This window comes from Dermochelys coriacea, chromosome 1 (genome assembly GCF_009764565.3).
Source record: "Dermochelys coriacea isolate rDerCor1 chromosome 1, rDerCor1.pri.v4, whole genome shotgun sequence".
Taxonomy (NCBI): Eukaryota; Metazoa; Chordata; order Testudines; family Dermochelyidae; genus Dermochelys; species Dermochelys coriacea.
Genome location: NC_050068.2, coordinates 15439614 through 15660591, shown reverse-complemented (window position 1 = coordinate 15660591; position 220978 = coordinate 15439614). Strand labels below are relative to the sequence as shown.

The window sequence follows — 220978 nt, the reverse complement described above, 5'->3', positions numbered from 1 at the left end:
TTGATTAAACAAGTGTTTAGTGGGCATTCGTTGGTATATAGCTCCCAGTGTACTCCAGGGAATTATCCCTCTACATTTAGGGCCTGATTCAAAGACTCCCGTTGACGTCAGTGGGCTTTGGGCCAGACCCTAATTTTGTAATTGCCCCTTGGTTAGCTGCAAGATATGGAAAAACTCCTACAATCAGACAGCTCCATATTTGGAACATTACTAAGTAGCCTCCAGAAGTATATGGTATCCTTGCCAAAGTTATCAGTAACTTTTAAACTCACAAAATGGCCACACTGCCACATCTGCAATCATAGAGGCGTTTGAACTAGTTCCCCACACACAGATTGTTTGTTATTGTTTAACATTTATTGGGCTGCCATAAGTGACAAGAATGAGGGGGGAGTTGACAGCTCAGTAAGCAGGCAGATCTGAATGACAGGGCAGGGTAAATGGAGAAGGGCCTTAAAGGCAAAGGTAAAGAGTTTACAGTTGATGCAATGGAAGACACAAAGAAGGGGGTGATGTAGGCAGCCTGACAAGCCGGGAACAATGATTCTGGCAGCAGTGTTTTGAATGGGCGTACGGGGAGCAGTGTGGTTAATACCAAGGCCAAAGAGGAGGAGATCACAATAGCATAAGATATTGATGGCCTGAGCCAAGAGCGTTGACTGTCTGGACAAACAGAAAAGGTCAAACCTTTGAAATATTGTGTATGTAGAAGCAGTAAAATTTGGACATATTGTTGAGAGAGCCAGGTCGAAGTTGCTGCCCGTATTAAGGGCCTGAAGACTGGTGAATGGTGTCCATAGCGATGGAGAAACTAGGGAAAGGTGAAGGCTTGAGATGAAGCGTGAGATTGATTGATAGATTTTTATGGCCAGAAGGAACCATTAGATCATCTAGTCTGACCTCCTTCATAACACAGGCCAGTTTAATCCAATTACCCCTGTATCAAGCCCAATAACTTTTGTCTAAAGCATATAATCCAGAAAGGCATCTGCTCTTCATTTGAAGACTTCAAGAGATTGAGAATCCACCACTTCTCTTGGCAGTTTGTTTCAATGATTAAGCGCCCTTATTGTTAATTTTTTTATTTATTTATTTTGCCTTATTTTTCATTTGGTTTTGTCTGGCTTTGGTTCTTGTTTTGCCTTTCTTCACTAGAGAACAAGATCAAAAGCTCAGTTGACCTTGAGGGCAATCTGTATCTCTCTGTGAAAGCTGTTGAAGAGGGAGGGACATTACCAGGATTGAGGCCTGTGTGATGGTGCTGTCTGAGGGCATGTCTACGCTTACCTCTGGAGCAATTGATCCAGCGGGGGTCGATTTATCACGTCTAGTGAAGATGCAATAAGTTGACCACTGAGCGCTCTCCCGTCGACCCTGGACCTCCACCGGAGTGAGAAGCGTACACTGAGTCGACAGGGTAGTGTCAGCAGTCGACCTACCTCAGTGAATACACTGCAGTAAGTAGTTCTAAGTATGTTGACTTCAGCTATGCTATTTTCGTAGCTGAAGTTGCGTAACTTAGACTTAGTCTCCCTCCTCCCCTTCCCCTCCCCCAAGTGTAGATCAGGCCTTAGGCGAATATTGTGACAGACACTTCTGCACGTTTGAAAGTTCATGTGAGAACTGAACTGCACATTAGTCCTCCTGGTCCTTACTCCCTTACAACCAGTTTTCCAGGTATCTAGTGAGTATGGGAGTCCTTTCCCTTCTGAGGCTGGCATTGTTAGCATCATGCCATGTGTACATAATGCTAGCAGGTATTGCCAAGGAATGAGAGTTGATTTTCCCTGGGATTTCCATTTGGTATGTCATGCATTTCCCTCAAATTTTATCCTTTAGTAAAAGGAAGTTAATTTAGAGGTTTGGGAAGGCCGTTCCTGTTGGATGTATAGTCAGTGAAGCATGCCAAGAATCTTGCTGGGTCTTCATTTAGAATCTGTCTTCACTTACTGGTTGCAGCAAAATGAAGACTTTCACTTTTGGAAGTAAGATCCTCTTGATTATTTACACTTAGCAATCCGTTCTTAACATAAACATGCACTAAGGCCAGTGAAACTGGGGGCTTTTGAATGCAGTAAAGAGATTGGCTCTCATGTCTGGGTCTCCAGCCCAGACACTGCATGCAATCACAAAGCAAGTCAGCGAGCCATTACTGCCACATCTCAGGTTTGTCAGCAATCCAGCAGCCTTAGATTAGACTTGATACATTTAATAAACTTTGCTAGTTGTTCACAAAAACTGCTTGCATAGAAAGTGGCACAGAATTGTGGGAGAGGAATTTTGAAGCACTGCAAATAACAATAATAATAAAAATGCTATTGATTCTGAAGACTGATGTACTGAAACTCTTGTAGCCAAGAGCTTCTCCATAGGAATATTGAACATCAGGAGAGTCCAAGAAGGCTACAAACATGAGGATACTGTGTTTCTTCCAAACTATCTAGAGAAGAGAGACGTTTAGATTGTTTTAACTTTTAAAAAATAAAATATTTTAGCTTCCTCACCTCTAAATATTACAGGGGCCCAGTAATCAGCCTGGGAGCTGGGGCCCATCTATCATAAAGATTAACTTCCTCCATTTATTATTATTTAGTATTTGTATAATGGTAGGGCCTGGCCGCTTCAGTCATGGACCAGGATCCCATTGTGCTAGGTGCTGTACAAGCACAGGACAAAAAAGACAGCCATGGCCCCCAAATATTGACAGTCTCCCCATGCAAAACTGCCACAGTTACCAATGGCAGGAGCACCTTCACTAGAGCCCCACTAGCATATAGGGCAGCTGGCAGGGGACACGGGTTTAGAACCCACTCCCCTGCTTGACCCATAATAGCTGTAGTTGATAAGCCATTGGGGCCCATTGTTTTTCCCCAGGAGTGAGGGGCTAGCAAAGCTCTGATCAGAGATCTTAAATATGGGTTTGGCTGTGGGCTAGTATTAGGTGTTGTAGAAGGGGGAGGGGAGTTACAGAAGTGATCTGTTCCATGGGGGTTTGAGAATTGTCATGAGCAAAGGACAGACAGACGCTCCCTTTTAATGGATGGTTGTGAGGTTTGAATAAATAATAAATGATGTTTCTGTGCCATTAAAACCTAATAACATTGGTTATTGCTGTGGTCTTTGCCTCTCTCGTAGACCAAAAGAGAATTATAGTAGAACCTCAGGGTTACGAACACCTTAGGAATGGAGGCTGTTCATAACATTGAAATGTTTGTAACTGTGAATAAAATGGTAGGGTGGATCTTTCAAAAATTTACAACTGAACCTTGGCTTAACTCAGTTTTGAAACTTTACTATGCAGAATTAAAATGCTTATTTTAACCATCTTAATTTAAATGCAGCAAGCACAGACATAGTTTCCTTACCTTGTCAAATCTTCTTTTAAACTTTCCCTTTATTTTTATAATAGTTTACATTTAACACAGTACTGTATTTGCTTTCTTTTTCTTCTTCTTTCTTTTTGTCTCGGCTGCTGCCTCATTGCGTACTTCCAGTTCCAAAAGATGTGTGTGGTTAACTGGTCAGTTCCCAACTCTGAGGTTCTACAGTACAAAATGGGACTGGAGAGGAAAGGGGAAATATTTTATATAAAGACTGGCAGTCAGAATTTCCCAGCTCTTCCTAAAGCTGTGGAGGCCACAAGAGATCATTACTTGTCAAGGCTGAGCTTATTGTTTTATTTCATTGTTCCTTGCAAAGCTGCACCTTTCAAAGGATCATTAAGTTTGATTTTATGATCCCGATGGGAGAAAGGTGTATTGAATTTCACCAAAGAGTTCTGTACCAGTTGTTTCAGAAGCAGGCTAGACATGGGTCTGAGCAGCAGTTCGGATACTGTTTTGCGGTTTCTACTCAAAAGTATTATTATAGTTATTTGTATTACAGTCGTGCCTAGATTGTGATGTTGGACTCCATATGTTTTATGGAAATATGCTTATAAGTGTGAATATGATGTAACTGGAATATGCTTTATGCAAAAGGTCTCTTGTAAGGTATTATTACAAAGGCTATAACCTACTGAATATATTCCTCCTTTTTGTATGCATGTATCATTCTTGTATCTAAAGCTAGAAATATGAAGTATAACTCTGAGGTCCTATTGTAATTATGCAACATGTGGGCCATTAATGGTGATTTAAAATCTTGATGGCTCCCATTGACTAGGTAGGACGATTGGTTCTGGTTGGTTTATTTACCTGCAAAACCTTCCTGGGTATGTGCGGAATGGAGGCTGGGGTCTCATAGAACATGTGAACATGTCAACTGATATTGGAATCCATCTGAAACCTGGTGCTTTTCCTTTTAGAAGGAGGGGTGGGGACCCAGAGAGACAAAAGATTCCCGCCTTGTGCCAAAGCTATAAAAGAGGGTGCAGTAGAACAAAGGGGGTGTCAATCATGAGAACGCCCCTGCTTTCCACCTAAGAACTAATAAGGACTGTATCAGGGAAAAGGATTGGGCTCAGACTAGGAAGGAGTCTAGTCTGTGAAAGAAGCTATTGGAACATCTCTGAGGGTGAGATTTTACCATTCAGTTTCTGAATGTATTAGGCTTAGACTTGTGAGTTTTTGCTTTTTTGTGCTTGGTGACTTACTTTGTTCTATCTGTTATTACTTGAAACCACTTAAATCCTCTTTTATACTTCATAAAATCACTTTTGTTTATTAATTAACCCAGAGTAAGTGATTAATACATGGGGGAGCAAACAGCTGTGCATATCTCTCTATCAGTGTTATAGAGGATGGACAATTTATGAGTTTACCCTGTATAAACTTCATACAGAGTAAAACAGATTGATTTGGGGGTTTGGATCCCATTGGGAGCTAGGTGTCTGGGTGCTGGAGATAAGTGACCTGCTGAGCAGTTTTTGGTTAAAGTCTGCAGCTTTGGGGGTGTGTACCAGACCTGGGTCTGTGTTGCAGCAGGCTATTGTGTCTGGGTCAACAAGGCAGGGTTCTGGAGTCCCGAACTGGCAGGGAAAATGGGCTCAGAGGTAATCTCAGCATGTCAGATGACAGTCCCAAGGAGGTCTCTGTGATCGAACCCGTCTCAGCAGGCTAGACATGGATCTGAGCAGGAGTTCAGATACTGTTTTGTGGTTGCTATTCAAAGTATTATTTGTATTACAGTTGTGCCTAGATGTCCTATCAGCAATTAGGGCTCCATAGTGCTAGGTGTTGTATTAGCACATAGTAAGGAGACAGCCCTTGCGCACACAGAGCTTGCAGTCGAACTAGACAAGGCAGACAAAGAGTAGGAGAAGGACAAGATTAGGTGTCTTTCTGAAAGACATCCTCTAGCTCCACCGGAAGTTATGGACTTGAGGCAGAAATTGCTGGGTCTGTGCTATGCGGGAGGTCCAATTATCTGAGCATAATGGTCCCTTCAGACTTTAAAATCTTTAAGTATTATTGTCCCCATTATATAGTTGGAGAACTGAGGCACATAGTGACTAAGCACCTTGCCCAAGGAGGTGTAGGAAATGTGTGGCAAAGCCAGGATTTGAGCCAAAACCAGTTGATTACAAGCCCCGTGTCTTGTCCACAAGATCATTCCTCTCCATTTACCTTTGGTTTGATTATGCCACTAGGAGCAATGCTGAATGTTTGTAATTGATCTGGTTTAAAATGTGTTTTCTCCTATTATCATTTCTTGGTCTACGTTTTAATTATTTGTCTTGAGGACTCTTCTGGTTTCAATAAGAATGTGGTGATATGTTTAATAATTTTTTATTAATCTGAAAATGAAATATTGTTTAGAATAATTGTTGCAAAGAAAATAAAAAGTAAACTTTTGCAAATTATAATTTGTGGCTTTTGCTCTTCGGTTCACCAATAATTTTAATGTACATTTATTGCCATTCATTCAAGAGTCTCTGGCCATTTTACAAGCATTCCCATTTGCACAGTACTGTGAAGGCATAGGCCTATACTTTCAAAAGGCACCATTGATTTTGGTGTCTCATTTTGTGGGCACCCACCATCAGACCCCTCAACATGACCTGATTTTGCAGAAAGTATTGAACTCTCTGAGTCTTGAGCAGTTGCACTTAGGAATCCCAGAGATGGACCAGAACCCCACTGTGCCAGGTGCTGTACAAGCTCCACAAAAAGATGGGACCTGCCCCAAAGGTTTTAAAATCTGAGTACAAGACAGGAGACAACAGGTAGAGACTGACAGATGGAGCGAGAACTAGGAAACAATGAGACAATACTGGTGGACGCAAGAGGCAGTGGGTCTCAGTCTGCCAGCTTCCAACCCCTCAGCCCTAGCTAATTCACCTAAATTCACAGAGCAAGTCAGGCAGAGCCAGGAACAGAACCCAGAAAACTAGTCTAGGTACAGATCCTCAAAGGCATTTAGGCTCCTAACTTCCATTGAAACTAATCACAATGAGGATTTTAAATTCCTTTAAGGATTTGGCCCCTAGCGCCTTGGGCCATGTCTTCACTAGGAAAAAAGGGCACATTTTTAAACTGTTTTAAAATCCTATGAAGACGGCAGTTGTAGTTGTAACTTGTTGTGACTCATTGGAGTAAATCTTCACCTCCTTGGTTTCCTTTCTGCCTTGGATTATTCTTTAGAATCCCCCATGATACCCAAGCCACTCTGGAATTCAAGTCACAGGGAAAGTAACTACATTTATAAAAGCCAGGGCTTTGTAATGACACCTCTCTAGTGCCTTTTGCCTTCAGAGGCCTTTGGACATTAATTAGTTGTCTGTGAAGCTGCTGAGCCTGTGGTAAATTGTGTGGGTAGCCAGACCCCCCCCCCTCCCCCCCCATGTGAAGTAGGGTTGTTATCTGTGTTTTACAGCTAAAGAAATTAGACACACACAGCCTCACACTACCATTTTTCTCCACATCTCAGATATTGCTTTAACACTAGTGCAACTCTGCTGAGGAGTAGAGATATGTTTGTGCAAGATTATAATTTAGAGGCACTCCCTCATAAGGAGTGCAGTATATTCTGAAGATAGGAATTCTGAGATGTGCCCAGCTAGCCGCAGTGGAGAACAACAAGAGTAGTTGGGTACAGCAGTTCACCAGAGAAGCTCTCTAGTTCATTTTATTAGAAGTGTTATTGCTTTCTCATTCACTGGTTTGTTGTTTAACGAACCCTGAGAGTCTCACATGGTGTCAGAAGTGCTGAGTAAGAAGGAGACTACAGGAATTGTGAGGTTAACTCCTGTGTTTGAAACTGAAAGCAGAGGAAAGAGGAGCACATGGAGCAGCAAAGAGAGAACAAAGACTTGTGTAGGAATTTTATGAGCACAGTAGTAGCTTGACTAGCTTAAGAAGGGAAAAAAGCCAAGAATGGATGTGTTGCGAACTCCATAAAGTCTGCAACTGTCATGCAATGTTGCAGAGAATTGGAAAAAAACAAACAAACCAGAGATTTGAATTGTATTTGGCAGCTGTGAGGCAGAGGAGAAAAATGATAAAGTACAATCAATCTTTTTGCATGTTGTTGGGAGGAAGCATTAGATATTTATAACTAGGGCTGTCAATCGCAGTTAACTCACGCAATTAACTAAAAAAAAAAGTATCACAATTAAAAAAATTTAATTGAGATTAATCACAGTTTTAATTGCACTGTTAAACAATAGAATACCAATTGAAATGTATTAAATATTTTGGATATTTTTCTACATTTCCATATATATTGTATTCTGTGTTTGTAATTGAAATAAAAAAGTGTACAAAAACAAAACAACGTAAAACTTCAGAGCCTACAAGTCCACTCAGTCGTTGTCCTTGTTCAGCCAATCGCTAAGACAAACAAGTTTGTTTACATTTACAGGAGATAATGCTGCCCTCTTCTTAGAATCATAGAAGATTAGGGTTGTAAGAGACCTCAGGAGATCATCCAGTCCAACCTCCTGCTCAAAGCAGGACCAACCCCAACTAAATCATCCCAGTCAGGGCTTTGTCAATCCGGGCCTGAAAAACCTCCTAAGGATGGAGATTCCACCGCCTCCCTAGGTAACCTAGTCCAGTGCTTCACCACCCTCCTCGTGAAATAGTTTTTCCTAATATCCAACCTAGACCTCCCCCACTGCAACTTGAGACCATTGCTCTTTGTTCTGTCATCTGCCACCACTGAGAACAGCCTAGCTCCATCCCCTTTGGAACCCTCCTTCAGGTAGTTGAAGGCTGGTATCAAATCCCCCCTCACTCTTCTCTTCTTCAGACTAAATAATCCTAGTTTCCTCAGCTTCTCCTCATAATTCATGTGCCCCAGCCCCCTAATCATTTTTGTTGCCCTCCGCTGGACTCTCTCCAATTTGTCCACATCCTTTCTGTAGTGGGGGGGCCCAAAACTGGACGCAGTACTCCAGATGTGGCCTCACCAGTGCCGAATAGAGGGGAATAATTATTTCCCTCAATCTGCTGGCAACACTCCTATTTTTGTAGCCGGCATTGCAAGGTATTTACGTGCCAGATATGCTTAAACATTTGTTTATCCCTTTGTGCTTCAGCCACCATTCCAGAGAACATGCTTCCATGCTGATGACGCTCATTAAAAAAAAAAAATGCATTAATTAAATTTGTGACTGAACTCCTTGGGGGAGACGTGTATGTCCCCTGCTCTGTTTTATCCACATTCTGCCATGTATTTCATGTTATAGCAGTTTCAGATGATGACCCAGCACATGTTCATTTTAAGAACGCTTCCACTGCAGATTTCACAAAACGCAAAGAAGGTAGCAATGTGAGATTTCTAAAGATAGTTACAGCACTCAACCCAAGATTTAAGAATCTGAAGTGCCTTCCAAAATCTAATCGGGACATGGTGGGGAGCATGCTTTCAGAAGTCTTAAAAGAGCAACACTCCGATGTGGAAACTACAGAACCCGAACCACCAAAAAAGTAAATCAATCTTCTGCTAGTGGTAGCTGACTCAGATAATGAAAAGGAACATGCGTCGGTCCACACTGCTTTGGATTGTTATCAAATAGAACCTGTCACCAGCATGTATGCATGTGCCCTGGAATGATGGTTGAAGCATGAAGGGACATATGAATCTTTAGCACATCTTGCACGTAATTATCTTGCGACGCCGCTACAACAGTGCCATGAGAAAGCCCCTTCTCACTTTCAGGTGACATTGTAAACAAGAAGTGGGCAGCATTATTTCCTGCAAATGTAAACAGACTTGTTTGAGCAATTGGCTGAACAAGAAATAGGACTGAATGGACTTGCAGGCTCTAAAATTTTACATTGCTTTATTTTTGAATGCAGTTTATTTTGTACATGTTCTAAATTTATAAGTTCAGCTTTCATGATAAAGAGAGTGCACTACAGTACTTGTATTAGGTGAATTGCAAAATACTATTTGTTTTGTTTTTTAGAGTGCAAATACTTATAATCAAAAATAAATATTAGGTGAGCATTGTACACTTTGTATTCTGTGTTGTAATTGAAATCAATGTATTTGAAAATGTAGAAAACATCTGAAAATATTTAAATAAATGGTATTCTATTATTGTTTAACAAGACGATTAATCGCGATTAATTTTTTTAATTGTGATTGATTTTTTTAATCACCTGACAGCCCTAATAACTTTTACGTTTGAAGAAGATAAAAGCATGAAGTTAAGCAAAATACTGACTAAATTTGAGGAACGTTGCATGTCAAAAAGGAATTAAACCTTTGAAAGAGACATTTTTTTACATTCATGCAAAAAACTGAAGACACCATAGAGCAATATGTCACAGAATTAAATGCATCCGATGAAGTGAGCTGTAGCTCACGAAAGCTTATGCTCTAATAAATTTATTAGTCTCTAAGGTGCCACAAGTACTCCTTTTCTTTTTCAGTAAAACCTGTGACTCTGGTGATTTGACAGATTCTCTGATTAGAGATGGAATCATTTGTGGCATTAAAGACAATGTGTTAAGAGAAAGACTGCTCCCTGACGGAGGCTTAACTTTAGAAAAAGCTCTCTAGATACGCAGAGCTGCAGAAACTGTGAAAGCTCAAGCCAAAGAGCTGAATTCGCCAGAAGGGAGGTTTCTCCATGCACTAAGTACAAAAGAATATAGTCAAAAAGGATCAAATCAAAAGTGGAACCACTCCCTGTGAAAACCACTGCTATAGGGGAGACTGGGTTTCAACAGTTATGTGGAAGGTGTGGATCACAGCATGGCCCCAAACCATGTTTTGCCTTTCGGAAACTGTTATGAATGTGGGGAAAATAATCATTTTGCAAAATGTTGCAGATCCCAAATGCAGAGAAGTCAAGTGCATTCAGCTAAAGGCAACCTGTTGAGGAGTTTTACATAGACGTTCTGGGATCAAGCCTGATGAGAGGGACTGGATACTGCCTATGACAGTGAATGGAACAATTATTCCACTAAAACTGGACACAGGAGCTCAGGTTAATATTCTGTCTGAACAAGATTATGAGAAACTGAAAATAAGAGCAAAACTGGGACCTACAAAAATAAAAATAACTGGTTATTCTGGAACAAGTACACCAGTGAAGGGGAAGTGCATTGCTAGCATCAACCATAAAAACATGTACAGGCTCCCATTCATTGTAGTGCCAAAGGAGGTGACACCAGTTTTAGGCTTGGCTGGCTGTGAAAAATTCAATCTGGTAAAACGGATGCTCTCACTACAAGATACTGAACCTGGCTATAAGGTCCTCATTTGGGAATATCATAACCTGTTTCAAGGGTTGGGTTGCTTGGAGGATGAACATACGATCCAGATAAACAAGCAGGTCCTTCCAGCTATCCATGTAGAAAGGTGCCATTTGCACGCAGATAAACTCAAACTTGCAAGAATGGAAGCAATGCAATACAGAAAATTGAGGAGCCAGGGAAATGGGTGGGCTCCCTAGTCATTGTGGAGAAAAGTAACGGCCAGCTACATATATGCTTAGATCCAAGAGCCTCAATAAGGCTATAAAAAGAGAACATTTCAAACTACCAACAAGAGAAGAGAGTATGACTCAGCTTGCAAAAGCACAGTATTTCAGTAAATTGGATGCATCTTCATGATGTTAGCAGTTAAAATTAACTGAAGTAAGCTCACAGCTATGCACATTTAATACCCCATTTGGAACATAAAATACTTATGCTTATCCTTCGGCATAGCTTCAGCACCAGAAGTATACCACGAAGCCGTACATCTGATCTATGAACATATTAGTGGTGTCAACACCTCAATGGATGACATCGTCATGTGGAGATCAACGAAAGATGAGCATGATTGTAGACTTCAGGAAATCCTGAATGCAACTAGAGCTGCAAACCTCAAACTGAATGGGGAGAAATGTGTTTTAGGGGTTACAGAACTGACTTTTGTTGGGGATGTTATTTCCAACAAAGGCGTAAAACCTGACAAGAGGAAGGTTTCAGCCATTGAAATATGTCTCCAGTCAAAGAAAGATGTTCAACTGTTTCTTGGAATGGTTAAGTATCTTAGAAAATTAATACCTAATCTACCTACCAAAGCAGTGGCTTTGAGAAAACTCCCAGAGAATTAAAATGAATGGTGTTGGGGTGCAGAACAGAAGGAATCATGGGAAGGTTTGAAACAACAACTGATACAAGAGCCAGTGTTGAAGTTCTATGTTCCAGGAAGACCTATTAAAATTTCAGCAGATGCTTCACAGTCTGGGTTAGTTGCAGTGATTTACAGAAACATGAGGATTGTTGGTAACTGGTGTCATAGGCATCCAAATCACTGACTGAGGCAGAAACCATATACACACAGATTGAGTATGAGCTTTTAGGAATATTATTTGCCTGTGAGAGATTGTCGGTATATTTATAGCCAGACAGTAGATGTTGAAATGGACCACAAGCCCCACATAGCATTAATTGGCAAACTGCTGAATGACTGTATGGTAAGAATTCAAAGAATGATGATAAAGCTGCAAAAGTGTGATTTGGTTGTGACCTACATGCCTGGTAAATTCGTGTTCACTACAGATGCACTTTCCAGAGTGGTGACTCCCACTACAAAACCAGGGCGGACCTTAGAGATAGAGTTGCAAGCCTATGTAAAACTGATTGTAAAGTCAATTCCCATAGCTATCAGGAAACTGCAACAAATAAGAGGTGAAATGGAGAAAGATGAATCATTGGAGATCCTTAGAGAAGTGATAATTAAAGGGTGTCCTGAAGAAATAAGCAATTGCTGTCCAAGTATAAGAGATTATTGGAATGCAGACATGAGCTTACTGGGATAGATGGAGTGATTTTCAAGGGCAGCAAAGTTGAAATTCCAATGAGCCTCCGAAAAGAAATGCTACAGAAGATCCATGAGGGTCATTTAAGTACTGAGAAGTGCAAACAATGCATACGAGAGGTGCTGTATTGGCAGTGGATCAACCCTGACATTACTGATGTGGTAGGAAACTGCTTTTCCTGCTGAAATACACAAGCCACGCCAATAGGTGGAGCTACTGAGACTTCATCCAGTTCCACAAAGGTTTTATGAGAAGGTAGGCATTGATTTATTTACCTGGCAGTCAAAGGATTATTTAATAGTCAGAGAGGATTATTCTCTGTATCCAGAAATTTGCACACTGCACAGTACAAACGGTCAGTCAGTGATAGCCGACATGAAGGGAATCTTCTCCAGATGTGGAATTCCAAAGGAAGTCTTTTGCCATAATGGGTGGCAATTTTACAGTGCAGATTTTAGGCATCTTGCCATAGATTAGGATTTTCATCACAAAGTATCAAATCCAAATTACCAGTCGAATGGAAAGGTCTATACAGACCATAAAGAACATTATGAAAAAGCTTTCAACAGTGGAAGTGATTTGTATAAAGCTTTATTGGTTTACTGAAGTAGACCTCTGGAGAATGGCTCTTCTCCAGCGCAGCTGTTAATGGGAAGAAGGATCAGATCTAATTTACTAATCGCTCTTAACTTGCTGAAACCTCACGACAATGAAACCATAGGGAAGTTGAAAGAAAATCAGAAGTGGAGGCAGAAATGTTATTTTGACAAAAGGGCGTGTGATCTCCCATCTCTTAACCCAGGTGATAGGTGTGATACCTCAAGCACACTCTAAGAACATGATGACAGGTTTCAGAGTAGCAGCTGTGTTAGTCTGTATTCGCAAAAAGAAAAGGAGTACTTGTGGCACCTTAGAGACTAACAAATAGTCTCTAAGGTGCCACAAGTACTCCTTTTCTTTTTTCTAAGAACATAAGAATGGCCACACTAGGTCAGACCAAATGTCCATCAAGCCCAAAATCCTGTCCTCTGACAGTGGCCAATGGCAGGTGCCCCAAAGGAAATGAACAGGCAGGTTATCATCAAGTGATCCATGCCCTGTCACCCAGTCCCAGCTTCTGGCAAACAGAGGCTAGGGACACCATTCCTGCCCATCCTGGCTAATAGCCATTGATGGACCTATCTTCCATGAATCTATCCAGCTCCCTTTTGAACCCCATTATAGTATTGGCCTTCACAACACCCTCTGGCAAGGGGTTCCAGAGGTTGACAGTGCGTTGCGTGAAAAGTTGACGGTGCGTTGCATGAAAAATACTTGGGGCCAAAGGGGTGCTCTTAAAGAACAGCTGCATCCAAGGTCTTGCGTAGTCCAGACAGACCAAGGGGATGCATTTCGACATAATCAAAGGGTTCTAAGAATAATCCCAGAAAGTTCCAAAACATTGACAGTAGCTGTGGACTCTGGCATTTCCCATCTGACTGATCCTTTATCATCAACGCACAAAGGAGAAACTGTCAAGGAACGAGAGAACAACTCAGAGCGGGAGATTAAACATCCTGAAAGACACATAGACTTGCTAACCTGCCTAGACAGGGGGTATTTGAGGAAAGTGAGTAGTAAAGACTCACTCCAGAGTGATGTGCTGGTAATCTCTCCTCTCTAAGTAGTTGATGCTTTGGTTTATGGTAATGCACTAGATGGGTTGAGAATTGAATGTGAGTATTATTAGATAGTTGTTAGCTGTTTATATAAGAGCTAATGGGGGGAAGATGCAGAGATACGTTTGTTCAAGATTATAATTTAGAGACGTTCCCTCATAAGGGACAATATTATGAATATAGAATTTTGTGATGTTCCTTGGAAGCTGGGGTTGAGAACAAAGTGTAGCTGTTGGCAGCAGTTCACCCCAGATGAGCTCTATTTTGTTGTATTAAAAGTTTTATTCCTTTCTCATTCACTGGTTTGTTGTATAATGAACCCCAAGATTATTATATGGGGAAAACACGGCCAGCAGCAAGCTCTCAATAGACTGGCTCAGAGCAAGTCTAGATGTGCTGATTTAAAACACTGGTGGCCTCTCTGCTAGTGCTACAGTTGGTCTAGCCACACTGGGGGGCTGAGAGCAACAGTGGGAAATCTTATGAGGAGTCCTTGTGGCACTGTAGAGACTAACAAATTTACTTGGATATAAGCTTTCATGGGCTAGAATCCACTTCATCAGATGCATGGAGTGAAAATACAGGAGCAGGTCTAAATACATGAAAGGGTGGGGGCATTGCTTTACCAAGTGTGAGGTCAGTCTAACGAGATAAATCAATTAACAGCAGGATACCAAGGGAGGACAAATAACTTTTGAAGTGGTAAGAGAATGGCCCATTACAGACAGTTGACAAGAAGGTGTGAGTAACAGTAGGAAGAAATTAGTACTGGGGAAATTAAGTTTGGGAAATCTGAAGCAAAATGCTAGTGCAGACAAGGTCAGGGACAGCTTATGCGATTTGCCTGAGGCTATACTGGGAAGCAGTGTCACAGCAAGCTGGCGTTCCTAGCTCCCATTGCTGAGCTTAGAACATACACTAAGATGGGAGGGGTTGCAAGTGCTTTGGAGGATAGGATTAAAATTCAAAATTGTCTGGACAAACTGGAGAAATGGTCTGAAGTAAATAGGATGAAATTCAATAAGGACAAATTCAAAGAACTCCACTTAGGAAGGAACAATGAGTTGCACAGATACAAAACGGGAAATGACTGCCTAGGAAGGAGTACTGCAGAACGGGATCTGGGGGTCATAGAGGACCACAAGCTAAATATGAGTCAACAGTGTAACATCATGCTGGGATGTATTAGCAGGAGTGTTGCAAGCAAGACTCAAGAAGTAATTCTTCCGCTCTACTCCGTGCTGATTAGGCCTCAACTGGAGTATTGTGTCCAGTTCTGGGCTCCATATTTCAGGAAGGATGTGGACAAATTGGAGAGACTCCAGAGAAGAGCAACAAAAATGATGAAAGGTCTAGAAAACATGACCTATGAGGGAAGATTGAAAAATTGGGTTTGTTTAGTCTGGAAAAGAGAAGACTGAGAGGGAACATAAGTTTTCAAGTGCGTAAAAGGTTGTTACCAGGAGGAGGGAGAAAAATTGTTTTTCTTAACCTCTGAGGGTCGGACAAGAAGCAATGGGCTTAAATTGCAGCAAGGGAGGTTTAGGTTGGACGTTAGGAAAAAATTCCTAATTGTCAGAATGGTTAAGCACTTGAATAAATTGCCTAGGGAGGTTGAGGAATCTCCATCATTGAAGATTTTTGAGAGCAGGTTAGATAAACACCTGTCAGGGAGGGTCTAAACAATACTTAGTCCTGCCATGAGTGCAGGGGACTAGACTAGACCTCTCAAGGTGCCTTCCAGTCCTATGATTCTCTGATAAATACCTGTTAAGTTCTGGGCCTAATTCTCACTGATTTACATGGGACCTAAGCTCATCAATACCTTTGAGGATCTAGAGGCCTTACTTCCTAAGTGAAGACAGATAAGGCCAGATCCTGAGCTGATGTAAATCAGTGTGAATCCTTAAAGCCAGGTGACACCAGCTGGCCCATAGCATTTTTCCTTTGAGGAGACTTTGGCAGCAACTGGTAATGTGCTAGTTCTTGGGTCAAAGTCTAGCGAGGGAGTAGCTCTGATTCATAGATACTAAGGTCAGAAGGGACCATTCTGATCATCTAGTCCGACCTCTGATGCTCAGTTTGAACAATATCATGCATGCATAACAAAGTCACCAACAAAGGACTCTCCTTACCAGTGGGGCTGCTCCATAACTATTCTCCATGTGGGTTCGCCTGCCCACTTAGGATATGTCCACACTGCCTTTTAAAACCGACGCCAGCGAGTCTCAGAGCCGGGCTCTATGGACTCAGGCTCACGCTACAGCCCTAAAACAGCTAGGTAGACAGTTGGGCTTGGGCTGGAGCTAGGGCTCTGAAGTGCAAGGACGGGGATGGGTTTAAGAGCCCAAGCTTCAGCATCAACACAGCTGGTTTTAGGGCTGTAGCGCAAGCCCTGTGAGCCTGAGTGTGTAAGCCCGGGCTCTAAGACTTACTGCCACAGGTTTATTAAATGCAGTGTAGACTGTATTAAATGCAGTGCAGTGTACCCTGACAGTCCTGAGCGGTGTTCTCTGTATAGGTTGGAGCTTACCCACTCTCAAAATACCAACCACAACGCAGGTCACATCGGAGGACCTTGTTGATAGAGGTTGCATCAGACAAGACCGACGGTGCTTTCAAACCCTCTTCTTATCTGTGGTGACTTATGGGTGCATAAGAGTTCAGCTGTTAAAACAGCAGCATGTGCACATTTGGTAATGAACCTCTCAAAGGATTTGTATGACAGGACTAGATTGTAAGCTCTCTAGGGCTGTGAGTGACTTTGTACAGCACCTAGCACTATGGCTCGCTGATCCCTGACTGTAGCTTTTAGGAGCTATCACAGTACACATGGCAATGGTAAGGAGGGATGGAAGCATATGCTAAACCCTCAGAGATTCAGGATGATGAAGCTTGTTTCACAGAATACTGGAAACTCAAAGTGTCCATCTGGTTGAAAAGAGGTATTTATATTCAGGCCTTCCTCACTTAACCACTCAGCAGCAATAGCAACCATTGTCTAGAGGCCAGAGCACAGGGCTGGGAGTCAGGAGACCTTGGCTCAATTGACCAGCTGTATTCCCTTGAGCAAGTCATTTCACCTGTTTGGGTCACTGTATGCCAGTCTGTAGACTGAGCACGATGATACTAACCACACACTGAAAATCATGTTGAGATCTATGGGTGAGAAGTGCTATGTGTAAGGGCTGCTTTTTAGGAATGAATTATTCCAAATTGCTATGCAAAATTATGGGGCCATGTGCAAACTGGGCATGTCCAAGTGAGTGAAATTGTATAGAGAAGCATCCAAAAGTCTGGCTCCTTACTCTAGCCTTGGCCTGAGCCTGAGATACCTTCAAAGGGCCTGATTGTCAGGGAGTGCTGAGCACCCGCTCAGTTTCACTTAAGGTGCGTCACGTTGGGCACCCAAAAATTGAAGCCCCCACACTCAGATTTTAAGGTAAAAAAGGACCATTATGGTGATCTAATCTGCCCTCCTGCACCACACATGCCAGAAACTTCTCCCAGTCACTTCTACATCAAGCCCATAGGTTCCTGCTCAATCAGATGTTATCATTTAAAAAGATATCTAGTCTTGAGTTAAAGACAGCAGGTGGTGGAGAATCTACCTCATCCCTACGTAAATTATTCCCTCAATGTTAAAAATCAATGCCCAATTTCTAGATTTTGTCTAGCTTCAGCTTCTAGTTGTTGGATCTCGCTAAGCCTTGCCTCTTTGCACTTTCATGTCACTTCTGAAGGATTTGTCTGGCCATCCCATGAGAACAGGCTTTCTCACTCTAGAATGGTACTTCTGCGGCTGTGGGAGCTGAGAAGGCTCTGACAATCAGGCCGTTTAAGCCTATTACAGTTGGTTTCAGTCCACGTAGTGGCAGTGCTGACTCTGAGTTACCATTAATAAAGCCCTTACCTCTGGTGTGGCTTTCTGTCTTCCTTGCTCCTGTCTGTGTTACAATGTGCCATAGAACAGAAGATAGGACTCCTGAGACTTAATCCTGATCAACTGCTGACTCACTGTGTGAACATGGACTACTGTTTAACCTCTCTGCCTCAGTTTCCCCATTGTATAGTAAAGATAACAATGTTTACGTGCTTCAGAGCTTGTGAGCCTTAATTGATATTTGTAAACTGCCCTGATCTTCAGATGTAAGGCCTATGTATGGTTTATTATTGAAAATGAATGTAGAGAAGCATTTTCTAAATTATTTGCACTCTCTAGGAGAGGCCTGAACAGCAACTACTTCCTTTTCTAATAGAATTTTTAGTTCATTATGTGAAATGCAACCTCATATCCTGAAGGGGTAGCATTAAAAGAAAAAAAACTAACAAGCATCTGCTTTTATTCTGGCTTCTGTTTTGACCAGTAGATGTAATGGCACATGATTGTTGAGCTGACAGTAATCCAGTTACAAAAGTCTTCGGAGTTACAGCACCAACAAAATTAAACTTGATTAGATCCAATTATACTGAAAAGCCAGACAACAGCTCTTAGCTTGGGGTGAAGCCACTTCTCATGATCATGTGCAGGGAGGCCTTGCTGGGTGTCAGTAGGGTAAATGCTTATTTGCTCTGCCACAGAGCACCATCTGCTTCTGAAATAATGCTTAGGGACGTGAGAAATATTCTGGGATCAGTTAAAAAGGCAGGAGCGACTTGCATGGATTTTCCTATCCTACTTTATTATTTGTATTATACGAACACTTTAGAGGCCAAACTGAGATCTGGCCCCCATTGTGCTAGGTGCTGTAAATGCATGTAGTCCTGGCTCAGAAGAGCATACAGTTTAAAGAGAAATCAAGGGACCTTCATCCTTAAGGTCACTGTTAGAGCTGAGACAAGCACCAACTGTTGCCTGAGTGTCCCAGGCTAATGCTTTTATCCACTCTGCTTCTGCCTTCTACAGTGATGCTGAGAGAAAATTATGCAGGTGTTGCTTCCATATTTTTCCTTGTGGAAACAAGACAAGTGAAAATGGGATTGAATCATAGCTGCCAAGCCTGGATCTGCATCCAGTTGGGAGTGTTTGGGTCTGGAATTTTGGTTCCGCCCATCACAGAGGGGGGGCACAGGCTCGAAGTTCTGATGCTGAGCCAAAGTTTGAGAGCATTCGCACCCAACCGGTTAGCTCATCTCCAGGGAAAATGATCTGAAATAAGTGACCAAAAAGACTCTATCCAATACAGTGATAGGTGCAGGACTGGGCCCTAGACTGGACCTTCTAAATCTTGATTTACAAATAGGAGGAGCAATTCAAATAGAGTGTGTGGGCAGCCTGGGCCAGCTTTATCCACAGAACAAGAAGAGCATAGCATCCTTCACATACTGCCCCACCAATGTCTGTCCTGGAGGGGGCACCTCCAGTTACCTTCCCAGAGACACAGGAAGTGGGCTGAGTCTGAGACCATCAGCCAGTGATGGCTTCCAGTTACCAGTGCCAGCTCGCATCAAGAAGCCTGTGGCAGAGTTGGCAACCTGGGCCTTGATCATAAGGCTGCCCTCTCTGTATGCAGTAGCCAGTGCAGCATGTGAGCTATGTCCTGCCTCAGCCTTTTTTAATGTCCTATCATGGGATGCTTTAAGCCATCCAGTTAGCTAACGGGCACTCAATATTAATTTTCCTCCCAGCACGTGGAAAATGCTCATTGGTGCTGGAGCTGCTCGTCGCTAGAGATGGAAGGATGGTCTTGTGGTTCAGGTCTATTCTGGTTCTTATATGGCGCCCAGCAGTATCTGAGGTGCCTTCCAGAATGTGGAAATGAATTAAACAAGGAGACTAATAGCTATCAATGCAGCTGGGACTTGGGACTTGGTGCCTGGCTGTGTCATGGATTTGGACAAGTCATGCAGGGCCCTGGACTTGCTCCTGGGTTTGATTGCTTTGAACCACCTCAGCCGTGCAGTGCAACTGGAGAGCTACCACAAAGAGGAAGCAAGGATTGTCCCTGACACAAGAGAGTCCCTGTTTGGCACAGAGCCAGCATGGGCATCTCTGTGCTGCCCATTCCCCCCCCCCTTCCCCTGCATAGTAGGTGTGGATGGGGGCATGCTGGGGTGGAGCAGAGCCCATGGCATTCTGCCTGAGTCTCAGCCAGGCTGTTGTGGACCTCCTGCAGCTGGTGAAGATACCTTCGCTGGAGAGCATGAGGTCCACGGGGGCTTTGGATAATAAACCCCCGGGGAGAGGGCCCATCTCTTTGTTCTGGGTGTGCACAGGGCCAAGCACAGCAGAGTTTTGGTGCTACCGCAAGGTAAATAAATAATACAGTGACGAGGACCGTGTGAGGAGCTTGTGAGACCGTTCGCATGCTCAGAATCGGAGAAGGGGGGAAACACTGTGTGGCCCGACTGATTCTTATCACCTGGTTCCTCCCCTGCCTTCAGCATCATCCCACAATGATCTCTGCACAGGGCATTTACGACTGAGTGGGGTTAAGGGCCCAAAGCACTGCAGCTGCCTGCTCCTTAATCTCCAGGAAATGCCCTGCGTCTCTATCCTTATTGCTTAAATAGTAATAACCCGGTGGAGAGCTAGAGGGAAGCTATTCTGCCTGAAGCATCAGCTTTCCTCCAGTAGATGGCACAGCTCCTTGTTTAAATAATTTGAAAGTACATATTGGAAGTGTGTATTTAGAATTTATGGTTCCTAGAAGTTCGGATTTCCAGGCACGTCAGTTCCCATACAGTTAAATGCCAGGGAATAAGATCAGGGTGATGATAATAAATAAGAAAGTCTGTGCTAGAGGGTATCATCCCATTTCACCGTTGTCTCAGCTCATTGGGCCTGGCATGTGGCACTGAGAGCCTTTACCTTGGAAGCGCCTGCTGTCTGGAGTGGCCTTCCTTTTACTCTGCAATCCACTGTGTCAAGCTCATCAGCTTGTCTCACATCTAGCCTCCCTTGCTAGTCCTGTGAGTTTCCTCTTCAACTGGATATACTGGCAGATACTGATTCTCCACCGCCTCAGCGACCTCCCTGATCAGCCTATGCTGTCTGTGCCCGCTCCACAAAGGCTGCGAGTCTGTTACAGCTCTCAGCCAAGGCAGCTGGCTCTTCAGCTCAAGCTCTAAAGCTTTATGTGGCCCCTCGTTCAGTCCCCTGGCTGGCTGCAAGGGCAGCTTGCACCTTCTCTAGTCAGCTCCACGTGCTGCAGTGTAGCTGCACATGCTACCACATCAGAACAGCCTTTGCTTTGCAAGTGTAAAGGGAAACAACACAAGGCAGTGGGGAACCCAGTGTGAGGCCATTATACCTGTGCTGTCTTATAACACATGCCACATACTCTCCTTTCCTCTTTAACTCTGGCAAGTGTGTTGGGATAGAGTTTGGGTCCATGGCCCTATAGACAGCTCAAAGCTTGAGTGCACGCATATTGCATCATATACGTATTGCCAAATTGCGTGCCACTCTCAGTCTTGCAATACTGAGTCACAGCAGGATCAGACAGGCATGTGATAAGAGCCTTCGCAAGGAACATCTTTGCTTTTGACATGTATGTGCTTACGTCTGCATGTGGCCTGTATTTCATTTTAGGGATCCTAACATGTTCAATAGGGGGAAAAAAGCAGTGCTTTCTGCTCTGTATATTCCACCTGGCTTGCAGATCACAGCTCTCTGAGATGTGTGCTGTCAGATTTTTCAGTAGGGATGGGCAAGAAATGGGGAAATAATTCATCAGGTATCTCATCTGGATGGATTTTGCAATGAGTTCAAATGTATTTTGTGATTTAACCAGATCAGTAAAATGGATACAAAATAGGGGAGAAATGGGATAATTTATCCATAAAATGTCACCAAGTGTGTTGAATAATGTATTCTATGAATATTATTTGATCTACTTTAATCCTGAGGCATCACTTTATAGGTATATAATGGTACATGTCAACACTATGTCTGATGGGGCTTGTTAACATAAAAATCCAGACAGGATTCTTTGTAATATCAGATTTAAGGCCAGTTACAATGCACCCATGTCAATATGGGGTATGAATGAGGTCTTAACTCATGAATCATTAGCACAAACCCCATAATGGCTCCATATTATTAGCAGTAAAAGACATTGGGCCAGGTTCAGATCTCACTTATCCAAAGTAAATCTGGAGTAATTCCATCAACTTCATTAGAGTTAATCCAGATTTACATAAACCTGTATAACTGAAAGGAGAATTTGGGCCAATGCAGAGCTGTTCTCAATAAACACCCAAAGTCCCATTGAAACCAAAGAGAGATTACAGGCCAAATGCAGAACTACTGTTGATCAGGGTAGATCCAATGTAGTCAACAGACTATGCCAATTAACTCCAGTTGAGAATCTGGCACTATGTGTTTTCATGGCCAAGGCACCATTATACACCGTGGGTCTGATTCAAAGCCCATTGAGGTCTGTGGAAGGATTCCCATTGGCTTCAATGTGCTTTGGATCAGGACTGTAACATGGATGCTGAGTGGGGAAAAGACCCCATTTTTAGATGCTTACATTTCACAGAAGAAGAAAAACAGACCCTGAAAACATCCATTTTTCTAGATAGCTAATAAATAGCATAGACTGCCTTGTAGGTGTTCTCCTTAAGGATTAATAGATGCAAAACACTGTAGCCTTTGTTAATATAGGAATTCACTTAGCTGGGAAATGGATGTCATACCTCCCTCACGCAGGCATTGCAAGGTTTAATCACTGACTCTACAGCGATTGAAGATGCCTACATGAAAGGTGCTGTATAAGTGCCAAGTATTATTAGTATTTATTTGTATTACAGTCCTCAGCTGAGCTCAGGGCCCTTTTGTGCAAGGTGATGGACAAACATATGTTGAGAGACAGTCCCTATCCATAAAGATTAGACAAAGGATGGAAAGGGAAACTGAGGCACTGAGCGGTAACATGATTTGCCTAAGCAGGTCTAAGGCAGAGCTAGGACTAGAGCACAGAGCTGCTCTGCTCTACCCACTAGATCACACTGCTGCGCTGCAGGTATGTAGGACCAAGAAACCCCAGCAGCAGAGAATCAGGATCAGAGCCATTTCCATCTTTTAGCTTCTCCGTCCAAGCAACCGTCTTTATAACCATTTAAAAATTCAGAAAGGGGGGAGGAGAGCAAATGAAGATTTAGGGCCCAATTCGGCTACCACTGAGGTGAAGGGGAGTTTCAATGGGAACAGGAACAGGCCCTTGAAGGTACAATATTTCCAGATGTGATAGGGCATTGCAAATTTCAGGGAGGACATAATACACTGTAACATGACACCCAGCTAGCAGGCATCAGTAGCCGGCCTATCCCCTTTCAATGGGCGCTGTGGCATTATTTAAAAAATCAATAATGTGACAGGTTATCGATCCCCTCCGCCGCTAATTGCAGGGAGGCCGTCACAGGCCTTCCAGTCTCTTTGCTTGGTCCTCTGGTTGTTTGCAATGGCTCCCTCATATCTCTCCAGCTGTTGGGCACAAACCAACCTCTACCTATTGGGGGTGATAATTTAAGGGAATTTCCCCTCCCCTCCTGCTGCAGGGCGTCTGCCTCTGAAGCAGCTGGCAGTGGGGTCCCTGGGAGGCCAGGCTCCTGCATTAGGCATAGGATCCTGGCAGTCACCTGCTGCGTTAGTTGTAATCTAGCACATTGAGAAGGAGGATTTGTGGCACCTTAGAGACGAACACATTTATTTGAGCATAAGCTTTCGTGAGCTACAGCCCACTTCATCGGATGCATTTGGTGGAAAACACAGATGGGAGATTTGTATACCTAGAGAACATGAAACAATGGGTGTTACCATACACACTGTAAGGAGAGTGATCAGGTAAGGTGAGCTGTTACTGGGGGGCAACCTCTTGTAGTGATAATCAAGGTGGGCCATTTTCAGCAGTTGACAAGAACATCTGACAGGTTTCAGAGCAGCAGCCGTGTTAGTCTGTATCCACAAGAAGAAAAGGAGGACTTGTGGCACCTTAGAGACAAACACATTTATTTGAGCATAAGCTTTCGTGAGCTACAGCCCACTTCATCGGATGCATTCGGTGGAAAATACAGTGGGTGCATCCGATGAAGTGAGCTGTAGCTCACGAAAACTTATGCTCAAATACATGGGTTCGTCTCTAAGGTGCCACAAGTCCTCCTTTTCTTTTTGCGGATACAGACTCACACGGCCGCTCCGCTGGAACCTGTCATCTAGCACATTGGTACTGTCGGACCGGGAATCCCTCTCCCGCAGGGAGCCGGGTAAAAAGCCCCGCGTGCCGGGGAGAGGGCGGGGGCTGCAACGCAACCCAGCCCCGCCCGTGCCTGAGCATCCCCGCGCTGACCTTGCCTGGGAAGCCGAAGCTGCACCCCGGCCAGTCTGGTATCTTCGCAAACAGGCTGGCGGGGCGGGAGGGGGGCGTGGTGTGTGGGGGGAGCCGGAGGCGGTTTCCTGCCTCCCAGCTCCGAACAGCTGGCGGGGTTGGAAAGGGCGCGTGCGGCAGCCCAGGCTCCGACCGAGGGTCTCTGGATAAGGCGACAAGGGGTCCCTGGCGTGCCGCGAGCGAGGCTGGGGCGGAGGCGCTGGCGGCTGCCACCCGGGGCCAGGGGCCAGGCTCCGGCTGCGCCGCGCCCGACTCACCCCGGCGCTGCCCGGGGAGCTGCTCCGCGGAGGAGCGGCCGGGCGCGGGGCGAGGCGGGGAGCCGGCCGGGATGAGCGGCGGGGAAGTGGTGTGCGCCGGCTGGCTGCGCAAGTCGCCCCCGGAGAAGAAGTTGAGACGCTACGTGAGTAGCCCGGGCGGCTGGGGGGGCGCCCCGGGGCGGGGGGCTCAGCTGGGAGCGGACCCCGGGGGGGGGAGGGCTCGGACCCGGGGCGTCGCTGGCTCCGGGCCCCGCGGTGACCCCCGAGGAGCTCCGGGCTCGGCAGCCGCGGGGGAGGCTCCTGGCGGGGGCCGGGGAGCCCGGGGCTCATCCTCGCCAGCGGGAGGCTCAGCCCCGAGAGGGACCCCGGCCCCGCCCGGGGAGCGATGCTGGACGGGACGGAGTCGGTGCTGCTCAGCCGGACTGACCCGCGCAGCCCCCCACCGGCTCCCCGGCAGGCGAGGAGCCCCCCCAGGGGTGCAGCGGAGCGCCCCGCACCTGCCGCCCCGGGGGCGGCGCTGGCTCCTGGCTGCAAACGCCCACGCCGGCGGCGGGGGCTGGATCTGCGGTGCGCGCTGGCGGGCGGTGGGGGCCCCTGGAGCCGCAGGGGCGGCGGCTCGACGGAGACCCGGCGGAGGCCGGCCCTGGGACACACTGGCGGCGGGGCGGGAGCGGTGGCCGGGGCCAGGAGGGTGACGCTGGGGCCGCCTGTTGCTGTCTGGGGCCCGCTCGTTCTGACGGCGGCCAGCGGGGCCCCGGGGCGGCAGAAAGCCACGTGGCCGGAGCCGGGCGCCCCGCGGAGACAAAGCCCAGGGCTCCAGGCCCGGGGCAGCGGGCGTCAGTCGGGGAAGCGCCATTCAAGTCAACGGAGCCCTGCTCCGGCTTCATGCCCGCCCAGGATCGCGCCCGTCTTTTCTCGGAGGGATGCAGGCAGCAGGGGTGGGGATGTGAATGGGGCTCCGAGATCAGAGTGAGCTGGAGTGTCCCTTTGGGGGCTACCGCTCCCCCTTCCCCAGCTGGGGCTGTGCCTCTGCGGAGTCCAGGACAAAGGAAGATTTAGAGCATCTGGGAACCGGCCTCCTTGGAGGCAGGGGGACCAGTGGCCATATAATAAGCACTACAGATTGGCTTGGCTCTTCCCACATCTTCTGCGGGCCAGGGGAGCCCCCATCCCCTACACACACTGCAGCGCACAGCTCCTTAGCTACAGACCCTTGGATGGGATCCTGGGACAGAGCCAAATTCTCTGCTGGTGTTACTCCATGGAAGTCAGTGGAATTGTGCCAGCGGAGAACTTGGCCCACGCCAAGTGCTGCAGATTATGATGTTGTCCACCAGGATGTCCTGACTGGTTAAAGGTTTCAGAGTAGCAGCCGTGTTAGTCTGTATTCTCAAAAAGAAAAGGAGGACTTGTGGCACCTTAGAGACTAATAAATTTGTTAGTCTCTAAGGTGCCACAAGTACTCCTTTTCTTTTTGACTGGTTAAAGAGACTCAAAACAGGGCCCGCCACCAGTGAAGGTGCTTGGTGTTTCTGTGCCTTGCGCAAGGAAACTATCTGAGCTCAGGACCAGATTCTCAAAGTCATTTAGGCATCTTAGTGTCTTTACACCTGCCAGAATGACTATATCCTCTGCAAGTGTCTGCTTCCAAGCGATGATCCTTCCAACCCGGTGGCTTTCAAGTATTACCAGAGACTCGCCCATCTCCAGTCCTCCACTGGAAACAAGGAGGACTGAAGGATGAGGGGGTTACATTTCCATCCTGTCTTCTAAGGGAGGCTGGGATTTATCCCTTGTTGAGGAAGCAGCGATAGGAAAGGAACACACCAGCCAAAGGAACAAAGGTTAGTTTAGGTACTTCACAGTGAATGACTGAGTCCAGTTTAATTTTCTTCTAACACATGCTAGCTAACTTAGGTTAAAATAGCAGTGAAGACAAGGCAGCTTGGGTTAGCAGCTCTAGTTAAAGCCAATAGGGCACCCTGGGGTTCAACTCAAGCTGCTAATCCTAGTTAAAAGCAGAGTTGTCATGTCTTCATTACTATTTTAACCCGAGTTAAGAACATACCTTTTTTGCAGTGTAGACATACCCTGTCTCTTCATTACTATTCACTCCTGTGTCTGCACAAAGAGCGGCATCCTTTAAACTCTCCCTTATCTTTCTTTTTTAAGAATGGCTCTGAACACCTTTGCCCTGAAGTGCAGTGATATTATATCTTGGTAGAACTGGTTTTATTCCTAAGCTCCCCCCCCCCCCTCGTCATTAGCGTTAATTATTTAACATTCGCCAAAGGCTTTGAAGACATAAAGGGCTATCGAAGTGCTATCATTAGTCGTTAAGATCAAACAGTTCCTGTAAATTGTAAAGAATCTGAAGAGCAGCTATGCCGCATTCTGGACTTATTAAAATAAATCCCATTGCTTTGTGCTCTCCGTCTGAAGATGTCTCAGGACGGCACTCGTGTAATGGTGTGCATTGCATGGCTCTGAAAAGTGGGTGTGTGAAGCTGCTATCTTCTGATTCAGCACACCCACTCCCTGGGTGAATTCAGAGTAAGATCTGCTGACTCTAGTGACAAAAATAAGTGTTCGCTGGCTTTTAGCACTTCAGAGCCAGCACAGCTTTGGGAAATCAAAGTGGACTCTAGTCTGCCTTGGGCTGCGATCAGCAAAACTATTCCCTAGCTTCTCATTGCTTTCACCTAGCAAACATAAAGGACCATGGGTGTCGCTGGGGCTTACCTTGGGCTGCAGCCTCTTTAATTGCTTAAGCGTCATAGCAAAGATGTGAAAATAGGCAGACGTTATTAGTCCCATTTTACAGAAGGGGGAACTGAGGGAATGACTCAAAATTAGCCAAGCAGTGAATGGGTGCAGCTTCATAAATTTCATAGGTGCTGCATCTGCTTATGCTGGGGCTGAGATTAGATCTATTTAGGTTCCTGTACCATGCCTGTCACTGCAGTATGTCAGGATCAACCAGAGACCGTGTGATTTTCCCAAAGCCACTAAACAAATCCAGTGCCCCCGATTCCCAGTCCCATTCTCTAACCAATAAGATTGTTACTTTGGTCTTAATATATTTAAAGAATTGGATTTTTTTATATTAGACTTCTTAAAAAGACTAAACTCTTAAAACACAATGTATTTATTTAGGCTTTCGAGCAGCTGGACAGATTTATTTTGTGTACTGAGCAATAGAGGCTGCCTTTAGGTTAATGGAGCAAAGCACCGTCCTCCTACAAAAATAAATTGCCAACGCTGAGTCACCAGTACCTTTAACTCATCAAATGTCATTAACTGTCCAATGAAAGAGCACTCACTTAGCCCTTGTGCTCTGGAATTCCAGCAAGAGCTGAGTAAATCTTTTAAATGCTGTGCACGAGGGTGTGAAATGCTGGAAGCTAACAATAAAGATTTGTGCATATAAGGGCACCTTTCTTCCAGCTAGATCCCACAGCACTTTGCAAACCCCATATGTTTTAGAAAACACTTTACCCTCAGTTGGAAATACAGCCATCTCTGGGGTTAAAAGCCTTAGCTTTTAATAGTGCGCAGCAATGCTACTCAATATTTTCAAGATGGGATGTGACGAAGGAAGCTATAAACAAATGTCACTCAAGGGGATACCATGTACCTGGGACTGGAAGTTAGACATGGATTCTAGCCCTGTCTCTCGCATTGGCTTGCCCAGTGTCATGCAGAGAGTCACTTTGGCCACAGTTGCCAAAAGTGGCCACTATTTTGTCACTCTTGGGTGCCCATCTTGAAACATTTGGACCTGATTTTCAGAAGTCCTGAGCATTCACAGCTCCCACTGAAATCCAGGCCTTCAGGCCCAGACCCTCAAAGGTATTTAGGTGCCTAACTCTCATTGAAATTCATGGGCATTAGGTGCTTCCATAGCTTTGTGGGTCTGGGCCTCTCTGTTTCCAGACGAGTGCCCAAAAGTCAATGACTGGCTTGGAAAACATTGGCCTTAGGTGTGTTTTTTGTTGTTGTTGTTTTTTTTTTTAATACCTCAGTTTTCCAACCCGGTGAAATGGTGGTGATAATGTTTACCATACCTACCTGACAAGGGTCTGAAAGGTGTAGCCCAATCATGCATACTCAAGATCCTCACACGGAAGGCGCTAGATCAGCACTAAGTATCGTTGTTTGTATAGGACAGCATCAGTGTGGACAGGAATCTGAGGCTAACACCTGTACTCTTGTATAAATGTGCTGTGGGCTCTGTAATGAAAACAAGCAGTCAGGACCTCAGTTTTCCATCTCCAAAGGAAGACGAAAGCCCCCGCAGCAGAGGTCCTCCCACTGCATTGGCTTCTGTACTGATTGAGAGGGAAGAGCGCCCCCTATTGAATTAGCTGCATCGTTCCCTCTATTACTGCCATGACTTGCGCTCTGAAGTCAAATCCCAGGAGGACTTCTCTGACCATGAATTGCCGTTAGCTGGGATTTGGCTCATTCAGGATATGACTGTATTAACACAAGAAACTGTACCGTAATGTTGTTTTATTTTTATAGTCCAACATGATTAGAAACCCCCTAGAAGTGTGTCCCCTTCCATGGGTGTCTGGGTAGGAGTGTGTTGCTGAAGTGCAGTTAGGAGGCCCAGTGCTGCCTTGTGGAAAGTGGTGCCAAACACAGATCCTGATCTTTCTAGATTCGGTGGCCCTCTTGGTAAGGGGGAGGTGCCAAACCCAGGGACCTATCCAAATTTCACCTTGTACAATTTCACAACCTCCCTCCAGATTCCGTGGGGTCATGATATGCCTCTTCACATCCTACCCGACAGAACGATACGTTGATGCTGTTCATTGTCCAGAAACTCTTGTTTCACTTGAGAGGCAGCTGCGTTTCAGTAGCGGGGGATTTGATCCGTTGTGTGTTGTTTCTTTGTAAAGTGCTTTGAGAGCCCTTTGCACAAAGGTGCTGTATGAATATAAAAATCAGGATCAGAAGTTTCGGTTCCTGTCTCCCAACCTTTGTCTTGCCTATTTAGGCTATTAGCTTTTTTGGGAGGGACTGTGCCTTACTGTGTATTTATACAATGTTTAGCACAATGGGGACCTGATCTCAGCTGGGGTTGATATCATAATGGTAAGAATCCTAACAATTTCAGGTCAGAGTGAAGATACAGTATGCAACTGTAGAAGAGTACTTAGCCACTCCTAAAGTTATTGTGTTGCTGTGTAATTCTGGGAGTAAACTATCTCTTATCCTCTAATCAAACCATTGCACTCCACCCTGTTTATCTTCATACTGCAGTGTTAATATCTGTGCTGGTTGGCTAAGCTGTCTATGTTTTAACACAAGTACGGGGCATGAGGCTCTCCTGTCTCTGGTCTTGCATCAGTGTAGCTCAGTTCATTTCACTGGACTTGCACTGGTGTAAATGGGAGACAAATCTGACCTTCAGTATGTAAAATGTGTATCACAAGTCACTTCTGCACCGGGGCACAGAATCGCACCAGATCTCCAGTAAGAAGATGTTTTTCCTTCCTGATGCAAGCACATGAGATAAATGGGAGTGTAACAGGCTGGCAGGGTTTTCCTGAGTCACTGCAACCTGTTAGCAGAGGTTGATCCTGCTAGGAAAGAGTTAAGTGTTGACACATTGAGGCGGGTTTATTTATTTTCACCGGGATATGAGAGAGGTGGGAGTGACTCCTTGAAGAGAAGATCTAGGGTGTGGGCTGAGCAGCACTGAGGTAAGAAACTGGGAGCAGCCATGCCTGGGAAGAACACTTGAGCTGAGCTTGATGTTGTTGTTAAAGAAGGCGGCGAGCTGTGACTCTGCGGTTTTGGACTATGTTTCAGAGGAGGGCTGGGGAAGGGACCTGCTTGCATAGAGCTATGCACTCGGGGGGAACCTCCCCGCCCCTAACTGTGCAGCTCAACGCTAAGAAATGGGCATCTAGCAAAATATACATCATTTCCTGGCCTGGAGTCTTAATGGCTGCTCATGAAATTAGAGAGCGTTAGAGGTTATAGTCTGCATGGAGGGGAATACAAAGGCACCTGAGAGAGACCTTGGTGGATTCTTGCCAACATGTGACCTGACTGGTGGCCATTTAAGAGCATGTATGAAGTCTTCAGGCCCTGTGTAGGGCACCACAGACATTGTTGGCCAAACTCATCCCTGGTGGAAGAGATTCCAACACTATCGGCGTGGCCTGAGAGTCTCCTATGTCAGCTGTGAATTTGCACTGCTATATCCAAATTGCCCCTTATAAACATATGGTTGGGATCAGAACTCTGATCCATCATGGGCTTCCAACAGCTGCCAGCACTTGATGCTCCAGAGGAAGGAGGAACATACCTTTATAATCCTGCGCTGCAGCTGGAAAAGCCCTATCAGGTCAGCAAACACAACTCCTCCACCAGCAGAGAAGTGTTCCTTATAGTGTCTGTGCCGCACCTCACCGATGATGCAATGCTGTATGAAGATGCGATTCCCAAGCCGGCCAGACAATGTGAGGCACTACAACTGGCTGTTCTGCTCCCTTCTTCTTCTACTTGTTGGTCATAAAAATATCGAGGCCTTTTTTTATAGCCAGCCATAATATTTGACTGGGGAGGACCTAGGGTTATAAAGTCTTATTTCGTTGCACTGGAATTTTCATCTATAAATCCCCATCCTTGGAGACCAGGTGTTATATTGGCTGCATTTCCTGCACAATAGGTAATTGCCTCATGCTTTGGCTTTGATAACGTTGCGTTAAGAATTTTCTCTCTCTATCAAGCCCTGCATCATGACATCAGGACTGGCCCCTGTCCCTGGCAAAGTCCACTGTGGACATAAAAGATTGATGATGGCAAAATATAGTTGAACTTAAGAAAGACAAAACAGCACTTAAGGAAAGTATAACAGGAAGCTGGATTAATTTTCTTTGGAAGAGACCAGAAGTGGATATTAAATGGCCTTTCACAAACAATAACACATGCAGTGGTTGATGTATGCTGTTTACTGGACCAAAGCAGATATTAGTGACTTAGATGGAGCAAATATTACAAAATTATTTATTGTATTACCGGACATGGGAGGGGGGGACAGCGGGCGGCGCAGAGGGGCTGTCAGGATTGGGGGTCCATAGTGCAAGGTGCTCTAGAAATATACAGTGACAGACAGTCCTGCCCGGAGAGCTTACAGTCTAATGAACAAAATAGATAAGACCAAAGGAAGCGTTACTGCCCGTGATATCAACTGACTTGGCCAAGATCACACAGGGTTGTCTGTGGCAGAGCAGGGAATGGAAACTTGGATCTCCTGGTGCAGCAGTGTCTTAACACACAAGATCATCTTTCCTTTCAAAGTCCTGCAGGTCATTTAAATTACCCTTTAATAAAAGTAACCAATACTACTTAGCCATTGTATCCAGAGATCTCAAAGCATTTTATAAAGGTGGGTAAGCACCATTCTCCCCATTTTACAGAGTGGTGGTGACTTTCTCAAGGACACCACTGCAGCGGTGGTTGTATTGAGTCCTAACTTAAGCCAGTGGCCTTTTTTTTTTTTTTTTTGACCAAAAATTTTGAGCAAAAAATGCAGATTCGTTGACACCGAAATGTTTCGCAAATTCATGTTGGTTTAACAAAATTGTTTCAGTTGGGGGGGGGGAATAAAAAATTGAAAATGTGCATTCTGATCATTTTTGAAAATGTTTCATTTTGATTTTTTTTTTTTTTTTAGTTTGATACACATTTTTGTTTCCAATCTCCCTTTTAAAATGGTCAGAATTGGAAATGAACTGTTGCCACGGTTTGGTCAAATGAAACATTTTCATTTGACCAGAAATGATTTTTCTTTATCATTTGTGGAATTGCTTAGAGACACTGAAAAATGATCATAATTTGCACAGCTGTAATTCTTAGAAAGATGATGAAAAATTGAAAGAGTTTAGAGAAAGAATGTTCCTTATAGTGATCGAATCAAAGAGCTCATCTCTTTTAGTTTAACAAAGACAAGGTTAAAGGGTGACTTGATTACAGTTTCTAAGTACCTGTATGGGGAACAAATATTTATTGTGGACTCTTCAGTATGAGCTAGAGAAAGGTGTAACACAAGCCAGTGGCTGGAAGTTGAAGCTAGACAAATTTAGACGGAAATAAGGCAAAAATGTTTACAAGTGCGAGTAATTAACCATTGGAACAATGGGTTGTGATAGAATTTCTCCATCACTGACAATTTTAAATCAATACTGGCTGGATGTCTTAAAAGATCTTTTTCTAGGACTTATTTGGGGAATGTTGCTCTGGCCTCTGTACATAGGAGGACAGGCTAGATGATCACACATGGTCTCTTCTGGCCTTGGAATCTAAGAATCTAACTCCTAGGTCCCTGCTTTGTGTACTAGAACACACAGCTCTTTCCTTCTACAATTACCCTGACACTCCTCCTCCTAACTGCACTTGCTGGATACTGGATACCCACACCCTCCACCTCATCCCTCCTGCCCCTGCCATGGCATATACTCACTTTCCCCAAGAGGTCAGCTGAGAAGGGGTTAAAACCAGCATTAGAAACATACTAATGAATATTACACAGCACTGGGCTTTGGCTTTGTAATTTTATGGGATTTAACTGCTGTGTCGCGTAACACACCTTGAATATCACTTGGGGGAGAGGCATCCTATAAATACAGTCTGTTGTTTCCTCAGGTGAAGCTGCAAACTAAGAACCCATCCTGCAGCTTTTGCTGATCTCAGTAGTGTTTATAAACAAAGTCCCATCAACCTGTAATCTTTTCTTGCCACCCAGCTTTGTGTCCACCTGTCTGTCAGCTTTTTGCATAGTTACCTCTCAATGGTGTATGTTCGTGGTCTCATTACCATGGGGTCTGAGCAACCTCGTAAACTTCAATGGATTTATCCTCACAATAGCCCTGTGACACAGGGCAGTGCTATATTCCTCTTTTATAGCTGGGTGGACTGATGTGCGGAGAGGACTAAATGACTACGAAAGATCACACAGGGAGTCTGTGGCAGAACAGGGAATGGAGCCCAGGTCCCCCCAAGTCTTATGCCGGTCCCCAACCACTGGACCACATCTGTGTCGTCTTCTACATATTCCCACCACCACCACCACCACCAGGATGCATGTTGCCACCTCCCTGGGCTCATCTGCAAGGCTCTATCTATTGATATTTCAAGCCCTCTCAAAGACCCACTCCTACATGGTATGTGCAGCGCATGCATGTAACTGGCGTGTATATAAACTGCCCCTTATATTCCACTTCCCATAAGCTCTGTCTGTCTTCAGTTTATAAGCATCTCAGAGGAGGGACCATCGATGAATGTTCATGCCCTCCACATCATGGACACTATTGTAACCTTACTGTAGCACTGAGAGGCCCCAGCAGAGATCAGGGCCCCATTGTGCTAGGTGCTGTACAAATAGATAGTAAGAGACAGTCCCTGCCCCAAAATGGTCCCCTGAATCCACAAGGTAGGGGCTATGAGGGGAAATAGACACACAGACAGAGGCAGTGACCTTCATGCTCAAGGTCACATCATAGGTCCATGACGGAACTGGAAATAATGCCCAGATCTCCTGACTAGCAGTCCTGTGCTCTATAAGCTAGACCACACTTCCCCATGCCTCTTATTAACTTAATAAAAATAATTTATGAAAGAAACCCCCAATTCTTCTTCCACTGCATATCGGTGTCTAAATAAATCAATAACCATTACAACAACTTTTTCCAGACGCCAAGCAATGCTTACAAGATAGCAGAATTAAAATAGGCTGAGAGTATTTTTGAGGATTGTCTTTTACAGCCTCCCGTCACAGCTGATGATTTGTCAGCACTGTAAATCAGCTTATTTCCAAAACGCCATCATGCACCATTATGTTAATATTGCATAAAATTTATGCAAAAGCTTTTTGAGTCAGAGCCCTGAAAAGGTTGATGTAAAATGTTCCAGATCCCCTTATTTGCATGAAAGGGACATGCATGGTTGCTCTCTCTCATTTATTTATTAAATCTGAACAGGACTTTGTCTGGAGAGCATAGTAAATAACTCTGATCATCTTGCTACAAAATGAAATTAGATCCCAATTGTCGTCATAGCTGTAAAAAGTAGCCAGTTTGCCACTGGGCAGAAGCATGGAAAGCCAGATCCAAGTGGTCATTGGTGTAATGGTCCCTTTCTTGCCTTCCTCTTAAAATTAAGTGGGTAGGTATAGCGGGAGGAATAGCTCTTTAAAACTGATGAATAATAATAATTTAAGGCCAAGAAGGACCATTAGATCATCTCGTCTGACTCCCGCATGACACAGGCCATAGATCATAGTATTAATTGTATGGGGGCAGCACCAAATTAAGAGAGGGCCTGCCCCAGAGATCTTACAGTCTTTCTCTTGTCAAAGTCTCTCTCCAAAGCAAGCAGATATATGTTACCTTTCAGCTGCATTTTCAGAGGCTGAGTGGAAAAGACATGCCCTTTAAGCAGGTACTGTGTAAATGCACATCTTGCTGTCTAGGTTGGACAAGGATGCCTGTTTCTCCATGGGTAGCAATCCAGGGAGGATTTTGTTTCCGGAGCTGCCCTTTTTTATATTTATTATCTCCTTTCTTCAGGACATTCAGCTGGTGTGCGATTTCACTGGAGAACCTAGGAGCATCAGGGAATCTTTGTATCAGTCTGGTGGTTCTTTGCTTTTATTATACTAGTGCCTAGAAATGAATTTCTCTGTCCATAATGTGGAATTTCTCACCCAGAATTACTCCCATCTAAGGCCCAGGATGGGAAGATTTGGGCCAGTGATCGGTTTCCTACAAATAAAATTGCTATGGCTTTAAAGTCCAATAATGCAGAGCCAATATTTAAACAATGGCTGCCTAAATTAAGGCTACAGACCAAACCTTTCAGAAGTGTCTAGTGATTCTTTGGAAAAAGACACTCTCTGAAAATGAGGCCCCTTTAAGGTGCCTCCACTTGGCTCCCTAAAAAATCAAGTCAGCCATTATTTAGACTGTCTGATTGTTAGGGCAGGGACTGCCTACATCTCTGTGCTTTTCAGTGCCCAGACGACAGAGCCCTGTTCTTGGTCGATCTTTAGGCCCAATGGTAATAAACATGATTTATCATCATCATCATTAGTCACTTTTGAAAATGTTGTCCTAAGTTCTTATTGAGCCACCTGTTTTTTCCAAATTGCTGAAAACTTCACAGTTCCCACTCAACGGGAGATATGCCCAATTGGGAAGGGAAGATTCCCTGCAGTTGTGGACTGTTCCCAGTTGTGACATCACCATTCATGGATAGCGGGTGCCTCCCAAATTCATGCTGATCAGCCCTTTCTACTATGTGACTCCATCAGCTCTCCCATGTGTCTGTGGATACATAAACCTCCCCCACTGGTTGCACACTCCATGTTTAGGAATGATATCTAGCACATCGTGGGGCATATATAATATTAATTATACATGCTAATTGCCAATGGAAAATAGATTAACTGCCTTCATTCTGTCAATATCGCGTACGGCTTGCAGCTCTCTGGCATTTTTCAGCTGTCTAGTATGGTCCATAAATAACTCTATCCATATAGGAAGCCTATAGGAATATATCATTTGTTTTGATTTAAGAAGAATCAATGTTTTGAGGGCTGGGTGTCTTTTTTTTTTTTTTTTCCTCCATGTTCCTCGCATACTGTTCACTGCACATAATGTCAGATCTGAGATTCCAGTGGGAAGAACGTGCGACCACATTGAATAGACCTGTCCATTGTTTAACAGGTCAGGGATCAGAGCCATGATGTCAGGATATAGAAAAGTGAAGCTGGAAACTGAAATTAGTCACCACCTCCAGTGCAGCATTATAGTATCCATAGCTATCAGCACAAATGCAGACGCTGGTTGCACTCTGACTGTGGCAGGGTTGAAGTTTGTAGAACCCTTATGAGCAGGGGGAGCGGGGAACAAACACAAACAGTGAAATACAAGGGCTGACTTTGAAAACAGGTATATGTGGCTGCATTGTAGACTTTGGAACCAACTGGCATTGCCTTGCTGTGAAAGACAACCTGCTTACAGCTCAAATGTGTGTGGTGTGGGGGTATTCAGGGCCTGATCTAAAGCCCATCAAAGTCAATGGAAGGGCTTACATTGATTCCAATGGTCTGGGATTTATTTGTGTAGCAAAGACAGTATGCAAAGCTGTACTTACAGACCGTGTTGTTGGAAGAAAAGCTCCTTGCCATCAGTGTGGTATGTGGGGGTGGACCCTTCACACAGTGTTTTGGAGAAGGGCGACAAGAATGATTAGGAGCATGCAAAAACTTTCCTGGGAAGAGAGATTGAAAGGATTGGGATGGTTTTCCTTGGAAAGGAGGAGACAGGATAAAAGTACCTAAACTAATGAATGGTCTAGAGAAGGTAGATCAGGAACTTCTGGTCTCATTACACAAGAATAAAGGGACATTCAGTGAAACTAAAAGGTGCCAAATTCAAAACTGATAAAAAGAAAACGCTTTCTTGCAAACTGTGTGATTAGTTTGTGAAAATCACTGCCACTGGATAAAACGGAGGCCAAAAACTTACCATGTCTAAACCTGCTTTGAATCTTTCTATGTGGATAACAAGAATATCTAGAGCTGGAATAACTGATTGTAACCAAGAAACAAAAACCCAATGGGAAGGGAGATGAACCTTCATGTCTTGGGGGTTTAACCCCACATCTCTCACTAGTAGGGATTAGGATGAGACCTTCTGCCTGCTGTGGTGGTTTCTTGGACCATGGGTCCGATCAAGTCTGGCAATTGCTGTGCTCTGATATCAAAGTGAAGACCTCCCTGAAGTTAGTGGGGCTCTGGATGGGTGCAGCCCATGTGCATCACACTGACTGACTGGGGTCCAGTTACGAATTTTTGTTCATATGAGTAGGGTCTCCTTGAAGTCAGCTTGGGTGAGGGTTTGCAGGCTCAAGTCTATGTGTATCAAACATAGAAAATATGTTGGTTGAGAATCAAACATTCAGTGCAGCCAACTGGTACAAATAAGGTCTGATGTATGAGGGTCCAGGGCTGGAAGACCCTGCAGCAGCAGTGGGATTTGAATATGGACCAGAATGTAGATGAAGGTTGTTTGCAACTGCAGCTGCAATCTCATTCTGTTCTTTGGTATATAAAAAGAGACTTCATGATGTGACTTCTATTGCATATGTATCCATTTATCTTATTTAAAAAAACCAAACCTGTTTCATGCACGATGACTCTAACATAACATGATCAATCTATTGTTAGTTGTGAATATGACCTAGCATGAGCAATGAACTCATTCCTAAAAATAAACATTTCTATACAGTGTTTTGAGGACCTACAACACTATTGTAAATACAAGGAGGTAGCATTGGCATGTAAATCACTGCCCTCTACTGGACAGAATCAGAACTGCTCAGGTGTGGGTCATAGCCTCTGTACTGCTAGTGAGTTTCCTTTTAGTGAAGTCATCTGGTCGTGTGCTGTTGGATCAGGGAAAGCTGGGTTTGATCCCTGTTGCTGCCATGGAGTTCTGAGTGGCTGCTATGCAGTGGCAATCATAATAGTCTACGTGGCTGCTGACCTGCTGCCATATTTTGAAGTCTGGACTCGTGGAAACTAGAACCCAGCTAGTAGTTAGATGATGTGATGTCCTGTGCCACAGTCAGACAGAAGAGGTGAGGGAGGCAGGATGAAAACACTTTTAAAAAAGGAATGTTATAAATAGGATGTTTATGGGGCCACTTGGAATGTCATATAATTCATGGCTAGCTTGTAAAGATATATGGAATATTTTCACTGAGCCCACATGACATCCTTCCTTCCTTCTTTCCTCGGAGTAGATTTCAGTCATGCTTCATCCATAGCCCTTTTTAAACTCACATTAGTTAAGAAAGCTAACTTGGGACCATTCCTGTGAGGTGATGAGTGCCCTCAACTCCTAATGGGATTTGGCTGATCCCTAGAGATTTAGCCGTTGTAATAAAAAGCTGTAAAGTCTGTTTCTTGCATATCTGTGTGTCTCCAGAACTCCCACTAACTGCAGGATCAGGATCTCCTGGATGCCTAGGGTTGCTAACCCCCCAGGACAATCCTGGGGGGTCTTCAGGAATAAAAAATTAATCTTTATAATTAAAGATAATGTCATGTGATGAAACCTCCAGGAATTCATCCAACCAAAGTTGGCAACACTAGCTGAGGCTGAGAGAGGGGAGCACGTTTGACGCATCTCATGTTCAAGTGCTGGGAAGTTTATATGCTCCTATCTCCTCCTTGGTGTTCTGCCTTCGACTCCAACTCACCTGCAATTCAGACAGGCCACCAGAGTTTAAACCCCCTTTACTCACACAAACAATACTAGAAGTATGGCTGGTCAAAATTTTTCTGTCAAAACTATTTGTCTACAGAAAATTGGGTTTTTGGCTAAATGAGACTTTTTTTTTACAGAAAGTGTCCGTTTTCACAGAAAAATTTACACTTGCTTTGATAAACCAAAAAATGCTGATTCAGAAATGCTGTCACACTGTCTCATGGGAGTCGTAGTTTGGAGGCCTCATGCCCCCACTCCCTAGGGTCTGGGTTCCCAGCCATACTACAGCTCCTATGATGCACTTTGGTGGCTCAACAAGAAGGGAGGGAGTGTTATACCAATAAAATAAAAACCAGCAGGATCTTATTAAAGAGGAAAAGGCAAAATGCCACATTTATTGTGAATACAGAAAGAATCATAGTAAGCAGTTATAAAAGGAGTACTTGTGGCACCATAGAGACTAACAAATTTATTAGAGCATAAGCTTTCGTGAGCTACAGCTCACTTCATCGGATGCGAATACAGACTAACACGGCTGCTACTCTGAAAAGAATATCTGAGGAACAGTGGGGGGTTGGGGGGGGGAGAAATAACATGGGGAAATAGTTTTACTTTGTGTAATGACTCATCCATTCCCAGTCTCTATTCAAGCCTAAGTTAATTGTATCCAGTTTGCAAATTAATTCCAATTCAGCAGTCTCTCATTGGAGTCTGTTTTTGAAGCTTTTTTGTTGAAGGATAGCCACTCTTAGGTCTGTAATCGAGTGACCAGAGAGATTGAAGTGTTCTCCGACTGGTTTTTGAATGTTATAATTCTTGATGTCTGATTTGTGTCCATTTATTCTTTTATGTAGAGACTGTCCAGTTTGACCAATGTACATGGCAGAGGGGCATTGCTGGCACATGATGGCATATATCACATTGGTAGATGCACAGGTGAACGAGCCTCTGATAGTGTAGCTGATGTGATTAGGCCCTATGATGGTGTCCCCTGAATAGATATGTGGACAGAGTTGGCAACAGGCTTTGTTGCAAGGAAAGGTTCCTGGGTTAGTGGTTCTGTTGTGTGGTGTGTGGTTGCTGGTGAGTATTTGCTTCAGATTGGGGGTCTGTCTGTAAGCAAGGACTGGCCTGTCTCCCAAGATCTGTGAGAGTGATGGGTCGTCCTTCAGGATAGGTTGTAGATCCTTGATGATGCGTTGGAGAGGTTTTAGTTGGGGGCTGAAGGTGATGGCTAGTGGCGTTCTGTTGTTTTCTTTGTTGGGCCTGTCCAGTAGTAGGTGACTTCTGGGTACTCTTCTGGCTCTGTCAATCTGTTTCTTCACTTCAGCAGGTGGGTATTGTAGTTGTAAGAATTCATGATAGAGATCTTGTAGGTGTTTGTCTCTGTCTGAGGGGTTGGAGCAAATGCGGTTATATCGTAGAGCTTGGCTGTAGACAATGGATCGTGTGGTATGATCTGGATGAAAGCTAGCTCTAATAAATTTGTTAGTCTCTAAGGTGCCACAAGTACTCCTTTTCTTTTCGCGAATACAGACTAACACGGCTGCTACTCTGAAGTAAGCAGTTAGTTATAGCTATAACATTCCATTCAATTTCATATTTATTCACACATTCATTTACACACACACACACACACACACACACACACACACACACACACACACACACACACACACACACACACACACACACACAGGTTCTGCTAAGTTGTTATCATAGTTACCAGCCTTAGAGTTGCTCATGCCAAGCCACTGGCCAGGTGGCCTGGACACGAGGAGGGAGCAGGGCCTTGTCAGATGCAAATCTGACACTCCTGGAAGTTGGTTTGCAGAATCAGACCCCAAAGTTCTCACTTTCTAGAGTCCATTTTTATAGGAATTTCTTCCTATGCCAGTCTATGGGAATTGCTTCATCATGCTGTTGCTGAATCAATCAGCAGATGGCACATTCTGACGGTTCTGTGCTGCCAGATGTTATCTTGTTCCTCGGTTCTCCCATCCTTGAGGCTGTTGGGTGGATTCCAATCTGCCCTCCGGGGGTCCTCTGGTTGTTTCCACTTGACACCTTCTTCAGCAGATCCACACTGGATTCTTAGGCTGGCACCTCCCTGATTATTCATTTATTATCCACACCAAGCATCCATCCACATACATCCTCTATCTCTATTTTAATCACAATTGTTAACAAAGCGAGATAATACAACAAAAGGGCGAGGAGTCTCTGTGTGCTGTTTCTGTTGTTACAAAGTACTGCTTTGAGTCTCTTTGTGTGTGAGTAGTTGTTGTTACAAAGTATTGCTTTGAGAACAGACGCTGTCTTAGGATGTACGAACACAATTAGCAGCCAAAAGCCGCTAGGAGACTTCCCTCTTAATTAGCAATACTCTGGAATTTAAACTACGGGGAATCAAACTCATTTGTGATTTTAAAACAGAACTTCTTTCATATGATCTAACAGGAGGAAGAAGTAGTCCAGCCAGGTAGTCTACCCCACAAAAGACAATAAAGGGGATGAGTCACTCAAACTACAAATCCCATGAGGCACCATGACAGCATTTCTGAATTTAAATTTTCAGGTTTCAGACAGAAATTTGGGTGGGGGGGGGATTATTAATTTTTCACTGAAAAGCTGAAATTTTCTGTGAGGGCGTGGGATGGGGGAAGGAAATTCATTCTCTGACCAGCTCTAACTCTAACCAGATTCTACTCGATAAGTTTATGGAGGAGATGGTATGATGGGATAATGGGATTTTGGTAAGTAATTGATCTTTAAATATTATGGGTAAATAGGCCAAATCCCCTGAGATGGGATATTGGATGGATGGGATCTGAGTTACTATAGAAAATTCTTTCCTGGGTATCTGGCTGGTGAATCTTGCCCATATGCTCAGGGTTTAGCTGATTGCCATATTTGGGGTCGGGAAGGAATTTTCCTCCAGGGCAGATTGGAGAGGTCCTGGAGGTTTTTCGCCTTCCTCTGTAGCATGGGGCATGGTTGACTTGAGGGAGGCTTCTCTGCTCCTTGAAGTCTTTGAACCATGATTTAAGGACTTCAATAGCTCAGACATGGGTGAGGTTTTTCATAGGAGTGGGTGGGTGAGATTCTGTGGCCTGCGCTATGCAGGAGGTCAGACTAGATGATCAGAATGGTCCCTTCTGACCTTAGTATCTATGAATCTAACCACGGATCTTTAATGGCCACATGTGACCAGGATGTCAGTTTTGCCCAAAAGACATCTGAGTATTCCTTAGCATGCCAGGACGTTGGTCCAATACTGTCTCAAAAGAAAAAGCACTATCTGTTGGATTACTAATACTGCAGGATCCTCTGTAAAGTACCTCCCTGGAGGTCTGCCACGCAAGTAATCAGCAGCCACATTGATGAATTGACAAACTCCTAGCCAAGGATGGGGGTGGCAGGGTTGCAGCCATCAACGCTGCTGGTACCTTAAACTTGTTACCAAAGACCTGATTTTCAATTTGCGTCATATCTAAACTGGCCCATTCTGTGCTAGCTCATGAGGTTGACTGAGCAATGGGTCTGCCCTCTTGCAGGAACTTTCCTGGAAAGGAAAACCTACGTGCAATAGGCTTATGACTTTGTACTTTACATTATGCCTCTTCAACAGCATTGACTCTTGATTCCAAACCTTCATTGTTTTGACGGGATTCTGCCTTTGGTCAGAATGCAGGGGTGGGGCCAAAAGACAGAGGAGGGGCTTTTTGTGTGTGTGGTTTTTTTTTCCCCTCCTCCACTCCCCTCCCCAAGAGGTGTGTGTGTGTGTATTTATATAACAAAACACTAAATGAAATAACTGGTTACCCTCCCTCTGAGCAGAGCGCATTGATCACCCTCCAGAGCTTTGCCAGCCTGAGCTACATTACTGACCCTTTATGTCAGACGTTTGCTTCTTACCCTCTAATCCACCCTGTGTGTGTCTGGGAGAGCATGCACATGGGAATGGGAAAACCAAAGCCCAAAAGCCAGCATGTTTCTAACCCCTGTTTCCCAGTGCAGTTAGTTGGCTCCCCAGGCCATTCTCATAAAAGATTGCCCCATTGCCCAGTAATGCTGTCTTTCATCCTCTGCAAGTATTTAATTAGCAAAGAGAAATAAAGCTCCAGATTGGAATGCCCTGATCAGGCTTGATTCCAAAATCTACCAAAGAATAACTATCCTGACTTGGCAGCTAGAAATTAGGCATTTCTCCCCTTGCTGTACCGCTCCTTTCTCTCTTCCCCCTCCACATGCATCTACAGGAAAGTGACTCCTCACACATGTGGCAAGATTGTCTCCTTTGCATGCAGACTACTATGGAGGGCGAGCACCTGTTCAGCATTTAAGTAATAATGCTAATGCTAAGAAGATCCTAATGCTCTCCCTTTACACTTTGGCATGCATCTGATGAAATGAGATTTAGCCCACAAAAGCTTATGCTCAAATAAACTTGTTAGTCACTAAGGTGCCACAAGTACTCCTCGTTCTTCCCTTTACACTGTTGTCTTGTCTTTCCCTCCCCTTGCAGTGTGATCCTGAGTTTCCATCCTTGTATGAAATAACTCTATATTTAATGTGTGCACCTAGCCACTATTTAATCCTACTGCATTTTTCTCTCCCTAGCCATTTACCATAACACAAAGGTTTTTCTATTCAGAGTCAATGATCTCAGCTTCCCAACCCCAAACTCTACCCCTATTATTTCCTGTCAGCCTTTCTCTGATAATCTCAGGAGTTGTCTATTTAAACAAATCCCAGAGTCCAATGATATATCATCTTTTAAATGCATTGATTGAGAGAACTTAGCATATGCCTTGGCTTCATTTGTTATAACTAGTAAATAGGATGGCTAGTCCTCTATATCTGTTTCACCCTCCCACACCATCCCTCTATACAAAGCTTTACAGCAAAGACTGGATTTTTTTTTTTTTACTGTTTCTCTCTGTTCTTCTTCTCCAGCTACACGTGTCATTAATACTCATCTCTCTACCTAGGTATTCCTGTCACCATAGCATTGTACAAATACTATCAACTTTACCCTTGCACCACAGGTTAGGTAGTTATTATCTGGGCCACTCTTGCTGCAGGACGGTGATCCAGAAACTGACCTCTCATTTAAAGAAAATATTATGCTTCTAGCACTTATGGTTGCAGAGAACTTCAAAAATGTGAATCAAGCATAAACCGTCTGCAGAAAACCTGTTACGATACTTCTGAAAGGTGTTGACCTGCCCCGTTCCTTTCAAAGAGAGCTTCTGTAATTGATAACAATTTCTTATCCACGTTTTGCAGCTGGTGACATAGGGAGATTGAATGATTTGCCCAGGAAGTTTATAGCAGAGCCAGGAATTTAACCCCAGATTTTTTTCAAGCCTTGTTCATTGCCTTAGCCACAAGCTCAGCCTCCATCCAGCCCTTCTAATGGCTGTCCTGGAATGATCCATCCTGTGGTCCTGTATCGGAAAAAGTTAAAGTTTTATGAGCCAAATTCACCGTAGTGTAGCTTCACTTAAGTCAAGGGGGTAATGCCAGGAATGAATTTGGCCTAGTGTGTGTGTTTTTAAAGATTTCAGTCTGGTTGCCAAACAGGAAAATATGATGACTGGAAAGTCAATCACACATGAGAAAGGAGGGGGAAAGCGAAGCAGCTGGCACCAGTGTGTTCAGTACAGTGCTGGTGATGGGCTGCTGCCACATGGGGCATGTCAGCAGAGGGAGGTCAGTCCAAGATTTCACGTGCTACGCTGCGTGTGCGTTTTGTTTGAGACATCAGAAGCCTTGATTTAGCTGCATAATAAAAGTAAATCTGCCACTGCTCTGTTTCAGTGCAGGGATGACTAGAACACTGTAGAATAGTGAGGAATATATTTGTATGGTAGCTTGGTAGTTGATGACAATGTTTTGGCCATTAGAGCAACAGTTAGAGGCTGTTAAGGTAATTTACTGAAGGTTTGTGGTTGTAAATACATTTTCAGTAAATACTAAGGATTCTAATCGATGTTAAGTCCTGCCATTAAGAGTGTGATGGAGCAAGCAATGTGCTGCACGTTGTTTTGCCTTTATAAAATGAGCATTACAAAGGAAGAAATGAGATTGGCTGATCGATCCCGTGTGGCGGTATGGATTGGGGCTCATTCACCCATTTGCCCTTAGGTGTTCCAAGATGACGTGTCATCAATACCCCTCTGCCATGTACATTGGTCAAACTGGACAGTCTGTACGTAAAAGAATAAATGGACACACATCAGACGTCAAGAATTATAACATTCAAAAACTAGTTGGAGAACACTTCAATCTCTCCGGTCACTCGATTACAGACCTGAGGGTGGCTATCCTTCAACAAAAAAGCTTCAAAAACAGACTCCAACGAGAGACTGCTGAATTGGAATTAATTGGAATTAATTTGCAAACTGGATACAATTAACTTAGGCTTGAATAGAGACTGGGAATGGATGAGTCATTACACAAAGTAAAACTATTTCCCCATGGTATTTCTCCCCCTCCCCACCCACCCTCCACTGTTCCTCAGACGTTCTTGATAACTGCTGAAAATGGCCCACCTTGCTTGTCACCATGAAAGGTTTTCCTGCTTCCCCCCACCGCTGCTGGTGATGGCTCATCTTAAGTGATCACTCTCCTTACAGTGTGCATGATAAAACCCATTGTTTCATGTTCTCTGTGTGTGTATATAAATCTCCCCATTGTATTTTCCACCGAATGCATCCGATGAAGTGACCTGTAACTCACGAAAGCTTATGCTCAAATAAATAAACCCAGGGTTGTGAGTTCAATCCTTGAGGGGGCCATTTAGGGATCTAGAGAAAAAATTGGGGATTGGTCCTGCTTTGAGCAGGGGGTTGGACTAGATGACCTCCTGAGGTCCCTTCCAACCCTGATACTCTATGATGGCACAGCATAGTGTGCCAGGCAACAAGATGCTCTTTTCAAGCTGAAAAGTCCCGGTCTTATTAATCTCTCCTCATATGGCAGCCGTTCCATACCCCTCATCATTTTTGTTGCCCTTTTCTGAACCTTTTCCAATTCCAACATATCTTTTTTGAGATGGGGCAGACCACAACTGCACGCAGTATTCAAGATGTGGGCATATCATGGATTTATATAGAGGCAAGATGGTATTTTCTGTCTGATCTAGCCCTTTCTTAATGATTCCCAATATTCTGTTTGCTTTTTTGATTGTTACTGCACATTGAGTTGATGTTTTCAGAGAACTCTCCACAATGACCCCAAGATTCATAGATACTACGGACAGAAGGGACCATTCTGATCATCTAGTCCGACCTCCTGCACAGCGCAGGCCACAGAATCTCACCCACCCACTCCTACGAAAAACCTCACCTATGTAAGATCAAGATCTTTTTCTTGGGTGGTAACAGCTAATTTAATGCCATCATTTTATATGTATATTTGGTATTATGTTTTCCAATGTGCATTACTTTGCATTTATCAACATTGAATTTCATCTGCCATCTTGTTGCCCAGTCACCAGTTCTGGGAGATCCTTTTGTAGCTCTTCGCAGTCTCCCTGGGACTTAACTATCTTGTGTAGTTTTGTATCATTTTGTATCAAGTTTTGCCACCTAACTGTTCACCCCTTTTTCCAGATCATTTCTGAATATGTTGAATAGGACTGGTCCCAGTACAGACCCCTGGGGATCACCACTATTTACCTCTCCATTCTGAAAACGGACCATTTATTCCTACCCTTTGTTTCCTGTCTTTTAACCAGTTACCAGCCCATAAAAGGACCATCCCTCTTATCCCATGACAGCTTACTTTGCTTAAGAGCCTTTGGTGAGGGAGCTTGTCAAAGTCTTTCTGAAAATCTAAATGCACTATATCCACTGGATCCCCCTTTTCTGCATGCTTGTTGACCCCCTCTAAGAATTCTAGTAGATTGGTGAGGCATGATTTCCCTTTACTAAAACCCTGTTGACTCTTCCCCCAACAAATTATGTTCATCTATATGTCTGACATCTATACGACTGAGTTTTGTTCTTTACTCTAGTTTCAACCAGTTTACCCAGTACTGAAATCAGGCTTCATCATCATGTTCCCATTACGCTTCTGGCATTTAGGGCAGTGATGAAGCTCCTCCACTCCTGTCTGTTTCTGGAAAGTCTTTCAATAGTTCCCCAGCTGTGCCCCAGGTTTTTCAGCTTGGCTTCCACAGCTCTTCATCATGTTGTTTTCGAGTGGCCTCGTTTTCACTTGCCTTCAGGTGACCATCTAATTGCTACTCTGGTGAATGAATCACTTTCAAATCCAAAGCACATGGCCAATCCATCCAGCGTCTCCTGGCAACGATGGTGCTCATATCCTCTTGGCTGCACTGTGTCAATAGATCTTGGTTTGAGATTGTTCCGGGCCAAAAGATATGGAGGTTTTTTCTGAGGCAGGTTTTATGGAATGAAGATAGTTTGGACATGTCATACTTTCTCATTCCCCAGCATTCTGCACTATAAAGTAGTGTTGAAAGTATGCCGCTCTGATAAATCTTGAGTTTGGTTTTGATGTTCTATTTTGAAGATTTCCAGACTGTATTTAAGCTCCTGAAGGTGTTCCTGGTTTTATTGATTTTGTTCCGGATGCCCTGGCTTGTTCCACTGTCCTGGCTGATGGTGCTGCCCAAGTGTGTGAATGTTTCTACACTGGTGACAACATAATCCTCTATCTGTACTGGTGATGCTGAGGCAATATTAAAGGTCATGATATCTGTCTTACTGCGGTTGATTTTCAGTCCAATTTGCTGGCTGAATGCATTGAGTCAAGTTGTTTTTTCTTGTATATGGTGTTGGGTATGTGATAGAAGAATGAGATCATCATCTGTGAAGTCCAGGTCTTCAAGGGTGTCCATTTAATGCCTCTTGGCATGTCTTCTGTTGTATGCTGCATTACCCAGTTGATGGCAATGTTGAAGAGGATTGCAGACATGACACACCCCTGATGTACTCCTGTTTTTGTCTTCAAAACTGAGCTCAACACTGCATGTAAAGTTGAAATAGAAACTTTTGATGATGTTGATTATATGCAGAGGGATTCCATATGCCTGCAGAATGTGCCATACGCTGGTCCTGTGAATGCTATCAAAAGCCTTCTCAAAGTCTATGAAACTTATGTAGAGTTGCCATTGCATTCTAAGCATTGTTCTATTATGTTTCGTAGAGTGAAGATCTGGTCTGTACATCCACACCCTGTCTGAAAACCGGCTTGCTCTTTTCTGAGAACTCTATCAACTGCCTCTGATATACACTGGACTATGATCTTACACAGTGCGTTGCTTGGCACAGATAAAAGTGTGATACCACGCCAGTTGTTACAATCACTGAGAGTTTCTTTCTTTGCTATCTTCACTATAACCCCATTGGTCCACTCATCTGGCACTTTTTCCCTTTCCCAGACTGATGTAAATAGAGGGGCCAGGATAGATGCTGCTAACTCAGGATTTACCTTGGACAATTCTGCATTCAAGTTCCTTCCTTGCCAGGAGCTTTCCCATTTTTAAGGATTTGATGGCTTGAATAATCTCTTCTTTAGTTGGGATGTCTGTGTTTGATATCAAGATCTTCTGGCTCCTGGATGTTTGCTTCCTCTTTAGGAGGCTCCCTGTTCAGCAATTCTTTGAAATGCTCTGTCCTGTGCATTTCTTGTTGTTTTCCAGTTATTAGTAGGTGGTCTTGTTTGTCCCTGATGAGAATGTTTGTTTGTTTTTTGGTGTCTGCTATTTACCGCTGATAAGCCACGTCATTTTGTAGACCGCTTCTTGTTCACCAGTCAGGACGTCAGCCTGTAATTGTCGGGGTAACCTCTGGAGCCCTTTTTAAAAATTGGGGTCACATTAGCTATCCTCCATTCATTTGGTACAGAAGCTGATTTAAAGGATATGTTATAGATTACAGTTAGTAGTCCTGCAATTTCACAGCTGAGATCCTTCAGAACTCTTGGGTGAATATCATCTAGTCCTGGTGACTTATTACTGTTTAGCTTATTAGTTTGTTCCAAAACCTTCTCTAATGACACGTCTATCTGGGACAGTTCCTCAAATTTGTCGCCTAAAAAAGAATGGCTCAGGTTTGGGAATCTCCCTCACATCCTCAACTGTAAAGAATTCATTTAATTTCTCTGCAATGCCCTTATCATCCTTAAGTGCTCCTTTAGCAACTTGGTCATCCACGTGTCTCCCTTTTGGTCCATGCTGGAGCTTGTTTGTGATTCTGGGGGGACTGCACGGTCACCTGTGCTGCTGAGCTCGCCACGCTGACCAAACAGGAAATGAAATTCAAAATTTCCTGGGGCTTTTCCTGTGTAGCTGGCTAGTGCATTGGAGTTCAAAGTGCTGTCCAGAGCGGTCACATTGGAGCACTCTGGGATAGCTCGCGGAGGCCAATACTGTCGAATTGCGTCTGCACTACCCCAAATTCGACCCAGCAAGGTCGATTTTAGTGCTACTCCCCTCGCCGGAGAGGAGTACAGAAGTTGATTTTAAGAGCCCTTTAGGTCGACGGAACGGGGTTGTGTAGATGCATTCATTTTAAAATTGACCTAACGTGGCTAAATTCGACCTAACCCTGTAGTGTAGACCAGGGCTAATTCTCGTTCTGTGTAGGCTGTCTTCCATTTTGTTTCCTTGGTTTTTTTAATGTGCTTGGCCTTCCATTTCTCATCTCCTGTGTGGTTCATGTCCTAGTTTTAGCTTTCAGACTCTTGTAATCAGGAATCCAGATTTCCTGGTGTGAAAAAAAACACACTGCTAAGAGGTTCAAGGTCAGAAAATTATTGTATTTTACCTGCTGGGGTCTAGGAAGTGTAGTTGCTTTACTGGTCTCCACACTAATTCACTGCAGGGTATGTTGTGCTATCAGCACAGAATGGCGTTTAACATTTCTGTTACTTACACTGCATTGTCACGTAGAGACCCCGACCTAAATCAGTGCCTGACTGCGTATCTGCTTAGCCAGAAACAGCAGCTGCCCAGAGACTTTACAATCCACACAGGCAAAAGGGTTATTATCCACATTTTACAGCTTAAATGACTAACCCGGGGTCACAGCACTAAGGCCTTGGCTACACTTGCAAGTTAGAGCGCATTAAATCAGCCCCGGACGCCCTAATTCCCAACCCGTCCACACTGGCAAGGCACATAGAGCACCTGGACTATGCAGCTGGCACGCCCCTGATGATCCACCTCCACAAGAAATATAGAGCTCGCCGCGCCCTGGGTGAAACACCCGGGCGTCGGTGTGGACGACGTGTTGCATTACTGCACTATGATTGCCCTCCAGAAACATCCCATAATCCCCTGAAGTCAAGTGGCCACTCTGGTCATTGTTTTGAACTTGGCTGCAGGCATGTGGACATCTCCTTTCAAAGCTCCGTTTCTGACAGCCGGCTGCTTATCTGCTCCGGGACAAAGCAACCATTACTGTGGAATGCTGCTGCTACCGAGGCAGGCATGTGTGGGGGTGGGAGGGTGAGACTGATGTCGGGGTTTCCCCCTGCTGCTGTCTGAACTTACAAGACAGCATGCTGACACACTCTCTGCTCCCCAAAACACAGTCTCTCCCCCCATATACACACAACACACTCCCTGTCACACTCCACCCCTCCATTTGAAAAGCATGCTGCAGCCATTTGCACACTGGGATAGCTACCACAATGCTCTGCTCTCTGTGGCATTGCAAGAGCTGCTAATGTGGCCACGCCAGTGCGCTTGCAGCTGATAGTGTAAATACACGGCAGCGCTTTCCCTGCTGCTGTCTCTGAGGGCTGGTTTAACTCTTGGTGCTCTACATCTGCAAGTGTAGCCATACCCTAAGATGGCGCAGCTGCACCGGTGCCACACTTTAATGAAGGTTTCAGAGTAGCAGCCGTGTTAGTCTGTATTCGCAAAAAGAAAAGGAGTACCGGTGGCACCTTAGAGACTAACAAATTTATTAGAGCATAAGCTTTTGTGATGCATCCGATGAAGTGAGCTGTAGCTCACGAAAGCTTATGCTCTAATAAATTTGTTAATCTCTAAGGTGCCACCGGTACTCCTTTTCTTTTTACACTTTAATGAAGACGCTACTACTCCCATGGGAGAGCTTCTCCGGTCAGCACAGTTATCCACCTTCCCCGAGAGGCAGCAGCTATGTCGGCGGGAGGAGCTCTCCCTAGTGTTGCCTACCCGGGGGGCTAGGTCAGTATAATTGTGTCGCTCAGGGGTGTGGATTTTTCACACCCCCAAGTGACATATTTATACTGATTATAAGTCTGTAGCGGAGACCTGGCCTCAGTCTGTGCCAGACCTGGGAACTGAATCCACATTTGCTAAGGCTTTGTCTAGTGCCTTGCCGACAAAACCATCCTTCCACTCCAAATGGCTTCTCCGTCTGACGCCCCGGCCAGTATTCACCATGATACTGTAGGTGTTTTCCACCCCTCTTTTGCCATTACGTCTGTATTCCAAAGATCCATGTTAGTAATAGAAATACAGGAACAAAGAATACCTTCCACTTTTCCTAACTTTCAGTTATCTGCTCTGTTCTGAGCAGCATTTTTCCTGCCATTTGGATCTATCTGTTTTGTTTTCTAGGCCTTGTGAGCTTTGGTAAACTATTACATCTTCTGGCTATAAAGGAGGGTTGGGGGTGGAGGGCTGTTTGTTTTTGTTTTTGTTTTTTTAGTTCTGTGAAAGAAAATCTTTTTTTGTTTTTTTTGTTGTTTTTTTGCCAATGCAAACAAAGTCTGCCCTGTCTCCTCTGCGGTAGCTCAAGATGCCACCCACACCCAGTCTCGCGGTGGAATGTAGACACAATTATTCCAACAGTAGCAAGTCCCCACAGGATTATCCTTGGTTGACTTCTCTGTGATCATCTTAAATCAAAACAAACATTGGTTGTTTTTCTTGTGCTTCTCTAGCATTCTGCTAATATAAGGCCAGGTACTGAAGGACTTACTCAGGCAGAGCTCCCACTGAAGAGTGTTGAGAGTTTTGCAATTTGGTATTTCTGAGGTGCCTAACAAGGGCCAGGTAAAACACCGGCAAAGACACTGGGCTTTGGTCCATTGATGTAATACTTTAATTATAGTCATGCCTGTCTTTTACCGTGAGTGGCTTATACAGTTAAAGAGATGCCCATCTAACACGACATTCAGATCCAGGTTTGAATTTTCCTAAATTCAGGGTTTCTGGAAACAGGGTGTGGTTCAGGTCTCTCTCTCTAGTTTCAGAGTAACAGCCGTGTGAGTCTGTATTCGCAAAAAGAAAAGGAGTACTTGTGGCACCTTAGAGACTAACAAATTTATTTGAGTATAAGCTTTCGTGAGCTACAGAAAGCTTATGCTCAAATAAATTTGTTAGTCTCCAAGGAGCCACAAGTCCTCCTTTTCTCTCTAGTTTGAAGCTCCCGCTAACTACTGCTTGTATCTCTTACCCTCTCACCAAGGCCCACCTCGGCTGTAACACCTTTAAGAAATCAGCAACTTTGTGACAGAGTCCGGAGACCTTGGTTCTGTTCCTACTGGCATGTGCTCAGTGTATGACTCCAGGAAAGTCATTTAAGTGCTTTCTTTTTGCTGTCCTATTTAAAATGCTGGAGCAGGGTGAGATCCTACGTTTGAAAGAGTTATATAGATGTACAACATTATTACCTGCTGGGACTCCACAGTCAGTCAACATTCTTCAGAAATGCCCAGTGAGTGTACAGATGTGAGTAATGGGGCTTAATGGACCTTTATTCAACCTGCACTGCCTGGAATCTTTTTGTGCAGTGAGGCTTTCTGAGAGCAGATGTTCCAGTCCTGCCCTGGCTCCAGATGCAGTAAACGTTCTACAGAGCTAAGTGAGGTTCACAGTCATTAAGTTAAACTGCATTTCAGTCGCATTCCTGACTCTGGAGGATAAATCCAGCAACTGAAATGGCTATAATAGTGACACAATGAGGCCCATCCTTTCTGTCCTAGTGAACCAGTTTAAGACTGGAGATAGATCCCAAACACAAACATGCATCTACTCTAGGAGGATTCAGATCTAAACTTTGCAGTGCTCATTGGTACATATAACATGTTGGATCAGAACAATCTCCAGCTGTGGAGAAGGGTGAGGGCCGGATCCTCAGCTACTATAAACTGGCTTAGCTCCATTAAATTCACTGGGGCTTCACAAACTTACACCCCTGCTGAGCAACTGTCCCGGGGTCCTGAATCCATTTCCTTCCTACCCCCAGATTGCTCTACAAAATAATAGCTGAGAAGGCCATCTCCGTGTTGCATGTGGATGCAGTCAGCTAGTGTGGGATCTGTCACCTATCTTCCATGCACCCGTGGAAATATTTTGGGCTTGAGGTGAGTATAGAAGCAGGCTTAGCATCTGGTCCTATAACAGTAATATTAACGAATGAAATCAAGAGCCTCACTGTTTAATTAGGAACTCTTGTTAATTTTGGGCTAAAGTCCTGGGGACTTGATTGTTGTGTCTCTGCCTTTTAACATTGGTCATCCTTTCTTTGGGAAAGGAAAAAGCTTTCCTTCTTAGGAAAGTGGCAGACACTGACTCAGTCACTTTAACATACTGTCGCTACACATAGGCACATCATACATCATTTGAAAGCTTATTATATCCACTTTAAGATGAAGTACGATGTGGAGCTGTCAAGTGGTGGTGTTACCCTAGAAACAGAGATAAACAATTACACCATCAACACATTAAAATGACCACTTTGAAATATTTGCATTAGTTTTTGTTAGTTTAATGACTCTATGTATTATTTCAAGACATCAATTTGGATTTCTTTCTGATCTCAAAGCATCCTAACAATCCAAAGAGTAAAATAAATCTAATAATAAATTTGTACATGTATGATTGAAATGTAACACTGGTGACATTTCTAGTCAACATCATTATCATTTTGTTCTTCCTTATGATCTCTGTCAAGAGTGCCTGGGTTACCACAGTCGTCTTTGTCTTGGCACATACACAGTTCTGTGCAGGGAAGATTGTTCTGACTACAGACGTAGTTGGACTGTGCAGTGACCCTACTGGTACAGGCACTAATAAGGTCTTGTAGAACTCAGATGTGATTGGGCCCTTGAAGAATACAGGAAGTAGTTCATCATCCACATTTTTCCATCATCCATGTTGCTACTCTGGTTTACCTGTATGCAAAGACCTCCAATCCTTGTTTGCCAAGATGCCTATTTTACCTCCTCTTCAAAACTGTCCTCATTTGGTGGGAATTTGGCCAGTGACTTTTCCTTTCTTATGGCTAGATTGAGGTACAAGCAATTTAGGTCTCTGTGATCTCCTTTTCTTTCTCTCTGATCATACAGCACTGCTACCAACTTCCTAGCTGCAGAAACTGCAGCTTGTCCATCACTCTCTCCAATTTGGCAAGCTCTCTGGAGCAGTAAGCTCCCTTTGTTTTGACATTAACACAGATTTCTCCCCAATACCAAATCGGGAAACACATGGCCAGAAACACATCCTGTTAACAGGTAAAAAGAAAAGGAGTACCCGGGGCACCTTAGAGACTAACAAATTTATTAGAGCATAAGCTTTCGTGAGCTACAGATGAAGTGAGCTGTAGCTCACGAAAGCTTATGCTCTAATAAATTTGTTAGTCTCTAAGGTGCCACGGGTACTCCTTTTCTTTTTGCGAATACAGACTAACACGGCTGCTACTCTGAAACCTGTTAACAGGTAGACAGCAAGAAGTATGTTGCAGAAGTCAGGAGTGAATGTGTCACAAATTGCATGCATGGGTATGAAGCAATGCTTGTTGGTGCTGCTAATGTTGCCTGTTTCAATCCACGTGTTATCTATGTGTTCCATTATTGGAAAGTAAGTGATCAGCAAGGACCCAAACATCTGTATCAAGTGACCTAATCACTATGGTTCCTTTGATACCAAGCGACTCAAAAGCCATATTGGCACACACAGCTTGCAGAAGCCTCCTTGTGTAGCTTCCTCTTGAGTACTGTACTAGTCTTGGGTTTCTTCAACACCTCTAATGATGATGGAGTTTGCTACTTCGTCACTGAGAGAGCCTCCAGCAAAGAGAGTTTGTATTGGGTACGTTTCTTTACTCAGGTGCATTTTGAACCATATATTTTTTACAAGTGACTATGTATTGGATGCCACAGTTAGAAACTTTTTTTCCATGGAGGCAAAGGGTGTCCATCATCCACCTGGTATTTCTTGCATCCAACCTTAGATCCTTTCCAGCGCTGTCTCTCTGCAGTTTTCACAGTTACTGTTGTCATATCCATCAAAAACTTCAATTACAGAATTAGCTTTGTCAAATCCTTTTAGGACCTGCCTCAAGTACTTAGCAACCAATCCATTGAATGTGTGGAATTTGTCACCAGCCTTCATTTGTGTGATGGTCATGGCATCTCTAATGTACAGGGTGGTTTCTTTGTTGCATGCCCTTAGCTCATGGATTCTTGATCTTCCAGCTGATCCCCCTCCCTCCCCAGTTCAGCTTTGTCTGTTCTTCTAATTGTTCCATCAGCATGGAAGAGGGACAAAGGTGCAGGTCCTCTTGGCTGATTAAGAACAGTTGCCATTGAAACATCATCTCTGCATCTTGCTAAGGACGGGATCTGTGGAAAACAGTTTCTGGATGTATAGCTGCTGTGATTGTCCCTCCCTGGACAAACTTAAATTGGGCCTTCTTGGGCATGAGAGCAAATGTTTTGATGCTGGATTTCTTCACTGGGCTGAAGAAGTTGTGTCTCTTCAGAATCAAAGGCAACTCTGACAGATCTCTTCATTGTTCTTCACCAACATCTGCTATTTTCAGTGGAGACTCTTGTAAATCTGATGTTACATGCAGTCCAGTAGATATGTTGACAAGTACCTCTGGTGCTTGAGTCAAATGGGTTTGCCCTATTGTTGATGACATGGCTGGCAAGAGCTGTAACATGTTCTTTGTCCCTTGTCCATATAGAAGCAAAGACTTGTTTGTGGACTTTTATCTCCACTACTTCTTGTTAAGCCACCTATTTCTCTCATAACTTTTGCATATTCACTCAGGCCACGTGTTGTGAGGGTTCATCAGACAAGGGTTGGCTTATTTCTGGTCAGTCCTACAATCCCACTTTTGCCCTCCGAGTCTTTGGCAATAGAAGCAGGTCTGCATGATGGACTCTGATCTGATTCAGAACCTGTTTTCTTTCCTGGGTTCAGTACAACTCTGATGTGCCAAATTTGACTTGCTTGTGTATTTCTGAAAGCAACCCCTGTTATAGAGCACTGGTAGCACATCATCTAAATGAAAAAAAAATCATCCAGTCACCACCAATTCAATTAATCACTCATTGTGTCTGCTGACAGAATCACAGAGTTCTGTCTAGCAGTGGTGGCTTTTGATAATTTTCCATTCTTTTGATTTTTTTTATTTTTTTTACAAATCTATTTTTCAGAGTTTGTGGAAAGTCTCTTTCTCTTTGATGTAAGCTTTACATCCTCTATGTCTTCATGTACTGGAACCTCTCTGTAGAGGGTAAAATTCTGAAAGTATATTGTTATCATTATTATCACCATTTTTCATTTAGTATAATATATAAACTTGTTAGACCTATAGGTTAGTATCAAAATTTCCATTTTTTTAGAAAGCACTTTGATTGAAACCTAATATGAAGCAGTGTATTGTCATCTTTAACACTAATATTGACCTGTGTGTAACTGAATTAAAAAGCTAGTTTCTAAGATATTTCAAAGGCTAGTACTGCATGTATAGACCATTACAAATTAAAACCTACCAGGCAGACTAGATCAATCATAGAATCATAGAATATCAGGGTTGGAAGGGACATCAGGAAGTCATCTAGTCCAACCCCCTGCTCAAAGCAGGATCAGTCCCCAACTAATGTTACATTGTATGTACAAAAGCTTACAAATGGAGAAGGAATTCACATACACTATATAAACTAAGGGCATGCAACCTTCAGTGTGAGACTGACCTGGTCAGCAAATATCAGCTGAAAATATAAAAAACTATTAGAATTGCTTGTGAGATACCCTGATAATTAAGAATTTGCAATGTGAAAACACTTCATGCTAATATTGCAAAATGCTGATATTTGCCATTTTTGCCACATGCTAAACAGCTTCATCATTTCTGGGGGGAAAAAAATAGCTGCTTGTGCAAAACTAATAAAAATCTGTTACTATATTGTTGGTTGGTAGCTTTGACCAGTAAATGCCACATTAAGGTGTTGAAATTAACTTCAACAGTAAAAACTGTACTCCTAGTCTTGTTGCAGTGTTTCTGGAACTGTGCAAAATGTAACACTTGCATTTCCGGTGCTATCGTTTCACCTCACCTGCAGGCTTATGTCACCCCTCAACAGCTCCACATCTAAACATACATAAAATTAGCTTTCAAATAATGTATGATGTGGGAGTATGTAGCATGGATACCTTAAACGCCAAAAATATGGCCCTTTTTGGAGAATTGCCGCATGCCTGTCTCTTAAAATCTTTTCCCAAAACCCATGTGCTCCATACTCCCTGCCAGCTATAGTGGTCACACTATACAATTACATATACTGGATCTATGTGTGCATCAAGTTCCCTAGAGTAGGGACTTCATTTCATGTTGTTTTTTGCATAATTCTCCATAGAAATCACCATGTTCTCCTACAATACTGTGGAAATACTGTAATAACAAATGTCCTCCCGTATTGATGCAATGTCATTGGACTGTGCCAAATAAATTGCCATTTCTGATTTCATCCTGCAAGTGGGCCAAATCCACCCTGACTTACAACATACATGGGGATTGCATGGGATGTGCAGCAGGGAGAGAAGGCCAGCTCTAAATGTTCTCCAGACAACCCCCTGAAATTCAAGACTGGCCCAGGAAATTCAGGCGAGGTGGCAGCTTCACAGGTATAGGCTAAGGTGGGGCTTGTTTTATTGTTGCGTTAACTATTTTTGTTCAATGGCAGAAGATGCACGAAGTAACGGAAAGAATCCATCACTAAAAAGGAATGAACACAAACGTAGACAGCACTGAATGTAGAAAAGGCTGTACGTGCTCCTAAGTGAAATCCCCAGTCAATAGTTAATTAGCGCAAAACATACACGTTGTCCTGAGTTCTGAACTGGAGGATAGAAAGGAATAACGGAGCAGACAACAACAGACAGTAGTCTTAGCCAGAGGGGCGTATTGGGCAGTTGAGAGTCACTGAGATGGCCTTTAAGGATTTTTTTTGACATTAGGAGTGTCTGCTTTGCAGACTTGCAAGCTGGAAATACATTTAATCAATATAAGCCTGAGGTTCTAACCCTGGCTCCACTGTTTGTGGGTGTGATTGATATGCATTGGGCTGCATGGGAATCCTTTCCAAGTGATGGCTCTCAAATGTTAATCTTCTTGGGGTATGTGTGGAGGGGGAAATTTATAGTTCCCCAGCCTGCGCAATCTGGATGAAATTCACCACTTGGTCCCACGTCAGCCTTATTTTCAGAACATAAGTGGGATGCAAGTGGCGTCTAAGCCTCACGCTGACTCAATGCACAGGGGTGAATTTCAGCTTCTGTGTTTTAAGTTAAAAGCCAGAAATGAATTCTTGTTGTTTCTGATGGTCAGCTGAGACCTGGTGAGCTGGTGCATCAGGACAGTTCTGAATTACTTCTAATTACATAACAAATTACTCTGATTCCTAAAATGGCAGCACCTCTTCGATTTCGATGTGTTACAAACACTTTCATGCTTGCTGAATGAGGATATCTGAGTGAGATATTCATACATTTTGAGAAGGGCCCATTAGATCATCTAGCTTGGACCTCAATTTATTAATCAGTGTTTTTGATTCAATGTCTATTCTCCTTCTGCCGCTGCTGTTTGCTTATTTATTTAAAATGTGTCCTTTCAGGATCTGTAGTGTTATATATTCATTGTTATTAATTAGCAAGTACATAGCAAATTTCATCCAGGAACCGAAGTATCTATTACCATTAGTATTATTACCAGAGTACAGCATAATTATCCCTATTTTACAGATGGGATAACTGGGGCACAGCAACCAAATGAGTTGCCCAAGGTCACACAGGAAGGTAGTGGTAGAGCAGGGACTTGATCCCAGGTCCTAAAAATAGGGCCCTAACTGTTGTACAATCCTGATTCTGCAGGTGCAATCATTCTTATTTGCCCCACCCAGGCTGTCCTAGCTCTACCTACCCCATATATCCTTTCCTGTCTCTTAGTGTGCAGCCCTCTCCCCACTTGATAGCCAACTATAGCAGCCTTGGGCTTTCTCCCATGCTTCCCCTGATGTTGAGGCTTCTGTGAACTAATAAGGCCACCACTCTCTCCTCTTCTAAATGTCTTCCCAAGACACACTTCACCCCTGGTGCCTACAAGGAATTGGTGGGTGCCCAAAACAGGAATACAACTACAGGGTGGACCTCAATAGCTTATTGTGAGTATGGAGCAGACGAGTTTTTTCCATGCTGGGGTGCGTTGCCTGAGTTGACCATAATTCCCTCAGGAGATGCACACTCTAGCCCTAACGACTCCTAGGTCATGGCTGAAACCCATTGGGCAAGTGTGCACTCCTGCCTGTGCTATACCAACGGCTACAACTTAATCATGGGTACTTTTCATAAAAGTCATGGACAGGTCACAGGCAATAAAGAAAAATTCATGGTCCCGTGACCTGTCCATGACTTATACCATAAATACCCCTAACTAAATCTTGGCGGGTGGGGCTGCTGCTGGTGGGTATCAAAGGGGGGCCTGCTGCTCCAGCTGCTGCCCCACCGCTGCTGCTCCAGCTGCCCCCTGGGACTGCCCACCTGCTGCTGCTCCAGCTGCCCCCTGGGACCGCCCCCCCCGCTGCTGCTCCAGCTGCCCCCTGGGACTGCTGCTCAGGGGATCCCTGGGGCCAGCTGCGTTGGTCGCTGCTCAGGTGGTCCCTGGGGCCAGTGGCTGGCCCCGGGGCTGCCCAAGCAGCGGGCTGCAGAGCCACTCCAGGAGCCACACACAGGGCGCTGCAGAAGTCACGGAGGTTGCAGAAAGCCATGGAACCTGTGACTTCTATGACCTCCGTGACAGACACGGAGCCCTAGCTATACCTACTCTGTGGGTAAACGGAGGCTGCTTGTGTTTCCAGAGCTGTCAATCTGTGCGTCTCATGACCACTGGTGGTAATGCTGGCACAATGATGCAAGCTGACACCACTGATTTAGGAGATAAAAGGGCTGTTGCTCCCCCTTCCTAGGCAGGCAAAGAGGAAGCCACCGAAGTCCTTTAAGCCTTGATTTATATTCTCCTATGTCAAGCTGCAGAGAAGCCTTCAAATATCGACTGGATACAATAGACCCTTGTTTCCAGTAAATGCCCCACAGAAGTCAGCACACATTTTAAAGGGGATTTAAAGGCACTTCCAAAAGGGAAGGCAAAGCTTGTCAGCTCTCCGGATCACTCCTGACGCCTTCCCTTTCCCAGCTGAGCTGGGGGAGTTTATTTTTCCAAAGTTCTTACCCAGAAACATTTGGCAAAAGGGAAATTTGTGGAGGAGGTTTAGCTCAAATGAGCACAAAAACATGTGTCCCTGTAGTATATGGATGCTGAGTTTTGTAAAGCATAGCTGAGAGCTTGGGTATTGGGAAGGGGGAGGGCAAGGAGATCTATTTACATAGATTTGAAAAGCAGGGGAGGAAATTATTTTCCAATAGAAAATTCTCCCAAGTGTTGGTGGGAAGTCTCAGGTTTTTGGATGAACAGGTAGGAAGCAGAGCCGGGCTCTCGTGGGAGGGAGGCCTTGTAATAGCACAGTCTGAATCCTAATGCTTTGAAACACCTTTGAATTCTCACAGCTTTCAGAGCCTCCACCCACTCGTTTCCCAACCACACCCACATGTCTCTTAACTCACTGGACCAGAAGGCTGAGTGGAGTCCTCTCTGCTCCAGCACCAACGGGAAAGGGCACGACTCAGGGAGAGCAGAGCTGGATGTTGTGCTTTTAAATGAGAAGCAAACACAGACTCTCTCTCATCTCCATTTTATTTCTCTCACACACAGTTTCTTCCCCCCTCTCCACCCCCCCATGTACTGCTGTATTCACGATTGTAGTACACCAGGATGCTGAGCCGACAGGCTGTGGAGTTGCTGTGTGCCAATGCCTTATGCTTTTTCCCACGACCTTTCTTCGTGGCATGGGGCTGGTGCATGGACTGTCCAGCCCCCAACACAAAAATACACAACCCTGCAGATGTGAGCTGTATTTGGCAGGCTGAGTATTTGCATGTGGAATGGATTTAAAATATGGACAGACAGATTCCACCCTCCTAACTTGATATATGTCATATATAGTGAGGGTGGCCAAACTTTTCTTGCACAGAAATTACAAAGGGAGCCTCGCTTTTCCAGGGCTGCCTCCATCTCTTTCTTTTTCATTCTACTTTTCTGCCATCTCCAGCTCCAGACTCCTGTCTAACCAAACCCCTGCTTCTTTCCCCCCATGTGACACAGCTGATTGTTCCAGCCTCTAGGTAGGGGATGGGAAATGGACCCAACTGATATAGAGTCAGAGATGTGAACCTCTGCTGCTTTGATTCTCCTCTTGTTTCAAGAGTCCAGGGCAATGGGGTACTCTGTGTTCACCCTGCACTGCAAAAAAGAAGGGTGGCCTTTGGGGAAGAGGGTGTGGTCAGCTGAAACCTCCTCACGCCTGTGTGCTGGCAGCAGGGTGTGATAGAAATCATCCTTTAACTCAGGGGTCGGCAAACTTTTTGGCCCGAGGGCCACATCTGTGTTGCAAAACTGTACAGAGGGCCGGGTAGGGAAGGCTGTGCCTCCCTAAACAGCCTGGCCCCTGCCCCCTATCTGCCCCCTCCCACTTCCTGCCTCCTGACTGCCCCCCTTGGAACCCCTGACCCATCCAACCCCCCCTGCTCCTTGTCCCCTGACCGCCCCTGTCCTGACCCCCCCCACCCATAACTGCCCCCTGGGACCCCACTCCCTATCCCACCCCCCTTGTCCCCTGACTGCCCCGACCCCTATCCACCACCCCCCGGGACTCCCATGCCATCCACCCTGCCCCAGAACCCCTGACCCATCCAACCTCCCCCAGCTCCCTGTCCCCTGACTCCTATCCGCACTCCCACCCCCAGACAGGCCCCCAGAACCTCCGCCCCATCCAACTGCCCCCTGTCCCCTGACTGCCCTGACCCCTATCCACACTCCTGCCCCCCGGGACTCCCACACCTATCTAACCTCCCCTGCTCCCTGTCCCCTGACTGCCCTGACCCCATCCACACCCCTGCCCCCTGACAGCCCGCCCAGGACTCCCACACCTATCCAACCCCCCCTGCTCCCCGCCCCCGTCCGCCCCCCACAGAACATCTGCCCCATCCAACCGCCTTCTGCTCTCTGTCCCGACTGCCCCCCTCCCAGAACCTCCGCCCCATCCAACTGCCCCCTGTTCCCTGACTGCTCCCGGGACCCCCTGCCCCTTATCCTACCTCCCCGCCCCCTTACCATGCTGCTCAGAGCGGCAGCAGCTTGCAGCCCCGCCCCCCAGCCGGAGTCAGCCACGCCGCTCAGAGCGCTGGCGGTGAGGCGAGCTGAGGCTGCAGGGGAGGGGGGACAGCAGGGAGGGGCCAGGGGCTTGCCTCCCCGCCTGGGAGCTGAGGGGCCGGGCAGGACGGTCCCACGGGCCATAGTTTGCCCATCTCTGCTTTAACTTGTGCATGAACCTGTATGCATTGCTGCTGCCATTGGGGCATACAGCTGCTGAGGGTACGTCTACATTTAAAAAAATAAACCCAGGGCAGCAAGTCTCTGAGCCCGGGTCTGCAGTGCTGGGCTTACGTTACGGCTCTAAAAATAGCAGTGAAGATGTTCCCACTCAGGCTGGAGCTTGGGCTTTGAAACCCAGAGAAGGGGAAAGTTTCTGAGCCCAGGTCACAGCATCTACATATGCCATGGCACTAGAAATGGCAGAGCCTTAGTCTGTAGACCTGGGCTCTGAGACTTGCTGCCTGTGGCTTTTTTTTTTCTGCTACAGTGTAGACATACCCTGAGCGGCCAGGAGCAAGAGACCATTGATGGGAAAAGCTGACCCACAAGGCCACAGGGATCAGGAAAAACAAAGAGCAGAAATATTTGTTGTGGCCATATGGTGATGCTAAATTTGGACCAAGAGGCAGGAGACTGGCCCAAGGCAAATGTTAGAAGGGGCAAGAGGAGAGGATGGTTACTTGGCCTTATTCTTCCACCTAGCACACGCAAAACAGTTGAGTGATTCAGTAGGTGGTGAGTGAGGACCAGACCAATACCTCTAGGGGACACGCTGCTGGAGGCACTATTATACAGAAGAGACGATAAACCAAAATTCTGATAACTTCTAGATGTCGACAGTCTCATGATCAGAATAGGGGTGTTGACTCTCGTGTCCTAGCCAAATCCCAGGCCTCCAGTTTACCTTCCTAAATCCTCACTGCAATTTGAAAGTAGTGTGCAGCCTTTCCAATGCATCATTCCTCCCTCTCCATTCGGGCCTCTGTCTCACTTGTTTGGGTGGGATCATTCCTTCCCTTACGCATCTTATCCAAAGCCCTCTTCCCCAGCTTGAGAACTTCAGTGCCTGCATAGGCAAGAAGCAATGAATGGGCCCAGTAGAGCACTGAGGTGCTTAATTGGTGAACACGGGAGCTCCTTCGGCTTCTCGCCGGAGCAGCAGTGGCATTCCTGTGCTTCCAAACACCACTAAGTTCTGCTGATGTAGGGCAGTGATTTCACCATTTCTGGCTCTTCTTACTCATCATGGAGCAACCGAATACACAGCATTACTATGGGAAAGCCACACTAACTGAGACCCTGCTGGGACTGCAATGGGATGTATGAAGCTCTTTAAGTCACTGGGTCTAGCCCATGGCTCCACCCACCAGGCTGGGTGAAAGGAATCAGTGGGCTTAGTGTAGTTCCAAGGGGACACGTTACACAACCCCCCACTGCAGCTGGAATTAACTGGCAGCCACACAGGCAGGGTCCTTGAAGAAGCCCCAAGATTGAACAGAGTTTGAGACAAACTGCCTCACTCTAGAGGTTGTCACTCCAGGGCAGAATTGAAGCACTGTATAGGTCAACAACCAGATGGCTTCTGATAAAGCCTTGATGCCAATCCTGGATGAATTGCATTGTTGTGGTGGCTGATTGAGTGCAGTGCATTGTGGCGGAAGCATGTATCATGCTGATACCCATGCTGTACCGGCTCTCTGTGTAGAGGACTCCACTCCCCAGTGCCGTCACTTTCTCCAGTACTCCATTCATTTGAAAAATCCAATGTCTTGTGGGGAAAAATCGCACTCTTAACTCATGAAGCTCCCTATCTATTCGCAAATCTCTAGCTGGCTTTTCCCATCCAGCAGAACTGAATGGATTCCTTTTCGGTATTCACTGACTGTCAAGCTCCATGATTCAGATGCCGCAACTTGGCATCATGAAATTCTCATGGTCCACGTAGGCACAGGGAGTGAAATCAGAGCACAGAAATGCCATTGAAATTTGGCACAAAAGCCAAAAGTCCCTACCGAGGTCTCACTCAAATACGTTCTCTGGCACCTTTGTTAAAGAGCTGCCCTTGGGAGTATTCAGAGCTGGATTCCATGTTTGGTTAGAACCTTCTCCCAGAATTACGCTGCAGTGGTATCCATCTCACCTAGACGGTAAGCTCCTTGGGGAGGGTCTGTAGCTTTTCCCTCTCTCTCTCTGGTTCATGCCCTTCTCTATACAGCACCAAGCACAATGGGGCCTTGATCCCTGGTTGTGGTTTTCAGGCACTGCTGTAATAACAGGGTGCAATATACAAATTATATGCTATAATAATGCCTGTCTGCATTTCTAATATGCTCATTGGCATGTTATCTAGGTGACAAATGTAATTTAATTACCCACAGTGCACACCCCAATCCTGTATGCGCTCTCCCTTTCTTGAATTAGTAGTGCTTCTGGTAGAATGTAAATTATTTGGAACTTTGGAACAAATAACTTTGGCCCCAGTTCAGCAAAGCATTGAACTTTGAAGTCAATGACACTTAAGCATGTGCTCCATTTCTGGCTCTAGAGCTGCAGTGTCCTCAGCTGTGTCGTCCATGCCTTGGACCCATCATGTGCTATTGGATTAGGTTATTTGTTTGTTTTAAGTCAACCATAAATTACAACACAGCAGGGAATGAGGCCACCTGATCCGATCTTATTACAAGGGAGCAGGTAGTGATCTGAGCACGTTTGTAGGATCTGCTGCACTTGCATCTCTGTTTCCTTGTCCTGGCCATGTGGTGTTGGCTGTGATGGAGCCGAGTACTACATCATCACACTAATACAGAGCCCTAGAACGTAGGGGCTGCTAGCCAGAACTCTCAGTTGTGACCTTTAGCTTTGGTTGCCTTGCTTTCGGGGTACCTCTGTTTGAGCTGCCTAAGGCCTGATCTTCACAGATTCTGAACACGCACAACTCCAGCAAGTCAGTGGGAGCTGTGGGGTCTCAGGTTCAAGGTGTCTAAAGTGGCACACCCAAGAATTGAGGCCCTTTTTGAAAACACAGTCCTAAGTAATGCTTCATACCCACATGCAATGAGCTCTAAGATGGGAGAAAGTGTGAACTAGTAGGTCGTGCCTTCTACTTGGAATTTTGAGGCCTGAGTTCTAGGCCTAGCTCTGCCAGTGACCTTGGGCAAGTCATTTCACCTCTTGGCTCTCTCAACCTATGTGTTTGTGCAGCGCCTGGCCTCACTAGCATAGTGCAAACAGTTTAATAATAAAGTTGCCCTGCAACTGTCTCTTCATATAATATTTATTCATATTGCAATAGCTACTAAGAGCCCCAGTCATGAACCAGGACCCTGCTGTGCTAGGATGCTGTATGAACATAGAACAAAAAGACAGTCTCTGTCCCAAAGAGCTACAGTCTAAGTATAGAAAAGTCTCTCTATTTCAATTTGGGGTTTAATCACCTTTCTTAGTTTATTCTTCCCCATAGCTGAAAGCTGTTCTCATAGGTTGTGGCTCAAGAGTAAGTATAGAAACTGAGCATTTTTGCCTGCCCATTGTGACCTGTTTTTTCCTAAGAAGGTGTTTGATGGACACTTGCTATTTGTACCTCTCCCCCCCCCCAAAAAAAAATTATGGAAATGAAAATAAAACAAAACAGACGGGAAGAAGAAAGAGAAAAGCTTAGTATTGTGTACAGTTTCGATAGGGCAACGAATAAATAAGTTTGCACATCTACATGTCAGCAAACCAGATGTTTGGATCTACACATGAGATGAAAGACTGGAACTGATACTAGCAACTGAAAAGACAGAAGAGAATGAGGAAAAGTAGAGAAGCCTCAAACACAATATGATTAATATCATCAAGTGAAAGAACGTGACTGGTTGCGAAGTTTGTCAGTAGGGACTTCCATAGACCAGTTAATGATTGTGCATTTGTTTAAAATACTAAGCTTATCTCTGTTTTAAGTTGTAGAACAAGTTTTATAAGATTTTTTGTTACAAAAGAATGGCTCAGTTAACATTTATATATGGAAATGAGAGACGCGTTCCGTGAGGACCAAATCCTCCAGTTCTTATTCAGGCCAGAACTCCCATTGAAATCAATCGGGAGCTTTGACTGAGTATGAAATGCAGAACTGGGTTCTACATTAATTAATGGCAACATTAGAAGCTGGTTTGACTAAGTCTGAGAGCTAATTCTTAGCTGGATATTTTTTGTTTGGTTGGTTGGTTTTTGTTTGTTTTTTTTTGGGGGGGGGACTTTGATCTCACTTAAGAGAGTAAAAAGCCTGATATGTGGGATGTTGGTCCCAGAAGCTGGAGGTGAAAAGGATCTATTAGAGTGCCATCCAGCACATCCTCAGCCCATGTAGGATTGCTCTGTGCTATAGAGTCAGTATATTTTCTAGTTCTTTGTCCCGTCTGATTTAAATGTCTTGAGTAATGGGATTTTACCAGTCTAACAGATCTAGGAATGGATTTTCAAATAGCTTCAGGGAGTTAGGAGGCTGAATTTAAAATCTCACCCATACCAGTTAGGAAGATTTTTCCCTGTTGTCACTGTAGATTTTCCTTCCCAGAATCGCACCCCATTACAACGAGGTGTACCCCCTTGTGTCACCCTAAATGTTTCTTCTCCAGCCTTGGTGTTTGTTATAATAATAATACCTAGCTCTTATATTGCACTTTCTATCTTTAGAGCTCCAAGTGCTTTGCAATCTTTTAATGGATTTATCCTCACAACTCTGCTATGAGGCAGGAAAGTGCTATTTTCCTCATTTTAAAGGTGGAGAGTTGGCCATAGCTCTGCTCACAGCTTCTGAAATATAGAAACGAGGGATGTCTGATTTTAATGGCATGGCCTTTCGAGTGGGGAAAAATTTGGCAGAATATCAAGAAGAATTTCCTGATTGATCAGAATGTGGAAGGGACCAAGGAAAGTGATGAAAATCTGAACACTTTAGCCATTTAATCCTGCCATGTCAGGGGCATGGCTCCTATGTTCTAACAGGTCTTTCGCCAAGAGTCTGTGATACACATAGTGGGAAGATAAAAGCTAGGCTTACTCTACAGATAGATATCAGTTACTTCACTGCTACAAAGCTGATGACTCATAAATATCTCCTGGTGTGACTAAGCTCAAAAGAGTTTCTTTGGGCAGCCCATGTGTGGAATATGCAGCATCTGTGAGAGGCTGATGTGCTGATCACACAGGAGACTTTATCTCTTGGGAGCTATTCAGGTCCCTCTTTTCTCTCTCTACCAGTTAGATGTGGTGGGAGAGAAATGTTGCCACTTGTTCCACGGTCGGTTTTGTGAGCGGAGATGAATGTTTTCCATACTGACCTCTCTGCTGGAAGATTTGAAGATGTAGAGTGGAGAGGGAGGGTTTGTGCAGAAGTTCTTATTTATCCGGCCTTTTCCATGCTCTCCATCTGGTTTTCCAGCGCCATGACAGCAGCCGCATCAGGGCACCTCCCTGTCTAGAAATGTTTAGGAAGAAATAAATATCCCAGCCACAACTTAAAGGGTTCCCAGTGAACAGCGAATGCTGCTGCTGACCCAGTCCATGCAGCTCTGGGGAGCTGTCCATGGAGATAGAGTCCAAGTGTGAAATCCTGTCCCCAGTGACTTCCGGGGGGCCAGGATTCTACCCCAGGTCTTTTCACTGTTGGTGCTAAGCTCTCCCACTGAACTACCGGGCTCTTGCACACAGAACCTTTTCTGTGCATGTCACAGAAACAACAACACAACAAAATGAAAAGGAGAAAAACTTCATTTTCTGGTCCTTTGCTTATTTCTCTAGACTGTTCACGCTAGCAAGTTACTGCTCCAAAAGAAAGAGAGAAGAAGATGGAACAAGACAAGCTGAGAGCTACTCATCTTTATCCACCCTCCACATGCTCACAGGGAATGGAGAACATGGACTATCCCAATCTTATCCTAACAGATGTTACCTGTTCAGTGCTTCAGACCTGGCCCATGCAAGTCCCTCCCAATATACTCTGGGCAGACTGCAGTCTAGTGGTTATGGCAAGGGGATGGGAATCCAGACTTTTGTGCCTTACTCTGCCACTCACCCATTGTGTGTCCTTGCATAAGTCATGTAATCAATTTATGTCTCAGTTTCCCTATCTCTAAAATATGGATCATAATTAGAGTTGGTTAATATTTTTAATGAAACATGGCTTGTATAGCAAAAGAGAAATTTCTTCAGGAATTGTCCCGCTTTAAATTGTTTTTGGCTCTTGGCTGAAATTTTACTTGTTTTGGATGCCAAAATTCTGGATTTCTGTGTTTTACAAAATCAAAAACCTTCGAAAGAAAAATTTGATAAAAACAAAAACTTTTTCCATTCTTCACTGAAATTTTTCACAGGAGAAAAAACCATTCTGTGACCAACTTTAATAATAATGCAGTATTATCAACTTCTCACACATCTTGTCATTTATGTTCATAAAGTATTTTGAGATCCTGGGTTGAAAGGTACCTTATAAGTGCAATTTAGCGTTATAAAGTTTCCTTCCTCACCCCAAATTTGATGAGTTTAACCCTGAAGCTGTGAAAAAGGCATCTGATCTCCTTTACTACCCTGAGACACCCTTAAATATTTTCTTGCCTGTATTTTTCCCCGAGTTTACTTTTCAATACATTTTTCTTCAAGGAAGGATTATATACTTGGGCTTCCCCTCTAAAGACTAAAGCAGTGCAGAACCAGAAAAATCTATTTCCAATGATGCCATAGCCAGGTACCTACATCTAACATAACACAGCTAGTCTTTCAAAACCTTGGATTCCTGTCTAATGCTCCCATACTATACCATGCCATACCATACCATACCATACCATACCACACTCCCATACCAGCTATAATCACTGTCTAAGAATGAGAAGTAATTTAGTTCCTAAGCAACCTCTCTCCTGGACTCCTGCTAAATTGTGACTTTGCATTTTCCAAAGAAAAAAGGAGACATTGATATTGTTGTGTCAAAGCAGGTTCCTTTTATTAATACACTTAACCCTTAGGAACCTGGGCTAATACCCAACTACCCACTGTCAGCCAACTGGCTACCATCCAAGGGCTTTTTTATGGCCACTGGGTGGTGCTGTGTCATGGGGGGGAAAGAGGGTTTCTGGGCTAATATATACATTGAGGTAAACCCACATTCCTTTGTCTAGGACAGACCGATTATCTTTACCTAGGCTAGGCTGTCTGGTCTTAAACATGTTCTAGTAACATTAAAGAGAGGGAATTCAGAACTTCAAGTATACGGTGAACAAAGAAAGTAATGACCCAAGTGCTATGAGTTTTCACGTACCTTGCAAGGCATATTTTGTGCAAACATCATTGCATGTAGGACGTAGATACATGGGGGCTTACGGACACACCTCTCTTATGGCCTGATCCAAAACCTATTGGAGTCTGAGGGAGCCTGCTGGGAGAAACATTTTTTTTTTTCCTTCCACCTTTCTCTCTTTTCAGCTTCAAGGACAAGGCACTTCTCCTTGAATCGGACCACTGCCTGATGGAGGATATGGCGTCACTGGGGTTGGTTAGTGGCTTGCTCTTCCCAGCTTGTGATGTCCACATCAGTTCTTCTGCAGATTTTCCTTTCCAGAAAAAGGTGTAGCCTCCACCTTCTTCTCTCAGTTGACCTTCATCTGGACACCTTGTCTCACTCGGGGTAGCGATGTCCATGTTATATCTCGCAAGTTCCCTGGCCACGATAGCAGTTCTTCTCTCCGGTCGTACATTATCTTTGTTATCCATCAGGGAACATTCCACGTAGCAAAAGTCACTGTCTTTTTATAGCTTTGACCACAGGCAGAGAGATCCCACTGGATGCGGTAATTCAGCCAGGAGTGTATGAGACAGCCTAGGTTTAGGGTACCTTTTCTATCCCTCTCCCCATGCAGGGTGAGCAGAGAGGATCCTGAAGAGGACTGCTCAGTCGTGATAGTAGCTGCCAAATTGCACCCCTGTCTCAGGTAGATGCAGGTAGTGATGGAGAGGGGTATGGTCTGTCCACTGGAGCTGGAGGTTTTTCATGATAGGGAAACTCAGACTTGGAGAAGTCTGTGTTCTGTCCAGGGTCACATAATGAGGCAGTGGCAGCTGGGACTAAACCCAGACATACAGGCTCTGTTTGGAGCCCTGTCTGCTACACCCCTCTGTTGGTGTTTGGAGTATTGATAGGGTGTCCATCACTATGGTATCCAGGCACTAGGAATGTTATTTAAAGCAAATCGCAGTGTCGAGGACTAGTCCCCTGGTGCATTCTTGCCTGTTTGCTGTTACTCATTTCAGTGGCTTTCATCTGAGCGACCCAGGCTCTGTTTGAATGAAGGGGGTTTGTTGCAAGTGAGTGGGGCAAAGCCAGGTGATGGGAGAGAAGCAGGCATGGCCTCAGGGCATGACTCCTGCCTCCGGCTCTTGAGTGAGACTGGGTGATGGCGCTGACAAAGCGACTTGCTCTCAGACGTGTAGCTCTCCCTTCGTACGACGTCCCCTCCGACATCGAGAGCAGACAGAAGCACGAGGTAACAAACTCATTCGCTGGTGGAACAGCCTAAGAAATCAGTGGAGCTGCACCAGAAAGGCTCAATGTCTTGTTTATTTTCCTCTGCAACTGAATCGTCAGGAACCATACATCTCCTATTACCCTGACACCATCAAATAAAATGGGCTTTTCTGTCCATTTTACCATATCCCATCCTATATCTGCATACATATCCCTGCACACTGTTCCCACCATTTCCTAGGGTTAGATGGCAAGACTGTGCATGAAAAAGACCTTCAGGAGCCCACATAACTTACACTGAATATGCAGGATAGAATCAGTTCCTTCTCTCTTCTCACTGTATTGGCTCTGCAGGGCTAACAGAAATAAAAACCCTTACTGTGACCACTAAAGTCTGCAAGTCTGACTCAGCGTTCACAACAGGAGCAGTTCTGTTGAGTGAGATGCCATTTTACTTAGTGCTCCACGGGATGGACGTAAGCAAGTGCTTTATGAATCGGGGCCTTGGCATTTAGCTGCTTCAAGCCCACAATGAAATAATGGCAGAGCTGGGAATAGAAACCTAGAGTGACCTAACAATAAATAATAACCTCTCACCTTTCCCCTCTAGCTACGATAATTGCCTATCCTTGTTAGGAAGTGCAAATGCTTAATTTTTGTTCCTCTTTATCTTAAAAAAAATAAAATAAAATAAATAAAATACACTGACAAAGATTCAATGTGCCATAAAATGGCAGGCACACTGCTTCATTTGTTGGAAGTAGTTATACAGATTAAATTAGGGCTTTAAAAAAAGAGAGAGAGAGCATGCATTTTCTATGGACAGAGTTCATTCACAAGTCAGTCATTTCTCTTGCTCCTTGGGAGTAATATTAGGCAATTAGCTAATTGGTTTTGGGAGGTGACCTGTCAGTGCCTCAAGGAGGAAATGTCTGCTGTGCAATTTGACATAAAGAATATATTTTAAGCCTATCGTGACAGCTGCAAGAACCCCCTCTATTAAAATCGAACATGTAATGGCAGTAATAAATGCAAACTAGGAATCCATTGTACTGAGCAAAAAGCAATGAAAAACCTGATAATACGTACTAAATTGCAATCGCAGCTGGCATGTTATTGTGTCAGGTTTCAAAATATTTCTTTATTATCTTATCATTAGCACCACATAACCATCTGAGGCATTTCTGAGGGATAAATCTTTCCCCAATCACCTTTTTTTTTATCCTCTCTTAATCTGGTAGCTCCAAGCTGTGTGTATAAAGACATTTTTAAAACAGATGGGTCCAGACCTGATCTTTGTCTAAGTATGGGAGATTTGATTCCAGGTGTTTGGGCTGGTGCAGCCTAGAAATAAGGGCCAGATGCAAAGCTTTGCTCCATTTCTGTATGCAAAACATTGCACAGTTTTCTAAATGTTCTCTGCTCCATGGCTCTGGAGAATGTTCCCATAAGCCTGCCCCTTTAGTGAGGGTGTGTTAAGCATTGTTCTGTTTACCAGTCCTCAGCACACCTGGTGAACAGTGAGGAAGCAGTGAAAGGAGAAAGAGACCAGCAATAAAGACACGTTTAGACCCCAAACATCCTAACACTGGCACCCCTAGCATGGCTTTGTGGTAATTACCTAGCCCTTGTGCTAATGCCAGGCAGCAGTGATGTGATGCAAATAAACATCAGTCTTTTAGGAAACCTTGACTGGGAAAAGCAGGAAGCCTCTTCCCCGTGATTGCTAATCTGCCAAAATATTCATAAACATTTCCCCCCTCTGTTTACCCATGTTTCCTTGTCCTGTGCTCTGAGTGATGTTGTTGGCCCATGTGAGTCAGTTATAATACTAGGTTTCAGAGTAGCAGCCGTGTTAGTCTGTATTCGCAAAAAGAAAAGGAGTACTTGTGGCACCTTACAGACTAAAAAATTTATTTGAGCATAAGCTTTCGTGAGCTACAGCTCACTTCATCGGATGCATTCAGTGGAAAATAATACTGAAAGTGACAAACAGCCTGATGTAGTGGAGAACACTTAGGTATAGATCTGCAGTTCAGGTATTGTATTATTTGGGCATTGAGAGAAGCTGAGTTTCTGCATTTTCCATTGTAATCAACAATGCTTGACAGTGCTCAGCTCCTCCCATGATCAGGTCCACAGCTTGGTCTGTGTTGGATGCTGCACTGAATCTGTCTAGCACTTCTGGGCTCACCTATAAATCTTGAGTGACTCCACTGCGGTCAATAGAGTTATTGCCACTTATGCCAGTGTAGCAGAGCAGAATTTGACCTTTATCCGAACTGTTGTGTCTGCAGGGCTGGTTGCGTCTGATAGGGTGGGCAGGTGGTTGCTTAGGGCAGCAAAATATTTATGTTGGTGACAGTTTAATTTGCAAGTAGCTGCTGTCTGTGAAGGACCATGCGTTGTCCAGTTCATTTAGAGCAGCAAAATTCCCTCAAGTGTTGCAACGTTGCTTTGGGTTTGTTTGTCTGTGTTCTCAACAACAGCCTTAAAAGTAAAGTATATCCAGAGCTCTGCAAGAGTCATTTTACCCAAAATGATAACCATCAATAAAAGTCCTCAAAGGTTTTTAATAAAGTCAGTTGTGGTTTAAGTCACAAGTGGGATTTTAAAACATATAGGCTTACTGCTCGTCCTGGAAACAAAGCAAGATCGAAGTATACGCTGACTGTCTTGAGGATGTCAGCTGATTGACACAGGGAAATGAAAGGATTTCTTCCCATTCCACAACTCTATGTATAACAGTGCAGTATTGGGGTCTGCTGGGAGAGAGAGGGGCATGGCAGGGGGATAAATGAGTGCTGCCGATATTTGATTGGATGGACTTGCAAGGCAAACGGTGTGTTTTCAGAATTCCAAGTTCCCAACTTACAAGACAAATTGACATTAATGATAATATTTTCATCTTTATGGACCTTTTACCCCAACACACTTGACAAAAAAAAACCCTCTTGCTGAAATGCAGCCACCTCTGGAGTGGGATGTGGCAGCAAAGGGTACTGAAGGTTTAACAGTGTTGCCAATTTGCATGATACTTGGTGGATTTTTTTTCTTAAAGCTCCAGTTCCTGGCATCATGTGATTATGTGAGAATCTCAGCTTTCATTTATAAATAAAAGGTAGTTTCTAGCCCTGATGGTTGCAGAGAAAAGCTTGAAAGCATGAGTTCTTAAGGCTCCAGTGCCAGAAGACATAAAAAGACCCAAAATACAAGATTTTTTAATTAAAAAAAAACAAAAAACCTTGTGATATTTTTTAAGCCAATGTCATGATTTTTTTCAGGGCCAGACTCATGCTTGGGGTTGTAATTTAACATGTGCAAAGTACTTTTAACAGTATCAAACACTCTTCAGAGGGGTCTAGACTTGGATTTTTCAGCAAATATTTCTCACCATTGCTAATGCTTCTGCAGCTCCACTTGTAGTTGCAACAGCACTAGTGTAGATGGGCCTCCTAGGGCCACAAGTAAACTTCACGCCATTTCATTTACTCCTTCCCTCAGCAGGCACAGGTGTCATGGTGCTTTAAATACTTGTGGCCTCCTGGAGCCCTGTCTACTCCAGCGCTGTTGCTGCTATAGTGGAGTTGTGCAGGAGCTAGCAATGGTGGGAAGAGGTGGCTGCATTTCAGAGATAAAAGCAGGGCAATGATTTCCCTCCCCACCACATAGCCAATCCCTTTCCAGGCTTTGGAGGCAGGCACTGTGCAGGGAAAGTGTAGTTCTAGCTATTGTGCAGAGCCAGTCCTGACCTAGCCCACACTGCCCTTGTGGGAAATCTCTTTATTTCTCAGCTAGGAGCTGGTCAGAAATTTTCCAGTGGTACAGTTTTCCACTGGAAGATGCCGGTTCACTGAAACCATTTTGTCGAAGTTTTCACTGGACTGGAAGTTTTGTTTCGACTTCATCGTTTTGACTTGGTATATTATGAATTATGATATATAATAAAAGTCAAAGCAACTTTTCACCCTGATTCGATTTCTAAAAGCTTTGCTCTAGTTCTAACAGGAATTGTTTCAGGGAAATCCTCTGGCCTGTGTTATGCAGGAGGCCAGACTAGGTGATCGCAGTGGTCCCTTCTGGCCTTAAAATGTATGACTCTATGAAACCAAATTTTGAAACATCAGAATATCCCTTGGGACGGAAATTCCAAATTTCAACCAGTTCTACTCCCAGCCTTCACTCCTGAGGTGCCCGCTTCTCCCAGAGAGGTGTAAGGAGCTGAAGCCGGGGGCGTGGCAGCACCCATGTGGAGCTGGTAATGTGCAAGAGCAGGGAGTCAGGTCTGATGGCAGAGAGGTGGGGCGTGCTGGAAGTGCTCTGGGCTGTTGGGGCCAGGGCGTGTTAGTGCCGTAAGGGTGATAGAGCAGGTATTTCTCAGCCTTTTCATGTTGGCCAACCCCAAGTCAAAAGTTGTCACAAACCCTCCCCTTTACATTTACTGCAAGAGAAATGCTAACAATGTAACGCTTATGTCATTTGTTTGTGTGTGTGCTTCCAGAGGCTGACAGAGAATACAGAAGGCTAAGGATGTATGGGGAGTGAGGGAGTGAGATTTTCTTTCTTTAGATTGCAAATCTCCAGTGCTCCGTTGCCTTTCATTTACCCTCCCCTCCCCGGAATGCACCTGCCCCCACCTGCCCAGGAATGCAGTCACCCAGTGGAACAGCTTTTGAACCTGTACGTGTCTAAAACATTTTTTTCTCTCACTGGAGTCTTCCCATGGAAGAATCTCTAAAACAGGTTGCCACACTCCCGTGCCCTGCATGTGGCACAGTCAGCCACAGCCCAATGGGAATATCTCTGTGCAGCACAGCAAAGCTCTGCTTAGCTTTCTGGGCAGAGTCTAACCACTGCCACTTTGCATCCATTCCATGAGCGAGTCAGCCCTTCCCTTCTTCATTCAGAATCTAGGCAGCCAGGCCCTGCCTGCAGGCAGCCGCTTCATCTCGTCGCTCATATTAATCCATCAAACCATACTGCCTAATGGATCTGTCTCCGGCCATGCAGAAGAGCCAGGATGGGGGCGGGGAAGGGTGGGCGTGCTGAAGGGGAAATGAAATAAGAATGCTGTGCAGGATCAAGTCTATCTTCTGTGCTGTCCCGCCGATCTCAGCTCTTTTTGCTTTTCAGAGAGGAGAGGAAGAGAGTGAAGGCCCCGAGTAATTCTGCTGCACTTTCCCACTTTACACAGCATGTAGTTAACCCGGGGAGACCATTTTACTGGGATGACTGCCACGCAGCCAGCCTTAGCGTAACGAGTGACTGGAAATGAGTGCTGCTTCAGCATACTTTTTATTAAATGTTTGTATTCAGTAACACTTAGAGGCCCCCACCTAGATCAGGGCCCCAGTGTGTTAGGGGCTGAACCTACAGAAGGTCAGACTAGGTCTGGTGGACCCTTCTGGCCTTCAATCCTCTGACTCCATGATTCTACCCTAAGAGGCCAGACCCTGCCCCAAAGAGTTTGCTGTGCAAACAGACTTAAACAGACTTGTCAACGGCTGAGCCAGCTGCCAGGAGGTGGGTTCCGAGAGACCATATGCTGGGCACCTGGGCAGGTTCCTAGCATGAGGAAGGCTGAGCAGGGAAGGACCTGTTATGAACATGAATCTCAGCCCACCTCCCTGTTTGGGGAAACTTTCCCTCTGTCCCAAGACTATTGTCCTTACTCCCACTGGCCAAACCTATAAAATGGCAGGTTCCCAGGGTGCCACCCATCTGGAATCTAGTCAGCACTCTAAGGGTTAATAATTCATACTCCCATTTCTGGGTTGGCCAGTTCATACGCTATGGGCTGGTCTACTCTGAAAAGTGACATCAGCCTAGCTATGTCTCCTGGGATGTGAAAAATCCACACCTCTGAGCAGTGTAGGTAAGATGACCTAAACCCTGGTGTAGACAGCACTAGGTCAACAGAAGAATTCAACCTAGCTACCCCCTCTCAGGGAGGTGGATTACCTACAGTGACAGGAAAACCCCGCCCATCACTGCACTAAATGTCTACTCTGAAGCACTACAGTAGCGCATATTCAACGTTGCAGCTGTGCTGCTGTAGCATTTTCAGTGTAGACGTACCGTATGTACTTTCTGACCCACCCCAGTACCAGAACTTCCCCCTTTGCAGAACTATACAGAGACCTGGTAGCTCACTTGTCGGGCTTGATCCGCTTACCTCATTTTACACCGGTGTAACTCCACTGAAGTCATCAGAGTTACACTGATATGAGATCAGAATTGGATCCACTGGGTTTCTTTTCTTTTGGTTATTATAAAGTCTAGCGGGAAATGGCTGGAAGTCCATGGAGAATAGCCATCAAAACTGCACCCCAGGGAATCTAGGTGTACAGCATCTGGTGGCAGCTCTGGGACTGAAGCCCAGATGGATTGCTGTGTCTGATGGCCAATGTTTTCACTGGCAGAATTTTAAATGCTTGAATAAATACTCCCTACTGGAAATCCTAGTTGAAAATTATTTTTAATCTGACTTCTCCTGGTTCTATCTGGCAACTAGGGTTTTGAAAAAACATAACGGTCTAGTGCAGGGGTTCTCAAACTGGGGGTTGTGACCCCTCAGGGGGTCACAAGGTGGTTACATGGGGACCGCAAGGTGTCAGCTTTGTGAGGCTGATAGCCCTGAGCCCCCATTAAATTACCTTCCCCCAATTTTTAATTTATAAGGAGGGTCACGCTCAGAGGCTTGCTGTGTGAAAGGGGTCACCAATACAAAAACCACTGGTCTACTGTTTCCAGGGACTACTTATTATTAACAGAGACCTTTAACAGAGACCAGTAGAAACCAATTAGAGACTGGTATAAATGAACAGAGACCAGTCAATGAGTTATTTCTAATACGGTACAACCCACTGAAATTTCCAGTAGGGCTACTTGTTCAGCATCCATAGATTCATAGATACTAAGGTCAGAAGGGACCATTCTGATCATCTAGTCCGACCTCCTGCACAGCGCAGGCCACAGAATGTCACCCACCCACTCCTATGAAAAACCTCACCCATGTCTGAGCTATTGAAGTCCTTAAATCATGGTTCAAAACTTCAAGGAGCAGAGAAGCCTCCCTCCAGTCAACCATGCCCCATGCTACAGAGGAAGGCAAAAAAACCTCCAGGGCCTCTCCAATCTGCCCTGGAGGAAAATTCCTTCCCGACCCCAAATATGGCAATCAGCTAAACCCTGAGCACATGGGCAAGATTCACCAGCCAGATACCCAGGAAAGAATTTTCTACAGTAAATCAGATCCCATCCATCTAATATCCATATTTCAAGAGCAGAAAAGCCCTCAGACTTTTACAATGCACAATCAGGTCTATATTCTGTTATGGACAGCACCAAGCACCGCTGCCTGACTCCCCTTCGCGCATCTCTCGCTATATTTACCATATAATTAAATATGCACCCTCACCCCTGAGAGCAAAGTACATCAGGGCATTTACAAATACATGTTCATACCGATTTTGTGGCAGCAATTTTCTACTGAGATTCTCTTTCCAGGTTCCTTATACAAGAGCTTTTTTTTCCCAGGCAATTCCCAGCAACACCTTGGCATTTTCCTTTCATCTGCTGCAAACCTAATTAATTAAGCTAATTATTTAGTAATGCAATTAGAACACCCTCTCCACTACCAGTGCCAGGGTTCCCCCAAAGCCCAGCAGCATGGCAGACTGAACATACTTGTAATTTTACCCCATGGATTCCTTCCTTTTGCAGACTCATCTCCTCCATTTTTACCTTCAACTCACATATGAGGTTTGAGTGTATTCCTTCACTCCTTACTATCACACTCAAAGTCCTGGATACTTCCATACTCAATACTAACTCCCTCTCACTTAAGAACAGTTCTGGTAATAAGATGAGAACACACAAGATTTGGGGCTCTAAAGTTACTTTACTCCAACATGCTGCAAAGTATAATGAAAAGGCTCAAGCTCTTATAAATAGGGCCCTACCAAATTCACAGCCATGAAAAATGTGTCACAGACCATGAAATCTGGTCTCCCCTGTGAAACCTGGCTATGGGGGGGGCTACTGTATTTCTACCCTTAATTCTGTGCTGCTGCTGCTGCTGGCAGCAGCACTGCCTTCAGAACTGGGCTCCCAGTCAGAAGCTGCTACTGTCTGGCCACCCAGCTCTGAAGGCAGCACAGAAGTAAGGGTGATAATATCGCAAAAAAAACAAAAACAAAAAAAAAACCCACAATCCTCCAATAATAGCCTTGTGACCTCCTTTTGGGTTGGGACCCCCAGTTTGAGAAACGCTACCTTAAGGGCTTTACATGTTTATATTTTTTTTTAATACATAGCCATGCTTGACAACACCATGAAACGTAAGATTTAAATCTCTGAAACCATGGATTTTAAAAATGACCATGAAATTTACCAAAATGGACAGTGAATTTGATAGGGACCTATTTATAAGGTCCCAAACTCAGCTTTAAAGGGTGTGACATAGGCTGTTCCATGTTATTAAGCCTTGTAAGGAAAAGGCACTGCAGGATGCACAGGGGGTATCCAGCAGGCGGTACTCCTACCGAGCCAATGCCCAGCGTGGTGTTCTTGGTCAACGTACTGGTGGAGGTGCTGTTCTTTCAGGAATGGGTAAAACCACTCCAGATCATTACACAGATCCCAGTGTTACTTTTCACATGGGCTATTAAATCTGGGATCCTGACCAAATTTCAGCATAGGCAATTCTGTCATGTGGTTTCGTTCAGACTAGTGTTCTTCACTTCTTATCCTAAATGGTTCACTGTTACTGTGCCCTGTTAAACAGCTGATGTGTTCCACCCAAGAAATGGCAGCATTTCAACACTTAGTGAAGAGGTCTCTGAAGATAGTTGCAAAGCTTTGTTATTCTTCACAATGAAAGGTGCTAAATAAATGTAAAGTTATAATAATCCCTAAACTTTAGATGGACAGAAAACCAAACGTTATCATCCAAAGTGTAATTTCTTTCTTTTTCCCCCCACACACTGTATTCTTGGGTGCTATAAGTAATATTTATATTCACAGATTCTGTTTCCCCAGCCACTCAGGGCTCTTTTCAGTTAACACCTAACTCATTTGTAAAATAGATATTCAACTCTTTCATAATGGACTGCAGAGGAAACAGGACTCAAATGGCTCCTGTCTAGCCTGTAAATATTCACTTTGAGAAGTTCTTTATGCCACTCGGAGGAACATCTATCATACAAGGCTGCAGAACTTAAAGAGACAAGAGGGTCAGTAAAGGTACAAACTTTAAAAAAGAGAGAGTTGCATCTGCAAAGTTTGAGGTTAAATGATTTGCCCAAGGTCACAAAGGGGTCTGTAGCAGAGCTGGGAATGAACCCCAGGCTCCCAACTCCCAGTCCCATGCTTAAAACAGAGAGCTCTGTTCTTAAGGGTTGCCACTGTGGGACCCTACTCAATTCAGTGCAAAGAATATTAAAAAAAGGGGGAAAAAACAGATTTTGTGTTTCTGCTCTGTGGTTAACTTTGACCCGGATCCTGCAATGGGACCCATGCTGAGACCTGCTGATTTCAGCGAGTCTCGGGGACACCACATAGCTGTACAGCTCCACCCATGTGGATCTCACTTCAGGATCAGTAATTATGGTTAATAAGGGAACATCTGCCCCATTACTCAGAGGATCAGGCTTAGTTGTTTACAGTCTCCCTTCAGTTACTCAATTCCTGTCCCTGGGTTTGGCTCTGTTTGATCCTGAGGTCTCCAGGGGTCAAATAATTCACACTATTGATTTAGAGCCGTTTAGACTCCTTGCAGAAGTGCAGTGCTAACAGGAGGGTCTCTATACATGCTGTTGCAAAGGCCTGGGAGGAACATCGCCGTGTTGGCCATTGCTTCTGACAAGCCAGTCAAAGAGAGCAGCTATAAGGGCAAACATCCTGACAGGAAGAGGAAACGCTTCCTCTTGGCTCCCAGTCACTGGATCACTTGCCTTCATATAGAAAGAAAATGTTATGTTTCCTGCCGGAGGGCTGGAGCATGTGTATTGGCCAGAGGGAGGAGACCATGTGTTCTCCAGTTGTGCAGTAAAGGGCTGATCCGAAGCCCACTGCAGTCAATGGAAAGACTTCTGATTTCAATGGTCAAGCCAAGTTTAAAGAAACTCCTTACATGTACATTGTGTCAGGTGTCTTTAGGTACCCTGCTTGTTAAAAGGGGACACTAGCAAGAGAAAAATCATGGCTCAAACTAGCCAATATACTATAATACCTGTGTGACTGCCAATGCAAGCAAAGGTCTGTTTTGCTCACACAAAAGGAGGTAGAGGCTGGCAGAAGTATTGCAGTGGGGTGGAAGATGAGGACCTGAAACTTGAACCCAGTACAGAAGGCTGTTAGGTTATCTCCACAGAGCAAGAGCAGGCCTGGCTTCTCAGTCTGGATGACTTTGAGTGAGTTTTCCGGTGGCAGCAAATTCAAATATCAAAAGTGTCCAGAAGAGAGAGCACAGTGTGTGAGACTCGCTCTGTAACAGCACCACCTAGAGCTAACGCAGACAGCACCCTGCAGGAAGGCTAGGGCCCCACTTTACTTTTAAAAGAGCCCCACAGTCCCACATCGCTGCATTTGCCACAAAGATGGGGGGGTGGAGGGGAGTGCTTGGCTGATGCAATGACATGGCCTGTGCAGTGGGAAGGGAATGGTTTCGTCAAGCTGACAATGAACAAAAGAACTAATGCTGCATTGCTTCTAGATCTGCCTGTTCTCTGGCTCGGCAATGTTCACAGCATCTGCTGGGGCAAGCGGGGTGGGTGAGGGGATACAAAAAGGATATTTGTATTCTGCTCCGGAACTTGTGATGAGACTGACCTACACGCACACATACATGCACGCAAACTCCGTGTTGTGGTCAGTTAGGAGCAGCAGCAAGCTCTGTCTCTGTATAAAGAGAGACAGAGTGAAACCTGCTGACTGGATCCATCAGAAGACACAATACAGAGAGGAAGGCTCCAGGAAATGAGAGTTGTGGGTGGTGTGGGGGGTTGTTTTTTTTTTTTAAATGTCCAAGAAAAGATTTCCTGCCGCACTAAAAGGGCAACAGAGTCGGGAAGCTCTTCCCCAAAATAAATAGGCAGCTGGATGTAGACAGCTCTGGCTGTGGGGCTGTCTGACTTGACAAGGAATGGATCAGGGTCAGTTCCTGAGGGTGCTCCCCTTCCAGACCCCCTCTCCTCCTCGCATTATAGGTAGATCCAAAACATAACATCCTTCCTCCTCCCCCACTGGGTGATTGTATCTGGCTGTCCCTGGAAAGGGAGGAGGGGGGAATCTGCCAAGTGATAGGACTCAGAAAGCCACAGGTTCCTTTCAGAACCATGCAGGGAGGGTGCAAATAAAGACCATGGAGCTGATTCTCCTCTTACTTACACCAGCATAAAGGCAGAATACAATGGCGTTATTGTGGATATTGTGCTCCCAGGGTAGCTGGGAGCAGGACCCAGAGACGCCCAAGCAAAACTCCTATGACTTAAGTGCAATGACCATAATACTGGAGCTACTGCGAGAAATATCGGGGGAGGGGTAGAGTACAAGGGCAGGTTTACTGCCATTAGCTGGTGCAGATCAGAGTCCTGGCCATGTATAACTGAGGTAAGGGAGACCAGAATTGAGCCCTCACTCTCAGAGCCCAGCCCAGGCTCCCACTTAGGGTTCCCAGGTGTCCAGTTTTTGCCTGGAACACCTGGTCAAAAAGGTACCCTGATGGCTCGGGCTGTTAAAAGTCTGGTTGGTAGTGCTGCGGGGCTAAGGCAGGCTAGTCCCTTCCTGTCCTGACTCTGCGCTGTGCCCCGGAAGCAGCCAGCAGGTCTGGCTCCTAGGCGGGGGGACCATGGGGCTCTGTGCGCTGCCCTCGCTCAGAGCACCAGCTCCGCACTCCCACTGGCTGGGAACTGCAGCCAATGGGAGCTGGCGGGGGGGGGGGCGGGTGCCTGTGGGCAAGAGCAGCGTCCGGAGCGCAGTGCAGGTAGGGAGCCTGCCTTAGCCCTACTGCACTGCTGATTGGGAACCACCTAAGGTAAGCCCGAGCCCCAGTCCCCAGCCTGGAGCCTCCTCCTGCACCACAAAGCACTCATCCCCGGCTCCACCTCAGAGCCTGTACACCCAGCCAGAGCATTCACCCCACCTGCACCCTAACCCCCACCCCAGCCCAGAGCCCCCTCCTCCACCCTGAAACTCTCATCCCTGGCCCCACCGCAGAGACCGCACCCTCAGCCCAGAGCCCGTATCCCCTCCTGCATCCCAACCCCCTCCTGCACCTCAACCCGCAGCCCCCTCCCACATTCTGAATTCCACAGCCCCACACCCCAGCCTGGAGCCCCCTCCTCCGCCCCAAACCTCTCATCCCTTGCCCCACCCCACAGCCTGCACCCCCAGCTGGAGCCCTCGTCCCCTCCCACACCCCAACTCCCTGCCCCAGCCTCGAGCTCCCTCCCGCATCCTGAACCCCTCATTTCTGGCTCTACCCCAGAGCCAGCATCCGTAGTTACAGTCCTCTCCCCTTCCCGCACCCCAGCCCCCTGCCCCAGCCCAGTGAAAGTGAGTGAGGGGAGGAGAGAGCGAGTGACTGAGGGAGGGGGAATGTAGTGAGCAGGGTCCTTGGGAAGGGGTAGGATGGGGTCAGGGCCGAAGGGAAGGGACGGGGCTAGGGTGTTTGGTTTTGTGCAGTTAGAAAGTTGACAACCCTACTCCCACCTACCCCCCGCTGTTCATTCCAAACACTTTGTGGCAGACTCTGTGTCTTGCTGGAACAGCCACTTTCACTCTTACTAACCTGGTGTTGATTCTGGGGGTTGGCAGAAATGAAAGGCCCCACAGTAATGTAACACGGGGCAAAAGCTGAAGCTGTTTCTCTAGTAGCAACTGCTGCAAAGGTTCATTTGGGTGTTTTGGGGTTTTTTTGTTTATTTTCATTTTCCACCCTGAGGTTCCAGAAGAAAGGGGCAAAATAAGGAGAGGGAGGAAAACAGACCATCAATGGCTTCTTCCATGGCTGTGCAACACTGGGCACATGGAAAGAACCAGCGTCAGTGTGTTAGCCTCTTGGGACTAGAGACCCAAAGAGACAAATTGCAGGCAAGTCATTAGGGGCCCATTTGTAGCCTGAACTGGATGCCCGTGCGTGGGTATAAGGGGGAACAAGGCCCTGCTTTTATGCTGCTGCATGGTCTTCCTAGGTCCACACTCACAGGGGTAAGAGGTTTTGCCTTCGTTACTGCCCCCTGCCTCCCAAGCAGGCAAAAGCAATACTATTAGTAGGGGAGGTGGTCAAGTATGGGTTGAAATGAGTGTCGGGGGGGTGCCGCTCTTCGGCAGTCAGAGAGCATGAGATCAGTTAGTTTTCTGGGACTGCAGATGGCGTAGCAAAGCCCTGCACTATAGACACCTCCCATTGCTAGATCATCTCATACACCTATTAGGACTGGACACTGGGCCTTCAGCTCTGAACATACATGACTCTACCACTTGGATTAAAGCTGGTGTCCCTTAGCTGGCTCTGGTAGTAAGTCCTTTATCCTCTCTATGCTGCAACACCACTTGCCGATACACCCACTGCAGTAAAGAGCTGAGTTGCAGTATCTTCCTCTTCAACTTGTCCTCGTAATTTATAAAGTCAAGTCTACTTTTCTTCAGTGTCCTTAGGATTACTGATTCATGCTTTCCTAAAACCACATATATGGGTGTAGTTGTTTTGCTCAAGTGCCATCCTGAGAATGCAACGTACACTGGCAATTGTTGAATCAAAGCCATTTAATGAGGTAAGCACATACCCCAAGTAGGGAACCTACATGCCTCAATCTAATGCATCAGCCACAAGTACATTAGATAGATTTAAACAGTAAAAGGAATATAAAACCTCATGCTTCAGAGCCTGAGTAAACCATTCCCTGGGGTCAGGATAAAACTTCCCCCATAGGCAGGGTACTCCACCATTATCCATTATGGGGTTTCTTGCACCTTCTCTGAAACACCTGGTGCTGGCTTTTGTCAGAGATAAGATACTGGACTGGAGGGTGTTGGGTCTGATCCAGTCTGGCAGCTGCTGTGTAATCCTAGATCTGAATGCTCTGAACCTTGGGATGTTTGCAATCCACATCAGAGTCTGATTTTTGCAGCTTGAACCCGAGTCTACTTCATTAAACTCTATTTCAAATACGGATAAAGCAAACATAAGAGACCTACATGTTTCAAAGTCAAAGCCTCTTTGTGGCAAGTTGCCAAATCTGTCCCTTCTTATAGCCCCCAACCACTACTGTAACGTACAGGTTTCAGAGTAGCAGCCGTGTTAGTCTGTATCCGCAAAAAGAAAAGGAGTACTTGTGGCACCTTAGAGACGAACACATTTATTTGAGCATAAGCTTTTGTGAGCTACAGCTCACTTCATCGGTGAAGTGAGCTGTAGCTCACGAAAGCTTATGCTCAAATAAAATTGTTAGTCTCTAAGGTGCCACAAGTACTCCTTTTCTTTTTACTGTAACTGAGTGTCCAAGAAACGTTGGTTTGCAACCGGGTCCGGGCTGCCATTCAAGAAGCAGCATTTACCCACAGTTAAACACTGGCATTTGAGTTAGTGGTGTTATTTCCTAGTCCAATTACAGGGGAATGCTGCAGTCTCTATGTAGACGCCTATGTGATGACTGTGCATAACTGACAGCTTTTCAGTGACCAAAGGACCAGATTCTGATCTGAGTTCATAGAGTCATAGATTCCAAGGCCAGAAGGGACCATTGGGATCATCTAGTCTGACCTCCTATGTAACAAGGCCACGGAACTTCCCCAAAATAATTCCAAGAGCAGATCCTCTAGAAAAACATCCCATCTTGATTTTAACTTTGCCAGTGATGTGGAATCCATCGTGACCATTGGTAGATTGTTCCAATGGCTAATTGCTCTTGCTGTTAAAAATGTACCCCTTATTTCCAGTCGGAATTTATCTAGCTTCAATTTCCAGCCATTACAGTTACAGTGGTGAAAATCTGGAGTAACTCAAGTCATATCAGAATTAGGCCAGAAATCTTCCCCCTCCCTCCTTTGTGTATTTAGCTGTCTTATAGTTGGGCCCTAATCAGGACCCAGGGACCCATCATGCTAGGCGCTGAATAAACAAGTACAACAAAGATAATCCCTGCTCCAGAGAGATCACAATTTAGGATGGTGACAAGACCCAACAGGTGCACAAAGCAAATGGGGACAAGGGACAAGTAACAGTAAAGATGAGTGCGTTTGCATAAATAAGTAGTCTCATTGGTTGGTCGTAGTAGTCATAAGCAGCCACCATCTTAGCCAACCCCAGATAATAGCAGTCTGTAGGCATCACAGCAGAGGTAGTTCTTAGAGGGATTTATACCTGTGGGGATGTGTTGGAAATAAACCCTAGTTACAGTATATAAAGCATGTGGGGTATGATTTTTATGTGCATTCCTCCAATGTCTTTGATTTTGAAGGACCTGAGTCAGCTCCTCAGCTCCGCACCCGCAGCCCAGAGTTTATAGGCCCCCTGCCTGGGGCTGAAGCCCTTGGATTTCAGCTTTGCCCCTCCATTCCCTGCTCCCCCCGGCCTGGGGCAGTGGGGCTAGGGCTTTGGCTTTGGCCACCCCACCCCAGGGTAGCAGGGCTTGGGCGAGCTCAGTCCCTCTTCCTGGGGTCGTGTAGTAATTTTTGTCGTCAAAAGTGGGTCGCGGTGCAATGAAGTTTGAGAAACCCTGCTATAGAGTGTAAGTTCTTGGTGGCAGAGGTTGTCTCTTACTAGGCATAGAAGGACCCCAATATTGGTGGGAGCTTCTAGGTGCTAAAATAATGTAAAATAATAAAGAATATAATCTTTGTATTGCTGCCCGTGTGGGTACTAAACCTCACTGTGACAGCCTGAGGCAAACTTTTTTGGATAATGTATATAGATGGGAAACATGGAATAGGTAGAGTCGGGCTTTGAAATTGTCAAGCAATACTGTGAGATCTGACGTGTTAAATAGGGCTATGCATTTGGAAGAAGTATGATTTAAAGAGAAGTCTGAATGGGAATCTCCCATAATGAAAGCAGAAACTTCCATGCACCTATGACTAGAACCTGCCACTCACAGACCCAGTGCTTGCTGAAAATCAGAATTGCCTTTGAGGGAATTCAACTTGGGCATCCAAATCACCTTTGAGAAAAGGAATACTTGTGGCACCTTAGAGACTAACAGGATGACCCATCACTCTCACAGATCTTGGAAGACAGGCCTGTCCTTGCTTACAGAAAGCCCCCCAGCCTGAAGCAAATACGCGCCAGCAACCACGCACCACACAACAGAACCACAAACCCAGGAACCTATCCTTGCAACAAAGCCCATTGCCAACTGTGTCCACATATCTATTCAGGGGACATCACAGGGCCTAATCACATCAGCCACATTATCAGAGGCTCGTTCACCTGCGCATCTACCAATGTGATATATGCCATCATGTGCCAGCAATGCCCCTCTGCCATGTACATTGGCCAAACTGGACAGTCTCTACATAAAAGAATAAATGGACACAAATCAGACGTCAAGAATTATAACATTCAAAAACCAGTCAGAGAACACTTCAATCTCTGGTCACTCGATTACAGACCTAAAAGTTGCAATTCTTCAACAAAAAAACTTCAAAAACAGACTTCAACAAGAGACTGCTGAATTGGAATTAATTTGCAAACTGGATACAATTAATTTAGGCTTGAATAAAGACTGGGAGTGGATGTGTCATTACACAAAGTAAAACTATTTCCCCATGTTTATTTCCCACCCCCTCCCCCCCGCCACTGATCCTCAGATGTTCTTCAGAAAGAAAGGGAGTACTTGTGTATTAGTAACTAATAAATTTGTTAGTCTCTAAGGTGCCACAAGTACTCCTTTTCTTTTTGCGAATACAGACTAACATGGCTGCTACTCTGAAACCTTTCAGTAAACTCATAACCTTTCTGTGCCTCAGATGTGACTGTAGCACTGTATATGTGCCTTACAGCAGTGTTGTGAGGCGTGATTAATATTTGCAAATTGCACTGAGATCAGGTGAAAAAATGTCTAATTATGATGTGTGCCCTCCTCTGTTTTGCAAGCAGATATAGCCGGGGCACACAGGCAAGGCTGGTGATGGAATTAGATGATCAGTTCTGAGAAAACGACTGCTATTCAGTACAAATGTTTATGCTCGTCTCTTACAGTTACACACAACTGCTTTTAAATGCATCTCTAATCAGATGTAATTAGATAATAGAAGTAATTTATTATATGCCAGTGTCATGCAGCTAAGAGAGCTGTATCAGTAAATATCAATATTCCATCCAAAGCAACCACACATTTTGAAACCAGTGATGCAACAATTGCAGGGAATTTTAATGCAAATAAGGAAAATCCAAGACCTAAAATATCTTTCTTGTTATTTTTACTTTGCATAAGACAGAGGATCCTTAGAGAGGCTAGTGCTTTAGAGCCTCATTAGCTCCTGACACAAGAGCATACCACCCACTCAAAGGCTCTTTCACAGCCCAAGAAGGCCTTGGAACTCCTGGGAACCATCTCATGAATAGCATCACATTGTGCAAAGTTGGATGGAGGGGGAGAGAGAGCCATTGTGGAGGGACGGATTACATGTAATGATGATGGGCTCGGGAGTGCTATTCTCCATTCTCCATTGTAGTGTTTGCAGAGATGCATCACCATGAGCACAAAAGGTAAGGTGTGGGAATATGCTGCATGTGCTCAACCACAGTCCATGGGTAGTGTTTTCAAATGCACTTAAGTAACAAAGGGCTTGTCTATAGGAACACTTAGTTCATGGCAAGCTGGGGTGTAAATCTACCTTGCACTAGCCTGCCACTCACTATGTGTCCGTGTGGATCTTGCTGCTGCGCACTAAAAGTTCACTAGTGTGCTCTAAATCTACCCCCATTTCAAAGCAGGGTAGATCAAAGTGCACTAGTTCATGGCAGCAGGGTGTACACGGATACGTAGTGAGCAGCAGGCTACTGCAAAGTAGATTTACACCTCAGCTTGCTGCAAACTAAGTACCCCTATAGACAAGCCCTTAGGAGCACCTGCCCCACTGAAGGTCAATGGAACTTGTGCTGCTTACATCATTTAGGGTGGGATTTTCATAGCACCAGACCTGGCATTTACAGCCAAATTTTCCAAAGTGGACACTTTTGGATCCCTCCAGTGTTGGGTAGCCAGTGTCCTCCTTTTAGATGCCTAACGTCTGGGATTTTCAAAGGGGCGTAAGGAAGTTGGGCCCTCAACTCTCTTAGGCCACTTTGAATATTTCAGCCTCAATCTGTATTTGGATGCCAAATTGTAAGCACTTAATTTTTCAAGTTTGAGCCTCAAGGGGTAAAAAATTAGCTTTAGTGGTTAGAGCAGGACTCTTGCTGGGCTCCGTTCTTGACTCTGCCCCTGGCTCCCTGTGGGTAAATTGCTCCATTTCTTTGCATTTCAGATTTCCAACCTGCAAAGACAGTCCTAATACTTCCCTACCCGTTCAGGTATGCTGGGAGGCTGTAGCGTGCTTGGAGCCCCACCGCTGAGATAAAAGGAGCTATACACAAACAAAATGGTGTTGTATTTAACAAGAGCTAAATGGGATTTTTTTTTAATTAAATCCCTGTGAGAAGCAGACAGGAAAGGTTTCACCTCCCCCTGTTTTCTGAGCACCTGAAAAGCCAAATTCTCTTTTCTTCTAGTTCTCATCATATTCTACCTGAGCCCTCTCGCCTATGTGCTCAGGGCTCTCCATTGAGATGCATGCATCTGACAGCAGCATCCGGGCCTAGAACATCTCCCATTCTAGAGCAAGCATTGCATGAAATGGAGAGGCAGGGAATTTAGTCCTTCTTCTTTCATATGTGGCTGCCTTCCAAATCCATTACTCTTTATTACTTGTACTACAATAGCACCTGGAGATGCCATCTGAAATTGGGACCCCAATGTGCCAGGCATTGTACAAACACATAGTAAGAGACAGTCCCCACCCCAAAGAGTTCATAATCTAAACACATGAGACAAAGGGGAAGGGAAACTGAGGCACAGAGAGTGACGTAACTTACCCAAGGTCAATGGCAGAGCCAGGAATAGATGCAAGAGCTCCTGCCACCTGGTCCAGTCCCACCAAACCATGCTGCCTCCCGTATAATCATGTCAGGCCTCAAGTGAAATTAATTTTAATCTAATCTTGGATTGCTAATGTTCTGGGTCAAAATCTGTGTTGGGCTATTGCACGGCACACAACTCCCATTGATCTCAGTGAGCTCTGAGCACACACATCCAAGGGCCAGATGTGGCCTTTTGCACAAGTAAGGTTTTGACTGGTTAGCCTGTGCAATAGACACCAGCCGCAGTGAAGGCAGGAAATTACACTATAGATGATGTGAATGTAACAGGGGAATGAGGTGGACCCCCCTTTGTCAGTATCTGACTTTATCGTGTGCTTGCCTAGAGCATTACTTCACTAGCAGACAGCCCCTTCCCACCCACTAGATCCACTGCAAGGGTGTCTCCGATCCCAGCTCAGGGGTGTGTCCAGCCAAGAATGGATTGCCCCCCCCTTTACTATGCAGTTCGCACATTCAGTGACCTACTGATGATTCAGCTGTGGATAATTCAATGTCCATTTGCATCACTTGGGTCATAAGGTCCATAAAGTGTGAATCATGCAGAAACCTTTCCCCTTCCCTTCTGGGGGCAATTTAATTAAAGACTCAACCTTCCACATCCAAACTAAAATGAATTCCAGCCTGTTTGTGTATGTAAGATAACATATATATAAAGCAAAGGAAGAGTCATATCATATCACGGACTCCAGTTTGAGAAACCCTGATCTAGGCCTTTAAAGGCTGATACATGAATCTTCCTGTTGTAATCTTACCATTATTTTTTCATTTCACATGCTATTCCCCTAGGGGTCCACTTGGTATATAGCTACAGAAGAGCCCTCTGGTTCAACAGAGCCCTCTCTCTTTGGCACAAAATAGCAACTACCCATCCTGGCTGGCATGAGTCCATCCCATCAGAGATAGCAACCTTACAACAGTGATCTACTCTGCTCTCCCAGCAAGGGTGCTACCAAATTCATGGTCCATTTTGGTCAATTTCACAGTCAGGAGATTTTTAAAATAATACATTTCGTGGTTTTAGAGATTTAAATCTGAAATTTCACAGTATTGTAACCGTGCAGGGTCCCAACCCAAAACAGGGTCCTGGGGATGGTGTCACCAGGCTATTGTAGGGGGTGTCACAGAATTGCCACCCTTCTGTGCTGTTGCCTTCAGAGTCCTGAAGGCAGTGCCACCAGCAGCAGTAGCAGAGAAGTAAGGGTGGTATAACCATACCAAGCCACCCTTACTCCCGCACTGCTGCTGACGGAAGCGCTGCCTTCAGAGGTGGGCTCCTGACCAGCAGCCACCACCACTCTCTGGCCGTCCAACGCTTTGAAATCTGGTGTCTCCTACAATAGCCAGATTTCATGGAGAAGATCAGATTTCATGGTCCGTGATGTGTCTTTCACGGCTATGTATTTGGTAGGGCCCTACTCCCAGCCGTCCCCTTGACATGGCAATTTTCTGTCTGCATTTGGATTAATAATAAATTAAGAGTCCCAAACTGGCTTCACAAAGAAGCTCAATTCAACAACATGAGCAGGATGTCTTTGCAGAATACTGAGTGATGGGCAACATAGTCAGTCAATGAAACACAAGCTAGAAACCTGACATCAGAAGTCTGGCATTGGCTGAACAAGCCTGAAGAGCAGGCTGCTGTCACCCAGAGAGCTGATTTCCTGGGTTTATCTTGCACCAAACTTGCTTCCACCCTGTATCTGCATTTCTGTCCCTAAGTCCCCTCACCTTGGAGTGCTGATGGAATTCAAACCTGCCTTAGTTCTCACAGGCATCCTTTCATTAATTTAAAATAAATTATAAATGGATGGGAAGAATCATACCCTGCAAAGCCATACAGGTCGCCTTTCATTTCCTTCTTCCTCCAGGGATCATTGGTGAACGTTGTCTAGGGAGTGAGGTCTGATTTATTAAGCTATGGGTAATAGGGCTTTACTGAGCGCTGCTGTCAGAAAGATGAAGAGGCCCTTTGAAGGCAAGTTCCTGGGAGATTGATGTTGCTGTTCTATTTTGTATAAAGCAGTTTAGACTCTCCTTAGAGCAGGGGCAGTTCTGCAGTCTGTATTATGGATGGGCTCTTTGGTCTGTACCAGACGGAACCATGGATAAAGGAAAGCTACCCAGATCCAAGTGCTGGCTGAGACTTCATACAAATCTGTTTAATGCGATATAAATACCAACCTTTAAAAATGTAAAAAGAAAAGGAGTACTTGTGGCACCTTAGAGACTAACAAATTTATTAGAGCATAAGCTTTCGTGAGCTACAGCTCACTTCATCGGATGCATTTGGTGGAAAAAACAGAGGAGAGATTTATATACACACACACAGAGAACATGAAACAATGGGTTTATCATACACACTGTAAGGAGAGTGATCACTTAAGATAAGCCATCACCAGCAGCAGGGGGGGGAAAGGAGGAAAACCTTCCATGGTGACAAGCAGGTAGGCTAATTCCAGCAGTTAACAAGAATATCAGAGGAACAGTGGGGGGTGGGGTGGGGGGGAGAAATACCATGGGGAAATAGGTTTCAGAGTAGCAGCCGTGTTAGTCTGTATTCGCAAAAAGAAAAAAAAAAAAAAAAAAAAAAAAAGTCTCTAAGGTGCCACACGTACTCCTTTTCTTCATGGGGAAATAGTTTTACTTTGTGTAATGACTCATCCATTCCCAGTCTCTATTCAAGCCTAAGTTAATTGTATCCAGTTTGCAAATTAATTCCAATTCAGCAGTCTCTCGTTGGAGTCTGTTTTTGAAGCTTTTTTGTTGAAGTATAGCCACTCTTAGGTCTGTGATCGAGTGACCAGAGAGATTGAAGTGTTCTCCAACTGGTTTTTGAATGTTATAATTCTTGACGTCTGATTTGTGTCCATTCATTCTTTTACGTAGAGACTGTCCAGTTTGGCCAATGTACATGGCAGAGGGGCATTGCTGGCACATGATGGCAATCTGCCAACATTTTTATGGCTGACTTAGAACAACGCTTCCTCAGCTCTCGTCCCCTAATGCCCCTACTCTACTTGCGCTACATTGATGACATCTTCATCATCTGGACCCATGGAAAAGAAGCTCTTGAGGAATTCCACCATGATTTCAACAATTTCCATCCCACCATCAACCTCAGCCTGGACCAGTCCACACAAGAGATCCACTTCCTGGACACTACGGTGCTAATAAGCGATGGTCACATAAACACCACCCTATATCGGAAACCTACTGACCGCTATTCCTACCTACATGCCTCTAGCTTTCATCCAGATCATACCACTCGATCCATTGTCTACAGCCAAGCGCTACGATATAACCGCATTTGCTCCAACCCCTCAGACAGAGACAAACACCTACAAGATCTCTATCATGCATTCCTACAACTACAATACCCACCTGCTGAAGTGAAGAAACAGATTGACAGAGCCAGAAGAGTACCCAGAAGTCACCTACTACAGGACAGGCCCAACAAAGAAAACAACAGAACGCCACTAGCCATCACCTTCAGCCCCCAACTAAAACCTCTCCAACGCATCATCAAGGATCTACAACCTATCCTGAAGGACGAGCCATCACTCTCTCAGATCTTGGGAGATAGACCAGTCCTTGCTTACAGACAGCCCCCCAATCTGAAGCAAATACTCACCAGCAACCACACACCACACAACAGAACCACTAACCCAGGAACCTATCCTTGCAACAAAGCCCGTTGCCAACTCTGTCCACATATCTATTCAGGGGATACCATCATAGGGCCTAATCACATCAGCCACACTATCAGAGGCTCAAACTGGACAGTCTCTACGTAAAAGAATGAATGGACGCAAATCAGACGTCAAGAATTATAACATTCAAAAACCAGTTGGAGAACACTTCAATCTCTCTGGTCACTCGATCACAGACCTAAGAGTGGCTATACTTCAACAAAAAAGCTTCAAAAACAGACTCCAACGAGAGACTGCTGAATTGGAATTAATTTGCAAACTGGATACAATTAACTTAGGCTTGAATAGAGACTGGGAATGGATGAGTCATTACACAAAGTAAAACTATTTCCCCATGGTATTTCTCCCCCCCACCCCACCCCCCACTGTTCCTCTGATATTCTTGTTAACTGCTGGAATTAGCCTACCTGCTTGTCACCATGGAAGGTTTTCCTCCTTTCCCCCCCCCTGCTGTGGGTGATGGCTTATCTTAAGTGATCACTCTCCTTACAGTGTGTATGATAAACCCATTGTTTCATGTTCTCTGTGTGTGTGTATATAAAACTCTCCTCTGTTTTTTCCACCAAATGCATCCGATGAAGTGAGCTGTAGCTCACGAAAGCTTATGCTCTAATAAATTTGTTAGTCTCTAAGGTGCCACAAGTACTCCTTTTCTTTTTGCGAATACAGACTAACACGGCTGCTACTCTGAAACCTTTAAAAATGTAGCCAACCCTGCTAGCCCAAGGAATAAGCCTTAGCCAGGCTGCAACCCAGATGCCCCAAGCCATGCCCCCACCTCACCTCTCCTGCCCAGGTTCATAGAATCCTAGAATATCAGGGTTGGAAGGGACCTCAGGAAGTCAGCTAGTCCAGGCCCCTGCTTAAAGCAGGACCAATCCCCAATTTTTGGCCCAGATCCCTAAATGGCCCCCTCAAGGATTGAACTCACAACCCTGGGTTTAGTAGGCCAATGCTCAAACCACTGAGCTATTTCTCCCTGCAAAGCAGTCTCCTGCTTGTCAGGTATCCACTTGCTTGCGCCTAAAGGCTTTGGTCTCTTTCAAGCTAAACTCATAGCTCCAGGGCACGGTGTGTGCAGGAATTTAAATTTGACCCCTTTTGGAAGGGCACATTCTGTGCTTCCCCCCCCCCCCCCCCCCCAGGAGCTTGCTTTTCCCTCCGCTTCCCCCACAGCCCTGGCAGGAGCTTGTTCTGTGCCCCCTATGATTATTGGGGGGCCCATACCCCTGCTTGCCCCCCCTTGTGCATGCCCCTGCTTATCTCCCAGTGAATGGTGCCTCCAGGAGATATCTAAATTGGGGTTGAGGAGTGTCTTGGAGAGGCTGTGGGAAAGCCATGGGTGAGGTCTGAGAGTCTGTGCATGCTACATCAATCCATGTTCACCAGAAGTCCTGGAGTCTCTTGCTAGCAGTACCCAATTGCCTTAATGTGTGTCTTTAAGCCAATCCAATAACCTCTCTGTGCCTCAGTATCTTCAGCTGAAGAACAGGGATAATGATGCCTAGCTACCCGATTGGCATGATGACTGATTAATGCTTGCAAAGTTCTTTGAGACCATCAGATTAGCAGGACAGAGCCTCATTATTATCTTAGCAGTTGTTAGTTCCAAACCCTTTTTCACTCTTAGTCCAACTCACAGCAGCAGCCTAAAGCTAATCACATTTACCATCTAACCTTTCTGAAGCTTGGCACAGTATGCCATTTGGCATGAGGTTTTCTTACTGCACGTAGATTTATTTTTAATATCCCCCCACAACCCCCAAAACCTAGACTCCACCACTATCCCCACAAACATCCCCTGATATTCTGCATAACATTTGCTTGATTTAAAAATAAAGAAGCCTGAGTGCTTACTGGAATAACTATAGAAACCAGATATTTAGTTCTACTATAAAAGGCAGGGGTGCTTATGGCTGGGAGGCCAAAGGCATTTCCAGGCTAAGTGAGATTTATTTTCAGTTCCAGACTCCATTAATATGCAGCCAACAATTATAAATTTCAAATCCTCCCTTCCAAGAAGGTGCAGTGGCGCTACAAGGGGTTTAAATCAAGGCAGGATAAGTACCACGAGATTTTAAATAGTCAGTTTTGGAAAAGAGAGCTGAAATTTAAAGTTGTCTGTTCATCAGGGTTATTACAGTGGAGTTTTAGGATTAAGGGGCACATTGTACTAGGCATCATACAAACGCAGAGAGGTCCCTGAGCTTACACCTAAATAATGCCTAGAAACTCTCTCTTTCTTAACACACAAAGGGAAGGAACCAGTGAAAGGACTGTATGTGAGGGCCCAGATACCGCAGCGGTGAGCACTGTAGAAATGTGCATAGCAAATTGAAATAGAAAGCAGGGACCTGTTCTAGGGCTATATTAAATTCAGTTTCACAGTTTACTACGTGGGGGAGAGGGAGGTCTTTCAGATGAGATCTAAAGCCAAAGTGTAACAATTAGGGCTGGCTGAAAATTTTCTATCAAAACATTTTCTGGATGGAAAATTGTTTTTTGAGAAGACAAATTTTCACAGGAAAAGCTAGTCTACCTCTCTGTCAAAGAAGGATTATTCCCGAAAGCCCAGCAGTTCCCAAACTTGTTCCGCTGCTTGTGCAGGGAAAGCCCCTGGCGGGCCGGGCCAGTTTGTTTACCTGCCGCATCCGCAGGTTCGGCCGATCGCGGCTCCCAGTGGCCGCAGTTCGCTGCTCCAGGCCAATGGGAGCTGCTGGAAGCGACGCGGGCCGAGGGATGTACTGGCCGCTGCTTCCAGCAGCTCCCATTGGCCAGTGGGAGCCGCAATTAGCCAAACCTGTGGATGTGGGAGGTAAACAAACCGGCCTGACCCGCCAGGGGCTTTCCCTGCACTTGCGGCGGAACAAGTTTGGGAACCGCTGATCTAGCCTATTGGTGGGTCCTGTGTAACTTTAAATGGTTCGAGGGACGGAGCTTCCACTGTTTCCCTTGGGAGACTATTCCACACTCTACTAGAGCTCACTATTAGAAAAGGTGTTGTGATATTCAGCCTGAATTCTCCTTTCACCCCATTCTTCTTCATTATAGTCCCTAGTACCAATCTAAACCATTTCTCTTTCTCCTTAGTGTTTACACCCTGCAAATACTTAGACAGTTATCATGTCCCTGCTAAGTTGTTGTTTAGCCAAGCTAAACATATTAGCTCAGCAAGCCAGTCTCTCTGGCCCCTTAATCATATTTTGTGTTGCTCTCCTTGGAATGTTACCCTGTTTATTGACATCTGTGTGGAACTGAGGTGCCCAGCACTGAACATAGTGTAAAGAAACTAATCTTGCAGGAATAGGAGCACTCTACGGAAAGCGAAGCTACCTATTAAACAACCATTGGATATTGCTGCTTAGAAACAGCCCTTCCTTGTTATGGCCTAGATTGTGTCCTTGTCTTCCTCACACGAATCTGGGAGGAAGGCTGCCCCCCGACCCCCATCTCCTGCTCAGCCAAGTGAGACGTAGCTGCATCTTGGGTCTGGGTCTGATGAGGAACACAGTTCCTGTTCTCCAAATACTTCCCATGCCCACAAGTGGGTGGAGAGGGATGGGGAGTGTGCAGAGCCTTCTCTGATAAGGGGTTTACATGTCCTCACTGAGCTCCACTTCTGTTCTTTTCCTCATCCACTAAGACCAAACCCCCAAATAAAGCAGTTAGCCAATAGCTAAATTTAATTTCCACAGACTCTTTAGCTTCTAGGGGCAATCAAAGCACCCTTCCAAGCTCTGCCTCTAGGTCCAAAAGGTACATCAGGGTGGGTGATGCATTATTTTGACCAAGCATTTGGCTAGTAGGTAAAGGCTGAGATAACATTCCCTATAGCCAAAATGTAACCCAAACCAGCCACATTCCCAAGCTCAGTCATCCAGCCGAGTCCAATAGGAACTCCCACCAGCTTCTGCAACTTCTCCCTCCCCTGAGCTCTGGTTGGCTAAGGGAATGTAGAAACAAGTAGAACTGCCCTTAATGACAACTTCCTCCCTGCCTTCAAAGACAGACTGAGAACGCTTAGTAACTAACAACTCCTTTCTTCTGGTTCCTGGGGCTCTTGTAGCTGCTGTATTAAAGCATCTGGGTTACACACAGACCCACTACTGAAGGAACAGGAGTTCTCTGTATATTCACCCCAGATGATCATGATGATGGCGTGGGAACAACAAAACTGTAATTCTTCATCTTTGGTGGGAGGGGGGTATGGATGTAGGGAGGCAGAGGAAGGATCTAAAATGGGTTTCAGCTCAGATCTATTTATTCAGCTGCTGAAACCACTTGAGCGTTCATTACTAGAAAAGGACATTTTAATGGTAGAATGAGCATACGCTCCTCCATCTCCCCTGCTCCTTCCTGGAATGCCAGTAAGCTGCACTACCTCCAAACACCACTGCCGCTTGCCAGTGTCTTCATGTCCAGTCACTCACACCTCTCCAGATGTTTGCCTCCATGCCAAACAGTGCCCCAGATGGGGCCTAGCTGGAACAAACTTCTAAGAGAGCTCTGCTCCCCCAGGAAGTCTGCAGCGACTGAGTGGGTGCCAGCGGCACGGTGATTGCTTGTGATGTCGGAACTGGGCTCAGGCTGCCAGTTCATTTCACACAGGCCTCTGTAGAGCCAGCCGCTGCTGTTGATGGGCGAACCTCCAGAAGGTTCAGAGAGCTGGGCTGGGACAGGCTCTTGGAAATTAAGATGTGCATCTCCACCAATTGAGGTGTTTGAGAAACTCATCCCTGTGCTTTTCACTGAGGCCCTCATTGCAGGGGTGGCCAAAGCTTCCTAACAGTGGGCGGACCACCGGCATTCAAACCTGGTCCCACCCCCCCTGCACTGCCCCTTCCCCCCAAACTCCTAGCCTTGCACCACCCCTTCCCCCGAGGCCATGCCCCCATACTGCCCCTTTTCCCTGAGCCCCCGCCGTGGCACTGCCCCTTCCCCCAATGCCCCACCCCCACACTGCCCCTTCTCCCTGAGCCCCCACCCTCACTCCGCCCCTTCCCCACGAGGCTCCGCCCTCACAGCCCCCCTTCCCCCAAGGCCCCACTCCCATACTGCCTTTCCCCGCAAGACCCTGCCCCCTCTCCCCCATCGCTCACCCTTAAGGCCAGTCAAAGTGGGTGGGGCCATGCCCCCTCTCCCCCATTCCGATGCCCCTATCCCACTGCCTTTGGAGTGACGACAGTCTGCAGGACCTCAACCTCAGCAGCAGCAGGTTGTGCCACTGGATTCCCTGCTGCCCCTGTCAAATGTCACACTTCTGGGGTTTCCTCTGTAGTGATGCCCTCCTAAAGGTATATCACACCTCAGACGCCCCCGGTCACACAGCAGGTTGTGTTCCCGATCAGCACTTAAGAGCCACAGCATCCAAACTTTACCAGTTCACATACCATGACCTTGCGTGGCTGGAACATCAAGCTTGTGTACCACAGTTTGGGAACTACCTGGGAAGCCCCATATTGCAGCCACTCAAGAACAGCAGATGTGTGGGGGGAGGAACAGGGAGAGAAACATTAACTAAACTTTCCCCAGCTTTGAGCTCCGGGCAAAGGCTCAGGACAGATTAAAACCGCCAAGCAAGAGATGAAATGATTTGATTTCAGCTAGCAATCCCGAGCCATCCAGTTCCCTGGATTGATACTTCAATGGGAGTACTATTAGGACCTTTAGTGGCTGAGCAAACTATTTCAGCCTTTTTTTTTGTGTATATTAAAATCAGGTTTCAAGCTGCAACCAGTCTGCCTAGTGTCAGACTTAAGTGAAGTTTTATGGTCTTACCTAAAACCTGCGAAAAAGTGGATACTAGTTGTAGCAACATTAGATATTTTCTGAGCCACTGCATTTCAACAGAGTATAGCCAGTGACTGATATTAATTTTATAAAATATGGACTTCCCTAGAGTAGGGTAGTTTATTACCTGGGTTTTTAAAAAAAAATGCCTTTTCAGAAAATGAAGAAGGGGCTCAGCAGGTACTTGTTGAAGGTGGAAGGGTAAGGAAGAAGAGAAGAGAGGCTAGTCCTATAGAAAAAGGGGAAGAGTCAAGGGAGACTACACCAAATATGAGCCCCAGGAGGATACAGGATGGGTTGAAGAAGATTGTAAGGGAAAATAGGAATGGAAAGAACTTGCAGCCAGAGGGAACAGGGGAGAGACTGGAGAATAGCACTGTCACCAGGAAAAGGCAGGTCTATGTGATCGGGGACTCTTTATTGAGAAGAATAGACAGGCCTGTAACTAGAGCTGATCCAGAGAATAGAAGGGTGTGCTGTCTTCCGGGTGCTAAGATACGGGATGTAGACCTGAGGTTGAAAAGGATCCTAAAGGGAGCGGGAAAGAATCCCCTAATTATCCTTCATGTGGGAACAAATGATACAGCTAGATTCTCACTGGAAAGTATTAAGGGAGACTATGCTAGGCTGGGGAAGACGCTTAAGGAAATTGAGGCTCAGGTGATCTTTAGCGGGATCCTTCCTGTTCCTAGAGAAGGGCAACAAAGGTCTGACAAGATTATGACTGTCAACAGATGGCTTAGGCAGTGGTGCTATAAGGAGGGCTTTGGGATGTATGGCCACTGGGAGGCATTCACAGACTGAGGTCAGTTCTCTCGGAATGGACTTCATCTGAGTAGGGAAGGAAATAGACTTCTAGGATCAAGTCTGGCACAACTGATAAAGAGAGCTTTAAACTAGGAGTTGGGGGGAGATGGATGGGAGATGTCCAGAAAATCTCCACGCCAGATTTTAGCATTGAGAGGGAAGAAAATGAAGTAAGAAAGGATACAGCCATGGGTAGGAGAATGTATATAAGGAGCGAGGGCGGTGTGGATACTAGTCTAATAGGTTATACTGGCTGTAGAATGACTGTGCCTAATAGGGTACAAAATGTGAGCGAGTCCAAACAGCAAAAATTAAGATGTTTGTACACCAATGCGAGGAGTCTAGGTAACAAAATGGAGGAACTAGAGCTACTGGTGCAGGAAGTGAAACCAGATATTATAGGGATAACAGAAACATGGTGGAATAGTAGTCATGACTGGACTACAGGTATTGAAGGGTATGTGCTCTTTAGGAAAGACAGAAACAAAGGTAAAGGGGGTGGAGTAGCATTGTATATCAATGATGAGGTAGAATGTAAAGAAATAAGAAGCGATGCAATGGATAAGACAGAGTCCATATGGGCAAAAATTACATTGGGGAAGAAAACTAGTAAAGCCTCTCCTACGATAGTGCTTGGGGTGTGCTATAGACCTCCGGGATCTAATTTGGATATGGATAGAGCCCTTTTTAATGTCTTTAATAAAGTAAATACTAATGGAAACTGCATGATCATGGGAGACTTTAACTTCCCAGATATAGACTGGAGGACCAGTGCTAGTAATAATAATAGGGCTCAGATTTTCCTAGATGCGATAGCTGATGGATTCCTTTATCAAGTAGTTGCTGAACCGACTAGAGGGGATGCCATTTTAGATTTAATTTTGGTGAGTAGCGAGGACCTCATAGAAGAAATGGTTGTAGGGGACAATTTTGGCTCAAGTGATCATGAGCTAATTCAGTTCAAACTAAATGGAAGGATTAACAAAAATAAATCTGCAACTAGGGTTTTTGATTTCAAAAGGCCTGACTTTCAAAAATTAAGGAAATTAGTGAGGGAAGTGGATTGGACTGAAGAACTTATGGATCTAAAGGTAGAGGAGGCCTGGGATTACTTTAAATCAAAACTGCAGAAGCTATCGGAAGCCTGTATCCCAAGAAAGGGGAAAACATTCATAGGAAGGAGTTGTAGACCAAGCTGGATGAGCAAGCATCTTAGAGAGGTGATTAAGAAGAAGCAGAAAGCATACAGGGAGTGGAAGATGGGAGGGATCAGCAAGGAAAGCTACCTAATTGAGGTCAGAACATGTAGGGATAAAGTGAGACAGGCTAAAAGTCAAGTAGAGTTGGACCTTGCAAAGGGAATTAAAACCAATAGTAAAAGGTTCTATAGCCATATAAATAAGAAGAAAACTAAGAAGGAAGAAGTGGGGCCGCTTAACACTGAGGATGGAGTGGAGGTTAAAGATAATCTAGGCATGGCCCAATATCTAAACAAATACTTTGCCTCAGTCTTTAATAAGGCTAAAGAGGATCTTGGGGATAATGGTAGCATGACAAATGGGAAGGAGGATATAGAGGTAGATATTACCATATCAGAGGTAGAAGCGAAACTGAAACAGCTTAATGGGACTAAATCGGGGGGCCCAGATAATCTTCATCCAAGAATATTAAAGGAATTGGCACCTGAAATTGCAAGCCCATTAGCAAGAATTTTTAATGAATCTGTAAACTCAGGAATACTACCGAATGATTGGAGAATTGCTAATATAGTTCCTATTTTTAAGAAAGGAAAAAAAAGTGATCCGGGTAACTACAGGCCAGTTAGTTTGACGTCTGTAGTAGGCAAGGTCCTGGAAAAAATTTTGAAGGAGAAATTAGTTAAGGACATTGAAGTCAATGGTAAATGGGACAAAATACAACATGGTTTTACAAAAGGTAGATCGTGCCAAACCAACCTAATCTCCTTTTTTGAAAAAGTAACAGATTTTTTAGATAAAGGAAATGCCGTGGATCTAATTTACCTAGATTTCAGTAAGGCATTTGATACCGTGCCACATGGGGAATTATTAGTTAAATTGGAGAAGATGGGGATCAATATGAACATCAAAAGGTGGATAAGGAATTGGTTAAAGGGGAGACTGCAATGGGTCCTATTGAAAGGCGAACTGTCAGGTTGGAGGGAGGTTACCAGTGGAGTTCCTCAGGGATCGGTTTTGGGACCAATCTTATTTAATCTTTTTATTACTGACCTTGGCACAAAAAGTGGGAGTGTGCTAATAAAGTTTGCAGATGATACAAAGCTGGGAGGTATTGCCAATTCAGAGAAGGATCGGGATATTATACAGGAGGATCTGGATGACCTTGTAAACTGCAGTAATAGTAATAGGATGAAATTTAATAGTGAGAAGTGTAAGGTTATGCATTTAGGGATTAATAACAAGAATTTTAGTTATAAGTTGGGGACGCATCAATTAGAAGTAACGGAAGGAGAAGGACCTTGGAGTATTGGTTGATCATAGGATGACTATGAGCTGCCAATGTGATATGGCTGTGAAAAAAGCTAATGCGGTTTTGGGATGCATCAGGAGAGGCATTTCCAGTAGGGATAAGGAGGTTTTAGTACCATTATACAAGGCACTGGTGAGACCTCACCTAGAATACTGTGTGCAGTTCTGGTCTCCCATGTTTAAAAAGGATGAATTCAAACTGGAGCAGGTACAGAGAAGGGCTACTAGGATGATCCGAGGAATGGAAAACTTGTCTTATGAAAGGAGACTTAAGGAGCTTGGCTTGTTTAGCCTAACTAAAAGAAGGTTGAGGGGAGATATGATTGCTCTCTATAAATATATCAGAGGGATAAATATAGGAGAGGGAGAGGAATTATTTAAGCTCAGCACCAATGTGGACACAAGAACAAATGGGTATAAACTGGCCACCAGGAAGTTTAGACTTGAAATCAGACGAAGGTTTTTAACCATCAGAGGAGTGAAGTTTTGGAATAACCTTCCAAGGGAAGCAGTGGGGGCAAAAGATCTATCTGGTTTTAAGATTCTACTCGATAAGTTTATGGAGGAGATGGTATGATGGGATAATGGGATTTTGGTAAGTAATTGATCTTTAAATATTCAGGGTAAATAGGCCAAATCCCCTGAGATGGGATATTAGATGGATGGGATCTGATTTACTATAGAAAATTCTTTCCTGGGTATCTGGCTGGTGAATCTTGCCCATGTGCTCAGGGTTTGGCTGATTGCCATGTTTGGGGTCGGGAGGGAGTTTTCCTCCAGGGCAGATTGGAGAGGCCCTGGAGGTTTTTTGCCTTCCTCTGTAGCATGGGGCATGGTTGACTTGAGGGAGGCTTCTCTGCTCCTTGAAGTCTTTGAACCATGATTTAAGGACTTCAATAGCTCAGACATGGGTGAGGTTTTTCATAGGAGTGGGTGGGTAAGATTCTGTGGCCTGCGCTGTGCAGGAGGTCGGACTAGATGATCAGAATGGTCCCTTCTGACCTTAGTATCTATGAATCTATGAATCTATAAAAGCATTTGGATAAACCGTGTCTGGCTATACTAGAGCAATACGCTAAAGCCAGAGTGATTCAAAAACAAACTCCAATGAGAAACTGCTGAGCTTGAATTAATATGCAAACTAGGTACCATTAACTTGGGTGTGAACAGAGACTGGGAGTGGCTGGGTCATTACACATGTTGAATCTATTTCCCTATGTTAAGTATCCTCACACCTTCTTGTCAACTGTCTAAATGGGCCATCTTGATTATCACTACAAAAGTTTTTTTCTCCTGCTGATAATAGCTCATCTTAACTAATTAGCCTCTCACAGCTTGTATGGCAACTTCCACCTTCTCTGTATGTATATATATATGTATATATATATTCTTACTATATATTCCATTCTAGGCATCCAATGAAGTGGGCTGTAGCCCATGAAAGCTTACGCTCTAATAAATGTGTTAGTCTCTAAGGTGCCACAAGGACTCGTGTTCTTGTTTCAGATCGTACCTGGACTCTCAGAACAGACGTGCCTAGAGATGTTAGGTTGCCCTCTCTGTGATTTGTGCTCTCTCTCTCTCTTTTCCCTCCCTTGTGCCCTACGCTCACCACGATCCTTCAGGCAAAACCCGACAGCCCGGTCTCAGCCACTTGCTGTTGCTGAGTGGCCCCAGCATATCCAATCAAGGACACAAGGGGCAAGGTGGAGTCAGCACATCAATGCAAGAGCTGCTGAGTCAGGAGGAGAGTGAGCCATGCGCAGGCTGAGAAATCCTGTCTCTCAGCTGACTTCAACACATGCCAGACATTGGCCAAAGAGCACACAGTGCTGCTGCGGGTGGAACGGCATATGATACAGTTACTGCATACAACGGAGGCTGTATTTTCCACCGAATGCATCCGATGAAGTGAGCTGTAGCTCACGAAAGCCTATGCTCAAATAAATTTGTTAGCCTCTAAGGTGCCACAAGTTCTCCTTTTCTTTTTGCAGTTACAGACTAACACGGCTGCTACTCTGAAACCTGCATAAAACATGACTCACCCAAAAAAGGGCAGATCGTCTCCATTCACTGACAGTGACAATGAGCCAAAGAATCTGCAGCTAGGATAGCCTCACTGACTTCCACTCAGCCACATACCTGCCACATACTTCTTTGTGGCCACAAAGCTCCCTGTGTGATTAATACTTAGCACGTACATATAATCGTGCCTGTCATATGAGGACTTTGAAAACACTAATTAACCCCCGAGAACGCAGTGAGGAAATGTACTGGATTGTGGCTGCATAAAGGCTGTTAGCTATTCTGCACCTGGACCGTGCTTCTCGTCTCACTTATGCTGATGTCAGCCAGGAATAATTGCACTGAAGACAATGGCGTTATGCTGCTGTAAAACACGTATCAGTAAGTTCAGAGTCAGCTGAACAGGGAATGTCATAAATGGGGGAATGCTGGGAATGGGGCAACTCTTCCTCAATTGGCTAGAGAGCACAAGCTCTTCTCTCCCTTCTGGTTCAGCCCCTAGCCCTTTTTACCATTGAGTCACCTCACTGTCCATCTCATACCTGCAAATGGCAATTTACTCCACCTCTCCTGCATGGCAGGGCAGATCACCTGCCTCTCCTGGGTAGGAACCCATTCTAGCCTGCTGCAAGGCAAGGTCCATCTGCCACGCTGAATTCTCTTAGGTGAGAGAACAGGGCTAGGGCTCCTTCAGAAGTCTTCAATGCCCCTCCACAGAGAGTTCATGCTAACCCACAAAATAGCTGTCTGCAACAGCTGTGACCTGACCACCCAGACTGGGAACAGAAAGAAGAAGGGAAGCTCTTGACTTCAGCTCCCTTGTCCCTTTCTTGCTATACAAATCCAGGTCTCCTGCTGGATACCTCAGAGTGCTACCCCTGGCTCACCTGGTCAGACCCTTCAGAACATTATTCCCAAAGAATGCTTTCATCTGGCCTTACTAACATAGACGCTGCACCCCAACCCTGATATCAGTCCCCGACATGATTTAATACTGTAAATATATCTCAAAAGCATCTTTTCCACCGGTCCTCCAACCAGCTGCTGATTCCCCCATCCCATTTCTATTTTGGAGGAATGATTAACACATGCTGCAATAAAACTCCTCCTTCCATTCCTCTCAGCTGCAGGTTCAGATTCCCACAGCCCTTTGCTACCTCCCAGATCAGAGAAATGTTTCAAGCAGAGAAGTACTTCTCAACCCATCACGTTGCAATGCAAAGCACTTTTCTGTGCTCAGAGTGTTTTGCAAACATCAGCAAAATCATCTTTGCAACATCCTCTGAGGTAGAAAGAAAAGGAGTACTTGCGACACCTTAGAGACTAACAAATTTTTTTCTTTTGAAGAGAAGCAAAGTATGTGTTGTAAATGGCTTGTCTAGTTTTTGTAAAGTCCAGCCATGAGGAAGTTTGTGTGGAAGGTTGGTTCTTTATGAGAGTATCCAGTTTTGAGAGCTCATTCTTAATCTTTCCCTGTTTGCTGTAGAGGATGTTGATCAGGTGGTTCCGCAGTTTCTTTGAGAGTGTGTGGCACAAGCTGTCAGCATAGTCTGTGTGGTATGTAGATTGTAATGGATTTTTGGCCTTCAGTCCTTTCGGTATGATGTCCATCTGTTTGCATTTGGAGAGGAAGATGATGTCTGTCTGTATCTGTACGAGTTTTTTCATGAAGTTGACAGAAAACTAAACTAAACTAGCCGTTTAGAGTGGAAATCTGGGATGATTTAGTTGGGGTTGGTCCTGCTTTGAGCAGGAGGTTGGACTAGATAACCTCCTGAGGTCTCTTCCATGATTCTATGGTAGGGAAGGCAGAGAGGAAACTGAGGACAAGAGAGGTTAAGAGACCTGCCCAAGCTCAAGAATTCCCGGCTCCTTGTTCTGTGTTCAGGCCAGTATTCTATTCTGGTTGTTGTACCATGCACACCACTTGATTATGTGAGAGTCTTGCAGGTTTAAGAATAAACAGAAGTAGTAGCCTCTGTCATGTAAAGGTTTCCCCTCCATTCTTCTCCCTCTAGGAGGGCGGGAAGTTATGTGTTTGAAGTTTTTAAAGCCGGTCCTCCGGAACCTTCACAAACCCATTAAGTTCCTGGAGTTAATAGCAATTGACTAAAAAGTCTAGTGAAGACCAGTCCTAAGCAACACAAAGCATATTGGCTTTGAAAAACTCATACACATAAACCTGATGCCATGTCCCATAGGAAGCCAGAGGACTGAGTGCTGGGCTGATGTGCTCTCAACAGCCTGGCTTGCTGAGAAGTCTTGCTGCTGCTTTTTGTACTGGGATACCTTTATGTCTTATTTAAGGTACTTATATGGCCCCCATTCCTACAGAATCTGGGCACTTCCCAATACCCCGGCATGGTAGAAAAAGTGCTGTTATCCCCATATTACAGATGGGGAAATGAACCACAGAGAGTCTAAGGGCCAGATTTTTAAAGGTATTTTGGTACCTAATGATGTACATAGGTGCCCAGTGGGGTTTTCAAGAGCGCCTAGTTTCTAACTCCTATTGGTGCCTAACTACCTTTAAAAATCTAGCCCTAAGTATTTTGCCCAAAGCCACCCAGGAAGTGAAGCAGGAACGTGCATGCAGGTCTCCCAAGGATCGCTACCAGGCCATCCTTCATCTCTGCATTAGCTTCCCAATCATTTAGGTAGCATCTGTCATCCACTCATGCCAATGAATCTTGACACCTCCATCCTTGAGCTGTCTGGCTAGAACACTTGCCTCTTTCTTGCTTCAGTGCTTCTGACGTGTTTACGTTTGAGTGGAAGATGTTGAAGTGGGTCAGCAAAGAGGTCATTTTCTAATGCAAAGTGCTTCATGTCCTTAATACATTGAACAACAGGGATTTTAATAATACATGAAGGGGGAAGAGGTCCACTGCCTTCTTAAATACTTTTCAAATATTGATCGTGTCGGCAGATAGATCCATGGCCAGTCAGGATTCCTGTGGAAATATGCGCAGCGGAGCCAATGGAGTTTTTCCCATTTAGACCAGCTGAGGATCTGGCCAAAGACTGTTAAAGGCTTTTTCAGTGCATATGAGCAGTGAGATATTATGCGCTAGATCCCCAGCTGGGTATAAATCAGCTTTGAAGTCAGTGGAATTACTTTGATTCACACCAACTATCTGACCTGCCATTGTGCGGGTGGTATTGAAAGCGCACCAGAGGTATACACGGCACTTTAGAGAGGCCCGCCAAAGCCAGATTCCAAGGGCACATGCTTCACGCTGTGGTGTGTGTCTGTTTTTCAATTAGTGGGGGATGAACTGAAGGGTTGGACTTTGGTTCTAGCCCGATAAGAATTCCAAAGTGCTTCGAATCTCACTCACTCCCTTGGCTCTCACCATGAGCCCTAAGCCTCCATGTTTGGATTGCAGCATCTCAGAAAAAGTGTTTGAAATCTAACGGGGAAACATCACTCCAGAGAAATTTCACTGACACAGCTCTGTTGATCTAGGGTTTTGTAAAACCTGGGCCGGTTCCTCAGCTGATGCAAATCATTACCGGCGTCAATTGAGCTATGCTGATTTACACCAGCTGGGGATCTGGCCCCTTGTTTATACAGAAGATACCCCTGGATATAAGTCAACCTGACGATGTCTCTCAAACACTTTTTCCTTTGCAATGTATGCAGTTTCTGGGGATCTTTCAATATCATAGAATCATAGAATCATAGAATATCAGGGTTGGAAGGGACCCCAGAAGGTCATCTAGTCCAACCCCCTGCTCAAAGCAGGACCAAGTCCCAGTTAAATCATCCCAGCCAGGGCTTTGTCAAGCCTGACCTTAAAAACCTCTAAGGAAGGAGATTCTACCACCTCCCTAGGTAACGCATTCCAGTGTTTCACCACCCTCTTAGTGAAAAAGTTTTTCCTAATATCCAATCTAAACCTCCCCCATTGCAACTTGAGACCATTACTCCTCGTTCTGTCATCTGCTACCATTGAGAACAGTCTAGAGCCATCCTCTTTGAAACCCCCTTTCAGGTAGTTGAAAGCAGCTATCAAATCCCCCCTCATTCTTCTCTTCTGCAGACTAAACAATCCCAGCTCCCTCAGCCTCTCCTCATAAGTCATGTGCTCTAGACCCCTAATCATTTTTGTTGCCCTTCGTTGTACTCTTTCCAATTTATCCACATCCTTCCTGTAGTGTGGGGCCCAAAACTGGACACAGTACTCCAGATGAGGCCTCACCAGTGTCGAATAGAGGGGAACGATCACGTCCCTCGATCTGCTCGCTATGCCCCTACTTATACAACCCAAAATGCCATTGGCCTTCTTGGCAACAAGGGCACACTGCTGACTCATATCCAGCTTCTCGTCCACTGTCACCCCTAGGTCCTTTTCCGCAGAACTGCTGCCGAGCCATTCGGTCCCTAGTCTGTAGCGGTGCATTGGATTCTTCCATCCTAAGTGCAGGACCCTGCATTTATCCTTATTGAACCTCATTAGATTTCTTTTGGTCCAATCCTCCAATTTGTCTAGGTCCTTCTGTATCCTATCCCTCCCCTCCAGCGTATCTACCACTCCTCCCAGTTTAGTATCATCCGCAAATTTGCTGAGAGTGCAATCCACACCATCCTCCAGATCATTTATGAAGATATTGAACAAAACGGGCCCCAGGACCGACCCCTGGGGCACTCCACTTGACACCAGCTGCCAACTAGACATGGAGCCATTGATCACTACCCGTTGAGCCCGACAATCTAGCCAGCTTTCTACCCACCTTATAGTGCATTCATCCAGCCCATACTTCCTTAACTTGCTGACAAGAATGCTGTGGGAGACCGTGTCAAAAGCTTTGCTAAAGTCAAGAAACAATACATCCACTGCTTTCCCTTCATCCACAGAACCAGTAATCTCATCATAAAAGGCGATTAGATTAGTCAGGCATGACCTTCCCTTGGTGAATCCATGCTGACTGTTCCTGATCACTTTCCTCTCCTCTAAGTGCTTCAGGATTGATTCTTTGAGGACCTGCTCCATGATTTTTCCAGGGACTGAGGTGAGGCTGACCGGCCTGTAGTTCCCAGGATCCTCCTTCTTCCCTTTTTTAAAGATGGGCACTACATCAGCTTCAGGCCAGGGTTAGAAGCATTTTCAGAGAACCCATTCTCACTTCCTAGAAACAGGAAGGAACAGAATCCTTGTGAAGTTTCCCGCCCAGTTTTGCCATCTTCAAAGCCTCCAAATCTCAATGAACTCCAAAGCCTATCAAAATGGAGCACCTCATTCTGTGGGTGACATGGGTGTTGCCACTGACTTCAGTGGAGCAGGATTCATGAGCTCAGATCTTTAGCCCTTTGAGGATTGCCCATCACTAACTTGTACCCCCGGAGGGGTTGGCTATACCTTATTCCCGTTTACCAAGCTACTTCTCGTGCACATGGAAATTCTGAAGCAAAGCAGGATGCTCTGCATGCCAAGAGCCTCTTAACTGGAGAGGAAAGCAAGGGCCAATGGTAGGCAGTTTAAAACAAACTAAAGGAAATATTTCTTCACACTATGCACAATCAACCTGTGGAACTCTTTGCCAAAGGATGTTGTGAAGGCCAAGACTATAAAAGGGTACAAAAAAGAACTAGATAAGTTAATGGAGGACAGGTCCATCAATGGCTATTAGCCAGGATGGGCAGGGATGCAAAACCAGGCTCTGAAGTGTCCCTAGCCTCTGTTTGCCAGAAGCTGGGAATGGGCAACAGGGGATGGATCACTTGATGTTCTGTTCACTCCCTCTGAAGCATCTGGCATTGGCCACTGTCGGAAGATAGGATACTGGGCTAGATGGACCATTGGTCTGACCCAGTATGACCGTTCTTACATTCTTATGCGATTGGTTAGCAAAGCATTTCATCTTTGTGTTTATTTACTGCCCCGAGCAGCAGCCCTGCAGTGTGCAGATGTGTATTTTCCCCATTGCTCCAATGGCTCAGGCAGACAACTCCACTTCCTGCTGAAGAGAAGAGCCTGAGCCTCCCACAAGAAAATCCAGTGTGTGCCTTCAAATGCTTTGTTCCTTCTCTGAAGATCTCTGGTGACTCCCCCTGCTTTGGCCTTCATTAATGAGTTAAAAAACCTCTACTGGCTGCTTCCTCTGGCTCTTAGGGAGGGGAGCTGAGATCCTATCATTGATTCCCCCTGCAGGCTGGGAGAGGAGAGAAGAGAGACTAGACAATGATAATCCAAAGATCTCAAAGGGAATCATAGAATCATAAAAATGTAGGACTGGAGGGGACCTCGATAGATCCTCTAGTTCAGTCCCCTGCTCTGAGGCAGGACTAGATATTATCTAGAAGTTAATGAAGATCCTGATGGCAGCATTCCATCCCTTGTGCCCAAGAAGTGGGAGAAAAAAGAGATCATAGATCTGAAAAGTCAGGGAAAGAGAAGTTTGGGGTGATTCACATAAGGGCTGGGATTCATAATCAGGCATCCAAGTACTTCCTGAATCACAGGTTCCTGAGATCAGAACATCAGCCTCTGTGTACAGCTGTTCCGTTACGAGGTATCAGAATAGCATCTCATAGTTTGGGGCATAAATGCTGATGTCCTTTCTTTGCAATGAGGAAAGTTGGTTGTAATCCTGCAACCTGCAAGCCCCAGAGAAGAAGGTGGAAAGGACTCTGGGAGGCATTGCTGCTCTTGAGAGCTATTGTGTTCATCCTCTGTAGAGTCCCCAGAGAAGAGACTTCTTTCCACAGGACTCAAAGCACATCCCAACGAAATGCTGCCTTCTGGCTAGAGGGGAAATCTCTTGCTTCAAGGCACACTGATCATGCCTCAGAATTGAAAGAAGATGCTCACCTATTTTAGCTGGCTGTCATATGCATGAGTCTATAGCAGCAAGCTGGCAAGGTGTGGGTCTTTATTTAGGTTAACTTGGGATGGCAGAGGTATGTCCGGCGTCACTCTCACTGGCATTCGCTATTTATATTCCCTGCCTCATTTACCATGGAAATTGAATGAATGAATTGGGCCCTTCGTTCACTTTATTGCTGTGCTATAGCCCCTTTCGGGGGAGGCTGGTGAATTTCCCCCAGGAAAGGGGCATTTTCCAGGAGGCATAGAGCCAGTCTAATCAGCTGTATCAGCATGTATGTTGGAGGCATTCGTGGGGAAGCAGGAGTGGACTTGTCCCTGAGCTCCAGCTGTTTCCCGCTGCTACCCCAGCTTTTTTGGGCCTTAGGCAGCTGGGCACCAGTAAGGGTAGCCCCTGAGACTGCTCTGACTTGTGCTGGAGTTTGAGAGTAAACCCCCACAACAGCCTCTGGCTCCCAAGCTTGAAATCCAAACTCAGGAGGGAGTGTTGTGTAGTATTTAAACCAGGGGTCTGGGGGCCAAGACTCCTGGATGATATTTCTTGCTTTGCTTTCGTGCTCTTGAGAAAGTCACTTAACTGCTCTGTGCCTCAGTTTCCCTGGGAGTAAATGCTGATTATAGGCCCCACCGGGGTACTGGGAAGCTCAGCTAATTGCTGTCTATACAGTGCTCTGACACGCAGAAGGAGTGCTATAATGCAAAGCATTATTATTGATTAGACATCACTATCCCCTGCGTGGCTCCATGCAGGGCTCTCCAAGGCTGTTTGAAATGGCTGCTTGCAGTGTAACCCACAACATAACGATTAGCTCATTCCATCAGCAAGTGCATCCTGGCTGTTGCAGTCTCATAGCAAAGATTCATGCTTTGGAAATGTGCCCGCGAGAAGCAGCCTGGCTGTGAAGTCCCTGTCGTCTCCCGGTGTCCAGCCAATTGTTTACTACATAAGGTCACCCATGCCTTGCAGGCTGCTAGAGTTAACCAGAGTTCATCATTTAACCTTTGCTCCCAAAAAACTTCCCAGACAGTCACAACACTGATTGTGCCGACAGAACGTCTTCTTGGCACCAGGGAAGAAACAGGAGTGCTGGCGGAGGCTGGAGAGAAGTGGCCATTGCTTTATGTTTTATTCCAACAAGGCCAAAGCCTCCGTGTTACAGTCACCAGGCTTCCAACCAGCCCCTTCAGTGGAGCGTCTTACTCAGTGGAAGGTGTTGCAACTGAGCGATAGCCTTGTGTGAACCCCTCTATCCATTCATCCATCCATCTACCCTCCCATCTCTATATCCTCAGATCCTTATGCGGTGCCCATCGATGTAATAGCTGATTGCCTGTCTCTGTGGCACTCCCTCCTGCTGTCAGTCCAGGAGAGCTTGGAATAGGGTTATCACCTCTCCTGGCCATGCCATTCCCTTCAAGCTAAGCATACAGGATATCAGGGTCCCAAAACCTGGGAATGGTGCAACTTCCTGCTGGGAGGCTGTGTCGTGCAAAACGTTGAGACTTCACAGTGCAAAGTCCACACCATCCTGATGCAGGCAGAGCTATAGCAAATGGCCTTTGCTTATGGGGAGTCTTAGATTACGGCTAGTTCAGACAATGCTGTAGTAAGAGGAGGCCCTGAAACATAAACTCTTGAATCAGAGGCCCAGTCTGAGGCCTGAAGCCTGAACCGAAGTACTTCCAGGCAGTGATAAGCAAAGCTGGGCTGTGAGCCAGAGGCAGGTCCCATTCACAGAATTTGGCAAGAATAGATTGTTAGAGGCACATGCACACACACACATAAATGCTAATGAGAGGAACTTGTGCCAAGATAGTGGCAAGACAATCCATAGACATAACAAGGAACAGGCAGATGCATCTTAAAGACAGGATCAAAAGGAGAACATGATGGACAGATTCGTTTGAACTATGATGAGTAATCTGTCCTGCAATGGTATAAAAGTAGGTCCCGGAGCGCACATCTTTGTCCAGCCTAGGGGCAGTGGAGTGTCCCGCCACTGACTGAGCTGTATCCATTGCCAGGGAGCACAAATTCGTATAATGTCCGGTAGAGTCCATAGGGAACTGTTACTGTGCTTCGTTTGACAATAAACCTGGCTCGGGTTCCTTCGTACCTTACTAGAGTCTGTGGGTTTTGGGGGTTCTCTCGGGGTCTGCTGTGTTAGCTACCTGCGCAGAGCTGGGGCAGCACACAGAGGGAACATGCACGCAGCCAACTGTTATCATCATCGAACAAGAGCGGAGCACCACACCGGTAGCTATCGACAACAAATGCTGCCAAACCTGCAACTGCAGGGAATGCGTGGTGGGGCAGCAGCTCACCAGAGACAGGCTGCAATTCCAGTGGGATGCTGTTTACAGCTAAGGCTCCTGTGACACATGCTGTGGAGTGTAAGCAGCTGAAGGAGAGCTATCTGATGGTGGTAACTTAAGAGTCTGGAGCATTAGGCCAGTCCCCCTTTATCATGACCCTGAGACACTACCAGAATAGCTTCTCCTCCCATTTCATATGAAACCTCAGCTAACTCCCTGCACCCAAATGCCCTGCTCCCCGTCTGTCCAGTCTCACCCCCAGTTCTGGGAAGATTTGCTGGCATGGGATAGGAACTTTCCAGGAAACGGCACACTGAAATTCGGGCCTTAACATAACAACTTACAGGGTGCTTTGTGTTTATTGATCTCGCAGCACTCTGCAAGGGTAAGGAAGCATCTTTCTGCCTGTTTTACAGACAGGAGTGGGAGGCTCACTGAGTCACACAGAGTTGGAAAGAGACTAATCCTCCCCGCCGAAATCACAGAAACAAGTCAAGGGCAGAACCAACAGGATAAAGCCCACTTCTCCACTCACAATCCTGAGTTCATCATAGTTGCTGCTAGATGGGTGGCTCTGCTAGGATCATAGATTTTTCTGAACCAGCCCTGTCTGGTTCTCCCATGTGAGCTTAAGAGTTTTATTTGTGGTGGTTAATTAGTTTCTGATTTATCAGCCTCTGTTCACATATAACAAGTATTATGGTTTGGGTTGTTCATACAGCCAGCGTGGCAATGTATCTTCCACCAATACCTATTTCCTAGGTGCGGTACCTATATTTAGGGCTGGTACCAGGTGTATTGGTGAAGGTATCAGATTTCCTATCACTGGTTTTTGGTATCTACGTTTTAAAAGGTGCTTTCTACGGTGCAGGGAATTTCCTGGCCACGTTCCCTGCTCTCACTGAAGCCACGGGAAGTGTTGCCATTGCAGTGTGTTCGGGAGCTGGCTGTAACAGACAAACGTTTCATGGAGGAGGAATTGCCTCTGACCCACTCATGAGCTGTTTGCTCACTTTTCCGGCTGGAAGCGTACCCGTTTCTTTCTCTGAAATGTTGCAGAAAAATGATACATCCCATACCCAGTGTAAGTAACCAGAACTTTGCTGAGCCAATGAAGAAATTCATCCTGTGCAGACAGCCTGCACAGACCTGAAGATGTTAGTGGTGCAGAGCCTTTTGGAAAACCCTTTGCACAGGGGTGAATTGCAGCTGAAGTGAATAGGCTGGGCCAATCTCAGGCCATTTAAGGAGGACTTCGTTTTAACTAAAGGTGATCTGCAAAGGGGAAAAAGAAACAGTTCAGCCCAGATTTCTGTGCTAGATGATCCAACTAACCAGGCTATGGAGGGCATAGAAATACATCGTACTTAACATTTTCAGAATCCTTCCTCCCCTTCCCCCGCCCCCCCTTTTGTGAAACTTTTTGGTAACTGCAGGTTCGCTGAAGAGATCCCAGAATACGACGACACAAACACCAAACAATCCATTTAAACAATGGCATTTGTGATGTCACGGAGTGGCCCATCCTGGGATACCTTTGGCAAACGAGAGAGCACCAGGACAATCTCATAGAAGGAGCAGACAGATTTTTAAATGTGCCATGCCATACGCTCTCTGCGGCCAGGCTAGTGCAGTTACTGGGCACCTAGATCTGATCCCAATTCGCTGGCCATTTTTGCCCTGCAGTTTACCTTGAAAATACCTAGTGTCAATTCTTACCCCCAGATCCAGGGTGCTGTCATGACTGCACTGCTGTCATGGCCCTGCCTTGTTCCTCTTAGAGAACCTCTATCCCAGAACAGCAAGAGGGTGTAGCGTATTGACCCAAATGTGACATGGCTCCCTGGACGTTCAGGCTCTAACCCCAGCAGGGCTGAGTCAGGCCTTCACCCTCCCCAGGGAGATTAACCGAGTTCCATGAAGATACTCTGTGGGCGTCTTTCAGATCAGAAACCGTGCTGTGCCTTTCACTGAAGTCAGGTGGGGCAGCAGGTGTCCAGTCCCACTGAAAATCAGGCCACAAGATCCTGCCTGCTGCATGTGCATGTGAAACATCCGCTGGCACTTTTCATACTGGAAGGGTTGCCACTCTTGTCCTCTCTTCTGTGCAGAGTGGCTGCATCCTCTTTGTACTATATATGGCTATATTTTGTACAGTCCTTTGAGCTCAAAGTTCCTCCACCGTCTCCTTTTTCCAGTCCCTCTGACAGGCTCCCTTCTCCCTGGCAGGCCCACGTGAAATGAGTCAGCAATAATATTAATAACCCTCAAAACAAATCCTAGCCAGTCCCTCCTCTGGGCTCCCCCTGGGCTCTGCGTCTGTCTTGTTTACGCCGCAAGTTCCTCAGGGCAGGGCTGTCTTGTGTAGGCATCAAGCTATTGCCCACCCTCAGCAAATGACAATCACCCCAACTGCAAATGAGTGTAATTAGACTGTTTCTGACATCTGAGCCACACCAGCCCTGCCCAGGAGTACAGTCCTGTAACATGCTCCTCCACTCTAGTTTTGCTGTTACCAAGCTCATTTTTGGTTTGTGGAGGCTGCCTCCCAATTGGAACATCCTGTCCTTAATCACAGCACAGTTCTGGGTCTGAGTGACATGTTTACGCGCATGTTCTGCTCTGCTGCACTGACCCATCAGCTGTCAGCACGCTCACAGAGCCACGATAAGTGCTACATGCTAAAGCAGATAGAGCTGATGCAGGCAGAGGCAGTGAAATACAAACTGGTGGATGTCAACAGTGTTTTTCTTTATTTATTATCCCTATTATGGTAGCACCTTGATGCCCCAACTGTGATCGGACTCCATTGGTACAAGGGGTAAGAGTGAGTCTCTGTCGCGAAGAGCTGGCCGGCAGGGTGATCTAGTGGCTAGTGCATTGAAGTGGGAGTCAAGAGACCCCAGGTTCCGTTCCCACCACTGACCTGTTGTGTGACCTTGAGCAGATCACTTTGGGCTTGTCTACACTACAGATACCTATGCCAGCAGAGCTCCCTAGTGGAGATGTGGTGTATGCTGGCACAAGGAGTTCTTCTGTCAGTATAGGTACCCCGCCACCCCGAAGGACATTCGCTATCCCAACAAAGCACTCTTCTGTGGGTAGAATTGCATCTATGCTGGGTGTTATGTTGGCTTGGAGGTGTGGTTTTTGTCATTCTCCGAGCTGACATAGCTATGCCAGCAAACCTTTGTTTTGTACAATAAGCCTTCACTCCTCTTTCCCCTCCCATTCTTTGCCTGTCTTGTTTATTTAGATTTTAAGTCTTTTCAAACAGGGACAGTCTCCTACTATGTACAACGCCCAGCTCAATGGGACCCTGTTCTTAGCTGGGTGTTACCATAAACAGAAATAATAATTTAAATAGACAAAGGAAGGGAACTGAGACAGAGAGAGGTTAAGTGACTTGTTTAAGGTCACACAGGAAGTCTGTAGCAGAGTCAGGGATTTAGTACAGATCTTCCAAGTCCTCACACAATGTCTCAACCTGAAGATCCCCCTTCCTCTCTAAGGATGACTGTGCAGAGAAAACAGTGCCATCCTCTTAATTTATTAACAGTGCTATCTTGGTAGGATTTAATGCCTCACTTCTAGGGCAAGAGGCAAATCAGTATTTCATCCAAGGCATGTGCTATGACAACAAAACAGCACACGAGCCTTTTGCTGAATATTAACGAGCCTTGGGATTTTTTCCAAGACTAAAATTTCTTCCCATGGAGCACGAACCAGTCCCCCAGGAAAATAACCCAGGATCCCAGTCCATTATATAACAGTGATGCTGTGAGAAACTTCCCATGGCTGAAAGCCTGATGGGTGGATCGTTCCTCATGATAACTTCCCTCTTTTTATTCCTTATTTCAAATTAATCCACGGACACTGAGCTGCATGAATGTTTGCTTTTGATGGGGCCCTTTAACTGCATCAACTCCGCTTACAAGGATTAAACATCACTTAGCAGGAACAATGCCTTTATCTGGGTTACTTTAAAGAAGGAAGGATCATGGAGGCTGGGGGTAGTGTGCGTTCGCTCTCTCGTTGTCTCTCAATCCTCTGTTCCAACTCTGTTTCTATGAAGTGAGCTGTAGCTCACGAAAGCTTATGCTCAAATAAATTTGTTAGTCTCTAAGGTGCCACAAGTACTCCTTTTCTTTTTGCGAATACAGACTAACACGGCTGCTACTCTGAAACCTATCCATGTTTGTTTTCCTTTAACCTTTTGTGGTTCCCTTAGCTCCTGAGAACCCCCTGAGAAGTGCTGAGTGGAAAATGGTTTTCCTGTCCCATGAGCATTTTCAAGGTTTTGATCTTTTTCCTCTGTCACAAATCAGGACGAAAAGTCAAAATCTCAAAAAATGTTTGTGAACCAATAATCTGGGGGAAAAAATCAGTTTGGATCAATTGAAACTTTTCAATCATTTCAATTTTTTTTCCATTTTGGCCTTTTTAAAAAGACAACAACTTTTTAGTAGTATAAATTAATCTTTCAAAATGAAAAACTGTTTTGAAGCAAATGCCCAAATGTTTCACTTTAAAACCATCATTTCAACAACTTCAGAACTTTTCCCCCCCCCAAACCATGTTTGAATTGGGAGAGTTGTCAAAACTGACACCTCCCCGTGGACAGTTTTAGTCTCAACTGTACTTGCTGTAGCACTGCAGATGCCCAAGTTGTGAGTTGAGAACTAGAGGCACCCCACGGCTTGCAGAACTAGGCCTGATCTGTGGAATGAAGTCCCACTATAATTCCCCACTTAGCTTGCCACTCGTCCCTCCAACCCCATTACATGCCCGCAAATGCTAAGGAAGAAAAGTAAAACCTGGATGCACTTTGGACTGATGATAAGCTGCACTTCAGAGCCCAGAAAAATCAAACCTTATCCTCTCCCAAAACATCCATTTGGATATCACGCAGGGGCAGAAAGAAGTGCATCCAGGAAAGAGGGACTCAAGCAGAGGAAGAGGGGATGGAGAGCAATGCAACCTCATTTCTGAACCCCCTGCCCTTTGTGGCTTTAAATCTCAAGCGTCACATGGCATTGGCAGGAAATATGTAGGCAAGGAGGCTTTGGCCTTTCTGAAAATCCCACAGTAGACTCAGATAGCCGCTGTAGGGCCAAACCATCTTTGCCTTACTCACGTACCTATTTCCACTAACGCTAATGGGTCTGATTCCACTGAAGCCAATGGAGTTAAACTCAGAAATGAATTTGGCCAAATGGGACTAAAACTCACGTGAGTAAAGCAAGCAAGATTCAGCTTGTGATCATCCAGTGGCCTGATTTCAAGACTAGGAGCCAGGAATTCTGTCTGTGTGTTTCTATTGCCCATCCCCATGGTAGCTAAGTGCCTCCCAATGATTAATGGATTTTACCCTCACAAATGCTCCTGTGCAGCAGGACAGTATTATCCCCATTTTATAGATGGGGAACTGAGGCACACAGAAACTAAGTGACTTCCCCCCATGTCACATCCAAAGTCTGTATCGAAGCTGTGAATTGAACCCAGACCTACTGCCCTTTCTAATAGAGCCACCTTCCTACTGAGAAAGCCTGAGTTTTAATCTCACCTGAGACATGGCTTCCTCTGAGGCCCTGAGCAACCCTCATAGGCCAATATCTTCAAAAGTAGCCACTGATTCCTGAGGGCCCAACTTGCGACTCTTATGGTTTGATTTTCAGAGATGCTGGGCACCTGCAGCACCCGTTAACTTCAATGGGGTTCTTCCTGGTCGCAAAACTTGCATGGGCAGCCTTACCTGGACAAAACCTTAATTCCAGCACTTCCTGATATCTGCATGCTCAGTTGTACAAACATGTGCCCTGACCCTGCCAGGAGCTCTGCGCAGCTGGATCCAGCACCAATGCAGGGCCCCAGTGAAGTGAACAGGACAGTGCACAGGCACAGAGACCCATCTGCCAAGAGCCCATTGCAGGACCAGGGCCATAACGTTCTATCAGTTCATGGGGTTGGCACTGATAGAACACGATGGCAATTGGCTACAGCATGGATTGACAGGTCAGGGGAATTCCTTGAAGGTGCTTCCATTACTGTTTTTAGGGATGTTTGCTTTACCATTTCATAGGACCACTGCTCTCTCCTGCAGCCGCTTATTGCTGAATTTGAGAGATCAAGAACACCCAAACAGCTGCAAAACTCAACCACAATTATCCAAGCATCATGGTCAAAAATCGTTTAATGATTAATCAAATGACTAAAGAACTGATCCAAAGCTCATTGAGGTCAGTGGAAAAAACCTTATTGATTTCAGTGAGCTTTGGATCAGGCACAAACTAAGCAGTTTGATAAAGTGCTTTTTAGGGTACATAGTCTTTCAAATTAACTACTGACTGACGGGGGATGGGAGAGAAGTTTCCCTGAAGACAGATTGCTTCATAACTGCCTGCTGCAGGGTTTCTTGTACTTTCCTTTGAAACATCTGTTCTGTCCATTGTCAAAGGCTACACGGACCACCAGTTCAATCCAGTAGGTAATTCCTATATGCATAGCACCTATATCACACTAACGTACCACAGTGCTGGGTATGGGATAAGAAGCTAAATGGATAGATAGAGTCATGACTAGGAGTAATAGGATTAAATTAAAAACAGGCTGAATACCAGGAAATACTTCCCAATAGTGAAGGGGAAGTGGTGGAAGCCCTAGAATGAGTCATTTAAATCCAGCCGGGACAAATCAGTGGAGCAAACAGTGCCAATAGGCAATCCTGCACAGGTAGGGGAAGCTGGACTATCATAAGTGTAGTAGGGTTTTTTTCATCTCTACACTAGATAGGAAGTTTTAATTAATCCAGGGCCACTTTTCTTAGTTCTCTATTCTGAATTACCAGGAAGGGAACCCGAAGGAGAATAAAACACTCAGCGACTGTACCTTTGTATTTACAGCAGTGATGCCACAGCAGTGGCCATGAGCATGAATGGCCTTGAGAAGTGCCGTCGCTCATCACAGATTTCCACAGTGCGGGGTCCCTAGGTCACGTTATACAGCTGAGTCCACATGGCTGGCCCCATCATAAAGAACATGACTGATTAACTCAGACGTTGCCTATGGCACATACTGAGTGGGATGCATTTCAGTGGGCCGATTCTGAAGTGAGCGTCAGTCAATATTTGTGTAGTGTTTTCACTGAAAGGCCAGAAGAAGGGGTAAATTATTCCAGCTTAGACTTCTCTGGAGCTCACTCCAAATTTGGCAGAAACTTAGTTGTCCAAATTCAGAGGTGATGTGCGAAGGGCTGTGTGTATTGTGCACATTGATAAGTGGGGATGAGTCTAAGCTGGTGTTCTACACACCTTGCGGGAAGAGGCAGTAGTTGTGCATTACGCCACCTTAGTTGCCTTCCAGGCTTACCAGTGAATTTAGTCCTCTATGTCTATGGGGAATCAATGGAACCTGTGGGCATTCACTGAAAGTCAGACCGATGGCGCACTCACATTGCATCCTTCTACCCTAGCTGGATTTCTCTGTGATGTTTCAGTTTAACCTATGTACGTCTCTATATACAAGTACGGCAGACTCTCACTAATAGAGCTGGGTGAAAGATGGACTTCAGTTTGATGCCAATTCCAAAAAGTTAGAAAAAAATAGTTTCAAGTTGAACCAAAAATGAAATTTTTCAAAATGTTTGGCCAACCACAAAGTTGGAAAACAAATTCTTTCTGGTCAAAAAAATGTTTTGTTTCAATTTCAAGTATTTTCAAACATTTAAAAAAAATTATATCAAATTAAAGAAACTTCTGAAGTAAAAAGTCATTTTGAATAAAAAAACAAACATTTTGTTTTGAAAGTGTCAAAATGAAACATTTTGGTTTGGGAAAATTTTGGGTTTTAGTTTTTTATTGAAATGAAGAACTTGGCAAAATCGACACAAATCTGCAAAATGTTTCAGTGTCACCATCTCTGTATGTTTGGTTAAAAACAGTTTCAGGCACAAAATTGCATCATCTCTACTCACTAATTCTGACTTTTCTAATCTACACATCCCATTGTTTGTACCGTCAGTTACTCCCCACTTCTCAGCAAAGATCTTATTACTTTTACAAGATCCACTGAGCTGCATGATTTGAAACTGTTACAAATGAGTGACACTTGGAAAATGCATCGCAAAAATGTTATTTTGCCAGGCATATTCCATGTTCTTTTATTGGTTTGTTTTCCTTCTAATTTGCAGCAGGTCTCCCAGACTGTGCGAGCTAGCGAGGTTCCATAGCATTTTGCCTTCCTTTTGCTTTGTGACTACTTGTAAAAGGCCATGTGCTGCCCTCACGCAGGCCTTGCAAGCCTGGTGGGGCACTGCAGATGTGCAGCGCCTTAATGTCCTAAAACTGGGGCATCAGTGCATTCACAATAAAGGTCTGAGTGAGGGGAAGCCAAAACCAACTAACAAAACAGCATGTCCACTTTATTAAGGTCTTAGGGAAGGAGCAATTGCTACAACAGTACATAAAGCCCTCACCTCTGGACTCTAGGTCAGAGCTCCCAAACTTAAACGTAACAAAATAAAGTCTCTAAATCTTGTCAGGCTGTTCCTCTGGAGTCTGAGAGACAGCCCACCATCTGCTGCAGCCTACATGGCTCCTAATCCTCTCTCCTTTGCTTAGCTTCCTGTTCCTGTTTAAATAGCCCAGCCCTAGGGTTAGGCAGGGCCCTGTTGGTTATACCCAGGCTGTCTTGGTTGTAGACTCCACCCTGCCCCTTAAAGAGGCAGCACACTCCTTCACACTACTCTTTAATTACCTCTCATCTGGCACCCTTAGTTCCTTATTAGTAAAATCTATAATGGCAGGCACTGATTTTTGTACAGCTTCTTTCTGAGGCATACAACTTTAATGGCAGAATTCTCTCCTGTTCCGAGAGCTATACATAGTCATCTCCTCAAAATAAGACTTAAGCAGGACATGTGTGATGCATAGGTCCTGTGGCTGGCCCCACTGCATGGGGGGTGAATTTCCCCTATGGGAATTAAACTTATGCCATGATTGTTCCTTACCCAGCAGAAAAAAACACAGAAGAGGGAACATTGATTTGATGGTACCGAGTGATGTACAAGCTTTTCTCCAGCAAGATTACTCCCACTGCTACCCCCACGATTCAGGCAGGGGCAATGGGGTATCTGCACATTGGTTGCACCACAGGAAGATTTCCCAATGCTTGTTGCCAAGGGACACTGTTGTTTTCAGCTGGCTGCTGCTGACAACACAGTCACTCAAACCTATTGAATGCTAGGGTCACTAGTGAAATAGGAACAAATTGTGTGAGCCACAATGCCCCTATTGGGCACCCATAAAGGAAGACTTTCCAGCTGCAGCCACAACATTCACGCAGGAGGAATGGAAAAGGAAAACTGCAACGAACCAGAAAAGAGACTCTAATTAGGCAGAAGAGCAACTCACCGAAGGTCATTAAACATCTCTCAAATACAGCACGTAGCTTTGCTGTCTGCCATGGCTCTGTGCCCACTCACACCAGCTGAGGATCTGGCTGTGTGCCTTTTGAAAAGGCTAATCACATAGAAAGCTGCCACATGAACTGTCTGATGGTGCATTCACCTGGAATGCTGAAAGCAGCTGTCTGTCCCAAGGGTGAAGCTTGAGGGGGCATGAGCAGGATGCTGTCAGCGGTGGCCGCTGGTCTCTGAAATCTATTCCTCCTGGAAACACATCTAGAAAGTATTGTCCAGTTTTACCTATTTCTGCAGGCCTTTGGCTAACTGGAGGCTCTGCAACACACTGGCATTCCACCTGCAGTCTGGGTTTTCTCTGTCCTCTTCTTTTAATGCACGGGGTGGGAGGAAGTCATGATCCACTTGTTCTCTGTGCTTGAACTAAGGCATGGACGATGCACCCTTCTTGAGGGTGCCAGTTCCATTGTTTCAGCAGGCTGCCATGGCTGCACAGTGGGATGCTGTTCCTTAGGTAACTGGAGTCAGTCCTGTGGAGGAAGGATACAGATGAGACCAAAACTTTGATTTGATTCTCTATTTCATTGGGATCCTGAGCAGAGTGCCAGGGTGATTGGCTTTTCAGTAGGTGATATGCATTATTCTGTTGCAATGGAAGCTTCATCATGGTCATCAGTTTAATTCCTAGATAAAATGAATTGCAATAATCCAGTCTACAGGATCCATGGATTGCCATGGACAAATCAGAGTCTGATATGGTAGAGTGCAGTCTTCTGTCCAGCCATAGCTGGAAGGAATTTTTTTTTTTTTGCAACCATAGCTATTTGGATACTTAAGGGAAATTGGGAAGTCCAGAAAGACCCCAAGACTGTGAACCATCTTGATAAAATTTGTATCCATATCCAATCTGCAAACATGCTCTGCAGATATCTGCAGATTTCCAGGGAAGTGTAGGACTGGAAGGGACCTCGAGAGGTCATCTAGGCCAGTCCCCTGTGCTCAAGGCAGGACTATGTAATAACTAGTCCTTTCTTGATAGGTGTTTGTCTAATTAACCTGTTTTAAAAAACCTCCAGTGACAGAGATTCCACAACCTCCCTAGGCAATTTGTTCCGGTGCTTAACTACCCTGATGGTTAGGAATTTTTTCCTAATGTCCAACCTAAACCTGCCTTGCTGCAATTTAAGCCCATTGCTTCCTGTCCTACAATTTTTCACTCTCTTCCCTGTAACAACATTTTATATACTTGAAAACTGTTATCATGTCCCCTCTCAGTCTTCTCCAGACTAAACAAACCCAATTTTTTCAGTCTTCCCTCATAGGTCATATTTTTTAGACCTTTAATCCTTTTTGTTGCTCTCCTCTGTCATAATGTTTCTCTCTCCCAATAGTAGTATAACTTACATCTTCTCTGAGGCCAGTTTCAGACAACTTCTCTTCACCCAGATGCTGATGGCTCCCAGACACTGGGATAGATGGGACACTGGGCTGTTAAGGTCTGATCATAAAGAAATGCGGAGCTGGGTGTTGCCTACGTTTTCCTGGCAGGGGGGTCCACAGGGTCTCCTAAGGTCCCCCAACGGCTTCATATAGACATTGACTATGCTTGAGAGAAGGTTTGGGGCTGGTGGGATTCCAGAGGTGAGGGCTGTGGAACCAGAATAGGGAAGTTGCCCATCATGACCCTCCAGATTCATTCCAAGAGTAAAGATCGGCACATCTCAGCGCTTTCCTCCTATTCACCCATCTCTGAGATACGACAGCAGTAATTGGTGGTTGACTGTGTCAAATGCCGCAGGAGGGATTCAGCAGTGTGATTATGGATGGATGTCCCTTGTCTGTGGATAAGAGGAGGGCATCTATCATCAATGCAATCAGTAATGTCTCTCTCCCATGACGTAGCCTGAAACCTGACTGGGGCTGGGGAATCTAGGACATGGACAATGTATAGGCGGAGTTGGGCGACAGCTCTTCACTAGTTTTGAGCAGTAGCTAGAGAGATTGGTAGCACAAAGTGATGATTTTTTATATATTAGCCAGACTGTTGATGATTTGGGGCGGGGGGAAGGCGGCGGGATTTGCTTTCCAGGGATGTATGAAGGATACTGTACCTGTATAGGATATATTAATGGAGGGTCTGCTTAAGTCATTAGGCATAATTATAGCACCTCTAACTGAACAATGGAATGACATGCTTTTGAATCACTTGTCTCTCTTGCTCTCTGCACATTGATGATGAGCTGTTACAACTAAACAGACCGAAAGCAAACAAACACCACGTGCTCCTAGCCAAAGACGTGTTGGATTAAAAGGTACTCTAGCTGTGTAAACAGGAGTCAACTGAGGATAAATTGTTTGCATGTAGTTTGGAGAACTGCCTTTTAGATTATGGGGGGCAGGGATTGATGGCTCAGGTAACTAGCAATTATCCTTTCAGCTCTGGGATAACAGCTGGAACCCAGACGATGCTGGAAGTGACTGAGAATCGCCATGATCTATTCTATTGTAAAAGGAGTTGGTGGCCATTGTGAGTTTATGTCCACATGGTAGTAGGATGCTGCACTCTCATTCACCTAACTCCACTGGTCCATCAGAAAGCCTAAGACCTAACTGGCATTACATTGACATTAACATCTGCATGGATTTTCCATACTCACTGCTAGCCCCTCCCTTACCCGTCTCTGTCTCTGCTCAGATGTGGTTCCTCTGAGTCAGAGTTAAGGCAAATTAGTGGGAATGGAGCGATTCAGTGGGAAGCATGGGCACTGCCACTGCCTCCGTAAGTCGAGAACTTTTTTCTCCAGAGATGTCAGTGCCGCATCATCGATGATCATCAGAAATGTTGTGAACCCACAGGGTAAAAAGTATCCATATGCAATGAGCAGGCTCAAGATCTATGCCTCATTTAAGCCTTAAAGATATGGGACTTAATTGATGCCTAGACCCTCTGATGCTCTTCTGCACGGGGGTAAATTTCACCTAGTGTGAGCTATCGAAAGAAAGGTTTTATTTTGTTAGGAGTTCAGTGGTAGCTCAGCCACAGTTAGGTCAATATCCCTCTTAATGCAGGAAGCCTGGCTATAATCAACACTGTTGTTGTGGATGAAAGAACAATAATAGCACTTGATAAAAGCTTCGCTTTGATTGTCTAGAGTAGGCCAAGTCACCAAGGCTGGCATGAAAAACATAAAAGAAACAAAAGCTGGCTGATAATGTAACAGAGCATTCGCTTATTACAAAGTATTCTGTACAAAGCCAGATGAGCTCTGGACTGAGCCAAAGAATCAATCTCAGATTCCTCTGTGTGAGTCTTGGGGAAATCTTTTCACACACAGAGGCATGGCTTATACAGCTTGAAGAACAGTTCAATAATAATTCTGCTCACTTCTACACTTCTATGGGACCTGGTGTGACAATGCAACATCATGACTCAGCCTCATGTCATCGGAATTCAAGACATCTGAAAGGGCCCTGCTGACCTGATCTGATCTTCCCAGCTGGATCAGCGTGAGCTTGGCTTTCCAGTAAAACCATCCAACTGGCTTGAAGAAACTCACACTCAAATGTCTGTGGCCTTGATACACACACACACATACATACATCTTGTGCCATACAGTCTTTATCTCTCCTTGCCTAAGCTAGGCCATAGGTCTATCGTGTAATGGCCACCCTGTGTGTTAATTGAAATAAGAGGAAGGATGGTCCAGTGGTTAAGTCATTAGCCTGAGGTTTGGGGAACACAGGTTACATTCTGTGCTCTGCCATGAACTGCTTGGGTGAGTCTCTGTGCCTTCATTCCCTGTCTGTAAAATGGGATAACATACTTCCCTCCCCCAGTAGGAGTAGTGAGGAAAAAGACATGAAAGATTGTGAGGTACTTAGAGGCTATGGTGATCATACCTATGTAAGTAATTTACAAGTCCTGTAGAATGCCCTAGAGGGAGCAAGCTAGTAGAAGCACTGGATGATCTAATAGGTCTTTTCCTGCCCTACCACCTATGATTCTGTGCAGAAGTCAAACCTGTGTGCCTGATTCTGTGAGCCCTCTGTCTGGATGTTTTCCCCAGAATCATGACATGTTAATGGGTACTTAGGCCAGTTCCATCCCTGGTTTAACCAAGGATTGATTCAGCCCAAGCAGCCTTCCGGAGGAGTCGCTTCCAGATTAATGCCAGAGTTCATGTTGGAACCTGGAAGAAAACATAAAACCATCACTGATATAGTGTGCAGATGATACAAAAATTGGGGGGGTGGTAAGTAATGTAGAGGACAGATCAGCGATGCAGAGTAGTCTTGACAGCTCAGTAAGCTGGGCTCAAGCAAAGAATATACATTTAAATACGGCTACATGTAAAATCATATGTCTAGGAACAAAGAATGTAGGCCATATTTACCAGAAAGGGAACTGTATCCTGAGAAGAAGTGATTCGGAAAAAGATTTCGGGGTAGTGGTGGATAATCAGCTGAACATGAGCTCACCGTGCGACAGTGTGGCCAAAAGGGCTAATGCGATCCAGGGATGCAGACAAGTCCTCCTTTTCTTTTTGCGGATACAGACTAACATGGTTGCTACTCTGAAACCTGTCAAAAGATTCAAGAAGCTCAATCTCTTTAGCTTATATAAGAACGGCCATAATGGGTCAGACCAATGGTCCATATAGCCCAGTATCCTTCCAACAGAGGCCAATGCCAGGTGCTTCAGAGGGAATGAACAGAACAGGGCAATTATCGAGTGATCCACCCCTTGTTGTCCAGTCCCAGCATCTGGCAGTCATAGGCTTAGGGACATCCAGAGCTCGGGGTTGCATCCCTGACCATGTTGGCCAATAGCTACTGATGGACCTGTCCTCCATTAACTTATCTAGTTCTTTTTTTAACCCAATTATACTTTTGGCCTTCGCAACATCCCCAGGCAACAAGTTCCACAGGTTGACTGTGCATTGTATGAAGAAATACTTCCTTTTGTTTTTTTAAACTTGCTGCCTATTAATTTCATTGGGTGACACCTAATTCTTGTGTTATGTGAAGGGGTAAATAACACATCCCTATTCACTTTCTCCACACCTGTCATGATTTTATAGACCTCTAGCATATCCCCCCTCAGTCAGCTCTTGTCTAAGATGAACTATCCCAGTCTTTTTAATCTCTCCTCATACAGATGCAGTTCCATACCCCTCATCATTCTTGTTGCCCTTCTTTGTACTTTTTCTAATTCTAATGTATCTTTTTGGAGATGGGGCAACCAGAACTGCACACAGTATTCAAGGTGTGGACGTATCATGGATTTATATAGTGGCATTATAATATTTTCTGTCTTCTCTATCCCTTTCCAAATGGTTCTTAACATTATCTTAGCTTTTTTGACTGCTGCTGCACACTGAGTGGATGTTTTCAGAGAACTGTCCACGATGACTCCAAGATCTCTTTCCTGAGTGGTAGCAGCTAATTTAGACCCCATGATTTATATGTATAGTTGGGATTATGTTTTCCCATGTGCATTACTTTGCATTTAACAAAATTGAATTTTATCTGCCATTTTGTTGCCGAGTCACCCAGTTTTGACAGATCCCTTTGTAAATCTTGGCAGTCAGCTTTGAACTGAGCTATCTTAAGTAATTTTGTATCATCTGCAAACTTCACCACCTCAGTGTTTATCCCTTTTTCCAGATCATTTATGAATATGTTGAACAGCAATGGACCCAGCACAGATCCTTGGAGGACCCTGCTATTTATCTCTCTCCATTGTGAAAACTGACCATTTATTCCCACCCTTTGTTTCCTGTCTTCTAACCAGACACTGATCCATAAGAGAACCTTCTCTCTTATCCCATGATTACTTACTTCGCTTAACAGACTTTGGTGAGGGAACTTGTCAAAGGCTTTCTGGAAGTCTAAGTACGCTATATCCATTGGATCCCCCTTGTCCACATGTTTGTCGACACCCTCAAAGAATTCTCATAGATTGGTGAGGCATGATTTCCCTTTACAAAAGCTTAACAAAGAGAAGGTTAAGGGGTGACCTGATTATAGTCTACAAATATCTCCATGGGGAACAACTATTTAATAATGGGCTCTTCAAGGTTATAACACAATCCAATGGCCGGAAGTTGAAGCTACACAAATTCACTGGAAATAAGGCATATATGTATAACAGTGAGAGTAACTAATCATTGGAGCAACTTGCCAAGGGCCATGGTGGATTCTCCATCACAGATTATTTTTAAATCAATATTGGATGTTCTTCTAAAAGATCTGCTCTAGGAATTGTTTTCGGGAAGTTCCATGGTTTGTGTTATACAAGAGGTCAGACTAGATGATCACAATGGTCCCTTCTGGCCATGGAATCTATAATTATTATTTGTATTATGCAGAGTCCCAAACTGAGATCAGGGCTCCATTGTGCTAGGTTCTGTACACAGTGAGAGGCAGTTTCTGCCTCACAATGCTTAAACTCTAAACGGCTACGACAGACAAAAGATGGGAAGGGAACCAGAGAAGCAAAGTAACATGACCAAGGTCACACAGCAGATCAGTGGTAGAGTCGGGATAGAATTCAGGTTTTCCTATTCCCATTCTAGTATCCTATCTACTAGACCACACTTACTCTATCACTCAGACTGAGCTGCTGTCTTCCTTGTGCTGTGTCTGGCTGAGTTTATGAGGCAGGCATTACATATCCCCACCCCTCACAAGGGCCACAAGATGATACCCCAATTCACTCAGCACTTTGCTGTGTTCTTATACAGCTCCCTAAGGCCAGAGAACTCAGAGACCTAGAGGCTTGCCTCAAATTACTAATGGCCCCATCATCAGCTAAGGTAAATGGATGTCAGTGGAGCTATGCTGATTTACACCAGCTCAGGATCTGGTGCTGAAGCTTGGTAAACTAAACACCGACAACACATCTGTTACTAAATTGTATTCAGTCAGGTCTGTTTTCACGAAGTGGTGCTGCAGTGACCTCAATGACAGTAAGAGGAAAGGCTTCGTCTTCAGTGAAATTCACCCCTGTGGGTTTCTTTTGGTTTCCAAAGAATAATCCTGCCAAGACTGTGGAATCAGTGCCAGATTGTGAAGGGATTGAGTGTAGTCTGATAACGCGTGGATACTAATGCACTGAATAATAGAAAAGTTTCCAGACTATACAGCTTATACGTCCAATACACAGAGGTTTTGCACAACGTGACAAACCTCAGCCTGGCTTAGCCTGAATTTCTGTGTCAGTTTCAGAAAAGTTTAGATAACACAACAGGACTGAGACTAGACTTGGTTGCTGAAACAACACAGACTTTCAAGCCTGTCACTGGCACACTGATTAACGTTCAAATGCAGAGCTACGAATGCAGCCAGTATCTTACCCTCCATAACCCAATTAAATCTCTCTCAAAACTGCCCTTCACTTCCGTGATAAAGGCTCTGGCCCTTTACGCCGGTGACACACCCGTGTGAAGTCATGCCCTGTGTAGTTGCGGTATATGGGACTTTTCCCTATGGTGCGGCTGCCCAAGGCTCCAAGCAGCTGTGGCAATGAAGGACAATCCCATTGTGATGTTATGAGTGCACATGGTGCTGTGACCAAATTGCTTTGTGATGGTGTTTGGCAATGTGGTAGGGGATGTTCTATTGGCCAGGGCACAGGTTTGTGGGTTCATTTCTCAGCTCTGCCCCCGACTCCTGATAGGTTCATGTCCAAATCCACAGTCCTCCCAACTCTGCTATAATTGGCTCCCAAAGGTGAAAGAACCTCTCCAGACTGACTGACACCCAGGCCTTTGTTGTGCTGAACCTCTGTTTATTATTATTGGTATTCCAGGAGGTCCTTGAGGCTCCAAGAAATCCCGAATCCCCATGGCACTTGGCACTGTACACACACACAGTAAGAGACAGTCCCTGTCCTGAAGAGCTTACAGTCTAAATAGACAAGACTGAGAAAGGGTGGGAGACAAGAAGGATCATTCTCCCCATTTTACAGATGGGGAACTGAGACACAGAAAGATTCAAGTGACTTGCCCAAGGTCATTCAGGGTATCTGTGGCAGCTCTGGGAATTGACCCCAGTCACTGCCTTAGCTATGTCTTCTCCAGTGAGTCTTTACTTTATAGTGTTCCGCACTCAGGATGGAGGGGAGGCTCACCTGTCTGTTCTCCCCTTTAACTACATCCACACTCTCCAAGCAGTGACCTTTCCTCCAGAGAAGTGGCCTTACCCTGTTCCTTTTGGAGCGTGGCAGTGTCAGAGTCCCTAGAAGGCAGTGGGAGCAGCTCTCAAGGATTGAATGCCCTGCCTTTTCCCCTAGAGCTGTGTTTTCCCACCTCTCACTTCCACAGACGCAGCTGGAAATCTGGGGAGCCATTTCCAAATTCTCTGTGCTGTACCACTGACTCACTGCCTCCTTGTGACACTGCGGACACGTCTCGGACTCCTCAACTCCTCTCCCCCATCCCCAAGTCATGCTGCTCAGCATCCCATTAGACGTGTCAAGGCTCTTCCAGCACATCACTGGAGTGTGAATTCCTCTGGCAGGGGAAACGCAGTCAGGTCTGCTTTCTGCCAAGCTGCTAGGCCAGTGGCTGTGGGCTGAATGTGTTTAATGGGGTGTTAGTCCCTTTATGTGAAGGGGTTTGTGACAGACACAGGATGAAAACGGGGAGGGGGTATTAGCAGCTGCTGCAAAGGAGACTCGTGCAGATATAAAACCACTTACGTGCACATTAACTACAGAGCTAGGGGCCAGCAGACATGGTGAAAGCAGGCAGGATTTGGAGCCCCATTTCTTTCTCTTTATTATTTTTTGTTATCTGCTCATATAGACCTGGGACATAAGGCCTGATTCTCCTCCCACCTATGCTAGGTTTTCCCTTGGTTATCAGTCTATTGATGTCAGGGGAGTTGGTCCTGATTTTACACTAGTAAAGTAGTAAGTAAGATCAGAATCCAGCCCATGGCATCTAGAGGTGGGAAATGACTGTCCTGGCCATACTAGGCCCATCTCCTTGCCAGTTCCCATAGGCTGGGTTATTCTTCCTTTTATAGGGTTCATTACATTTTGACAATGTGCTCAGCTCCCTGTGAGACACAAACTTCAAGAGGCTCCTCAGATACACACACACACAAGATATGCTGCGTTATGAAATCCATTGCCTGATAAAAGGGTGCCGGGGCCAAGACGCAGCCCTGCCTGACACCAGATACTGATTTAAAAGGTGCTGACATCCGATTCCCAAGATGTACACAGGCAGTGGTTCCGTTATGCAGCTCACTAATCAAGTCCGGCAGAGTGGTTGGGTCACCCACACCCTTTAAGGCCTTTCATAGCACGACTCGGTCAACTGAATCAAACCCAGTCTTAAGCGTGACATACATCACATGAAAGGGCTTCCTGAACTCACACTGTATCTCTGACAAAAAGCAGAGGGCCAAAATGGCGTCTAATGTGGACCTGTTCCTCATAAAGCCTGACTGTTGGGGGCGATGCTTCCAATGTAGCAGGGGCTCCAAACATGTCAGTGGAACATGCGCAAACCCCTTCCCTGGCATGGACAACAAGGAGATCAGCCTGTAGCTCTTACATTCGCCACACCACCTCTTCCCCTTCTAAAGTGAGAGCACAATACCATCCTTCTAGGCTGTTGACAAGGTTCCAGTTCTCCACACCAGGCGAAAGATAGCCAGAAGTGATTCCACCACTGCTTGAGTTAAAAAAAAAAGGGGGGGGGGGGCGGGGGGAGAGCCAACAGCAAAACTCCCACTGATTTTGATAGAGCCAGTTTTATCCTTAAGTCCCGTAGTTGCCTGCTGCAGCGGAATCATACACCTCTTATGTGCATTAGCCACAAGGGGGACAAAGGCCCATGGTCTAGTCCTAAAGTGGGTTACGCTCCCAGTGGTAAGGGCAGGACACTCAAGCCCTGAATGCAGTGAAGGCCATGCTGGCAATTCTGGTGACCACATGTCTGGGTGGAAACAGTGCCTGGATCAGGCGGACCCATTCGTTTAACCACGTTCTGCCCCATAAGCAGAGCACATGCTCTCCTCTCTGATCAAATTTGTTTCCCTGTAATGGCCATAGTCATGGCCTTCTTATCAGCCATTGCTGTGACTGAATAATTACCAGTGAATTCCTTGCCTCACCAGTAAAAGGCAGTTTGAATGCCCTGCTTAGATGCTATCAGCATCTTTTTCCTGCAGTTTCCCCCTTCATGTCAACTAGGACACCGGCAGGGAAGACAATGTACTATGCTGCATGTGCCAGGGCAAGCTATTACCTCCCTCGTGTTCAGAGTGGAAAGTGTACACTTGCATTAACCCCACAATCTCTAAGGATAAGTGTGCTTCAGCTGGCTCCTCCTGCCTCCCTCACCTGTACCCTTACCACAAACACCTTGATTCTCTCCTAAACTGCCTACCCAAGAGACACACCCTCTCTTGCAAACATTCTTTCCTGGACCACTGCCTCCTTCCTCTTAGCTTCCAGGTATCTGCTTCTTGCACCCACACTTCACAGACATCTTCCTCCAAAATCCAGCTCCACCTCCCTACTTCCCTATTGCACAGTTCACAATCTGATTGTCCAGTCGGTAACAGGTCACATGGGGAGCACACCAAGGAGGTCCCTGAGAGAGAGGCAGCATAAGATTCTTGACCCAGTCTACTTACCCACTGCCAGGAATCCTCCTCATTCACTCAGTCAAGCATGCCTCATACAAATCTTTTCCTGTCTGTGGATAAAGCACCCCCCAGCCTAGAGCACTCGGCCCATAAAATCAGCGGAGCTTCCACTTGCTGGGGATCTGGCCTCAAACCCATAAACAGCCAGTTTCCAAGTATCATCCATCTGGAAACTGGACAGTTCTCTGAGGGATAACATGTCCTTCCTCTATTAAGAGGTTCAGTAGAATCCTCTTATAATAGGCACAGATCGGTCTTCATGTAACAATTAAGTAATCATCCTGATGATCAGAGGCTGAGATGAATACATTGTGCTGGGAGATCTTTGTTATTTTTTTCTTTTTTCTTGAATTGCCTTAAAAAGAAGTAAGGTATGAGGAATCAAAATATGTTAAAATGATCTAAAGGCCATTAAACAGCCATAATTTAGTGGAGAAGATGCCTGATATGAACAAAGGACCACACAGTGGAAGTTTATGCCACACAAACATCATTTTACAGCTGTTAAGCTACTGGCCCTACTCCACCATAAAAAAAAAAAAGCTATTGAACAAATTTAACCCTTGGAACAAGCTACATGGGAGTGAAATGAGAGGCTCTGGTATAGCTGGGGAAATGGAAGTAGGCAAAGGTTTCAAGCTGGAAATAGAGGGGACCAGAAATAAGTAAAAACTGAAAATTGAAAACAGAATTGTGAACAGGCAATATTTTTAGTGAGAGACAGCGTGGGCCAGTGGCTAGAGCACAAAACTAGGATTTCAAAGGGCTGCATTCTTTTCCTGGCTGACGTGCTGTGTGCCCATCTTCTATGCTCTATAGGTGATTATACTGCACTCATTGCTGTAGTATCTGAGCTCCTTCCAGTAGTGCACTGAGCAATGTGACAATGCCTCTGTCACCTGTCATTTGTTCTCTAATCCTGTCTCTGGATGTTGGTTTGGTAGGGGCTTGTGTTTAAATATACACATTGCTATGTATCCATATGAGAGAAGGCAAGGTCAAAGTAGCACACCTTGGACTTGGAGCAAAAAGTAGGGCACCTGGGGAGGGTCCTTAGCTCATGGGGGGAATTTGTTCCACAGTTACAGACGGTCCCCTGAAGAAGCTCTAGCTCCTGGCATAGAGGAGCTTTATTCTTATCGTGGAATGTCACGACCCAGGGGTCTTGAACACATCCCTGTCAGGGCCATGGGCACAGCCCCATTCCAGTCCTCCACCCTGCTAGCAATAGTTTAGCTCAGCTCCCCGAAGCCCAGCCCCAGTGTGAGACTCCACCCTGAGGTCTGATTGGCAGACTCCCAGAGTGGCTGATTGACCTGCTGGCCCTACTGAAGCCAGCAGCAGGAAAAGGAAGCGGTGTGTAGAACTGGGCTTCACTCTGTTACGGAGTGTTCGCATGCGCCTTGTGCTTCCTGCTACCCCTGCTATCTGCTCCCTGCTCCCACTTCCCTGGTTTAAATTCTTAGCATTCTGACCCAGATTGACTTGTGGTTCCACAGTTTGTCTCCAGCCTTGGACCCCCTGGTATCCTGACCCGTCCTCACTCTAGTTCCTATCTCCAGTTTGTCTTCTGCTTCTGATCTCCTGCTATCCCAACCCAGCTGACTCTTGACTCCTGTCACTGAGGACTCTGGCTCTGAATACTAGGACCTGGCTGTGGCAGAGAGTTCCACTGTGCCAGAGAGGCCAAGTTGTCAATCCTGGTCTTTATCCTAGAGCTTTGGGCAAGTCACTTCATCCCACGCTTTCCCTTCCCATCTCTCCCAGACGCGACGAAGTTGGGGTGCTCTAAGAAAACTTAAGGTAGCTAAATCTGAATAGTAATAACCTCTAGCCCCATGAAACAACCAGGTAACACACATCAACACACCTAAAAAGGCAGCATATGATATTGCTCTTTAACGCTTCAGTGAGGCTTCGTTCAAGCAGGCTACATTACACCAGTGAAATACTCAAAGCAAAGGCCCTTGCCTAGAAAATACAGTCTGAATGCTCACACGGTGGAAACAGATACTGAAGCCACAAGGCACAATGGAAACTCAAGAGATAACTTTGCAAAGAATGTAACGGGGGAGAAATCGAAACAGACGTTCATTGACTTAGTTGTGCAAAATACAAAGAAGTAAGAGAAAGATCCCTCCTCAGCGTATCAGAAAGAATGATTCCCACAAAGAGACAGGCAGGAAAACTGTATCACCTCTGCTTGCTATGGACACTTCACTTACGATGGACACAATGGGCAAAATTCAGAGCCTAAGGGCTTGATCCAGCTCCACTGAAGTTAGTGGAAAAACTCACCCCAAAGTTCAAAGGGAATTAAATCAGGCTTGGAATAAGCATAAAGGAATCTCACTTATATCCCCTCTGTATTTGGCCCATTATCCATCTAGCCTGATCCCATTAAGCCAATGGAAGGGCTCCCGTTGACATTCCGTGGGGTTTAGAGCAGACTCTAAAGCATCAAAGCCTTTGCTTTTATGATACTTCAATGCAGGCATCGTTTTCCCTTCCAAGGACAATTGACACAAGGCATTAGTTCCCACTAGACCTATAAAATCTGATAAATTGCTCTTTAGCTGGTGGGGACAAAATGTAACTTAAAGGAATTTGACTAGGAGGAGTACAGTGTAGTAGCCATGGTGATGAGCATTATGAATGCCGAGCTAGATTAGGTTACACAGAAACTGCAAACCGCTCCTTCTGTAAAAATATCAGCAGACTTGAAGAGGAGCTCTGTGTAAGCACAAAAGCTTGTCTCTTTCACCAACAGAAGTTGGTCTGATAAAAGATACTACCTCACCCACCTTGTCTCTCTAATATCCTGGGACCAACACAGCTACAACAACACTGCAATAAACTGATTTGTAAGAATAAATGAGATTCACATGCAGGGGCATGTTCTCTTTGTATGAGTAGATAGCAGGTTTTACCAACAATCTGAGGTCGTGTTCAAATTGACTACAGGGGGCTTTGGATGGGTTTATCCATTGATAAGATACAGAACAAAGTAGTGGAGAAGTTGTAATGGGTTTGATATCAGTGATGATGAGAAATTCTCTTTCTAGTGCTGCCGTATCTCACGCTAGTTGGTGTTTTTAATTAAAGCCTCAGGTCCGGGAGTCAAATGATTATGTGAGAACCTCAGCTTTCTTCTTCTTCAAGAACCCAAATGTATTGGGTTTTTTAAAAAATCTTTTAAAAAAGAATGTCATGGTTTGGGGGGGCTGACTCATGATTTTTGAATGCTTAGGGTACACCAGGATTCTGGACTCAGCTCTGCTTCTGTTTCTCCATGTACTACATGGGGATAATAATCCCCCAGTATAGTGGTGTGAGACCTATGGCTCTTCAATGCTAAGTATTATTACCCAGAAGCTAATGGAGTGTTCTCTTCATGGAGCTAGGCTAAAGGGATAAATGTTTGCAAGTATAGAAAGCTGTTGTAGGGGACAGTGGCATGTGGTCTTGTTACTATAGAACCACAGAAATAGGAGATAAAAAAGAGCTATTCGTTTTTTTCTCTAATGGTTGCAAATGGGGCGTGCACACACACATCTATATATTTAGTTCCTCTAATAGCAGTCATGGCAAAGAGAAGATTGTGATTTTTTCCAAGCTTAATTGAAATCTGAAAGTCAGCCTGGTGAGTTGTGTATTGCTAAACAATTCGCTGCTCCACTGCATTTGTAAGATTGTACTGTGCCTGGTTTCCTGGCATCGACAGCCAGTTTGAGAATTAGCGCAAAACTAATTAGGTTACAAATCTTGGAGAAGCAAACAAAGGCTATTTATAAGTCTTTATAAGAAGACAAGTGAAAATCTGACTGTTCAGAGAAATGTCTGCAGAGGTTTCTCTTTCTTAATTGGGTCACTGAATTCTCACAGAGCTAGTCTAAATACCAGAACAGTCCTTCCAGAATGCACTACAATAGTGACCAGAATGAAGTGGACATAGTAAGTACTATTCTGAGATAGATGTACAGTGTGTATGTGCACCACTGTCCCCTACTGGATGAAATCAGCACTGCTGAGTCCTGTACTGCTATAACAGCTAAGGAAGATCCTCATTGCTTCTGGAGAAGAAAATCTGAATTCTATACCAGCTGATGCTATCAGTTTCTAAGTCATTGCCTGATAAGGGCAGGCTCACAGCACATCTCCTATAATAACATCATCTCCAGTGTACTGAGTGATGTTTTTGCCTTTATTATTAATTATTATTATTATTTATTTATAGCTACAGTACAATCATTATTCATGGTTCATTACCAACAAAGACAAGACTAGGTCCCTGGCCTGAATTGCTTCCAATATAAGTGACATGGACACAACTTTCTTATCAGTGGGGTGTTGATAAATGAAAGCTGATGTAATTCAAGTGTGAAGTATTATTATTTATTATGAATACGCAGCCACGTAGGGTTGTGGCCATAGTTTCCTTTTGCTGGGATAACATGACAGCTGCCAAAGCAAATACTATTCCAGACTGGTTTTCGTTGTACCTCTCCTGTTTTCTCATGATGCTGGTACCAGTTCTGCCCTGGCAATATTTAGATACCAGCATGATTAAATTCCTCTGCCATTCTAAGATAGACAGACTATATACAACCTAGTGCCTGCCCTCCAGTTAAAACTTCTGCTTCCTTTCTCTTACTCTTGTTTTCACTGGCTGCATGTAATTGGGTTAGATCAGTAGCGGTCAAGGTGCAGAGAATTCTATCATGCACACTATAGTCACCCTCATCATTTATGTGGCTATGTAGCCTACTACAGGTCCCAGCAAGTGATGTTCCATCTCAATAGGTCACTCAGATCAGAAGCATTGCATGATCAGAGCTGTAGTTTCCATCCCTGTATTAAAGATGACGGTGGCTGCAATCTCCTCCATGTTATGGAAATTAGGTTCAACCTTTGGGCTCCTGGCAAGCCACCAAAGTGGCCCTCGGTTGGACAAGTTTTGGGTACCAGCGGGGTCAAATTTATTTGAAACCTTTAGAGCCAGATTCTGCCACCCAGTATGTATGGTAATTAATATCTTACCTCAGGCCCTGGGCTAGGCCCTTGGTGCTGGAGGACTTGAATTCAATCCGTGCAGATGATGCATTGTGTCTGCCACATGGCCAATCCCAAGCATTCAAAAATCATGAGATTGGTTTAAAATTATGAGTGTTTTTAAATAATAAATTTGGGATTCTTTTTATTTGTCTGTTGGTTTCTGAGCCATTAAGGTTCACATTTTCAAGCTTTTCTCCATAACCATGAGGGCTAAAAATTAACTTTTTTAAAAATGAGAGCTGAGATTACTATGACTCCAAGAGCTGGGGCTTTAAAAAAGAGCCACCAAATATCACAAGGCAGCACTGGGGCTGTCCAGAATGCATGTGGTCATGGGCTTTGTTATGTGTGTGCCTATATTTTTTTCTTTTAGCCTGTTAAACAAAATATTTTGGGTGAGTTTGTGTTCACTGTCTGTGGTTTTTATAGATAAAACTGACATTTATTCAACAAAAAAGCATGTGAACCTCAGGAACAAAATGAAATCAGTTCTACTTAGCTTGGCAAATGGTCAGCGAGCTATCTGCAATAAACCATTTATCAACAAATGCAGCTTTGTCAATGCAATGCAAGTTTGACACCAAGTTTATCTCTCACAAACACGTTTCTTCTCCTTCATGCATGTATGATGTAAATGGTTTTAATGCAACTGATTGAAGAGGAAGAGAGAGATTTTCAGGTGGTGTAAACTCACAGAGTTCCAATAAAGTCAAGGGAGCTGCATCAGTTTATACCAGTCAAGAATCTGGTCCAGCATTTTCCTACACGCATGAATACTAACAGAGACAGGTGTCAGATGTGTACCTCCAGGGGAAGAACACACTCAGAAAGGTTTAATAAAGATTTGTTACAGAACAGAATTCATAGCTGGTTAAGTCTCTGAAGCTCCCAAGGAGGCATGGTCTCAAACCGGGACCATGGATCCAAACACCCTGAATCTTAGGGAAGTTCAAACTTAGAGCCTGGATTCTCTACTGCACCACAATCCATTCAGTGTAAGAGAGGGGGAGGGGACCATCACTGAGCTGGTTATGGCTCCCTGATTCTCTGGGACAATCCACACCAGCCCCAGGCTGGTTACAGCAGTCTATGACCTACTCTAACCTATGTCAGCTGGCAATGGTCTAGCTGGGGATGCTGAAGCATACCATGCGCTAATCAGATCCATACCCCCTCCTCCTCCAATATGCCCATGCATTGGAGCTGACTGAGACCTCCCGCGATGCAACGAAAGTTCTCAGCTGTCCAGATCCAGCCAGAGAAGCACAAAGGGGTCAGAGCAGCCTGACCGAGATCTGAACTCCACAGCTGGAGTGTATCTCTGTAATAAACCAAACCAAAACCCTCCATCTGCCCTGGATCTGGAGTTAGACATTGCAGTTTGGGCCCAACTCTACTTCCAAGCATGGTGATTCTACACACAGGCCAGACCCTGAATGGTGCTGAGCATCTACTGGTGCTGATTGACTCCATGAGAGCTGAGTTCACCACGATGTAAGATCATAGCATACAATCTTAAGGAGGAGCCAGAAATCAATTATTTCCTCTCCTGAAGTGCTTTTCTTAATGCCGTGACATTTCATAATAGCAACAGGATACAGAAGTATGTGGGGATAGCACTGGACAAACTTCAGAAGGTCTATCTCTGGATGAAATCTATGGTCTGTGTTATGTAGGTCAGACTAGAGGATCACAATCATCCCATCTGGGTTTAAATTCTGTTAATCTTAATATTTAGCACTTATTTTGTATGTTCAAAGTGACATACAAACATGAGCAAATCCACCTTCCCAGAACTCCTGTGAGCTGGATAAAGCAGGATTATTATTCCCCTCTCATAGAAGGGGGAAACTGAGGCACAGAGAGGGTAAGTGACCTGCCCAAGACCACAGAGGGAATCAGGATTTGGATTTAGGAGTCCTCAAACTGGGCTGCAGCCATGAGATCACATTGCTTCTCATGGATCTTACTTAGCTGGGATGAGCACCCAGCACTTAGAGGACCTCTATACAAAGCTACAGTGTCTGCAAAATTGGGCTGGAATCAGATGAGCTCTTGCTGGACTGGGGGATTTTCGTACTGCCTCCCCAGAAAGACTATTGTTTAGAGCTACAGTTTAGCCCTGCTAGAAAATGCTAAATATAAGTAATCCTGTTAGGCATCCCCCAAGCCCAAGCAGCAGGCTGCATGCCGGTCTCTTCTGAGCATGTTTCACAAGATTGCTTCAGAGCTAACGTGACAGCCCAGTTTTGTTTTGGGGTTTTTAAATTCCAGCTCAGGTCACAGATTAATTCCAGCTCTCTGCCTCCAGCAGCCGGGCCAATATGCATTCTGCAAACACATGTGCTTCTTGGCAAAAGGCAAGATGATCTTCAAAATGATCTGAAAACCAGCCCTTCAAGCGTGTCTCACTCAGCCAGCACTTTCCTACATACAAAACAGGTGTTTGCTTAGGGGAGGAAAATATTGGGGGCAGCAAAAATGTTCATTACGTGAGCGATCGGGGGGGTCATGAGTCACATTTATTTTCTAGTTTGCCTAGGACACCATAAATCCCCAGAGGCTGTTCACGAGGGTAGCCTTGACAGGGATGGTTCTTTGAGAACCAATAACATTTTCTTTGCTACGGAATTTGATATATTTCAGGAAACAGAAGATTTTGCAAACAAGTGAAGCTTGGATTCTCCACAGATCTTCCTGGCACGATTCCCAATATTAAAAAACAGCAGCTTCACGTTGGCTTTGTTTGCCTCTCAAATACTGGCATTTAAACATGCATGCGATAGGCAGCTCTCTGATGCATACCCTGCTACTGTAAAGCCTTGATAGAATGCCTCTCGGAGATGTCTAAGAAAGGCAGCCTCCCTGGGGCATTGTGTCCAAAGGGGATGCAGTGCTTTTGCATTACTGAAATGTATTTCAACGTGATTATTGCTGCTAATGTCTTCCCACAGATCACTTGGCACTGAGAGTATGACTGTGTTGCAGTCACAGGATGTGAGTGTAGCTTGTGTAGACGTACCCTAGCTAACTTCAACCTAGCTAGCGTGGGCAGCGGAGCAGTGAAGCCATGATACCATGGACTTCAGCACAGGCTAGCACCCAAGTAACTACCCGGGGTTCTGGGCAGACTTGTCCATGAGTGGCAAACACCATGATTGCACTGTAGACATATCCAGGGAGAACAAGACATTCATGGGACACTTAGCTGAATAGAGCAGTGTGATCAAGGACTTCCTAAATTCTTGTCCTGACTCAGAAACCTTCCGTGGTCTTTGGCAAGTCACTTGGGGCCCCATTGTGTGATGTGCTAGGCAGGACCTCTCAGGATCAACCCATAACCACTCTGTCAGATAACTTATTCTCCCAGTTCATTCGCACTGCCTGCCCAATGCTGCCGTGTGTTCCCTGGTGCTGTTTTAAGTGACTCGCGTGATGGGGAATGCTGGCCAGTGGGATCTCTGTATTCTCGGAGGGGTAAGACTGTTTCTCTTTGGTCCTCAGGCATGGAAGAAACGTTGGTTCATCCTGCGCAGCGGTCGGATGAGTGGCGACCCGGATGTCCTGGAATACTACAAGAATGACCACTCCAAGAAGCCTCTGCGTGTGATCAACCTCAACTTCTGTGAGCAGGTGGATGCAGGGCTGACCTTCAACAAGAAGGAGCTGCAGGACAGCTACGTCTTCGACATCAAGACCAGTGACAGGACTTTCTACCTGGTGGCCGAGACAGAGGAGGACATGAACAAGTGGGTTCGCAGTATCTGCCAGATCTGTGGCTTCAACCAGTCTGAGGAGAATGCAGGTACAGTGAGAGTTATGTCTGGAATATGAAATACGGCCTCACATGTCAAACTGTGCTCTAGAAAGGAGGCTAGACCCAAACTCTTCCCCTTGGGAATCCAACTTCTCAGTTAGATTGGAGTGTGAGTTAGAGGGCTTGAGCCCTGTTTCTGTTCCCACTGATGTCAATGGGAGCAGGAACAGGCCTTTTAATTTCTAAATGGGAAGTTTTCTCCAGTGTTCCCCACCCCAAGAGTTCCACATTCCTCCCAGCCCTCCAGCACTTCTCTGACTTCCACAGCATGGCAGCAGGCACTGATCCTGCCTGCTCCCTAATTAATTCTCACTGTAGCTTTCTGTCTTCCATACTTTCCTCAACACTGAAGCTTGTTCAGCTTGCCGTTTCCAGGAGCTGATATTGGTCATTTCTTCAGTGGCAGAGTAATGGATGGTCTTGTGGTTAAAGGCACTGACTTGGGATTCTTGAGATTGAAGTGCTCTGCCGCAGACTTCCCGGGTCACCTTAGGCGAGTCACTGAATCACTCTCCATGCTTCAGTTCCCCATCAGAAAGGCACTTCTGTACCATGGTGACCTTATAAAACCATAGATAGCTAGGATGTAACTGAGACCATGGTTTTGAGAAGTCAGGGAGGTTTAATGGGCCAAGTCAAATGAGATGTAACGAAACTGGTAGTTCAGAATGGCATGCAGTAGAACACACCAGTCATAAGATTTTTGCTTTCCCATCTTTCTACCTCTCTGTCCAATGTTTGAGCCTTCTCAGGTGTATTTTCTACATTCTCAGTCATTGTCAGCAGTCTCTTCAAGGGCTTTGGGACTTGGCAGTGGGACTTCCTCTCCTTCAAAGATTTTGTTTAGCTGATTGACATGGGTGGGATCAAATGGAGGAGGCAGGCTGATGGGGGAAGATTTTCCAAAAAACATTGTGTCCTGTCCACATCACAAAACCCACCTCTGCAGTTGGCAGGCTTAGCCAAGGAGTGATTGGGTCAAGGGGAATCAGTTACTTACCCATCCCTAAACATGGTACCTGTTGGACCCAGGTGAGACACTGGCACCAGTTGACAGGTAAAAACTGGTGTTGTTCTGTGTAATAGGAGAGTCACATTTGATTCACCAGCACTAAAGGCATACTCAGATACACACAATACTGTTGTTTTCTGGATTGTTCCAGTGTTATTGGTTTTCTCTGAGTTGCCCAGAGAGCGTCTACACAGATCTGCAGTGACAGCACAGCCCCTGTCAGTGTTCCCCGCATGCACTGGCTGAGCAAGGATGTTTCTTTTTTTAAGTGTCACATGGTACAACATCTGTTGCATGGTGAAAAGATGCCACAAAACCCTTCAGGTTCCCATACCATGCAGACAGCTAAAAGGGCAGTGTAAGCCAGGCTGGAAGAAAGGCAGTGCCATCTGGAAAGGGGCACAGGCTGAGATACTCTGGCAGCAGATCAGGGGGTTTCTGTGAGTGTCTCCCAATTCCATTATTATTTATGATATCTGCTGTCCCCTGCGTTGTGAATGCCTTTTGGGTACATATCTAACCCTGACCTAAGGACATTTGGGGAGCCCTAATATAACAATCAACTTCTGGCCCATGTCAGGATTGTTGAATCAGCTAAACAAAGGAGCAGCAGGCAGATGCATTTCAGAGTCGATGGTGCCTTAAGTCCACTGCCAGTGAATATAGATTAAGGACAGTGGTCCCCAAACTGTGGGTGTGCCCCCCAGGGGAGCATGGAGGAATATTCAGGGGAGCGCAGCAGGGCCTGAGCCAGCCCCCACAGGCAATGAAGAGGGAGCGCCGCCCTGCTCAGGGAGCCCTGCTCAGCCCCCAGCCTCAGCCCGCAGCCACAGCCCTGGCCCCAGCCTCGGCCCCCGGCTGCTGCTCCGCTCCCGGCCTCAGCCCCGACCCCAGCCTCGGCCCCCGGCTGCGGCTCCACTCCCGGCCCCAGACTTGCCCCCAGCTGCAGCCCCAGTTTCAGTTCCCAGGCAGAGCACAGACAGGGATAAGGGGGGGCTGCGACAAGAAAAGTTTGGGGACCACTTCCCTGTCAGGATGTCACAGATCTGCAGGATTGGTGCTATGCCCCAGCTTCTTAACAGTCTCTTGGAGGAACCCCAAGTGTGGCAGAACCCAAGGGATCCCACTCTTCCTTCAGGGTAGGTCCCGCAGCCTCACCACCTCCTCTCCTCAAGCCTCTGGCCCCAGCACGCCTGCTTCACACCTTGAGTTCTGCCCCATGAGTCCAACTGAGCTGGATGCCTAGCAGAGACATGTCCACTCCTCAGGGACTAATGCACTTGAGCAAGCATTTGCACTGACATCTCAGCAACATTTTTGAAACAGAGTAGGATGTATTAGTCAACTGGCCCACAGCAAAGGAAGCCCTTAGGTTAGCACAGAGACATTGAGGTTAAAGCATAAGCCATTCTGGTCAAGCCAAAGTAATTCACCAGCCAAGCTGAGGTGAACTCCATGTCAGGCTCGCTCTCTCTCTCTGACCTCCTTAGTCAGTCCCAGGAGAGTCCCAGCCTCTTTCAGAAATCAACTCTTTATTCCCTGCCAGTCACTCCCGGTCCTGTGTGTTCACGCTGAGTTCACAACCCCAGCTGAGAGGTGGGGAAAAGACCCTTCCTCTGGGTCACTGATTGCTAGGTGTGTCAATGTTCTGGGTATTGGGGTTTCCCATGATCTTCTTGCATTTTCCATTGCTATGGTTGGCCTCAGCTAGTCCTCTTACTGACCCATTCAGTCTGCTCAGACAGCTGGGTGACACGCATGCACCGGAGGCCATGGCGACATCGATGCACCTGCGCTGCTTTAAACTCTCTAGTATAACTGCGCTAAGCCAACAGGAGAGAACTCTCCCGTCAATTTAATTAATCCACCCCCAAGGACCGGCGGTAGCTATGTCGGCGGGAGACTCTCTCCCACCAACATAGCGCTGTCCACACCAGCACTTAGGTCGGAGTGACTTATGTCACTCAGGAGGGTGGCTTATTCATACCCCTGAGTGACATAAGTTATACGGACATACGTGGTAATATAGACATACTCTATGGCTCTTGGTCTGCCCTGAGAGCAGACTTAATCCTGTTTCCCCCAGGTAGCAATGCAAAGAATAGGGGGAAACTGAGGTACACATAGGCTTCATAAAATTACCAAAAATTTCCACTTTGTCACACAGGAATCATGAAACCACCACCTTATCCTCTTTTAAATCCTCCTTAAAACCTACCTCTTTTGTGATGCCTACATTATCACTCCCCTATGGCATTATGTGAGCAAGTGGTGAGTTGAGACCACTGTTTTTCTGTTAAACTCTGTTTGATTGTTACCTCATCGTTTCAGCCCTCCCCCCCCCCCACACACACACCATTTGTCCTTTTTTTCCACCTCATGCATCCTATCTGATACAGAGATTGTAAGCTCTCCAAAGCAAGGACTATCTTCTTTGCTACATGTCTAGGACAAGGAGGCCCTGATGGTTGCTTGGGCTTCATAGACGCTATTGTAATAATGCAACCAATAATAGTATCCAACTTTAATTCATTTTGATCAATAATGGAGCAGCTGCAATCTGCACAAACTAAAACCCTGCCAAAAGGTTGTCAGGCAGGATAGCAAACAAAGCGTCACAAAAGCACAAACCCAACCTTCAGCGGCTGACGCATGAAACAGGATGTCACCTAGGCAATGATTGTGTATGAGTGGTATAAAGAACCCTCGATAATCTTGCAAACATAAATTTACAAAGAAAGTTTAGGCTAAATAAATTTCATTCCCATCTGATGATAATTTCATGGCCATCAGGATTCAGTTTAACAGCAGACACCTTTTTCAAGAGCTAGAGCAGACCCGATCACAGGAGCTGCTGTTTTGCTTGCATTAAGCTGGAAGAAATTTTATTGCAGCCAGAGTTTTTCTATTTAGCAAAACAAGCCAGAGATAGCAGAATCAATACTGGACTTAAGCGAAATATAAGTCTGCAGAGATTTAGGGGGAGGAAGACAGTACAGTTCTATTTTTGCTACACTCACTCTGTGTAGCACATTAGCTTCATTTGTTGCAGTGATTGATGGTACAGAGAGGTCATGGGACTTACCAAAGGCCATAGAACAAGTATGATCCCTACTGGAAATAACCCAGGTCTCCTGGTTTCCAACCTTGTGTCCCATCCAGTGGAACAAACAGCCTTCCCTGACCACACCTCCACCACCTCCTCTATCTCTGCTACAGACCCTGATTTATGTAGCACTGGAAGTAAGCTGAAATCCTCCTCTGGGCTCAGACAGTGCTCGCTGATACAGAACAAGTCCTGATCATTAATCCGATTGACCAGCAGCAGAACTGTGGGAGATGGCAAGTAAATCACGATTCAATGGGTGGGAATGTTAGCTAGTGGTTAGATCACAGCACTGGAAGTGTCCTGGGTCTCTTCCACTTCTCTAATGCACTCAGTGACATTGGGCAGGTCATCTGACCTCTCTGGCCCTCAGTTTGACACACTTGTGCAATTATTATTATCTGTTCTGCCATAGTGCCTAGGGTCCCTGCCAGGGACCCCAGGAGACTCTCCTTAACTTAAGTCAAAATCATTTCACCATATTTTCAGCTGGTGTAAATGGGAGTAGCCAAAGGCCAAGACCCTGGAGTTTTGCTGATTTTTGCCAGCTGCTGATCTGATCCAATGGGGCTTAACTTAGGGTCGTCAGGGTCTTGCAATAATTTGCACACACACCAAGATACTTTAAAGTACAATTCCCCTTTGTGGGTCTTGCTTATTAAGTCTGTTCTAAATACAGGCAGTTTGGGCCCTCACACCCAGATGCTTCCTCTCCTCATCCCAGGATTCCCACAGCTCTCCTGATTAGTGCCTATGTTGTGGTTAAGGCAAGGGTTCCTCTCCTTAGTTCAGAAGTCCCACCACTCTCCTGCTTGGGGTCTGTGCTGTGACTAGGACCAGCTTCCCCCAGCCCACTTGTAGCCAGTTTCCAGCTCTGCTTCACAGTACATCTCTTCTTCCCCTTGGTTCAGAGGGCCTACAGTCCTCCTTCTGGGGCCAGGCAGGCATCCTCCTCTCTGAACTGTCCGCCCTCACTTCTCCTTTGCCTCTCTGGAGGCTTCTCCTTTATTATCAGGCCACGACTGGTTTAGCCACATAACCTACCAGTCATTTGGCTGTGACAGTTTTCCCCAGGCAGACTGAATGAGGCATAGATAGGGCTGGACCCAATGGGGTCAGTCACCCTGTGACAGTTCCCTTTCTCATTTTATGGGGTATGTGCGTGCACAGTCAGCATGTATGGGATGCCACAGGAGGTGTTTTGGAGCATGGAATAATACCATTTGTTGTACACTTTATGGTAAGGGTTCTTGGTTTTCACTCCATACCTATGCTGGTACTTTTTAAACTATACTGCCCTCATTTATGTGAAAGTCATTCATTGCTATACTTCAGTAGGACTCCCAGGGACACTTGGACATGGCCTGCTGAAGAAATACAAGCTCATTGTTATTTTATTCTATTTCTAACCATCTGTATTTCCCTTGCCGCAGTGGGCAGGCAGCCTGATTTCAGCTGTGAACGATACTTTCTCATGTGTTCTGTTTGTTGGGGGGGTGAGGGGGAGTCTTGCTAAAGATATTTCTTGTGTCATTAACCCTCTTTAGGATCACATGAGGGCTCCAGCCAAAACTCTGCCAAGTTGTATTTTGCATATATGGGGGGATGCAAGTGCCTTAGTTTAATTTTTTTTTAATAAAATATGTATCTGGAGATCTAACTTATTCACTTTTTATAAGTGGCCATGAGTATGCATGATACTGTATGGTGAGAGAGACTGGACCAGTGCAGAGCACTGACCTAGGACTTGGGAGACCTGGGTACTATTCCCAGACCTGGTATCAATTTGCTGTGTGACTTTGGACAAGTAACTTTGCCTTCCTCTGCCTCTGTTTCAATTCCCGCCTCTTGCCTATTTAGATAGTAGGAGACAGTTGTTCCCTCAATGTATTTGTACAGTGAGTAGTGCAAGGGGGCCTGGATCTCAGATCGGGTCTTTCAGCTCTACTGTAATATAAGCCATAACAATAATAATACATTAATGGAAAGAGATACGGTCCCTACCCCAAGTCTAAGGATCAGATTCCAGGAGAGAAAAAGTAGGGGTTTGGGAGATTAAGATTAATTTTTGACATTAGTCTGAATTTAGGAGCAGTGACCTCTCCCAGTCAGTTTTAATAATGAAGTAACACAGTTAAAGAGAGTTGGAGGGGTTTTACATGCGATTTTATTTCTTGACCACATTGTCCTGTCATCTGTTGATGTCCTTTTCCCAAACCCTCCGGCTTGTGACATTCCACTGGTTTTATTGCAGAGACTGTGGCAACACTAACTAGGAATAAAAGGCCAGGCACACCAAGAACTAGTCTGAATGAACCCGGGTTTTCTGCCTCATGTTGTCTTTTCAGAAGGGCACATGCCTGGGTTTCTCCCCCTGCTCTGCATGCAACAGCAAGCACTGCTGAGATGAGATTGGGAGAGAGATGGAAGGCTCCCAAGTTACCTACGGTCCCGACACTAAAGCTTTAGTGTTAACATCATAGCATTTCAAATCAAAGGTCAGCTCAATCACCCGAAGAACTCTCTGTGCTTTTATTGCCTCACTGAACATCACAGCTAGAAACTAACATTCACTTTTCATGGAGAGACTGAGTGTCTTTTGCTGGCACTGCTGGGAACAAGGGGACGATTAATGGGGAGAGAGTTGGCCTGGGAAAGCAATAGTGTCCAGCCCTCAAGCTGTCCCATTGAAATCGATGAGCAAAGTTCACTCCCATGGGTAGGGCTTGTAGGATCGGGTTCTTGGGCAGCACAGCATCTGAAGCCATTTCTGTCCAGGTGAGGCAGGTTGTTAACAGAAATGCAACAGCAGCTCTTTTGTCTAAAAGAACTCATGGGCACTCACAGGCAGGCTGAAGACCATAGCCTTCAGCCATTCAAAATCAATGGCAAAGCTCCCACTGACTCCAAGGAGAGCTGATCTGAGCCACTGAGGAAAGTCTGATGGCAGAGCACAGTGAAGGGCTCTGCCTTAAGCTGGTCCTCCAGCTCAAAGGACAGGGCATTCCAATCAAGGAGAGCTGAGAATACCGGACTCTTCTTGTTGGACTGTGTCTCCTCACAGCACCATGGTCTTAGCTACATACAGATGTAACCTAGAAATATAAGGAGCTGTTTCTGCTCTGAAAAATTAAGTTTTCAGTCCCACTGTGCATTAAACTTAAAGTTTTGGTAGCTTCCTGTTCTAGCATCCCCAGCAGAAATGACTGTCTCTCTCTCCTTCCTTCTTGTCTGTATGATCTGGAAGCTGGATGCTCTTCTTCTTAGGAGTTTCTGTGAGGGCCTGGGAGATTATCTTGAATAAACCCATGGCTATTTCCAGCTGGATATGGGAACAGCCACTATAACCCAGTCCGAGATGGCTGCATTTCACCAATGGGCTAGGCAGAGAGAGAGTGCATGCGTAAGTCACTTTCCCTCTCTATGCTAGTGTTCAGTGTTACCAAGTTTCCTCACAGTATTTGGTGACTTTTCTAAAGCCTCCAGCCCCGAGAGACATGTGATTGTGAGAGACTCTAAACTTTGACTAAAAAAGGAAGTACGTCTCTAGCCCTCATGGTTGCAGAGTAAAGGCTGAAAAATGTGACCCCTAATGGCTGAAACCAGATGGTCTATAACAATGATCCCAAATATATTGTAGGGTAAATCTCACACACATGAATTCTGAGGTCCTAACTCCTGATTTTTGAGCAATCCGGGTTGGCAATACTGAGGGCTGCATAATGATAATAGCTGGCTCCTCACCTGCCATTGCGCTGAGCGGACGCTGACTGGCACTCACTGAGTTCTTATGTAGCCAGTGTGGGCAGCCTCTGGTGGGCAATGACCAGTAGGGGTTAAGCGATACTAATTCAGTTACAAGCCCCATGCACGCTACATGAGTTCCTTACAGCTTCTCCCACAAACACCTTTGCTCTTTCTCCAAAACTGCCCCTTATACATAGGGCAGCCTCCCAGTCTGTGCTAACCACCCCTTCATCCTCTTTCCAAGTCCTCACACCTCACCTCTGCCATGACACGTGCGGGAAACTGCTTTCTGGTAAAAGCCTAGTAGGTGACAAACCCTAATTACTGAACCTGATTGGCTAAGAATTACACACACGGCCAGTCTGTGCTAATTCATCTTTGCCGACTCACCCACTTGTTTGTCTCATCTGCCTCCTCGGTCTTGTCTTTCAGACTGTACGCTCTGGGAGGCAGGGATTGTCATTTAGCTCAGTGGGGTTGTATTATGAATGTTACCTAATAATAATGGTGATGAAGATATCTTTGCAAATGAGACTTGAGATGAGACAGGGAATAGATACAGCCAAGAGATCCAGGAAGACTCGTCCAGAAGAGCACAGAGGATGCACGGAGGGACCACAAGCAGGCTGCTGTTAGCAGAGCAGAAGGAGGGGTGTGAAGGGGGAGAAGATTAATGAAGTAGGTAGGACAAGATTGGTAGAAGGTTTCAGAATCCGGGAGAGGTTTGAACAGTTCAATGGATGGAGACGGAGCCTCCTCTGTTTTCCACATATAGCTTCCCTTGAATACCGGACGTTCAGTGCCTTCAGAAATGCCACCTTCATACCTAACCCGTATAAAAGAAAGCAACTGCTGAGGGGTTCTGTGAAGGACAGCAGTGACAAAGTGACAGGAACAAAAATAACTCCCGTGGAGTCCTTGCTCCGTCCTTGCCACCTCTTGTGCTGCCAAGCTAAATTCAAATGCTGGGGAACCGTTAACAGCTGCAGTGAAGTCCAGTGACTTCCTTGCTTTTGTGTCTGGCACATGTTCACTTCTTTTCGTGCTAGCACTCATGATGCAGAGCACTGGGTGAGATGAGATGCGTGGTTTGAAGGGTGGTGGCCAAGGCAGATTACATACATAGCGGATTACGGCCTGTTTTTCAAAAGGGAGCAGAACAAGTGGGCATGGAAAAATGTGTATGGTCCCATTGAGTCCCTGTCATTATTTGGTCACCTGGGTGCAAGTACATTTACCCAGCTGGCATGCCCGCACTGGGGACCTGCAGACTAGTAAGACATGCTTTGGCAAGTGCCGCGAGCCTCCTTACATTGTTTGCAGTTGCAGCGCTGTGCCCGTGTTTGAATGTTCGGCCCTTATTGTCAAGGGCCTTTTGGCAGACGAAAGAGTAAAGGCCAAAGATTTTCACACTTAGAACCTAGCTTCGTATTTAGACACCTAAATAAAATTGGCTGACTTCTTCCCCTTTTGTATCATATATACCATGCGCTAATCCAGTATAACGCAGCCTCTTTAAAAAGAAAAGGAGTACTTGTGGCACCTTAAAGACTAACAAATTTATTTGAGCATAAGCTTTTGTGAGCTACAGCTCATTTCATTGGATGCATTTGGTGGAAAATACAGATGGAAGATTTATATACACACACAGAGAACATGAAACAATGGGTTTTATCATACACACTGTAAGGAGAGTGATCACTTAAGATGAGCCATCACCAGCAGCAGGGGGGGGGAAAGCAGGAAAACCTTTCATGGTGACAAGCAAGGTAGGCTATTTCCAGCAGTTAACAAAAACATCTGAGGAACAGTGGGGGGTGGGGTGGGGGGGAGAAATAACATGGGGAAATAGTTTTACTTTGTGTAATGACTCATCCATTCCCAGTCTCTATTCAAGCCTAAGGTAATTGTATCCAGTTTCAAATTAATTCCAATTCAGCAGTCTCTCGTTGGAGTCTGTTTTTGAAGTTTTTTTGTTGAAGGATAGCCACCTTCAGGTCTGTAATGGAGTGACCGGAGAGATTGAAGTGTTCTCCGACTGGTTTTTGAATGTTATAATTCTTGACGTCTGATTTGTGTCCATTTATTCTTTTACGTAGAGACTGTCCAGTTTGACCAATGTACATGGCAGAGGGGCATTGCTGGCACATGATGGCATATATCACATTGGTAGATGCGCAGGTGAACGAGCCTCTGATAGTGTAGCTGATGTGATTAGGCCCTATGATGGTGTCCCCTGAATAGATATGTGGACAGAGTTGGCAACAGGCTTTGTTGCAAGGATAGGTTCCTGGGTTAGTGGTTCTGTTGTGTGGTGTGTGGTTGCTGGTGAGTATTTGCTTCAGATTGGGGGTCTGTCTGTAAGTAAGGACTGGCCTGTCTCCCAAGATCTGTGAGAGTGATGGGTCGTCCTTCAGGATAGGTTGTAGATCCTTGATGATGCGTTGGAGAGGTTTTAGTTGGGGGCTGAAGGTGATGGCTAGTGGCGTTCTGTTATTTTCTTTGTTGGGCCTGTCCTGTAGTAGGTGACTTCTGGGTACTCTTCTGGCTTTGTCAATCTGTTTCTTCACTTCAGCAGGTAGGTATTGTAGTTGTAGGAATGCATGATAGAGATCTTGTAGGTGTTTGTCTCTGTCTGAGGGGTTGGAGCAAATGCAGTTATATCATAGAGCTTGGCTGTAGACAATGGATCCTGTGGTATGATCTGGATGAAAGCTAGAGGCATGTAGGTAGGAATAGCGGTCAGTAGGTTTCCGGTATAGGGTGGTGTTTATGTAACCATCGCGTATTAGCACTGTAGTGTCCAGGAAGTGGATCTCTTGTGTGGACTGGTCCAGGCTGAGGTTGATGGTGGGATGGAAATTGTTGAAATCATGGTGGAATTCCTCAAGGGCTTCTTTTCCATGGGTCCAGATGATGAAGATGTCATCAATGTAGCGCAAGTAGAGTAGGGGCATTCGGAGACGAGAGCTGAGGAAGCGTTGTTCTAAGTCAGCCATAAAAATGTTGGCATACTGCACCATCATAGGGCCTAATCACATCAGCCACACTATCAGAGGCTCGTTCACCTGCGCATCTACCAATGTGATATATGCCATCATGTGCCAGCAATGCCCCTCTGCCATGTACATTGGTCAAACTGGACAGTCTCTACGTAAAAGAATAAATGGACACAAATCAGACGTCAAGAATTATATCATTCAAAAACCAGTTGGAGAACACTTCAATCTCTCCGGTCACTCGATTACAGACCTGAGGGTGGCTATACTTCAACAAAAAAGCTTCAAAAACAGACTCCAGCGAGAGACTGCTGAATTGGAATTAATTTGCAAACTGGATACAATTAACTTAGGCTTGAATAGAGACTGGGAATGGATGAGTCATTACACAAAGTAAAACTATTTCCCCATGTTATTTCTCCCCCCCACCCCACCCCCCACTGTTCCTCAGATGTTCTTGTTAACTGCTGGAAATAGCCTACCTTGCTTGTCACCATGAAAGGTTTTCCTGCTTTCCCCCCCCTGCTGCTGGTGATGGCTCATCTTAAGTGATCACTCTCCTTACAGTGTGTATGATAAAACCCATTGTTTCATGTTCTCTGTGTGTGTATATAAATCTCCCCTCTGTATTTTCCACTAAATGCATCCGATGAAGTGAGCTATAGCTCATGAAAGCTTATGCTCAAATAAATTTGTTAGTCTCTAATGTGCCACAAGTAGTCCTTTTCTTTTTGCGAATACAGACTAACACAGCTGCTACTCTGAAACCTGCAGCCTCTTTACCTACCTTCTGTCTCCCTTTACCAGTCAACACTTCCTGCTGCTAAGTTAAGTGGAGATCACTCTTTTGAACACTCCAAAGATCAGATCTGGGGGGAGAGGGGAGGAATTTGTAAATTTTGGATCTAGCTTTGGCTATAAAACATCCCCCAATTTTGGGGGTGTTCCTATATGGATGTTTGAGTCAAGCCCCTCCTGGCTCTCTAACATGTACTAGGTTTTCCTAGTAATGGGGACACCTGTGGTCTCCACATTGATTCTGGTAGAGCAAGTGTTTGGGTTGCAATTCTGATGCGGGCCTGACCCAGAGTCCATTGAAACAGACAACAGAAAGACACCCACTGATTCTGGTAGTCTTTGGTTCAGGTTCTTAGCTGACTGCCTAAGGATGTAAGATACGTAGCCAAACTCTAAAAATCTAAGTCTCAGAGTTCAAAATCATTACTTGAAGTTATGCTGCCCCTTTAAATTTGTTGTAAACTTTGCTGACCCTGAGTTTCCTGAGTCACAAACAGCGAGTTATTTTAAGATCTTAGCACTGTTCAGTTTCATTTCAGTGTAAACAATACCAGAGATGGAGCAGTTTTTGGCACAAAGGGGTTGCTTAAGTATATTGAAGTGCCATTGCTCTTTTGGTTTTAACTTCAGGGATTAGATAGTTCAGGTCAAATGAGTCATAACACTGAAAAGCAAAGAGCGTGACAAACAAGTGCAGTTTTCCCCCCTGAAAAAAAGAAACAGTGACTATCCTTATTATTGTTTATTTATAATACCATAGCTCCTATGATCTGTGCTGTTCCAACACAGAAGAAAGTGATACTCCCTGTTCCCTTGCAATCTACAGGAGAGAACAGGTGGATGCAGACAGATGGGGGAATAAAAGGGAAACAATAAGATAATATTGATAAGCATGATAGGCAATGGTCTCAGTGCATCAACAGCCTAGCCGTTGTCAAGGTTTTGGCATACTAGTCCTCAGAGCCTTTCTAACCTTTCATCATCTCTTTGATATACATTTCCTTTGCGTTCCGGAGAGGGATTCGCTTGACGGGATTTGGGCAGACTGTTCTGAGAAGCATCCTGTTTATAATCTGGGCACTGCATAGTCCAGCACTCTGATACTCTATGGAGAGTCTCTTTATTTTTGCTGCTCAGACCCTTATATTAGCACCTCCTTGCAACAATTTATTTCTATGGCCCTGACTGGAAGCAAAGTATATTCCAGCAAACTTGACCGTTTATATTTTTCCATGAAAAGAGAAATAGGCCCAATATGCTGTGCTCAGATCTGGAGTCCAATTTCCCCAGAGTTTAGTGGGTGTTTGGAGCTGGGGTTGTGGTCTGGGATCATCTCTAGTTAAATAGCTCCAAGAATCACCAGTCTCAGTAAAGCAAGACGCAAAATTGCCAACTCTTGCAATTTTGATCATGAGTCTTGCAATGTGATAGAACCTCAGAGTTACGAACACCAGAATCATAAACTGACCAGTCAACCACACCCCTCATTTTGAACCAGAAGTATGCAATCAGGCAGCAGCAAAGACAAAAAACAACAACAACAACAAAACAAATACAGTAGAGTACTGTGTTAAATATAACTACTAAAAATAAAGGGAAAGTTTAAAAAAAGATTTAACAAGGTAAGGAAACTGTTTCCGTGCTTGTTTCATTTAAATTAAGAAGGTTAAAAGCAGCATTTTTCTTCTGAATAGTAAAGTTTCAAAGCTGTATTTAGTCAATGTTCAGTTGTAATGTTTTGTTCAGAGTTATGAACATTTCAGAATTACGAACAAACTCCATTCCTACGGTGTTCGTAACTCTGAGGTTCTATTGTATTAGTCTTGTGGATTCTTAGCTGGTGTAAGCTGCCATAGTTTCATTTACACCAGCTGTGGTTCTCTCCTGTGGTGTTCTTAAAGCCTCAGCTCCTGGAGTCATGTTGTTATATCAGGAGAGATTCATAGATTTTAAGGCCTGAAGGGACCATTATGATCAACTAGTCTGACCCCCCTTCATACATTTCTTTATTTTTTTAAAAAAAAGTAAGTTTCTAACTCTCCTGGTTGCAGAGAAAACTTGAAATCATGAATCATAAAGGCTCAGAAACAAGAAAGCAAATAAAAAGAACCCCAGGTGTATGTTTTAATCACATGACTTGGCTTAAAAATCATGATTTTGGGGACTCATGACCTTGAATGATTGGAGTTGACAATACTGGGACAGGATGATGTAGGATTTAATTATAATTTTTTAATGGAATTTCAAAAAATCAAAGAGTGGAGGTGGATAATATAAGTTTTGTAGGGTGAAAAGCCGTACCTTGAGGGGCCAGATCTCCACTGGTATGAATTGCCAAATTCATACAAAGCTCTGGGCCAAATGCTTTAGGTTTAATCAGTGATGGAGGAGAGGGGAATGGAATGGCCTTATTGCCCTTACTCATCAGTATTACTCAGAAGGGCTGCTCTACTCCATCACATACAGTCTATATATCTACACAGCAAACACATATTTGATAGTGGGCTCTTTAATGTAGCACACCAAAGGATAGGAAGATACAATGTCTGGAAGCTGATGCTAGATAAATTCAGACGAAATAAGGCGTACATTTTTAACAGTGAGGGTAACTAATCATTGGAACAATTTACAAAGGGTCGTGATAGATTCTCTATCACTGGCAATTTTTAAATCAAGATTGGATGTTTTTCTAAAAGACCTGCTCTAGTTCAACCAGGAATTATTTCAGGGAAGTTCTCTGGCCTGTGTTATACAGGAGGTCAGTCTAGATGTCACAGCAGTCCTTCCTGGCCTTATAATCTATTAATCTTCAATGGTCCAGGGATCTGGACATGAGGGAGTTGGGGGAAGCAAACAAGGAGATGGAATAAATCAGGTGGAAAAAGGGTTTAACTCTAACAGAGGGTTTGACCCTTTGCATGGACCCCTCACCAGATCACAGGAAGATCTACATTTGGGGAATTCATATTGGGTTACATCTTGTGACAGACTGACAATATCTTGCAGTATTCTGAAAGAACTTTATGGAATTAAGTTTAACATCTTTGGGTCCATTGTATTAAAAACACAGTTGTGTAGGTGTTACTGTATATATGTACCTTCTCTAGGAGACTGGCTAATGCAATCTCTGGAAGGTATTAGGAACTTCACAGTTATTGTTCCAAAAAGTCCTTTAAAGTGGATTTCCTAGGAAGTACTTAAGGAATGCAAATGACCCTTTTCCCAGACCTGAAGAAGAGCTCTGTGTAAACTCGAAAGTTTGTCTCTCTCACCAACAGAATCATAGAACCATAGAGTTAGAAGGGAATGCAAGTATCATTTAGTCTAACCCCCTGCCAAGATGCAGACTTGAATGTATCACAGTTCAGGGCAACCACACTTGTATTGAAGTAGGTCCAATAAAAGATATTCCCTCACCCACCGTGTCCCTCTCTAAATTCTCCTTTCTGAAGCTATACCCTGGAGAGGAAAACCCATTGTCTACCACTTATCTGCTCTGGGAAACTCCAGATCAAAGATCCCTGAACCATGTAAAGGGTGGCCTAATCCTGTGATGAGCATGCTTGTTCTAAGATGAAGCTATGATGAACTTGTAACCACCAGGAATCCCCCTTTGGGTGGGGGTTTGAGGGGCTGCCCCTACCAGAATCCACATTAAGGTTAGGGTGATCTCTGGTAAATTTATTAGCATGCGTGTAGGTTCTTTTAGGGTTTTAATATTTTTTTTGTAGTTCTTTTCCCCTTAAGAATAAAGTAGGCTTGCTTAGAAAGACCTAATTGTGGGTGACTACACTGTTACTTGTCTCTGAGGAGAGAAACCAGCAGGTACCCAAAGGGAAACCTGTCTGTGCTGGGAATAACACAGCGAGGGCAGGGAACTGCACAGCCTGGAAATACTCCAGTCAGAAGGGAGCGGGACATGGGTCTTCACTCAAGAGAGGCAACAGCTGCGGAGCTGGAAGCCTGAGAATGGGGGCCATTGCTGGACCACTGAGGGGAAATACAGGTGCGGTTTCCCTGAACTGTGACATTTTAAAGGCTGCAGGTTTCAGAGTAGCAGCCGTGTTAGTCTGTATTCGCAAAAAGAAAAGGAGTATTTGTGGCACCTTAGAGACTAAAATTTATTTGAGCATAAACTTTCGTGAGCTACAGCTCACTTCATCGGATGCATTCGGTGGAATGCATCCACCGAATGCATCCGATGAACTGAGCTGTAGCTCACGAAAACTTATGCTCAAATAAATGTGTTAGTCTCTAAGGTGCCACAAGTACTCCTTTTGTTTTTAAAGGCTGCAGACAGACTCTTGCAAGATGTGTATATAGGACTCCCACCCAGTTTTTCAGACAAAGATGTTTCTTATCAAATGCAAATAATAAGACAGGCTACCAATGGGAAGGCAAACTTATGCTCCACATTTAAAAAAACCCAACCAATTCTCAAATCCTCCTTCTTCACTCTCACAAGGCCTTAGGGATATTGGGAGTTAGTTACATCAGGGACCATTTTGCCCCCAGATGTCCCAGAATTGGGTGGGGAAGGCAGAAAAGTGGCTTAAAGACATCTTTCTCACCCTGCCCGCCTCTGAGTATAAAGTTGGTGCTGGTGAGAATTGGACCCATGGGGTGAAATCCTGGCCTTATTGGCCAAATTCCCATTGAGTTCAGTGAGGCCAGGGACTCAGGTGCTATGTTTAAGGTCAGGACAGATTTTCTATGGAAATGTTTTTTTTTTTTAACTGGAAAAAAAAACTTGAAGTCTGACAGCTTTGTTCGTTTAAAAAAAAAAATCAGTTACCAAGATTGCTTGGTAATGGCAGTTCCATTAAGGCTGGGAAGCAGAATTCACCTGTATTTCAGATCTGCCCAGAATTAATCCACCTAGAACAGGTGCAAAGATCTAAAACACATTTTTTGAAAAATCTATTATTTCCAAGCTTTGCATTGGCTTTTCTTCTCACAAGCTCTTTGCATGTCAGTACTTAACTGACCACAGGAAAGGGAGAGAGGCAGACACTATCAGGTTAAGTTCAAACAACCAAAACCACACCAGTCTTTTGAAGCTAAAGCATCTGATAGACATTTAGCACCAGAACTGGAAAAGCAGCACTGCCTGTACAAAGACCAGAGTGAGAGACACTTTGGGAATAATCCAGCTACTACAAAACTCACATTCCAGTTCCCCTTTATTTCTTTCCATAAGGACAGATCCCCTAGTACCCAGAGCCTGTCTGCATCTCATGATGATATACCGCTCCCCTGGAGTCAGACCTATCAAGAGAAATTTGGGGACATGGTAGATCATGGTTGCTGGGGCCCCACCTCCATCCAGTTCACTTTATTTACACAGATGTTACAGATATTTTTGGGGGACCCTGAGCTGGGGGCCTGAGTACAATTGTCCCATCCCTGCCCCCCCACCTCTCGTCAGCCCTGAAGTGATCTTGACAAGGAAGGAACAGATTCTACCACTATGGGAAGATGGCTCTTATGCACTGGATCCCTCCCATTCCACTTTGGCCCCTCCCATCATGACACTGGCTCCCTCTACAATGTCCCTGTATTTAGTCTTCATGAATCCATCTCTCTCCACTCCCCCAGTTCAGCAACTCTGATGTTTTGTATTTACCCCTTGAGCTCTCCTGCCATCCAGTGCATACATATCCCACTTGGCCCCAGTCAAGAAGCTGTACATTCTGCGCTCTGGGCAGTCAAATCGGTATGCAAATTATTTAATGAGCTAATTTGCATATAACCATAAACTAGCATCAGCATGCCTTGCCCCAAGCAGTGGCAGCAGTAGGACATGAAGCTGCACAAAACTTGGCAGCTGTATCTGGGGAGGGCATGGAGGGTGCCAGGGATGCTAGGTCGGGGCTCCAGTATTTGGGATAAGGAAGAGCTGGAAGGTGTTGAGGTATGGGGTAGGGGGAAGCTGGGGGATGAGTAGGGTTGTCTGGGGCCAGCACTGGAGTCCTCACCTTTTGTTCCCCTCTGGCTCGTCTTGCTCTTTCTACTGCCAGGGCCTGCCCCTTCTCCTGGCTGCTCCTTCCCCTCTCAGATCCAGCAGGGGGAATAGCAGACACCAGCCCAATCCCTGGCGCCTGCCAGCAGAACTTAACAGCCCAGCTGGAGGTATAACACCTCAGCTGTGCCGCAGCAAGGCTTGACAACAGGTCTACCTTGACCATCACACCCGACGTCCCCTATGGTCTGTAATAGATGATGATTATACAGGACCCAATTCTGATCTCAGACTGGTGTGAATCTGGAGTGACTGCACTGAAGTCAACACAGACACCGTTCAGACTTAAAGGCAACATGACAAACTTTACAAGTGTTGCTTGCTTAAGTATCACAAAGGGACGCACTCTGCAGATACCTGCCAGAAGCAAGTAAAATCCATCCATAGAGGTGAGGTTTGATCCTCTGTGTCCGTTTGTCATTCCTGTGCATGCCTGATCTGGGGGCAGTACCTATCAGGCGCTGCCTCTCAGGGTGGCCGCCATTAGCAACTGACACCATGCCTGCCCTCAGACCCCTGGTGAAACCTAAGATCATCAAGAAGAGAACCAAGAAGTTAATCCGCCATCAATCAGGTCGCTATGTCAAGATCAAGCGCAACTGGCGTAAACCAAGAGGTATCGATAACAGAGCTCGCAGGAGGTTCAAGGGCCAAATTTTGATGCCCAACATTGGCTATGATAGCAATAGAAAGACGAAACACATGCTGCCCACCAGATTCAAAAAGTTTTTGGTCCACAATGTCAAAGAACTTGAGGTGCTGATGATGAGTAACAAGTCTTATTGTGCAGAGATTGCGCACAATGTTCTCTCCAAGAACTGCAAGGTAATTCTAGAGCGAGCAGCTCAGCTTGCTATCAAGATCACCAATCCAAATACCTGACTGTGCAGTGAGGAAAATGAATAAATGGGCTCCTCTTTTGTGTAACTGTATTTAATAAAATACAAAAATAAAATAAAAAATTGCAGGATTGCACAGTGCAGAGAGATAGAGAGTGTGTGTGAGTGAGAGATATTTTGTAGATTAAATGACTTTGTATTTTTTAATCTAACAATTTAGGGTGGTTTTTGCACATCATTACATTTTTTCAAGATGCCTTATCTACCAGTTGATTTCCTCCATTTCTTTGTTTGTTTGTTTTTTGTTTTCATGCTGATCCTTTTAAGCCCTTAATATCAGCCCCTCTTTAGAGATCCTGAGCCTCATTCATTAAAGCATGAGATGAAAGCCAGGGCAGACTTAACTCTCATTTCCCTGACCTTGATGTATATTTGTTTACTTTTTTTTTCCATTGCTTTCTTATTTCAGTGAGAAACAAACCTAACTAAAGAGGTAGTTCTCACAAAGCCATGAGACAAAACCACAGAGACCAGACAGGCTGTGAAATAGTGGTTTCATGGAACTCCAGATTTGCATGAACTTTCAGCGACACCATTTGGTGTTCCATTCCGGTTTGATCTTATTTATGAATGTAATAGCATTTATTACTGATTTTATCTGTAAAGATAACACGGCTTCCCCTAGCTAGTCTCTCATTCTCAGATGTAATGTCTGTGTGTTTCTCAGCTGAGTTCTTTAAAAAACAATTGTATTGACATTTCAGTGGTGTTGTTATTATTAATATTTATTATTTGAATTGCCATCATACCTAGGGGCTTCTCTCACAGACCAGGCCTCCATTATTCTAGGTGCTGTATAACATAACACAAAGATTGTCCCTGCTTCAAAGAACATACTATCTAGATATAGAATATAAGTATTAGCATTTTGTTTCTTCTGACACAATAATGCATTTTGAGCCAGATCCAATCACCATGAGTGGAACTATGGCAATTTACATTCGCTGAGGACCTGGTTCTTTGTGCCTAATCATTTACAATACAGCATATTAAATGAAGACATGGGGTCAAACTTTCAAGTGTTCAGCACCGATAATTGGGGTCATATTTTCAAAAGAGCTCAGCTCTCCGCTTGGGCACCTACATGAGATCCAGATTTTGAAAAAGCCCCCAGCTGCTCCCACTTCAACACTTACAAGCAGATTTTCCAAAGGACTCAGCACCCAACAGGCACTCAGTGTGCTGAGCAATTTGGCAAATCAGACCATTTATTTGAGTTCCTAAAAGGGTGCTGAGCAATTTGTGAAATCCGGCCCATGTAGCCGGATTCTCATCCATTGACTCCAGTGGAGTTACTTCTGATTGACACCAGTGTAAGAAAGGGCAGGATCATACCCATAACACTTAATACTTTGCACTAGTCAGCACTCCTATAGCCACAGCTGGAAGCTTCCATGTCTATGGGGACTGGAGTATCAAAATGAAAAGGGGACACCTGTCATTCCTCATTCCCCACACTCATCCCACCCTGCAACTCTCCTCTCCTCTCCTCTTCTCCTGGGTTGGTCCTGCTCCTGCCAGCTTGGCTGGTCACTGCCACCAGCCAGACCCCACTCTGGCCTGCTGGTGCCAGTGCCACCCACCTGTGGCAGTAGTAGTGCCTCTCTGGTACCATCACACAGCTCTGCCTAGAAGCACAGGTGTAGCGGCTCTCCCTATAGGCTGAGGAGGTTGAACATAAAATGGAACATTTAAGTGTGCTGTTTTAAGTCTCCAGATTCACAGGACAGATTGCTGAAAAATGGGACCATCTGGGGGTGTGGAAACCCAAACAAACAAACTTTTCCCATGCTCACAGTGATCTCAGACAGCTTTCTGACAGCCTGGGAAGGGGAACTGCAGCTCTGTGTCCTTGGACTGTTTGCTCGAGCTGCTACCACACTCCTTCTCCCCTGTCTATTCAGGTCAGCTGATCTTTCCTTTCCTTTCCTCGCTAGTTACCCGGCCGTGGCTGTGCCCAAGCTCAGAGTAACCAACACCACCACTTCCAGGGGCCTTAAAGAAAAGTAATTTAGCTTAAAGTAGGAGGGTCAGTGGTCAAGACAGTAACTTGCGAGACTTGGGTTCAATTCACTGCTCCACCACAGACTGCTTGTGCTTCACCGAGGTCCGGTCTGCACTATAGACCTATATTGGTATAACTACGTTGCTCAGTGGTATGAAAAATCCACCTCCCTGAGTGACGTTGTTATGCTGACCTAACAAAGACTAGCCCTCAGTCTCTCTGTGCCTCAGTTCCAGCTGGGGATAATAGCACTTCCCTATCTCATGGAAGTGTTGTGAGGATCACAACATTAAAGACTGTGGTGGCACTCAGGTACTACAGCAATGGGGATATGTAAGTACCTTAGATAAAGCAAAAATTATAAATGATGAGTTAAGAGCTAATTGATGCCTGTGTCAGCCCAGGTGCCCTGGGGCTGAGGAGGCCTGATGAGTCCCTTTCTCCCCACTAATCCTGTGCAGGAAGCCACCAGAATTTGATCACCTGTATCCCCCAAGCATTGAAACAGATGCTCTGCAGGCAAGTTGTGGTGTTCCACAGGGCTGTATCTGCACCAAGAGGGGGAAGGTAAAAGGCAAGATGGAAATTAGGAAGCCTAGGTGGGCATTTGAAGGTGCAAACAGCTTCAGCCATAGAAGCGAAGAGCAACAAATTCTCCAATATTATCAGAAGCAGGAACCTGTGGGAGAATCAGTGGTTCTGCTGGAAGTCCAGGGAATAGCTTCACTATGAGCACATGCTTAAATTCAATTGAAATCAGAGGTATTTATACACATGCTTAAAGGTTAGTCCATGATTGTGCACTATGTGGTTCTTCTCACACCTTTCTCTGAAGCATCTCTGATGACAGGACACTGGACTGAATGGACCACTATTCTGATCTAGTATGGCAAGTCCTGTGTTCCTATGGTTGTTGGTTGTGTAGCACAGTTGGGGTTAAAACTTATTACAACATGGTTTATTCTTCCCAGTGTTTGTGGAGAGAGAAAACTCCATTACATTCTATCTATCTTAGGGATCCATATTTTTGTCCACTAGTGTAAGGGTAGGTAAGATGGATAGGTAAGAGGCACCAAATATTTAAGTCCACAGTGTCCCACAGCCAGGGACAGAAGCCAAAAATCATAGCAGCTAGTCTTCTATTCTAACCATTAAACTACAATTCCTACCTTGATTGATAGTAAGTACCCCAGTCACAGAGTTAGGACTAATATGTATCTAATTTTTTTTTAACTACATGTCTTTCCGCTAACTAAGGGGAGAAAAGTTCTCATGAGTTCCACATGTGGAATCTATGTTCTGTGCTAACTGAGTCAGTTTTGTGAAGAATGGGAAACAGAAAGATGTAGCTATCTGAGGAAAAACATTCTGATACCTTACATTGTATTTATTTGAATAGTGCCCGTAGTACCAAAGCAGTGAACTTTTGAACTTCCCTAAATGTTACTGATTATCTCAACTTAATTGTTTTTGTAGCAATTGCTTCCATAGTTACTGCTGCTCCCTTGATTGCATTTTCCCACTGCACTTAGAGCTTGTCTACCTTTCTCTTAAGGAGACCATGACAATCATTTTAGACCCCAAGGATACGTCTACACTACAAAATTAGGTCGAATTTGTAGAAGTCGGTTTTGTAGAAAGCGTTTTTATACAGTCGAGTGTGTGTGTGTCCCCACACAAATGCTCTAAATGCATGTAGTTGGCGGACTGTGTCCACAGTACCGAGGCAACAGTCGACTTCTGGAGCTTTGCACTGTGGGTAGCTATCCAACAGTTCCCGCAGTCTCCACCACCCATTTGAATTCTGGGTAGAAATCCCAGTGCCTGATGGGGCTAAAACATTGTCACGGGTGGTTCTGGGTACAAATCGTCAGGCCCCCATTCCCTCCCTCCCTCTGTAAAAGCAAGGGCAGACAATCGTTTTGCGCCTTTTTTCTTGAGTTACCTGTGCAGATGCCATACCACGGCAAGCATGGAGCCCGCTCAGCTAACCGTCACCGTATGTCTCCTGGGTGCTGGCGGATATGGTACTGCATTGCTACACAGCAGCAGTTTATTGCCTTTTGGCAGCAGACAGTGCAATATGACTGGTAGCTGTCGTCAACATAGTCCTGGGTGCTCTTTTAACTGGGCGCCTGGGCAAACATGGGAGTGACTCAGCCAGGTCATTTCCCTTGTTTCGTCTCATGGCGACTGAGTCCTAGCGGCAGTGCACTGTCTTTTAATCTGCAGCTAGCAGAAAACGATGGCCAGTAGTCATATTGCACCATCTTCTGCCAAGCACCCAGGAGGTGATGATGGCTAGCAGTCGTACTGCACAGTCTGCTGCAGCATGATGTATAAAGATAGATGAAGTGGCTCAAAACAAGAAATAGACCAGATTTGTTTTCTATTCATTTTCTCCTCCCTCTGTGGAATCAACGGCCTGCTAAACCCAGTTTTGAGTTCTATCCTTGAGGCTTTGAGTTCTATCCTTGAGGCGGCCATTCAGTTTCTTGCAAAGCCACCCCCTTTGTTGATTTTAATTCCCTGTAAGCCAACCCTGTAAGCCATGTTGTCAGTCGCCCCTCCCTCCATCAGGGCAACAGCAGACAATCGTTCCGCGCCTTTTTTCTGTGCAGACACCATACCACAGCAAGAATGGAGCCCGCTCAGATCACTTTGGCAATTAGGAGCACATTAAACACCACACACATTATCCAGCAGTATATGCAGCACCAGAACCTGGCAAAACAAAACTGGGCAAGTAGGCAACGTCAGCCTGGTGACGAGAGTGATGAGGACATGGACACAGACTTCTCTCAAAGCATGTGCTCTAGCAATGTGGGCATCATAGTGCTAATGGGGCAGGTTCAGGTGGTAGAACGCCGATTCTGGGCTCGGGAAACAAGCACAGACTGGTAGGACCGCATAGTGTTGCAGGTCTGGGACGATTCCCAGTGGCTGCAAAACTTTCGCATGCATAGGGGCACTTTCATGGAACTTTGTGACTTGCTTTCCCCTGCCCGAGGCGCAAGAATACCAAGATGAGAGCAGCCCTCACAGTTGAGAAGCGAGTGGCGATAGCCCTGTGGAAGCTTGTAATGCCAGACAGCTACCGGTCAGTCAGGAATCAATTTTGAGTGGGCAAATCTACTGTGGGGGCTGTTGTGATGCAAGTAGACAACGCAATCAAAGATCTGCTGATATCAAGGGTAGTGACCCTGGGAAATGTGCAGGTCATAGTGGATGGCTTTGCTGCAATGGGATTCCCTAACTGTGGTGGGGCCATAGACGGAACCCATATCCCTATCTTGGCAGCGGAGCACCAAGCCAGTGAGTACATAAACTGCAAGGGGTACTTTTCAATAGTGCTGCAAGCACTGGTGGATCACAAGGGACATTTCACCAACATCAACGTGGGATGGCCAGGAAAGGTACATGATGCTTGCATCTTCAGGAATTCTGGTCTGTTTCAAAAGCTGCAGGAAGGGACTTTCTTCCCAGACCAGAAAATAACTGTTGGGGATGTTGAAATGCCTATAGTTATCCTTGGGGACCCAGCCTACCCCTTAATGCCATGGCTCATGAAGCCATACGTAGGCAGCCTGGAGAGTAGTCAGGAGCTGTTCAACTACAGGCTGAGCAAGTGCAGAATGGTGGTAGAATGTGCACGTGGACATTTAAAAGTGCGCTGGCACAGTTTACTGACTCGGTTAGACCTCAGCGAAATCAATATTCCCACTGTTATTACTGCTTACTGTGCACTACACAATATCTATGAGAATAAGGGGAAGACGTTTATGGCGGGGTGGGAGATTGAGGCAAATTGCCTGGTTGCTGGTTACGCACAGCCAGATAGCAGGGCGGTTAGAAGAGCACAGGAAGGTGCGGCGCACATCAGAGAAGCTTTGAAAACCAGTTTCATGACTGGCCAGGCTATGGTGTGAAAGTTCTGTTTGTTTCTCCTTGATGAAACCCCCCACCCCTTGGTTCACTCTACTTCCCTGTAAGCTAACCACCCTCCCCACCTCCCTTTGATCACCGCTTGCAGAGGCAATAAAGTCATTGTTGCTTCACATTCATGCATTCTTTATGAATTCATCACACAAATAGGGGGATAGGTAGCCCAGGAGGGGTGGTGAGGAGGGAAGGACAATGCCACACAGCACTTTAAAAGTTTAAAACTTATTGAATGCCAGCCTTCTGTTACTTGGGCAATCCTCTGGGGTGGAGTGGCTGGGTGGCCGGAGGCCCCTCCACTGCATTCTTGGGCGTCTGGGTGAGGAGGCTATGGAACTTGGGGAGGAGGGCGGTTGGTTACACAGGGGCTGTAGCGGCCGTCTGTGCTCCTGCTGCCTTTCCTGCAGCTCAGCCATACACTGGAGCATATTAGTTTGATCCTCCAGCAGCCTCAGCATTGCATCCTGCCTCCTCTCATCACGCTGCCACCACCTTTCAGCTTCAGCCCTCTCTTCAGCCCGCCACTTACTCTCTTCAGCCTGCCACCTCTCATCCCGGTCATTTTGTGCTTTCCTGCACTCTGGCATTGTCTGCCTCCATGCATTCGTCTGTGCTCTGTCAGTGTGGGAGGACAGCATGAGCTCAGAGAACATTTCATTGCGAGTGTGTTTTTTTCGCCTTCTAGTCTTCGCTAGCCTCTGGGAAGGAGAAGATCCTGTGATCCTTGAAACACATGCAGTTGGTGGAGAAAAAAAAAGGGACAGTAGTGTTTAAAAAGACACATTTTATAGAACAATGGGTACACTCTTTCACAGTAAACCTTGCTGTTAACATTACATACATAGCACATGTGCTTTCGTTACAAGGTCACATTTTGCCTCCCCCCGCCCCCCGCGTGGCTAACAGCGGGGAACATTTCTGTTCAGCCATAGGCAAACAGCCCAGCAGGAATGGGCACCTCTGAAAGTCCCCTTAAGAAAAGCACCCTATTTCAACCAAGTGACCATGAATGATATCACTCTCCTGAGGATAATACAGAGAGATAAAGAATGGATGTTGTTTGAACGCCTGCAAACATACACTGCAATGCTTTGTTCTACAATGATTCCCGAATACATGCTACTGGCCTGGAGTGGTAAAGTGTCCTACCATGGTGGATGGAAGAAGGCTGCCCTCCCCAGAAACCTTTTGCAAAGGCTTTGGGAGTATATCCAGGAGAGCCACGAATGCCAGGGCAAATTAATCCTTAAACATGCTGGCTTTTAAACCTTGTATAGTATTTTAAAAGGTACACTCATCAGAGGTCCCTTCTCCGCCTGGTGGGTCCGGAAGGTAGCCTTGGGTGGGTTCGGGGAGTACTGGCTCCAGGTCCAGGGTGAGAAACAGTTCCTGGCTGTCAGGAAAACCGGTTTCTCCGCTTGTTTGCTGTGAGCTATCTACAGCCTCTTCATCATCATCTTCCTCGTCCCCAAAACCTGCTTCCGTGTTGTCTTCATCTCCATTGAAGGAGTCAAACAACATGGCTGGGGTAGTGGTGGCTAAACCCCCTAAAATGGCATACAGCTCATCATAGAAGCGGCATGTTTGGGGATCTGACCCGGAGCAGTCGTTCGCCTCTCCGGTTTTCTGGTAGGCTTGCCTCAGCTCCTTAAGTTTCACGCGGCACTGCTTCAGGTCCCTGTTATGGCCTCTGTCCTTCATGCCCTGAGAGATTTTCACAAATGTTTTGGCATTTTGAAAACTGGAACATAGTTCTGATAGCATGGATTCCTCTCCCCATACAGCGATCAGATCCCGTACCTCCCGTTCGGTCCATGCTGGAGCTCTTTTGCAATTCTGGGACTCCATCATGGTCACCTCTGCTGATGAGCTCTGCATGGTCACCTGCAGCTTGCCACACTGGCCAAACAGGAAATTGAAATTCAAAAGTTCGCGGGCCTTTTCCTGTCTACCTGGTCAGTGCATCTGAGTTGAGAGTGCTGTCCAGAGCGGTCACAATGGAGCACTCTGGGATAGCTCCCGGAGGCCAATACTGTCTAATTGTATCCACAGTACCCCAAATTCGATCCAGCAAGGCCGATTTCAGCGCTAATCCCCTTGTCGGGGGTGGAGTAAGGAAATTGATTTTAAGAGCCCTTTAAGTCGAAAAAAAGGGCTTCGTCATGTGGACGGGTGCAGGGTTACATCGATTTAACGCTGCTAAATTCAACCTCAATGCCTAGTGTAGACCAGGGCTAAGTCTCACCTACTTAAAATCCACTGGGGACTGGTGTCTGGATTCCACTGCTTTCCCTGCTAAACTCACAATTCCATTGCCGATGCATTTAAAAGGAAAACAGCCACTATTTCAGTATGACACATTCAAACAGCACTGACCATGCTGCCCTTGCTGGGTATGCAGCTGCAGGTCAGAGCATAAGTATTCAGAGGGGCCCCAGAACCACAAATTTAAAGTGGGCCACAACTATATAATTTAACGCCCCCTTCCCATGGCTTCCTCCTTTTGCCATCCATCCTAAAAGTCCACCTACATCATACTCTCAGTTCTGCATTCTCCCTTACATCTGCTTTGCAGCTCCCCAATTTGGCCCCCAGTGAAAGTTAGAGCAGTTCAGAAGCAAATTATTAATTATGATGAAGTTAGACTAGTGTAAAACCAATGCCAGTAAAGTCAGAGTCAGCCCCAATGAATCAATGTGGCCCCCAGTGTAAGTTAGAGCAAGTCAGAAGCTGCTATATATTACACCCAGCTGCCTATTGCCCCACAGGGTCATTTTGGCAACCAGGAATAGCCAGAGCACAGGGGTATTCTGGCCACACCTCTTTTGGCCCAGCCACACCTTTAACCAAGGGCTGTGACATGGTGGCATAGAGCTACCTTGCCAGCTCTTTGCTATCCCAGGAATCCCCTTATGCTGAGAAATTACTAACTGCATGAGTCCACTAGGTTTAAAGCCCCTTTTGTGCCAGTGGAGTAGGGCATAGTGACCAGGCCTGATATTTCCAACACTTCATCAATTCCTGCTGATATCATCAGTGCTGCATATGCTCTGGCAAACAAACAGACAACGGAGTGAACAAATTTCAAACAACAAGAAAGCCTGGAGTTATCATCATTGATGCAAACCACAGTTTTGGAAGGGGTGTTAATCCTCATGCCTCAGGATTTAAGCCAATCTATTAGAAATCAGGAAAAGATCTAATGGGGGATGGGAGGGGGCAGATTATCTCACCTCTGCTGCTGTGGGGTTCTTACACCTGGCTGCTATGCAATGTTGCAATGTATGCAATGCTATGCAGAATATTAGATAGGCATGGGGGGTGAGGTAATATCTGTATTGGACTAACTTCCGTTGGTGAGGAAGACAAGCTGGTGAAAGCCAGGACATGGAACTATACAGGCCTTATGTCTGAGCCACTCTGGGGAGTCCTATTGGTTCTTTCTCTATTAAGACCCCAATCCTGTGAGGTGCTGCACACCATCAATTCCCACTGAAGTCTGTGGAAATGCATGGAGCTCTGTGCCTTGTAGGACTGGTGTTAGAGACACAGTCCTGTAGAAAAGTCAATGGAAAAAGGATGCAATCAGAGGTTTTCTGGGAGAGAGCCATAAGTTATCAGCTGTTGGAAGTGTCCCCCCTTTAAAAAGCGCAACTCTCAACAGCAGCACAGCCAGGAAGTTAATGGAAGGGAAGCACTCACATACCAGACCCAGCAGGTTGACTGGAGTAGTCCCAGTTGCTGGAATCATCATCAAAGGGTGTGTCCACAGAGGAGGGGTGCTGCAGGTCTCCTCCTCATTCTGTTAATTGCTTGCAGCAGAGTGGTGACTAGCCCTGCATTTCTGAGCATGAACATCATGCTAATGTTTTGCTGCCTTGCTTTCAAGCCAAGCCAGCTTTTATCTTTGGCACAAACCTCAGTCCCAAATCTCTGCCAAACCAATACAGATGTTTTAACACCCATCAGCGCCCAGATAATTATAAACAGAGCTGAGAGTCTGTTTGGGGATGCTTTTTTCTTAGTTGACTGAACTTCTAGCCATTCTATGCATCCCCCTTACATCAGAGCTTTGAAAGTCCTTCCTATGGTCTAAATTGCTAATATTAATTATGTCACGGTAGCAGACTAGCAGCCCCAGACAAGATTGGGGTGCCATTGTGGTAGATGCAGTATCTAGTAAGAAACAGTCCCTCCCCCAAAGAGTTGATAATCTCAGTAGATAAAACAGACAAAAGAAAGATTATTATTCCTGGGGGAGAACTGAAGCCCAGAGAGGCAAAGTTTTATGAAGGCAGGCCAGTAGGGTGACCAGATGTCCCGATTTTATAGGGACAGTCCAGATATTTGGGGCTTTTTCTTACATACGGGCCTATTACCCTCCACCCCGTCCCAATTTTTCATGCTCGCTATCTGGTCTCCCTACAGGCCAGTGTTTTGTTTTGTGTTTGTACAGTGCCTAGCTCCTGGGTGCTACCACAATATCATTCATTGATAATAATAAGTGACTTGCATCAGGGCATAGAGAAAGTCTGGTGGACCTGGAATTTGAACATGCATCTCTTGAATCCTAGTCCACCGACTTAACCATAAAGCTATCTTTCCTCCCGGGGCCAAAGGGTGCACACTGGACATCCTAAAAGAGTCCTGGTGGGACAATGCAGCCCCTTCTGTACTGATCAGTGGCACGCTTCTGGTGCACAGGGAGTCAGGTGCTGCTCACTTTTAAAGGGTATCACAGCTCATGCTGCCCTGTGTGCTCCCAGGGGCATTCTGCTGCTATGATAGAGCACTTTGGTATCCCTGCACCCACAACTTGAGCTGTCTGTGGGAAAGGTTAGATGAGAGCCCTGTACGTGACACCATCTGGGCCTTGAGGTGCTTGGGAAGCTTTGGTGTATGAGGAGGGAGAACCAGGTGCATGGACTTTAATGGGATAATACCCTTGACTGAGAACACCAGATTCGATTCACCCAAGCTATCAAATGGCCACCTGATGGGAAAGATATCTGACCGTGATCAGCCCAAATCTGATCACAAGCACTGCTCTCCCCCATATCCCACATTATTAACCCCTAGAGCAGCCGCAGCCTTAGAGTTTGAAAACAAAAAAATGTACAATGTGGAATCTCTTGTCAGCACTTCTCAGGCATGAAGGAGGTTTTCATCTGACATTATTCCAGTTTGTTTCCTGTTGCCTTGGAGACCACTTTAAATTAAACACTAATATTTTGAAAGAGAATGTGATTCTAAATCACCTGCAATGCAACATTCCATTCTAATGACATTATCATATTATTAAGTGTGTGTGTGTGTGTGTGTAATGACTTTGAAGTGCTTCTGGTAACACTGCATTTAGGTTTTAAAAAATCTGTACTTTTCCCATGTCTCTAGGAAAAACCCTCTAAGTTCTTGTCTATAGTGAAGACATTCTAAAAGTGTCCCCACCATTGCTAACAAATCTGAGAGTCGTAGAGTAGATAAACTTCTGTGGTTATAGTCATTTTTAACCTCATGTCAATTAAATCAGCTCACCACCAGCCTAACTGATACAGTGTTACAAATGCCAGGAACCAAGGGCAGCAGCTACACCAGTGCAAGAAGTGGTGGGAAATTCTTAGCAGGATCAGGGAGAGAATTTGTGGGGTGGAGAGAATATCCATAAGAGTGGGGGGAAAGCAGCCTGGTATAATGGTTAGAGCACTGGACACCTGGGTTCTTCATTGATTTGCAGTGGGTCAAATCATGTAATCCTTCTGTGCCTCAGTTTTTCTGTCCACCCTTTGTCTGTCCTGTTTGTTTAGTTCTTGGGGCGGGGAATGTCTCTTCCTATGCATCTAGTAAGTCAGCCTTTAAGCACAATTGTAATATACATAATAATGATACATTCAGTTGTTGCCCTTTATGACGTATAAGGACAGCTGGGATGGTTGTTTGGTTTTTATTACTGATTATTTATATTGTGGTAGTGTCTAGAGGCCCCAATCAGGGATCCATTGTGCTAGGTGCTGTACAGACAGACTAAAAGACTGCTACTACCCCAGATTTCTTTAAGTGGGTTTTCGCTTATCTATTCCCTTAGATATCTTAGGAACATCAAGTCTTATCTTCCCTACTTTTGCTGCAGCACTTCCTGGCTGACTCTGACATCTAGACTAGGTACTTTCTCAACCCATAATTGCATGGTTGGGTTGATAAACCTTCACAAGGAGGCCTTCTCTCCAAAGAGGATGCACTACATAGGTATTAGGTTTCTTGCATCGACCTTTGAAGCCTCTAGAACTGGCTACTATCAATGACAGGCTACTGAACTCGATGGACCACGTCTCAATCCAATATCCCAAGTCCTATGCTCCTGTAAACAGAGCACATGAGCAGGTCAGGCAGAGGAGAGCCTAACTTGCATTATCTAAATTTAAATCCAAATAAAAAGAACCAAGCACAGCTAAAAATAACCCCCATGGTGTTGGGAAGAAAAATTTACCAGGCTGTTCTGCAAAACATATAGCCCTTGTCTACGAGAGATGTGAGCCCCAGTATGGCCCCTAGCAATACTGCAGCTCCACAGATGGTAGCAGTGGAGAGAGAACTGCAGGAAATTAGGTTCACATGGTGTTTGTATGCATTCGCTGGCTCTGCTCTGAGCAGCGTGAAGACGCTAATGCCCTGTCTACACTAGCTAGAAGCAGTAGAAGCAGCAACTCTTCATCCCATTCCAGTGTGGAGGGGCTGGCAGGAGAAAGGAGTCACAGTGTTCCTGTAACAAGCAAGAAATTGTAGAATCTGTGACTAAAGGACCAATGAATGGGCCTAAGTGTGTATCAGTGCCCCGGCACCATGGGTGGATGCCTTAGAAGTTTGTATTGCAGTTACGGGATAGAGAGGTGAAAGACTAGTCATGATCAAAGAAATTGATTCTGAATGCAGATGATTGAATAGAAATCTGAAAAAAGGCTCATAGGCTCTTGTTTCTAATTTGGTTTGGGGCTAAAATTTCCAAAAATCCTTAAGTGACTTAGGAGCCTAAGTCCCATTTTCAAAAGTGACTGTGATTGGAGTGAAAACCACAAGGAATCCTTGTGGCACCTTAGAGACTAACAAATTTATTTGGGCATAAGCTTTCATGGGCTAAAACCCACTTCATCAGATGCATGGAGTGGAAAATACAGTAGGCAGGTATAAATATACAGCACATGAAAAGATGGGAGTTGCCTTACCAAGTGGGGGGTCAGTGCTAATGAGGCCAATTCAATCAGGGTGGAAGTGGCCCATTCCCAACAGTTGACAAGAAGGGGTGAATATCAACAGAGGGAAAATTTCTTTTTGTAGTGCTAACGAGGCCAATGGACTGCAGGGTTCTGTTTCTGACTCTGGGATGCAGCGAGGTCAAGCCATGACTAGAGGGGACTGTGGGTCAGGACCCCTGGGTTCTATTCCCGCCTCTAGAAGGGAGTGTGCTCTAGTGCTTAGAGCAGAGGACTGAAAGACAAGGCGCCTAGGTTTTACTCCTGACTCTGCCACTGATTTTCTGTGTGGTCTTGGCCAAGGTGTTTAACATCTCTGTCCCTCCATTTACTCTATAAAATGGAAGCAATAATGCTTACCTCCTAGGGTGTTGGGATAAAGAAAACACATTTGTAGAGCACTTGGAGATCTGTAGAGGGCAGATTCTCTATACAGAATATCTGTGCCTCTCATCCATTCACTTGAATGGAAATGGCAATACCTCACATTTAAGTGAATCAGTTTGGAACAGTCTCACACCTCCATGGGGGTTATCATTTTCATACGCTTTCCCTGAGCTTTAAGACCCATTGCCAGTTTCTTTGAAACTGGCTGTAAGACACTGAACCTCCAGTCTTATTAATTAATTAATTCCATGCTGAGCACTCAAGTCATCAAGTTAGAAGGGCAGTGATGTTTGTTTAAGCAAGGAGAGACACCTCCTGTCTGCTTACTGTGTGTTCCTCACATCTCTGTGTAAAAGCCTCTCATCCATCCTTGAGCTCCCCATGCAGAGGACTTGGAGCCAAGGCCCCCACATGCTGGTCACTGAGAGGGTATTCTCTGCACCCTCAAAAAGGCTGTCATAGCAATAATGCTTATAACACATTACTCTGTAGCGTTTTCAGTAGATCTCAAAGGTGGTCACTGTCAATATCCCCATTTTACAGATGGGGAAACTGAGGTATAGAGTGGTGCTGTGACTTGCCCAAAGTCACCCAGCATGCTAGTGGCAGAGGAAGGAATAAAACCCAGGCCCTTTCAGTCCTAATGTCTAGCCACTATTCTACACTGCCTCACACATACAACTACAGAGAATCATAGAATATCAGGGTTGGAAGGGACCTCAGGAGGTCATCTAGTCCAACCTCCTGCTCAAAGCAGGACCTAATCCCCAACTAAATCAATTGGCTGTCAGCTGCTCTGCTGGAGTTCTCATTTGTCTAGCCTAACCAATCAGGTCTAATGAATAGGTTCCATTCAGGTGCCAAGGTTTGGAGAAGGGGAAAAATGACCAACCCTTAATTTCTTGCCTACCCATAATAACCATGTAGCTGTGTGACCCCACTCTCCATGGCTAATCTCTCGCCAAACATTTTTAGACCCACCAAAGGGCTGCTTGGAAATCAGGTGACACACAAAGGGCCCAACAAAAGTAGAAACTCACAATCACTGTTCCCTCTAAGCTGTGCACGTGTGTGCGCACACACAGATCCTAAACCCCGTGCACAAGGTGAAACACCATGTGCACAAAAAATGAAATACTACATCGGAGCCAGGCCGAAATATCATTTACAGGTGTCTTTTGACATTGTTCGCCTGCCATCTATCAACACAGCCAGATTCTACTAGCTGGCAAGGGGGGGGAAGGGAAAGGAGGTTAAATTTCCTTTTTCTAAGTATTTAAAAATGATATTTATAAAATAACATGGTGTAACGCTATTATCACAAATTGCAAATTAAAAATTTTTTAAATGTGTAAGCATTTTACTCACTTGTGCACATTTGTCTCATGGCGCACAAATTTGAACTCTGCTTCAAAAATTTGCACAGAAGAAATTTTTTGTGCATACGGCCTGTCAAAAATTAGAGGGAACATTGCTCACAATCTTAGATGATGAGCAAAATAAAAATCTATTTCTAGGTCATCTCCCCAAAGCAGCTTGCTTCAGTGAGAGAGCCCCCTGGAGAAACCCTTCAATTTATTGGTACACTACTTATGTATATGTATATCAGTGGTGCTAGAGTCCCTATCCCAGCCAGAAGAGAATTGGTTGTCCTAAGTACTGTGCGCACACAGAGTAAGAAAGTCCTTGTCCCAAGGCTCTGACAGGCTGAACAGATAAGACAGATGATCAGGAACTGGAATTTCCATTCCAGGTGAAATTCTAACATTTGGATTTTTTTTTTCATTCTAAATCAGAATGAAAAGCTGAAATTTCAAAATTTCCTGCAAAATGAAATTTCATTTTCAGTCAATCTCAGTGTTTGTTTTTGATTTTCAAGTGCCTTTCAAATGTTTTATTGTATAAGATAATATAAAATACATTTCTAAATGAAAAGTCACTTCATAAGGAAAAATCAAAACGATCCATTCCAAATACGTTAAATCACATTTCCACTTTTTTCCCCGAAATGAAATTTCTTTGAAATCGGCACATTCCCACAGAAAGTGTCTGTTTCAGTGGAAAGTTTTTGACCAGCTCTAGTCATTATCACTGTTTTTCAGATGGGGAAGTGAGGCACAGCAAGATCATGGCCAGAATTTTCAGAAGAGCTTGGCTTCTTGGATATCATAGTGCAAGCTAAGTTGACTTTTGGGTCCCTAAATGAAAGCTGAGCTCTGTTGAAAAGCTGGCCCCACCTTTAGGTGTTGAAGGCTTGGAAATCTGACTTTAGGTGACTCACTTGGGCGCACATAGTGAAATCCTGTGGTTGAGCCAGAAATATAAGCCAGCTCTCCTGAATCCCACCCTACAGTCATGACCTCAAGACCATCTCTTCTGTCTCATGCAATTCTCACTTCTTGTTTCTCTGCAAGTGGCACTAACTTCATAAGGAGTTTCCGGGGGGCACTGCATCAAGTCTGTGATATTTTCCAGCCTCAGTGGGGGGAAAACCCCAATTAAAGTAGAACATCATTAATTCTCCTTCTGGTAAAATAAATATCTCCAGTGGAAATGAATTTTGGGGCATGTTGTTTACTGTACCTATCAAGCCTTTGTTACTCTGACAAGGTTGGGCTAAGGACTGGGTGAAGTCAGTTCTCCTTGGCCAACCAGGAAAGGTTGCAGCCTATAGTAGTCCTGTGCCTGACCCCTTAAAACACAGCGGCTCTACTTACTGTTAAGATGGCAGGAGAGGACAGGTTGTTAGTGCTACCATGGCTCTGTTGGGTCCACAGAAGAGAAAACAGCCTCTTTTCAACATAGAGTAAATGTCTAATCCTGTTAATGGTTCTTACCAAGCAATTTGCCTCAATAATTGTAGGCCTATCTTGAAGTGAGTTACATGACATAAGTAAGACTTCATTTCTCAGTGGGCATGACTGGGAAGGTGAATGGAAGATTAATTTGTAACAAACATTAGGCTGGAGTCAGTCTAGCTAAGAAAAGCAGGAACACTCTGGTTGGTACTAGGGACAATATAACAGTACATGCTGTACAAGGATTGGTTCGTGAAAAGTAACCAAGTCAGTCATGAAGCATATGATGCAATGTATAGTCAGGAATACAAGTGTTAGTATAGATATATGTAAGGAAATGTTTTGCTGTGTAACTTTGGATTTGTGATGTAACATCCACCCACTGTGTTTAAACCTGGTCAGCTTGGGCATACTCTTGCTGTGTGCCCAATTCCAGAGTCAAACTGATTTTTTGGGAACCAAGTGGAAGAGAGTCTCAGGGGATCCCAACAATAATATCCTGCAGCAGGGAGTTCCACATATTAATAACACATCCAGCCAAATTCTGCTGCAGATACCAATTGGCTTTCCCATTGACTTCAATGGGAGTAGCACATGTTTATCTAAAGGCAGAATTTAGCTCATTCTGTAAAATGTATTCTCTTGTCTGTGTTTTAAATGTCCCTTCATGTATTATGAGAAAAAGAGTAAATGGGCCACTCATTATTTTATACGGTTACAGTAGATCTCTATTATCTCTGCTTTTTCCCTCTCCATTCCAAATTAAACAGATCTAGCCTTTTTTAAAAAAAAAATCCCTTCTCATCATATTGTTACTGTGCATAACAAAAATGATGATTCATGAAATGGAAAGTCATAAAAATGTTATTTATGCAGAATAAATAAATCCTGCCTCATCCTAAATATTTCCCTGCACTGTTATTTTCCCTCCTTGCGAGTCTTTATCCCATATGTGTGCTGTAAGATAAGACCACACGCAGATTTGTCACTGCAAGGTTGCTTGTAAGTGCCAGGCTGCAGACGCTGATATTTGTCTGTCTTTTCCTTGAGTCCTGAAGCACTCATTTTTTAAAAATACGTACACATTGTTACCGTGGGCCCAGCAAGCATATCAAAAGGGGGAAGGTTCTGTAGACCAGATGTTAAGTCTACAAACATTGGCATTGTCCCTTTAAGGTTGATCATCACAGTACTGAGAAGCTGCTATTTATTTTTTTATTAAAATTAGCCCCAGTATTCAGGGGTATTTTAATAAGCCAACTTCATCACATCCCTTTGCTAGCATAGGGCTTGATTCTCCACCGCTGCAGTCAATGGAAATTTCTCTGTGGACATCAATGGGAGCAGGAGCAAGAGCATGTGGGACCTTATGTCTCTACTGCTTTGCATCTTGTGAAGTCATTTACCCTTGCAGAATGTGGGTGTCAAACAGTTGTGGTTTTATGATGTTCGGACAGGTGCGAATGACCACACACAGTGTGAGGCCATGGAGACTCAGGCCTATATATTTTTAAAGGGATCATTTTGACCATAATTTTGACCATCTGCATTTGTACAGCACCTAGCACAATGGTATCCTGGTTCATGATTGGAGCTTCTAGGTGCTACCACAACACAAAGAATAAAAATCAGTAGTGGTCTGACCTCCTGCATAGCACGTGCAGTGCAGTAATTCCTGTACTCAAGGGAATTAATCTACCATAGGAGAACAGAGAGAGTCCTGACTTGAGCTTTTGGATCTGAATCTAATCCTGGATCTGGATCCAAGTCTTATGACTCAAGCCTCGAACCCATCTCTCCTGTTAGAGGACAGAACTAGCACCCCAGAAACACTCTGTCTGGTAACTGATTGGTAGCAAGCAATGCAGTAAGCCTTCTGTGCAGTCCTATAGCAGCTAGTGGGCTCTGTGCTTTTCATGTATTTTACATCTGAATACCAGGGAAGGCATTAGCATTTGGATTTGCTTCTAAGTCAGTTCGTGCTGGGGGATGGGGCAGGGAATCTCATATGAATTGCTATAAGGTTATGCAAGGTAGGTCAGGTGCATTGCTGTGCCTTTTATGTTGCAGCCTCTCTCCCTTTTCCCTCTTTGTCCTTCAAATAATTGATTTCTGTTAAAATAACTGAGATATATAATGCTTTGAGGTCAGGATGATCTGACTTGGCTCTTTTCCCTTCTCTCTCTCTCATCCGTGCTGTGATATTTTCCCCTCGTTCCCATGCTCCTCCGAGGCTATCACTGCTTTGGAAGGGTCTCATGTTTCTGTATTCTTTTTACCAGTCCAAGGAGATTGCTGACAATTCTGTACACAGGGATGTTATTTTATTTACATTGATAGCTCTCTCTCTCTCTCAGAGCAAATGTTCACTTTGTAATACACAAACAAAACAGCAAAAGCCAAACTCACATGTTAAATAAGCATCGCTTATTTATTGAAGCAAAATCTTATGTTTAGGAAAGGTGTTGAACTGACAGCCCAGGTGACAGCCCTTTATTTACCCAAAGAATAAACACCAGCAGTGCACACTCATTGTCCTGGGAACTTGCTGATTGATGCACCTGAGAGGATATTTCAATCATTGGCCTCTCTGCTGAGTGCCAATGACAGTGGAATGTGGACATCTCTCCCCTGGGAACTAGACTGAGATCACTAGCTCCTTTTGCACTGGCCACCAGTTTGCATTCACTCCTGAGGAAGGATGGTCATATGTTTAAGACATGAGACTACACCTTAGTAGCAGTAGAGTTAATCCTTCCTCTGCCACAAGCTCCCCTATGTACTTAGTCACATCACTTAATCTCTTTTTGCTCAGTTCCCCATCTAGGAGATGGTGATACATCCTTTGTCTGACTTGTCTATTCAGACTGAACATTGTTTGTGGCAGGGACTGTCTCTTAGTTTGTGTTTGTACAGCACCTAGAACAATGGAGCTCTGATCTCAGCTGCAGTTCTGGGCACTACTATCATGCAAATAGTAATAACCTGCCCTGCATTTGAACCAGTAACCTAGAGGTGAAAAGCTGTAGCCCGTTATCAGTTTCCTGTGGCACCTAGCTCTCTTTAAATACATGAAATGGATAGTGGTAGATTCTATGGGCCAGATCTTCAGCTGGTATAAACTGGAATAGCTCCATCGAAGTCCATTGAGCTGCACTAATTATCACCAGCTGAGGATCTGGCCCATAGAATCATTGTCAGCTATAACACAGAATGGGGAGCATCTTCAGCTCCCATTGAAACTGTTAAGGTGCTCAACATCTCACAACAGCGACCCTGTATGACCATCAGTTGTCCATTGTGCTTCATATTTCAACACAGAAGATTACTTGTAAATTTTGAACTTCTGATGTAGGTGAGCAGCCAATCCTAAAATTCAGAAACTATGTCTAAGGGGCTGGACGCTATAGAAAGCCCTAAAGTAGATGCGAGAATATCTTACTAGGAAATAGCATTCACTGTAACTTTGAAAATCTCTCCGCCTGAGATTATTGCAATGACTTCATGATTTTCCTCTAGCCTTGCACTCGGGCGGGGGGGGAGGGTTGAGTTCAAGTTTCGACACTGCTGTTGTGTTGGGTTTAAAATTACAACAACCCAGTGACTTTCTAGGTCTTAATGGTCCCCGAAGAAAAGAGACAAGGGAGGAATTGTGGTGTTAACTTTAAAGGGCATTGAGTTCGATGAGAGAATGTGCAGAACGAAAGAAGAGAAGGCAGTGATCAAAATCTGTCAGCAAGAAGTGGGGAAGGAAAAAATGTTGAGATCATCTTTCCCATTAAGCTTTTAGATGGACCTTTATAAGGTGACTTTACTTCTCTGCTCCAGACCTCTGTCAATTTTCTGATGAGGAGAGATGGGTTTTTTCCCCTCATTTCATATTAGATTTTCCAAATGTGATAGTCAGAGGGAGGAGGGAAGGTTTGGTAAATAAAAAGATCTCAGAAAGAGCATGCTCATTTGGCAGAAGCAAAGTGACTTGAGAGGGACTGATGTCAGGAGAGTTGGTGCGCTAAGACCCGGATTGTTATGCTGACCAATATTGTCTTATTGTTTCCTGGTACTCCCCCTGTCTGTAACCACGTCTTGTCATATACTTAGGGTATTTCTACACTAGAAATGCTACAGCATTCTTCCATTGACCTAGTGGTGGCTACAATGGGGCTTAGATCAGCTTAATTACATTGTACAGGGTGTGAAATTTTTCACAGCCCTGAGCAAAGTGGTTATGCTGACTTAACTTTGCACTGTAGAACACCCTTAGATTGAGGAAGCTGGCCATGTTAAAGTCAAGAACAAAGTGCCCATTGAGGGCCGAGGATTTCACCCTATGATTTGGCACTATGCCTTCGGTGTCAGTGGTGCGAGTGCTGCATTAGTGAATGTGACCATGAATGGAAGACTGATCCTCTCCAGACAGGTGGCAAAGACAACACCTCCTGAGCCTCACCACTGTCTGGATTCACCTGTAGAAGGTGATATATTACTATCCCCATTAAAAGAAAAAACACACACACACAGTCAGTTTCAACAGGAAGAGACAACCGGGCAAGTGGTGAGCCGAGAGCCATGTCTCAGGCTTTGCAAGTTCCCATCATAGTCATGTCATATTATCATAGTAACATAGGACTGGAAGTGACCTTGATAGGTCATCTAATCCAGTCCCCTGCACTAAGGCAGGACTAAGTATTAGCTAAACCATCCCCGACAGGCGTGTCTAATCTGTTCTTTAAAACCTTCAGTGATGGAGATTCTACAACCTCCCTAGGCAATTTGTTCCAGTGCTTAACTATCCTTACAGATAGGAAGTTTTTCCTAAATGTCCAACCTAAATCAACCTTGCTGTAATTTTAAGCCAATTACTTCTTGTCCTGTCCTCAGTGGTTAAAGAGAACAATTTATCACCCTCCTCTTTGTATCAGTCTTTTACATACTTAAACTGTTATGTCCCCCCAAGTCTTCTCTTCTCTAGACTAAACACACACAAGTTTTTCAATCTGTCCTCTCAAGTCATATTTTCTAGACCTTTAATCATTTTTGCTGCTTCTCTGGACTTTCTCCAATTTGTCCACATCTTTCCTGAAGCATGGTACCCAGAACTGGATGCAAAACTCTAGTTGAGGCCTTATCAGTGCTGAGTAAAGTGGAAGAATTACTTCATGTCTTGCTTACAACACTCCTGCTAATACATCTCAAAATATTCACTTTTTCCCCCCCCAACATTACGTATTACGTTGTTGACTCATATTTAGTTTGTGATTCACTATGACCTTCAGATCGTTTTCTGCAGAACTCCTTCCTCAGAGGTCATTTCCTATTATGTATTTGTGGATTGTTCCTTCCTAAGTGGAGTACTTTGCATATCCTTATTGAATTGCATCCTATTTACTTCAGACCATTTCTCCAGTTTGTCAGGATCATTTTGAATTCTAATCCTGTCCTTCAAAGTGCTTGCATCCCCTCCCACCTTGGTATCATTGGCAAACTTTACAAGTGTACTCTCTATGCCATTATCGAAATCCTTTATGAAGATATCAAATAGATCCAGACTCAGGACAGATCCCTACAGGACCACTCATGATATGCCCTTCCAGTTTAACTGAGAACCATGGATAACTACTCTTTGAGTATGGTTTTTCCCCAACCTTATAGTAGATTCATCTAGGCTATATTTGCCTAGTTTGTGTATGAGAAAGTCATGTGAGACAGTATCAAAAGCCTTTCTAAAATTGAGATACATCATATCTACTGCTTCTCCCCATCCATAGGCTTGTTACCCTGTCAAAAAAAGATATGAGGTTGGTTTGACCTCATTTATTCTTGACAAATCCATATTGACTGTTACTTATCACTTTATTATCTTCTAGTTTTTTACAAATTGATTGTTTGATTATTTGCTCCAGTATCTTTCTGGATACTGAAGTTAAATTGACTGATCTATAGTTCCCTGGATTACCCTTATTCCCTTTTTATAGATAGGTACTATATTTGCCCTTGGGATCTCTCCTGTCCACAAATTCTCAAAGATAATTGCTAATGGCTCAGAGATCTTCAGCTAGGTCCTTAAGTGTTCTGGGATATATTTTCTCAGACCTGCCAACTTGGAGATGTCTGGCTTGTTTAAATAATTCTTAACTTGTTCTTTCCCTGTTTTAGCCTCAGATCCTGCCCCACTTGCACCCATGTGCCATTATGGAGGCACATGAGCACAAGCCAAAAGCATGAAGAGCTGATGGCTTCATAGATCGATTTGACTGGTCACTCTGCTAATCAACCTCTAGAGCGTGAACCCTAATTTGTCTCTGAATTTAGCTTGCATTAAAGGGCAATTCTTGCCTCATCCACAAAACGGAGCTTGAAAACAGGATCCACATTCCCAAGGCATGTTGGACCCGATTCTCCACTCCTATTTCATAGCTGCATGATTCCATTGGCTCCTCTGCAGTTACCCTCACTTCACAGCAACATAAGCGAGAGGAGAAGCAGGCCTGTGGTATCAGATGGGCGTTGCATCAGTTAACATAGTGACGTCAGGACCTGCCCTGCAAATGCCATCTCACATCAGCAGTCCTGTCTCATGCAAAGGCTCCCATTGACTTCAGTGGCACTTCTCACAAGAGTGTAAAAAAAAAAAAAAAAAAAAAAAACCCACACATTCACGGTATATGGAAACCAAATCTGGCCCTAATTCTGTGTCCATGAGAATCTCATGAATGTGATATATGCCATCATGGGCCAGCAATGCCCCTCTGCCATATACATTGGTCAAACTGGACAGTCTCTACGAATAAATGGACACAAATCAGACGTCAAGAATTATAACATTCAAAAACCAGTTGGAGAACACTTCAATCTCTCCTGTCACACGATTAGAGACCTGAGAGTGGCTATTCAACAAAAAAAACTTCAAAAACAGACTCCAACGAGAGACTGCTGAATTGGAATTAATTTGCAAACTGGATACAATTCACATAGGCTTGAATAGAGACTGGGAGTGGATGGGTCATTATACAAAGTAAAACTATTTCCCCATGTTATTTCCCACCCCCAACATCCCCCACTGTTCCTCAGACATTCTTGTCAACTGCTGAAAATGGTCCACCTTGATTTTCCCCCCACCCTCCCTACCTGCTGGTAATAGCTCATCTTAAGCGATCACTCTCCTTACGGTATGTATGGTAATACCCATTGTTTCATGTTCTCTGTTTATGTATATAAATCTCCACACTGTATTTTCCACTGAATGAATCTGATGAAGTGAGCTGTAGCTCACGAAAGCTTATGCTCAAATAAATTTGTTAGTGTCTAAGGTGCCACAAGTCCTCCTTTTATTTTTGCGGTTACAGACTAACACGGCTGCTACTCTGAAACCTTTCAAAACTGGATACTCTCATAAAAAGCCAACCTTCCACACAAACTTCCTCGTGGCTGGACTTTACAAAAACTAGACAAGCCATTTACAACACACACTTTGCTTTTCTACAAAAGGAAAAAGGACACTAAACTATCTAAACTACTACATGCCACAAGGGGCCACAACAGTGGTTCCCTTAACACACCCAGCAATATTGTTAATCTATCCAACTATACTCTTAACCCAGCAGAAGAATCTGTCCTATCTCGGGGCCTCTCCTTTTGCCCCTCCACCCCCACATGACAGTTCTGTGGTGACCTAGAATCCTATTTTTAATGTCTCCGACTCAAGGAATATTTCCAACACACCTCTGAACAACATATTAACCCACAGAGACCTTCCTACCAACACTACAAAAAGAAGGATTCTGGGTGGACTCCTCCTGAAGGTCGAAACAACAGACTGGACTTCTACATAGAGTGCTTCCGCTTACGTGCACGGGCTGAAATTGTGGAAAAGCAGCATCACTTGCCCCATAACCTCAGCCGTGCAGAACACAATGTCATCCACAGCCTCAGAAACAACTCTGACATCATAATCAAAAAGGCTGACAAAGGAGGTGCTATTGTCATTATGAATAGGTTGGAATATGAACAAGAGGCTACTAGGCAGCTCTCCAACACCACTTTCTACAAGCCATTACCCTCTGATCCCACTGAGGGTTACCAAAAGAAACTACACCATTTGCTCAAGAAACTCCCTGAAAAAGCATAACAAATCCGCGCACACACACCCCTGGAACCCCGACCAGGGGTATTCTGTCTGCTACCCAAGATCCATAAACCTGGAAATCCTGGACGCTCCATCATCTCAGGCATTGGCACCCTGACAGCAGGATTGTCTAGCTATGTAGACTCCCTCCTCAGGTCCTAAACTACCAGCAACCCCAGCTATCTTCAAGACACCACTGACTTCCTGAGGAAACTACAATCCATCAGTGAACTACATCCATAGTGGCCAGGATGGTGTTTTTAGGATGAAGCCCTCTACACCAACACCATGGACTACAAGCCATCAGGAACAGTATCCCCTATAATGTCATGACTAACCTAGTGGCTGAACTTTGTGACTTTGTCCTCACCCATAACTATTTCACATTTGGAGACAATGTATACCTTCAAATCAGCGGTACTGCGATGGGTACCCGCATGGCCCCACAGTATGCCAACATTTTAATGACTGACTTAGAACAATGCTTCCTCAGCTCATCCCCTAATGCCCCTACTCTACTTGCGCTACATTGATGACATCTTCATCACCTGGACCCATGGAAAAAAAGCCCTTGAGGAACTCCACCATGATTTCAACAATTTCCATCCCACCATCAACCTCAGCCTTGACCAGTCCACACAAGAGATCCACTTCCTGGACACTACAGTGCTAATAAGCGATGGTCACATAAACACCACCCTATACCGGAAACCTACTGACCGCTATTCCTACCTACATGCCTCCAGCTTTCACCCAGATCACACCACACGATCCATTGTCTACAGCCAAGCTCTACGATACAACTGCATTTGCTCCAACCCCTCAGACAGAAACAAACACCTACAAGATCTCTATCAAGCATTCTTACAACTACAATACTCACCTGCTGAAGTGAAGAAACAGATTGACAAAGCCAGAAGAGTACCCAGAAGTCACCTACTACGGGACAGGCCCAACAAAGAAAATAACAGAACGCCACTAGCCATCACCTTCAGCCCACAACTAAAACCTCTCCAACGCATCATCAAGGATCTACAACCTATCCTGAAGGATGACCCATCACTCTCACAGATCTTGGGAGACAGGCCAGTCCTTGCTACAGACAGCCCCCAACCTGAAGCAAATACTCACCAGCAACCACACACCACACAACAGAACCACTAACCCAGGAACCTATCCTTGCAACAAAGCCCGTTGTCAACTCTGTCCACATATCTATTCAGGGGACACTCTCATAGGGCCTAATCACATCAGCGACACTATCAGAGGCTCGGTCATCTGCGCATCTACCAATGTGATATATGCCATCATGTGCCAGCAATGCCCCTCTGCCATGTACATTGGTCAAACTGGACAGTCTCTATGTAAAAGAATAAATGGACACAAATCAGACGTCAAGAATTATAACATTCAAAAACCAGTCGGAGAACACTTCAGTCTCTCTGGTCACTTGATTACAGACCTGAGAGTGACTATTCTTCAGCCAAAAAAACTTCAAAAACAGACTCCAACGAGAGACTGCTGAATTGGAATTAATTTGCAAACTGGATACAATTAACTTAGGCTTGAATAGAGACTGGGAGTGGGTGGCTCATTACACAAAGTAAATCTATTTCCCCATGTTATTTTCCCCCCACCCACTGTTCCTTAGATGTTCTTGTCAACTGCTGGAAATGGCCCATCTTGATTATCACCACAAAAGGTTTTCTTCCTTCCCCCCACCCTCCCTACCTGCTGGTAATAGCTCATCTTAAGTGATCACTCTTGTTACAGTGTGTATGGTAATACCCATTGTTTCATGTTCTCTGTGTGTGTGTGTGTGTGTGTGTAAAAATCTCCCCACTGTATTTTCCACTGAATGCATCCGATGAAGTGAGCTGTAGCTCATGCAAGCTTATGCTTAAATAAATTTGTTAGTCTCTAAGGTGCCACAAGTACTCCTTTTCTTTTTATGACTATAACTGACTGTGAAAAGGGATTACAGCCCTTCCATAGAAGTCAGTGAACATGGGAAATGTTTCAGGGCTGTATCTGGCTCTAGGCAGGGGAGAACTGTCATATCAGCTACCATGGTTAAAAAACTACCTTCTGAGCAATAATTTCCAAAGGAGACTGAGTAATTATTTTACTGAGATAAGCACGGGAACATTGTGTAAAAAAACGTGTACTGTGTAATAGTCAAGTGCTCTAAGCAAGGGAATTTAAAGCTGTCAACAAGGAGGGAAATACCAACTTTTTAAGATTGAAAAACAGTCATAAAAAATTCCTGGCTCCCAGCCTAGTCAATACTGTAGCGAGCCACAGTTTCAGATTCACATTTTTCCTTCTGGGTTGGTATCTCAGTTGTTTTTTTTTTCTCCTTACCATAACGTAAGGCTTAACATGCACATCTTAACTCTGAACTCTGCAGGGCCATAGCCTCAGTTGGTGTCAGTCAACAACATTGACTTTGATGACTCTACACCCATTTACACCAGCTGAGCATCAGGATGTGTTTCCTTAAGGGATCACAAAAGCATCTGTAGCATGAACTTGAGGAGCAGTTCATATGCAAAACAATGCTGCTAAGATGGAGTGAAGCTCATCGGCATTCAGCTGTGCCCTGTGCTCCCCCTGCCTTGCCAGATCGTGAGAGTTTAACGTCCAAAACTGAAGGGCTGGAAAACCAGGAAATGTGAGGTTGAAATGACACTTCCCATACAACCTTAACTCTGCCCCCGTGGGGATGGCATGAGGAACTGGGAGTAGGACAGTACCTTAGCCCTCCATAACTACTCTTGATATTTGCCCAGCACCTGGCACAGTTCCAATGTATCACACCTGTTCATAGAGACTTCACTGTGCTCTGTGATTCGTAGATCCGAGGAGTATCTGAGACTGGTTGCACACAAAGGCACAGTCCTGGGAGCTGCCTGAGGGACTCCTTCGGGGAAGGATCAAAGTGTGTGTGGGGGGAGGGGGGTGGGCAGACTCACAGTTGGGTGGCACAAGGATTTTTTCATAGCCATCTGCCTCAGCATGTGGATTTAGGAGCACTTTCAAATAGCTCCAAACAGAAACACTGCTGCAACATTAACTCTGGTGTTACTAGGCATTACCCCATAATACTGCAGGCAGGGGGATAGAGTGGGAGCCCTGCACGGTCTCTCCAGAGAATGTAGGGCTAGCAAAAGGTGGAAGCACTAGAGTTCTGGGATTAGACCACACAACGGTTAAAGACATCAGTGCCCCATCTACACCAGTGCTGCCGTTATTGCTGGCACTGCAGAAGCTGCACTGGGGCTAGAACAGTGGTAGGAAACATATTCCATGTAGACAAGGCTCTAGAAACTGATGTTCTCTGCCCATCCAGGAAATGGGCACAGCACAGCAAACAGGGCTGATGCTAGCTGCCCCCACTGAACAACCCCGAGGGGCAAGGTAGGTTTCTATGCCCTCCCCTCTCTAGAAAAGCAACCCTGCCAACAGAAGTGTCCAGTGCAATGACCTTGCCCACTCAGAACTGAGCCTGTCAGCTCATTTGTTACCACCTGCTAACTGGCTATAGCTTTTGGAGATGCCAGCTTGGGCTGGCTTTGAACCCATGATGGAGATTACCAATTGGTAATCGCCTATTACCAATCCCTCCCTCCCATTCTCCCCACCACATTGCCAACCATGCATGAGGTATGTATTTTTTAGGAGAAAGGGAATTATATTCAGTTCAGCAGGTTTGTACTTGCTAAAAATGAACCCTATAGCTGGTATTTGCATTTCAGCAGGGGTCAAGAGATGCCAGCTGTGATCAGAACCCCATTGTACTAGGGGCTGTACAAACTGTCCCTGTCCTGATGAGCATACTGTCTCCGTAGACAAAGGGTGATAGAAAGGATGCGCTATCCTTCCCTTACAGTTGGGGAGTTGAGGCAGAGGGGAATGACTTGCACAAGGTGACTCAGGCCACTTGTGGAGGGCCAGGACTGGAATCCGGAGCGCCTGAGTGGCAGCCTTGTGGCATAATCACAAGATCAGCCTTCCTCTAACATATTGCCATTTCCAGCCAGTATAGAAATGCTAACACCTTGGCTTTTCTTCAAGCACTGGAGCTGTTAGCATGGATCAAAGATAATCCTCATCATGTCAGGTGAATCTTTTAACACTGCATACTTTTCCCCCTCCCCGAAAGTACCCATCGCTGAAGTTTGACCTAAAGCACACTTTTCTATCTAACAACAAAAATATATCTTGGCAGCCTCACGGTGCAGCAGCTGAATTTATTTTTCTGGCACTTGAAATACCCTCCCAGACCCACAGAACAAACCATCACACCTGCTATTTATGGAGCTTCTCTCACAAACCTAATGGAGTGAGTACTGAATTCACTCCCATTAATGCGCTTGGTGTCCAGGTCAGTGCTAGAAGCATAATGGTAATTCATTTTGAAAATCAATGCGGCTGTCAATGGAATGGCATCCCTTGAGGGAGCGGCATGCTTTTACTGGAGCTCCCCTGCCACCTGCTTTTTTGCCTTTTTTATATAAACATCTTCACAGTCAGGGAGAGCTGTAGAGCCATTAGTCCTGCCTTAAATTGCAGTTTATTTTTTAGTGCATTCATCAGCTTCCCTACATCTTCAGTAGATGCCAAATCACTTTGGCGGCATGGCCCCCGACAATCAAATCTACTCCCAATACCGCTTAATTCTAAACATGCCTCATTCCCGCGACTGTCAGACAGCAGTAGCCATAGGGGAGATTTGGCATGAAGGAGGTAGAAATGACAGATAAGAGGCAGCTTACGTGTGACGTAAAATGGCTGCCTTAGCAGCTAGCCCTGTGCAACAATAATCAAAAATACACTGTGGCCTGATGTGAATACCTATGAAACTGGGATCCTTTTGTTTTTCACACAGGCATCTCCACAGAGGTGGGCAGGGCGCTGGGGGTGGCTGGGCTGAGGGGCAGATGGGGATGTCTGACATTTTATTTATAACAGCAAGACTTGATAAATGCAAAGTAATGCACATTGGAAAACAATCTTAAGTACACATAAAATGATGCAGTCTAAATTAGCTGTTACCACTCAAGAAAGAGACCTTGGAGTAATTGTGGACAGTTCTCCGAAAACATCCAGCTGTCAAGAAAGTGAACAGAATGTTGGGAATCATTGAGACAGAAAATATATTGCCTCTATATAAATCAGGGGAGGGCAAACTACAGCCCATCAGGGCTTTCAATCCAGCCCACGGGATTGCCAGCCCCATGGCGCAGTGGGGCTAAGGCAGGCTTTCCGCCTGTCCTGGCCCCACGTTGCTCCTGGAAGCGGCCGGCACCATATCCCTGCAGCCCCTGGGGGAGAGGGCTTCAAGCCCTGCCCTCACCTGCAGGCACTGCGCCCCGCAGCTCCCATTGTCCGGGAATGGGGCAATGGGAGCTGCGGGGGGCAGTGCCTGCAGGCTTTGGGGGTGGTACCCACAGGATAAAGGGCTAAAGTGGCAGTGGCTCCTGGGCAAGAGCTAAGGCAGCGCGTGGTGGCCACTGCCAGACATGCTGGCCACTTCCAGGAGCAGTGCAGGGCCAGGGCACTGCCCAGGGAGCCTGCCTTAGTCCCACTGCATGCTGCTGCCACCCCGGTGCCATTTGAGGTAAGCGGTGCCAGGCTGAACCCTGCACCCTGAACCCTTCCTACACTCCACACCCCAACCCCCTGCCCTGAGCCCCTCCTGCACCTTCTGCCCCAACCCTACATTCATGGCCCTGCATACAGTTTCCCTACCCAGATGTGGCCCTTGGGGCAAAAAGTTTTCCTACCCCAATCCATGCTGTGCAGATCTGGTCACCCCATCTCAAAAAAAAAAAAAAAAAAAGATATATTGGAATTGGAAAAAGGTAGAGAAAAGGGCAACAAAAAATGATAGGGGGTATGGAACAGCTTCCATATGAGGAGATAATAAGACTGGGATTTTTCAGCTTGGAAAAAGAAGACTATGAGGAGATACAACAGAGGTCTATAAAAAACATGACTGGTGTGGAGAAAGTAAATAAGGAAGTGTTATTTATTCCTCATAAACACAAGACCTAGGGGTCATCAAATGAAATAGGCAGGTTTAAAACAAACAAAAGGAAGTATTTCTTCACACAACACACAGTCCATCTGTGGAACTCTTTGCCAGAGGATGTTGTGAAAGCCAAGACTAACGGGGTTCAAAAAAGAACTAGATAAGTTTCTAGAGGATAGGTCCATCAATGGCTATTAGTCAGGATGGGCAGGGATGCAAAACCATGCTCTAAAGTGTCCCTAGCCTCTGTTTGCCAGAAGCTAAGAATAGGTGTCAGGTAATCACTTTTCTGCTCTCCTGAAATCACTTGATTACCTGTTCTGTTCAGTCCCTCCGAAGCCCCTGGCATTGGCCACTGTCAGAAGACCGGATACTGGGCTGGATAGACCACTGGTCTAACCCATTATGGTCTTTTTATGACTTGTCTGTATTTATAGAAAATAGGATGAATTTGTTTGTATCCTTGTCCCTCTCCTTTAGTATGCTGCCTGTCTTCATCATCATTGCCATACAGCCCATTTGTGTCAGCTAGGCTGGTGCAAAGGAGCTGAGGGGCAGGCATAAATTCCCCCCTGAGGAATACCTCCAGGCAGGGGCACCTTGTACTGCCTCTGCAACAGCCCCAGTTGCAGGGGCAGGCTAAAGAAGGGAGAGGATGGATCTGGGATGTAGCCAGAGTGGATCTGTGCTCTGCCTATTCTGTGCCCCTGTAAAGCCCCATACAGGCCATTACAGCAGGGGGTGCAACTCAATGAAGTCATCTGGACTGTCCTAGCCAGACGCCACCCCCATCTCAGCAGGCACTGAATAGGGGAGGCAAAAACTGCATTCCCTCTGCTGGTGCCAGCACTGATGCAGCCAGCAATCCAGCTCACAGATTCTAGGGGCTTCGGGGCAGGGACTGTATCTCCGGAGCCTACAATACAGTGGGACACCAGTTCTGATTGGGGCCTTTATTATTAAGATATTTATGTTGCTATAGTAGCTAACGATAAGTGTCCAAGGACACTGAGGCAACTGTCTAAAAATCTCTCGGTGCTTTTCAGGGGAGTAATGTCCATGCAAAGAAAACAAGAGTTAGGTTTAAGTTCTCCTCTAACCCCATTAATATCAATGTTAAATATTGATTTTTGTGTTTAGCACAAACCACACAATAAAGTTAAGCCACGCTCCTGGACTTTTACTAATGTGCTTTTTCTGTCTCAATAGAAGAAGTTCACAGTATGATGGGGGAAATACATCAGCAGCAAAAGATCAGCAGACAGATCAATTTGGTACCTTGACATGATTTAGAAGACAAAAAAAAAAAAAATCACCTCCTGAGGGGCCATTCTTTTTCTGAGCCACTTTTCTTCTCTCTGTTGGTCATGTCACAAGGACAAAGAGCCACATTCTGATCTCAGTTTTACCAGTGTAAATCCAGAGTAGCAGCATTGACTTCAATCTAGATTGGAATCTGGCCCAGATTTGGGGATCTAGAGAAAACAGAGATAAAATTCAAAGATCCCTCATTTATCCTTCCAGTGATGTCCCAGGTGGAATATGATCTTTATAACAGCAACTTTCACTTACATCACCCAGTTTCTTACATTCTCTTTCAATAGGATCCCATTGGCAAGTTAGGAGAAACAAACCTTACCTGTGATAAGCGATGGTTAAAAAGACAGTGGATTGTTTAAGAGGTGTTTACTAATAATCACGGAGGAAGATAAAACGGTGTGGACTAATCAAAATCTCATTTTAGAACTGGTGTAATGTCAACACACCCCAGTCATCAGCAGGCAGGATCAAACCCAGGATTCCTGAAACTTACTGTAAGAGCCTCTCCTCCTGTGTGAGCTAAAAGACATATCACTCTTAGCCAGAGGTTCTTAAACTGTGGGTCAGGACCCCAAAGTGGGTTGGGACCCTGCAACAGGGTTGTGACTCACCACCACAGCACCTCCTCCTGTTCAGTCTGGGAATTAGCTCAGTTCACACAGAGCAGCCTCTGCCAGTGGTGTCCCATCCATCTCATCCTCAGTTGGCATCTCAACCCACATTGCACCCAGCTCACACCATCCTTTTCAGGACACTACCCTCCAGCAGCACCCCCAAGTCTACACTCACCCCCTTCCAGAGGGGAGGGGGGTAACAGCAGTCTTTCCAGTTCACTCCTGCCACAGTGGCCAACCACAACCCCTTGAGTCTAGCCCCTCTGTTTAAGGGCCGGTTGCAGTCTGTCACAGCCACCCTTGCACAGCCAGGTGCTGTACAAGGAAGAAGCAGGGGAGGAGACCCAGGCCAGCCCACTACTCTGGGTCACAACCCAGGGACCCTCTAATGGCAGCTTCCCTGCCCTCCTTCTCTCCCCTTGTCTAACTGTCCCTGGGCCACTTCCCCTCTGGCCCTTTACACCCTCTAGGCCCTTTCTATCAGGACCCACAGTCTGGCAGGTATTGGGCCAGAGCCCTTCTATGCTTCCCCAAGCCTGCCCAGCACAGCTCCAGCCAAGGTACCCATCGTGATCGTGATCGTGATCGTGATCGTGATCGTGATCGTGATCGTGATCGTGATCGTGATCGTGATCGACCCCGACCCCAGGTCTGGGACAGACTGCCTGTGCCCTTCCTGGGCAACCTTTATATAGCGCCTAGCCTAGCCCTGATTGGCTGACTGTAATACTGGCCCTGATTGGCTCCCAGTAGGCCTTTTCCTGATTGGCTGCCCTTCTGCACAGCTGCTCTGGCCTACTCTAGCCCTATCTCTCATAGGGGTGGGGCAGCTGCTTCACTACAGATCCCATTTTAATGGGGTTGCCAGGGCTGGCGTTAGACTTGTTGGGTCTTGGGGCTGAAGCCAAAGTCTGAGCCCCACTGCCCGGGGCTGAAGCCCTCAAGCTTTAGTGCCCCTCACAGCGGCAGGCTTGAGCGTTGGCCCCCCTGCCTTGAGTGATGGGTCTCGGGCTTCAGTCCCCCTTCCCAGGGTTGTGTTGTAATTTTAGTTGTCAGAAGGGGGTCAGGGTGCAATGAAATTTGAGAAACCCTGTTCTTAGCTAAGGCTGTAGCAGACTCCTCAGTCTCTGGCTGGGCTAGGTGCCACGAGAGGGGGACAGAGCAGTACCCCAGGCAGGCCTGGGTTATACTGGGAAAATTCTGATCTCAGTTACACTGGTATTTGCCAGCATAACGGAGATCAGAGTCTCCCTTTGCAGGTTTTATCTTGTACGTTGGAGCTGCACTCCAGCTACGCCCCCATCTGCAGTCACGCCCCTGACACGCACTCTACACTGAAGCTAGGAGACTGGGGTGGCCGGTTCTCTGGGCTTTGCTTTACCTGGACTTTCCCCAACACTGTGGGATTTTCAAACAGCTAGTTACACCTGCTTTCTGTCTAGTGCACACGACCAGAGCGGTACATAGGGTTGCCAACTTTCTGACTGCAGAAAACTGGCCACCCTTGCCCCGCCCCCTGCCCTGAGGCCCCACCCCCTGCTCACTCCTTCCCCTCTCCCTCTGTCATTCGCTGTCCCCCACCCTCGCTCACTTGTTCATTTTCACTGGGCTAGGGCAGGGAGTTGGGGTGCGGGAGGGGATGAGGGCTCCGCTGGGAGTGTGGGCTCTGAGATGGGGCTGAGGATGAGGGGTTTGGAGTGTGGGAGGGGGCTCTGGGCTGGGGCAGGGGGTTGGGGTGTGTGGTGGTGAGGGCTCCAGCTGGGGGTGTGGGCTCTGGGCTGGGGCCAGGGATGAGGGGTTCCGAGTGCTCAGGCAGGGGGTGCAGGCTGGAGATGAGGGGTTTGAGGTACAGGAGGGGGCTCAGGGCTGGGTATTGGGGTTCAGGGTGCAGGCTCTGGGAGGGAGTTTGGGTGCGGGAGGGGGCTCAAGGCTGGGGTAGGGCATTGGAGTGCAGGAGCGGTGCGGGGTGCAGGCTCCGGGCAGCGCTTACCTCTGGCAGCTCCCGGAAGTGGCGACATGCCCCTGCGGCCCCTAGGCGGAGGCTTGGCCATGGAGGCTCTGTGTGATGCCCTCACCCATAGGCACCGCCCCCACAGCTCCCATTGCCTGTGGTTCTCGGCCAATGGGAACTGCAGAGCTAGTGCTCGGGATGGGAGCAGCACTCAGAGCCCCCCTGGCCACCTCTCCACCTAGGAACTGGACCTTCTGGCCGGTTCCTGGGAGTCACGCAGAGCCAGGGCAGGCAAGGAGCCTGCCTTAGCCATGCTGCCCGGGTGACCAGACTTTTAGCAGCCCGATCAGCAGCGCTGACCGGAGCCACCAGGGTTCCTTTTCAACCGGGTGTTCCGGTTGAAAACTGGATGCCTGGCAACCCTAGCGGCACAACGTAGGCGGATCAGGGAACCAAGGTCTGAACTTCTGCCTTCTTACATGTTGCAAAAGGCCAGCTTTTTAACTCCCATGGAGAATTAGATGCCTAGACACTTTTGAAAATCCCACTGGGAACCTATTTCCATCGTTAGGTACCTAAACATCTTTAAAGCTCTGGCCCAAAGCACCTAACACACCTTTGGGTGCTGTGTAAATAATAATACTTACTATAATACTGTTATGAGCTAGGTGGAACCTTGTTATGGATTGAGTTAAAACTTTGTTGAGATTAATGGATGTGAATGCACTCTTCAGTTAACATATCTGTAAGGATAAATTAATCACAATCCCCCACCTAAGACAAAAGGGTTATGTGACCCTGCCCGAGAGTTTTAAACTGTGTGGGCAGAAGAGTTTTTGCTGAGTATTGTAAATTCAAGCAGAGGCCTATAAGTACAGTACAGCCCTGGAAGAAGCTGGAGAAAGGGTTTTGGGGTCTGGTGCTGGCTAAAAGAGGTTTAGGGCTGTAAGCAATAAAGCTATTCCCTGTTTTGGGTTCCTCCTGTGTTTGGAGAAGCAGGACTTCATACATTCCTTGTAAATAAACAAGATTGAATCAAAGAAATATCAGCCTCTATCATCTGTTTCTCATCCTAACTGGAACACTCACAGACTTTGATTCGCCACTTGGGTCAAAACAGAGTAACACTACCAACCAGTGGGCTCCATTTCTTGACTTCACTGCGAGTTTTCCCTGGGCAAAAACTGCAGGCCGGGGCCTGTTACTTCTGCGTATTTATCTGCCGGGCACATAGTCTGGCAGGCAGCTTGTTTGGTTCAGAAGTGATGCCATGTGTGAACTAAGGCTGTGATCCAAGTCCAGATCTTAGTGCACAGGTGTCCACTTCACAAACCCACCATCGCAACTCGCACTTATCTGCTCCACTGGGCAGAAAGGTTCAGGATTGAATGGACATAGAGACTGAGCTGTCCGTCTCTCCTCTTGCAAGGTACAAATTTGTAATAGTGGAACAATTAACCTTGGGCTGTGGTAGATTCTCCATCACTGATGTTTTCAAATCAAGACCGGATATCTTTGTAAAAGAGCTGCTGTGGCTCAGACAAGAAGTTATACCCTCGGTGTGGGAATTAGTGGGTTACATTCTTTGGCCTGTACACTGCAGAAAGACAGACTGGCTGATCATAATCCCTATGGGTGGTCCAGGCAGATCACAGTTGAGGCAAACGAGCAGTTTGCACTGTTGTTGACTGTGCTGTTCCGGCTCCATGGATTTAATTCCCCAGGACTGTCAATCAGACACTTTTCCCATCAACACTACATTAGTTAAAATCACAGCTATAAAAATGGTGACTTCAGTACCATATGACTAGAATTTTATATGCATTGTGATTACGTGCCTCGCCTGGGAGCTCTTGAAACCACTTTAACTAAACTGGCTCTGCTTTTCCGATATATATTTCCTTGTTTTTATGGGGCTTACAGCCTGGTTGTAAAAATTCATGCCTGGTTCAAGTGCTTGAAGCACATTTATCGGATATCTGGGATGGCAGTGGGATTGCTCTTAATCGCTGTAGGGGCATTGGGTGGAAATAGAGTTAGTATTTTAAAATGCATTTTCTCTTTCAGCAACAGTGCAGAGACAGTATTAGGTAGTGGCTAGAGAAGGGGACTTTGAGTTAGGCCTTGCATCTTTTCCCACTTCACCTGGTGTAAATCAGAAATAGCTCTATTGGAATCAATGGAGTTACACCATAAAACCAGTAGGAGAGGAGAATCAGGACTCTGGAATGCCTTCCTACTCTGCCATTGACTCAATATGTGACCTTGGGCAAGACACCTCACTTCTCCGTGCCTCGGTTTACCCTGCTATAACTAGGATGTAATAATCCCAAACAGGTGTGTGGTGAGGCATATTGAACACCTGTCTCTAATGCTTCTGGGGAGTTCTTTGGATGAGAAACACAACTCATTATTTAAAAGGTCCCATTTGTAAACTGGTGTTCCAATGAGTTCATGATGATGCTAGGGCCTGATTCCTGGCAGATTTGTGCCTTGTGTAGTCATTTACCCCTGTGCAAAGTGAGCGCAAAAAAGGGTATAAAATGCTTCCACTGTATGCTGATAACATGGTGGACTCACTGGGCACAGGTGTGAATGGCTGCCCAAGGCAGGGAAGAATCAGGCTCCCTTGCCTCAGGATGTCCCAGCAAGGCAAATGCAGTCAGCCACCTGCTTCTTGTATTCCCTCCTCAGGATCAATTGGGGCTAAGCTTGAAGGCAAGAACTTAGGAACTAAAGAATCTGTTGTTTAAAGAGGCCCTTAGGAGCCCTTCAGTGGGAGCCTGGTTTAATTCTTTCCTATGCAGAGACTCTGAATGTATTCTTCTCTCATGCTGGTTTGTCACCAGTGTGACCTCCTTGACTTCAGGGAACATTCTCCTGATTTTCACTGGAGTAAATGAGAGGAGAAACAACCTCCTATTCCTGTCAAGTGCTGAGACCCTCCTGCTAGGTGACTTCCATGACCCGGCCCTCAGTCCATTTACTCTACGACCACTTAATTCCTTTGTTTCTCCATATTCCCCTGCAGAGAAGGTGGCATCTGATTCTGCCAGTTTATAGTTGCACCATTGGACCCAGTTTCCAGTTCCTGGGTGTATTTGTGTGTGTACATCACTAATCTAATTGCCTCTATGACGAGATAACTGGCTCTGTGGATGAGGGGAAAGCAGTAGACATGTTATTCCTTGACTTTAGCAAAGCTTTTGATACTGTCTCCCACGGGATTCTTGCCAGCAAGTTAAAGAAGTATGGGCTGGATGAATGAACTATAAGGAGGACAGAAAGCTGGCTAGATCGTCGGGCTCAACGGGTAGTGATCAAAGGCTCCATGTCTAGTTGGCAGCTGGTATCAAGTGGAGTGCCCCAAGGGTCGGTCCTCAGGCCGGTTTTGTTCAATATCTTTATTAATGATCTGGAGGATGGCGTGGACTGCACCCTCAGCAAGTTTGCAGATGACACTAAACTGGGAGGAGTGATAGATACGGTGGAGGGTAGGGATAGGATACAGAGGGACCTAGACAAATTAGAGGATTGGGACAAAAGTTATCTGATGAGGTTCAACAAGGACAAGTGCAGAGTCCTGCACTTAGGACGGAAGAATCGCATGCACCGCTACAGACTAGGGACCGAATGGCTAGGCAGCAGTTCTGCAGAAAAGGATCTAGGGGTTACAGTGGATGAGAAGCTGGATATGAGTCAACAATGTGCCCTTGTTGCCAAGAAGGCTAACGGCATTTTGGGCTGTATAAGTAGGGGCATTGCCAGCAGATTGAGGGACGTGATCGTTCCCCTCTATTCAACATTGGTGAGGCCTCATCTGGAGTACTCTGTCCAGTTTTGGGCCCCACACTACAAGAAGGATGTGGAAAAATTGGAAAGTGTCCAGCAGAGGGCAACAAAAATGATTAGGGGGCTGGAACACATGATTTATGAGGAGAGGCTGAGGGAACTGGGATTGTTTAGTCTGCAGAAGAGAATAAGGGGGGATTTGATAGCTTCTTTCAACTACCTGAAAGGGGGTTCTAGAGAGGATAGATCTTCTAGACTGTTCTCAGTGGTAGCAGATGACAGAACAAGGAGTAATGGTCTCAAGTTGCAGTGGGGGAGGTTTAGGTTGGATATTAGGAAAAACTTTTTCACTAGGAGGGTGGTGAAGCACTGGAATGCGTTACCTAGGGAGGTGGTGGAATCTCCTTCCTTTGAGGTTTTTAAGGTCAGGCTTGACAAAGCCTTGGCTAGGATGATTTAGTGGGGGTTGGTCCTGCTTTGAGCAGGGGGTTGGACTAGATGACCTCCTGAGGTCCCTTCCAACCCTGATATTCTATGATTCTATGATCACCTAGGTGGCTTTGTCAGCAGATACTCACTAATTTAACGCCAGCACCAATAACTGTCTGTATTTCCCAGGCTGAGGAATATGGTGCGTTCCTGCATGACTATGTCACTAATAACCATAAGCAAAACCATCTCCCTCTCCCTGAATGCCTGAGCATTTTCCTAAAGAATCTAAAGTTCAAATTATTAAGGACAAGGTTCATAGATTCATAGATACTAAGGTCAGAAGGGACCATTATGATCATCTAGTCTGACCTCCTACACAACGCAGGCCACAGAATCTCACCCATCCACTCCTGTGAAAAACCTCTTATCTATGTCTGAACTATTGAAGTCCTCGAATCATGGTTTAAAGACTTCAAGGAGCAGAGAATCCTCCAGCAAGTGACCCATGCCCCATGCTACAGAGGAAGGCGAAAAACCTCCAGGGCCTCTTCCAATCTGCCCTGGAAGAAAATTCTTTCCCGACCCAAATATGGTGATCAGCTAAACCCTGAGCATATGGGCAAGATTCACCAGCCAGATACCCAGGAAAGAAATTTCTGTAGTTGGCATGAATCATTAGTGCTGTCAAAGGCACCAGATGGGCAACCCAGGAGAATTAAATCTTGTCTTTATCCACAGCCTGGGGCGGGGGTGGGAACACAAGTTTGCCCTTGCTGCCACGGCAATGTGTTTTAGTCATGATCTGGAGGTAAGAATACAGTTTAGACTCCCATGGCCCATTCAGTGTTTGGACTGCCTGCAAAACTGCCATTGGATTGGTGGCTTTTGCACTGTTATTTTTAAGTGCATCACAGCTGAGATCTCTAGACAGGTATAACTTTGATGACTGAAAGTGAGTGCCTAATTGAATGGCAGTGGCAGTAGCAGTGGAGTGTGGCCTGGGGGTAGAACACTTGCCTGCAGAGCCAGGTGATGGGCGTAGCCCAGTGAGTGTTCTTGGGTAGGCCACAGTACGTCTCGCTTTCCTCTTCTGGCTTTGTATGGTGCTTGTAGAGCTATGGCTGGAAAGGGCTAGCTGTTTACATGCTAATAATCCTCATTGTATTTTTCTCACACAGACACTCTGAGGAACATTCCCTTGGTGAGCCATGGTCCGCGCTCCTCCCCAGCCGAGCTAAACAGCTCCAACCACCACCTGCTCAGAGAACGCAAGTCGTCAGCTCCTGCCCACTCCAGCCAACCTACCTTGTTCACTTTCGATTCACCTGCCAACCACGTCCAGACCACCTTGTCTGCCAGCGCCCCACAGGACTATCTCTTCCTGCACCAATGTATGAGTCGAAAATCAGAAAATACAAGGTACAGTAGGAGGTCTATGGGCAAACTTAGGGGGAAATCCTGTAACATCAGGAATGATATTCCACCCTCAGAGCTATATCCAGAGGGAGCGCTGGCAGTTGGCACAGGCATTCTGGGGTCTACTTCCAGCTCTGCCACTGATTGGCTATGTGATCTTGGGCAAGTCACTTAATCTCACATATCTATCACTGACATCAATGAGAATTGTACCTTGATCAAAGGCATGATGTCAGCCTTACTGCGTCAGTAAATCTAGGCAGCTGAAGAGAGGGCAGTGCTGGCTCGAAACTGTCTTAATGTCTCCCTGATCCCCAGGGCTGCCGTGGGGTGGCCCATGGCATAATTTAGAGCAGCCTTATGGCTCATCTACATTACACCCAGCTGTAAAGACTTCCAGGGGGCTGTTCCAATGCTAGGGATTGCCGGCATGCAGCTGAACTGTAGCCAAGCCCTCTCTCCCTCTCTATGTCCATGACATGCCTCCTATGCTGGAGTGGCTGAGAGGGAGCAGCAAAGAAGTGACTATGCCCAGCTTTTTAGCCCCTCTGCACTGCAAGAATCTGACCCATCGTTTCCAGTTTTAACCTTTAGGTAAAGCTTTCTGGACAAAATAACCATTTTTCCATTTCAAGGAACGGGTGGATTTGCCTGCTGTTTGACACCCTTCTGACGTTTCATATGGTGACTGTGCAAACCTGCTGTACCCAGACCTTGGTTTGCATCACAGCTGTCAGTCACATTTAGAAAAGTATTTATGGGAGAATGGCAGCCATCCCACCTCCCAGCTGGAAGGGCTGCCTTAAACAGTGGAGAGCTAGTTTGCAGAGTATAAGCAATGAGGAGGGACCACTGAGAGAACAAGACGGGAGTATAGGTCACAACACAACTGGATTGCTGAGATCAGGGGCTTCTCCTGAGTCCCCACAGAATTTCCCTGCTGCATCTGTCTTTCACTAACAATAAAAAAATTAACTTCAGATGGAATTAATGAAACATTATAAATAACCTTCCTCATGGTCCAGCTGTTAGACGCCTCTTGGAGACTAACGACCATTTTGCACACATCCTCTGCAAGCCTAGTGACAGAGGAATCTGAGACAAGGAGGAAAAATAACAAGGGCTAGATGTCCTTGGAGTAGGAATAAGACGGCCCCTTACACCAGTGACCTGATCTAGCGCTATGCAAATAATGGATTTTTTGGTTCACTGTTAAGTCTGAAAAATTGGAGGGGGGTGTGAGGAAATAGTTTCAGGCTGAAGTTAAAACAATTTTTTAAATTTTCAGTTAATCAAAAAGTAAAACGAAACTTTGTTTTGGGTTGAACAGCATGTTTTGTTTTGATTTTGAGCCTTTTAAATTGGTTCTGAATTGTTTTTAAAAGTAAAATTATAGGAAATTTCTAAACAAAAAGTTGCTTCAGACGGAAAATATTGAAACATTTCCTTTTGAAAAGGTTGAAATGAAACATGTCCAGATTAAGAATTTTTGTGTTTTGTTTTCAGCACAGGAATACGCAAAACATTTTCATGCCACCAAATCAGCATTTTTCACTGGAAAAAATTTACACTTGAAAAATGTTGCCCTGCTCTAACCTGGACTCTATAGAAATAATTCAAATGCCCAGAGAAGCATCTGCAGGTACATTAGCTGGGATAAAAATAATAAGGGCTGTCAACCTTCATGATCATGGTATCAGCTGATCTCCAGTAGGGGTCTGGAAGAAAATTCCTTCCTGGGGTCTGGAAGAAAATTCCTTCCCTGACGCATGGTTACAGCCCAGAGCAAGGTATCAGGGCTCCTTGGTACTGTTCCCATGTAACCTCTCTGGGTCTTACCCAGCTGTAAAATGGGGATAATAATCGCTATGTGGCAGCAGCATTAGGGGGAACTGACTAATTAATCCTTGTAAAGTACTTTCAGATCCTCAAATGAAAGGCAAAGCAAGGCTCTTTCTCTGGGGCATCTGGGGTAAGTCACTGTCAGAGTTAAAATACCCGGCTGAGACCCAGGAACCAAATTCCAAGGGCTGAATATCCACTTGGTGAAATTCAGCATTGTCTTGTGATGCTCAGTCTTTGTCAAATGAGTCTATTTCTTAGCGCCATCTTGTGATGATTTCTGTGAACAGCAGCACCTTTATCGCTGCACATTGTGGGAGACGTGCCTGGATCTTAAAATAGAAACAAAACCATCCTCTTGCTGGCCCTTGCCTATCCCGTGTACAAAAGGTACACACCTCAGAAACAAATTTCAGCTCCGCTGTGTAATTTACTTCAGGCAAAATCTTCCCTGGAACACTATTATCAGTGGCACAACAAGGCCACACAGGACCCTGGTTGAAGAAGAGGTTAGGGACTCATTTCCCAATTCTCAAAAAGAAAAGGAGTACTTGTGGCACCTTAGAGACTAACAAATTTCTTAAACTAAAATTTGTTAGTCTCTAAGGTGCCACAAGTACTCCTTTTCTTTTTGCGAATACAGACTAACACGGCTGCTACTCTGAAACCTGTAATTTCCCAATTCTGAATTCTAAAATTTTCATTGTCCCCACACTACCCACCACCCCTAACATCCCCATATCCCCTACAATGCCCATAACTCACCACATTGCCCCCAACATACCCCACTCCCCCTAACCCCTGACCCTGCAGTCCCCCAACACTCACCACTCAGGGAATTGTTGTCATTAGAAATCCAAAGAAAACAGTCACAAAAACATTTCCATTAGTCCTAGTTTTGGTCATTTCCTTTTAAAACACGAATTTAAAAGCCAACCATATTTAGTGCTTTTCATTTATAAATCTCAAAGTGTTTTTCAGAGGAAGGTCAATATCATTATTCCCATCTGGAAAATGGGGAAACTGAGGCACAGTGTGGAGTGAGGTGACTTTCCAAGGCCACACAGAAACTTAATGGCAGAGCTGGAGAAAGAGCCAAAGTCTCTTGACTCCCAAGGCTCCCCCAGCTCCAGGGCTGCGGCGGGGAGAAAGGACTCCTACGGCCCTGGAGTTGGGAGAGAGACGTCTCTCCCATCCCTGCCACAGCCACGGAGCTTGAGCCAGGAGAGAGGCATCTCTCCCGTCCCTGCCACAACGCCGGAGCTGGGTCCAGGAGAGAGGCATCTTGTTCCTTCCCCCCGCCCCCCATAGCCCTGCACTTTCCACTCTCCTCCAAACCCCTATCACCTCACCCCACTGCCCCCACCCACCGTACACATTCTCCACGCTCCCCTGTGTGTGTGCCAGCGCTGCTGATGTGCAGCTCTTGATGGGTTCCTGTGCGGCCACGTAGGCGTGCATCTTAGAGGGAACACAGCTTGCTACCCCAAATGGAGTGACCCAGATATGTCAACTTGAACACACTGGATTAGATAAAACAATAAAACAAGTTTATCAACTACAAAGAGAGAGATTTTAAGTGAGTACAAGTAATGAGGCATAAAAATCAAAAATGGTTACATGAAAAATAAAGATAAAATGCCTCCTGATGCCTAACTTAAGAAACTATATAAGATTCAAAGCAAAGTCTTCTCACCACATGATTTCAGCAGGCTTACTGACTAAATTCTTTACATCAGGACCCCTTCTCCCAGAGTCCAACAGCTGCTTCCTTTGTCTCTTCAGGTGCAATGAATGCACTGGACAGGGAGAGAGAGAGAGAGGTGCTGGGGGGGGGGGCGTTGTCCTGTCCCTTTTTATAGTTTCAGTCCCCCTCTTGAAAAACATTTCCAGCTGAAACCCATGAGACACAGAATCTATGTGGAAGGATGTTCCCCGCTGGGGGTTTTTTTCACCTGTTTGAACTTCCTTTGTTTTCCCTCCCTGTTTGATGACTCCGTTTACTGCTTAAATTCAAATTTAGCAGAGCATACTTTCCTTTGTGTTAGGACAGACCTGTTTGCCAACTTCTGTTTGGGCGGGGCTGTGGGGTTTGGAACAGGGGGCAATAACATCACACAGGAAAATCTTATAACTTCACATACAATGTTGCCACACATATTCTATCAGGACAAGACTGACCTGCAAATTATGAGTTTTCCAATGGTACCGCACGAGGCACACTTTGTACAAAAATGATAACAATAGGGTGTGAACACAGGAGTGCATTCTGTCACAACCAAATCATTCCTTCCAGAGGGAAGGGCTCTGAATCGTACCATCAGGGAGGTGGAGTTTGTCCAGCCCTAGTACACAGCCAGGGGGCTGGCCCCCTACAGCTCAGATCCCAGGTTAACCATGAAAGCTCTGTGCCTCTGAATTCCCTTCCTGCTCCCCTCCTGTTGCTGCCCCCAGGTTTCCCCTCAGGGGATTTTGCTCTGTGGTGGAGCCAAGTGAGGCAGGTGTCTTTCTCCACTTGTTCAGGCTGGGGAGGCACAGGGAGTGTAGCACGTGACTTGCCCATGGTCACCCAGCAAGTCAGTGGCTCTCCTGACGCCCAGACCCCTGCTGTAGCCATTGGCCACACTGCCTCGGAGATCTAAGCCACACCCTTTCCTCTTTCCTAGGAGTGCCAGTTTCTCCCAAGCCACAAGGTCCTCATTCTTCATGAGGAGCGACACGGCTGTTCAGAAACTCTCCCAGGGCAACGGACACTGTGTGAACGGGGTCGGCGGGCAAGTCCACGGATTCTACAGCTTGCCGAAGCCCAGCAGACACAATTCAGAGCTCAGGGACAGCGCCTACGACCTCCCGCGGAGCTTTGGCTCTTACACTCACACTAAAGCCAGCCTCACTGGCTCTGACACGGATAACGAGGAGGTCTATACCTTTAAGACTCCTAACAACACCCTGTGCAAGGAGTTTGGGGAGCTCTCCACGGACTCCTATGACATCCCCGTCACCCCTCTCTCTGTATACCAGATCCCAAGGACATTCACACTGGACAAGAACCACAACACACTGGCCGTGGCCTCCAGTGATTCATCCGCTGCTCCCCCACCCCGGCCCCCTAAACCAGGGCAGATAGAGTCACGGTGGGGCAGCCCCCAGCAGCGCCTGCCGAATGGTGAAAGCATAGGTATGGTCTCCATGGCGGCTACCATTCCCAGGAGGAACACGTTACCAGCAGTGGAGAACAGCAGACTACATCGAGGTAAGTGTTACATTTAAATGGGGGTGTGGTGGGTCAAGGCATCTTTTCCCCAGATATCAAGTTGGACAGTACAGCCAAAGATGCTGACTCCATTAGAGAGAGGTGGGGCCAGATGCTCAGCCTATATAGATCAGCATAGTTCAACTGAAATCAATGGAGGTGCACTGGTTTATTCCAACTGAGCAGCTGGTGCTACATATTAAGGGGATGGGCTTGTGGCATATATGAACACCCCTGAATTTTTGGGTATGTCCAAATTCTGTAGTTGGTTCTTGTCTGTATAAAGGGCAGACAGATTCAGACAAAACCCCAGATTCAGTCACCCCCAAACTTTGGGGAGGTTCAGATCTAGATCAAAACACCGCTTTTCAGGCCCATATGTTTCTCAGCTCCTGCCGGTACATTTGACTTTTAATTCAACGATTGGCCAATGTTTTCAAAAGCTGCCACTGATTTTGGAGGCCTCGAAGTTTGGGCGCCCAACCTGAGATAACTAAAGGTAATTTTCAGTGCTCTCCAGGCCTGATTTTCACAGCAGCTGCAGCTCCCATTGACTTCTGACTGGAGTGGTGGTTCTTCAGCACCTCTGAAAATCAGAGTTGGGCCATCTCCAGCTGGACACGCACACCATGCACTTTTAAATTGTTTAGCGTAAAGCTGCAAGGAACTAACTGGCCGAGGAGAATAGTTAACGTAAGGTGGGGCCTTTCCCTCCAGGACACCCATTCCAGGCTGAGCTAGGTCAGCTGCAGCCAAATGCTGCTACCACCCTCACTAGCCATCAGTGAGGATAAATGAATAAAACAGCTGTGGAGTTCTTAGACCAACCTGTTTGAGGTGGGATAGAAAAAAAAGAGAGAAGACTTGCACAGTTTCAGAACTCCTTGCGCAGATACCCATCCTCTGCTAACCTAAACACACAGCATTTACTGTATAGCAATAACCAGCCATAGTTAAAGGTGAGCTGTTGAGGGCTCCATCTGTCAGGGGCACTATTAGAACTAGAGGAGTCACAAGCAGGCACCGTGTGTATTGTGAATCCATGATTTGTGTTTCAGCTTCTTCCTGTGAGACTTACGAATACCCCCAGCATGGTGGCAGCAGCACAGTTCAGTCAGCAGAGTCTGTGAATGACGGGTTCAACTCATATCTGGTAAGTTGATGCTACTATCACCTACTTGTCAGTGTGTGTCATGTGTCCCCCTCAGCCACAGAGGAAGTGAGTCTGCCATCCGTGTATGCAACACACACATTCCATGTGCCAGGACTGGCTTTTTGCTTCCGGTACAATTCCGATCGGCCCCTGAATGACTATGGAGGATGCCATTTTGTTCTACAAAATGGCGTCCATACAACATACATGCTAGGTCATGCCTTCCGTGGCAAATGTAGAATTTTGTGCCTTACTGAAAATGTCACTGTGACTCTGCTACAGCTGCCAGCTTGGGGACCTAGGGCGTGAGCTGGCTCCATTGACTCAATGGAAGTTTTGCTTTGACTTCAGTGAAAGAATTGAAGCCTTTGTCCTTCAGCTCATGCTGGAGCCCTGGAAGTCTGGTTCAGCCCTGGTGATGACAAACTTAACTGTTGTTTACTAGTAGCTAGATAAGCTCACATTATTCAGAACTGAGATTTGATTTGGATGCTTACACAAACCGTAAACATCCTGTGTTTTAATCATCGGACCAAACTACAAATGGAAGTGGTGGATTCTCCATCTCTTGATGCCTTCAGGTCACGACTGGATGCCTTAATGGAAGATGTGCTTTAGCCAAACACAAGTTATGGAGGGGTAACTGTGTGAAATTTAAGGGCCTGTGATATATAGGGGGTCAGACTATATGATTTAATGGTCTTTTCTGGAAATATAATATATGAATCTGAATCTATGATTCTGCAGAGCTAGGCTGGAAATGTTGCCAGCACAGACTCTATCATGAGAATTCTGATATTTCCTGCTTCCTTTTGAACTGGAAATACCATTAAACCAGCCTCTTGCACTGCATTTCTGTCATGGCTGGAGCCAGGACATGCAGAGATGCATGAGAAACAGAAGTAGCTGAACTATTTTCTAACCTCCGAGAAGGTTCAGTTCAGTTTGAAGTTTGCGTGAGTTTATCTGGATGGATTCCACCATCCCATGTTTAATCCCCACCCTGAACTTGGAGCTCAGTGAGATGTTTTGATAAAGATCATTATCAGAGCTGTGTACAAAATTCACAGTGGAAATGAGAAAGCTCATTTCTGAGTTTGCAGAGCTTCTGCAATCATGCTCTGAGGCCACACAAAGGGGTCCAGATCTGGGAATTCAAACCATCTTCCCAGCTCAATATCCTTCTGATACTCAAAAAGAAAAGGAGTACTTGTGGCACCTTAGAGACTAACAAATTTATTAGAGCATAAGCTTTCGTGTGCTACAGCTCACTTCATCGGATGCAGCTCACGAAAGCTTATGCTCTAATAAATTTGTTAGTCTCTAAGGTGCCACAAGTACTCCTTTTCTTTTTGCGAATACAGACTAACACGGCTGCTACTCTGAAACTTCTGATACTCAGTGCCTAAGTACAGCCTCTTGAAAAGCCAGAGCTTCTGAGCTGGAGGAATTGAGAGGCCGAGTTATTTACAGGCCATTATAGGGACACTGTAAATCCAGTCCACCTCACAGCAGGCTGTCCCAACCATCCCTGTGAGGGAGCCAGTATCATGATGGGAGGTGGCTAAAGTGTAGTGGAAGGGCCAATGGATGGGACCTGCCTTCCAGGAGACGTAGAGGAATCTGATCATTCCTCATGTACTGAGGTCACATCCGGAGACTGGATAGAGTTGTGGCTGGAGACATGGTCACTAGAAATACTGATAGCAGGAAATGTGGTGAGGTAGCCTTGTTTATTTCCCTACTGGCTGTGAAGTTGGGTCTCAATGGACATCTAGACAAACATCCATAGAGTGCTGGGGAGGATCCTGTGGTTGTAGTACATATTGGTATAAATGACATAGGGAGGTGTAGGAAGGAGGTCTTGGAAGCTAAATTAGCATGCTGGGGTTAGCGCCACACCTGGGCCAGCTAGTCAGGGAACCATCAGGGTCTCAATGTGAGGATGAGAAGATGTTGTAGAGGGGAGGTTTAAATTTATTAGAGATTCCTTAAGGAAAGGAGGCGACCTAATACCAAAGGGATGGGTTTCACCTTAACCCAAGTGGAAACTAGCACAGGGGGATTATTAAAACCAGGAGCGGAGGGAAAGCTGAGAGGAGCTACGGAGCACTTGGGTCAAGCAAAGACACTCGCTAAAGAGGACAGGAAATGTCAGCTCCTTGGGGCAGGGATTGTTTTCTCTTTCCCTGTTTGGAAAGTGCCTAGCCCACCTTAGGCAATGCTGAAAATCAATTGTAATATTAAAGGTAACTCTGCCTCTCTCTAGCACTAAAGGCTAGCCCAGAAATTACAGCTGAATGGGAGCAAAGAAAGATTGAGAATCAACACCAGAACTCCCCTGAACTTGGAACTCTTTGACGTTCAGATCCAAAGGCTGACATGAATTTGGCAGCTTTGATCCCATCTCCAGTGTAAATGTCTGCTCACTGTGATAGGGAGGGATTCAGTGGTGAGCTGGAACTGGTTCACACCAGTTTGCTAGAACCAGTTGTTAAATTTAGAAGCCCTTTTAGACCCGGTTGTTCCGCGAGGGACAACCGGGTCTAAAAGGGCTTCTAAATTTAACCGGCCAAAAGTGGTGCCTTAGGCACCGACTCCATGGGTGCTCCAGCGGCAGCTCCCCGCCCCACCCCCAGCCCCAGCTCACCTCACCTCCACTCTGCCTCCTCCCCTGAACGCGCCGCCATGCCCTGCTTCTCCGCCCCCCACCCCAGGCTTCCTGCAAATCAGCTGTTCGGCAGGAAGCCGGGGTGGGCTGAGAAGCAGGCGGTGGCTTCGTGCTCAGGCCCAGGGAGGCGGAGCTGAGCTGGGGGGGGCGCGAGGAGGGCCGCCCGCGCCGCAGCAGGTAACCAGGGGAGGGGAGCCGCAGGGGAACCACTCCCCGCCCCAGCTCACCTCCGCCACCCTGGGCCTGAGCATGAAGCCACCACCTGCTTCTCAGCCCACCCCGGCTTCCCGCTGAACAGCTGATTTGCGGGAAGCCTGGGGTGGGGGGCGGAGAAGCAGAGGGGGCGGTGGCTTCAGGGGCAGAGGCGAAGCGGAGGTGAGCTGGGGCCGGGCGCAGGGTGGGGAGCTGCCGTTGGGTGCTCTGCACCTACCAAATTTTCCCCATGGGTGCTCCAGCGCTTTTGATGTGATCAGTGGGGGAGCGGCCGCTCTCCCTGCTCCCCCCCTAGCTACGCTCCCCCGCCCCTAGGAGCCAGAGGGACCTGCCGGATGCTTCCTGGGAGCTGACCCATGTAAGCACTGCCGGGACTCCCCACCTCGCCCCCCGGCAGGTGCCTCTGGCTCTTAGGGGTGGGATGGGCACCCACTATGGTGGCCCACAGGACCCTCCTGCCCGGTTCTGGGAGCAGTCAGGGGACAGGGGAGGGGGGCGGATGGGGCAGGGGTCCTGGGGGCAGGTGTCAAGGAACGTGGGGGAGTTGGATGGGGCAGGAGTTCAGAAGGGCATGGGTGGGCAACGACCCCCTCGTGGGGTGAGGAGGGAACCCATTGTTAAGATTTTGGCAGCTCATCACTGGAGGGATTATACTCTGGAGTCTAGGCCACAGTGAGTTACACTGAATACTGCTGCTCGTATTTCATACCACACTAAATATCCTCTTGACCCTTGACTTCCCCTGTGCTTTCCAGCAAGCCAGAGCTGCAGTGGCTCGCTCCCACAGTGCTGACTCGGAGGACAATTATGTCCCAATGAACCCAGGCTCCTCATCCCTGCTGAACATGGAGAAAGCAAATGACAATTCTCAGAATCTCTACATCCCCATGAGCCCTGGTCCGCACCACTTTGACCTGCTGGGATTGTCCTCAACGACCCTCCCAGTCCATAAAGGAGGAGCCATTTCCCAGTGCCACAGGCGGCTGAGTGAAATCCAACCCCCTCCGGTCAACCGCAACCTCAAACCCGACCGGAAAGGTAAGACTAGTTCCTTGGACAGAAACTCCTGTACTTGAGGGGAATCTTCACAGGAACTCTGCCATGACTAATTATAATACTTCAGACAGCTGAATAGAAGTATCAGATTGTGCCACATAACCATGGGGGAACAGCGGTGCACAGCCTCCAGGCAAACACGGGGAAGGGCACTCACTGCCTTTCAGAGCCCTCCAGCACATATTGACTGCTACAGCCCTGTGCAGGGCACTGCTCCCCGCCCCAGCACAGCCAGCCAGCTGCACAGGTCACTATTAGAGCAACTCGGAAAACTACTTATGGAACAGAATATAAATGTCTAAAAAATTAAACTTTTTAATCTTTTTCCAAATCAAATTTTGGGGTGAATTTTTGTTCCATGAGAAAGTTTGGTTTTTCAGTTTGATGGGGTGGGGGGTGGGGGGGAACACTCAAGTTTTGGAATTTACCATGAAACAAAAATTCCAATTTCTGAGCAGCTCTAACCAGGATCTATGTACAGAGCATTAGCCCCAACCCCTCCCCACTCCTCTTCCATCTTCAGGGATGACACAACCTTCATAGCCCTTATGCACAATAAGTGGAATTCTTCCTGGCCTTTACACAAGGCCCTATAATGGGGAAGGTCCTTGCTTCTCCCCCTCCCTCCCCCCCCGCCGCATCCTTTAAGAAACAGAAGAAATCTGTCTCATAGCAAGTAATCTGCATACCAAAAAATGTACCTTCAAATCAGGTACTTGACACACTTGTCATGTGTCACTATGGGCCTAATAACAACCCCATTGTCTACAAAGGGAGCTGGATCAGTACTGCCTTTATAGCGGTGCATGTTCTTTCCCCAGAACCTGCCATTATACTGAAAGGTCCAAGTGGGAAATACAGAACTCCATCCTCCTCATGTAGATTAGGCCACTAGGCACCACAGCTCTCTTTGAGAGGAAGGTGGTGTTGTGGTTAAGGCATTGGTGTCTGGCATTGTAAGTTCAAGCCCTGACTCTGTCTCAAGCTTCCTGTATGACCTTGGGTAAGGCTCTTAGTCCCGCTCTGTAAAATGGGGATACCAGTTTGTTTAGACTTGCAGCAGAGTCTGTTTCTTGCTATGGGTACTTCTACCTTTGGAGCTGGTAGTGTAATTGAGGAAACATACCCATGCTAGTTCTTACTGAGCTAGTGCACTAAAAATAAAGCACAGCCATGGCAGCACAAGCAGTGGGAGGGGCTAGCTGCCCGAGGTATGTGCTTTTGCAGCTAACCATGGTAGTTGCATTCTACTTTTAGCATGCTAGCTCCATCAGAGCTCACACGGGCATGTCTCCTTGTTCTGGAAGTTATATCTCCAGCTCAAAATGGAAACATACACTATGGGTATGTCCATAGCGCCTAGCACCATCTCTGTAGCCACTGCCATAACACCAATAATCATCCGAGTTCAGGAAACAGCAGGAGACCTTTTAAGCTGTCATGTTTTTCAATTGTCGTAACTGATTAATTAACCATTTGCTTAAATTCACCATTTTGAAAATAAAAGAACAGACTGGAATTCAGAGCAACTTGGAAAGTCTCCTGGTTTCTCACACATTCAGATGGAAGCTGCAGCCTGGGTGTTGTACTGCCCAGTGCAGTGAAGATGAATTGCAGGAATCACTGGGTAAATTCTCTTGCCTGTGTTACACAAGAATTCAGACTAGATGATCTAATGGGCCCTTTTGGGTGTAAAATCTATGGCTCTGAGATACTGATTGTGTGATGGTGCTATTCAACAGGCATGAGGTGCCCAGCACATGACAGGATTAGACCACTAGTCTGTGTTTTAAGAACATAAGAACGACCATACTGGGTCAGACCAATGGTCCATCTAGGCCAGTATCCTGTCTTCCAACAGTGGCCAATGTCAGGTGCTTTAGAGGGAGTGAACAGAACAAGTCAATTATCGAGTGATCCATCCCCTGTCGCCCACTCCCAGCTTCTGGCAGTCAGAGGCTTAGGGACACCCAGAGCATGGGGTTGCATCCCTGACCATCTTGGCTAATAGCCACTGATGGACCTATCCTCCATGAACGTATCTAGTTCTTTTTTGAACCCAGTTATACTTTTGTCCTTCACAACATCCCCGGCAACAAGTTCCACAGGTTGACAGTGCATTGTGTGAAGAAGTATTTTCTTATGTTTGTTTTAAATCTATTGCTTATTCATTTCACTGGGTGACCCCTAGTTCTTGTGTTATATGAAGGGGTAAATACCTTATTCACTTTCTCCACACCATTCATGATTTTATAGACTTCTCTCATATCCCTCCTTAGTTGTCTTTTTTCATACTATCAACATGGTAGCTGCCTATTGTTACAAAGTGCTGTATTATTACAGTTAGTTAAATCCCAATCTTTCTGGACAGCAGCGCTCTCCTCTCCTTTGTAATGAGCTACATGATACAGAGCAGATTTCCTTTTAAAATGCTTCACAGAAAACCTTCTGGTCGGAGCACACTGCAATTAAGTGGCATGTTGATAATGTTAATTTCTGACTGACGATCAATAGAGGGAGGCTTTTCCAAGTCTAATAGGCATCAGTGTTTCTTTAATAAGCCTCACCTACATGCTGTCCTTCTGGGCGTTTTTGGCTAATATCATTCCCGTAGAATACACATTCACCCCTCTGGGGCCCATACAACGGAGCCAGCAGGAGTGGGGTGTGCACATGGGAGGGATAAATTCTGCTCTGATTTCTCACAACCCTTGCATGAATGACTGCAGGAACGCTGTGGCTGGGAATGCTCCTTGACAGCAAGGATAGTTCGGGGGGGGGGTTGGGTTGATGATCCATGTGGCTGTGGAGGCCTTTGCATTTTATTTTTTAAAAGATGGTGATTTAGTGTTAGGCAGAACTTAAAGAACATGTTCACTGATGAATAAGTCCTCCTTCTGCGACAGCAAAGCCAACGCCTCTGGACCTGAGAAACAACACGGTCATCGATGAGCTTCCCTTCAAATCGCCGGTCACCAAATCTTGGTCCAGACCAACGTGAGTACACTGCGGGGAGTCTTAACTCCTGCAACACCATCATGGGCCAAGCTCAGGCCATGTCCACATTAGTTGGACTTACTTAGCTTCAGGGTGATAGATTGTGATGGCATAGCTAATTCACTAGGAGCCACATTCTAGTCTCAGTAATATCTGTGTCATTCTGGAATATGGCCATTGCAGTCAATGGAGACGCTGGATTTACACCAGTTTGACTGAGATGTAACTGATCCTAGATCTCCAGTGTAGGCAGCACTAAAAAGAGCATTTGGGTACTTTTTGTGCTAGTCTCTTTAATATCTCTTGCTGTTACGGGGATGTGTCTTCTATCTTGCAAGACTTGCAATTTTGATTTTGAGCTGGAAATGGGCCCCAGCTGGAGCCAGATCTGAACTTCCCTAAAAGCTTGAAGATGTCTGGATTCAGGGTTTTGGCTTGGTCCATTTTATAAGCAGGGGCGAGCTGCAAAGCTTCAATCTGGATCAGACTTTCTCAAAGCATGGTGATGTTCAGATCTGAAATTACAGTCTTGGCCCCAATTCTAGCCCATCCAGAGAAATGCTAATTTTCTACCTGATGGTGTGATAAAACTCTGTGAATACAGGAGAATTGCCTCAAATTCGACATTGAAATCCAGTGCATTACAAAGTGCTAATTACCAAAAAAAAGTCCAATGGTTAATCTCACTTAGAGATAGTTGCCTTTTTCAGAATTGTGCATAACCCAAACCACACCTAAGTCAGATAGTTTTGGTCCAAACTCAGAGCAAGAGTAGTCATTGGCTGGCTGAGGTTTACAAAATCTCTGAGTGAACCCAGACTCAGCGGAACCTGGAATCAATATATGGTTTCATTTCAAAACTAGCTGAAGCCCACAGTGTCAATGCAAAACAGGATGGCACTCAAAAGGTTTTGACTGAGTTTTGCTTTGAGGGCCCTATAAAGCAAAGCTCAGCTGGGAGGAACTCTGCAAATTGAAACTAAAGAGCTTCATACGAAACCCTCTAACCCAAAAGTGCCAGGATTCACACAACTCCAGTTCTGCCACTAGTTCATAGTCTGACATTGTCCTATATGGGGACATTGGCTGTTATGACAGTTATAATAAATTGGATTGTTTGGAGACTGACTGCAGGGCATGAGAGCTGTGTGCTCAGATCACTACATTAGGAAACATACAGAGCTTTGGTTTTGATTGACAGGACGCCTGACCCCACAGAAGCTAATGGATTTTTCCCTTATCGACTAATTTTATGACCCTTTTTTACTGCCTGGCAACCAATAGCTTTTTAAGATGGGAACTTCAGTAACAGACTCTGATTGCATTATGTTATTCCTTATACAGTAATTAGATCTGGTTGACTGAAAACAAGATGAGGCCTTCAAGGTCTAGCCTGCCATCAAAATGCAAGTAGGCACAGTAAATGCAAGCTTGAAGCTGTGATTAGTATGGAGGGGAAATGGCGCGAGAAGCTCGGGGGCTCTATGTGCTGTCATAAGGGGATTGCAATTAAATACATCCTGTGAGATAAGAGTTTATGGAGCCTGGACTCTAGTAATATGGTAGCAGGAGAATTGAGGCTACATAAAGAAACACGGTGATATTAAACAGAAATGAGCCAGAGCTAAAGGCCCAAATCTGGACCCTCCCTGATTTATGGGAAGGTTGGGTTTTGGAGACAAACTTTATAAATGGTCCTTCTTAAGTGGCACCAAAACCCTGGATCTCATTCATGAGCTGCAGGAAAGTTCAGACTTGGAGCCCAGTTCTGCAGCTCTGACCCATCCCTAGTAAGTGGTGAGCAGTGGGGTCCTGTGGCTGTAACTAACTCATTGGCACCTCTCATTGCAGCCAGACTTTCAACTCCAGCGCCTCACAATACTGCCGCCCGGTTTCCACCCAGAGCATCACCAGCACTGACTCGGGAGACAGTGAGGAAAACTACGTGGCCATGGTAAGTCCTGTTCGGACTGGCAAGCTACCTATGTTCTGCAGTGACTTGGGCTCTATAAATGCAAACCACGGGTAGTGACCGTAGTGTTAAAGATACTCAGATCTATGGTGATAAGGCTAGTATATATCCTTATATGGATTACAGGGCAGTTGTTTGTAACATGGCATTCTAACATGTATCTATATGAAACATCCTATTGTTTTTTAATTATTGTTTTACGTTGTGGAAGCAGAGAATGAGAGTGGACACAGACATACTGAGTGCTTCTCCCTCCCACATCAGAAAGCTCAAAAATGACCCTTCCTTTATTAAGTACTACCCTACATCATATCATGGTCCTCTCTGGGAACTGGAGGACCAAAAACTCTATTATTTTAATGCCATGCCACATTTTATTGTACTTGCTTATTTTTAGATTGATTTTTAGACCCTTCTTCCACAGGAAGTGCTGGCATTCTCTGACTGTGTGTGGGGCAGGAGCCATTCATACTGCCCCAAACACGAAAAGACAGGTTCCCAGCTGCTATAATCAGTGACGTTGATGAAAGAGACAGGAGAATTTGTGTCTCTTACAAAGCTGCTACCCCATGACCTATTATTAATCAATTGTATTAAAGCTTACACAGAGCTCTTTGTCATGCTGGGAAATGTATTCACAGTGTGTACACATTTCCCAGACCTGAAGAAGAGCTCCATGTTAGCTCGAAAGCTTGTTTCTCTCAACAACAGAAGGTTCAATAAAAGATACTACCTCACCCACCTTGTCTCTCTAATATCCTGGGACCAACATGGCTACAGCACATTGCATACAGTTGTATTTAACACTGTTGATTAAATCTACCTGCAGTGCAGTGTAGCGAAGTGTAATGATGATTCTGGGCCCAGTTATGGCCAAGCTAAGGCCTCCTTCCAGCAAAGCACTTAAGCATATGTTTAACTTCAGGCATGTGAGTAGTTCCATTGAAGTCAATGAAACTGCTCAGGTGCATCAAGTTAAGCATGTGATTTGGGCTATCGGACCCCACTGAATTCAGGCCACTGTACTGTTCTCATGGCTCCTGACCCAAATTGCAGAGGGGTAAGTGAGGGGGGAATTCAGGCCAGGCTCTCCCTTAAAGTGCTACCAATGTTGGATTTTGGTTTTAGGTCCCTTGTATTCTCCTTGTTTCATTAATCCTTTTTTCTCCCACCTCTTTCCTACATTAGCAAAATCCTGTTTCTGCTTCTCCGGTTCCTAGTGGCACCAACAGCCCAGCAGCAAAAAAGAGTTCAGGGAGTGTGGATTATCTAGCACTGGACTTCCAGCCAAACTCACCTGGGCCACACAGAAAGGTATCTTGGGTTTTTTTAAAAATATTTAATTAAATATTATATATTTTAATGGTTTGAAGCCAGCTCAACAAACAATAGGGGTCCGATGCTCAGCGGAGATAAGGATGCACTGCTTCAGTGATGTCAATGGTTTTGGATCCATTTAATCCACCTGAGGATCTGGCCCTGTATATTATTCTAGGCCAAATTCTGCCCTTACTCGCATACCTGCAGCTGCACTGGAGGTGTAACTAAGACCATTGGAGGCAATGGCTTTTATGGCTGTAAAGGAGAGCAGAATTTGGCCCACCTACTATAGATCCTATATTAGGCTAAATTCAGCTTTCACTTAAGTCAATGGGAAGATATCCCTTTCTATGGGAGCTGGATTAGATCCCCTCATTCCTTTCTTACATTTTCAGATGCAGGATCTCCAAAGTGCCCTGGCATAAACTATCCAAAATGACGTGTGATTTGGATGCCCAACTTGAGACACCTTGAAGAGGACTGCTTTTTAGAAAGTGCTGAGCACCTAACCATGGAAAATCAGACTTCCCTTAAGGTGCATCAAATTCAGTATCAAAATCACAAGTCACTTTTGAAAAATGAAGTCCCTATCTATGAGCCAAATTCTGCTGAGCCAATTAAGACGCTGCCAAATGAGGACTAGCCAGCAGGAACAGATGTACCAGTGATGGGAAACACCAGCAAAATGGCTTCTAGGTAACATGTAATAGAGTTACTGGCTCTTCATTATGTTCAAATCTGTATCTTAAATACAACACACCTATATAGTGTCTTCCATGCCAACTACATACATTACAGAATACAACAATACACATACTAGAGGGGTGTCATAAAGCTGCAAAAATCTAATCTGGATCCAGTTTAAGATTTTCTGAACCTCCAAAGTTTGGATCTGGGATTTTCGATTGTGTTTCTCTAAAAGAGTTAAGCAGCTGCAGAGGGACAAGAAAATTAAAGTACTCTGAAAAGCAACTATGTAAAAATGGCATCTTCTCACTCAGCAGATCTGCTCCTTCTGTGAATTTGGAGCCACACCTGCTTCTTTGAATGACAAAAATAATCTTTTACTCCTTGTTAGCCCTGCAGCGTCAACACAGCTAAGAGACGGGGAGCTAGATTCTAGTCTTTCTACTGTGTCGTTAACAGTTGCATACTAAGAACCCAGTTGGACTCTTAGATCCCAGGCTGAGTTTGCAGCACTGGCAGTTAGAAAGCAATATTGTTTTGCTTGTAAACTGAGCACATTTGACACAGAGTCACTGAGAGACAATAAACATGGAAGCCCATGGTACCATTTTTACACTCCTCTTTCAGACCAGGCTCTCACTTTGGGCCTGATCCAAAGCCTATTAAGTCAATAGGAGTATTTTGATCAAGGCCTCATTAAGAAATAAGAGGGATCTAAAGGCATTTGCAAGTAATGTAAATGAAGAGCTACCAAGGCTGAGATATAGGCAGGTGGTTCCAGATAGCAAGAGCTGCAGAGAAGAAGGCTCTTGCAGTACGAGTGGTGAGATTGTATGAGAGGACAGAGATGAGGCCAGCAGAAGCAGCGAAGTGGGCTAGATGTACTCTCACTATGTCACGCTGTGTTCTCCTCCCCTGTATCCAGCCCTCCACATCGTCAGTCGCCTCAGACGAGAAGGTCGATTATGTGCAGGTTGACAAAGAGAAGACACAAGCCCTGCAGAACACCATGCAGGAGTGGACCGACGTCCGGCAATCAACAGAGCCCATTAAGAGCATGAAGCAGTAATGGACGGGGCAGATGGGGACAGCCATCCAGACAGGCAAATGTCCAAGAGGTTTTCCCAGCCTGGGGTTCCCCTGGGTATGCGAGCTCACTTTGGGGTTGCATTTCTACAGTACTGTTGTTTGGGTCTTTTTTTTTTTTTTTTTTAAAGAAACTTACTTAATTTCAGGGGAAGACTTGGCAGATATTGTTTGCCAGGAACAAAGACCAACTACTTGCAGTGGCTGGGTTTGTGCTGTTACTTTAGTGGCTGGATATACTGTTCAGGAACTTAAAACTTAGCAATACTGGGCTCACAAATGCCCTGCATGTCTTTTGCTTACAGCTGTTATTAAAGCCACCTTGTACCTGCTAACACTGTAGTATCTCTCTCAGTCTTCTTCCGTATTGCACACCTGAACTGTGCCGAATGTATAATGGTTTGGTGGCGTCCTTTACAGGACACGGATTCCCGCTCCATACCGTATGGTGGTCCTAACCTCTTCAACCTCTTTAAAAACAATGGGCAACCGCCAGGTCTAATTTGTACTTGTTTTATTATCAAATCGCTTGTAAATAACGAACCAACATGCATTTGTAACCTGGCATGTCTCCATCAGGCAGCATGGCTTGTGTGCCAATACCTGTGGCCATTCTGTAGCTTATAAAGTGCCCAGACTGACTGACTGGTTGAGACAACCTTAGACCTCCAGGGCTAATCTCCCCTTCCCCATAGCACATACATAATGTATTAAACAGCAAGATTTACTGAGGTGCCTCTTCTTTTTAAATGGGTATTGTTGGCGGGGTGGAGTTCAAAGCTCCCCAAAATTAAAGGGCTGGCGGGATCAGCTTGTGAAAGCGGAATTAAAGGACTAGAGGCTTGAATCCAATGGGAGTTCTTTCTCTGACTTCAATAGGCTCTGGATCTGGCCCTGAGGGCCAACTTCAGCCCAGGGCAGCAGCATTTGCAGCCCCATTGGGAGACAATTCTGCTGCCGTTGAAGTCAGCAGAAGCTTTGCCATTGATTTGCAATGGGAGCAGGAAAAGGCTCCCGAGTCTGAGTGGAGAATTAGGCTCATGTTTGACTTGTATGGCTTAATGATGAGTAAGGGAGATGTGATATGAGGCTGTCAACAAGGATCTGGAGAGCGTAGATACTGTAACAAGGAAAGAGTGGACCTGTTTAAGAGGCCCAAGGAGGTAGAACTAGGTGTGTATTGCAATGGAGTTGAGTGAAAGAAGTGTAGGCT

At 45.4% G+C, this 220978-nt stretch overlaps 2 protein-coding genes across 3 annotated transcripts; both read left to right on the top strand.

The window, feature by feature from the left end:
- The first annotated feature begins 24285 nt into the window (after positions 1–24285).
- On the top strand, positions 24286–220100 carry GAB2 (GRB2 associated binding protein 2). Of its 2 annotated transcripts, none has more exons than XM_038387664.2 (10): positions 24286–24597; positions 142557–142857; positions 201278–201518; positions 206024–206610; positions 207669–207763; positions 211403–211685; positions 214610–214700; positions 216552–216654; positions 217861–217986; positions 219605–220100. In XM_038387664.2, the coding sequence occupies exons 1-10, from the start codon at positions 24526–24528 to the stop codon at positions 219746–219748; spliced, it is 2043 nt and encodes a 680-aa protein (XP_038243592.1). In that variant the 5' UTR covers positions 24286–24525; the 3' UTR covers positions 219749–220100. The 2 variants fall into 2 exon arrangements, with proteins under 2 accessions (XP_038243592.1, XP_043360022.1); XM_043504087.1 differs by lacking the exon at positions 24286–24597 and adding an exon at positions 129072–129188.
- Positions 161004–161504, top strand: LOC119850032 (60S ribosomal protein L32-like). The gene has a single exon (XM_038387666.2). It carries the CDS (start codon positions 161052–161054, stop codon positions 161433–161435), a length of 384 nt encoding a protein of 127 aa, XP_038243594.2. The 5' UTR covers positions 161004–161051; the 3' UTR covers positions 161436–161504.
- Positions 220101–220978: the final 878 nt, after the last annotated feature.

Coding starts and splice junctions, on each gene's coding strand:
- GAB2 (XM_038387664.2), top strand. CDS start 24,526: ATGAGCGGCGGGGAAGTGGTGTGCGCCGGCTGGCTGCGCAAGTCGCCC. Junction 142,858..201,277: donor CCAGTCTGAGGAGAATGCAG/GTACAGTGAGAG, acceptor TTTCTCACACAG/ACACTCTGAGGAACATTCCC. Junction 206,611..207,668: donor GAACAGCAGACTACATCGAG/GTAAGTGTTACA, acceptor TTTGTGTTTCAG/CTTCTTCCTGTGAGACTTAC.
- LOC119850032 (XM_038387666.2), top strand. CDS start 161,052: ATGCCTGCCCTCAGACCCCTGGTGAAACCTAAGATCATCAAGAAGAGA.